The sequence below is a fragment of the Anolis carolinensis genome, chromosome 3 (genome assembly GCF_035594765.1).
Source record: "Anolis carolinensis isolate JA03-04 chromosome 3, rAnoCar3.1.pri, whole genome shotgun sequence".
Taxonomy (NCBI): domain Eukaryota; kingdom Metazoa; phylum Chordata; class Lepidosauria; order Squamata; family Dactyloidae; genus Anolis; species Anolis carolinensis.
Genome location: NC_085843.1, coordinates 82,712,487 through 83,000,844, shown reverse-complemented (window position 1 = coordinate 83,000,844; position 288,358 = coordinate 82,712,487). Strand labels below are relative to the sequence as shown.

The window sequence follows — 288,358 nt, the reverse complement described above, 5'->3', positions numbered from 1 at the left end:
TTATCCCTGGTTGCATGAATGGTGTAAGATAGTGGCATTACGTGATAAACTCTGTCTAAATAAATACACAAAATGGCAAGAACATGATCAGCATTTTGGACAGCCCTTCAGATTCATCTGTTTGATTGAGCCAAGCCTTCCGGGATAAAACAGGTAGGTGCATGATGCTTTCTTTATCTGTCAATCATTGTTATGTTCTTAAGCTGACTGAACAAATCTGTATTTTCTCTTTTAAAATGAGTTGTCACTGGGAGAAAAAATGTGTCCATGGAAACCTCACTTGCTTTGTAACTTGCTATGTATTTGGTTGCTATGCATTCTCCCTCCCCCACCTTCTTCCTTCTCTCTTCCTATCTCACCAGATTGGTTGGTAATACTTACCCCTTTGGAATCAAACAGTAAACATGTCCTGAGATGTTTCAAATATATTCATAAGCAAAACAAACAAAGGAAAGTTGGAACATAACTTTCCAATTGACATTGACACACAGGCAACTGACACCTGCACACAGCCTGAAGGGTTTTTTTAAACCACAACTCCCAGAATCCATATCCTATTGCACCACTGGGTACATTGGCCAGGGGGTTTTGAAGTTGTAGACCAAAGAAATAATTTTTCCTGCTATCTTTGACCCCCAAGTTTTGCAAAAACAAAAACAAAAAAAACACTCCTGTAAAGAAGAGATGTTTATTCCTGGCATACCACTGTGACTGAAATTCCTAAATATGACAGAGTATTGAATATTAATTGGATGATTTTATTCTCCAGGCTTCTATCAAGTTGTTATTGTCCACAGAATCACATATATTATGCTACTTATGCATCCAGATTAAAAACAACAAATGTAATTACAGCTTTTGTCTTGTTCAAATTAAGAACTTGATTTGGGTCTTACATCCTTGACCAGATTCTAGGGCCCTACTAGCTGTTAAGGTCCTCTCTTGATGCCTGCTCTGCTATTATTTTCTTTTGGCATTGGCCTTCCCTTTTAATTTCTCACAATGCCCTGACGTATGGCCAACCAGGGTCTCATAGAAAATCAGTAGGTGCACCTGGGAATGACTCATCTTTAATCATAAAGCTACCCTTACGATCCACCACTACTGAGCAAGCTTGCTGGAGGGGCAGATGCATGCAGAAGGGAGTCCACTAAGTATCATACTAGTTCAAAAACACTAAAATAACCATTAAAGACAACAGAGAAGAAGAGAGAGGAGAAGGGGTTTTATGGTATTGGTGCCACTACCAAGTAGGTTCTGTTAATAATTGTTCAGAGTTATTTTGGAAAGTGCATCAAGTCTCCTATGTACCAATTTATGAATCAAGAGTAGAGAACATGTTGAAAATTGAGCACTTTTACCCTCCTTCACCTGTGACCAGGCTGAATAGGAAACGAAGGCCAACAACATTTGAAGAGTCATAGGTTCCCCAATCTAACTGTCAGTATTCAAGACACTGATAATAAGTCTAATCTATCCACCGGTGCTAAATGAGCTTGGATATCGAGTGGCAGGATTGGTTCCAGGTTGTAGTGAGTAGAGTCCCATTTACATTGATTCTTCCTTCCTGCTGCACCATTCTTTGACCTTTTTGGGTTGTTTGAAAGAAGGTCTTTATTTGTAATCCCATACTTAGGGATTTGTTCAGTCCTGTTGCTATCTCTGTCTTGTGACTAGAGAGTGGTGTTTGGTTCCTTAAAGACCCATACCCAAGAGAAGGAGTTGCTGTTAGTATATGGAATTATTAGTAATTGTTTATTTACTATATTTCTACCTCACTCTATCTCACCCCGAAGGGGACTCAGAGTGGCTTACAATTTTGGCAAAATTATAGTACCTGGATTATAGTACTTGCTAGGATCCCTGGCCAGATTCTAGATCAGCAACTGAGTTACATAACTACCCAATTTCCCATTTTCATCAACCTGAAGCCCCTTCTACACTGCTATATAATCCAGATTATCAAAGCAGATAATCCACATTATCTGCTTTGAACTGGATTTTTTTGTGTGTGTGTGTGTCAGGAGTGACTTGAGAAACTGCAAGTCGCTTCTGGTGTGAGAGAATTGGCTGTCTGCAAGGACGTTGCCCAGGGGATGCCCGGATGTTTTGATGTTTTTATCATCCTTGTGGGAGGCTTCTCTCATGTCCCTTTGAACTGGATTATATGAGTCTACACTGCCATATAATCCATATAGTTCAAAGTAGATAATCTGGATTTTATATGGCAGTGTAGAAGGGGCCTGAGATGTGAAAGTCAGAAGCAGGATCCCTGTTGCATTCCTCCTCACACCAGAGATTGCTGGACAGAGTTGGGAAAATCCATCTGCTGTATTTTAATTAACAAGAGAAAAGACTCCCATCATTTTCAGCAGCTACCACAAAGTTAGTCAAACTTCTACCCAGAGCTATCCAATTCATGCAACCATAAATTCCAGGCCCAAGATTTGCAGCTATGTACCAATCTACTTGGAATCTGAAATCAATTATGCATCTATTTTCATTTCAGTGTGAATACCTAAAAGAATATACATTTATAATGAAAGAGGGTGGCAATGTACTTACTATATACAAATATGGTAAAGTGAATGTATGTTAGAGTCATGTTTGTTTGAGGGACTGATTAATCCCTTGGTGTATAAACAAATCAGAATAGCATACCAAATTAGGAATGTAAGGATTTTTCAAAATCATTTTAATTTTTTTCTAGCAAATGATTCATTTCCTCCTCCAGAATTCATTAAAGAGTGACTAACCATTCAACAATGTTTCATGCTAACTTTTTTGCCACACCCGTGCAGGTCATCCTTCTAGACAGGCTTCATTTCTTTACCTGGGAGTGGAAGGAAATAATGGGAAAGGTAAATAAAGGAGTGAGATGAAAAGCTATTTGGCTTCACAATTACTCTTGTTCTCATTTCTGGTGCCCAGGGGAATGAATGAATGTTCTCCCAGAGCCCTGGCTGAGGACATGAAATAGTTATGGCTTGAGGGCCCAGTTTCTTTGCCTTAGCTCTCTTTAGATTAATCCTTGACAGCATAGGTACTGCCACTGAACTGAATAGGAATTAAACCTCTCTGCAGTCATTGCACAGAATGAAAAGGAATGTTTTGATCACATTTGCAAGGAACTGTAATGTTTATCTAAAATTCATTCCTCAATGTCTCGTCCATTTCAGTTTCAATGATGTTTGCTTTAGTGAAATTACTGGTCACTTTGTGTGGGCTACACACAAATATATTCCAGGGCTTTGAACTTTTTTTTTTACTACAACTCCCAGAATTTCCTAGCCTGCACAGCTTAAAAAGGAGATGATCGAACTGAACAGTGGTAAATCAGGCACACAGTGATGGGTATGTTAGTATTCTTAGTGCCACTATCAAGCAGTAGCTAGACATCAGGTGATAGTAACATCTCAGAAATGTACTGCCTTACAATAGCTGCCATTCAGATTGAACTGTCTGGTCACATCTTTGTAGAGATATGTGAAACTGCCCTTGGGAAAGCCATGGTTGTTGCTAATCCAGAGCAAGAGAAGCCCTTAGGCAGACAAAGAATTCATGTACTGTGCTATTCAAACCTTCCAGGTTCTGGCTGCCTGGTAGTAAACATGTAAACACGGGCTCTGCCAGTGTGGAATCACTCTGGAATTGAGTTTGGATGTCATGGGAGCTATCCATAGTGCTAGATTTCTCTTTAGGGTAGAGTTCAGCACCTTGAATGCTTTCAAGTTTGAAGTAAAACCTGGTTCAAACTCACTGTCACACTGACATGGAAGCTACTCCCCCCACCCACACACCCATAAACCCACACACACTCCATGGACCATTAGGGTGACCATATTGCAAAAAACAAAACACCTATGCTTGCTGAAACAAGTAGGCAACCATCCCTGAACATATACGGAACTTAGTTTATTTAGATTCTTTTCAGCAGAAGTGGTAGGGTGTGGGGGAGAAACTATGTCAGAAAACTGAGATGACTTTTCCTGGCCTATAAAAAACTCACATTGATTCTTATCACATGCTAACACTCAAAGGAGACATAAGAACAGTTTCCTCTCACCACCATAGTCCCCTTTGTGCATAGCAGGGATAGGAAACATGTGCACCTCAAATATTATTAGATTCCAGTTCCCCTAAGCTTTCACCAACAAAAGGAACCATGGATGGTGGGAGTTAGACCCCAACTACACCTGTACAACCATGTGATACTTAGCTGCTGCCATCATTCAAGCATACTTTCATCACTGAACTGTTCACTCGGCACTGACATGTTTTTTATGATTTGAAGGTACGTAAGTTCTTGTTTTGATGTATACAAATTTATATAAATATGCAGGGCCTACTTGCTACTACAGCTTGCATAAGTTTTTTTTTCTTTTGGAGAGCAACTCCTAGAACCCACACAGAGTGAAAGGTGTTGTTGAAAAATTATTGTCGCCCAGATTTGCTTTCTACTCCTCCTCCAAGAAAGCTGGGTTAATGTGAATAAAAGCTGAGGACCCCCATCATATTGTAGCAAGGTGTTGCTTTGACATTGATGAGCACACTGAAGTATTTACAATCTGCCTGAGAAGATGACTCAGAGTATGTTAGAAGTAACACAGATGACACCCCTGCTGATGGGGGAAGACGTAGGTGGGAGAAATTGCTTGGAGATCAGAGTATGTGGTTTTTAAAATGTGGCTGCTTCACCAGCCCACTACTTGCACTGTTGTAATTATGTGGGTGTAATAGGAGGGGGACTAAGTATCTCAAGGAAGGGCTGACTGACTGACTGTGCAGAAGCTCAGTAGTAAAAAGCTCAAACATACCAATGATGAGAAAGTGCTGGAAATCTTTGAGATGAAGGATCCCCAGTATGAATCTTCTGCAATGAAATACCATTAAAGTAAAAGAAGTAGAAGATCTGCCTGGGAGAAGGATTTGATTCACCTATATGAGATAAAATTTCCACCACAAATCTAAAAGCATAAACCAGTGGGGCCCCTTCCACACAGCTGAATAAAATCCCATATTATCTGCTTTGAACTTGGATATATGGCAGTGTGGATTCAGATATTCCACTTCAAAGCAGATATTGTGGGATTTTCTGCCTTGATATTCTGAGTTATATGGCTGTGTGGAAGGGCCCTCAGTGAGAATGGATAGAATTGGAAGCTCACAAGGCAAAACCAACTTTCTGAGAAGTACCATCTATACCCCCCCCTCTCTCTATTTATCTTCCTCACTCTTTCTCTCTCAAACACATCTTGTACATCTTGTTGACTAGAGCTAAAATTATACTAAATTATTTTCCTCAGTGTGGGATTATCCTTATCTTTTGGTCTACAGCTCCAGACATCTCTAGCCTGCATTGTTATGGTTGTTTAGCTGGACATTATTGGTCATATAGTCCAGCAAAATATGTGAGATACTAGGTTGAGACCATCTCCATTCTAGGAGCTACTCCATTCTTCTGCATTCTAGGAGCTGAACAGATTATTACATCAAATGCCTTGAAACCATTATTTCTCTATTAAAATTCAGATATAATAGCATTCACACAATTTTCAAAAAATGGCATGAGATTGCATGGATGTGCTTACATATCTCTTAATACTGTACAATCTCCCATTTTCATGGGGGGATATATTCTTGAATTTTGTACAGATATGTGAAACCATAGATAATACCAAACACCATTGAAATGAAGGACTTCTGGCCCAAGAATACCATGGAGTTGTGCTAGAGGTCTATTTTGTTGCCTAGGGAGGACATATTTTGTTGATTGTGAATAAATGAAGCCACAGATATTGGTCCTGCAGATATGAGTGTCTTACTTATTTCCATATCCCTAAAGGAGGAGTGAGTAACTCCTGGTGTTGGACAACATGTCCCATCATTCTTCACAATTGTCTACAGCTGCTAAGAACTTAAGTTCAACAACTTTGGGGAGTCTGCATTGCTCACTCTTGGTTTAAAACAAGAGTGGGGGACTTCCTTCAGCCAGAAGGACAAATTGACATTCAGAGATGTTTTGGAAATAGTGAGAGAGGGGTTACATTCCAGCAATGGGTACAGCCAAAGCCTAAAGAGAAAGACCACAAAAGCTTAAAGCTGAATAACCAAAAAAACTCTGCACAAAAGCTGGAAAATTGCCAAACAATGGTGTTGTGGGAAAAAGGTCGTGACCATTTAAAGAACTCCAAAGAGCTGGATTAGAACCCCATGAGGCCAAATCTGGCTCTGACACTGAAGACCTGTGCCTGGAGAAAATTGGTCTCTCTACTCATTTGCTTTAAAATATGGATAAGTTCAGCCACATATCTTTGATAAATCTGTTCTGTGGCTTTGCTCATTTTCTTGAGAACTGTGCCTTATGAGCTTTTTGAAATATCTGCCATGTATTACTGAATGACAAGCACACACCAAAATCTTACTCTTGCTTGCAGAGCATAAATAACATGAGTGTAGCCATGTTACAGCATCAGCAGAATCTATCACACAATATACCACATGACCATGCATTCTCCCATTGCACCAGTCAGTCACTCCAGCATCCTACCCATTCCGACAAACTGTACTTACCAAACCTCCTAAGCAATGGTTTCTGTCTTGCATAACCCTGAATAGGATGCCACCCTTGCATAACTCTTGAGAAAGTCCAACTTCTTTTATAATGTCAATTAAACTAGAATGAAGGCATAAGAATCCAATTGCAGTGTTTCCCACCTGTAAAATGGATAATTAGTTCTCCAAAATGTCTTGGTGTATTTATCCATGTCACATAAACTGTTAACTACAGCAGCAGGTTAACTATTTGGTTATGTACCTCTAATTCATCCTTTGAATGTGTAACACCTTGAATCTGGATTCTGTGTTGCAGATGGGATACTTAGTCACAGGAGGCTTGTAAATATATGAAAAAACTCTATACTTCAATGTAATCTGAGATCCTGCATTGGGGATATAGCAATAGTATTATAGCTATCCTCCACCTTCCTGATGCAACATTGAAACCCAAGATTGAGTTCTGTGTTGCTGGTGAATGGGATACTTGAGGGTGATATGACCATCGCCCTCCTGCCGTTCTGCAATCCCCCCTTTGTCAGCACCAAGGAACTCCATCATTCAAGATGGCTCACTGGCTTTTAAGGTGGAATTTAGAGATATTTATGTTAATAGCAATGCTGCTATCATCATAAATATGCATGTGAAGTAATTACAAGATCATAAATCTAGCCTACGATATCATAACTACTTAAAGCAGTGGTTCTCAACCTTCCTAAAGTCGTGACCCCTTAATACAGTTCCTCATGTTCTGGTGATCCCCAACCATAACATTATTTTTGTTGCTATTTCATAACTGTCATTTTGCTACTGTTACAAATTGTAATGTAATTATCTGATATCCAGGATGTATTTTCATTCACTGGACCAAATTTGGCACAAATACCCTATACACCCAAATTTGAATACTGGTGGGGTGGGGTGGGGGTGATATTGTCATTTGGGAGTTGGTTTCTGCAATTTATAGTTCACCTACAATCAAAGAGCATTCTGAACTCCATCAACAGTGGAACTGAACCAAACTTGGCACACAGAACTCCCATGACCAACAGGAAATACTGGAAGGGTTTGGTGGGCATTAACCGTGAATTTGGGAGTTGTAGTTCACCTACATCCAGAGAGCACTGTGGACTCAAACAATGATGGATCTGGACCAAACGTGGCACAAATACTCAATATGCGCAAATATGAACACTGGTGGAGTTTGGGGAAAGTAGACCTTGACATTTGGGAGTTATAGTTGCTGGGATTTATAGTTCACCCACAAAGAGTTCCTTGAACCCTACCAACAATCGAATTGGGCCAAACTTCCCACACAGAACCCCCATGACCAACAGAAAATACTGGTCTTTGGTGACCCCCCTGAACCCACCTCACGACCCCCCAGGGGTCCCAACCCCCAGGTTGAGAAACGCTGATTTAAAGGATTGTCCCCCCTTTTGAGTGATCCACCCATCCGCTCCTTGGCAAGTCCATAGGCTCTTGGAAATGATTCTCATGTTACAGTTGTAGGATGGTATCAGTTCTTGAGGAACTGAAGGCCTCTCTACTATAATGATTCAGTGAAGACAGTCTCTTTCTCAAGATGAGCTATCCCGGTCAGCTTGACTGATTTAATTTTTTTTAAAAAAAACTGTTATGTTATATGGGGCAAAGCATCTCCTTCCCTTTTAGAAAGGGTAGGATTAGCAACAAGGAAAAAAAGGGAAAGGGATTTTATGGGGTGCTGTGAAATTTCAGTAGCTTTCTTACACTGGTGGTGGCAGCAGCCCTACTGATTTTGGCAATGGTAGAACATGGGGATGTATCAATAATCTCTGCAGGACCACAGACTGCACATTGTCCACCCCTGCATTAAATTTCCACTAGGAGAGTGTATAGGAGGAGGCCATATCGGAGCACATGTAGGCAGGGCATGCATGAACAAACACCCTTAGTCACCATGGAGCTTATTTCCACAGCCCAGTATCAATTGGTTTGGATATCTTCTTCCTCCTTCCTTCCTTGCTCTTCATACATCTCCTACCATGTGTTGCCTTGTGTGCTGCATCGCAGTACCTGGAATCAAATCAATAAAAATAACCGCAAGAGGGAGGGACAGCTCATTTATACTTCGGCACTTTCAAGATATCTCCTAGTGGTGTGCAATCACATGTCATCAGCTTGCCATAAAATGTGGCAAGGTTCTCATATAATGTATAACTTAACTGATAACACCCCCAGCACCCCCACCCCACCCCCATATGGCCTCCTCAGCCTTTGACACTGAGATCCAAAAACAGTTGGATTCAAGCATCTCCTCCTTGCTTTTCTAGCAAGGCGTGCTCTGTCAGCTTCGAAGGAGTGTTCTGCCTCCTCCTACTCCTTTCTAAAACGAACCAACTTCATCTGCTGTTGAATAAAAGCTTCATGGCATGTTAGTCACGACATATTGCTGCACAGTTTTTATTCACAAAACTTAAATGCTGTATGCAGGGCAGACATCAGTTTTAGACCTAGCTTATGAAATGATGGATGGAGCTAATGGGTTCAAATATGCTAAAGCAGATATTCTCTGGCATTTAAAGGCTGTGGTGTGAGAGAGAGTACATATTTATATATCTATATCTATTTAGAACAAGGATGGGCAAAGTTACAAATCACAGAAATGAAGGGAAATTCCTTGAGAAAAATGGGTTAACATTAAAACACCTAAAGGGCGTGCACCTGTAGAACAAGTAGTTTGAGTGCATTAGGACCCTGTAACCACAGAGCCCATATCCACTGTATCGCTTACCTATGCCTAGAGAATAATGGTCTCTCTAGGCAAAGTCGCATTAGAGGACCTACCAATTTTCCTGTCCTCTAGTGCAACTCTACAGTATGCTAGGTCCAAAAGTTTATTTATTTCTATGGCATTATTATCTGTGGTTTGTGGTAACTGCAGTCCATCTTGGCACACATCATTGAAAGATAAGGGGGTCTTACCAGTGGTGAAGTGGGTTAAACTGCTAAGCTATTGAACTTGCTGGCCGAAAGGTCAGCGGTTCACATCTGGGGAGCAGGGTGAGCTCCTGCTGTTAGCCCCAGCTTCTGCCAACGTAGCAGTTCAAAAACATGCAAATGTGAGTAGATCAATAGGTACCACTCCAGCAGGAAGGTAACGACATTCCATGCAGTCATGCTGGCCACATGACCTTGGAGGTGTCTATGGACAATGCCAGCTCTTTGTCTTAGAAATGGAGATGAGCACCACTACCCAGAGGGGAAAATCTTTACCTTTACCTTGCTGGCATGCACAGAATATCCGGACTCATAAAAGAATTTGTTTGATGAAATGGTAGTTAATCTGTAGCACAGATTAGCATACCAAAATGGACATATTCATATACCTAGTCAGATAATCACAAGCTTTGTCGTCATAGTTAGCAAAAGATCAAATGTTTAGAAAAGGGGCTGTTGCTTTTAGAGCTGCCCCAATACAGCTCAGCTCTAAGTTATCCAAAGGACAATATTCTCCCATATGAGCCTATCTGTCTTTGCAGATCCTCTGCAGAGGTATTTCTCTCTATCCCACCCCCCTTACAGCTTCATCTGGTGAGAATACATCTGGAGGGCTTCTCTCATGGTAGTTGTTCCCTTGTTCTGGAACTCCCTTCTGAGAGAAATTAAATTGGCATCCTTCCTGTCAGCTTTCGACAGACGAGTTTGGGGTGGAGTGGGTTTTTTTAAAATAGAGTGATGAAAGAGGCAGTTTAGTAATATATTTAATTTTGAACTCACTTTATTTTTTGTTTAGTCCCAGATGGAAAAAGATGGTATGGAAATTGTTGTTGCTGCTGTTACTATTCTTCATTTTGAACAGGAGTTATTGGATGCATCATTTGGGTTCCTTTTCTGCCAATGGATCTTCTGCTTTATTTTATTGCACTAGGTAAAGGTCTTCACCCTGCTCACTGTTTAATGTTGTTTCCCTTCCTCTACACAGCACAACTCTGCTACACAAGGGTCTCACTATGGGCAGGTTAGTGCAGCATTTGGAAGAAGCAAAGGCTTTAAATTGTACTATAAAGAGTAGACGTGGGCACACTTTTTATCATTGGGGGCTCCTTGCAGGCCAGGAGGAAGGGGACAAAGGGGGAGGCCGACGGTTGGCACGGGGGGGGGGGGGGGGGCTGAGGGAAGTTGGCGCAATAAGGGAGGGGCAGGGTTTCACATGTAGCTTCTTGCTGACGCTGGACTTCCTAGGGTGGCAGTGTGGTCCCTGGTACTCTTGGGCCACAGCTTAATGGCAGCGCTGATCACCTGCGTGGTGGTGCTGGGCTCCTGCCTCCTGGCTCTGGTCCATGGCTGCATCCACATCACGCCTGGGCTAAACCCGTGCAGCCTCGGCACCAGCCCTGTGCAACTGCCCCAGCTCTCCTCTCAGCACGAGGACTCGGTGGTTTGGTGTAATAAAACTTTTATTTATATCCCACACTTATCTCCCTGAGGGGACTCATACTGATAGCATGGTGAGACAGAGGAGGGCCAGAGGAAAGAGCCCAAGGGGCCGGATCCAGCCCATGGGCCTGGGTTTTTTCAGGACCTCTGTGGAGGATGAGGATGACAGGGAAGATTATCTTTGCCCAGCTTCTGAATCAGGGGCAGATGCAGAGCAACAAACTGTAAATATGCTTTCCCTCTCTTTTCTTGACAGTTGGTTCATGTTCTAGTTTTTGGATCAGCAGAAATCAAGCACACCTCATCTTCTACATTAAGCTCATTCCATTTTCTACATTATATGTATTCCTGTATTTAAAGAGGGCTGTCATGTTATCTTTTTCAAGCTAACATACCTATCTTCCTAAGTTGTTCCTCATTGCTTGTCAGACCTCTGACCATCTTCATCACCCGTCTCTGGATATCTTCCAGCTCATCAATAATTTATGAATTCCAAGAGGCCCAAGTAAAATGAAGTGTGGCACTCAGGTTGTGTTGCTGTTGTTGTATGTCTTCAAGTAATTTCAATTTATGGTGATCTTAAAGCAAGCCTATCATGGGCCTTTCCTAGTAAGGTTTGTTAATAGAGGGTTTGCCATTGTCTTCCTTTGAGGCTGAGGGAGTGTTACTTACCTAATGTAACCCATATGGTTTCATGGTGGAGTGGGGATTTGAACCCTGGTTTCCAGAGTCCTAGTCCAACATTCAGACCACTATACCAGACTGGCTGCAGATGCTGGTGATCAGCAATTCCTATTAGTCCTCGCAAACACACCTAATACCAAATATAAGAAATGAAAGATTTGCCATCTAATAACACCTGAAAGGCCACATGATTCCTATCACTGCAATAAGTCTTTTCATTCACCAGTGGACTTACCCATTTATTTCATCACCAAATACTTGTTAAGCCCAAGGCTATAGGAGTTAAACAGCTGAACTACATGCCGGGTAGCAGCCAAAGACCCTAGTTATCCAAGTTAATAGGAATGAATGTCAAACAGAAACATTAGTGATCATTCACCCCAGAAAACATAGACTTAGGTGCATGTAATTAAAAGAAAAACGGTGTTTGGACATTGCTGCAAACTTCAGTTGCATATATTTTAAAACACTATTTCCTACTAATCAAGTGCCTGCAGCTACCCAGAGGCACCAAGCAGTCACTGATGTTTCTCCTTTGCAAATTAGGTGAACTTTGAAAACTCTTTAACATTCTTCAAAGGCCAGGAAGGGCAGGGAGGTGTTCCCCTTTCTTTTAGGATGAGGTTTAACTGACCAAAACATGGTTTCATTGTTTTCCTTACCAGAAGCAGAATACCTGAAACAATTAAGAGAATGAAAACCAGAAGGTCAGATTACTTGGCACATGGCGAAGGATTTACATAAATAGGCCTAACCTTTGACTTGAAAATAAAAGGTAAGGGGCAGAAGTCCTGGCAGGACAGCAGGTCACCAGCATTTGTTCTGCCTCTGAGGCTATGACAAAAATGCCAGGAATTTCACTGTTCTGCTGCATGCTGATAGAGCGCAGAGGTATGCAGCCCAGCGAGCGGGAACCCAGCCTACCTGACTTGATCGAAACTGCAGGACTCCCACGCACTTCTTTAACTTGCAAGGCTGTGAGCGTGGGAAAGTGTGTGAGGCCCTAAAGGAAAGCAAATTCCTTCTCAAGGAAGAGAGCGAGGCTTTCCTGGGAGAGTGAGCAGGCATTCTTGTAAGACGGGCGCCCTATGATGGAATTATTTATGTACCTAGTCCTGTTTGTTTTCCATTCACTCCTGGTTAATGGGCAGATGTTCTAGTTACATACATAGACATATATTTATATTTGTAAAGGAGCCGCAGACAGCTCACCACTGTTTTCCTCTCCAGGTATTTATCCTGGTTTCCCCGCCACTAACCAAACCCATTCTTCAATTGCCAGATTTTCAGGGCATCTCAGTTACACTGAGATTTCAACAAACAGTGAGATGAGAAATAATTCAGTCCAGCTGATTACAGTATTAAAAAGAAGGAAAGGAAATAAAAGGATAACAAAGTAATGTGGTAGCATCTTTACAATTAGCTGGCTTTTATTTTAGCATAGTTTTCATGAATATAAAGCCACATCTTCAGATATAGTACAAAGAGATACTAAGTTCTTGGGTATAAAATAGGAATGAGATATAATGTAATAGGATCTAAAGATGCATATTATGTCCTTTGACCTAAATTTTAATGGGCCTGAGAGATACAGGACAGAGGTCCTTCAGAACTTTACAGTAGTCTATTATATGTGTGACAGCAATATATCTGCCAGCAAATGTCAGTTTCTATGAGATGATTCCTTTTGTTATATTTACAGCACTGAGGGCATATATGTAGTGTGTAACAAGATCGTTGTGTTTGTTCATATCTCTGCTAATAGATTAGAATTTGTAAATATTCACTATTTTTATTTCTGGTCTTCCTTTATAATTTCCTTGTTCATGAACCATGGCCTGTAAATTTCTTACTGTATCTCCAGAAAGAGTGAAATATTCTGCAACTGGTTTTAGGGTATTGCCAATTCCAGCGTCTCATTTGTGTACATTTGTCTTCTCGCACAGAAACTGCCCTGTTTGTGCAACATAGAGTGAGAGGAACATTGCTGGCGTAGGTTAGCACATATCCCATTGGAGGAAGAACAGAAAAATGTACCTCTGATATTGTAGATGATGTTATTGGCCTCTGTAATATTGCTCCCAGAGTAAATGTGGGGACAAGGGTGGTATCTGAATTTGCGACAGGCTTTGTCTCTGTAGTAGCATCCATATTAAGTATCCTGTTGCAAGTACTGTAAATAGTTGTTTAAGATTTGAAGGCTGTCTGTAGGCTAGATTTCCACAGCTTGATACTTTCCAAATGTGTTTGATTAGACATTCCATTATTCATAATTGCCCATATTGCATAGAGATTGTGAACACTGTTGATCAACACATCTGAAAACTATCTAATTTGGCAAGGCGTATGTAGTTGTTGTTATTCGCTGCAACACATTAACTTTGACTTACGGTGACCCTATAAACAAGAGACATCCTAGTCAACTTGTTAACAGCCCTGTTCAAGTTTTATAAACTCAAACAGCCATGGCTTCCTTGATTGAGTGTATCCACCACCACCACCACCCCCTTTTCTACTGCCTTACTAAGTTGTTTTTTCTAGCAAACCATGTCTTCTCATGATACGACCAAAGTATGTCAGTCTCGGTATAGCCATCTTTGCTTCTAGGAAGAATTTGGGCTTGATTTGCTGTAAGACCCATTTATGTGACTCATGTAATCCCATGTATATTACTCAGGAGGAGGCCCCACTGACTTTAGTGAGGTTTATGAAGATCCTAGACTGTTTATGAAGATCCTAGACTGTTCATACTGGCTTTTCTAAGTGATGTATAGTTTCTTGTCTGTTCCAAGATAGCCCTTCCTGGTATTAGTACATTTGTTACCCCTTCATAGAAAAAAAGCCTTTCCCCCTCAAGATGTTTTCCTTATTCAACACAAGGAGAGAGAACGAGAGAAATTACCTCGTCTGGACTTCAATTGCCAGAATCCTCCAACCAATGTCATATATTCTGGCAATGCTGGCTTGAGAACAAAAGGTCAGTTCTCCAGGCTCTAAACAGAAGTTGCTTTTAGTCAGTAATATTTACTTTTGACCACATATTCACAAATTTATAGAAATATTTCAATAAACAAAGTTTAAATAGATACCACCTAATCACACTCATTCTGCCGTAGCTACTGTGGTTGTCCACCTATCTTGGCAAACAGATTAATTCATGACCAGAAAAGCAAGTCAGTTCTTGTTTTTTTATCATAGCCTCTCTCTCTTTTTTTTTTAATTGGGAGCTGTTCTTTGGGGCTGGAATCATAAAAATTGTCCAATCAGATAACAAAGTGCAAAAAGCTGTATGGTGCCTGGGATGAACCTTGAAGGACAAAGTTTATCTGCTGGGGCATTTCCTGTGAGCACTTTGAAATCGGCTTCTTCAAAGCAGGAATCAACACGGTTTGGCTCCCAACTGATCAAACAGATTTGCTGCTTATCATTGTCGCCACCTCAGTTTTTCATTTACTTTTACTTAGTAAGCAAATACATGATCAGGGAACAACAGGGCTTCTACCCATAGTGCTCTCTGTATAAGTTAAAATAGGTAGGAGTTCACCTGTCATTCAATTCCCCTTGTAGTCCCCATGCAGCAGTCCTTCTCGTGACCTTCCAAATACCCAACAAGTGTATCTATTGAGAAATACATGATTTCTTCTGTAACAACCAACAAACTGGAGACTTTAATGACTTGATTTGCCTAATATTAATACACCTTAGGCATTACATTAACAGTCTGACCATACTAATCTATGCTCTGGTAGCCTCTTGTTTGATAACAACATAGATTAGTGGTTCTCTACCCGTGGATCCCCAGATGTTTTGGTCTTCAACTCCCAGAAATCCTAACAGCTGGTAAACTGGCTGGGATTTCTGGGAGTTGTAGGCCAAAACACCTGAGGACCCACAGGTTGGAAACCACTGCCATAGATAATGGAAATATTTCTGAACTTATACTCGATGGAAAGTAAACAGTCTGTTGATAAAAGAGGATTGAGTGAATACAACCAAAGCTAGCCCAAAATGTCAAACAGTTCCCCAGGGTCAACTACCCAAAACATACAGACAAATAGATGCTTCCTTCTTATGTTCTTCATTAGATTTTTAAATTATCCAAATCTGCATCTAGAGAAATGGAGATAGATATCAATATTGATATATACAGTAGAGTCTCACTTATCCAACATAAACGGGCCAACAGAACATTGGATAAGCGAAAATCTTGACTAATAAGGAGGGATTAAGGAAAAGCCTATTAAACATCAAGTTATGTTATGATTTTACAAATTAAGCACCAAAACATCATGCTTTACAACAAATGGATAGAAAAAGCAGTTCAGTACACGATAACGTTATGTAATAATTACTGTATTTATGAATTTAGCACCAAAATTTCGCAATTTATTGAAAAATTGACTACAAAAACATTGACTACTAAAAGGCAAACTGCATTAGATAATACAGAACCTTGGATAAGTGGAGCTTGGATAAGCGAGAGTCTACTGTATCTTCATTGGGTTTTTAATGTGCATATGTGAGTTTGTGTTTGTTTATATTCAAAGTAGAAAATGTGAAATAAATTTTATGGGAAATTTTCAAGGGATTAGACTAGATGACCATACATCCCATTCCAATTTTCTGATTCTGTGGTACTGCCAAAAGCAAAGCATAGATAGTGAAGGCTAAAGAAATGAGGCCTGTTGGAAGACTGAAATTGATCAAGAGTCTAGTATCATAGCAGGGTGACTCATGGCAGAAAGTTACAAATTGAGAATTTTGACTAAGATGCATCCAACCTCTTCAAGGAATAATGACTGTATCAGCAAGAAAAAAAACTTGATATAGTTCCCATAATAAGACATCCCAGAAGGAAAACTGCTGGGCAACTGCAATCGTAGGAAGTGACTGGCAGGGGATCGCCAAGGGAAAATGGCAGTGTAAGTAAGGAGGCCACTCTTGATTGTCTTTTCCAGTCAGGCCTCCATATCCACAAATTCTGTATCCACGGATTCAATCCTGCGTGGATAAAAAAAATCAATCAAAGAAGTAGACCTCAATTTTATTTTATGTAAGAGGCACCATTTTACTATATCATTGTATATAATGGGATGAGCATTCATGGATTTTGATATCCATAGGGGGTCCTGAAGGCAAGAACCCAACGACATCTTTAAACACCTTGGTAAAACAATCTAAAAGAAAAAAAGGAAAGCTGTGAAGAAATAGGCTGTTTGAATTTGACAGATTTTGTCTGCCTTCTTTTGCTATCACTATGCAAACATGCAATCACTAGTGTAACCCATCAACAGGAATCTCTAAGGGCTGTTCTACTGTTCAGTAACAATGGAATGGTTTCACTTTAATTGGCAAGGAAATATTCGATGGGTTCCTGGTTTTGTAGTGTGGTCAGACACTGCAGGCACTCTCTTGCTGAAAATGTTAAATGCCTCTTGGTAAAATCCAAAGTCCAGGATGCTGTAAGATGGAATAGCAGCAGTTAAAGTGAAATCATAATGCTATAATGTGAAAGGACCGTAGGATCTCAGTTTAAGGGCTGATCAACATAACTCACTATAAGCATACAGTATTTGACAACTGTCTCTACACAGTGAATGCAAGATTGTATATAAGAGTAAGTAAAATTGGAAAAGTGTTCTTCAGATGTGTTCGGCCATAACTTTCATCCTTCTCAACCCATAGAAAAGACTGGAAAGGGGGGAGTTGGAGTCCAGGTAATCCTGGAAGGCTGCTGTGCATACTCACTATAGAGTAACTCGAGAGTTATCTTTTCTCCATGCTGATCTGCTGCCTGATGTTTATTTCCAGGCAGGCCTAGCCTATGAGGCACAAATCATCTGATAGTCCAAACTGCATTTGACTCCATCTTCCTTATCTGACCTCCTTGAGAAAAGGAAAGATGTCTTTGCTTTTGCACACTGGAATATGTCACACATTTAGTTATATGAAATATGCTTCTTATCGCTGATCGGTTACTCTAAATTGGTGTAAATAGTTTCCTGATAAAGGAAGGCTGTGGTTCAATTGTAACCCACCATTTGCTCTTTCTTGGCAAATGAATTCACTGATACTCAGTCTGCTTTGTAGTGCATGTTTCCACTCTCCTGACATTTAGAATTAAATAATGTGATTAAATGTATAAAGAAGTAAGGCATACATGTGGAAATAGTTTCCAAAGTCTGCAGGAGCAGCTTCAAAGCAAAGACTAGAGAGTGTTCAAACAAATGTAGGTTAGTGGCACTGGCAATTAAACCACAAGGCAAATATCAAAAAGGGTTAATCTGAACTCTGGACTCTGACTACATTCAGCACCAGCTTTCTGCCTTGATGGAACTTTACACTGTGTGACGTTGGGAAGAGAAATTTGCTTTCCCATTGACCTACACTCATATATTACATATTATTGTAGCATTCCTAAAACACACCATCCCTACGTCATAAAAGGGATCAAATAATTGCATAAGGTTTAGCATCTGATTAAAGCTCAGTCTGATTTCCACTTAAAAAGAAGAAGGTTACTGCCCATACTAGCTTGCGGCCCATTCTGGGACTTGTCATTTAAAAAAGTAACTTTTCAAATTTCTTTCTAGATACCCTTTCTTGAGAGTAACCCCACTAACCCACTGGGTTTGGGATTAAAAATTCACCATCATAACTTCTTGGAAAGAATGCAGGCCTTGCTTGGACTATGAGCCGTCATGGGAAATAACATTCCTGCTCTTTGTTTTGCTGTTTGCTCTTCTATTTTTTTCTTTTATTTCTTACATATTGGATGTTACAGGCAGGGACTATGTTGTATCTTAAATTGTGTGCAGATTATTGTTGCTGTTTGTCAAGGACTTTAAGAACAAAGTGTGCCCATTCTCCTTGAGGGATGCTGGGAATTGCAATCCAAAAAGTAGCTTTTCAAACCTCTGCTCCAGTGTGCTTGGGGAGGTGACTTACTGGCATAAAATCCATTTGGAAATGTAATCTTTCATCATGACAATCCCACCGTGATCTCCAAAGGGAGTCTGAAAATGTGACTGTCATTTTTTTTAAAAAAAACTCTTAAAAGCATTTTCATCTCCACCAACAACAGGTCACAGCAATACATTGATGCTGAAAAAAAAACTTTTTCTTTTCCACCAACCATGGGGATTGCAAGTAAATGCAGAAAAAATCAGTATCCAAGGTGATATAAGAAATCATCTCTTAGTTTTTTCTAATCAAAAAATCCCAGCATTTAAACCAGTGGTTCCCAATCTTTGGTCCTCCAGATGTTTTGGACTTCAACTCCCCAAAATCCCAGCTATGTGACCAACTGTTAGGAATTGTGGGAGCTGAAGTCCAAAAGACCTAGAGGACCAAAGGTTGGGGACCCTTGATTTAAACCCTACAAGACCTGGCTCTACTACAGTGGTTCTCAACCTGTGGGTCCCCAGGTGTTTTGGCCTACACCTCCCAGAAATACCAGCCAGTTTACCAGCTGATAGGATTTCTGGGAGTTGAAGGCCAAAACATCTGGGACCCACAAGTTGAGAACCATTGCTCTATTGCATCATTGCAAGAAAGTCAGCTAGAATGCTTACATACATAGGCACACATACACGCACACCAGGTCAGGAAAGCTACCTCTGTTGCTGATGTAGGAAACCAGCCAGTCTATTTTTTTGGATATTCATGCAACCAATGTTTTACTCAGAGGTAGCTAGGCTACCCTATAAATCAGGGAAGGAAAGATAGATGGCCTATAGATCTCAGTTATTTTCAGCCTCATTTTGCTGCCTTCCAAGCTGCCATTGCACCAATCTCCTTATATTAGTCCCAAAAGTCCAGTTGATAAAGTTGTCCCTACCAGGTTATTTGTTGTTCCTAAAGGCCTTCTTGAACCCTCCTCCCTATTTAAAAAAAATGTAAGAATTTCAGAAACACAAACTGTAAGTGATTTTCAAACATTTACAACTCACATTCTTTGGGGCAGCAGGGTTGACTAGAGTTGGAGGAACAAAATTAGGCCCCCACTGTGGTAAGTTACCCAACCTACTATGGCCTTTTACACAAATAATATTGTGTCCCACTTATTCTGATGAAATTGGCAGTATTTCTGAAAGCTTATTTTTATTGTCACATTCATTCAAGCCATTTCTGACATATGGTGACCCTAACAGAGACTTATAATGGGGGTTTCTTTGGCAAGATTTATTCAGAAGAGGTTTGCCATTATTCTTCATCTGAAGCTGAGAAAGCATGACTTGCCAAAGGTCACCCAGTGGGTTTCATGACCGAGAAATATTCATTCAGTGACTTATAACAGTTTAATGCTCAAACAACTACACTGGCATCTTCCAAAAGCACATGCTATAATAAATTTATTACTCTTCCATAGGACAAGGGTTTGCTATTTTGGTAACAACAGCCCAAAATGATAAACTCTCTGGAAAGTGCAGAGATATACAAATTTTACACAGATATCATTATAACATCCTCCAGGCGTTTGCAGGACATTTGATTCCATCTGTTGATACTTTTAAAACTTTGTGGATTATAGAATTTTTGCAAGGAAGCAAACTAAGGGCTTGTATTTTTTGGTAATTCAATTCTCAAACAAATCAAAAAGTAACATTTGCTATTTTTTCCTGCTGCAAGAAAGTTTTCAAAAACTAATTTTTGCAGACTGTTTGCAAGTCATGATTCATTTTGTGCAAAATATACAATTTTGATATTTTTGCACAGGAAGCACCATTTTCTGTGCAGACAATAGCATTTTCTGCACATAAAATGTTATTTCTTATTCTTGTCCTATACAACATGATGGAGGTTTAAAACAAACACAAAAAGCAATTCATGAACAAAAATGATGTTTTAGCACAGAAATATAAGATTTTCTGTACAAAATTGCTGTTTTCTATACCAGACACTGCATACAAATTATATATATACAGTAAGTCCCAAACTTGAAAATTCTCATCAGTCCAGCATTTTTCAGGTCAGATTTTCTGGACACTTAAGAAATGCATTTGGGACTATTTTTGAATAGTTTTGAATATTCTTTCCATCCTTAATATTCAGAAATGTTTTTTGCACAATTGGAAGGCACTTCTACTTGTGCAAAACAGAGCTCCTACTTTTTGCTGAACTTTCATCCTGTAGTATGTCCCACATGGTTTAAGCATGTGATGCAATGACGCAAGCATTTTAAGGCAAAAGAGAGAAAGCTAGCTCAGCTTTCATCTACAAAATGCTTCTAGCTCAAACAGCTTGTGGAGAAAAACTTTGAAGGCTTTTTTTTTTTTTCAGAAGGCAGGCTCAGAAAACACTCTTAGCTGCCAGCACAATTTTAAATGTCTCTGTTTTGAATATCTCTAACAATTTCAGAAAGGTCTAACACCCAAGAGCCTACAAAATACAGGATGAGGAAGATTTTTCCTAGTTACCACTTTAATTATAATTATTTCATGAAAGATTAAAAATGACAAAAACCTCCCCAAACTCTCAAATGGTTCTTCCATAATCTTACACAATCTTCCACAAGCAATAGTTGATAAATGTAGCTATCGCTTGTGGAAGATTGTTCCAAATCAGCTAAGCAATCCATTGGGAATTCACAGCATTTTGTATTAGTCCTCTGAAGACCTTGGCAGTTGGTGGCTTTCTGATAAGTGGGGCAATGAATTGGCTCTAGTTTTCACTAAAGTCCAGGTGCTGAACCCTGTCCTGCAAGTAGGTTCAGCACCTTGGCTAGCTCCTTAGCAGTGTGAACTAGAATCTAGATCAGATTCAACATCCAATTGACAAATGAAGCCACCAACCTATTATTGTCTGCAGATGAACAATTGGGAATGATCTCTTGGGGTAAAATTTCACCATATTCATCTCAATCATCCCTCCCCTTGACAGAACATACCAGCCATTATCAACAAAATATCCTCCAGAGGACTTTCTCAATATGCAGAGAATGTCCATGCTAGCTAGGGAAGATGAGAGGTAATATTATTGGTGCCAGGTCAGGTGAAGCCAATGTACAAATTACAGAACAAATACTGTCCTTACCAAATCATAAGATGCATATTTTGAGACTGGAAAAATTACTTTTGAACTACAACATCCCAAGTACTCTTCCACTGGCTAAAGGATTCAGGACATGGAGGTTGTTTTTTTAAGGCAACATTTTCAAAAACTGCTGAAATTTCAGAGCAACCATTGTCAAGTCCCAAGATATCCCCGGAGCTGTCACATTTAGTCTAAAGCTGGAACAGGCACAGATGGCAAATCAGGGGGAATGTAACACGTCCACTAACTAGGCTAGGTTTCACAATTCTCATGCAAATTGCAAACACATTTTATAATTCCACATGAACAAAATATGCAAAGTAGCTGCACTCCACCAAGTCACACAAGATTCAAGTAAGATGTTATTTTTAAGCATTGGTTGTAGCACTACTAGACAACCCTACTATTTCTGTTTTATATGGTTAGAATCTTTGTATAGATTACTGTTAATAAAATCCTATAATATGAATAAATTGGCTGGCATCATCTTAGTAAATGACAATAGCCTAAGTTGAACTTATACTGTTGTAACTTATCTTTTTTGGTCACTGTAGAATTCAGAATTCTTTACTGATGGGCACTAAATAAAATTCTACCCCAAACCACCCCTTAAGTGACACAGCCCCCAACATGGCCATTCAGTGTCATTAAAGAGCAGGGGGACAATGGAGATGCTCAAGTTATTTTTCTGTAATTTGAACCACTGAAAAAATACCAGAGCCTCTCAAGGATCTCCAAAAGATATCTGTTGTAGCAGACATCTCCCACCACCTGCCTTCTAAATGCCATGGAAATGGCCATATTAGAGGCACTGCATTGCCTAAAAAGTAGATTTTGGATAGGTACACATATAGGTACTAGATGTATATCTCCTGATGTAGGATTCCAGGAGGGCCTTTGCACAATTAAAACTTGTGCGCCAGCTGTGATCATATCTTGAGAAGTCTGACTTGGCCACAGTGGTCCATGCCTTAGTTACATCCAGACTGTTTTACTGCAATGCTCTCTACGTGGGGCTGCCCCTAAAGACGGCCCGGAAACTTCAACTGGTTCAAAGATCGGCAGCCAGTTTTCTAACTGGAGCCGGCTATAGGGAGCACACAATGCCCCTATTAAAGCAGCTCCACTGGCTGCCAATAAACTGCTGGGCCCAATTGAAGGTGCAGGTTTTGACCTATAAAGCCCTATACGACTCGGGCCCTACCTATCTCCATTATTGCATCTCCTCCTATGAGCCAGTGCAGACCTTGAGATCATCCGGGGAGGCTCTTCTCATGCTCTCACCACCGTCTCAAGTACGGCTGGTGGGGACAAGGGAACGGGCCTTCTCAGCAGTGGCCCCCCGGTTCTGGAATGCACTGCCAAAAGAGATCAGGCAATCCCCTACATTATCCAATTTCCATAAGGAACTGAAGACCTGGTGGTGTCGGCAGGTTTTTGAGTAATTACATTGGAATACCGCCAATTTCTGGGCCTGAATATATTGCACAAGATTTCCCTAGCCTAAAATGATACATTTTAATATATTGGGTTTATGGTTCCCATCCCCTTGATCAGGTCGTGTAAGTGTTATTTATTGCTATATAATTGTATTGTTTTACTTTGCTTAATAATGTGTTATTATATTGCTATGTAATGTTTGCCTTGTTTTTATGATTGGAAACCACCCTGAGTCCCATCTGCGAGATAGGGCAGTTTATTATTATTATTATTATTATTATTATTATTATTATTATTATTATTCCAGTTGCTAATTCCAAACATGGTTGATTCATGGAATTTTCTGCTGAACTGTAAGTCAACACTTAAATACAACCCATTTATCCAATGATCTTCTCCAGTTGAGACCAACAGTTTGATTTCACCTAAGAATATGAACTATGTCAATTGTCTAAAGAGAATAGGATGAACACTAGATAGTGAGAACATAATGCTAGACTACATAGGTCTTCTGTTTGATATGGCAGGGCTCACTTTGGATTCTCAACATTTCCATTGATCATTTTCACTTGAACAGGAGGAAGAGGCATTGAGCAATTGTTCATCCATTATGAATCTGAAACTCCCCCTGTTGGTATCTGCTGCTGGAAATTAAAAAGTTAAAACTATGTATCTATAGTGGTTTTCTGAGGCATATTGGATTAGAATAGCTACATAATACTTAAATAAAAATGATGAACCTGTAATAAATGTTACAGTGTGAAGCATAACTTTTTAAGTTTCTAATCAGGGATGCTCACTTCCTGTGTGATCCATTAAATTCCCCTACAAACACAGCACTATCCAGACTTCAGAGGGAGACTGGCATTATTCGCCTCCTCTTAGACTTAATTTAGTACTTTAACTTATACAGATGTTTCTTGGATGAGGATCTCGCTATAAGGATCGGCACTCAGAGAGCTGGTTTTGCTATTAATATATAGCAGAGTTGGGCACCATCTGAGGTATCTGAACACCATCTGAGGTATCTGAACACCATCTGAACACTCTTCCTCACCTCCCCGGATAGCTAATGCGATACAAAGTGCCAGCAGAATTGCATCCCAGACAGTTTACTAGGAGAGCAAGTCTGGTGGTATACTGCTGGTGATGGAGCCTTAACTGCAGCAGAAATGGCTGGTTCTGGAGGGGCTGCATCCCAAGGACTATACACTGTCCACCTTTCTATAGGAGACTGGTATGTAACTGAAAAACAAAATGGAGGTAAGATAAAAGAGAAAGACAACATGGTGGTTTGGGCTTTGGACTGGGACTCTGGAAACCAGGGTTCAAATCCCTGCTCTGCCATGGAAACCCACCAGGTGACCTTGTCCAAGTCACACACTCTCAGCTTTAGAAAATTTCAAGGGCAAAAACTCTTCTGAAGAAATTCTGTCAATAAAATCTCATAATAGAACTATCTAGGTTCACCGTAAGTCAGCAATGACTTGACGGTATACAGCAGCAAAGAGGAAAAGAGGCTAGCTAGAAGGAAATACAAGAAAGTCAACTATGTATGTGTATAAATAAAAGCATAAATAAATCCTTTCCTCTTACACTCCCTTTCCCTTCAAGCTCACCCAATCCATCTACATTGGAACCTCAATTTAAGAGGGTCCCAACTTAAGGGCATTTTGAGTTAAGAGCTCTCACTGGGCCTGGGTTTTCCTTTGACATACTAGTAGTGTTTTGAGTTAAGGGCTAGTGCCGAGTCTCTTTGGGGAGAGAGGGCGGGATATAAAGTTTGCCTGCTATGTTAACAGTGTCTTGAAACACTACTGTTTTTTTTAAAAAAAAAAACTGTTTTCTAATCTTTCTTATGACTGCCTCTCTAGGGAACTGTGTTTCCCTATCCCAGCCCTTCTCTGTGCTGGTCATGGACCATAATAAAGCCTTGATTGATTGATAATTATTTATTTATTGATTGATTTATTGATTTATTATTATTTATTATTACAGGACTTTAGAGTTTCAAGGGAGCGGTCTCTGTGCCTTCTGCCTTGTCCACTTTGAGGAACTTTGGATTACTTGATTTTGTGTGGTTTTTATTCCTGGTATGTTTGGTTTCATGAAGAGGAAGAGGATGAGAGAGCAAGGGAGGGAGGGAGGCTGGAATGAGTACATGATGAAGAAAATAATGCTCCTGCCTCTTCACTTTGTGCCTTTAATCTTAATTCCATTTCATTTCATTTTTCAGATAAAGTGCAGCATGTTCGCTGTACTTAGGATCTTTAGCTCTGCTTGTTTCAGCCTACTTTTATACCAAGGATGTAAAAACCAGCCAGCAGATGGCAGCACAAAACTAAAAACAGGTGGAGAGGAGACCACTTTCCCTAGGGTTTTCACCCTAAAATGGACTTGTTGTGATGCCTGATACACATAGGGCTGCCAGACTGAAAACTGGAGTGGGCTAGTATACCTTCAGTTGCTATGTCTAATATCCTAAAGGCACCAGATCTTGTCTGATTTTGAAAGCTAATTAGGGTCAGCTTTGCTTAATACTTGGATAGGAGACCACCAATAAATACCAAGTGCTGTAGGCTATATTTCAGAGGAAGAAACTAGCATAAACCATTTCTAAGTCTTCCTTGCCTAAGAAAACCCAATGAAACTCATAAATCTTAATAGATCAACAGGCAACTTCAAGGCAAACACATGCAAACACAACGCAACACTATATACTGAAATTCTGTCTTCTTATACAACTAAAGGTACAGAAACCAGAACTCTTTGACAGTGATGTGAAAGACCTTAGAAAACTACAGCTCCCATGATTCCATAGCATTTAGCCATAGCAGTTAACGTGGTGTCAAACTGCATTAGTTCTACAGTGACTTAGCTTTAATATATCAGTTCACACAGGGCTACATTTAGTGGGACCAGAGCTTGAATTTCAAATACTGCATAGTCAAGGACATTAACTTGAGAAACTGTGGATTAAAGTCATTTCTAGCCATAAGTATTACTCTACAAAGTGAGAATTTTTGAACAAGCCTTTGAACCAAGATGAAAACATTCTTCTGATGACCATATAAGCCCTAGCAGGCTTTCCCCCACTTTCAAATTTTTATTTTATCTGAACATCCTTGTTCTTTCCTCCCACCTTTTTAAATCGCTTAGAAATATTGGAAGTATGTTTCTTTAATCTGTAAAATTACCTGGGTTTTTTTTCTTTTGCTGTTTAACATTGCTTCCAAAAATAAGTTATTTCACTGTTTTTGTTCTTCCCTGAGTGTGGAATTTACATTCACTATGCCTTAGCAGGCTTCATTGGGACTCACTGACTCACATCCTGCATGAACTAATTCTAGAGTAAATAATAAAATGGTAGAGAATTTTTGAATTACTTAAGTGATCTTAAATTACTGATGTATCAAATGATCTCAAATTAAAAACTGGAATTTTACAGGTTCCACTGACTATGCCTCAAATATAACCACATGAATTATTTTACAACAAAATATTTTCATGTTTGCTTTAGCTACAAAGCATCTCATAAAGTTACAATACCCACACTTTACAAGTTCTGGCAAATTCTTAAAAGGAGAGGAGCTTCATAAAACTTGAACCAGAGTTAGGAGCTTTACTTTGGGGGACTGCAGTTCCCAGAATCCACAGATCATGCTTTCTCTGGGATTTGGGAAACAATGGTCCCAAAATTATAATTTTTTCCAAGCCTGGACCTAATGCAGAGGAATTGCTGGGTGGAAATTGCATTTGCCTGGGTTATTATTTTTTAAAAAAATACAGCCCACACCTCAATCTGCTTTTAAAATTCCCTTGAATTTCTAAAGCTGGCTGCCATGTATCTTGTTAATCATAGGGTATCTGTCAGATCCCTGGCTGCTGGGCACCAATAACCTTACACGGAGGCCAATCTCTATCTAATATCTTTATTAAGGAAATATATAAAAGCAATAAAAACAAGTGAAGAATATAGTTCAGAAGCAGACCTTTCAAATGAGGTCAAATATAGTCCAAAAAATGTATTGTCCAATAAATGATATTAGAGTTCAAAGTTTTAATCCACTTGACCGAAACACACACTTTTGCCAAGCAATAGTGTGGGGAAATGTCAGAGTCTTAGAAGTTCAATGAAGCTTGACAACAAGGCTGGAAATAAACTTGGTACTTGACTAGGTCCGTGACTAGAAACAAGGCAAAACGTGAAGCGTGGAACAGGGTCCGTGGTTAAACAGCAAGGCAAGGCAAAGGCTTGAATGCTTGATCCGGGAAGCAAGGAACTGGGGTTACGAAGTCCACACACGATCTCTCTCCTGAAGCTGATCTATTGACTCCGCAAAGAATCTCCCGCGTCAAACACCTATATTGGGTCTCGTTTTCCCGCCAACAGATCTCTTTCCCTAGAGAACAAGAAGCGAAACCCAACTCTGTCCAGATGCAAGACTCCTTAGAATTTCCCAAGGGAAGCAGGCCTAATCAGCCTGTTGTTTGGCAGCGATTCGTAAACTCCTCCGATTTGCTTTTCTAACTCCTCTGTCTCTAGAATAAGATTCTTTCCTGGGAAACGGAGGCGAGGAATGCCCAAGGTCTGATTTACTGAAGTCTTGAGGACAAACATCAACATCCGGCAGGTGAACGGACTCCGGCTCTTGTTGAACCGGCGAAAACCCCATGTTTTCATCTTCATCTGCCACGATGGCACTAGGAACAGGACTACAAGGCCCATGAGGCATCACAGTATCTGCACTACAAGACTATATCAATTCCACTCTACTCTAATTGCCATGACTCTACCATCTGGAATCATTTGATTGTAATTTGGAAAGGCACTTAGCATTTTGTGCTGTGAAGTTCTCATATCTCCCTACAGAAAATGGTAAGTAATTTACTCAAATTCCAAATTCCATTAGATAGAGTCTTGACAAGTACAGTAGAGTCTCACTTATCCAAGCCTCTGGATAATCCAAGCCATTTTTGTAGTCAATGTTTTCAATATATCATGATATTTTGGTGCTAAATTCGTAAATACAGTAATTACAACATAACATTACTGTGTATTGAACTACTTTTTCTGTGAAATTTGTTGTATAACATGATGTTTTGGTGCTTAATTTGTAAAATCATAACCTTATTTGATGTTTAATAGGCTTTTCCTTAATCCCTCCTTATTATCCAAGATATTCCCTTATCCAAGCTTCTGCCGGCCCGTTTAGCTTGGATAAGTGAGACTCTACTGTAGTATGAAATTGATGTAACTGCGTAAGTAAAGGTAAAGGTTTCCTCTTGACATTAAGTCTAGGGATTGGTGCTCATCTCCATTTCTAAGCCGAAGACTCTTGTCTGTAGACTCCTCTAAGGTCATGTGGACGGCATGACTGAATTGAGCACCATTAACTTCCTGCCAGAGCGATACCTATTGATCTACTCACATTTGCATGTTTTCAAACTGCTAAGTTGGCAGAAGCTGGGGCTAACAGCAGGAGCTCAGCCCACTCCCCGGATTTGAACAGCCAACCTTTCAGCAGCTCAGCAATTCAGCAGTGGTTCCTCTGACTCTTTCTCTAAGAAAATGAAAAGCCAGATCTATGCAATAATTGATATGGATCAATGCTGATATTTATTTCAGTCAACTCTGGACAAATGCTAATAGAAACAAATAGGTTAGTAGTTCTCAACCCTGTAGGTCCCCAGATATTTTAGCCTTCAACTCCCAGAAATCCTAATAGCTGGTAAACTGGCTGGGATTTCTGAGAGTTGTAGGCTAAAACACCTGGAGACCCACAGGTTAAGAACCACTGAAATAGGTAGTCGAAGTAAAGCTCCTAACTTGTGCCTGCAGGACTGCTGACTTGAAGGTTGGACTGTTGACTTGAAAGTTGCCAGTTTGAATCCGGGGGGAGCGCGGATGAGCTCCCTCTGTTAGCTCGAGCTCCCCATGTGGGAACATGAGAGAAGCCTCCCACAAGAATGGTAAAACACCAAACATCCTCTGTGCAACGTCTGCAGATGGCCAATTCTCTCACACTAGAAGCAACTTGCGGTTTCTCAAGCTGCTCCTGACCCATACGCAAAATACATTTGATATCAGGGAGACCTACACTTCCAGGTTTCCCCCAAAGGCTTTTGAGAGTTGATCCAGAATTTAACTTAAATCTCTGTAAATAACTACCCCTCTGATTCACAGTCCTTACATTGTCTTTGCTATGTCATTTATGCAGTGTGTTAACTGATTTGGCAGCAAACTCCTGACTAAATAAAAAAAATTCTCTCTGTTCTGCTCTACTGTTGCCCACCTACAACTCTAAAAACAGTTTTGTACTGTTATTAAGCAATATAGCATAGGAATACTTGGCAAGTGTAACTTCTTCCCATTGCTGAAACTGCAGGAAGAGCAGCATCAGCAAATGTCTCTGTTGTCCAGCAATCATTTATGAAACAGGAGCCCTTTTTGGATCAAATGATGACAAATGAATGTATACTTGGAGGCTTTCAAAGTAACTAACTTCTGCTTGGCCATATTTTTAACATACAAGCCAAAAGTCTAGAGCCTGCATTCTTCCCTAAGAGTTCTGGAATGTAGCCACACCTTGCGCATATTGGAACTGATCAGAGGCTTTGTTCAGTTCTTAAATTGTGGAGGTTTGAAAATTGTAGGCATCCTGGACTCCCCAGTGGCTTGTCTCTCTCGTCTTGATTTAACACACATCACAGAGATTCCATTATCCATGCTTTCAGCCTTAGATTAATATTCACCTACACTTCTGACATGGAAAGTTTAAGTACTAAATAATGGCAAGGCTGTCTATTGTTTGAATAGGCATATCAAAATCCTTTCCATGTCTATGCAGAAGTGAGTCATACTAAGTGGAATTGGGCTTACTCCCAGGCAAGTGGGAATTAGTTTCAGGTATACACTTGCTACTGAAATGTGCAATCCTAAACACTATGACTCTCTTATCCATGGATTCAATATACAAAGTTTCACCTCCAAAATAAAAGTCACATCTAGAAACAAACTTTGAGTTACAAACATCCGACTTACAGATGACCCATAGTTAAGAACAGGAAGTGAGACAACAGGAAGTGAGAGAAATCTACCCCTTGGAAGGAAAAATCACTCCTGGAAGACTTATCTTGGGTAAAAGGTGTCTCAACTGAAGCTTTATCATCAATCCTTGTTTCCACAACAAGATTTTTTTTCAAAACCCAGTAATCACAGGGACAGAAAGTGAAGTGAAATCTTCTGAAACTCTGCAGGATGTTAGCCCTTCTCTGTGATATCCAAAATTAATATATATATTTCTGGATTTACACTTTTAAAATGTACCTTTTTCAACCTACATACAAATTCCACATGTTTATTCTTCCTTCTGGTTCACCATCCAATCTGCAGTTTTCTGGCTATTCTAGCAGAACACCATCAAGTAACAAAGTATTGCTATTCAGTGACTGGGAACACTGAATAATTTGGTCTTGATCCTGAACAAGCAAGCTAACATTGCATGTATCACTGAAAAACTGGTTAACTGAACAGGAGAATGTCAACTTGGTCTTATTATGCTCACTAGATACCCAGATGCAGCAGATTTGATGGGCATGAATGAGGAGTCACAGTAACCGATCATGAGCCCATTCCCCTATTGAAAGACACTGTTTGCCAGTCTCCAATGTTTTAGTATATATATCTGGAAATAGGACAAGAAGATAGGATAGAGATTCTGTGGATGTACCATCTACCCTGCTGTCCAACTGTCTTGCTACTGGAGCTACTGATGGTGATCTTGGGAGTGGTGTTTATCTCCCCCAAATGTATTGTGTTGGAGGATTTCAACATCCATGCTGAGGTGCTTTCATTGGGGTCAGCTCATAATTTCGTAGCTTCCATAGCAACCATGGTCCTGTCTCAATTAATATTTTGCTCTACACATGTAGCAGACCACACTCTTCATCTCATTTTTACTGGTCAGGATTATGGTGATCTAGGGGTGGAGAGAAACCCACTGCCCAGGGGGTAAGATTTGCTGGGATCCCTAATTTCTGTGCGGTGGTGGAGCTATTAAAATGTTTCACCCCCAGAGACTCATGGATGCAAGAGGATCCCTGAATTTTCCAGCTACTAGAGTTGATTATTCTGTTGATGCTCTGCTTGATCGCTGGAATCGAAAGATGGCCTAAACAATTGACACAGTTGCTCTCAAATGTCTTTAACTTAGGAGTTTGGTTTTGTGAAGAGCTCAAGGGAAGGAAGCCAAAACAAGAATGATGCTAATGATTAGGTGAAACTTTTTAGCTTCCTCTAGTGCCATTGCCGCATCATAGCAGCAGAATGGTGAATGTTTTAGTCTGAATTTTAAATAAACCATCTCTTGAGAGATTTAGCCCATTGTAGAACCTAGTGGATTCACTACCCCATTGACATAGGAACCAGTAGGCCTCCATGATAAGAGGGAGATCAGAGCAATATGCCTCATTTATACAAATGCATTATAGCGTGTGGTATTTTTACAATATTTTTGTGTTTTAATTATTCTGTAACCCACCTCGAGCCACAAAGAGGCACAGGTTAGAAATAAAATTATTATTATTATTATTATTATTATTATTATTATTATTATTATTATTATTAATCCAGAGCAAGAGTGCCATGTTCAACTATGGGTAATAGTAGGACAAAATACATGTGCATTATAGGAACCGGGGTCAGCAAAGCTTCTACTGACCAACTCTGATTTGTGTGTGTGTGTGTGTGTGTGTGTGTGTGTGTGGAGTGACTTGAGAAACTGCAAGTCACTTCTGGTGTGTGAGAATTGGCCATCTGCAAGGATGTTGCCCAGGGGATGCTCAGATGTTTTTGATGTTTTACCATCCTTGTGGGAGGCTTCTCTCATGTCCCAACTCAGATGTCTGTAAGTATTTACTACCCTTAGTGTTCTAGATTCACATTAAGATATTTGCCAGCCAGGTGATGAAGAAGTTACATTTTTTGGAATCTCTGAACCCCTTAGTTATGAAAAAATAACATTTGAAAAGTCTGTGGGCTACTTGCAGCAGAATGAATGATATCCAATAGAGTGTGCAAATCCAATTGTTCCCAAATATTGCCAAAGGGGGAAAGATTGTTAACATTGAAATCAAAAAAGACTGAAACTGCCTAATGAGAGAAAGTGATTTCTAATAATCTCCAGTCTTTTTTAGTGTCTGCATATAGATTTCAAATTGTAACACTGCAGAGGCCCAAGAGAACTGAAAGCCTTTCTCTTTGAAGAATGGAGATGATTCACACCTTCGTTTTTCCTTCAAACACTCCAGCTTCCCCAACCAGCATGCCAACGGTTGTGCATGACTACGTTCTTTAAGCCAAACAGCCTTGTGTCATTTTCCCACGGTCCCCAGAACAAGTCATCAATGAACTAGCCACCCCTTTCACATCAGTAACCACAACTCTGTTATTTTTGAACAAACTGAAAATAGGGCTGATTATTCATTAGGAAGCATTCATATTTTTTTTGTTTTCTAACTGCATTGACTAGTTAGACATTTGATAGCTCAACATCTATCTTTACCATGGTTCAAAGTTAAGCACCAGCAGGCAAAGTGTAAACACTGAAAAGCAACAGACCTTTAAAGCTGGAGCAGAGAAGTCACTACACTAGTACTGTCAGTTCTGTTTGATTTAATGATGTCCCTAAGACAACAACAACAACAGCTTTGGCCTGGTCTTTCCACCACAAAACTTTGCACTGTAGTATGCCACTGCATTCCTCTTAAGTTTTAGAGTTCTATCTTTCCCTAATCATGACTTCACAGTTGCTCTTTTGTGAATGGTTTCAATAAGTCATTATCCTGAGCAATATCATGAGTCCACAAACCCACTGGACAGAAAGAGACAACAAGGAGTATTCAAGGCAGCAGGCACAATGTTCCCCCTTTGCTCAGCTTCACTTCTAGTTGCTTTGTGGTCACTGCTTGGGTGGCAAGTCATAGAGAGCATATTGTCATGGTAAAGTTCTCCTTTTCTTCTTCTATTTATTTACATGTTATACTTTACTTTCTTTCAGTTTTATTCTATATACTATTTGGAGGGTAAGATTCAGCACCTTGGATATCTCCTCAAAAGTTTGTGTTATTACCTGGAATGGAATGGCATGAAAGCCACAGGCTGCTGCTATTCCCATCCTCATAGTTACCCTGTGAGGTGGTTATGCAAGAAGGAATTATTGGCCCAAGGTCACCCAGTGAGTTTCATGTCTTAGGGTGCATCTACACTGTAGAATGAATGTAGTATGAGACCACTTTAACTGCCAAGGCTCAATGCTATGGAACTCTGGGTTTGTAGTTTGGCAAGCCTTGTTGAAAAAGAAAGCAAGACCTTGTAAAACTAGAACTCCCAGGATTGCATAATAGTGAACCATGACAGTTAAAGTAGTATCAAATTGCACTAATTCTACGCACTCTTTGTTGTGTAAAGATGGTAATTCTTAATTCTAACCCAGAAGTCTAAAACCTATTTTCAGATACTTTAACTTCATTAATCTATGCCCATGCTGCTTTAAGGATTTTTAATCCAAGACAATACTTTATCCTCTTTGACTATACCTATTACTGTTCTTTTTTTTCTTACAACTCCATATGGTGTTGATTAAAGCTAATAACTGACCAATAATGATAATTCTAACATATTTGGGAAGAAATAATCATGTGAGGTTCATGCACAATTCATAGCAAATATTTTACTTGCTGAGTTGTCGAAGGCTTTCACGGCCAGGATCACAGGGTTGTTGTGCATTTTCTGGGCTGTATGGCCATGTTCCAGAAGTATTCTCTCCTGGCATTTCACCCGCATCTATGGCAGGCATCCTCAGAGGTTGTGAGATATGGAAAAACTAAGCAAGGAAGGTTTATATATCTGTGGAAGTTCCTGGGTGGGGGGAAAGAACTCTTGTCTGTTGGATGCCAGTGTGAATGTTGTAATTAATCACCTTTTTAGTATTAAATGGCCTTCCCAGCCTCACATCTTGGCCTGGGGGAATCCTTTGTTCAGAGTTGTTAGCTGTCCCTGATTGATTCATGTCTGAAATTTTTCTGTTTTCAGAGTGCTGCTCCTTATTTACTGTTCTGATTTTGGAGTTTTTTAATATTGGTAGCCAGATTTTCTTCATGTTCATAGTTTTCTCTTTTCTGTTGAAGTTGTCCACATGCCTGTGGATTTCAATGGCTTCTCTGTGTAGTCTGACATGATAGTTGTTGACGTGGTCGAGCATTTCTGTATTCTCAAATAATATACTGTGTCCAGGTTGGTTCATCAAGTGCTCTGCTATGGCTGATTTCTCTGGTTGAGTTAGTCTGCAGTGCCTTTCATGTTCTTTGACTCGTGTTTGGGCGCTGCGCTTGGTGGTCCCAATGTAGACTTATCCACAACTGCATGGTATACAGGAGGAGACTCCTGCAGAGGTGAGAGGATCCCTCTTGTCCTTCGCAAATGTAGCATTTGTTGGATTTTCTTAATGGGTCTGTAGGTAGTTTGTAGGTAGTATTTCTTCATCAGTTTGCCCATGCGGTCAGTGGTTCAATCGATGTATGGTAAGAACACCTTTCCTCTGAGTGGATCTTTGTCTTTACTCTCATGGCTTGTTCTTGGCCTTACAGCTCTTACAGTCTTACAGTCTGTCCCTGAACAGACTGAGAAGCGGAGTGGGCAGGTCAAAAAACAACCTGGTAAAATGGCACTACCTGGAGGAATCCTCCACCTTGTGTGAATGTGGAGCTGAACAAACAACTCCTCATACGTATGCTTGCCCACAATGCCCTGCCTCATGCACGGAGGAGGAGTTGTTTAATGCTACGGACAATGCGATTGCTGTTGCCCACTTTTGGTCCAAAACTATTTAGCTGTTTGTGATTCCTTTATTTTATCAATTTTAAACTTATGTATTATGCAATGCTTTTGACATGAAATAAATAAATAAGCTCTTCTGATGTCCATGGTGGAGTATCCATTGGCCTGTAGAGCCCAGTTTAGGTGGTTTAGTTCACCTTGGAGGAGGTGAGGTTTGCAGATTCTTTGTGCATGGTCTGTGAGGGTTTGATTGTGCTTCTTTTTTGACAGGTGATGGTTGGAGTATTTATGAAGGTATCTATCCATGATAGATACCATGCACAAAGAATCTGTGAACCTCACCTCCTCCAAGGTGAACTAAACCACCTAAACTGGGCTCTACAGGCCAATTGATGCCTGCAAAAGATGTGGGCAAAACGTCAGGAGAGAATACTGTTACCAGGTGAGTGTATAGCGGAACCAGCAGCGTCCAGTTAACACCATGTGCAAAAGACTCAGACCAGGCAGAGGAATTAAAAGAACAAAGAAAACTTTACTTGTTGAGTTGAAGTCAAATAAACAGTTCAGCAATCATACAATATCCTTGTAGTTGCATAGGATCAATAACTAATCAATCAGCATTCAATATATATCCAGCATAGCATATTTAAACTGCTACTTGACCGTAGCTAGAGAGAGCCTGTCTTTTCTGTGCTCTCCCTGCAAGCTCAAAATTCCAACTGACAAATCCAGCCATCTGCCAGCAAACTGATACATTGTTTAAGGCGTGGCTTGCCTCTGCAAAAGAGCTCAGCTCCCTTTTGCAGAGATCTTTAGCAAACAACTTTGCAAGGATTTCTTCGCACACACATAGCAATTTGGCGCAATAAATACTTCTGAAACATGGCCATACAGCCCGGAAAACACACAACAACCCTATTTTACTTGCTGTTTAAATGTCAATTAAAATCTCATTTAACTGGTGCACTCCCCCAAACCATTCTGCAAAACCTGTTGGCAAATATTTAAACAACAGCCAGGGAAAAAGACTGATAGGTTAATCATGTAATTTTTATGTAAATAAAATGATGAATTTAGCTATCATTTGCTGGCTCACAATGCAGATAAAAGTACCTTCAGTCATTCTGTCTTCACTCCTAAACAAGTTGCTCATGCTAAAAAGCTGAGATTGTTTTCATAAAAGCTGTTACTGGAAGCAGGGTAGGGGTGTGAAATGCATGTTATATAAAACATTATGATTCCAGTGATCCTTTCAGATTGAGCAGCTTGGCCCTCCACAAAGAACCCATTGCAAAGAAGGGAAGGGAAACGTGCACCAGGAATATGGACAAGGAAATATGGGAATACTTTCTAATCACTGTGTAGGAGAGAGGAGCTCATAAGTATAAATCAAAGGGATGTTCCATCAGAGTGGCTTCAGGGTGAAGATCTACTCCTGTAGGGTAGCAATTATGGCCTGTAAAAGTTCCCCGAAGTCTTTTCTGATGCTACTGCTCTAAGCTGGATCCTTTGCAGTGATCCATGAGCTGGATGTATGGCTGTCTTATCATACTTCCTTCTTAACCTAAATCAATGAGACCAAAGAAGGGAGAACAAGCAGGCCCTGAAGCCACAACACTGTGTTTCTAAGTGGGATCAGCAATTCCTAAAAGGAAGGTTTCCACTGTAACAATGATTCCACCCACCTAGATTGCTTGAGGTGGTCATTAATGCTGCTGCTGGCCCTTCTGGCAGGCATGCCAGACCCTATGCTGAAGCCCTTGGTCCATATAGTCTACAGAAAGAATGTCTCTGGTTTCATACTTCCTAAAGAAAATACCAATTTCACTCCTCTCAAGATTGGCAGGAGAACTAAGCATGTCTTGCCTCAGAAACACAAACATTTATGAGGCTTGCAAAGGATATCAGCAAAAAAGTGCATCAGAAACCATGCATACCTTTGAAACAATATGTCTAAAGTTCCTATATTTAAAAATGTACAGAAGTACATCTCAATGGGGAAAAAGCATATGAAACTGTGTGTAATATGTCCATATGTCCATGCAAGAACTAGAAAATACCCTGTTGCAGAACTAGGATAAAACAAGGATCCTTATTCTGGAAAATAATAAAGAAAACGAAATAAACAGATGTTCATATTCCTAGTTTGCCCTCCTTATACTTTGCCCATTTTAAACAGATGTTTCAGACCATTTTTCCTGGCATGCAATTTTTTATTCTGAGTCTGTTTTTGGTTGTTTATCACAAGTCTAATTACTTCTGTTTGTTTTCCCAATTTACTGCTAGTATTTTTAATTTGACTTATTTTCTTCTTATTTGTAAACAAATTTAAGTATGATTTATTAAAGAAAGATACGGAATAATGCCAACGTAAATAACAGCCAGTTTGGGATAGGGGAGGCCCCAAGGAAAGCACTGACAAGGTCCTATTTCTCTATATCACCATTTTATTTATTTTGTAATGGTATATTGTTAGCACTGTGTATAAATATGAGCAATTGCAACCCAAATATGAATCAGATGAATACACTGAGATTACAGTTTTGTCCACACCTTGGGAGGAAATATGACAACTAAGTGAACCTTGCTTTGACATAGACATGTACTGAATTTTCAGCTACTCTATGAATGAAAAAAATGTGATCCATATATAATACAATCGTCTTGGAAAACTGCAACTCCAGAAATGTATAAGCAGCTATAGGACGCTTAGCCCCAACTTAGCCACTGGTGTTCAGTGCATCTGGGAGACAAACTGATGCTGTTTCAATCCAATGTATAGAGAACAAGAGCCAAGGAGCTTGTATCTGACAATAGATTTAATGAATGGTCTGGAAGTAAGTGTCCAAAATATTGGTTTTTGAAGACAAGGTGCTGAATGAAAACTGTAAAGATTCACAAAGCATTAAGCCTTTAAAAGAAATGGAAAAATACATGAAAATGCCATGACTGCCTGTTCTAACTCCCAAAAGACATGTTGGGCATAAATTATTCAAAGTACCTTAATATTTTTAAGTCTTAAGCAAAATCAAAGCAACTGTAGAATTAATGTATGCCACATCTTCCTTAGTACTTTTTCATGTAGAAGTTTATGATTGCCTTATTCTTACTAGTATGGTATAGATCACCTCTGTGAGATTCCTTCTGTGTAAACTGAAAACCTTATTGCATGTGATCCCTATACTGGTGGAGGAAAATGTACAGCTATATGCAGTTTGTCCTCTATATCCATGGATTCTGTGTCCATGAACTCAACCATCCATGGACTGAAAATAATTAAAAATCCAAAAAGCAATGCTTGATTTTCCCATTTTATATAAGGGACACAATTTACTACACCATTGTACATAAGGGACTTGAGCATCCATGGATTTTGGTATCCTGGGCATCTTGGAACCAAACTCAAGGAGATACCTAGGATTCCACGTATTTGTATGTGAGGAGCTTTATTCACAACTGGTGATGCCTGGGTAATTTTTAAAAGGTATTGTTTGTTTTGGGAAGTTAGGTAATATCATTTAGTTAATTATAATAATAATAATAATAGTAATAATAATAATAATAATAATAATAATAATAATAATAATAATAATAATAATAAACTTTATTTATACCCCGCCACCATCTCCCCAATGGGGACTCGGGGCGGCTTACATGGGGCCATAACCAGAACAATACAATATAACAAAATATAATAGAACAACAAATCATAGCACATTAAACAACACAATAAAAGAAAATATACACTACATTAAACAAGATCAAAGAACAATAAAACCAAGGGCGGGCCACATGAACACTAGATTAAAACTCGAGGTGAGAAAGGAAGTAGGAGTAAAAACCACAGAGGACAGGATCATAAAGTGGCGGTGCGAATATTGAAGGAGAGCAGCAAAAGGGATGTATGAAGTGATTACTCTCCAAAGGCACAACGGAAGAGCCATGTTTTCAGGTCTTTCTTAAAGGCTGCTAGTGTGGGGGCTTGCCTAATCTCACCGGGCAGTGAGTTCCACAATCGGGGGGCCACAGCAGAGAAGGCCCTCTCCCTTGTTCCCACAAGGCGGGCCTGAGATATTGGCAGTGGTGACAGGAGAGCCTCCCCTGACGATCGAAGGGATCGGGCAGGTTTATGATAGGAGATACGGTCACGAAGGTAGGTGGGTCCCAAACCGTTTAGGGCTTTATAAATGATGGTCTGCACCTTGAATTGGGACCGGAAAATAAACGGCAGCCAGTGGAGCTCCTTGAACAAGGGAGTGGATCTCTCCCTGTAACTCGCCCCAGTTATTAGTCTGGCCGCCGACCGCTGGACCAGTTGTAATTTCCGGGCCGTCTTCAAGGGAAGCCCCACATAGAGTGCATTACAGTAGTCCAGTCTAGAGGTAACTAAGGCATGCACCACCGTGGTCAAGTCAGACTTCACAAGGTATGGTCGCAGTTGGCGCACAAGTTTGAGTTGTGCAAAGGCCCTCCTGGCCTTTAGTAACACTATTTATTAGAAAAAAGCTAGGTTCAGTGGTCTCTGGATAAGGTTGAACTACAACTCCCATATGCCAAGGACAATCACCCCCAAACCCTGCCTGTATGAACAGTTGGCCATATTGGGTCAGTGTGCCAAGTTTGATCCAGATCCGTCATCGGCTGGGTTCAGTGGTCTCTGGATAAGGGTGAACTATACATCCTAGTCCCTACAACTCTTATAAATCATGGTGAATTCTCCCCAAACCTCTCTCTCTAGTATGTTCAGTTGCTGTGTGCCATAGGAAAGAATAAGAAAGCATTAGGGGAGAGGCAGTGAGCGGGTTCATGCAAAGGGTTAAGGGAGAGGCAGTGGGCAGGGTGATGTAAATTCCACACCAAGGAACACTGGGATGTGGCTCATTGTAACCTGTAATGTCCTTGGAGGGAGGGCTTTGGTGGCTCCTCAGCACTGCGTTAAAGCAGTTTGTGGGGGCAGGAGGCTGTCTGTATAAATGGACACCTCCTCCACATACACACATACAGCTCTTCACTTTTATTATGTGTATAGACGATGGTGAATCAGTAGATGCCAGACTGTGTTGCTGTTACCATTATGCAAGTGTGGTTAGCAGCCCTCCAAAGATCGAGTGTCAGGCATCCTCAAAAAGCAGTTATAATAAAGAAGTTCTACCTAATGTTTATATGAGATCTTTTTTGTCCTCATTTTGTAATCCACTGGTGATAGTCTCTGAAGCAGCAACCTGACTATCTTCTACATGACATCCCATCAAATATTTCAATTGGGCTAATGAAGTTATTTCAAGATGATCTCACAGCCCTTCACATCTATATGGGCAGTCTGTCAAAGCAGCACTCTAAAAGGATGTGATACTCTTAATTTTATCTTCCTCAAATTAACAGCAAAAAATCACACTGAATTAAAGATCAGGTTACATGGGATGCTGCGAAGAATCTGTGTTTTACACTATTAATGCTGGTTTGCTAGGGTGTGCAGTTTAGAGAGAACTTCCATATTATGGGAGTTAGCACTGATACGATACTTCCCACTGTTATTGAAAAGATGAGAAGAAAAGGCAGATTGCCACTGCCACATGGCAAAGTGCTAGAAACATAATCCCATCCACTTGCCCCAGTAGATGACCTGGCTAACCTGGCAAATAGCAGCTCTGTTTATAAATATCTAAGACTCATGAGGTTGTCCCTTTCCCAGTGTCACAGCTAATTAACTTTTGGGGATAATGATGGGAACAATTTAATTTCACCCTCCCCAAACACAGCCTCATATGGAACTGGTCTTACATGAATGAGATGAGAAAACCTCCCCTACATCCTCCGCAAAGAGAGATGTACCAAAACGTTGGAAAGTAGGCAGACGGCATGACTAATGTAGGATGCCTACACTTTGCATGAGCAGTGGGCCTTGTGACTGAAGGGAACAACACAGATTCAAGAGAACGTGGTTATTTTTTAACAAAAAAATTGTATGATCCAAATCCAAAATCTGATTTTCTCAAAGACATCTAGAGATGGGGTGGTATGTTAGTAACAGTCCATAGTCACTTTCCCTAATTAAATAATCTAGCATTTCATCTTCATGTTGTAAAAGACACATCTATATGTGTGTTACATGATTTAATGAAACTGTATGTTTTTATAGCAGTAAAATATAATAATCTCAGAATTTATCACTTTTTTATGAACAGAAATATGGGGGGACTTAGGTACGAAAATAGAGAAGGAAGCCACAATATACTATTTTTATTATTATTATTATTATTGACACAACAACATTGTATGACAGAGCTAACAAGATAGATATGCTGGATTTCGTATCACAAAATCACAAGTTGAACACTTCCCAAGTGTTTAGGACTGTGTGAGTATTTTCGGATGATGCGCGCAGATCCCAGTAGGGTGGCCTTTTGCAGTTGATAGATCGTAATTTTGTCAATGTCTATTGTTTCCAAATGCCGGCTGAGATCTTTTGGCACGGCACCCAGTGTGCCGATCACCACTGGGACCACCTGTACTGGTTTCTGCCAGAGTCTTTGAAGTTCAATCTTGAGGTCCTGATAGCGGCTAAGATTATTATTATTATTATTATTATTATTATTATTATTACCCACCTCTCCACATGGCTCGAGGCAAGGCACAACACAGATGATGATGATGATGATGATGATGATGATGATGATGATGATGATAATAATAATAATAATAATAATATGAAATTGTAAAATGACTAATGTAACGGCCTTGGATTTGACTCTGGATGATGTGATTTTAATATTGTTTTAATATTGCTGCTGATTTTTGGTTTTAATGTATATGTCTGTTTTTACTATATATATGTACTGTATATGTATGGCATCAAATTGCTGCCTTTTTGTAAGACGGCTCTGAGTCCCCATTTTGGGGTGAGAAGGGCGGAATATAAATGAAGTAAATAAAGAAATAAACAATCTTTATTTATACCCCGCTTTTCTCCCTCACAGGACCCAAAGCAGCTTACAACATCTTAAAATCATACAAACAACAGACCAAATACATCAATAATAAATATGAATATCATAAAATAAGCATTTTAAAAAAGCAAACTAGAGTCACATTTGTGTGGCATTATGTCAAGTTATATTGCACTCTGCTCCAGTATTCATGTTACGGCAGTTCTATCACTCAAGGTTAATTTCTCTAATTTATAATCCCAGTATAAATTCATATTAAAATACAGATTAGAAAATTGCTTATAAAAGTAGTTACTTTTTAAACAGCACTAGTTAGTGTACAATATTACAAACATGTCAAGAGAAAGGCATGCTAAACCAACCCTTGTCGGAATCACCTTCCATCTGGAAATCAATGTCCTCACTGTAAAAGAGCATTTGGACCCTTCTTGCTTACCTGCCTGCTGCTCGTACATCCAGGCATTTCCAGTGCCAGATGGGGAAGATGATGGTGGCAATAGTGCTCCCTACCAAGTGGATAAAGACTTGGGAGGCCTCAGCCCTGTCTCCCCTGCCAGTCTCCAGATCCAACTTGTCTGCTTCAAACTAGATTATCTGGCAGTGTAGATTCATATCATCCAGGCCAAAGCAGATCATCTGGAGTCAGAAACCTGGATTCTGTGACAGTTTAGACCAGGCCTGGGCCAACTTCGACCCTCTAGGTGTTTTGGACTCCAACCCTCACAATTCCTAACAGCCGGTAGCCTGTTAGGAATTGTGGGAGTTGAAGTCCAAAACACATAGAGGACCGAAGTTGGCCCAGGCCTGGTTTAGACTCATATCATCCACATCAAAGCAGATAATCTAGAGCCAGAAACCTGGATTCTATGACAGTATATATCATCCACTTCAAAGCAGATATCATATAATCTGCTTCAAAACAGATAATCTGGATTCAGAAACCTGGGTTCTATGACAGTTTAGACTCATATCATCCACTTCAAAGCAGATATATGGTTATGCTGGTTTGTGATGACAACTCAGTACAGTATATAATAAATGTTCTCTTTTTTTTTTGTTCAACAATAAATGTGAATTCTTCTTCAGGAAAAAATAAGACATCCCCTGAAAATAAGACCTAGTACATCTTTGGGAGCAAAAATTAATATAAGACACTGTCTTATTTTTGGGGAAACACGGTATATTGAATAAAGTCACGTAAAAACTAATGTTTAAGTAACATCTTCAGAACAGAATAATCAAAAGCCATTGTTGTAACCACCAAGCATCTGTACTGTACTGAAACCATTACATTTCTGTGCCTCACCAGTGACAAATAAACAAACAGTTATTGTTTCACCTTATTCATAGTCTCTCTCATTCTCTCTCTAAGTCCCAACAATAATAAAAGTAAGGCTCCTGAACACATGAAGGGTGGCAGCAGAGATCATATTTGAAAACCCCTTTGATCCTCCATATATTTTGGTGGCAGCGTATTTTTGTTTTCTTAAAAAGTGATCTCCCGTCCAATCCTTCCTTCTGCAAACACCCAAAGAATGATATCATCTCTTGTTCAGTTACAATCATAATGTGTTGTAGTTATACTTTCAGTTTTGGGGGATGGGGTTAGCTACTTGCAAATGATAACCAGTCAATGTGTTGTCGAAGGCTTTCATGGCCGGAATCACAGGGTGGTTGTATGTTTTCCGGGCTGTATGGCCATGTTATAGAAGTATTCTGGAACATGGCCATACAGCCCAGAAAACATACAACCACTCTCCGATAACCAGTCACTTCCAAACTTTGGATTAATACTATAACAGTTTTTTTTTCATATTAGGAAGTTCATCAAAGCCAAATCAAACTAAATTCTCAACAATCACTGTTTCCTACTCTGCACATAATTCTGCATATAGATATTAAATGAATCTCTACCCTAACGTAATTTAAAACTATGAAATCTAGTTCTCCCTTCTGGGGTAACAAAGAGTAGACTTGGCCTGGTGCTTGAAAAATAAAACAGAAGGTGCTAGAAAATAGGTTTATGTCTATAATTTAAATACCACTAGAGCAAAAAAAAATCATTTAAATGTTTTATTTGCTATATACATATTATGCAGATACAAAGATATTATATTAACACAGAAATTACAAAAGTGGTGTACAATAAAATAAAACAGACTACAAAATGACAATATATACAGCTCAACAAAACGCATCTAGAAGTCTAACCATCAGCATCAGAAATCAACCTGGTACAACCTGGGAGTGGGAGAAGAAGTACTTTTAGCATGGCTCTCAAGACTCAAAATCATCTCTTTGGATTAGACCTGGACTAGCAACCAATGGAATCTTTGATGCAAAATAGATCATTGCTTAGATCAATGATCTCCTGACAAACGGTACCAGTCTTATTTCAATTGAAAATCAGTGTATTAGTCCTTGCTTACAGAACTTGAATATGTTTCTTGCAAGTCATCAATAATACTTTTATGACATAGTTTTCCCTAACATGTAGTTTATTAATTAATTTCTTCAGCATCAAAACAAGGGGAAGTAATGTTAATGTTTCCTGCTGAGCTTATAGTTATCAAAGGAGTGTGCTGGTGCTACATGTTAAGCATGGACAGGCATTAGATTGGGATCCGGCATTTGTAATCTCCTGGAGATTTAGCAGTTGTTTTGATTTGCAATTGTTTAATTCTAATGTCATCTCTCTTTCCATCAGTGTATTCAAACTACATAATTATATTAATGTCATACCACTGAAACTGCCATAGCTCTATCCCTCAGAAATGTTAGATGAGGTCCTTAGGAAAGTCTAATGCTATACTTCAGAGGAGTGCATTACAGGATTATCAGCCCCTCAACAGACTACAAATTCCAGGATTCCACAGCATGGAGACATAGTTGTTAAAAGTGGGATCAAAGTGTTATTAGTGTACAATGTGGATGCCCATTATTTTACAAATTGGGTCATTGAAATGAATTTATTTATTGATTGTGTCAGAAGCGATCTGAGGATATAGTTATAATGTATTTTAAAAAAACAAACAAAGTTTAAAACTTGGCATTATGCTAAATGTCCTTTGACTAGAAGCTGGCCACTTGGAGTGCCTCTGGTGTCGCTGTGAGAAGGTCCCAGTTTTCTGTGTGCCCAGGGGGAGTCTCTCATCCAGTATTAGCCATAGATTGAAGTTCTGGGGTTTAGCCTGCCACTTTTGGGCTCTCACTTGCTGAGGTGTTCCTAAGAGAATCTCTGTAGATTTTAGAAAGGTATTTCTTGATTTAAGGCGTCGGTTTTCTGGCTGATATCCAAACAGAAGATGGGGTAGAGATGTCACTGCCTTGGTTCTTTTATTATTGGCTGCTACTTCCCGACGGATGTCAGGTGGTGCAATACTGGCTAAACAGTATAATTTCTCCAGTGTTGTGGGCCGTAGACATCCTGTGATAGTGCATGTCTCATTAAGAGCCATATCTACTGTTTTAACGTGGTGAGATGCCACTGGGCATGCGTATTCAGCAGAAGAGTAGCAAAATGCAAGGGCGGGTGTCTTCACTGTCTCTGCTTGTGAACTGAAATGAATAAAGCTTGGGAGAAATCAGGAATATATTTTTCCCATGTGGAAGGCTGCAAGATTGGAGATACCAAAAAACTTCCTGGAGACCCTGTTGATTACAGTAGAGTCTCACTTATTCAACACTCACTTATCCAACATTCTGGATTATCCAACGCAGTTTTGTAGTCAATGTTTTCAATATATCATGATATTTTGGTGCTAAATTCGTAAATACAGTAATTACTACATAGCATTAATGTGTAATGAACTACTTTTTCTGTTAAATTTGTTGTATAACATGATGTTTTGGTGCTTAATTTGTAAAATCATAACCTATTTTGATGTTTAATAGGCTTTTTCTTAATCTCTCCTTATTATCCAACATATTCACTTATCCAACATTCTGCCGGCCCGTTTATGTTGGATAAGTGAGACTCTACTGTACTTCTAAGTGTCCCATATGGCAATCTTTTGTCCCTGGGCTTATGCCAATAAACCTAAGAATTGCAGCCACCATGTCTTGTGTTGTGTTTACTGTAATTTAATATAAAACTCCTACAACATAGAGGAGAAGCCTGATTGTGTATTATTGCTGCATCCCAACTGAAAATGAAGGTTCTTGGATTATTTTCAAATCAACTATAATTTAAGTCAAAATAAAATTGTAATTTGGTTGTGCTGACAACACAATATAAACACTCACAATATTCAGTGATACATGCAAACAACAGCATTAGTGATCAGATCACTCTGATTACCGATGGTGAAGTATAGGCTGCAACAGAGAGGCCATTTGTGAATTCCTTCTAATAATAGCTTTCTTAGCATTACAGAAATAGGAGTATACTCTTCCACTTTCAAGGAAACACAAGCTCAAGAGTATACTAGTCCACTTTCATGGAAATACAAGCTCAAAATCCCCAGAAGAGAAAAGGGACAATGAGAACTTTTTCTATGAAGAGGTTTTTTAAAAATTGCATTATTACTTTGGTGTTTGCTTTTGTGATTCACACAAATCAACAAAGTAAGGCAGTAGCTGCTTTTCACCTACTGGAACTAAGCATCCCTATAATCAGACAGAACATTTTAAACAGAGGAAACAAGGCAAAAATAAGACAATGAGGATGAACGAAGCAGAGAACGCCATACATCCCCTGGTATCCTAGAAACAGATTTTTCTACCTGAGAGTGCTTTTAAAATGTTAATTGCTCAAGTAGGGTTAGAACAAACTGACTCAGATATAACTTCAGACAATAAAATAAAAAGGTTTTGAGCAATTGAGTCCCAATCAAAGCATTAAATATAGCATTAGGACAATTGCTAGTTGTGTTTTTCAATTCATGCTTGGATATATGTGCAATTGTGTCAAGGTCAGAAAAGTTTTCTACAGTGGGCTTGCAACCAGTCATTTTCCTGAGTTTTCAGCAAAAAGCAAAAGAGATGCATCCAAGTGAGGTGTCTATTAGTGTTTCGCTTAACTTTCAGGTTTGATTTGGGAGACAGTCTGGGCCAAAAGCAAAACCAAATGAGGGCCCTGAAGGCTCTCCGTCTGAGCAGAGAAATGGGATAGGGAATCCTTCCCCTCCGGCCATTTTTCTGCGCAGATTCAGAGATGCCTGACTTGTTTTTCTGCCTGTACATTTTACACTTTTAGACCTTAAAGGTCTCCTGGACATTAATGTAGCACTCTAGATTTCCACAGTTGGTCACTCCTAGTGTAAAATAAGATATTTTGGGTAACCAAATGGAGGGGGCTGTCTTAGGACTTCTAGTTATTGTTCCTTTGTATCTGCAGTTTCAGACTACGTATGATGGTGAGTGTCATACACAGTTATTTGAATCAAATTTAGTCATATGGATTACAACAACCAGAAATACCCCACTGTTACTTTTTGAAGTTGTTAAACAAACAAGTAATTTTTCTAATCTTGGCCCTTTTTTGCATATATAAAGTGCAAGGAAAGAGGGCTGGCACAAATTATAAGACTTCAAGGGGGTCATGGGGTGATATTGGCCTTTCACAGCATATTTCCCACAACCAACAGCTCAAACGAACCCCCTTTTCTTCCCATGAACTTTAATCCTAGAAGGGATGTTTGAACCTTTCCTTTTCTTTAACTAAAACAGAACTACAACAGTCATGGTCCCTGCTGTGAAATTTTCTTTCAAAAAGACAAAGCAATGATATTTTGAGAAAGCACAAATGACTCTGAAAGCAAATTCAGAATGATAAGTCCTCCTGGCACTTCAGACGTAAGTTAAGGTATTTTCTTATTGTTACAGTTTCAAACACAGTTGGACCCATGTCTGGCTGCTTCTAGGCAATGGGAAACTGTGCTGTCCTTGTCCATAAGTTTTCCACAAAGTAAATGTAAGACAAAGAAAGCAAGAGTTCAGTGCCAAGACTTGACTCCCAGGCCAGAAACCACAGACATTGTACCTACTTCCAACTTTCATCACAAACCTGAAAGTGAAAGAGATTTATAAAGGAATGCAGACCACAAACCTGGGCTTGGTTGCTACTTTCCATGGATTTGCAGAAACCAAACTGCATGTTAAATTTATTACAATTCATACCTGAAAAGAGGTGGCTGGGGATAATCCAAATGCAGACACAAAAGCCTAGCATTTAGGATCCCCAGGGATGTCCTGAATTTCACTGTTTACTGTATGTGTTCCTCAAAAATATTTTCTGCTATCTTGAGCACACTCTGATGTTGCTTGCTTGCATGTGTCCTGTGAAATGTGGGAAGCTGTGCAGAAACCAGCACAGCACTTCTTAACTTTGGCAGCAGGCCTAGTGAATTTGAATGCATGCTGTTGCAAATTAAGGGGAAGACCCATCCTGGCATAAAGGAGATTTTTGTTACAACAATTCTGCAATAAACACATCATATGGAGTCAATGGTGCAAGACTAGGCTGAATCCAAGCCCAGCAGGTGAAGTTGTTTGTGACCAGTGCTTCAAACAGAGCAGGCATTCCACAACCCACACAATGAATGCCAGCTATGACACTCTTATGAAAACTCGTGATGAAAGGAAAAGATACGGATGGGTATGCATCCACTCAGCATAGGAGGCAGATTGCCAGGCAAAAGGGAAAACAGCAGCAAGCCACACCCTGAGCAGATATGATGGAGAGCTACTCACAGCATGTGTCAGCCTGTGTCATTGATCTTGCCGAAATATTCCCAATTGACATTTTCAGCCATTTCATCTGGAATAGAACTCAGAAGAATCTACGACTCATCTTGAACAACTACATTTAAGCCACACAGTATCTGCACTGTAAAAAAAATTGTAGCACTTTGGTGGCTCTTCTTCCCTATGTGAAACAATAACACTTACCCACATCTCAGGGGATTTTGGAGGCTTCACTTGTGAGTGCTTGAAAGAAAATAGCTTTGGAATTCTATATAAAGAAAAATAGGTTTTCTGTTATAGTAACAAGAACACTCTTTAACTTCTCTCTTTTTTATATAATTTTATTGTGATATATGAGGGGGGAAAGCAACAACACACAATCTTTAAGATTCAACAATCAACATACAAGTATTATTTCCCATCCCAGCCCACCTCCCCATCCCCCACCCACCGTGAAACACCATCAATGTCTTCTGACACCACACCATATGAAAGTAGTATCTAACAAAAATCTGTCCTTATCATTACATTAATAAATCCCCCATTCGACTTTTTCAGAATCTATTTTTGTCTTCTTTTTTAAATATCCAAAGGCCAGTCTCCATTTTCTAGCAAATTCTTTTTTGTTTCCTCCCCTTATGCCATTGGAGATCATGGCCATTTGGATATACTCTACTACTTTTCTTCTCCAATCCTTAATAAGTAGTTCTTTTTCCCTCTTCCAAGATTTTGCTAAATGAATTGTGCTGCCACATAATTATATTGGCAAATTTCTACATCGTCTTCTGAAACAAACCTAATAAGCACATTTCTGGGTTTTTGTTAATCTTCTTAGTAATAATTTTGTTGGTTTCTTTAGTCATCTTTTTCCAAAACTTTTTTGCCACCATACTGGTCCACCAAACATGGAAGAAGGTGCCTTCCTGCGTTTTGCATCTCCAACATTCCCTCCACCCTTTGGAATTTATCTATTCTAGCCATTAATTCAGGAGTTATATAAGCTTCTATAGAACATTTTATACATGTTTCCTGTGATAGAACCCACTATTGAAAATGTAAATCCTTTTTTTCCATAAGTATTCCCAATTATCCAAATCTATATTTTTCCCTAAGTCTCTGGACCCAAATTCATTACCATTTTATTTGATTGTCTTCCAGGTTATACTCTAGAATATATTTGTATAACCTGAAAATCAATCCTTTGTTTTCTTTCCCCAAAATATCGTCCAACTCCAATTTTTTTGGCAAACCCAATTTTATTGTTTTTCCTAAATATATCCTGTAATTGATGATAATGAAACCAATCTTTTATCCCTAACTCTTCTCTCCCTTTGAGTTTCCATTGTCCTTTTTCTTCAGTTAGGTATTCCCTATAAGTTCTCAGTTCATCATTATATGTTGGTTTTAATGCTGCTTTCAACAGACGCAGCCATAAAGGAATTTTCTGCTCAATGCCTTCCTTGTATCTTTTCCACATTGCTAGAAGGCTAGCTCTTTAGAGATGCCTACTAAAATATTTGTTAGCCTTCTCTTTTCCATACCATAGGTAGGCATGACAACCAAACCTCAGATTGTGCCTCTCTGGACTAAGTAAAGCTCAAGTTTCTAATTTAATCCTGTCCTTTAGCTAATTATAACCTGCAGCTTTATAACAGTTTCTAAGATGTGGAAGTGCCAATCCTCCTCTATCTTTTGTATCTATTAGAGTTCTATATGCAATTCTAGTCTTCTTTCATTCCAAATAAATTTAACCAATTCCTTTCTCCATTTCTCAAAAACCTTCATTCCTTTAATTATTTGTAAATTTTAAAATAGAAACACCTTTTTTTAGCAAAATCATTTATTTTAGCATAGCTATCCTTCCTAACCAGGATAATTGAATTCTTTGCCATCTATCCAGGTCTTTTTAACCTCCCTCCATGCCTTCCCATATCATATCCCATATTTATATCTTGATATAAATTATTATTTCTATTAATTATCCATATTCCTAAATATGGATGTTCTGAATGTTTATTGGGAAGTTAAACTACTCCTCAATGTCCTTGTAAGCCAGTCATCTCCAAATTGCTACTCTCCAAAATTTTTGGATTATACCTTCCCCCACTCCAAGGGATGCTAGGACTTGAATCCAGAAACTGATTTTCAGCCCATGGAAACATTCGAAAAAGTCTCTGCATTGTCCTGTAATGCTGTTGCTGTGACTGCTGGCAGCAGCAATGACCATGGTTTCCAACTTCTTCTACATAGTTTTTTTTTTTTTTTCGTGTCAGGAGCAACTTGAGAAACTGCAAATCACTTTTCATGCGAGAGAATTGGCCATCTGCAAGAACATTGCCCAGGGGACACCCAGATGTTTTTGATGTTTTACTGTACTTGTGGGAGGTTTTTCTCATGTCACCTCATGGGGAGCTGGAGCTGACAGAGGGAGCTCACCTGCACTCTCCCCGGATTCAAACCAGCAACCTGTCAGGTCAGCAACCCAACCTTCAACTCAGCAGTCCTGCTGGCACAAGGGTTTAACCCATTGCACCACCGGGGGCTCCTTTATGAGCTCCTTTATTCTTTATGTAGAATCTCTACATAAAGTAGGGTTCTTCCAAACCAGCACAGCCCATTCCCAAGAGGAGCTGCTAGTTTATGAACTGTGCAGACTATGACCATGGCTTTGCACAACCTGAGCTTCTTTACCTCACCACCTCTGAGGATGCCTGCCATAGATTTGGGCGAAACATCAGGAGAGAATACTTCTAGAACATGGCCATACAGCCCGGAAAACATACAACAACCCTCTTTAGAAGTGTTAGACCCCAGATGGCATCAAGCCCTAGTTAAAATGGAAAATGGTGAAGGGTGGCAGGAACTTTAGACTAACGCATCGGGAAATATTGAAGGTAGGTTGGAGCTCTCCACTTTGGCTGTAAGGATCACAAAGAAAGTGTCATGAAGCCAGGAGTAGGATTATGTGTCCTCTTACTGCAAATCCTAGCAGCCCCATGTAACATAGCCCATGGTGGATGCCACATTGCCACAACATCTAGAAGGCTGCTGCCTGTATTTTCCACCCCTGCACTACATCTTCCAGTGCTAGCCATTTACAATACCTTCTGCAAGATGGTTCTCTGGGCTGTTTATCACATGTCTCAAGGAAAAAAATCTCTATGTGGTAGCTTGTCCATGTTTACCATGACATATAAACACTGAGAATACATGACTTCTTCATGTAGCAAAACAAGCAAACAAGCAGCAATAAAGTATAGAAATAGCTGTCTCAAGGAAATAATAGTTGGGGGTAGCAGCACCTGAAGAAGTGCCCCCCCCCCAAACCCAGGAATGTACACATGGAGGAAAGGTAATAGATAAGCCAAGCTGAAACCTTTCTTAAAGGTGCCAGTTGAGCATACAGGTCATGGTAGGCTCTCCTGGAACAGCCAGATATTATCATGTTCATAACACTGATATTTAACAAGAATACAGAAGCCTAATGAGGAAAGTTTTGCATTTTTTGTTACTGTAGTTAATTCCTCATATTACTTACTTTCTTCTGTGCATAAACAGGAACATAGGAAGCTGCCTTATATTGGGTCAGACTATTTTTCTACGTAACCTAGAATCAATGCTGAATTTATAATTGTCCTTCGGGACCCTACTCTACCTGAACATAGAGGTTCCTGGTACTCACAGGTGGTCTTACATTCAAATACTAACTGGGCCTAATCCAACATAGTTTACAAAAATCAAATAAGATTACATATACAGTAGAGTCTCACTTAACCAAGCCTCGCTTATCCAAGCCTCTGGATTATCCAAGCCATTTTTGTAGTCAATGTTTTCAATATATCGTGATATTTTGGTGCTAAATTCGTAAATACAGTAATTACTACATAGCATTACTGCGCATTGAACTACTTTTTCTGCCAAATTTGTTGTATAACATGATGTTTTGGTGCTTAATTTGTAAAATTATAACCTAACTTGATGTTGAATAGGCTTTTCCTTAATCCCTCCTTATTATATAAAATATTCACTTATCCAAGTTTCTGCCGGCCCGTTTAGCTTGGATAAGTGAGACTCTACTGTAGTCACACTAGCATTGCAGTGTACATAGGCATGCACACATAAAGCCCATACATATAGTACACCTTGACAGTGATGGTAAAAGAACTCTAGCAAAAGATAATAAGAGGTTGTTAAAGATGGAGTTCACTAATAATTTCACCAGACAGGTATCAGAAAGAGTATTATGTGCTTGAAGACATGCCATTGATGGTGTATGTTGATTATTTCAATATTCAACTCTCTCGCATGCCTCTTAGAGATCAAGATGGGTATTTGCTGCCCCCCTGTGGACCTATGTGCTAAATGTATTTTTTGAACATAACATTAAAAGTGAGACTTCATCATGCAGACAAATTTGCCAGTCGTATGACACTTTCACCACAGTTCGGGGATGGAGCTCACCAGATCCTATCAAAAGACATAGAGCTACTTTCAATGGGGCTCCATCCCCAAACTATGGTGAAAGCATCATATGAGTGAGCAATGAGAACATGGGAGACTTCCTGTGTTCTCTTTGCCTACAACGAGGCAAGTGCGGACGGAAGCCAGGTGGTGCTGTGGGCGATGCGGGGTGTGGGGTGATGGATTCCCCCACTGCCTGCCAGATTCACCATGCTGCCTGGCGAATCTTCCTGCTGTCGCCCACATTGGGTGACTGAATGTGATGAGATCCTTAGAGGGAAATGTACAGCTTCTGACTGAGAAAAATACATTTGCCCTGAGCCTCAGATTCAGAGGCACAAATTTAGGTTGGCCTGGTTACTTCCTCTGGAACCTGGAGCATTGTGTTGTCAGAACTGGGCATGTTTGGCCTACTAAAGGACTATCCCCCAGAGGATAAGGCCAGGTCTAATAGCTTTAAGTTAGAAGAAGGTAGATTTCAAATAAACATTAGAAAGTACTTCTTGATTGCCTGGAGAGGTGATGGGGTCTTCTTTGCCTGATGTCTTCAAACGGAGGCTACCTGAGGTGTTGGGAGTGCTTTAACTGGGGTTTCTGCACTGACCAGGTGTTTGGATTGCATGACCTATAAGTACTCTTCTAATTCTATGATTCAATGATACTATTTATAGTAAAAAATAAAAATTGAATAATGTTTTGCTTGATGCCTCTTGTACATGCACTATTACACAAGCACAGTTGGTGGGAATGAGGGAGAAGGCCTTCTCGGTAGTGGTCCCCCGCTCTGGAACTCCCTCCCCAGAGATATTAAATTAGCGCCCACCTTGGCCTTCTTCCGGAAAGATCTGAACATTTGGTTATTCCAATGTGTCTTTGATTAATCGGTTCAGCAATTGACCTGACCCTTCCACCTCTAACTTAATATCTAGTCTCAGCACTTTATTACCAGCTCCATCCTTGTAGTATAAGCCCTGCCCTGCCTCCAACTCTGAACACACCCATTGTGCTTGGCTACTGGTTATTGATTGTTATTGAGTTATGTTTTTATGATGTTTTATATGTTATTAATGTGTTTAATTCATCATAACAACAATGTATTTTATGGTGGTATATTTTAATTTTGTTTTACTGGGCTTGGTCCCCATATAAGCAGCTCCGAGTCCCTTTGGGGAGATGGGGTGATATATGAGAATGTTGTTGTTGTTGTTGTTGTTGTTGTTGTTATTGTTACTAGTGCATGCAAATCTCCGCCAGAAGCTGCTGCTCAGCCAGCAACTATTTTCATATTTTTAAGTGTACAATAATTTATTTTTGAAGGACTACAGCAGGTAGTATAGGCTGTATTTCAAAAGAATTTATTAGCAAACCACCTCTTGAATTGCCTTGCTTGAGAAAATCCTATGAAATTCATGGGGTCGCCATAGGCTGACAGCTAGCCTGTAGGCACATATAAACACCCAGCCTTGAGTCTTTTTTTGCTATCACTTTTCTATGATGCAGACATTTCTTTCCTTTCAGCAGATGGCCATCATCTTCAAGGCTTCTCACAGTGTATCCATGTAAGTTGGTTGCGTGCATCTTTTCTCTATGCGTGGGATACTGCTTGTGGCTTGCAGCACACAACTCAAATAGCCTCAGCCTGCCAAAAGCAGAATCCAGGAAAGGCACCCATCCACTCAGAAACAGGCTGGAAACAATAAAGGGTGAAGCTTTCCTTGTGACTTCCATGTGATTGAATGGATATCAAAATAGTTCTTGAATTAGTCTACAAATTGTGCAGTGCTTCATCTAGCGAGTTTTGCCTGGCTTCACTGCACCGCTTTCTATTTGGCAGGCCCTCTTATTCCACTGTGCATTGAACCATCACCTTCTGAGCATATTAAACTGGTGATTTTGGTTGTATTATTTCCTGTTTTATAATTTATTTTATTTTATTGCTTTTCTTGTGAGTTCCTTTGAAAGCATTGAAAAAAGGGGATAAATGCTTTCTTTTTTTAATGTTTTTATTAAGTGTTTCTGTACATAGAAAGAGTGAGAACAATAGTGGGTATAGGAAAGATAGAAGAAAGGGAAAAAAGAAGAAGAAAAAGAAAGAAAAAAATTAAGAGAGGCATAAGAAAAAAAGGGGGGGGAGAAGAAAAAATATATTTTTTAAAAAAGTATTTGCCTTCCAATTCATTCCTTTCAGGCATGTTTCATATCCATCTTATATAGTTCCCACCTTCTGTCTTTTATGTTTATAAGTATTATTATCTTACTGACTTCTCATATTGATTCTATAATTAATGGTGTTCGTTGCTTCTCTAGGAAGTCCTTGACTCTTGACCAATCTGTTATTTTATGTCCTAATTTAATTCTTTCTGTCAGAATGTCCATTTGCATAATCTCAAGTACTTTAGTAGTCCATTCATGTATGTCTGGTATTTCTTTTTGTCTCCATTTTTTTGCTATGATAATTCTAGCGGCTGTGGTTAGATAAAAGAACAATTTCTCTTGGTTTCTGTCTAATTTGATATCAGTGATACTCAGGAGGAAGTATTCTGGTTTCATTTTAATATTGACCTGGAGGATTTCTTCCATACTTTTCCTCACTTCTTTCCAGAACTTCTGAATTTTCTTACTTAGCCACCACTGATGGAGGAACGTACCTTTCATTGTTTCACATCTCCAGCATTTGTTTGATACGTTCCTATAGAATTTTGCCAGCTTCTCAGGGGTGAGATACCACTTGTGAAACATTTTGAGCCAGTTTTCTCTTAAGTTTATTGAAGCAGTGTATTTTAGCTTTTTGTTCCACATGTTTTCCCATTCCTCAAGTTTAATTGTCCTGTTGAGGTCTTTGGCCCATTGTATCATGCACGATTTAATCAGTTCTGTTTCTGTATCCCACTCTAATAATTGATTATATAATATTTTTATAGTTTTTTGTTTCTTTTTCATTATTTTAACCCAAATATTCTCTTTGACCATGAAGCCCTTTATTTAATCTTCTTTATAACATTCTTTAATTTGGTAATATTGGAACCAGGTTATCTTCAGGTTTGATTTCTTGATTTCATCATATGTTTTTATCATCAGGTCTTTATCTTGGGCCTTCAAGATTTGTTTATATGTGAGCCATTTATCTTCTCGCAGTTCTTTCTTATGTTTAGCCTCTACCGGAGATATCCATAATGGAGTTTTATTATAAAATCTCATCTTGTGTTTCTCCCAAACTCTAATTAGCGCTGCCCTTATAAAATGATTATTAAAGTTCCTTTCCACTTTCTTTTTTTGGTACCAAAGGTATCCATGCCACCCAAACCTCAGGTCATGTCCCTCCAAGTCTAGTTGTTTTTTCCTTTCTAATGTTGCCCAATCTTTGATCCACGGAAGGGCGCATGCCTCATAGTACAGTCTCATATTTGGCAGGGATAAATGCTTTCTATCAAATATTTTGTTTATTCATTTCTGAATTATATTTCTATTCCTCCTTTTTTCAGTGGAGCTTTTTTATCATGTCAGAAGTGAATTGAGAACATACTGCAAGTCGGTTGTGGTATGAGACAATTGGTCGTCCACTAAGGCACTGCCCAGGGGACACCCAGATGTGTTACCTTCCTATGGGAAGCTTCTCTCATGTCCCTGCATGAGAAGCTGGGGCTGACAGACAGGAGCTCACCCCATCTCGCTGATTTGAACCATCTATCTTCAGGTCAGCAGTTCAGCTCGGACAAGGGTTTAACCCATTGCACCACTGCAGCTCCTTCAGTGGAGCTAAGGGAAACATACATGTCTCTCCTCTTCCTCACTATTTTATTTGATTTTATATCTCATCTATCTTTTAGCATGGAACCTAAGGGAGTTTCTTGTGGGTGCTGAGAGAATCCTGGTTTTGTTGTTGAAGGCTTTCATGGCCGGGATCACAGGGTTGTTGTATGTCTTTCGGGCTGTGTGGCCATGTTCCAGAAGTATTCTCTCCTGACGTTTTGCCCACATATATGGCAGGCATCCTCAGAGGCTCACAGCCTCTGCCATAGATGTGGGTGAAACGTCAGGAGAGAATACTTCTGGAACATGGCCACATAGCCCGAAAGACATACAACAACCCAATCCTGGTTTTCTTTTTGGAGATCTACACACATCTTGATTATCCCAGATTATTTCCTGTCTTCAGAGATTTTCTATACCAAATCTTCAAATCGATTTATTCTAACTCAATATGAAATTGGAAAGACTTTTTAGTCAGTCTGGACATACCCAAAAAGACTGCTAAAAGGATAAAACTAAGAACTGGGTAATAAAAAAATTCAACAAACTATCATATTAAATTGCTAATGAATGTTTAAGTGTAAAATAATTTCAAATATTAACATTAAAAATCAAACACATACACCCCATCAAAAGACTCCCTCCAAGCAGTTTCTCATTAAAGGCATGTTCTTCTCAGGCCCCATCTAAGGTAAAGGTAAAGGTTTTCCCCTGACATTAAGTCTAGTCATGTCCAACTCTGGGAGTTGGTGCTCATCTCCATTTCTAAACTGAAAAGCCGGCATTGTCCGTAGATGCTACTGTTCTGTCACGCGCTGGGCCTGTAACTATTGTCTTTGTATAGGACGTATACTTTATGCCCAGCGGGAAGCCAGGGCGCCTCGAAAGAGAGGTTGTTGAGAATTTTCCTGAACAAGGATAGTCCTTTGGGTCTTTAATGTGGTAACAAAGTCTTTATTGATGAACAAATAATACATCTTCAAGGAGTCAAATAACACTTCAAAGTTTCCTTAATAAACTGTTGGCCCTTTCAGTCTTGTCCCCAGGGGGCAGGCAATTGGCTTTGGATAACTGTGAAAACCCTCTTATAATCTCTCCCGGGCTGTCTATCAAAATGGGCCTAGCTGATGTGGGACCCACTACCAATTCCAAATGCATCTGGGTATCGAATGGACCTACCAACCAAGGCTTGCAGATGTTTCAGCTGGGGTTCCGTGGATCTGTGATGCTGTTCTCTCTTTGAGTCTTTAGAAACTTAGGGCTGTTTCCCTCAGGAGCTGTGAGGCTGAGAGGCTGTAAGCTCTCAGCCAGAGCTTTTGGGACTTTTCCCCTGGGATTTCTGTTTCTGGTTTCTTGGATGTTCTATATCCCCGGATGTGCTTGAGATATGAAGCTTTTATACGGGACGAGCTGGTCTACGTCCTATAGCTTAGCTTCCTAAGTGAGACAGACTTAAAAATGGCTCCTTCCATCCCAGAGGCCTGAACAAGGGGCAAATTTAATGATGATTGACAGGCGGCCTGTCCTATGATTGCAAACATTAGCAGCAAGAAAAAAAATCGGAGCTTTTGGTACAGCTGTACCAGCACAGCCACCAAGGTCATGTGGCTGGCATGACTGCGTGGAGTGCTGTTACCTTCCTGCTGGAGCAATATCCATTGATCTACTCACATTTGCATGGTTTTGAACTGCTAGGTTGGCAGAAGCTGGGACTAACAGCAGGAGCTCACTCTGCTCCCTGGATTTGAACCACCAACCTGTCGGTCAGCAAGTAAGAAGCTCAGCGATTTAATCCACTGCGCCACCGGGGGGCCCATCTACACTGCCATATAACTGAATTATATGAGTCTGCATTGACCATATAATGCATTTTCAAATTTCAGTGTAGATGGGGCCTTTGTTAATAACTTTTTCATCTTGAGCACACTCAGATGTTGCTTGGCCACATCTGTCCTTGTTTTCAATGCTGAAGGGTAAAGTGAGGTAGAGGCAATGATTGTCCCAAGGTCAGCCAGCAGCTCATGACTCAATTAGGACTAGAACTTGAAAAAATTGAGTTTATCTCTTTGACTACTGCTTCACACTAATTATCTATCTTCAATATTAAATAAGCTTATAAATATATAAATGATCCACCATCTATTCACAACAAGCAGCAATGTCTATGAGATGCCTTGTGGCTAGCTTAACTCTCTACATCAAGCAGACAGTCTCAACTGGCTAGCAATGGTAAATGTGTATCTTGTGTTGGATCCACTGCAATGAGAGAAATTATTCTTACCAAGAGGGGAAGAAACAAACATTTAAAATGTGTATCCCAAGATATTGTTCTTCACACTGCTAAAGAAATTGAGTGTTTTATCTCATAAAAAGCCTCACTGAAATGTGCTATTATGTTCCTGAACATGTAGCAATTATCTGTTGCCAAAAGAACAGTTTTCTCTCCATTATACTTTGTTCTGTTTTCCAGTACAACAAGAGAAACAGAGAGATGGAAAATAAGAAGGCAGGAAAGATAGATTTCCCAACATTCTTCTCTTCTCTGTTGAAACTATAAAAGAAAATCCCAAATCCATCTGTGTGTCACAGATTAACACTGCGCTCTCTACGGACTGTACAGACTGCTTTTACTTGCTGAGTAAAATTTTATAACAGTGGCTGTGTTATACTTTAATTCTGAGCTATGCTTTGATGTGCTGACTCTCCCTATCCTCACTCTGGGCCAAAAAATGGACAAACAGTATTAATTCCACCCCTGGGGCCCTCTAGGGATCTTCTGTATCCTGTTAGCATCACCCATGCTTAAGGATTCCCCCCCCCCGCCCCCGCCCCCAAAGGAAAAGAACACTTCCAACTACTTCCAGTTTTGATTTGGTTGTCGTGGTGTTCTTGGGAGCTGGTGCAGCTCATGGGCTCCTTGATAGACAGACCTAAAGCCAGACCTCATAGACAATTTAAATATTAAAATAAAATTAAACACACAATTGTTTTAAAAAGTCAGTTAAAATCATATTAAAACAAATAAGCAAAAACAATTGGAATACTTTACAAGGCAGTACTCTCACCCTGAGATTCTTCCTCATCCCTTGAGGACATCAGAAGAGGAGCCAGACTTTGAGTCATTAGAAAACTGGGGGGCACTGCTGCTTCATTTGTAAAGTTATTTATTTATTGTATCAGAAGCAAACCAAGGGTACAATTGTAATGTATTTAAAAACACAAAATTAAAAACTTGGCATTATACTAAATGTCCTTTGACCAGTAGCTGGACACTTGCACTGTCTCTGGCGTTGCTATAAGAAGGTCCTCCATTGTGCATGTGGCATACTTAGTGAAAAATTTGTTACTATAACGAGACTAATGAAATTTTGTTATTATTTTGTTACAGTAATTGTGCATAATTAAATTATTATAATTGGAAAAACTTCAGGGGATTCTATCTCCCTCATTTTTAAAACTTTTGGGGTGAAACTTGCTACAACGGTAGAACACATTTACCATCGATAGCCCACCAAATTTCAGAACGTTTCACCTATCCACTGATTTTTTTGGTGAATTTTCAAAGTTTTTATAAACAACATTCTGAAAATCCTAAGCCAGGCAAACTGCATCTTCCCAATGAGTAATATTGATATCTGGAAACCTACAATTCTGTGAATAATGGTTGAACAATAAAAGCATATTCTAGAATCATCATTAAAGTGATTCAATAAAGTGATTCAAAAGGAATTCTAAAAACTGTAATTCTGTTAATGGAGCAAGATGAGAATTCTTTTAATTTTTAGCACTTCCCTAAACTACTATTCCCAAGATTCTTTAGATGAAGCCATGCTATTTAAAGTTGTACAGATTAAGTATCCCCTATATAAAATGCTTGGGATCAGATGTGTTCTATTTTTGATTTTTTTCCCCACTTTTGGAATACTTAGACATAATGAGATATCTTGGAGATGGTACCCAGGTCTAAACATGAAGTTCATATACGTTTGATGTGCACCTTACACACATAGCCTGAAGGTAAATTTATACGTAAAAATATCAATTATTTTGTGCATGAAACAAAGTTAGCATACATTGAACCATAAGAAAACAAAAGTGTCATTATCTCCATTTAGACAGTTTGGTATTTTGGAATTCTGAATAAAGGATGTGACTCAACCTGTTCAAATTCAACACGGACTAGTGGTATAAACAGAACTTGAGACTGTGACATAGATTACTTTTTTTCCGTCTCAGAGGTACTGTAGAATCATAGGCCTCTTTTATAATTGTTTATGTGACACATTTTTTTTCCTGTGGCTTTAGCACAGCAGGTTAATCGCCAAGCTTCAATAAATCTTGCCAACTAGAAGGTTGAGAGTTTAAAGCCCGGGTCAGGGTGAACTCCTGATCTTTATCCCAGCTTCTGCCTACCTAGCAGTTCGAAAACAAATGTGAGTAGATAAATAGGAACCACATTAAAGCAGGGAGGTATTTAGGCTTGGCATTTAGATCAGAAAAAGAAGGAAGTTTACATACAAAAAAAGCTCTTCGGCAGGGAAATGGAGTGACAGCACCCACCCTCCCCGGTGGCCGGAACCAAGCACAGATTCCAAAGATGCCGAAAGATGGGAAAACCTATATGTACCTCTATCTGTTTTCTGTCTTGTCATTGTTATAATCGGCATTGAATATTTACCATAAATGTTTTCTATGATCTGCCCAGAGTCCCCTTCAGGGTGAGAAGAAGAGAATATAAATACTGTAAATACATAAATAAATGATAAGCAGGTTTCATAATGGAGAAAATAAAAGAAACAACATATGTGCTCTTTTGACTGGCTAGCTCTGCAACTTAATAATTGTTTTTAAAAAATCACAGAAGTGATGCAATTTAGATATATACCACCCATATTATTGTATTTCATAGCAAACAGAATTCATATTTATGAACTCACTGAGCGGTATGGGTTTTTCCCCATTAGAGACAAATGATATAAGAGAGTATATTTCATCCGGGGCAGATTTTCAAGCAGCAAAGGTGTAACATCCATTGCAGCTTGTGTCAAGAATGACTACAATTCATTTCAAAAAAACCAATAATGATGATGTAACAAATCTTTATGAATGTAATAGCCTGGTCTGGCAGCACTTTTAAATTTCGTTTCTCATACTTGGTTTGACGCACACTCCTTCCAATGTTGCTCTTCCATGGCTTCTGCATTGATTACATCACTATGAATGATAGCAAAGGAACCAAGTACAAGACACCAGCATTCGTAATGCCACGTAAAATACACCCAAGGAAGGTTGTGTGACAAACGCAATGCTTCAGACATGCAATGAATAGTAAATTATTGTGTCAGTTAAAGTTTTAATGTTGTTCTTCTCCAAACTGCATCCAGAGCACCCATTCTTCAATTGCCTGGAGAAGCCAGGGACCCTTGAAAGCCATTATGAGTGCAATTAACACTACAAGAGATACAGATTGCTTTGAAAGAAAAATGCTATCACTGCTATTTTCCAGTTATGGCATATGTACAACCTGAGGGCTGTGTACTAAAGGGCGGTCGGTGCTGAAGAATTATATGATTCAGTATTTGTCTCATGCTGTGTCATTGTGTGCTGTTACAGCCCTGGAGAAGCAGATGAAGTTTTAGTAATTTCGTACTCATATTCTTCAAGTTATAAAATATTTTTCTCCCTGTTATATAATTCTAGCAAGCATTGTTTCATCATGTCCTAATATAAACTGAGTAGGAAAAATAAAACCATATTCACTTTGGAGAGTCCTCTGGAGGGTGTCATTCATGACAGCAAGGAATGGGAACATGCATTGTTTTATTATTCCCTAATATAAACTAGTTAGGAAAAAATGCTTATTAATTTGTAGGGCCCTATTCATAATAGGAAGGAATAGAAACAAGGTATGTCAATAGAAGCATGCATCTGTTGTCCACCAAGTTACCTGAGGGCACTTTCAAATACACATAATAAAAGTGAAAATGTGTATATGTGTATGTGGAGGACGTGTCCATTTACATAGACACTCTCTGGCCCCCACAGACAAGCTTTAGTTTCAAGTGCTGAGAAGCCTCCAAAGGCACTCCCCTCCACTCACATTAGGGTTACAGTGAGCTCCATGAACATGTAGCCCAAACCCTGCCAATGTCCTACCCAAACACTATGACTCACCACCCAAGGAAGGCTTTCATTCGGGGACAATTTCATCCTATATTTTAGGTGTTTTCACCATCACAGACAGGCATCTCCTGTGGAATTTGCATGACCCTGCCCACTGCCTCTCTCTTAACCCTTTCCTGCCCTTTCCTAGGACACACAGCAAACAGAGAGGAATTGATCAGCAACTGAACAGACTGGAGGGGTTTGGGGGACTGACTCAACAGGATGGAAGTTGTAGTTCACCCTGCGTCAAGGCAAAGCACTGTAACTCCCTTTGATAATACACCTGGACCACATTTGCCACGCAGACCCCCCATTACCAGGTCTGGGGGGAATTGACCTTGATTTATAGGAGTTGTAATTCACCTACATCCAGAGAGCACTGTGAACCCAAACAATGATGGGTCTGGAACAAACTCACCACAGATGATGAGATCTGCAGTACCTTTACTCACTTCCAGAGACCCCGGTGACCCCCACGCATGACAGACCTGGACCACAGTTCCCACATAGACTCCCTATGATGCACTTTATGTCCTGGTGAGGGTTGGGAGAGGATGAACCAGGGACAATGGGATTTGCAGTATCTTCACTCACTACAACCCTCACAAATGATGCACCTGGACCAAATTTGGCACACTGACTTCCTATGACGCACTTCATGTCCTGGTGAGAGTTGTGGGAGGATGGACCACAGACAATGGGATCTGCAGTAACTTCACCCACTTCCACAGACCCTGTGACCCCCATGAATGTCGGACCTGGGCCAAACCTGGAACACAAAACAACCATGACCAACAGAAGATACTGAAGAAGTTTCGGGAACTGACCCACCCGTATGGGAATTGTAGTTCATCCTGCACCCAGAGCACTCTGAACCCCACCAATGATGGCTCTGGACCAAACATGGCACACAGAACCCTGGTGACCAAAAGAACATACTAGAGTTGTTTGTGTGTGTGTGGGGGGGGGGACCGACCCAGCTGCATGGGAGTTGTTGTTCACCCTGCACCCAGAGCACTCTGAACTCCACCAAAGACAGATCTGGACCAAACTTGGCACACAGACCCAAGTAAAGGTAAGGGTTTCCCCTGACGTTAAGTCCAGTCATGTCTGTCTCTGGGGGTTGGTGCTCATCTCCATTTCTAAGCCGAAGAGCCGGCATTGTCCATAGACACCTCCAAGGTCATGTGGCCGGCATGACTGCATGGAGCACTGTTACCTTCCCGTTGGAGCGGTACCTATTGATCTACTCACATTTGCATGTTTTCGAACTGCTAGGTTGGCAGGAGCTGGGGCTAACAGCGGGTGCTCATTCCGCTCCAGGGATTTGAACCTGGGACCTTTTGGTCCATAAGTTCAGCAGCTCAGCACTTTAACACACTGTGTCACCAGGGTGTCCCAGACCCAACATGCTGAACTGTAAATACAGACGGAGTTTGGGGGTGATTACCCTTGGAATCTGGGAGTTTCTCTGGAATCTGCATCCAGATGTTGTCGACCGCGTTTCAGAGGATCGGGCCCCTTAAGGAGAGAGCCGATCCGGTCCTTGAGAGAACGGACCCTGGCGGAGCCAATAGGAGAAAATGAGCCGCAATATCACCTGGAGCCGAAATGAAGAAGGTCCGCCAAAGTTGAAGGAAAATCCGCCAAGGAGTCTTTATTGAGCGATTCAGCTGAATGGACACTAGTAGCGATCATTCAATCTACTAGCGTAACATACATTCAAAATAAAGCCATATTTATACAATGTTTCGGTCTGACAGCCCTTTGAATTTCCCGCCCCGCTCCCCCGCCCATCTGATCGTGGATAGGCTGGGAGGTTGAACGAGGCGGGCTTTCGTTTCCCGCCTCGCTCTGCTGGCCCAATGGGGAGCCGCTTTTTTGTCCCCACTCGGGCCAATCAGGGAGGAGGAGGCGGGAGCTATTGAAACAATGAAGTGACCGGACAGGAAATATCAGATTAATCCTGGCCCGGCCGATTTCTAAAGGAATTAATGGCACCCATCAAGGATGTCCGGGGTCCTGTCACGTTCACAGGTTTTAGATATGCCTTGGGGTGACAGGGGGAAGTAAAGAAGGGTGGTGATGAGCCGTCATTGACGGGCCCCACAGGGTGCCTTCCTGAGGCGTCCTGGCCTGGGATATGACAATGTTTGCCTTGGGGTCGAATCACCTTTAGGAATTTGGTGACTCAAGCCCTATATTGTCCATGCGATCGGAATGAGATTGGATTAAACTGTGGCAGATTATCCTTTTGTTTTTGGGAAGGGAGGTCTGGGTCATAAGGGCTAGGGTTCATGTTGGGGTCATAATATTTCCCATTTGATTTCATGATTTGACAATTATATGGGATAGGATGAAAATTAAAATAAAGTTGGAACATAAACCCAGCTGGGAAAAACACATATTTTCCGGGGATCCCAAAGAGTATAAATACATATAGGCAGATAGGTAGATTTCAAGGAGGAAAGGGAGAATCCATAGAGGGGGGGTTACATTGCACAAAGGGGAACCATGGATGATATAAACAATTGAAAACATTTGATAAGAATGAGGTTTACAACATCTGGGGAACCCAATATGGAAAGTCATAGGAGTGGAGTTCAAGCAGCATGATTTCACAATTCATGAAGTTAGCCCAACGATTAGAAATTCATACAACAGTGGGTCATGAGGGTGTCCAGGTACATAGAATATGCAAATTCATGGATACATGAGGAAAAAGAGTTCATCTGTGATGGGAGGAATTCGTAGAGATGGCATGGGGAAGAGGCACATGTGGGTTGCAGTCTTTGGAAGTATAGGATTTCATAAGTCCAGGGGTAGGTCTGGGGAAGAGTGTTCTTCTCCTTCATAAAATCATGAAAGTATGAATGAAACGTGGAGGGCACCCGTCCGGGCACCCCCTGGCAGCTGCAGAGAGGGTGAGGGTACTTGGAGATCCATGTCTCCCCCGCGAGAGAGCGATCCCCCCATCCCCAGTTCACAGAAAGGGGCTAGGGATCTCTTAAAACCATTCCGCGAGTCAAGGGGAGAGAAAAGTCCGGGATAAGGCTGGAAGAGAGCAGTCGGTCCCGTTTGACAATCAGCTGTTGAGGTGCCGAAAACTGGACCGATTTCGGTTCCGCTGGTGGTCTTCGAGTCAGGAGCCTTAGAAAGGGTTAGGACTAAAAGAGGAGCGTTCTAGGGGTAATTTTGATAGAGATATGAGCCAATTTGTATCGTCCGCCATATTAATCTATGGCGGAGAAACCTCAGCCGGAGTTAAAGGGACGGGAGAGAGAGAGAAATTGCATGCAAAGGAAGGAGTCAGAGAAAGATACAAAATAACCAGATAGAGAGTGTTATTGTTAAAATAAATGCTACTTTTATTGGGGGATTTGTTACATAGTTCAGGGAAGGGGAAAGTGAAAGAGAAAAAGATCTTTTAATAATAGTCTGCTGCGGTCCCGTTCCGTTCCTTTGGTGAGCGATCTGCGGAACTCTCCGCTGCGCTCTCAAATCAATTTGAAAGCCGGGGTGACGGTCATCACAGAGAAACTGAGACCCCACCAACAATGGACCAGGACCAAACTTGGCCCAGAGAAGCCCCATGACTAACTGAACTGCAGGGGTTTGTGGAAATTTACTTTGATTTTGGGAGTTGTAGTTCACCTGCATCCAGAGAGCACTGAACCCAGCCAACGTTGGATCTAAACCAAACCTGTCACACAGACCCAACATGACCAACTGTAAATACTGGCAGGATTTGGGGGTGACTACCCTTGGCATATGGGAGTTGTAGTTTACCCTTATCCAGAGAGCACTAAATCCAACTGATGACAGATCTGAACCACACTTGGCACACAGACCCAACATGGCTAGCTGTGCATACAGGCCTGGTTTGGGGAGGATTGAGCCATGATTCTGGGAATTGTAGTTAACCCACATCGTTATATATTTTCTAATGGGAGCATTAATAAAAAATGAAATCAGACTGGCTTTTCCCTAATAAATAGTGTTCCTAATTAACTAAATGATATTACCTAACACCCCAAAACAAACAAAGCCTTTTTCAAATAACCCAGGCATCGCCGGGTACCCAAGCTAGTTGTATAATAAAACATGGAAAGTCTGGCCTGAATCCAATATTGCACTAATGATAGGATCCAGTGTCCGCGCAAAGTCCAGTGTCACTATCATATGCAAAACAGCATGACAGGGTTTTTCTTACTCTCCTTCAACCACTTGAAGATGTTTGATAACCCTCTCCAGAGATTTCCAGCCCTTCAGAGCAGGTCTGTGGATACACAGGTTGCTCCCTGGGGCTGGGCTTGTTCCTTTTCCAGTTCCAGAAACAAAATCATAGTCCACATTGAAACTGTATTATTGGCCAGTGGTCTAAGGGATTAATTGGCTTGCAGTGTCATACTCACCCTTTTCATTTCTTCTGCATCTTGCTTGGTTTCTGACTTTATTGAGTTTTAATGTTAAGATTATTAATTCAAATAAGTTCAGTCATAACTGACCAAGAAAGAGTATTGCAGGTGGCACTACGAAATTTTCAAAGGTAAGATGAGCAAAGTGGAGCATTGCCTCCTAAAGCTGCTTTTGTGTGCCTTCAAGTCATTCCTGACTTATGGAGACCCCAAGGCAATCCTATCATAGTGTCAGAATTTGCTGAGAGAGGTTTGGCTTTGCCTTCCTCTGAGAATGAAATAGAGTGACTTGCCCAAGGCCACTCCGTGTGGTTTCCATACCTGAGTGGGGACACAAACACTTTCACCAAGTCCTAATCCAGCACTCCAATCATTGTGCCAGGCTGGCTCATTGAGGTGCATATTTCCTCCTCCTCTTCCTCCTCCTCCTCCTCCTCCCCCTTGTGTAACTTATGGCAGGGGTTCTCAACCTGTGGGTCACCAGATGTTTTGGCCTTCAACTTCCAGAAATCCTAACTGCTGGTAAACTGACTGGATTTCTGGGAGTTGTGGGTCAAAACACCTGGGGACCCACAGGTTGAGAACTACTGCCTTATGGTGAACCTATCAGGAGAGAATGCTTCTGGAACATGGCCATACAGCCCAGAAAACTCATAGCAACCCAGTGATTCCAGCCATGAAATCCTTCGATAACATATTTTTAATATGTTGAAAACCACTTTGAGTCCCATTATTGAAGAAAAGGAGGGATATAAATGAACATACATTAATAAATACAAGAACAGCAATGTTATACAAGGAAGGACAGGAGGAGGAGAGGAAGAAGAAAAAGAGGAAGAGGAGAGGAATATCAACAGTGTGACAGGGAAAGATTTCATAATACGGGCCTTCCAGATAATTGCCAATAACATGCTTAAGATCCCCGGTTGCAGAATATCAGAACTGTTCCACCTCCTTCCACTCCAATCTATCCTTTGAGCGGGATAATCAACATTATGTGCATTCATTCATTTGTTCATTCATCCATTCACCCATTCCCAGGAAGCTTGGCTTGGCTGGAGCTGCTGCTGGGGAATGCCAAGTTTGCAATAAGCCTGGTTTACTTTGCGTGGTTTCTTCTTCTTCTTTTATGGGTTAAGAAAACACTGACTGTCTAGACTGACCCACTTGAAGGCCTGCTTTGCCCTTTTCCGGGCTACAAAACCAGGAGAAACAAGCAGCATCCTAAGGGAGTGCTTAGCAAAGTCTGTAGCGCTAGGTATTGTCATGTCTGGATCGGCGTGAGATAATGTTTTTGGCTGTGCAGACGTAGCAATTTACGCAACCGTATGATCCTTTTGTGGCTGTTGCTAAAACACATGGGATTAAAACAGCGAAATGTCTCGAGACGTCTGGTCATACGGTTGGAATCATGACGGGATGCAAGAGAAAACAGCCATAAAACAACTGTGAAACACGGGAGGCTTGGTTTTGCTTTTTTTTAAAAACAAAAAAAAAATGTTGGATACGAACAAATCACAGAAAAGAAAGTAAAGGGTAAAATAGGCACAGTACTATTTAAATTGAGCATTTCCACCTGGTAGGAAAGAACATAAAGATTTCTCCAGGCTTCAGCAACAGACATATGAAGTGTAGGAGGAAAGGTCACAAGGGGCCTTTGATCACTTGTGCATGAGCGCCATCTAGTGGCAAATAATATACTTTGCATGTGAAAAAGCGCAGTGTCCAGATTTTGCTTTTCAGTACAGGTTCAGCATCTCTTATCCAAAATGCTTGTGACCAGAAGTGTTTTGATTTGGAGGTGGTGGGTTTGTAATACCTGTTTGCATATATGTACATAATGAAATATTTTGGAGATGGGACCCATGTCTAAACATTATATTAATGTTCCATATGTACCTTATTTGTGTCATCTGAATGTAATTGTATACAATGTGTTGTCGAAGGCTTTCATAGCCAGAATCATTGTGTTACTATGAGTTTTCTGGGCTGTATGGCTATGTTCCAGAAGCATTCTCTCCTGGCGTTTCACTCACATCTATGGCAGGCATCCTCAGAGGTTGTGAGGTCTGTTGGAAACTAGGCAAGTGGGGGTTATATATCTGCGTAAGATCCAGGGTGGGTGAAAGAACTCTTCTCTGTTTGAGGCAAATGTGAATGTTGCAATTGATCACCTTGATTAGCATTCAATAGCCTTGCAGCTTCAAAGCTTGGCTGCTTCCTGCCTGGAGGGAATCCTTTGTTAGGGGGTGATTAGCTGGCCCTGATTGTTTCTTGTCTAGAATTCCTCTGTGTTTGAGTGTTGTTCTTTATTTACTGTCCTGATTTTAGAGTTTTTTAATATTGGTAGCCAGGTTTTGTTCATTTTAATTGTATACACTTTGACGATGTTCTGGAAAGGCATCTCCTTATGGAAAGATGATTTCCTTATCCATCTCTATTCACTCCACAAATGCTGACTTCTGCAAATATATATCCATTCCGCCATTGCCTGCTGCAAAAACATTGAAGTTTCCATTTTCACTTTAGTTTTTGCTTTACTTGATTTGCTTTCCTTTTTTCCTGTTACTTCTCATACCTATAGCTGATAGGCAAATAGCATTCAGGTGCATGTTTGAATACAGATCCAATTGAATTTGTGGTTCCTGATTCCACAAATAATATGGAACATATAATATGCGAGTCTCCTTATTTATGGAGTAATAAATGTTTTCAGAAACTCCACCATTAATCAGAGTATAATTGATAAAGACATCAGCCATAGCAGAGCACTTGATGAACCAATCTGGGCACAGCATATTATTTGAGAACACAAAAATGCCGGACTACTCTAACAACCACCATGTAAGTATAAACACAGAAGTCATTGAAATCCACAAGCATGTGAACAATTTCAACAGAAAGGAGGAAACCATGAAAATGAACAAAATCTGGCTACCTGTATTAAAAAACTAAAATCAGGACACTAGATAAAAAAGCAACACTCTGAAAACAGGAGAATTGGAGACATGAAACAACCAGGGCCAGCTAACACCTCCCAACAAAGGATTCCCCCAGGCAGGAATTAGCCAGACCTTGAGCTGCAAGGCCTTGAGCTAATCAAGGTGATTAATTAAAACAGATATATAAACCTCCCTTGCTTAGTTTCCAACAAACCTCACAACCTCTGAGGATGCCTGCCGTAGATGTGGATGAAATGTCAGGAGATAATGCTTCTGGAACAAGATCATACAGCTCAGAAATCTCACAACAACCCAATGATTTCGGCCATGAAAGCCTTCAACAACATAATTGATAAAGTTGGACATGGGTGGATTTTTTCCATTATAGTCGTAAAATTGTATGGGGTGTAGTCTTCTCTCCTTTTTTTTTTTTTTTTTACAGAATTCCATGTACATTCAATATTTCATGCAGAGAAGATGATTGGAAAGTATTCAGATGAAGGTAATCTCCTAGTCCCTCCTAAACATGTGAAACATTTTGGGGGTTAAAGCACATGATCAGTGGACAAAACCATACCGTGGTAGTTTGTTTCTGCCCTTCATTTATAGAAAATGCTCTTCCTCAGCAGAACAATGATAATATTCCTTTCTAGTTATGAAACATGAAAATTGGACATATTTGTGGGAAATAGTACTGCAGTTAAATAGCAAAGCCTGTAAATGTTAAATGCTGTGGTTGCATCAAAGCCTCACCAGGAAATAAGGACTAGTGTTTTTCCAGAAATTACAAAAATAAAATCCTATGACTCATTCATAACTTTTTTTTAATGACTGATGATTCACTGTTACTGTGTGAATGACTGTCCGGCTACAAAATAGGGGTGTGTGCACCAAACACAAACCTCCAGTTTACAAAAAAGAGTTAAGCCTTGCAACTGATATTAGAGCAGATAACCCTGGATTTAATGGGCAGAATTGTTTTTTCTTCCCCTTCATCCATAAAAAGTTTATAAAAGTATTGGAATTAATTCCTGTTCCTTTACATAATCCAAAATTCCTTGAATGGAATTGAAATTACTTTTTGTTACTTCTTTTTGTTAGGATTTTTCTATGGTTGTGAGCAGGGGAAACTGCCCAAAAACAGCAGAGCATCTAAAATATGCAAAAACAGGATGCCTGTAGTTGAGCATTCAGCTCACAGCAAGCAGAGCGTGAAGTGCCATGTGGCTCTAAAGAATTTAGAGTTTAGAAGGCCAACAGGGAGAGTACTGTCTTTAAAATCACAAACAGTTTATTTACAAAATTAATAACTACATTCCTTCATAGTGGAAGGTCCTAGCTACTCTATACTCCATCTCTTCTAGGGTTCAAAGAGAGGGAAAAATCTCCAAACACTACATCTCTCATGACACGCAAGCAGAGAGAGATCTCAATACACACAGCACACACCAAGATGTAAAAGTAGAAAGTCAAAGACAAAAGACATGCACCTGCAAAGTATCCATTCTACACAACCAATCAGAATGAGAGCAGAAACAGAGAAGAGAAGAAATATGTTCCCAACTGTCATTCAGGAGACAGGGGGAAAGGGATTTCCCTCAGCCTGTTCTAAGCTAACTACTGAGGACTGCAGACTTGGGCAGTGTGGGGCTGAACAACGACACTTATAATCACCATATTGTCCAATGGGATTGGAATGAGTTTCTGTTCCATCATATAATGTTTTCCACTGGGATTGGGATTAGTTCCAGTTCCGTCATATTAGGGTTATAATAGCCAACACACTCGAAACAAATATGGAAAGAAAAGTGAATATTAAATATCATCTCTATCTGGAGAAATGTTACAGCAGTTGATACTGACTCTTTAAAGTTGCCTGTTTCTTGAAAGGAGAGGTAAACAGGTAGGATGTGGGCAGCCTGTGTATGTTCTTTTTTCCTAATTATCTCACAGGAATTAGTAGAGAAGATATTGGGTTATTCTTGTATGTGGTGGTGATGATGATGCATGCCTTCAAATAAATTTCAATTTATGATGGCCTTCTCATAGAAGGTTGTTATGGGGGGGGGGTTGTAAATTTATTCAGAACAGGTTTGCAATTGCCTTCCCTTGAGGCTGAGAAAGTGTGACTTGCCCTAGGCGTTGGCTTCCCATGGGGAGTGGGGACTCAGATCCTGGTCTCCTGGAGTCCTATTGCAGGATGCAAACTACTTATTATGGTGGCTCTCATCAAAGTACAGTAGAGTCTCACTTATCCAAGCCTCGCTTATCCAAGCTTCTGGATTATCCAAGCCATTTTTGTAGTCAATGTTTTCAATATATTATGATATTTTGGTGCTAAATTCATAAATACAGTAATTACAACATAACATTACTGCATATTGAACTATGTTTTCTTTCAGATTTGTTGTATAACATGATGTTTTGGTGCTTAATTTGTAAAATCATAACCTAATTTGATGTTTAATAGGCTTTTCCTTAATCCCTCCTTATTATCCAAGATATTCGCTTATCCAACTTCTGCCAGCCCGTTTAGCTTGGATAAGTGAGACTCTACTGTATTACCAAGTTACATTTTCCAATCCTGCATCCAGGACAATAGGTCTATGCAAAGCATTGACCTACAGTATTTCCAGGTGAACCTTGGATCTATATTGTGAGCAATATACTGTCTACAGTGTAATTGTTATTTCAGTAGTACACACTGTCACAAGAATTTCAAGGTTTTCCCCTTTGATTTAGAATTTATTTATTTACAGTATTTATATTCCGCCCTTGTCACCCCGAAGGGGACTCAGGGCGGATTACAATGAACACATATATGGCAAACATTCAATGCCAACAGACAAACAACATATATAGACAGACACAGAGGCATTTAACATTTTTCTTCCAGCTTCACGATTCCGACCACAGGGGGAGCTGTTGCTTCACTGTCCACTAGTGACTGTACTTCCTCATTCCTTTCCTTTGCCTTTTTAATCACTTAGTCCATAGCTGAGTAACAGCTTGTCCTAAGAGATCTTCCCCTGTTTTTTCACATGGTAACCACATAAAGCACCACGGTCTTTAGATACAACACAGTAACTTTTCATCCATTTCCAGGGAAGATTTTTGTGTTGTCTAGGAAACAGCTTTGTAGTAAATAAAGTAGAAGACACAGTTGCTTCAGATGGTTCAGCACACACATCCGCACCATAAAGCATAACATACTTGCACATCCTGGTCCTTACATGCTTCACTCCAGACAAGGCTGGCTATTACTGAGGCCCAAAGTGGAAATGGGTCTTTCAGTGGCAGAATGAATAATGTGTATATTTAGTCCACAGAATATACATTGTGTCTGTGAACAGGAAAACCCTTACATCCCCACTGCTCATCATCATGTATGTGGAGACTTCCTCTGTTAAATAGCTCACAATTTTCACCATGGTGTGAGATAGTGGTTGGTTATTTGTCAGTAAATGACAATGGCATAAATTGGATTTATACCTTTGCAACTACCTATTGCAGAGGTCAGAATTTATTGTAAATGGGAAAAACCCAAAAAGGTAAAGGCTTTCCCCTGAAATAAAGTCAATTTGTGTCTGACTTTGGGGGTTGGTGCTCATCTCCATGTGTAAGCCGAAGAGCCAGCGTTGTTCATAGACACCTCCAAGGTCATATGGCCAGCATGACTGCATGGAGTGCCGTTACCATCCCGCCCAAGTGGTACCTATTGATCTACTCACATTTGCATGTTTTTGAACTGCTAGGTTGGCAAAAGCTGGGGCTAACAGCAGGAGCTCACCCTGCTCCCCACATTTGAACTGCTGACCTTTCAGTCTGCAAGTTTAACAGCTCAGCAGTTTAACCCACTGCAAAATATCCCACTAAACCCAGCCAGTGGAAGCACCCTCCCATGAACCTGGCTGTTTCCTGATTGGTGAAAAGTAGAGAAACATGAGACAAGTATTTTCCTATAATCAGTGATCACTATAATAATATTTATAATAATATATAATAATAATAATGGGGTGACTCCCATGTAAGCCTGGCCCAACATGGAGGCCATTGAAGCCCCTGCTTCGGGCACACGGTCCCTGGGGGCGCCGTTGAGGTGCCCCCCCCCCCCCCCGGCAGGGACCATGGGCTCGCTCGCTGCCAAACAGGAAGGCCTGTTCAGTGGCAAATGAGCTCTCCAGGAAGGCCTACCTCTTCTTCTGGCCTGCGCTGGGCCCATCTTCAGTGTGAGAGGCAGAGTCAGGGTGTGTGATGTGGGAGGCGGGGCCAGGGCGCGTGGCATGGGAGGCCACGCCCTGCCTCCCGCATCGTGTGGCCATGCCTCCCACGGCATGGGGGGGGGGCGCAAAAAAATTTTTTGCTTAACAGTTGAAATTACCTCGGGCCATGCCAATGGATCACTGAATCCACTCCAGGATTTACACCGGTTTTGATGAGGTTTTCCAAGTTGCTGAAATCCAACTATATTTTTTACCTTGGAGGACACTTTTGAAACTAGTCAAAGCTTGGGGTGGTTTCATCATCCCATCAATGCAGGTGCCATCAGACACCACCAGTCTCTACTAGATGTCCAAAAGCCAGGAGTGAGTGTCCATCGTGACACAACCAGGCCTGTAGCCGGGGGAGGGGGGGGGCTAGGGGTTCAACCCCTCCCCCCCCAAAAAAAATTTAGATTAAAAAAAACATGGTTTACTCATGAATTTTAACTGATTAACCAAATCCCCATGCTAAGTCTATGAGACACAAAAAATTAAGAGTCCCTCCAGGCACTGTCTCAAGCAGATATTGACAGGTCTGTAGCTGTGGGTGGGGGGGGGGTGTTAGGGGTTCAAACCACCACCCACCCACCCACCCCCACCCCCCGAAATTTTCAAAACCCCTCCCAAAAAAATTTTCTGGCTATGGCCCTGGACACAACTATTACAAATTTCAAACAACTATTACTATTTCCTCTTTCCCTCCCTCTCTCTATCTCTCTTGTTTTTAGTAAATAAGACAGACACAAATTCAGAGAATTTGTTTCCAAGTAACAAGTGTAGAAAGAGCTAAATGTTCAATCGCAATTCCATCAGTAGAACATGTTGCTAACCAGCAGAATAACCTTGATATTGCTATTGTTATTTCAGAAGCTTGATGTCCTTGAGAACATTTTCACACAAGCAGTTACGTGTGTTCCATTAAACCTCCAGCTCATGTACCACATTTACGTGCTGTCCACTGAAGCAGAAAGAGGAAATATACTATTTGATATTCACTCATATACTGTGGTCAACTGCACTTTCCAAAGGACACAGCAGGTAGGACTGGTGTTTAGATAGCATTAAATTGAGATAGCATTCTGCTAGAATAAGACTGTTCTTTAAAGTCAGGGGAGGGCTGTGGAAGGACTAGTGGAAGATGCATGAGTCAATTTCCACCTCTTAGCATGGTGGTGATCCATCCCAAAAATTGGCTGGAAATCAGTCAAAAACAATTTTGGAAGTAACTTCTAGTTTTCATTCCCAGCTGTTTTCAGCTGGGTTTTCTGATTGTTTTAGGAGATTGATTGGATTGAAGCAACTTGCTGCTCCCAAAAGACCAAAGACAAAGACCAAGTATGTAGGGAACCACATATGGAGAGAGAAATATGCGGTCTAGCTGAATTTAGTTGCTATGAGGGACATATTGCACCCCTGAAGGTGTTTCACAGCAACTAGTTCACAATCATACACTGCCTCCAATATCAAAAGTTATTTTATACTGTCATATCTACGTATATTGATCCCCACATAGCCAAAGAAGTGGGGAGGGGAATGGCCTTTCCTGCACTGTGACTCCATCCAGACTGATAACTACAACAGAGATAATATCTGATGCAAAACATAGACCTGCACCTCCAAGAGTATTGTTTCTTCTTTCTCCTGTATGGTTTTTAACTTTTTTTTTGCTTGATAAAGAAAACAGTATAGGTTCAAAACCCTGCATGATGTGTTATGTGCACATCGGTTGATCAATACAGGTATCAGACCTTTGTTCCACTTACCTGTAGTTACACTTGTATCACGTCTGTCTTCCAGTAAGTATACCTGGCTCTTTTCATCCAGTCCAATCACACAATCTCCCGGCAGATGGCCATCCAGCCTGTGCTTAAAAACTTCCAGGGAAGGAGATTCCACTGCACTCCAGGCTGTATGTTTCACTGCCGAACAACTCTTATCATCAGGAAATTCTTCCTAACGTTTAGATAGAATCTTTTCTCCAGCAATTTGAAGCCATTGCTCCATGTCATAGTCTCCAGATTGGCAGAAAACAAGCTTGCCCCCTCCTTAATGTGACCTCTTTTCACATTTTTAAACATGACTATCATGCTCGCCCCCCTCAGCTTTCTTTTCTGCAAGCTAAACATACCTAGCTCCCTCCACCATTCTTCATAGGGTTTGGTTTCCAAACCTTTGATCATTTTGGTTGTCCTTCTCTAGACACATTCTGGCTTGTCGATATCCTTCTTAAATTGTGGTGCGCAGAACTGGACACAGGATTACTCCAGGTGAGATTTGACCAAAGCAGAATAAAATGGACTATGATTGAATAGAATGGGGCTATGACTTCTCTTCCCCTTTTCCTTGCAACATCCTTGAGTTAAGAGTGAGTGGCTGGCATTTGTTCACCCAGTGAATTTTCATCTTAGTGGAGATTCAAACTTGAATCTCTTACTACAACTTAACTCTTCAGTCACTACACCACAGAAGCTCAACTCATAATCATTATGGATGCTACTGCAATTTAAAATATTAGGATAAGAATGCCAAATGCCTCTGTATGGTTTCTGTCTACAGTTCAGTTTGCACTCCCACCTTTATTACTGCAGTCAAATGATATGCAGCCCAGATTGTTATTCCTTGGTATAATGCTGCACTTGTTTGTTTGTGGTTCTTTGGGATGCATCATCCACCCACACCAAGAACTCTGCTTAACACACAGGCAGAAGTGGAGTGTACAAGATAGTTGACAGACTCACTAAGGAGGCTCCACGGAAAGAAACAACCAGGCTGTTGCTATTTCTGTAAGCATACAGGTTAAAAGAGTCACCCTTGCATAGATGAAGGCAGTGAGAGCTGCTGAGGGGGCTCTGGAGTGGGAGTTAACCATGTGAATATTGGGAAAAACTCATAGGGCTTAGTTAACGTCAGCAATAAGAAAAGAATAAAACTTAGACCAGAATTCAAAATATAATTGCATTCATGTAGGCAAACTTTTTACTAAAATATTGTAAACACATACATGTGTGAGCATGCATTTAAACCACTGCTCAACTTGTGGCAACTCCATGGATTTCATTGGGTTTTCTTAGGCAACTGATAATCAGACATGGCTTTGCCAGTTCCTTCCTTTGAAATCTAAAATACAAGCACCTGGTATTCCTTGGCAGTCTCCCATCCAAGTACTAACCACCAGAGCTTGTCTTCCATGATCAGAAAGAATCTGTCACGCTCTCCTATGTCAAAGACATGCTGGGATGAAATTCTAATAAATATATCTACACACTTGACCATTTCGGACATCCTAGCCCCATTTATAAAGCCGAATCCTATTGGTTAGTTCCAAGTAAAATAAACCCATTGAATCATTTGTGGGATGGTGAGTAAATATGTAGGTAAGTCTCAGTGAGTCTACTCTAGTTGGAATTAACAAGATTCAGACTACTTTTTGTCATGGAGATTTCAGTTTAAGGTACCACACGATAATTCATTGTTTTCCAGCTGAGGCTGGTTCTACACTGAGCATATAATGCAGTTTAATGCAATTGAAATTGCATTTTATGCTCAATGTAGAACCAGTCTAAGTGAGGATTCAATAAGCAGGATTCAATAATAACAGAATCAGGATAAATCAAGGACAGGATTCTGTGTTCCATCATCTCCTTGACTAAAGATGAGAAAAACTGGATGAGCATCAATTAACCCAGAATTCTGTATACCTTTCAAGTGATATATTTGGATCTTGCTGCTGTTGTTGTTGTTATCTTGGCTGCAGATTCAAATTACCCAAATGTCCTTTCACATTAAGAAGGCAATTGTATCGATATTCACTTCCATGAAGCTTACCCATTATTAAATGTATTTTTAAGTTTGCAGGTTTGGTCTAAATTTTGATTACCAAATCTGGTATCAAAATGATAAACAGATTGCATTAATCTGCTTGTGTTGACTCCTTTCAGGGAGATAGGGCACAATACAAATAAAGTTTATTATTATTATTAAAAGTATTGGAGAAAGCCTTTGATGGACTGGAGGAGGGGGTGTCATAGGAAACTAATTCACAATATTGCAAATCTTTATGCTATAATGTAAAAGAATATTGGGTGCTGCTCCATTATCTTGGTGGAGCTCACCAGGAGCGCTAGAGAGAGATGGATTGTCCCATTTATGGGAGTGGAGTTGAAGGAGGAAAAGCACCCACCCAAACATCCAATTCACAATGGAAAAAGAAAATGAAGGAAAACTGCCATTTCTAGATGTTCTAGTCATCTGCAAACCCAATCAACAATTGGGCCACACAGTTTACAGAAAATCTACACACACAGATAGATACCTTCATAAAAACTCCATCCAACACCGAAGTCAAAAAAGAAGCACAATCAAAGCCCTGGCAGACTGTGCAAAAAGAATCTATGAACCCCACCTCCTCCAAGGGGAACTAGACTACCTAAACTGGGCTCTACAGGCCAATGGACACTCCACCACAGACGTTAGAAGAGCTGCAAGGCCAAGAACAAGTCACAAGAAAAAAGATCCACCCAGAGGAAAAGTGTTCTTACCAGACATCAAGAGAACCACTGACTGCATAGGGAAGCTGATTAAGAAACACAACCTACAACTATCTACAGACCCACTAAGAAAATCCAACAAATGCTACGTTCAGCAAAGGACAAGAGGGATCCTCTCACCTCTGCAGGAGTCTCCTCCTGAATACCATGCAGCTGTGGACAAGTCTACGTTGGGACCACCAAATGCAGCAGCATTGCCCAGGCATGGATCAAGGAACATGAAAGGCACTGCAGACTAACTCAACCAGAGAAGTCAGCCATAGCAGAGCACTCGATGAATCAACCTGGACACAGCATATTATTTGAAAACACAGAAATGCTGGACCACTCTAAAAACCACCATGTCAAACTACACAGAGAAGCCATTGAAATCCACAGGCATGTGGACCATTTCAACAGAAAGAAAGGAAACCATGAAAATGAACAACATCTGGCTACCAGCATTTAAAAACTCTACAATAAGGACAGTAAATAAAGAACAACACTCAAAGACAGGGGAATTCCAGACAAGAAACAATCAGGGATAGCTAATAAAAGCTTATTCCAGGCAGGAAGCAGCCAGGCTTTGAATCTGCAAGGCTAATTAAGGCGATGAATTACAACATTCACACTTGCCTCCAACAGGCAAGAGTTCTTTCTCCCTCCCTGGACCTTCCACAGATATATAAACTTTCCTTGCATAGTTTTTCCAATCTACCTCATAACCTCTGGGGATGCCTGCCATAGATGTGGGCGAAACGTCAGGACAGAATGCTTCAGGAACATGGTAATACAGCCCAAAATATTCACAGCAACCCATTTCCCCCATTTTTGTTGGCTATGCTCCCCTTTCCCATATCATATAGGAGAGCTGTTTCCACAAAGGGGGATATGGGCGGGGGGGGGGGGGATAACAGGAAAACAGGGGGGAATGGTTTTCCTCGGTCAACCCCCGCTCCAGCCCCATAAATGGGACAATCCTTCCCTCTCTGGCGCCCCTGCTGGCCTCTGCCCAGATAATGGAACAGCACCAAATAGGGCACACCCATGTAAGTGACTGGCATGAACTTGAAGGAACTGGGGGCGGCGACTGCCGACAGGGAGCTCTGGTGTGGACTGGTCCATGAGGTCAGGGCCGTAGCCAGAAAAAAAAATTCGGGGGGGGGGGGTTGAACCCCTAGCACGCCCCACCCCCGCTACAAACCTGTCAATATAGTGCCTGAGATAGTGCCTGGAGGGACTCTTAATGTTTTGCATCTCATAGATTTAGCATGGGGATTTGGGGATTTTGGTTAACCAGTTAAAATTCATGAGTAAACCAGGGTTTTTTTATAACCTGAAACATTTCGGGGGGGGGGGGACTGAACCCCTAACCCACCCCCCTCGCTACAGGCCTGCATGAGGTCACAAAGAGTCGGAAACGACTGTGTGAATGAAGAAGAAGAAGAAGATGTAAGTGGAGTGAGCCTGCGCCCTAACATGCACACTCATCTTACCAGGAGTTTTTGAATATCTTTACGAGCTGAATGATACTGCTATTAAGGAAACGGGCTGAGCGTCTGGCATGGAAAAGCAGAAGAGCTTCTTTGCTGCCCAGTGGCATCGGCAAGTCCGTAGCGTCAGTTTTTAGAAGTACTGTAGTTATTATTACAGTATTATACAGCAAATGAGAAAGAGCCGCTCAAAGGACTGGAAAAAGCAATTGAAGCAGACCACGGTAATGGAAAGCAGTATTTCCAGGCCATGTCGGTAGAGGGCGCGCAAGCGTCGCGAGTCCTCACCTATTTTACATTGTTACAGGAAGGGGCAAGAGACGGCAGTTCCCATTCATTTCAATGGGTGTGAAGTGCAATTGCCTGGAACCCGCTGCCTTTGCCTATGAATTTGCTGAACTGGTGAAACAGGAAAGAGGATTTCCATCCTGTTCTATGAATGAGATGGTGACATTTCTGGACTGGTGATTCAGAGCCTGGGAATGTCACATTTTGGACTACAACTCCCAGAAACCAGTGGCCAGTTTAGTAAGGTAAAGGTTTCCCCTGACGTTAAGTCCAGTCATGTCTGACTCTGGGGGTTGGTGCTCATCTCCATTTCTAAGCCGAAGAGCCGGCGTTGTCCGTAGACACCTCCAAGGTCATGTGGCCGGCATGACTGCATGGAGCGCCGTTACCTTCCCGCCAGAGCGGTACCTATTGATCTACTCACATTGGCATGTTTTCGAACTGCTAGGTTGGCAGAAGCTGGAGCAACAGCGGGCACTCACCTCTCTCCCGGGATTTGAACCTGGGACCTTTCGGTCTGCAAGTTCAGCAGCTCAGTGCTTTAACACACTTTGCCACCAGGGTTCCTTAGTGGCCAGTTTACACTGTATTAATTCAACTGCCTTGGCCAATAATAAGGATTCTGAGGGTTGTAGTAAAAAAAGCCACAACCTTTAAAGCGGTGTTTCTCACACTCTGGTTTCCAACACCCAGAATCCCTCATCATTGCCTATGGCAGTTGAATTAATACAGTATAAAATTAACAGAGTAGGTAGTCTAAAACAGGCATGGGCAAACTTGGGCTCTCCAGCTGTTTTGGACTTCAACTCCCACAATTCCTAACAACCTCAGCATAAGCGGCTGGGAGGGAGGAGGAAAGGGCCTGAGGCTGTTAGGAATTCTGGGAGTTGAAGTCCAAAATACCCGGAGAGCCCAATACCGGGTCTAAGCTTTCACTTTGTCCTCCCTAACACCATTTTTGGAGGCTCCCCACCCAATTCTATTACAGGGATATGGGTATTTATATCCACATAATTTGTCTCATCGCAACACATTGTCTTTGGCTAGAATTTCCTTTCCATAAATCCATGTTCAATGTGCTTTAACTGCTTTGGTTCCATCATACAGAATGTTATGATCTGTAGATTTTTGAGGCAGAGAACTAAGAGTTATCTGCCAAAATTCTCTAATTTTTTTAGGAAACTACAAGTCTCAGTAGATGCCCATGGCAGTTAACATGGCATCAAAAGCTTCAAATGTGTAGTGTGAAAGGAACCTACGTTTCCTATAAGAGGGAATCTTAAGAATCTTTCTGCCTCACATCTTCTTTTTGGTTTCAGGGGAACCTCTTTCCTGATGGGACATGTCCACTACCCAGGACACTGAAATTCACCCAAAAAGCCTTTCATGACTCCTGTGTTGCAGCTCCAGTTTTGTCTGGAGGCGGGCAGCCATGTCTTCTGTATTCACTGCCCAGGAAGAGCTGGATGTCATTGTGGTGGACAGTGATAGTGACCTTGAGGAAGTGGACCTCCCAATGGAGACAGGTAAGTGAATGGTGTGCCTGGACTCCTTGCCACCAAACACACACATCCCCATAAAACCCAAAAAAGCTCTCAGAAGAAGAGCAAACCCAGATGTAATCTAGCTGGCTTGATAGAAGTACACAAGTCATGGAAGTTCTACCTATCATCCGTGGCTCTGTTATAAAAGAAAGAATCAGAATAGCATGTGATGCATCTGATTGCTTTTTATTTAATGGATTAATACAAATAAATTCAATTTTACGTGAAGCCAATAGCTTGGTTTACCATGACAATGAACACACATTTGGAAATGTTGGCCTGTATCTCCCAGAAATCTAGGACAGCATGGCCAGTGACTATATTAGGCGTTAGGACTTGTCATCTATGGTCAGCTCGATGATCCGCAGATTATGATACTTCGCACTTTGATTGTTACTGCAGATAGCCAGTTTTTTACTCGCAGGTCCTACTACCTTTTAAGAAATTTTATATTTTTACAGTTTTTTACAATTTATTAGCTGGGATTTTAAGTGCGTTGTTGTTTTTAAACTTACCTATTGTTATTTATATGCGGCACTTGGAGTACTTCTGTGAGCCACCCCTAGTCCCTTCAGGGAGATGGTGGCAGGATATAAATAAAGATTTGTTGTTGTTGTTGTTGTTGTTGTAATCTACGTACATTAACGCCAACATCACACATAGGCAATTTGGATTCCTACTTACTGCTTGCTGACCTCTCTCTCTTTCTCTCTTTCAATTTTTCAGCTGTGTTGCTCAAGAACAGAAGTTTATCGGATGTCATATCTGTCAGTTCTGTAGAAGAAATGCTTCCTTCAAGTCCCCTAGGACCAAATACAAGTAATGTTGGTTTTAAGGAGATGTTAAAAGTTACATTGACAGGTTGACCATAATCATTTCAGCTATTTGTAGCATTGCTGAGGAAAAGAACGACTAGGGGTGCATGTACACTGTTGAATTAATACAGTTTGAAAGCCCTTTTGACGACCATGGTATAAAGCTATGGGATCATGGGATTTGTAGTTTGGTGAGTCATCAACACTGTTTAGCAGAGAAGGTTAAAGACCTTGCAAAGATACAACTCCCAGGATTCCATAGAATTGAGCCATAACAGCTAAAGTGGTGTCGTCCTGCATTATTTCTACAGTGGGGATGCACCTCAGATGAGTCACAGAAAAAGTGGCTAAAGAGAGAGACCTGAGCAAGTCTCTCCTTTCCCTTCGATTTCTCTCTTTCTCTCTCTCTTATCTATTTCCCACGGATATCATTCAGTTACAGCAATGAGTTCGATGGAAGAAATTGTTTTTGCAGCCACTCCTGGAACCATCTCTTCAAATGAAGGTATTGGGTTTTCAAGGGAAGTTCAATACAAGTTATTTTATGTGTTTTCAAATGGCTACAATCTAAATGACAGACTGCTTCATAGGACTGACTCTACCAATAAGCACTATAAAGCAACCACCTCAGGCAATAGATTGGAATACCATGAAAGGACAGTCATTGTTATTTATGTACGTTGTTATTACAATCAGTCTTCCACATTTGCTGGGATTAGGGTTGCAGGACCCCCATGAGAGCGGAAAAACCATGAACAAAAACATTATTTATCTGAGAGAATATTTCTCTAGGAATTTCTAGGTCCTTCACCATAACTATATGGTCACCTTCAGCCAGAAGCTGACCACAGAATCATGTTGGAGGACCTAGAAATCCTTAGACTATATTAATTTGATCTGTAGATTTAATTAATTTAATCAGATCTGCAGAAGTTTAACCTGTGAAGAATTGACTGTGTTGTACAAGGTTCTTGTTAATTGTTTATTCTTTAATTGCTTGGTTATTAATTTGTAGTGTGATGTTATATTTTATAAAATATAGATTGGTATCTATGGGATGTTTTTTCTTATGTGCCAAAATAACTTACTGTGGCAACTAGTATTCTCAATGTCTTTGTGGTGCTGAATCCTCTCTAGTATTAGGGCGCATCTACACTGACTCCAGGATGGTTTATATAGCCAGAAGTGGAAGGGAGTCTTGACCACCCAGCAGTATTCAGTCTGTTTTGGCACAGCTAGACAGCTATTTATACCTTCTCCTCCTGTTCTCCTTGTTGCTCCAATCTCCATGCATGACATGGGTCCTGCCAATCACTCATCACCTGCAGGGATGTCAGCAATGAGGCAGTCGGAAGGAAAGAGGAGGAATCCCCTTCCTCTCCCTTTCCCAATCACCTACTTGCTTCAGCCAACATCACTCCAGGTGACAACTGTCAGGATCCATGTTGCACCTGGAGCCCGCCATGAGAAGGAGAATAGGAGGGGACAGTGAGTGCCATCCTGTGTCCCCAGGTGCCCAAATCCGGTGAACACTGGATGGCCATAGAAACAGTTGCAGCCAGTCACATCTCAGAACTGACCCAACTGTTTACATGGGCCCAAAGTCACAGGATGTTCCAAATTCTGGGGCAGAATTTAAGGCAACCTGCCACTTTGATTAACGTGGCTCAAGGCCACATTAAGCAACTTTGCCCTGCATTAAATCAGGTCACCACGGAGCTGATTCAGGTGGCCTTTATGCCTTGGTCAGTATAGATTTTCCCTTTTAGTCCATACTTTAAAGGACTTAAACTCTATCCTCATACTTCCTCCTTTTCAAGTTCAGATTAAAACATGGAGTAGATTTGCAATCCTACTAATGGGAAATCCACCGGCAGCCACTGATAACTTGACTGGCTTTGGAAATGGTTGACCCGTGGGTGTCATTTACCACTTCCCCTCCAGTGAGCCATCTTGCTCAGAGAAGTGTTGTGACTTTCACAACCATGACAAGCAAAAATGATTTGGCCAAAGCCACTGAAACAATGTCAAAGCTCAACTATTCAATGGAGGAAGTGGCCATCTGGGTTTTCCTTTTGATTTCTCATTCTGCCATTCTTTCTTCTATCACACATTCAGTTGTATTTCTAGAGACTGAGAATTCTGATGACGTGATATCGGTAAAGTCTGTGGAAGAATTAAATCCTCCCAGTCTAAGCAGAGGTAATCTTGTTTCTGAGAGAAGTTGAACACAATTTTATTTTTCTGTCTTAGTACACACAATGATTGCTTTCCCTTTATACTTGTGTCGATTCCGCACATATTGTTTGCACTCCAAAGGAATACATTAGCATCTTAGAGACTTAAAATTCTGGGTTCTTTTTCTATATCTGTCTTAGCAGATACTGCTCGAATGGAGAACGATTTTTGAGCCAACGGTGCATCAAAAAGTAAAGCCTTTTCAAATTTACTGAAATGATAGATAAGATGATAGAAAATAATAAATAATTCTAAAACAGCGAGTAATGGAAAAATGACATCATAGTGATAATAATGATTACAACATAACAATTTAACCAACTGTAAAATGGCTCTCAAGTCAGAAAATAATATAAGGCACTGACTGAAATATATCTGAGGTAACATCAAGCATAATAATTAAAGCAATTATAGTATGACTAACCTAGAAGCCTATGATGAAATAATGAATGGAATAATAATCAGGAAATCTTAAATAGCAACTAGTGTCTAATAAATTTAATATCTAATAAATCCTGGAAGTTGTAAATTGGTGAGACAACAACACTCTTTGGCAGAGAAGGATAAAGACTTGTAAAACTACGTTTACTGGATTCTATAGCATTGAGGTTGGCTCTACACTGAACCATATAATGTAGTTCAGTGCAGTTAAAACCACATCATATGCTCAGTGTAGAACCAACCTCTGTCATGGTAATTAAAATAATGTCAAACTGCATTAATTATACAGTTTGAATGCATTGGTAGTTTGTATATATGTCTGTTGGTATAGGTTAGGAAGTGAAAGATGTAAAGGAAATGCAAAACATGTTGGTGCAGTGAATATTGATTTAACACTGATAATAAAAAGATGGGAAACGTGGTAATGTTTAGTTGTTTATTGCAATCTAAAATTAAAAAATATGCTTTACTTCTTTCACCTCACACTCTGTGGAATGTCTCTGAGACAAAGTTTAGAAAAAATAGTTTGGACTGTATCTCCTAGAATCTCTCACCTTTGTCCTAAACAAAGTAAAATTTCCATCCTGTTCTAATTTTTTTACTGTGTCAGAAGCAAACATACTGCAAGTTGCTTCTGGTGTGAGAGAATCGGCTGTCTACAAAAAAAAATGCCCAGGGAACACACAGATGTATTACCATCCTGTGTTGGGAGACTTCTCTCATGTCCCCGCATGGAAAGCTAGGGCTGACAGATAGAAGCTCACCCTATCTCACGGATTCAAACTGCTAACCTTCAGGTCAGCAGGTCAGCTGGCACAAGGGTTTAACTCATTGTGCCACCATAGCCCCTATCCTGTTCTGATAATATTCCTTAACACTGAGCCCATAGGGTTTAGCATACCATGTTAAAAAGCATTTTTTTTTCACCTTTCTAATTCTTAATGAAGTAAGTATAGCCATAGCAGCAGAGCACATGGAAGAGAAATCAGATGTACAATCTAACCAGGATAGAGTTTACATTTAAATAACAGACAGGTTTTAAGCACAAAGTGATTTAAGCATTGCATGACTAAAGATTCCTAATTCTTTTTCTCTAGGAAACATTTCATATGAAGTAAACTCCAATAGGAGAAGTATTGAAGGTGATAGATTAGTATTTCTTGTTACTTATGCTGCTACATGTACTGTTACTATTGTGACCACTGCTGCTACAAATAATTGTGAGTGAGGCTTCACTGTTTCCTCAACTGTTGTCTTTTCTCTTTTTTTCGAGACCAAAGGAAATGCCTCTTGTAAGGTGATAACTCCCTAAGGCAAATATGTTATTTATTTTTCAAAAATCTTTATAGCGTTCACAGTCAGGCGTGATAATTAAGAACAATTTAGAATAGTAGAATCTAGGTTGCTGTGAGTTTTCTGGGCTGTATGGCCATATTCCAGAAGCATCCTGACATTTTGCCCACATCTATGGCAGACATGCTTAGAAGTTGTGGGCGAAACATCAGGAGATAATGCTTCTGGGACATAGCCATACAGCCTTGAAAACTCAAGGCAACCCAGTGATTCTGGCCATGAAAGCCTTTGACAACAAATAGCAGAATCATTCAATAAAAAATTACTTAATGAAGCAATTGTCCCGTCATTGTTAATATCAGTATCTCGCTATGAATCAACCAAAACACTAATGCAAAGAGAGGGAAGTTATGATTCACAAATCAGCTTGCTGGTCCTTAATAGACATACAAAAGATTTCTTGCACTTGGCCCTTCATACAAAAGAATCAGTTTCTACTGGTTCTGTCATTACAGGGGTAAGGACAGTTTAAGCAATATCATCAAGAGGTAACACCAACCATGATGAACAGGAGAGGGGTGGACAGGAGGGATGGAAAGAAACATGCTGAATGGCCATCTTGGCTGCCTTGGTTCACGGAAGGCTGATGGGAGAGAGCTCTGTCCTTGCCCTCTCAGATAGATTTCTGGACAGTTATTCAGCTCACTTCCATGCCTTCCTTTATGTGTGCTCAGATGGGATCCCACACAGTTCCTCCTGCTCTTTCCCGCACGTTTCCATAGAGTGTAGCACCACTTCACCACCACTCATTCTACATCATCTCTTTTTAAAAACTCTAGCAACAGCCTCTTATGATTTCCACACTGTATGCAAAAGCAGATACTGTTGTGTGGTGTGCTTTGATTTGTGAAAGTGGGTTTAATTTGTAGTTCTGGTTGCTCAGAAACATATTTCCTTCTGCTCAATGGGCTAACCATGTATTTTGAATTCCTGCAACTTTGAATGCTGTATTTCTGGCTGGCGGGTGTTGTGTATGTGTATATAGAAAGATAGATAGATGTATATGTGTGTATATACACACACACATACGCGCATGTATCTGTGCAATCTCAGGCCCCTTCTACACTGCCATATAAAATCACATTATCTGCTTTGAACTGGATTATCTGGCAGTGTAGACTCATATAATCAAGTTCAATGCAGATAATGTGAATTATCTGCTTTGATAATATGGATTATATGGCAGTATGGAAGGGGCCTCAGCATGTAGGAAGAGCATGGATACTTGAAAATTCTGGCATTTTAGCTGCCATACTGTGATATGGTCTGATATAGGAAGAGGCCCAAGTTCTGCCACTGAGCAGAATTATAGCAACGTGATTCCAATTTGATAGCAACATGATTCCTTATGAAAGGGCCTTAAGTCTGTGCATACTTTCCATTTCTGGATCTGAATGAAATGTAGTGCACTAAAACATCAATGCAATGAGGTTCAATAAAGCAACAGCAACCTCGTGACTACTCAAGAAACAAATATAAATTAATTGAAAATACAGATACATTAATCTATGATGCAATGTTTTCTTACATAACAGTTGTAATTTAATATAATATTTATGTTAGCACTTGAGTAAGGTAAAAGTAAAGGTTTTCCCCTGAAATACATCTAGTTGTGTCCAACTCTGGTGGGTGGTGCTCATCTCTATTTCTAAGCCGAAGAGCTGGTGTTGTCCATAGAGCTTCCAAAGTCATGTGGCTGGCATAACTGTATGGAGCGCCATTGCCTTCCCACCAGAGGAGTACCTATTGATCTACTCACATTTACATATTTTCAAATAGCTAGGTTAGCAGAAGCTGCGGCTAACAGCAGGCACTCACTGAACTCTCTGGATTTGAACCACTGACCTTTTAGTCAGCAAGTACAGCAGCTCAGCAGTTTAAGCAGCTGCGCCACCAGGAGCTCCAGTACTTGAGTAACTAATCATTAATTTTAAAAAAATAGCAGTCATCAGTAGGGAGAGATCATAACAGTTAAATGCAGCACAAAATTACCCTCTTTATTTTATTTTTTGTAGAAATCTGCATCTGCTGTGGAGAGCTTGAGATTCACACTCAGCACCCATTATTTCATGGGGGAATATGTGCTCCTTGCACAGTGAGTAGCTGACAGGGAACATCGCATCCACTTTGAAACTTCTCTTTCAAATTCTCTGTTCCTCCACCTATACTTAGGAGCATCATAATTCTTGTGATCAGCTCATCATCTACTGTCTTTTTTAAAAAAGAGGAAAGGCCTAGGGTCTGTAAAGATTATTTCCCCTATTGATAAATGTGCTACTGCTTCAAGCCTTAATTCAGTGCACTGATTTCCCACATCTACATGCTTCACATGGGTTTTCTTCCTTTGGACACAACAGTGCTATATGTGTATTTATTGAATATACTGAGTGGCAAATCATATGAAGTTGCAGTTTGGTAGGACAGCAGCACTTTTTAGCTGAAAATGCTAAAACCTTCTAAAATTACAACTTCCATGATTTCATAGCATTGACTTGGAGCAGTTAAAGTGGTGTCAAATAGCAATAATTCTATGGTATAGATGCATCCTTGTTTTCTGCTGCAACCAAGCAGAACTTTTTCTCCTAAGTTTAATCAGAGACACACGAAGGTACAGTTGAAGAAAATGCAGTAAATGTGCTTCCATATTAGGCTAACATATAGTTCTATGTGCCTGCTGTGAAACATCAGGCCTCAAGATCGTAGTGTGCCTTCAGTCTTCAAGCTTCTTTCTTAATGTTCTTTGTGATGGATGTTCCTTTCAGGTCAAAGCCACAGAAAAGCATGGTGTGTCCTATAGTATTTCACATCTTTCAAAGACTAGGCTCATGTTAAATGTTCGCAAACCAGGGACATTAAACCCTGCAAAGTGAGTGGTAGTGTTCATAGTAATAGTGCCACCATTTACTTTGGTGGCCAACACTGTTTCTCGTCTATTAGTTTTAGATTAAAATGACTGTCGCCTTCCTAGTTCAAGAAACTGAGTGGCAGATTTAAGATTCCTCAAAGTCAGTGTATCATAATAATTGAAATTGTATTTTTAGATGTTCTGCTGAATGTCTAGTAATGCTAGAAGTCTGAAGATGAAGGAAAGTTTCATGAGGGCTGGGCAGAAATTATATTTCCTGTAGCAATATTCCTGGTGCACACCAATCCATAATTTGTAGATAATACATGTATCTCAAATCAAATTTCTGTGTGGATGTTCTTGTTGGGAGCTGCAGAAAGCATCATTTCTCTTTATCGTTAAAGGAGACATTGCTGGAGAGATTCTTCCTATGTGATGAAGATGGCTCTCAAGCCGACTGCACAATCTGTTGCTGGGGCAATTCCCTAATGATGTGTGATGATCCAAAATGTCACAGGTAATTGATATCCCCTGCCTCCCCATCCCTCCCCCCCCCCCCCCCACACACACACACAGTAGACGAAATTGGAAACATCCAATAAGCCAGATACAAAGGAGAGACCAACCAGACTCTTGAAATATTCAAAATTTCATACCCAGAACCAACACATTTTATCCATTTTCTTCAGGGTCTTTATCATTTCAGTTTGGAACCTGCTATTGTGTACCTTTCAATATACAGTTGGCCCACCATATCTGCAGATTCTGTATTAACCCGTATCAACCAACCGTAACTCCAAAAAAATGTAATCCAGTAAGCAAGCCTTGATTTTGCTGTACACTAAATGCTATGATGTGGTAGCTTCCCATTATTTCACAGATCCTCAGGCCCTCTCAATTTTTCTATGCTATTTTAAATAATGGTGCTTGAGCATTGACAAATATTGATATCAGTGGGTGTCCTGGATACCGAGGCCCCACAGTAATTCAAAAGAGTTGGATGGAGCCGTCTACAGTCACACCCAAGACAGGAAATGCTCTAGTTATAGATGGACACATTTCTGATAGGTGAAGAATTAACTTCTTTTGAATACAAAATAAAATACATGAGCCTCCAAAGGATGTTTTCAAAATCCAGTGGAGGAAGCATGAGTGGTCTCTTTATAGTATCTGCATATTCTCCATTGAGGATGCAATATGAGGTCATACTGAGTGAAATAAAATGTATGTGCAAGTTGATATCCAAAATTTGATTCACTGCAATGAGTGGCGTAGGATTTCATTTGGGGGAAAATCTATGATCTGACTGACTACAGGTTGAGCCTGGATAGTAAGGTAAAGGTAAAGGTTTCCCCTGACATTAAGTCCAGTCATGTCTGACTCTGGGGGTTGGTGCTCATCTCCATTTCTAAGCCGAAGAGCCGGCGTTGTCCGTAGACACCTCCAAGGTCATGTGGCCGGCATGACTGCATGGAGCGCCGTTACCTTCCCGCCAGAGCGGTACCTATTGATCTACTCACATTGGCATGTTTTCGAACTGCTAGGTTGGCAGAAGCTGGAGCAACAGCGGGCACTCACCTCTCTCCCGGGATTTGAACCTGGGACCTTTTGGTCTGCAAGTTCAGCAGTTCAGCGCTTTAACACACTTCGCCACCGGTACTCCCTAATAATAGTACAGTAGAGTCTCACTTATCCAAGCCTCGCTTATCCAAGTTTCTGGATTATCCAAACCATTTTTGTAGTCAATGTTTTCAATATATCGTGATATTTAGGTGCTAAATTCGTAAATACAGTAATTACAACATAACATTACTTCGTATTGAACTGCTTTTTCTGTCAAATTAGTTGTAAAACATGATATTTTGGTGCTTAATTTGTAAAATCACAACCTAATTTGATGTTTAATAGGCTTTTCCTTAATGCCTCCTTATTATCCAACATATTCACTTATTCAACATTCTGCTGGCCCGTTTATGTTGGATAAATGAGACTCTACTGTATCAGGAAAAAATAACATTTGTCATATGGAGATAACAACTAAGAAAGAGATAATACAAAGTAAAGGCAGAACCAGAGTTTACAGCATGGAAAAAGAGATAAAATTGAATTTTGTCCAGAACATTCCAGAAATGTATAAATGGGGCCTATTATTTTTGTAACATAGATCCTATCTTCAAGAAATGAATTTTATAACATTTTTATTCAGGTGTTTTTGTGAAGAATGCGTGGAAACCCTTGTATGTCCTGGACATTCAGAGGAAATCAAAGATACAAATCCCTGGAATTGCTTCCTATGTGTACCAAATAATAGATATGGATTACTGAGGAAGAAGACAAAATGGCGTGAATATCTGAAGCACTTCTATGATCAAGAGTCTGTAAGGAAATGTTCATTTGACTTTTGGAGACATTAAAAGAAAAGACAATGGGTCGATTATCCTTGCTTTAGCTGTCCACAATTTCAATAAGACCCCTTCTACAAGGGTTGAATTAAAAGTAATGCCTTCTCCTTCATAACTCCTCAATAGGTGGCAGTCCTAGTATGCAGCAGGTACTGGCTTGTTCAGTAGACTCTCCTCTACAGTTCCATTTGGAAGCCTTAGCATTGAACGGTTGTGTTGTTAAAGTGCGAAGTATGGAACCCTGCATAGACAGTCGGTCAATGCGACTTAAGCAACGTGCAGTCATTGAATTCTTGACAACAGAAAGTGTCACCCCAAAGGAGATTCATCAGAGAATGCAAGCTGTTTGTGGTGGTTGTGTTGATGTGAGTACTGTGCGTCATTGGGCGAGTAAGTTTAAAGATGTCGAGGTGGGAACATCTGACTTGCATAACAAACGAAGAGTTGAGCGTCCTGTGACAGCAACCACCGGGTTTCACAAGCAAAAGGCTGACATATTGATTCAGGACAATCATCGTATCACTCAGAGAAAAAATTCAAGCATAATCAGCATTTCATAAGAACGTGTGGGTCACATTATTGCTTTGCTTGGCTATCGGATGGGTACTGTGAGACGCTGGTTGCAGAAACAGAGTGTCGACTTCTTCCGTTACAGCTTCAGAAAACTTGTTCATCATTGGCAGAAATGGATCCAATTATCTGGTGATAATGTGGAAAAGTGAATAGTGGTAGTTAAAGAGCACATCCTAAGGTTTACTTCTGCATTTGATTTATTAAAATATTCCCATCCAAACCGAAGTAACAAAGGTGGAGGCATTATTTTTCATTCAACCCTCGTACACCTTCCTTGTATCTCAGGATCTGATCCCAGGTTATTTGCTTAGAACTGGATTATATGTGTCTCCACTGCCAGATAAACTGGGATAAGAAGATAACCTGGGATCGGATCCTGGGATATAGGGCAATTTAGAAGAGGCCTTAGACAAATGGTAGCATATAGAGGGTCGAAATCCTTGGACCAGTGATGGGAGTTTAGTTCACACAGAAACAATCCGGCAGTTTATGTAAACACATCTACTAGCTCTTTATGAAAGGACTATGAAGAAATTGTTCTGTCTCCAGTAGGTGGTAGCAAAACGTCTTCCACTGGCAAAATACTAAGTATGGACAATTGCAAAAAGGACATTTAAAGCAAACAAAATGTTACACACTCCCTCAATTCTACCACCACAAACTGAGGCAAACTAATCCATTTTGTCCTTTTTCTTCTTGTTATTTAACACATTTTTGTTTAATTAACAAAATTAGCACTTGTAATTCTTGTAATTCTTCTTAGCTTGTAATTCTTCTTAGACAAATTTGGAAATCTGGAAATCAAAGAAGTAATGCATCCTATGCTAAGATGATCTCCTTTTTTTTGTAATTTCTTGCACCAGAACTCACTTCAAATATATCAGCCATTGTCCCCATGGGAAAGAAAACCAATCCACGTGCTTTCCCTTTTTGACAACATTACAAAAGGTAAGTCAGAATTGCTTATTTTCCCTTTCCATATAGAAGTGTCATTTTGCTACCAGGGTTGTTAAGAAAAATTCTGTTGGATTTCCATTTTGAAAACTAGGCTTTGGCTATTCTGCTAACAACAGAGTCTGAAGAACAAGTTCTAATTTAACAAATCAAGTTGTCATTTGGCAAATATATTATCAAAAAGCCAGCCAGATCGATAGGTACCGCTCCGGTAATGGAACTCCATGAAGTCATGCCAGCCACATGACCTTAGAATCATAGAGTTGGAAGACACCTCATGGGCCATCCAGTCCAACCCCCTGCCAAGAAGCAGGAAATCGCATTCAAAACACCCCCGACAGATGGCCATCCAGCCTCTGCTTAAAAGCCTCCAAAGAAGGAGCCTCCACCGCAGTCCGGGGCAGAGAGTTCCACTGCCAAACAGCTCTCACAGTGAGGAAGTTCTTCCTAATGTTCAGGTGGAATCTCCTTTCCTGTAGTTTGAAGCCATTGACAGCCAGGACAGCAGAAAACAATCTTGCTCCCTCCTCCTTATGACTTCCCCTCACATATTTATTCATAGCTATCATGTCTCCTCTCAGCCTTCTCTTCTGCAGGCTAAACATTCCTAGTTCTTTAAGCCACTCCTCATTGGGCTTGTTCAGACCCTTGATCATTTTAATTGTCCTCCTCTGGACACATTCCAGCTTCTCAACATCTCCCTTCAATTGTGGTGCCCAGAATTGGACACAGTATTCCAGGTGTGGTCTGACCAAGGCAGAATAGAGGGGTAGCATGACTTCCTTGGATCTAGATGCTATACCCCTATTTATGCAGGCCAGAATCCCGTTGGCTTTCTTAGCAGCCGCATCACATTGCTGTCTCATGTTTAACTTGTTGTCCACAAGGAGTCCAAGATCTTTTTCACATGTACTGTTGTCGAGCCAGGCGTCCCCCATTTTATATCTTTGCATTCCATTTTTTCTGCCTAAGTGGAGTATCTTGCATTTGTCCCTGTTGAATTTCATTTTGTTCGTTTCGGACCATCTCTCTAGTCTGTCAAGATTGTCTTGAATTCTGCTCCTGTCTTCTGGAGTGTTTGCTATCCCTCTCAGTTTGGTGTCGTCTGCAAACTTGATAATCGTGCCTTCTAACCCTTCGTCTAAGTTGTTAATAAAGATGTTGAACAGAACTGGACCCAGGACAGAGCCCTGTGGCACTCCACTCGTGACTTCTTTCCAAGATGAAGAAGACGCATTGGTGAGCATCCTTTGGGTTCGTTCGCTTAGCCAATTACAGATCCACCTAACTGTAGTTTTGTCTAGCCCACATTTTACTAGTTTGTTTGCCAGAAGGTCATGGGGGACTTTGTCAAAGGCCTTACTAAAATCCAGGTACACTACATCCACAGCGTTCCCTGTATTGACCCAACTCGTAACTCTGTCGAAAAAAGAGATCGGATTAGTCTGGCATGACTTGTTTTTGGTGAATCCATGTTGACTATTAGCAATGACCGCATTTGTTTCTAAGTGTTTGCAGACCACTTCCTTAATGATCTTTTCCAGAATCTTGCCTGGTATCGACGTGAGGCTGACGATGAGGCTGACAATAATTGTTTGGGTCGTTCTTTTTTCCCTTCTTGAAGATAGGGACCACATTTGCCCTCCTCCAATCTTCTGGGACTTCTCCCGTTCTCCAAGAACTCTCAAAGATGATTGCCAGTGATTTCGAAATAACTTCCGCTAGTTCCTTCAATACTCTTGGATATAGTTGATCTGGCCCTGGGAACTTGAATTCGTTTAGAGTGGCCAGGTGTTCCTGGACAACTTGTTTCCCTATTTGGGGTTGGATTTCCCCTACTCCTATGTCTATTCCATGTTGCTGAAGTTGAAGACAGCTTTCATTTTGTGAGAAGACCAATGCAATAAAGGCATTAAGTAGTTCTGCCTTTTCCCTGTCCCCTGTCACCATCAGCCCATCTTCTCCTTGCAGAGGCCCTATCGCCTCCTTGTTCTTCCTTTTTCTACCAACGTAAGCAAAAAAACCTTTTTTGTTGTTTTTAATGTCCCTGGCAAGCCTGAGCTCATTTTGCGCTTTAGCCTTGCGAACCTTTTCCCTACAGGTGTTGGCTACACATTTGAATTCTTCTTTGGTGATTTATCCCCTTTTCCACTTCTTGTGCATGTCACTTTTGAGTCTTAGCCTAGTAAGAAGTTCTTTGGATATCCACTTGTCTTATTTTTTTTCTTTGTTGGCACTGTTTGCATTTGCGCCTTGAGTATTTCACTTTTTTAAAAAACTCCCATCCATCCTTAACTCTCTTGTCTTTTAATATTGGCTTCCATGGAATGCCACTCAGTATTTCCTTCATTTTTTGGAAGTCAGCTCTCTTAAAGTCCAGAATGCGTGTTTGACTTGTCTGTGATGAGTCATGGGCCATGTAGTCCCGTTCATGGCACTGTAGTTCCAGATGAAGAGGAGAACTTGGGTTTTTCACCGTCTCAGTCAGAATTGGAACCTTCCCAGCCAGATTTGGGAACCTTGCACCTGCAAGAGATTTGTCTTCCAGAAATCTGTCAAACAAGCCCTGAGTCTAAATCTCCTGTGTTTTCTCGCCACGAGTTTTGTAAACAACAGAGAGGAGTTCAAGCGGCCTCTCGTAGGAGTGCTAGGATAGCTGCTAAGAATTCAGCTGATTAAGCCTGCTTTCCATGGGAAACCTTAAGGAGTCATGCATCTGGACTCAGAGATTAGCTTTTGTTTCTGGTTCCCCAGAGAACTGCTCTTTGGTGGGAAAACTAGACCCTATTTAGGTGTTTTACCCACAAAGGGATTTTGCGGAGTCAATTCGTCAGCTACTGGAGTAAGTTGTGTGTGGACAGCGCGCTCCGTTTCCAAGCCTCGTTCCTGTTTCAAGCCTTGTTCCTGATTCCAAGCCTTCGCTCCGTTTCCAAGCCTTCGTTCCCGTTTCCAGCCTTGTTTACCTCCACGGACCTTGCCTTGTTTTCCGGATTTTGCCAAGTAATTCCACGGATCTTGTTCTCGCTCCTCGTTCCTTGTTGCCTTGTATTAAGCCTTGTTTCAAGTTATTTCCTAGCCTTGCTCAAGTTCATGGACTAAAGGACCTTGTCATCTCCCCTCACTTTGCCTGGCAAAGTGAGTGTTTCGGTTATTGGATTACAACTTTGGACCTTAATATTTTATATTGGACATTGTTTCTTTGGACTAATTTTGACCTTTCCTGAAAGGTCTACTTCTGAACTATTTCATACACTTGCTTTTATTAACTTTATATATTTCCTTAATAAAGATATTAGATAGATTCTGGCCTCTGTGTATGGTTATTGGTGCTCTGCAGCCTGGGTCGTGACATTGTCTTAGTTTCAGCCTTCCTTTGTACTGTGAACTGCAGGAGCACATGGTCACTTTGCCCCTAAGGATCCAACCACTTTGACTGTATTGATCAGGTCTTCCACATTTGTTAAGATGAGATCAAGAGTAGCCGATCCCCTTGTTGCCTCTTCTACCTTCTGGACCATAAAATTGTCTGCAATGCAAGTGAGGAATTTGTTGGACTTTGTACTCTTCGCCAAGTTTGTTTTCCAGCAGATATCAGGATAGTTGAAATCACCCATGACTACTATATCTCTTCTTTGTGCCTGTTTGGTCAACTGTTGACAGAAGGCTTCATCAAGTCCTTCATCCTGGTCCGGAGGTCTGTAGTATACACCCATGATGAGATCTTTTTGAGTCCCAGTTCCCTTGATTCTTATCCAGATCCTTTCAAGCTGGTTTCCCGGATTACAGTCTTGCATTTCTTCTGCAACGTAACTTCTTTTGACATATAAAGCTACTCCCCCTCCTCTCCCCTTTGTTCTATTTCTGTGAAAGAGGTTATTTTTATTTTATTTTATTTTATTTATTAAAAAGGCAGCTCATTCATGGAAAGGAACTAATTTATGTGTCACAAGGCGAATCGGGGCCACTGGGGCAAAAAATGAGATAGCAGTTTAGTTTAAAAAGTGCTCCAGAGTGAAATGAAACTGGTCCGGAGTGAATCTGTTGAGTTGCAGATGCAAGGACCTGGTGGGTTTCTGTATCCGCAGTTGAAAAGGTTGCATTTTCTTGTTCCCGAGGTGGTTCTAGACCGCCTCGGCCAAGCCTGCAGAGATCCACGGCTCAGAAAGGGGTTTATCATTAATTGTTGGTTATTGGAAGCAGCCTGCAAAAGAGCTCCTTTTGCAGGCAGGGAAGTGAAAGTAGCAGCGGATACAATTTATTACTCTGGGTTAATATGTAGCAAAGAACAATGGAGCCTCAATTGAGAGAGGCTGCCTTCAGTTTTTAGCTACTGTGAGGGAAAATACAATGTATCTGTGTGACTGAAGCCTATCTGGAAGGGAAATTCAGGGTTCCTGTGAGCCTAGTTAGTTAGGCGATCCCTCGTAGTTCAAGGACAATTGTCTTCCATCTCTGGTGTCTTGGGGGTGGGTTCTTAGGTGGCTAAAAAGACCTATTCTTGATCTGCATGTTCTCCCGCAGTGAGGACATTGGTTTCCAGGTGGAAGGCAGTCCCAGTCAGGGTTGGCTTGACGGGCCTTTCTCTTGGCACGTTTCTCCCTTAAGCCCTCCATTATTGCCTCTTCAAACTCCGCAGCACTGCTGGTCACAGCTGACCTCCAATTAGAGCGCTCAAGGGTCAGGGCTTCCCAGTTGTCAGTGTCTATGCCACAGTTTTTAAGGTTGGCTTGAAGCCCATCTTTAAACCTCTTTTCCTGTCCACCAACATTACATTTCCTGTTCTTGAGTTCGGATTAGAGTAGCTGCTTTGGGAGACGGTGATCGGACATTCGGACAACGTGGCCAGTCCAGCGGAGTTGATGGAGTAGGAGTATCGCTTCAATGTCTTCCCAAGAGATTTGCAGGATTTTTCTGAGGCTGATGGAAATGCTCCAGGAGTGACGTCTGTAGACAGTCCACGTTTCGCAGGCGTAGAGCAGGGTTGGGAGGACAATGGCTTTATAAACAAGCACCTTGGTATCTCTACGGATGTCCCGATCCTCAAACACTCTCTGCTTCATACGGAAAAATGCTGCACTTGCAGACCTCAGGTGGTGTTGTATTTCAGTGTCGATGTTGACTTTTGTGGAAAGGTGGCTGCCAAGGTAGCGGAAATGGTCAATGTTTTCTAATGTGACACCATTAAGTTGTATTCCTGGCTTTGCAGAGGGATTAGCTGGTGCCTGTTGGAAGAGCACTTTGGTTTTCTCAATGTTCAATAGGAGGCCGAGCTTCTCATATGCTTCTGCAAAGGTGTTTAGAGTGGCTTGTAGGTCTTCTTCTGAGTGCGCACAGACTACGTTGTCATCGGCATATTGGAGTTCTAGGAGGGAGCAAGCTTGTTTTCTGCTGCCCTGCAGACTAGGACGTAGAACAATGGCTTCAAACTACAGGAAAGGAGATTCCACCTGAACATCAGGAAGAACTTCCTCACTGTGAGAGCTGTTCGGCAGTGGAACTCTCTCCCCCAGACTGTGGTGGAGGCTCCTTCTTTGGAGGCTTTTAAGCAGAGGCTGGATGGCCATCTGTCGGGGGTGCTTTGAATGCGATTTCCTGCTTCTTGGCAGGGGGTTGGACTGGATGGCCCATGAGGACTCTTCCAACTCTACTATTCTATGATTCTATGAATAGATGTTTTGGTGACCTTGGTTTTGGCTTTCAGTCTGCTGAGGTTAAATAGCTTGCCATCTGTCTGATAGATGATTTCCACTCTGGTGGGAAGCTTCCCATCAACAATGTGAAGATGGAAAATGAGGTAGGGGCAATAACACATCCCTGCCTTGACACCTGATTCCACCTTAAATGGGTCACTTTGGGAGCCATTGCTGTCCAAGACTATTGCCATCATGTCATCATGGAGGAGCCGAAGGATGTTCACAAATGTGTCAGGGCACCTGATTTTTTTGGAGGATGGTCCAGATAGCGCTGTGATTCACTGTGTCGAATGCCTTTGCAAAGTCAATGAATGCCATGTACAGAGGTTGGTTTTGTTCCCTGCATTTTTCTTGGAGCTGTGAGCCTATGGAACTCCTGGCAGAAATCAGCTAAGTGTCAAAGCAATGTGAGTGTGGGGGCTTGTGTGCTTGACATCAATCACTTTACGTGTCATAGAAATATCAAATTCTATCTTTCTACATATATCAGCATATATATGCATGTCTCAGCATTTTCCTTTCTAAGGCACTAGCAGATGATCTCTTAGTCCCTTCTAATAAAAAAAGCCACAGGTTTCTGTTGGCATTAATTCCACGACACCACCCTATACCTGGGTGTGTCCAAGTACAAATACATTTCGTCATGCAGGGACTGGAAACTAAATTCCCCCACTCCATTCTTGTCTGCTGAGTCGGGGAAGTAGAGGGGAAAACCAGTCTCATCACATTAGAAACTTCACTGAAATCTTTTTTTTTTTTTGGCCTTCTTCCCCCACTAATATTGGCAAGAAACATGCAGTCTTGGAATCCCCAAACCTGAGTTTCTCATGGATGCAAAGCCTAGCAGATTGGGCTATGGGGAAAGGGGATGAGGTCACTCCAGGCTTGGGATACATGGAAGAAGTAACTCCTGGGTAGAGGTACTGCCCCTTTAAGTTAGGAAAAAGAAAGGTGAATGAATATTTCTGCTTTGCAGGAAACATTCACCAAATCCACCCTTGGTTTTTTCCTAATTCTGATGCTACAGACATCAACAGAATAATAGGAATAAAACATATCTTATGAACTAGCTTTTTCCTCCCATAAGCATCCCATGCCAATACTTTCGAAGGAGTACATGAAGCCACTGCCTCCTTCTCCCCAGTTATAGAGTTGGCCCTGATGTGGAATCAGCCTGGAGCTGCAAGAAACTGCTGTTGTTTAATGTCAAAAACTGCATTCATCTCATAGCATGGTTGTCACTGCACTGGTGCAAAACCTTCTAGGGTGGCATCTGTACTGCAGAATTAGAGCAGTTTGATACCACATTAATTGCCATGGCTCAATGCGATAGAATTCTGGAATTTATAGTTTTGTGAGATATTTGCCATTCCCTGGCAGCAAGCTCTGGTGCCACAACAAACTACAAATACCAGGATTCCATAAAATGGAAACCGAGCCCCCGGTGGCACAGTAGATTAAAACCTTGTGACTTGAAGGTTGGGTTGCTAACCTGAAGGCTGCCAGGTTCGAATCCAACGTGGAGAGCTCCCTCTATCAGCTCCAGCTCCATGTGGGGAGATGAGAGAAGCCTCCCACAAGGATGGTAAAAACATCAAAACTATCTGGGTGTCCCCTGGGCAACGTCCTTGCAGACAGCCAATTCTCTCACACCAGAAGTGACTTGGTGCAAGTCACTCCTGACACAAAAAAATAAAATAAGATGGAGACGTTAAAGTGATGTTAAACTGCTATAATTCTGCAATGTGGATGGTTTCTACCACTATTTTGGATAATCAACATCCTTGCTCTGCACAAATATCAAGTTCTGAGATCTTTTCCCATGTGGCATGTATTTATCTAAGAGCTGGTCAAGACTGATTATTTTTTAAAATATTGTTCAGTACTGTCTGTTTTACATTCATTTCTTTATTTCTCATGTTTGCCCTATAGAACTGAACAGATTTGGATTTCTAGAGAAAAACATGGGCAATGGGAGATTGAAGTATTTGGATGATGTCAAAAATGTGACAAGAACCCATGTAAGTATATGTCACTGTGTTGACTCAGAACAACTCACGTTTCTGATTGTGTGTGCAACTTCTGATGGCCACATAAATTTCATAAGGTATTCTTAGGCAAGGAATACTTAGAGGTGGTTTTGTCGGTTCCTTCCACTGAAATAGAGCTGGAATTTGCTTGTGGTCCCACATCAAGTAGCACCCAGGGCTTAACATTCAAGATCAGAAAGGATTAAAAATTCATTTCATTCTATGAAATTACATGTAACTCAGAAAAAAAGTCTGATTTGCTGACAGACAATATATAAAAGACTACAAATATATTACAAATGTATCTGTTAATATCAGGAAAAGAAACTAAGCTTGATGAGGACAGGAAGAAAGTCAGGTGCTGGCTACTGTTACAGAAGGTAATGTGTCTCAGTGTGTTGATTTCAATCAATCAGGTCTGTGTGGAACAAAAACTGCTGTATAAACAACATTGACCATTTAATTAATGTGATTAGCAACAAATGTCCACGAATGTTAGCTGCCACAATTTAGCACAGTTAAGTACATAAAGCTCCATCAATTTTAATGAGACTCATTTAGAAGACTGTACTCTGCATTACAGCTTTTCAACTAACTTTCCAAGTCAAATTGCAAATATTCTACAGTGTAGAAGCACCTTAGTGGAATCAAAGGATTTGTAGCTTGTTGAGGCACCAGCAGTCTTTAGCAGAAAAGGCTAAAGACCATAGCAGCTAAAGTGGTCTCAAACAGTATTAATTCTACATTGTATAATCACCTTTAATCTGGTTGATTATGGGAGACACCATCATTCATGAACACATTCTTTTGTGTCTTGATATTTTGAGTACATTTCAGACTTTTGTGATTCTCCTTTAAGGATCTCCTTCAGGCAAAAAGCAGCTTGCTGTTGCTTCATTGCTGTTTTATTCTTTTTTGTTTATGTGAGCTGAATTTGGTTGTGACGATCTGGATGAGGGCGAACAAACTGAAATTGAATCCAGACAAGACGGAGGTATTCCTGGTCAGTCGTAAGACCGAACAGGGTATAGAGTTACAGCCTGTGCTGAATGGTGTTACACTCCCAATGAAGACAAAGGTTCACAGCATGGGAGTTCTCCTGGACTCATCACTGAGCCTGGTACCTTTAAAATTAAAACTTGTGCACCAGTTGTACCTGTACCTTGAGAAGCCAGACATGACAGTGGTCCACATTCTTGTTACGCCCCGAATAGACTACTGTAACGCACTCTATGTGAGGTGGTCTTTGAGGACTGTTCGGAAGCTTCCAGTAGTCTAATGGGAGGCAGCCAGATTGCTCACCAGAGCAGCGTACAGGGAGCACACAACCTCCCTGTTGCATCAGCTCCACTGGCTACCAGTCTGCTACTGAGCATTCAAGGTGCTGGCTTTAGCCTATAAATCCCTAAACAATTCCAGTCCAGCTTACCTGGCCAAATGTATCTCCCTTTATGAACCAGTTCAAGTGCTAAGATCAGCTGGGGAGGCCCTGCTCTCGGTCCCACCACCTTCACAGGTGCAGCTGGTAAGGACGAGAGGCAGGACCTTATTGGTGGTGGCCCCTCAACTGTGGAACTCCCTCCCCAGTGAGATTAGATCAGCCTCTTCTCTCCTGGTCTTCAAAAAACAACTCAAAACCTGGCTATGCAAGCAGGCATTCAGAGAGTGACAGTACTACTGAAGCAGCTAAGTGACAACCACAGGACTAGTGCAATGATTAAAATGTCTAATACGTTTTATGTCCATGTTTGATATTTTTATATAATTTTAAATGGTTTTAACTCATAGTTATATGTTACTGATTTTGATACGTTATGTATTGCTTTTATAGTGTGTGAGAAAAGAAAAGAGGTATAAAATGCAATAAATAAATAAATGAAATCTGAACAGTGAAGCAATTTGTTTGCAAATGGCAGAGCTTGGACTATATAGAAAGATTCAATGATAGCTTGTGAGTTCCATGATAGTAAGATAGTAAACGTACTTTGATATCTGTTCAGGGTTATGAACTATGTCTTCAAAATGACTTCAGAAACTTTGATAATGGAGAGCCAAGATGTATAGGCCAGCTTTTGAATCCCCTCTTGGGAATTCACACTCTCTCAGCCTGAGAAGATGGCAAAGACAAACCCCTCTGAACAAGTTTTGCAAAGAAACCTCCATGATAGGGTCACCATAAATCAGAAGTAATTTGAAGACACACAACACAAGCGTATCTCCTTTAAAGTTCTGACTAAAGCCAACAGTGTATTCCTCAGAAACCCATGAGAGGCACAAGCGCAAAGGCATCCTAATCATGGCCACTTGAATGTCAGATGGATTTCTGAAACATCTATATTAATCTCTTCTAACTTTCCATTTACTGTCATTCCTATAAATCCAAGGAATTATGGCTAGGGGTTTATGGACGTCATTTTCCAACACATCTAGAACATGCCAGACTGCAGGAAGTGCTATGCATTAAAAATAACTAAATTCCTATAAAACATGCAAGATGCTCTTCTCTATCCACATATCTGAAGCTGTTTTGTTTTATTTATCAGATAGAAGAGTGGGGTCCATTTGATTTTATTTTTGGATCCACACCCCCAGTGTCAATGTCTTACCAAGATCCCCCTGGTAAGATATAAAACTCTATAAAGAAATGTCATTTATCATAATTACTCTTTTGGCTCTGGTCTATCCAAAGCGATTTACAGTTGTTAATACAGGCTAAGTATCCCTGATCCAAAATGCTTGGGAATGGAAATATGTTGGGTTTTCTGTATTTTTATTTATTTTTTTGGAATACTTGCATAGACATAATGGATATCTTGAAGATGGTACCTAAGTCTAAATAAGGAATTCATTTATGTTTCATATACACCTTATATGCATAGCCTGAAAAAATTACCAAGGATTCTTAGCCAAGGTGCAAGAAGACGAACAAGGAGTTTGTCAACACAATAGAATTAATGCAATTTGACAACACTTTAACTGTCATGACTCAGTTCTATGAATCATGGGGGTTTGTAGCTTTATAACGTATTTAACCTTCTCTGACAAATATTGCTGGTGCCTCACAACTCCTAGGATTTCACAGCAGTGAGCCATGATAGTTAAACTGGTGTCAAACGACATTATTTCTATAATGGAGAACGAATCAAGACTATTGTAAGTGATGGACAGTTATCCCTCCTCGCATGAACATCACCAAATTATGCCAATGCATTCATATCATGATCTGAGCAACTTTGGGGCCACATACCAGTCACTGGACATTATGCCAAAAGTATAGTGTGGGAAAGTAACATTTTAGACAGCAGTTCCTGCCATTTCCTAGCCTACATGACTCCTGGCAGATATTGGCTGGGAGATTATGCCATTTCATTCCTAGCAAGGATTTTTTCAAAAACACCAGAAGAGTAAGAATGGCTGTATTGCAAAATCCATCCTACTTCAATCAATTGTCCAGGCTCTGGCAAAAACTGTCAACGCTTGCGTAAGAGAAAGCTCAGAATAATTCTTGGAGCCTTTATGGCTTGTTGCTGTGTACATCCCAGTCTGGAACCCCACAAGCTTCAAGTGCTTGCTTGTTATTCTTAGATGTTAATACTTTTGTAAAATGTTGTCTTCAATATGCCTTTGAGTCAAAGAGATAATCTATGATTACCAGATGTTAGAGCCAAATTAAAGGAAAGAGGGTGGCATCCTCATTAGTTTGGTCCTCCTGTCACTTGCTTTTGGTTAGACTTTTTCTCTGAAGTGGCTTCATTCTGAAATTATGCACAGCTATGGCCCCAATCAATATGTGTGATCTTTAGTACTGTACATGGATCTTAAATGTGAATTAATGAAATGAAATGGCAGCTTGCCAAATTCAATGGCATGGCAACATATAAAACAGTACAGCATTTTGCCCAATTTCATTTCAAAAGCAACTGAGAAGGATGTTTTAGGGTTTGCAAGTTTAAAAGAACTGTGGACAACTTTCAAAGAGCTTACCATTTATTTTCTCTTTGCCCCTTCCTCAAAAGCCTGGTACTTTTACCAATACATGCGTATACTGCAGTATGGGAGACCTCCAGAGGGAAGCCAGAAGCCATTTTTTTGGTTGTTTCTGGACAATCTAGTTCTTGATGAAGAAGACAGAGATACAGCTTCACGCTTTTTTCAGGCAAGTAGAAAAAATGTAGGGGAGGTTAATGTGAAAATCTTTTTATGCTGCTTACTTACATATATAAATTTGATACAGCTTTTCAGAGGCACTGTTTACAGGTGTACAAAAATCCCTATCAAAACTATGTGATACTTGCATTATGCATCTTTTAAATTATTTTTGTGTTTCAATTTATATTGCCTCGTTGTTGTACATTGCAACGGATTAGCCTACCTTACAAGACTGGTGTGTAGGTAATTTCAGGCCTTGCTTGTAAAATCTTAGCAGAGAAAGGGGGAGGAGCGATCAGGCAGCTCCATAACTGGAAATGCAGCCTGTTTGGTGAAAGTGATGAAAATGAAGGGAGTTGCTTAGCAACTGGAAATGGGTGGAGCCAGGGCGAGTGTAAGAGCTATTTTTCAGCCAGAGTTTAGTTTGGAGTTTGGTGTTTGAGGAGAGGGTTTGGAGCTTTGGACTGGAAGAAAGGAGTTGTTACTGTGTTACCTCTTTGAGGATTATAGTTAAAAGCCTTCAAGGAAGAAGGGCTGAAAACTATAGTTAGCCTCTATAGTTTAGAGTGCTGGTGTTTCAAGTTTCAGGTGAAGACATTTTAAAAGGTTTAATAGACCTGTTCTGTATTCCTGTGTGAAGGAACATATTTCCACAGAATTTACATTATAGGACATGTTTTTTGTAAGAGTAAAGCCTAACATTTTATTTAAACCAATATGCATCTTGTTCAAATACAAATAAACATCATATTCTTGTTTTACTTCATCTAAAGAATCCATGTGACTTTCTGAACATCTTAACAGGGAGGTGGTTCATGAGGTCGTAAACGGTGGCAGCTAAAGAAACCTGAATAGTAATTTGGTAGCAGCAAAGAAGAAATATAATAAAAGAAACACATTACACATTATATATAATATCTCGGTGGTTTTTGGCATTTCCCTGTCCTGCCCTTTGCCCTCGGCTAGTCCTCTGCATACATCATTGTCGTCATCATCATCATCATCATCATCATCATTATTCTTATGTTTATTTATATCCCACTTTTTCTCTCCACAAAGGAGACTCAAAGCAGCTTTTTTCAACTGAAAATAGCTGGTTGTTAGGTTTGCTGTCACTCCAGAAATATCTCCCGGTATTTCTGACCATTCATTGGTATTCAGTGCTATGATCAATGGAGATGCTGAGTGGACCTACGCCTCTTTCAGCCTAACAGCTGGATTCAATTTTAGAGTAGCTCTCAAGGACAGAGTTCCAGGAATGGACAGGGCCAAGGGCAGAAGAGTTGGGTTAAAAATATTGGTATATTTTAGTTTAAATCTGTTACAACCTGGAATTAAGTCTTAGGAGAGAATGAGGAAACACCAATACAAAACCCAGGAAACTACCAAATAATGGTGCCATGAGAAAGGTTGCGTGACTACCTCGTGAGCCCTAAAAGGACAAAATCAAGGCCAGGGGTGAGATTCAGGTGCCATTCTTGCCTTAGTATAAATTGTTCTGGAAATATTTGGCTTCTTGGTTTATTTGAAAGCACAGTTGGCTCTTGGTTTGTATTAGACCAGCGTTGAAAGTCCTGGGTAAATAAATATATAAACAAATCTTTATTTATATACCGCTCCATCTCCTCGAGAGGACTCAGGGCGGTTTCCAGCATGTACAAAACAGTCAGTTGTCCAAACAAATACAACAACATGAACAAACATAATAAAAACAGTATCATAAAACAGCAGTAAAAGCAGTTCAATCTAAAATGAACACAGTTACAGTACCAATCAACATGAAGGAGTCCAATACAGTAATCAGGGCTGTGATGTAGACATAATCAATTAAAAGATAGGTAAAGTACTTCAGTGTATCATAAAACCCGGGGGTGGATAGTGTGTAGAGCAAGGTCAACATGTTGAACAGCCAACTAATCTTGCTCAAAGACCTCCCAGAACCATCAGGTTTTCAGTTCCTTGTGGAAAGAGGGCAATGTAGGGGCTTGCCTAATCTCTTTGGGGAGGGTGACACAATGGTGGCTTTTACATGGATATCACTTTCAAAACATGAAATGTAAAAGCCCCCATTGTGTCAAAGCACTGAGGCTATTTCAAGGAAATATGTGGCATTCTGTGTTATGTGGCATTGGCACAGCATCAATATTAAAGTATACTTATGATTGTGTATCTTTAAAAGGTAGAAGCAGTGCTCAGGTATAAGCAACATGGTGAAATCATCCAGAATGCAGTACATGTATGGAGCAATATCCCGTCTGTTAATAGGTAAGTGCTGTAATTTGTTTCTCAGAAATTTCGGCCCCGGGAGTCTTTCTTTGTGAGCCAAATCAGCAGGGCAAGTTCAATTATTAGGCAGAGCAAGGCTGGAGCCTCAGGCAGCAATTGCTAAGTGGGGAAGTCAGTAGTGCCAACTTCCCAACTTCCTGAATGCCTTGACTTTCCCCTCTGTTGGAGCACACAGGGTTGGTACATGCCACACAAGGTGTGTAAACTGCTCAAAAGGACAAATGCTGCAGTGAGATTCAGGTGCCAAATAAAGTGATTAATGTGCTTGGAATGGGAAGGTAGGAGCATTGTCTCCTCCTTTGCTTCAGACATCAAGATGTTTCACACTAGCCCTGCAAAGCAATTGTAAAATATCTCAAAGCCATTTGTTTTCATGCTTGGAAAATTGTTAAGTTTTTTAGCTTTCTAGTGGTGTCCCAGAAACGTTTTACATTGAGGAATGAACATCATGTTTGCTATAGCATAGATGGATGAAGTGTGGCCCATACTCTGCATGTGACCTTTAGAACTGTCTCTACTTTAGTTATTGTAATAAATTACTTAGATTTCAGAACTCGTGAATGTAGGGCCCATATACCCGTAAATCAGAGTGCATCTGTACTGGGTAGAATAGATAGGCAGACTGGGAAGCTTCAGACTGCTTAGAAGCCAATTTTTCATACTGGTGAAGGCCTTAACAGATTCAAAAATGTGAAGAATATTTAAAATATTTTTTCACATTAAAAATAAAGACTTTGTGAGATCCTGACCTGTTAGATCAGAAACTCATCCATCCTGGAGGTGATTCTAAAGCAAACTGACCTTATTATGAAAGACAAAACATTTGTTGATCCGGACCCACATAAAGGCTGGAATTGCATATTACAGTAAGTGTTCTATTAGAAAAAGATGCTTACTGGCCACTTTTATTTTGAGATGAGTCATGGAGATTGCTCATTCTGCTGATTCCCTTCTATGACTCTATTCCTATGTCTTAAACAGCGCCCTGATGACTGAAAATGCACAAGGCACAGATAAGAAAAGTATTTGGCGATTTTTCTAAAATTGGAATAGTATGAAGCTTTTGCCACCATTTTGAGTCATACAAAGTAAATATTTGTATGTGAAGCTGTCAATAAAGTCTCAGAAATAAGGCAAAGCTTTAAATAAGAAATCCAATCTCATTTGTTTCAGATATACCTAGCTAATTTTAACTGGGCAACTGCTTTAGTAAGGAAGCATAAAGTGATGTACATTACAAGGCTAGGGTGGCTCAGCTGATTTATATTATTGAAACTCATTTAAACACAGTTCCACATTAACTGGAAAACTAATCGCCAATAAGATTTGCATTATTTGTATTATTGAACAGTTTCTGGACTGTGGTCAACACTTATAGGAGAAACAGGCATTTCTGAAAGAGTCTAGACAGAAATTCCTTCATAGTTTCTGATTTCTTTAGGCTTCTTTCCCCCCTAATATTTCCTCTTAGAAGTGAAGCTTCCTGTTATCACTATTCCAGTGAAGGGTGTTCATGGGCCTCCAAATACTGCTGAATTATAGTTCCCATCATGCCTGACCATAATGTATGCTGGCTAGAATTGGTGAGAAAGCCATATAATCTTCACTCTGCCCTAGATAGCATATCTAGTAATGAGGTGTGCTGGGAACTGCAATCCAAAAACATCTTAATATGTTTTTATTTTTTCAAGTTTGCATGTTTTCATCCAACACTCCATTTAAGTTATTTAAATATTTGGTTACAAATAATTTAAAACACTATTTTTGGCCAAATGCTTTGTCTGCTGCACTGGTTTTGCTCTTACTTCATAATACTCCTTAGCCTTATGTGCTCATGCAGACAGCCATAGAGTCTGGGTTGCTGTGAGTTTTTCTGACTGTATGGCCATGTTCCAGAAGCATTCTCTCCTGACTTTTCATCCACATTTATGGCAGGCATCCTCAGAGGTTGTGAGGATGTCTGCCCTAGACGTGGGTGAAATGTCAAGAGAGAATGCTTCTGGAACATGGCCATACAGTCCAGAAAACTCACAGCAACCCAGTGATTCTGGCCATGAAAGCCTTCGGCAACACAACCACAGAATCCTTTCAAAAGTAAGGCTTAGAATATATTTTCTGTTGTAATTCACGCTTTCTTGTTTCAGAAACATTTTTTAAAAAATTAATATTATCAGTTCATATATACAATAGAATCAAAAAATATTTTTATCAATGGGAATTGATGGGCCTTGTGTCATTTAGGCAATAAACTAACTCTGGGTTTAAAGGAGATAACAAAAGCCCTCAACCCTATTCCCAAAATAGGGACAGTACCATGGATAGCTCCCATAAAGCAATTCAAAATCCAGACTAGATTTGTTGGTCTCTAACGTAGTATTCACCAGATACAACTGAATTCCTGGGTAAGCACTCTTTCAGTTCTAAGTTGAGAGCAGAACCTACAAAGTCATATTTGTTGGACTACTATTTCTAGAACCCTAAAATCAGCATAGCCACAGGGTAAAAAAAAAAAAGCTTTTTGTCAGGGAACAAAGGGGCATGCAGTGACACTGAAATGGAACAAAAAGTTCTTATGTGCTAATGGGTCATTTCCTAGGCCAAAAGGACAAAGGAAAAGGCCAGTGTGGAAAGAATGAAAAAACCTTGAATAGTTGAAATGGCAATGTAAATTCAACTGTAAAATAATATTTATTAGCAGGGAAAATACAATTCAGGAATACATGTTTACCCTAATACAGGTATTCTTTCCCCTTCCCCAGCAAATATTCTGCTGCATCTTTCTATATGGATTTGTCTCAGCTGGCGAAGGAGATCCTTAGGACCAGAATTTTCTCTCAGCGTCCAGCCACTCTCATTAAGGAGTTTTTCGTTCCATTGAAAGACTATTTTAGAGCTTTTTCATAAAACATGGTTTCTACTCTGTACATGACTAAAATGAACATTCAAAAGGTTACTTTTTAGCCTGCCTTTACTATCAAAATATAAACAAAAAATAGTGATCTCTATCAGAGAGAGAAAAAATAATCTGCTGGTTCAATCAACTTGCCATTAGGTGCATTAGAACAGAACAGAATGGAATCAGTTGGTAATCCATCATAAATATTTTGTTGGGATTTTAAATATAAGTCATATTCCAACTCATTGGTTTGTTTCAGTCACATAGATTTAACTTTACTGCTTCCTTCTGTTTTTATTATTATAGGAAATAACTATTTGATATTGTACATATTAATGGCGCCAGATGTTTTTTAACTATATTTAAATGCAGGGAAATAGAAAATATTCTCATAAAAATTAGGAATTACCATAAATTCAGGACCCCTGATTAGGAGAAGAAAAAAGAAAGGCATTTCAATAAGATAGCCCATCCTCCCAGAAATATAAGTATTTTTCACTAGAGGTTTGGTTTCCTAGAGGACCAACTTGGTAAGAATCACCCTCCTATGTGTTTATTATTTTTTCCATGTTTCATTTTTGTGTTTGTCACCTGTCTGCTGGATTTCTCTGTGGGAAATTCCCAAGAAGTATGACTTCCTATGTTGTTAACTCTGCCTGGAGCAATTTCAAAACACATTTTTAAAGTATTAAACTTCCTTAATAGGTGTAATAATATATGTTGTCTAAAAAGATAGCTCTTCTTCCTTTTTAACTGCCAGATTTTCCTTGAAGTGGGAACTGAAGTGAAATTGATTCATTACTAGACCTGAGACATAGATTTACCAATCTGTGACCTGAGACTCCATTATTAGACATGGGATTTAAGAAAGTAATTGGAATCAGGAAGGTCAGGTGACCCCCACTGCTCTATCTATACAAATACCCAGTGATGGATGATGGCTCCAATAACAGGGACATGGAATTCACTCCAAGTTTCAGACCAAACTTTAAAGGTCCAATCCAAGGTGCAGGCTTCCTTTTCACAAAATAGCTTCAACACTTTCTATAAGTTTTTTCAAAGTTTTCACTAACCTCTGGAGCAAATTTACCATTCTACTGACATTGAAACCATCTAATAGCTATAAATGCACTATCTACACACTATTCATTAATGTGAAATATAATGAAATGGCTATACATTTGATCCAAGCTATCTTCAGACTGTAGACATCCATGGGCAGAATTGTTCAAATACAAAGCAACATCCTAAAACAGGACTTGATGCATGAATAAATAATACTCGAGAGAGCTGTGAGTGATTCATTTTAATATGTATATACTAAGTAGAATTTGTTTGGTTTAGCCCATCTGGAAAATATATTTGTAGAGAATGAAACGGAAGACTTTTCTGCCTTCATTACATGTTAAAATGTCCAAAAACTAAATAAGCATAGTTCTTTACTGTAAAGTGCTCTATGAGGGACAAGCAAACATGGCAATCTATCAATGACAGTAGAGTATGGTGTGAATCCAGATGCAGACTTCCAGATGTTACTCTGCAATTTCCTGGTGACAATGTGAACTAGGGATGCTGGGACTTACAGTGTAAGTCTGCAGCATCGCATAAGCACTATCACTGCAACAGTAGAGGAAACCAAACAAAAAAAGGCTGTTTAGTTAATGACTAGTTATAACATGCATCCAATTTAGAGTAGACCCATTGAAACAAATAAGGCTATTTAAACACTACTAAACTAAATCCTATTTATTTCAATTGGTATGCCCTAGATATGATTATTGAGTGTAGCCCTGAGGCAACCCACATCCAAAAATATTAATCTCGGCTGAAAAGGAACATTTTCTAACACATATATTTTAAACATATTCCGGAAAAATTGCTCATTAAAAGCAGAATTAGCACAATCCACCTTAAAAGAGACTTCTTTGGTCAAATTCATTTATTTAGAAAATATAGGCCAAAGTAAACAATCAGCAACACAAGCATTATCCACTAGTGATATCCTACTCTAGAAATAATGCAGTTTGCCACCACTGTAACTGCCATGGCTCAATGCCATGGAATCGTGAGGTTTTTAGTTTGGTGAGGGACCACCAAAGACCCAGGTAACCCACAATTCCCATTATTTCATAGCATTGAGCCATGACAGTTAAAATAGTGACAGACTGTAATGTAAATGCACCCTATGTATATTCAGATTATATACAGTGTTCCCTCAATTATTGTGGGGGTTAGGTTCCAGGACCACCCGCAATAAGTGAAAATCTGCGAAGTAAGGACGCTATATATTTATACATTATTTTAGTAGTTATACACTATTTTAAGTCTTTATCAACCAATCATGTGTTGATAAATCGCCTCCTTCTCCTCCCGTTGCCACTTGGGCTCATTTTCTCTCCCTTTGGTTTCTCCTTCCTCCCTTCCTTAGGCTGTAAATTGTATTTTTTTATGATTTATAATATTCTTTTAGAGTTTATTGAAAAACCGCAAAACAGCGAATCCTCAAAAAGCAAACCGTGAAATAGTGAGGGAACACTATATAGATATACCAATTTTGCTATGAGAGATACATATGTGATAACACGAAGATCTAATAATCTTAGGAGAAGGCGATAAAAATGATTCTGCAAGACCCCTCAGTCCCCACCATTGATTATCCTGCTGGTTTAAACTGATAGGAATTGTAGGCCAAAAGAAGCTGGAGAGCAAAAAATTTATCACCTCTGAATGACATCATATGTAAACAGATTGCACTTGCAACAATATGATTAGACAAATAATGGTTGCATTCCTTTATTTTCTCAAAAGTTACATATAATTAGATTATTACAAAATAATGCACCTCTTGTTGGCTGATACCCTCCAGCCATCATGTATTTTCAAAATGAAACCTTCGAATATCAAACTATTGCTCCTTCAAAGCAAGATCCTATCTCACAGGTTAATTTGACTAGATTTACTAAGGAGGAAGCAATACTCTTTCAATAAACTCCTGTGCCAATTTTTTTTTACATTCTAAAGGAAACTAGCACCGAAGTGAAACTGAAGGATATGACATCCCCGTACTTCAAGGGGTTTTTGGATGGAGATTTTGAGAATTAGCCCAAGCACAAGGTGTGCCAAATGCCCACAGCAGATAGAGAGTAAGTACTCTTTCATCTGCTGTATCTTCTTCTTCAGGCTTTTTGTGCCTTGATGGCTGGAGGGTATCTGCCAATAGGAGGTGCATTGTTTTCTAATAATTTAATTATATGTAACTTTTGAGGAAAATTAAGGAGTGCAACCATTATTTGTCTAATCATATTGTTGCACATGAAATCCTATGGCTCATAAACAGACTGTCCTGTACGCCTTTGATTTCAGGGAATATTTTTAAAATACCACCTGCATAGTATAGCAAAGGTGAAGGCTAAATTTTCTTTCCAAAAATGTTGGGGGTGCTTTCCAATGATGTGTGGGGCCAAAGGCAAATGCATGAAACCATATAAAACCCAGTGTATTATTATCTTAAAATCCGTGCTCGCTATCATTAAGGGCTCTACAAAACAGAACAAATTTGTCAGAAGATCTCATTTGCTGCTCTGTTTCCAAAATATATCGTAAATGATATTTTGACAGTGACACAACAATGCAGCTTATTCACTTTCTTTCCTGCAGGTTTCCAAATGAATTTGTCCTAACCTAAAGGGGAGGGTTATTCAAAGTAACTAAAATAACAACAGCTATTTTTTTATGTGTTGTCGAAGGCTTTCATGGCCGGGATCACAGGGTTGTTGTATGTCTTTCGGGCTGTGTGGCCATGTTCCAGAAGTATTCTCTCCTGACGTTTCGCCCACATCTATGGCAGGCATCCTCAGAGGTTGTGAGGTATGGAGAAACTAAGTAAGGAAAGTGGCAAGAGTCCTTTGTCACTGGGAGCCAGCATTAATGTTTCAGTTAATCACCCTAATTAGCATTGGAAATGTTTTGTCTCATGCCTGGGGGCATCCTTTGTTCAGTCAAGCCCTCAGAGTTTTGGTTCCCATCTACTGTTTTGATTTTGGAGTTTTGTAATACTGGTAACCAGATTTTGTTCATTTTCATGGTTTCTTCCTTTCTGTTGAAATTGTCCACATGCTTGTGGATTTCAATGGCTTCTCTGTGTAGTCTGACATGATAGTTGTTGGAATGGTCCAGCATTTTTGTGTTCTCAAATAATATCCTGTGTCCAGGCTGGTTCATCAAATGCTCTGCTATGGCTGATTTCTCTGGTTGAATTAGTCTGCAGTGCCTTTCATATTCTTTGACTCTTGTTTGGGCGCTGCATTTGGTGGTCCCTATGTATATTTGTCCACACCTGCATGGTATCCGGTAAACTCCTGCAGAAGAGAGAGGATCCCTCTTGTCCTTCGCTGACCGTAGCTATTGTTTTTATTGTTATTTTATCATCATGTGTATTGTGATGATCAGAGCGCATGTGACCTCAACCACTTCCTATTTTCAGGATGTACCCATGGTCTATTCTATTTCCCTCTATCTCCATCTGCTTCTACCTCTTTTTCAATTTCTTTAACTCTTTCCAGAGACTTAATACTAAACTAAAAGGCTGCTGGTGCTGGAAGGATCAACACACACTCCAAACACTGTCGAGCCTGAAAACTCAAATTGGAGAAAAGTTATTGTGGGACTGCCTGTACTTCTTTTAAAATCTTATATTTAAACTTTATTCTTGCTTTTGTGTTGTTTTTGATTTGCGTTGTTTTAATGATATTGGTAGGTGCCTTGAGTCCCATTATTGGGAGGAAGGCAGAATAGAAATGAATTGAAATAGAAATAAAAAGATAGCGACTGGTGGGATCTGGGGAATTTTATGTATATTTACCATGTTGTGTTTTATTCTCTTGCTCTTTGATTTTATGTGTTTGATGTCCTGCTTACTAGTGGAATGGGTTCATATGATTTTGATTGTTCTGGCAGTAACCACTGCATTTCATAACATCAGTTTCATTTATTAATGTACAGAAGGCTAAGGGGAAACATTCTTGAGCAAAGGATTTCTTCCATTGGAAGGAATTTAACCCTCCAATATCTCATTGACCTTTCCACTTCTTTTTTACACATTTTTGGATGAGATTCTTCCAAAAAATGTATTGTAAGCATTATAGTCTCAGAGAAAGGAAAGGAAGAAAACTGTCTATCTTCCTTGATGTAGGGGAAGTGAGCTCATACAAAAGAAAGAAGTAAAACAAGCTAAACAGGGATAAACAGAAGAGAAAATCTCCACAGACTATGTACTTCCCCATTGCTTCATCCCACTATCATAATACATGTACTTTGCCTATTTAATTCCAAAACTAAACCTCAGTCCAATAGTTCCAACTATTGGTAGCACAATCCCATTGAATCAATGAAACTTGCATTACTTATTAACTTCCCATTGATTTAATGTGTCTACATTAGTTGGGTAGGAGCCTCCGGTGGCCTAGGGGATAAAAGCCTTGTGACTTGAAGGTTGAGTTGCTGACCTGAAGGCTGCCAGGTTCAAATCCCACCCGGGGAGAATGTGGATGAGCTCCCTCTATCAGCTCCAGCTTCATGCGGGGACATGAGAGAAGCCTCCCACAAGGATGGTAAAACATCAAAACATCCGGGCGTCCCCTGGGCAATGTTCTTGCAGACGGCCAATTCTCTCACTCCAGAAGCAACTCCGGTTGCTCCTGACATGAAAAAAAAATTAGTTGGGTCTAATAATTAGGTTTGTGTTCCAGTCAGGATGGCCAGTGGTTGCTTTGCTTTGGGGATTCTGGGAATTGTAAGTAAAAAATAATTTTTCAATGTTATTACAAAACCTCAATACGGTTGAAGCTTTAGAAGGAAAAACATATTTGATACTGTTCCATTATCCAGGTGGGGGCCACAAAGGGATGCTAGAAAGAGACAGATAGTCCATTTTATGGGGGTAGAGAGTTGAAAGAGAAAAACCATTTCCCCCCATTTTCGCTGGTTATTCCCCCTCCCACCCTTCCTATTTCATAAACAAGGGTTGTTTCCACAACGGGGACATGGGTGGGGGAATAACAGGAAAACAGGGGGAAATGGTTTTCCTCTTTCGACCCCCCCCCCCCCAATAAAATCTACTATCCTTCTCTCTCTAGCACCCCCTTGTGGCTTCCTCCCGGATAATGGAACAGTACCACAAATTTCAGGCAGAAATCTGATGCCACTTATTTGAAAAATAAGCACGGCACAATAGTCTTTGTCATCAGAGACGTCTGTTAGATAGCTATAGCAGCAAATGATTAAATTGTTGAGATTCTTTTAAAAAATCAGGCCATTGTCATCTTGAATGGAATGAATTTTGGGAGCACACTAACTTTAAATAAGGAGATTCATAGAATCATAGAGTTGGCAGAGACCTCGTGGGTCATCCAGTCCAACCCCCTGCCAAGAAGCAGGAAAATAGCATTCAGCGCATCCCTCACAGATGGCAATCCAGCCTCTGTTTAAAAGTGGGGTTTATTTATTTCGTGTCGAAAGCATTGCATAATAAATAAGTTTAAAAGTGATAACATAAAAGAATAACAAGCAGCTAAATAGTTTTAGAACAAAAGCAGGCAACAGTGACCGCATTGTTTGTAGCTTTAAACAACTCTTCTTCCGTACATAAGGCACAACATTGTGGGCAAGCATACATATGAGGAGTTGTTTGTTCTGCTCCAAAGTTGCACAAGGTAGAGGATTCCTCCAGGTAATAACATTTTGCCAGGTTGTCTTTAGATCTGCCCACTCCACTTCTGAGTCTGTTCAGGGACTTCCAAGTTGCCCATTCTTAGTTTGCCCTGGAGGCAGACCCTCATGGGGGGGGGGCATCCAGTTGGGATTGCCTGGTTTAGCAGCCAGGAGGGATATTCTTGATGTTGCTGGGGGAACAGGCATGTAGAGGGGGGGGAGCTTGAGGGGCTTCACCCCCCCCCCCCGAAATTTTCAGGGTGGTCCATGAGAAGGCCTTACATTTATTATTTAAACTGTTATGTTTATTTATATCATGATCTGATCACCATGCTCAATATATCCCATATGCATGGGGGTATTGGGATAACGATACAAAAGGCTTGCTAGGACTCAGACTCACGCCCCCCAAAAAACCCAAAATCCCAGCCCCCCCCCCCCAATCGAAATCCTGGCCACGGGCCTGTGGGGAAACATTAAGAGGAGTGGTGGTTCTCATGAATCTTGCAGCTTCAAGATCTGTTTGCATACTGCCTAAGTGAATCCTTTGTTGGGTGGTGTTAGCTGACCATGATTGCTTCATGTCTGAAATTCCAGACAGGAATCAGGTAGGGCTTGAAGCTGCAAGGCTTTCCAATGCTAATCAAGGTGATTAATTGCAACTTGCCTCCAACAGACGAGTTCTTTCTCCCACTCTGGACTTTGCACAGATATATAAACCTCACTGACCTAGTTTCCAACAGACCTCACAACCTCTGAGGATGCCTGCCATAGATGTGGGTGAAACGTCAGGAGAGAATGCTTCTGGAACATGGCCATACGGCCCGGAAAACTCACAGCAACCCAATTGGAGGGCATTGCCCGAGGTGCCCCAAAAAAGCAGGCCTCTTGAGCCTGTATTCTCTGAATTGTCTACCCACACGAAGAATTAGTTGGCCTCCGCAGTACAGACACACAATGTTATGTGAGCCCCTTGGCATTGTAAGAAAGGCCTGCGGCTATGACAGCAAGCAAAGCAAGCGCGCGCGCGCAGCGAGGGGGAAATTAGACGGGCTGGCGCGCGGCCGAGCTGAGCCGTGACGTCACCCGACGTGCTGGGACTTCGAAAGAGGAAGGCGCGCCCACATCGCGGGTTGTGGCCTGGCTGGGGAAAAGCGGGGGCGCGTGCGCGGGGATGGACTGAGGAGTCGCGCGGCGCAGGAGGGCAGCACGCGACTCCCTCGCGGGCTCTTCTTCCGTGCGCGAGCCAATGTGTCCGCGGCCGGGATGGCCCGCCAAAGGTGAGCGGGGCCCCCTGGGGGATGGAAGCCTGCAAGCACGAAAGTTTTAAACCAGGTGTGTGCGTTCTTGGAGCTTCCCTCCAGGTGTTTTGGACTTCAACTCCCACCGTTCCTAACAGCCCCAGGCCCCTTCCTTTTCCCCCTCAGCCGCTTAAGCGGCTGAGGGGGAAAAGGAAAGGGCCTGAGGCTGTTAGGAACGGTGGGAGTTGAAGTCCAAAACACCTGGAGCGAAGCCCCAAGTTTGCACACACCTGATCTATCTCCTTAAATAAAAGGACAAATCTATTGGTGTCCCCTTCACCTCCGTATTGAGGAGTAGGCAAGCTTGTCTCCCACTGCTCCGGAGGCTAGGATACAAAATACAGGAAGCCAAAGATGCCACCACCTAAACCTTAGGAAGAACTTCCTGGTGGTAAGAGCTGGTTAGCACTGGAATATTCTGCCAAAGAACCTGCTTCTCTCAAGTCCCATTATATACAATGGCGTCCTTTATATTAAAACAGGAAAATTAAGGTTTGCTTTTGGGATATTTTTTTGGAGGGGGGAAATATTATGGTCCCACCTGGAGGCTCAAAGGCTTTTAGTGATTCTCAACCTTCCTAATGCAGCAATCCCTTAATACAGTTCCTCATGTTGTGATGACCCCCAACCATAAAATTGTTTTCGTTGCTACTTCATAACTGTCATTTTGCTACTCTTATGAACTGTAATGTAAATATCTGAGCCCCCAGATGGCGTAGTGGACTAAGTGACTTGAAGGTTGGGTTGCTGACCTGAGAGCTGCCAGGTTCGAATCCCACCTGGGGAGAGTGTGGATGAGCTCCCTCTATCAGCTCCAGCTCCATGCAGGGACATGAGAGAAGCCTCCCACAAGGATGGTAAAAACATCAAAACATCCGGGCGTCCCCTGGGCAACGTCCTTGCAGACGGCCAATTCTCTCACTCCAGAAGCAACTCCGGTTGCTCCTGACACAAAAAAAAATAAATGTAAATATCTGATATGCAGGATGTATTTTCAATCAGTGGACCAAATTTGACACTATTTATTTATTTATTTACAGTATTTATATTCCGCCCTTCTCACCCCGAAGGGGACTCAGGGCGGATCACATTGTACAAATATAAAGCAAACATTCAATGCCATATAACAGGGGTCCCCAAAACTTTTAAATCCCCCAGACTGTTAGGGGGGCATACTATAGTTTCAAAAAAAGCATGAACAAATTCCTCTGCACACTGCACATATCCTATTTGCAGTACAAAAAAGAAAGAAAGTATAATACAATACAGTAGAGTCTCACTTATCCAACACTTGCTTATCCAACGTTCTGGATTATCCAAAGCATTTTTGTAGTCAATGTTTTCAATATATCTTGATATTTTGGTGCTAAATTCATAAATACAGTAATTACTACATAGCATTACTGCGTATTGAACTACTTTTTCTGCCAAATTTGTTGTCTAACATGATGTTTTGCTGCTTCATTTGTAAAATCATAACCAAATTTGATGTTTAATAGGCTTTTCCTTAATGCCTCCTTATTATCAAATATATTCGCTTATCCAACATTCTGCCGGCCCGTTTATGTTGAATAAGTGAGACTCTACTGTATTTAAAATAAAGAACAATTTGAACAAACATAAACATATCAGTATTTCAATGGGAAGTGTGGGCCTGCTTGTGGCTGATGAGAACATCAAGTCAGTTAGGATTTTTGTCTGCTTTCAAGTTGTTTCAGACTTAGGATGACCCTAAGTCTAAAGCTTCAGGTGGGGGCTGGGTAAAGGGTCTTGGAGGGCCGCATCTGGCCCTCAGGCCTTAGTTTGGGGATGTCTGCCATATAACATAGAACAGAAACAGACGCAGAGGTAATTTAAACCTTCTCCAGCTTCCTGAGGGTATGCTTGATCCCCGTCACAGGAGGAGCAGCTGCTTCATCATCCACTGCGATGGCACTTCCTCATTCGAACAGCGGCTGGATGATTTTTATGGTGTCGTAAATTAACCTCCCCACATATAAGTGATACCTAAATTTCCTACTTGATAAATGCAACTATCTTTCGGGTTGCATAGGTCAGCAATGAGCAGGGGCTGGCCTCAAACTGATGACCTCTTGGTCAGAGTGATTTATTGTAGCTGGCTGCTAACCTACCTGTGCCACAGCCCGGCCCCAAACACCCAATTAGCCCAATTTTTAATACTGGTGGGGTTGAGAGGGGGATTGATTTTGTCATTTGGGAGTTGTAGTTCCTGGGATTTATAGTAAACATCTGATAGGCACGATGTATTTTCATTCACTGGACCAAATTTGAATACTGGTGGGATTGGGGGGAATGATTTTGTCATTTGGGAGTTGTAGTTGCTGCGATTTATAGTTAACCTGCAATCAAAGAGCATTCTGAACTCCACCAACAATGGAATTGAACCAAACTTAGCTCACAGAACTCCCATGACCAACAGAAAATCCTGGAAGAGTTTGGTGGGCATTAACCGTGAGTTTTAGAGTTGTAGTTCACCTATATTCAGAGAGCACTGTGGACTCAAACAATGATGGATCTGGACCAAACTTGGCATGAATATTCATTGTGCCCAAATGTAAACACTGGGGTTTGTGGAAAATAGACCTTGACATTTGGGATTTGTAGTGTTTTCTGATGGTCTTTGGTGACCCTTTTGACCCCTTGCAACCCCCCCCCTCCCAGGGGTCCCCATCCCCAGGTTCAGAAATGCTGTTTTAGAGAGAGGTCAGTTTGGAGAGTTTGGCTGGCGTTGAGTTTGCTTGCTTAGTATCACTGGAGACTGAGCTCTCCTCTGCAGCTGACATCCACTCCTTTGCCCAGCCTTTAACTCTCCCTCCACCTGGAGTTGCCAACTGCACATGCTTGCATACACTTTGGAGAGATTTGAATGGAGGTAGTGGAGACCTAGGTGTAGAGCAGTGGTTCTCAACCTGTGGGTCCCCAGGTGTTTTGGCCTACAACTCCCAGAAATCCCAGCTGTTAGGATTTCTGAGGGTTGAAGGCCAAAACATCTTGGACTTCTGGGGCTTTAATGACAGGATGTGTTTGTGTCTGTCTACTCAGAGAGCAGCCTTGGGCTTCAGGGGCTTTTGAAAGGGGAGAAAAAAGGAGACCAGACGAAGTATATTCTGCCACTTGAGGCATGAAAGTGTTGAAGGTGCATTACATCCTGCAGTATCAAATATTCAGCAAAAGATTTAATTCTTCATGTAAAAATCAACAAGCACATCCATTGCATTAGTATACCAATTGGGTTTCATGTTTAATAAATAGTAAAATTATATGTATACCAAATAATTGTTTTATTTGGAATACACTCTCTAGTCCACCATTTCTTAACCTGGGGGTTGGGACCCCTGGGGGGTCATGAGGGGGGTGTCAGAGGGGTCACCAAAGACTCTCCATTACTCTCCAGAGGTAGGTGAACTTCATTTCCCCTAAATCACTGTCAGTTCCTCTCAAATCCCTCCAGTATTTTCTGGAGGGATTTGAGTTCCCTCCAGAAAAGTCATAGGGTTCTGTGTGGGAAGTTTGGCCCAATTCTATCATTGGTAATGTTCCGGAATGCTCTTTGATTGTAAGTGAACTATAAATCCCAGCAAATACAACTCCCAAATGTCAAGGTCTATTTTCCCCTAACTCCACCAGTGTTCACATTTGGGCATATTGTGTATTCGTGCCAAGTTTGGTCCAAATCCATCATTGTTTGAGTCCACAGTGCTCTCTGGATATAAGTGAACTACAACTCCAAAACTCAAGGTCAATGCCCACCAAATCCTTCCAGTATTTTCTATTGGTCATGAAAGTTCTGTGTGCCAAGTTTGGTTCAATTCCATCGTTGGTGGAGTTCAGAATGCTATTTTATTGTAGGTGAACTACAACTCCTCCCAGAAACTACAACTCCCGAATGACAAAATCAACCCTCCCCCCAACCCCACTAGTATTCAAATTTGGGCGTATCAGGTATTTGTGCCAGGTTTGGTCCAGTGAATGAATATACATCCTACATATCAGATAGTTACATTACGATTCATAAGAGTAGCAAAATGACAGTTATGAAGTAGCAACAAAAATAATTTTATGGTTGGGGGTCACCACAACATGAGGAACTGTATTTAAACGTCGTGGCATTAGGAAGATTATGCTCACGATATTCCTCATTACTGGTTATTGAGGTTGGTTTGATACACATTTATGATGTTTTTATACCCTGCTGTTTTTAATTGTTTTAATTAGACTGTTATATGTTACATTATATGTTATTATGTTTTTAGTTGTGTTTTAGCTATAAATTGTGTTGAATGCTCTGGGCTTGGTGTAAGCCGCCCCAAGTCCCTTCGGGGAGATGGTGGCGGGGTATAAAAATAAAGTAGTAGTAGTAGTAGTTGTAGTTGTAGTTGTTGTTATTGTTATTATTATTATTATTATTATTATTATTATTATTATTATTATTATTATTATTATTATCAAGCCATGGATGGTTGAATCGAAAGTTGCCAAATGTGGGATAGGCAAAATTACAGTTAGGTGAATCTGTAACTGATTAAAGTGAACAAACCCAGAGGATGCTCCCCAATGCTTCCTCTTCATCCTGGAAAGAAGTGACGAGTGGAGTGCTGCAGGGTCCTGTCCTGGGCCCGGTTCTGTTCAACATCTTTATTAATGACTTATATGAAGGGTTGGAAGGCATGATTATCAAGTTCGCAGACAGCACCAAATTGGGAGGGATAGCCAATACTCCAGAAGACAGGAGCAGAATTCAGATTAGAGAGATGGTCTGAAACTAACAAAATGAAGTTCAACAGGGACAAATGCAAGATACTCCACTTAGGCAGAAAAAATGAAATGCAAAGACACAGAATGGGGAATGCCTGGTTCGACAGCAATACGTGTGAAAAAGATCTTTGAGTCCTCATGGAAAACAAGTTAAACATGAGCTAACAATGTGATGCAGCAGCTAAAAAAGCCAATGGGATTTTGGCCTGCATCAATAGGAGTATAGTGTCTAGATCCAGGGAAGTCATGCTACCCCTCTATTCTGCCTTGGTCAGACCACAACTGGAAAACTGTGTCCAATTCTGGGCACCTCAATTTAAGGGAAATGTTGACAAGCTGGAATGTGTCCAGAGGAGGGTGACTAGAATGATCAACGGTCTGGAGAACAAGCCCTATGAGGAGTAGCTTAAAGAGCTGGGCAAAGAGAAGGGAAGGCTGAGAGGAGACATGATGGCCATGTATGAATATGTGAGGGGAAGTTATAAGGGGGGGGGGGGGAGGAAACAAGCTTGTTTTCTGCTGCCCTGGAGACTAGCACCAGGAACAACAGTTTCAAAATACAGGAAAGACGATTAGACCTGAACATTAGGAAGAACTTCCTAACTGTAAGAGCTGTTCAACAGTGGAACTCTCTGCCCTGGAATGTGGTGGAAGCTCCTTTGGAGGATTTTAAGCAGAAGCTGAATGGCCATCTGTCAGGGGTACTTTGAATGTGATTTTCCTGCTTCTTGGCACAGGGTTGGACTGGATGGCCCACTCCAGCTCCAGTTTCTTCCAACTCCATGATACTATGATTCTATGATGCTGTAGAAATGAGGCAACTATATATCATCAGGTGTGGTTTGACACAGAAGCCAGGTTGGAGGGACCACCAACCCCTTTCAGCTCACTTCCATCTTTGCCTTGGTCTCTGAGGCCACCTCCACATGGCTGTATAAAGTCCACATTGAACTGGATTATATGGCATGGCAGTGTGGACTTGCATAACCCAGTTCAAAGCAGATATTACGGATTATCTGCCTTGAGATTCTGGATGATAAGGCTACGGGAGACTCATGGGCCACCAATGTAGGTCATTTTCAAAAGTTTTGTTGTTGTTTTGTGAAAGGGCCCTGAGAAGGTCTTCTTTAGAAAGTTTCCATGGCAGCGCTTTGGCCCTCTGAGAGACTCCTTATTGGTGGGTAAGCTTTCTGACAGGAACTTCTGAATGTCTTTCTGCTCATGTTCCTCTCCAGGCATCTTCAAACTGTGCCCCCCCCCCTGGGCCAGGTATTTGGGCCTCCAACTCCCAAAAGCCCAAGCCAGCTTATTCAATGATCAGGAATTCTAGGAGTTGGAGGCTCAAGAAGCTGGAGGGCCGTGGTTTGAAGATGTCTGCTCTAGCCTTCTTCCATTTGTCTTCTCTCCCTCTGAGATAGCCTTGCTATCTATGTACTGCCCTCTTGAGGTTGCATCTAAACACTGCAGCATATGAGGATCATGGGCCACCAATGTAGGTCATTTTCAAAATAATGCAACAAAAAAGGTATGGATTTTTTAGTTTAAACCCAGTTGAATATTGAAGGACGTGTGTACCAAGTTTGGTCCAAGTCCATCAAGCCATGGAGGAGCCTTTGCATTACAAACATACATATTCATTTTCTATATACATACACATGCATACACATTTGTGAGTTGGAAAAGAAAAATGTCCACTAAATTCATTCTTCCCTCCATAAGCATAATTACTATTTTAGACATCCATTATAGGAATGACTTTTGCATCTTTTCTGTATACAAGTGATGTTCATGTATAAATTGATTGATATATTGATTTTGTAGCTTGGCTTTCTTCCAATATGGCCAAGAGAGCTTACAATATATAGCAGAACACAATTTAGTTAAAACAATTTAATACATTTTTTAAAAATTGCAATCCAATTAAACTATTAATTTAAAAACAGATATTCTGGGTTTTTTTCAGGCACATTCTCAAAATATCCATAACACAGTGCGGCTTGGAAACCTACAGTTTGGCATAAAAGTTCAGCATGAATGAATCTGTGATTCATAACCTGAAAATGTACTTATGGTGTGGAAATGGTTAGTGAAGCTAACCACAAAAGTGATACATTTCTAAGGACTGTTTAAAATGTCATTTAAGAAATAGTTACCTTTGGAACAATGAATACTGAAATAAGTTATGTATGGCAAAAATAGTTAATTGTTATGGTGTATCCAAAATAATTTTTTTAAAAAGTCCCATTCTATAGAATGGTGTAGTAAAGAGGCATTTTGAAAAAAATTATTTGGATTTTAGGATACCTGTATTTTCATGTTATGAACATAATAAGATATTTGACAGAAGGGACCCAAGTATAAACATGAATTTCATGTGTGTTTCATACATACCTTGTACACATAGCCTGAAGGTAGTTTTACACAATGTTTGTACTAATTGTGTGCATGAAGCAAAATGTGTGTCCACTGAACCATCAGAAAACAGCTGCAATTATTTCTGCTACCTATGTGGAAAAAAACAGATTTTGGTATATTTCAAATTTCAGGATTCCAGATAAGGGATGCTCAACTTGTGGTCTGAAAAAAGTATTTAGATTTTTTTTAAAGGATCTTTCACATGTGTTTTTATCAGACAAGAAAGGCACTACTCTTGTAGACCTTTTGAAAAGAAAAGGTCATGGAAAGTGCAACTAAAAAAACAGTCTGAACATTGAAAAAAATCACTTTCATATTTTCTTCTTTGTATTCTCTATAATAAAGTGTAATGTTCTTGTTTGCTTTGTATATCACAAAGTATAGAGTCTGCATGATATCATGATTTGGGCATTGGATTACAACTCTGGAGACCAAGGTTCAATTTCTTACTCAGCCATGGAAACTCATTGGGGGACCTTGGGCAAATCACACACTTTCAGTCCCAGGAAAACCCATGATTGGATCACCATAAGTTAGAATTGACTTGAAGGCACACCATAGTGACAGCAATCACAAAATATGTTTCTGAATCCTCTAGAATTACATCATGTTGCTCCAGTGCTATAGAAAATGATGCTCAACCAGACTATAAGAGCTTAATAATAAAAATGTGTGCTATGTTGTGCTTATGTTTGTGAAGTCTCTGGTGCTGATGGACTGAGTAGATGTGATGGCATTAAATGTTTGGTTGTGCAAAGAACAAAGGGTTTTTTTTGGGGGGGGGGAGTATTGATTTGGCCAAGATTAAAAGCTCATCATGACTTATCATAGGGAAATGATGTAAGGTGCTAAGGAACCTGAAACAGAGGAGCTGGAAAAAAAGGGCCAGGAAGATAAGAGCAGAGGACAGGGAATAAGAAAGGACTAATTGGGATGAGAGTGGAAGACATGAGAGCAAAAGAGGTTTATTGTGACAGGATATATAAGGAAATGGAATTAAACTGGTCAGTTATCTAAAAACTGAAATCTGGAGAAACTACAAGTATTGGAAATGTGGAGGTGAAGAAAGACAGGACTAAAGAGAAAAGATGTTTGAGAAAATCTCTATATGATTTCCAAAGAACAGCATTTTTGTGCTTTTGTTTTGTTTTCTACTAGTATCTGGTAATTCAACTAAGTGTTTATTCTTAACACATGTTTTTTAACTGTTTATGAAGATCTTGCCTCACTATCTGTTTTTATTTTGCTTTAGCCTTGGATTCATGGTCCTCTTTCTTTGGTTTCAGAGAGTTGGTAAGTTATATTTCAGTATTTTTAACATAATGTAAAGGATACTTTTACATACAATAGTAATAATGGGAAAGATCATGCTGCCAATCTTTTTTCTTGATGTTCAGGATGGACTATAAAAATGCAAACAAAACCATTTCAAAATAATACAGACCATTTACATGACAGGCATACTCTTTGTGCTCTGTTACTTTTCTCACAATTTACCTATACCCTGAAAAAGCTGCCTTTTTACGGTTCCTGTTATTTTTTGTTCCACCTAAAATGGGTCATTGTTTTTAAAATGGACACAGCAGGGAGATGGTAGAAGATACATGAATAAATTTTCATGTCGAGTAATGTCGTGCCTGTCCACTTTCTTCCTATGACATAGAACAGTGTGGCCTAGTTACCCAAGGGCCAATCAAACTTTAGTATAGGAATGTGAGGGCCAGAGACATTCCAGAAAGAAAACAAATTACATATTGTATTCAAAAGCTTTTATTAAATTTTTTATTAAAATAAGTTTAATATACTAATTTAATATACCACATTATTTTACAGTCAAGAAATCAGTGTGATCATTGGCACTGCTTTCCTGATACACGTTTATCAATGTCTACTGGAAGTTCAGTAAGGCAAGGTCTCAGGCTCAATTCCAGTGAAGCACTTTCAATTCGATTTCTCTGATTTGATTTACCATATATACTCGAGTATAAGCCGACCCAAATACAAGCCGAGGCACCTAATTTTACCACAAAAAACTGGGATAACTTATTGACTCGAGTATAAGCCAAAGGTGGGAAATGCAACAACTATGGGTAAATTTCAAAATAAAAATCAATACCAATAAAATTTAATTAATCAAGGCATCAATAGGTTAAATGTTTTTGAATATTTACCGTATTTCAAAGAAAAACAATAAACTAGCTCTATAAGTGGAAAAGTAGGGGCAACAAAAACAATATGGTATCAACAATAACCTAATAATAATAATAATAATAATAATAACAACAACTTCATTTGGATCCCACCCTATCTCCCCATGGGGACTCAGGCTGGCTTCCAACATAACCTGTTTCCCTGAAAATAAGACATCCCCAGAAAATAAGACCTAGTAGAGATTTTGCTTGATTGCTAAATATAAGGCCTCCCCTGAAAGTAAGACCTAGCAAAGTTTTTGTTTGAAATTATGCCCGCCAAACAGAACACCAGAGCATGCAGGATTGGGAAATGTACGTACCATAGATTGCTGTACATGAAAATAATGGTAGTAACAAGAAATTCTTGATAGGATTCACAGTTTGTCTGGTTATGCTGGTTTGTGATGATATATCTACTGTACAGTATATAATAAATGTTCTTTTTTTGTTAAACAGTAAAAGTGAATTCTTCTTCATGGAAAAATAAGACATCCCCTGAAAATAAGACCTAGCACATCTTTGGGAGCAAAGATTAATATAAGACACTGTCTTATTTTCGGGGAAACACGGTAGTAACAGGCAAACATTCAATGCTTATATAAACAATGCAGAGCTAAATATAGATCTATAATTATAGATACTAATTTCACATATGCATTTCCCCCTGAAACGTTTGCAAATCCCCTCTGTGTGCGTGTGCGTGCATTTCCCCTACAATATTTGCAAGCCCTATATATATATATATATATATATATATATATATACACACACACACACACACACAGTAGAGTCTCACTTATCCAAGCTAAACAGGCCGCCAGAAGCTTGGATAAGCGAATATCTTGGATTATAAGGAAGGATTAAGGAAAAACCTATTCAACATCAAATTAGGTTATGATTTTACAAATTAAGCACCAAAACATCATGTTACACAACAAATTTAACAGAAAAAGTAGTTCAATACACAGTAATGTTATGTCGTAATTACTGTGTTTACGAATTTAGCACCAAAGTATTGCGATATATTGCAAACGTTGAGTACAAAAATGGCTTGGATTATCCAGAAGCTTGGATAAGCGAGGCTTGGATAAGTGAGACTCTACTGTGTGTGTGTGTGTGTGTGTGTGTGTATATATATATATATATATATATATATATATATATATATATTCATATCTATCTAGACATGTCTATATGTATTTGTGTGTTCATTTCCCCCCTGTAATATTTGCAAGCCCTATATATAGGTAGGTAAGAATATATTCATATCTATCCAGACATCTCTGTTTATATAGATATTTGCAGAGATGTGCAAACATATGAGGGGAAATTCATATATCACATTAATGTATATAGATAGATACACATATATAAAGGTACATAGAGATGGAAAAAGCTTACAACGGGTTAATGCCTATATATCTGTAGGAGAGTTTAACAAATGCTTTCATAAGATTAATGAATATATATTTGTCTTCTTCCTGACTTGCAAGGGTGTCTTTGTCTTTTCAAAACATTCCCTTGATTAAGAGCAAGGAGGCTTTGCAAAAGAAAACACACTGATAAGGGAGAAGAGAGAAATATTGCAAGCAATAGCCTGCAGGCTCTGTTACTGGCCTAGACCCGATTATAAGCCGGGGAGGCTTTTTCAACTCATAAATAAGGGCTGAAAAACTCGGCTTATCTTCAAGTATATACAATAATTTGTTTGAGAGCAGAAAAAGCACTTTCACACACATATGTACTGCCAAACAGTGATAACATTTGCAGAGAGAATTTAAGCAGTTTAGGAAAATGTTCTTTGGAAATCAGTTTCCAGAAATTTCCAGGAACATCACACTTTTTAGTCTGGTAGAATGGGTCTGCCTGAAAATCATACATTTCAGTTTGAAGGTCACAGGGCACCTCACTCACTTCAATATCCATGAGGTTGTTGAACAGTGCAAGTTATGGTTTTAGGAAGTCAAAATCCTGGAATCTGTCCTGGAACTCTTTCTTGATATCTATTTTTATTATTTCATGAAGCATACTAAAATTTGTGTTACTTTTTTCTTCTTTTAACTGCAGACAGGAGGGGAAGTGTGCTGTAATATTTGCCTTCAGTGCAATTTGCATTACATCAAGTTTTTTTTTTTGTGGAAGCCCTCAATATGTCCATAAAGCTGGGAGATATTTTGTTTTCTGCCTTGTAGCTTCAGGTTTAAAGTGCATTTAAAGGGATGTTAAATCTATCAGAAAAGCAAGATTATTTAAAAACTGGATTTCTTTAAGTTTTTCTTTATATTCATGCCCAATGTTTTCATTATATAGCTGTGTGGAAGGGCCGTATTGCCCCTTCTACACTGCCGTATAATCCAGATTTTGAACTGGATTATATGAGTCTACACTGCCAGATAATCCAGTACAAAGCAGATCATCTGGATTTTATATGGCAATGTAGAAGGAGCCTAAGATAATTCCGTTCAAATTAGATAATGTGGATTTTCTGCTTTGATAACCTGAACTATCTGGCAGTGTAAAAGGATGTTCTCTTAAGAGGAAAGCATAGGGACTGGTTCTGTCTGCTTTCTCAGATATTTGTTAAAACATGCACACATAACGTTTGTATGGGAGTAATATGATGGTTTCATTTCAGTGATCTATTATAAGAAAGGTATTCTCAGCAGACACTCTGTCTATATCAGTTTATCCCAATCTTTGCTCCTCCAGATGATTTAGATTTCAACTTTCAGAAGCCCCAGCTAGCTTGGAAATTCTGGGAGCTAAAGTCTGTAACATCTGGAGAAACAAAATTCAACTGGTCTAGATTAAAATAGTACAAAAATAATTAAAACCCACCCCCACAACAAATTCAATAATTTATTATCTGGAAAAGGTGTAAATAAGTTTTCAAGAAGATAGTTCTGTTAGTCTGTTCACCACAAGAAAAATGGAAAACCAGAGATCTAGCAGCACTTTTGTGACTGATATATTTCAGTATAGGTTTCCATATGTAGTCCACACCATCAGGCCAGGAGCTAATCCTTTCTATCTATATACTGTCCTCTTGCAGTTGCATCTGAGCGCTGCATACATACATATCTGGGCCCCTTCTACACAGCTATATAAAATCCACACTATCTGCCTTGAACTGGATTATATGGCAGTGTAGACTAAGATAATCCAGTTCAAATCAGATAATTTAATTATCTGCTTTGATAATCTAAAAATACTATATAATACAGATCAACAAGAGCCATTCCCTTGAAAAAACACAGGATCAGGTTCCATTTTCCCATCACCTTGGGATCAGAATAAATGCCAAAAATAGTTTTGGTTGCTGGAAATCAGTTAAAGTTCATATTCTTGCAAATCTTACATCTGATGTCTTATGGTATTCACATCACAATGTCTACCTGCCCTGAATCTCTATAGATACAATTTTAAATATTTTTGTTGCTTGGGGAAATTCATCTTGTTTGCAGTGAATATCTTGAGTTTGATTTCTGATTCACAGTTTTGATCCCAGCCTCCTTGGTGTAATGAATATGCTAGAAAGGCATTATCTTACAGAATTAACCCCAGTTTGAAATAAAACGATATGTAGCCACAAGAAAACTAGATTGTAGGCTGCAATGTATTATTAAGTTACATTTTGTTTACCTTATTTGTTTTTATAGCAAATGTAGCACAAGTTATTGGCATAATTGGAGGTACTGCTGAAATGGAATGCTTTTATTCTGGAAAAGAACAATTCGTCCCAAATAAATTTAGAATAATATGGCAAAAACAGGAAAAAACAGATTGCCCCATAGATATCTACGAATATTCTCATGGTGAAGATATGAAATCCGACCAATGCAACGAATTCCAAAACAGGACTCTATTCAGTGAACACCTGAAAAAGGGCAACTTTTCCCTGAGAGTGCTGGACATCAATCCTGATGATGACAACACATATAAATGTGTAGTACTAAGAAACGAAACAGGAGGATATCATTTATTCAGTGAAATCATTGTAACCCTCAAAGTGGCAGGTAAGGAACTCCCTTTCTAAGCAAGGTTTTCTGAATAACAAGGCAGAGATCCACGTGGACATCCTCTTAGGAAAAAACAAAATTTTGGTGCAGCAGAATGATAAAATGGCAGAAGGAAGTTCAAAAATATGTTTGTTTCTGAATTTCACATATATCCCCTAGAGAACCAGGGAGCAACAGGGTTTCAAATGACACACTGTAGTAACTTCCCTTACTGCAGGCCTAGACTACTTTGAGCAAGGACTATATTTATATTTAGGTTTATGAGATGTACATTCCCGTTCCCACACCACTGCAATCAGTGCATTTGTTGCCTTCCTAATGGCTGTTATTGAATATATATGCACATACATAAGCTTAAATACCCGGTGATGCCTAGGTTAGATATTTTGCAATGCTATCTTTTAGAAATAGTCATTATTTGGGTTTGTATTTTACAACTACAACTCCCATCATCCTCTGTCAATTCCCCCAAACTTTGACACCACTTTAAGGTGGTCATGATGGATTTGTGTGCCAAGCTTGGTCCAGATCTATTGTTGCTGGCCATGACGGGTCTCTGTGGATATGGGGATAATTCTGGAAAATACATTCATTCATACATATTTTAGCTTTTATACAGAAACATATGGCAGTTTTTTTAATAACAGGTTAACTACAACTATGCTGGTGGCATATGGCTGAGACTAGAATAGGCCTGGGCTATTAAAGGATCACTGAAGCATCTGGCTATGTCCTTACTGGTCAGATATGAAATTACTGAGATTATCTATCAGCACTGAGATCCCCTGCAGGAGCCCTGGGGATCTCATCAGTGATGACATCATTAGTGTCTATATCCCTAACAGGATTCCAGGTAATGTGTGCTTTCCATGCACTTTTGGGAGGTATAAGAAGCATGCAGCTTGTTTTAAAGCAAGAAGCCATCCTTTTTCCAAGCCATGGCAAGTTCACCAGGAACTTTTAGCATAAATCCATTGAATCAATTGGATTTGCTGAAATGTTGACTTCTATTCAGCAATTTCTTTATTGGGTCTATCTTCATTGGGATTAACAATTGGATTTGTGGCTTTATCTACTGTTTTATGTATGAGAGGAACTAAGTTAGATTGATAGATTATCATCTTGATATATTGCATTGACAAACCATATTTCAAACCTGCCTGAAATTCCTTGGGTTTAGGAAAGTTAGGGGAAATGGGAAAACATCAACTGAGGACAATAAGGCAACCAAAAACATGAACTATAGAGACTTGCTTTATTGTGCTCATTGTCTGAATTTGAAAACATAGAACCCCAGTCTTTCACATACATTTTGGGGAAGCTGCAAGATTGGAGTGGGCAAATGAACATTCAGCTCTGGAGTCATTGGATTTGACATTTTTAAAATGGACACTGCACTGGCAGAAGGGACATTCCTGCAAACGTGACAAGACTCACCTTGTGGTGACTTGTTGTTTTTTTTTCCTTTCTAGAAGCCACAAATATAAGGGATCAGTCTGAGTGATGGATGCAGATGAGAAGGAATCATGGCTGAATGGTAGATTATGTGCTTTGCATGAAGAAGGTCACAAGTTCAGTTCCAGGACAGCTGTTGGGATCATGTACAGTGGTTCTCAACCTGTGGGTCCCAAGATGTTTTGGCCTTCAACTCCCAGAAACCCTAACAGCTGGTAAACTGGCTGGGATTTCTGGGAGTTATAGGCCAAAACACCTGGGGACCCACAGGTTGAAAACCACTTTGTAGGAGATGATGGGAAAGACCTCTGTTTGAGATCCTGGTGAACTATGGCCAGAGTGGACAAAACTAAACTTGATGGAGCAATGCTTAAGGCAGCTTCCTATGTTAATGTAAAAAGAAATTGGGGGGGGGGGGGGGGGGGCATGCAGCCTAATAACTACCGTTTCAAAAAAAAAACTACAGTGGAGTCTCACTTATCCAACATAAACGGGCCGGCAGAACGTTGGATAAGCAAATATGTTGGATAATGAGGAATTAAGGATAACCCTATTAAACATCAAATTAAGTTATGATTTTACAAATTAAGCACCAAAACATCATGTTAGACAACAAATTTGTCAGAAAAAGTAGTTCAGTACACAGTAATGCTATATAGTAATTACTGTATTTATGAATTTAGCACCAAAATATCACGATATATTGAAAGCATTGACTACAAAAATGCGTTGGATAATCCAGAACGTTGGATAAGCGAGTGTTGGATAAGTGAGACTCTACTGTATTGATGCTTCCTTCATGTATGTAAAGGAACAAACTGATAGCATAAGATACTTGTGTGGAAACAGTGTCCTACTCCTGCTGCATGTTTTGGCATAGTCTAGGAAGAGGACCTTGGAGCATAACCGTGGGCCTAGTTTGGTGCATTGTAACATCACTTTATTTTGTAGTTGTTCTATTACCTTGTTTTGAGCTACATTTTCTCCACTCTTTTATCACATCTCCAAGAAGCTTTGGAAATGCAATTGAAATATATATACATTGCTCTTTGTTTATTTTTCTTCCCCAGCACACTACAGTAAGCCAGTTATAAACGTTACTGGGCAACCTGGTGAAGAAATGATATTTGTTTGCAATTCTAGCCATGGATATCCTCAGGCAAATCTTACGTGGATAAACCAAACTGACAACAGCCTTTTGAATGCAACTAAATTGAATGCTACTAGAAACTCTAATGGGACTTTCAGTATCTCCAGCACTTTAAGGATTAACGCAACCTCTGATACAAAGCTAGGATGTAGAATTGAAAATCCACTGCTTCATCAGAATATAACTACCACCTGTAAGTTGATGTTCACATTTTAATTGTATCAGCTTGTGTCTATGTCAAATGTTATTGTAAAGAAGAAGTATGTCAAGAATGCATGATTTTAAATATATATACACAGTTTGGACAAGATCCTGTACCACTTCAGCATATTGTAAGTCTCTTCCAGTGGAGTTATATTATTGAATGCCAAAACAACACAATGTATGTGGATCAGTGGTTAATGTGTGTTGCAGAATTGTGATGCATAGAGGTAATGCATAGAGGCAGTGTGCATTTCCATGCTACTTTGTGTGCTGCAGTCATCTACCACACGCACAACAGTCTGACATGCACAACTCCATTTATAATGCTGTCATCTGAATAGGACTCCTGTGTCACAGTACAAAAAAATCACTCTAGATACTTAATACAACTTACATCTATGTACATCGGTCACAGGATACTGACCTTTTCATGTATACTTTGTGTTTGTGTTTGTGTATGTGTATGTGTGTGTAATATAATCTATGTTTATGTGTGTGTTCGTGTGTGCCTTCAAGTTGCCTGTTCATTTATGGCAACCCCATGCATCCCACAGCAAAGAATACACAGAAGTGGTTTTGCTCATTTATTTCCCTGGTATTCATTGGGGTTCCCCATCCAGGTCTCCTTGTGGAAAGAATAAGTAGAGTATAAATAAACATAATAATAAGTACTATCTAGAGCTGCTTTACCTTTAATGTAAACAGTATAGTCCCAAACCCTTTAACCTCTAAACACTTTATCATTTCTAAACTGAAATTTAATATTGAAGTCCCATTTCAATTGTGAAACTCAGTTTCATGGTTTAAAATGCTAGTAAGGAATCATTCAGGTCTTGACTCCATCTCAACTTTGTTGTATCATGTCTGGGATTCAAAAACTCAACTCAAAATTGGTTTGATTTGAATTTTAGACTTAACACTAACACAGCCTTTATTGGCATACACCAACAAAATCACAACATCAGATACAACAAGGATGAAATCACGGATAAAACGGAAAGCATAATTAAGCGTTACTAATCTCAAGAATAAAATTTGCAACAGTCTCACAAAAGAATGCATCAGAGTTGTTCAGAATATATGAAATTTTATAACATAGTTGGCATTGAGAACACTGAAAAAAATTGAATTCATGTATTTCATCTGTATATTATCATATTTAGGGCATACACACAGAATGGTGGAGTGTTTCAACAGAAACTAAGTGACAAGAACAAACCTTTTTGAAAACCCCATGTTTTTCTATCTCTCATCCAAAAGAGCTGTTAGCCACACATTACATCTTGCAGTATCCAAAGCTCTCCTCTGGGTGGGATTAGTCAAAATGCAAAGATATGCTGCGATGACTCCACGCTCACATGAAATTAATGATGTGGTAACAAGTTATCTTTGCTGCAAGAGTCAGATTATGAAAGTCAAGATCCAAAAGTCTGCTCTTAACTGACCTTCAGGTTGCCACATTTGTAAGCATTAAGAGTGCTTCCAAAGATGGGCCAATTGCTTTGATCTTTCTGAGAATCAAAGAATACCATTCTAAAATAAATGATCTGATAACAGAGAGGGAATATAGCTTTCAGGGTTTGATTGAAAATATATGGGCAGTCAAAATTTTATAGCTCTCATCCATGCCAAGGTTTCAAGAGTGGGTTGGCCCGTCAGGGTAAAGGCACGCATCCAGGGAGCCTCATTAGTTTCCGGAGAAACTCTGAATGTAATATGTTAAATGATTTATTGATTGCAGAAGTCCAAATAGGGAAGCCATACAATAACAGAGAACCAATCCTAGCCTCAAAAACTTTGAGGGCAGCAGGGATATATTGGTTACCTTTCCTGTAAAAAAAACAAACTAATACCAATATATTGCTGCGATATTGGCAGAAGCAATTACTGCAGTGCTTATCACTGTGGGAGCCATGGGAAATTATATCTGTAGCAAATACCAAGATATTGAATGTATTTGACTTGTTCAAAATTGTGTGGCCACTGCTCTGCCAAGACACAAACTTCCACTTTTTGGCAAAAATGAGAATTTTGGATTTAACATAATTTTAGACTAAGATATTGCCATTTTTATGAGTGTTCCTGTCCATTTGTGTAACATACACAGTCAGGTGCAACAGTCCTTTATGCCAAGATGTGATTCTTAACAAGATCTTACCACTTGTCTCACCAAAAGAATGTTCAAGCATTCTTATTATGTTCATATTTTTGTTGGCCCTTGATGCAACTTAATTAGTTGTTTTCCTCCTCGCTATAGTTACAGTTGGCAAAGACAGCCCTCCAAACAGTTCTAAAATCGATAGCAGCCCTGCTCCAGTGGCCAGTGGTGTTGTAATAGTGATCGCTATTTCTGCAATAGCGATTGCTATTATTATATACATCTGCAGGAATAAAAGGAGGCGTTCTCATCAAAGAGCATATACTGGTAAGTGATATGTCTATTTTAGCAAACCTACGAGTGTGGGAATACTAGTCAGTCATGCCCAGAATGCCAAAACAGTTAACCTGTACAGTTGTTTAGCTAAGTGCAACTCAAATAGTTTATCTTAAGAGTGAATCTGTATAATAATTGCCTAGATCATGCCTGCCATATTGATAACTGCAAGACCTGGCAGTCATAGGTGGATGACCTGTGCCGGGAACTGGATACGAAAGTCTGTCTCTATGGTTTCGGTGGGACTTTTCAGTGGTGTCTGAAATCACTGGTATCCTTCTGGGATGTTTTGTCAAGATGAGGGTTTCTGAACACTGTTTTTTATGGTTGGATTCCATTGGGTTTGATAGTGTTGTCATTGTTGCCATTTAGTTGTCATTGTTATTTGACAAGGTATGCTTTAATTAACAGTCTAATATGTTCTATATGGAGCTGCCCTTGAAAAGCATCCAGCTAGTGGGAAATGCGGCAACTAAACTATTTTCTGGTGTACACTGTAGATGCCACATATCACTGATCTTGTGCCAAATGTACCAGTTTCCAGTTTGTTTCTAAGTCCTATTCAAGTTGCTGATTTTCACCAACAATGCCCTATGCAGCCCTGTAGCAGAACATCTTGAAAAACTTCCCAAATGAATGAGAGTAGGCACTGCCAGATAACTGCTGGTAATATTCACCTCTGAATGCTTTATTGGTGCCAACAACTGCGACATGGCCCTATGAAAATGGAATGTCTTAGGAGCTGCATAACTTACTTTTACAAATAACCTCATTGGCCTGAGGTTAGGGAACTTTTTTATGTTATTTGTTGTAAGTTATTAATTGTTGTATATGGGGTGTTCAAATTTAGGGTTTTCTTTAAATTGGCCTGTGAATTTTTGTTGATTATGTATTTTATGTATTGATGTTTACACTTTATAAAATGGTCCTATAACTATATACATTGGCACTTTGTCTCGACTGCCCCCCTCCCATTTTATCCATTAGTGGTGGTGCTGCTGTATGTCATTTTATCATTTTATTTTATTATGACTGTGTTACATTTTTATTGTGTTTTAATCTGCTTTATTTTATCTGTTTGTTGATGTTGTTTATATATGCTTTTAATCTTGTTTATTTTTGTTTTTTGGGCTTGGACCCATGTCGGCCGCCCCGAGTCCCTTTGGGGAGATGGTGGAGGGATTTAAAAATAAATTATTATTATTATTGTTGTTGTTGTTGTTGTTGTTGTTTAAATCTTTGTTTGCTGCTATGAGTCCCACACATGGGAAAAAGCAGGATAGAAATGAAATAATAATAATAATAATAATAATAATAATAATAATAATAATAATAATAATAATAATGCCTCTTCCCATATAAACCTGACCAGAATTTGAATTCCTCAGTGGAGTTCATTTGTATTTCATTGAGACTTGGTTGGTCAATACACAAGACTCGGCTTTGTCAGTAAAAATTTTATTTTACTATGTTTGCAAAAGCAAGCTTGTTCAGTTATACCATCATCTAGATTTCAAGTTTAGCATAATAAATATTCCTGGAAATTCTCAGTCTTTCTTTAATTGCAAATTTAAATAATTTAATTGGACATATTCTCATTTTCCTATCCAAATTATAGGCGTAGCTATGAAATAAATTACAGGCAATCTTCATGTTATGAACAAGATAGGTTCTGTAGATTTGTTCTTAAGTTAAATTTGTTTCTAGGTTGGAACTGGTGCATTTTTAAGTGTAAATCTATTCAAAAAATTATATATATTAGATTTGGGTAGCATAGGGAAGGGTTAACACCCCTATTGTATTTGTTTTGCTCTCTGTGCCCCTGTTCAGAAGATTTCACCTCACTTTCTGTCCCTGTGATCATAGGCTCATGAAAAAAATGACTTGCTGTGGAAACAAGGGTTTGAGAAAAAAACTTCAGCGGAGACACCTTTACCCCATGATAACTCTTCCAGAAGTGAATTCCCTTTCCTAGAGCTAGATTTCTCTCACTTCCTGTTGTCTTGCCCCATTTGTAACTATGAGCCTTTTGTAAATTGGATGTTTGTTACTTGGGGACTGCCTATATTAGAGTTCCCAAGTGCCTTCTTAAACACAGATAGCAGTGTTCTCCTTCCCTTTGCAATAGATAACATTGTGTAAAAAATCTTTAAAAACATATAGAATTTGTTCATTTTAACAGGTGTGTGTAAAAATGAAGCAGAGCATTGCAATGGTAAGTAGCAAGTTATCAATAATAATATATTTTATGAATGTATACTTAGTGTCAAAAGACTGAAATTTTCTTCCAAACTTAAAGATAAAAACTTAACTGAGAACCCATTGCAACAATAATAGGTGCTTTATGAGATTTTCCTGGATTAAAAGTACTATTGGGGTGGGATGGATGGGATGGGTAATTACATACTACAGAGACTGGATTAATATATGTGAGAGCTCCATTGAATGTTTGCCTTTATTATGTTGGGAGCTGCCCTGAGCCCCCCTGGGGAGATAGGGCGGACTACAAATAAAGCATTATATTATTATTATTATTATTATTATTATTATTATTATTATTATTATTATTATTGTGATGGGCATTCAGCTTATTTATTTATTTATATATTTTTATTTCTACTATTATATATTTCTATATATAATAATATATCTTATTAGGAGCTGAGACCCTATCATTTCTATTTTAAGGAGGGGTGTTCGCAGTGAATCCTGTCACCAGATTTCATTGCTGTTAGACTTTTCCATCATAACCTCTATTGTGAAATGGAAATATTTAAATCATTGCTATTCTGCTAGCAACAGGGCTCATGTTTTGAACCTTTGCCACCCAAAGAATACTGGTAAAAACAAATCAATGGATCCTAGAACAAAGCAGGCCTGAACTCTCCCTAAAGCCAAGATGATTAAACTGAGGCTAACACACTCAAGCCATATTGCACTATGACATGATTCACTAGAAAATACAACAATGCTTGGTAAATTGGAAGGTACTAGTCAAAGAGGAAAATCACATTCCAGACTTTCTAGTATTAATATGTAACAGAGACTTAATTTTATTTTTAAAGGTGCCGTTGAACTAGAAAACATCCAGAGGTTCTGAACTGCTGGAGAGAAAGCTAAATGACATGACAACATTACTGTGAAGCATTCCTTCAAATACGAGCCTGTGCTCAGCATGTACCTTCGGTCTTTTGTACTACCAGGTAGACCATCTACTCACAATTCTACTGGTGGCAGGCACAGTTCTACTCAGTGCATAACTTTACAGACGAGACTGTAAAGTTAGCCTTCTGAAAAGGATCTACTTTTTGGTCACCCTCACCCTGCTGCTTCAGAAAACCTAGCACACATGTCTGAGTTACTTGAAATTGTGTCACTTGGTACAAAACTTAAGTACAGCTGCATGGAAGTTAATCATCATGGTGAACTGATGCTAGCTGAATTATCTGATGTTTCAAGGTACAGAGAGTATATGAGAAAACACCTACTCCTGGAAAGCCAGTGTGCAGGAAAGCATTCAGGCCTTATTTGTGAATTTCCGAATGGTGCCTTGTTGGCTGCTGTGGGAACTGCATTAATCCCTGATTATATACTGAATTTTGATTCCAAGTTCACCCTTGAATATCAAAATCCATGGATGCTGAAGTTTCATGATATACAATGGTGCTGTATCCCATTTCCATATATAGTTGTGAAAGCTGGGCAGTGAAAAAAGCTATTAGGAAGAAATTCAACTCATTTGAGAGGTGATCTGTTAATACCTAAAAAGCTAAATGGGTTCTTGAGCAAATGAAGCCTGGATTCCCCTTAGAAGTCAAGATGACTAAACTGAGGCGATTGTACTTTGGCCATGGCATGAGAAGAGAAAGTAGTAAGGTAAACGACAAAAGGACAAAAGAAATTCCAAATGGAGAGATGTAACCAAGGAAGCCATGGCTCTGTCTACAATCTGATAGAGTGATGTGAAGATATCTTATTCATGGTGTTGCTGACTTGATGGTAGCTAACAACAAAGTAAAATGGCATCCCTTATATAAAATGGTGAACAACTCAAGCATCTAACAGAGGGAGTCCTGTAAAATGGTACGAGGCTACAACAGGGTATGCCGGAACATCAGCATAGTGCTAGTGCACAGCAAAATCAAGGTTTGTTTGGGGGATTTTTTTTAATATACTCAAGCCATGGTTGGTTGAAGCTATGTATTGATATAGAGAGCTGACAATACAATGCTGTATGCGGTTAATCATTTGATCTGATCCAACAATGTGATTCTTAAATTCTAATGCATGGTGGCCAAAGAAAGAGACAACATTCAAGCCCAATATTCCAATGTTAGTGTAGAACATGAGGGATTCCTAGAAGAAAGTTCCCCAGCATGAGGTCCAGAGTTAGGTTAAATGTTTATTGAGAGAAGACTATACACACACGTACATGGTTAAATTAAAAGTAAGGTGGTCCATCCTCAAACAAGTCCAGTGGCCATACACAGCTAATCATCAGTTGAAAAGACAGTGCCATGTGCTAGGCATTGCTAGAATTTATTATATGTTTTAAGCAATGGATCCTATTACTTCAGTGGCCTCATCACAATCTGAAATTGAACATGTGTCACTTTAACCGTGTCACCTTCACTTACTAATTAATATGTGTGTGCTGTGCCTGCCAGGAGCATGAAATGTATCAATCAAGCAGCTCTTGGTTTATCTTCTCAAATGTTTCACTCAATAACAGGGTGCACAGCCAAATTTTAACTTTGAGAGAAAGAGTGAGTGATTTCAGAAAATCTCTTAGAAAGTTGGAACATGACTGAACACTTTCCTAACACTCTTCAGGAAGAGTATCCATTGTGTTGCATCTATAGTCTTGGCTGCAACACCCAAACAAGCTGAAAGCTTGCATTTTGAAATAAGCAAGGTTTAAAAGATGGAAACTTGCAGGCAGTAGATAAAAGCATTGTCAAAGATAATATCTGTGTTTGTGGCAATAATATAGATATTTTCAGGTCCAAAATAGAACATATTTTAGGTCTAGAATTGAAAAGATGTGTAGGCAACTGCCATGTGAACATTGTACACATTAGGATCAATGCCAGGCTCTAGATTTGAACAAATTTTCTTGTGAGTTGTTAACTTAAACTCACAGTAAATGTTATTTTAGTCTTTTGAGATTGTGTCACTGAGCTAGTTATGATAACAAGAGAAGATCAGAATCTGAAACTGAATCTGAACTTTACTGCCAAACTGTATAAGGATGCAAATTCAGCCATGAGATTTGAGAACTGCGCATAATCAGAAAAGTAGATACATGTGACAATTAAGGGGAAATGAAAATGTAAACACAGAAAATATATAAAATTCATATAAGGAACTAGTTGGCACAGTCAAGAGATTAGAGATAAAAAGAAAGTAATCATAAATATCCAAAATACTAATTCTTCCTAACATTTGATCAGTCAGTAGTCTGTCATGTTTCCATCTACATAGCGGATAAATCTACAACAAAAGTTCCCAAAGTTGTATCAATGGACTTAACGAATGTACACTGTGAATGATGTTGAGTACTGGTGTACTAACTCTGAATCAAGTGAGGCCAGATGACTAGGAGGGTGTCTAGAGTTCAGGGAATTGTAATATCTGCATCAGTTTGTGTTTTATTGGCTGGATTACCTAATCACTCCAGTGTTAACCCTAACCTACTGTATTGACCACATCCACTTTTTTTTTACCACAAATTGGTTCATTTTGCACTTTCCAAGTATAACCATAGCATTAGATATTCTCAAGATAACTTTTCACCATCCAAATAATTATACTTTTGTCATACTAAGCCCAACATTTTATTAAGATGTTTATTTCTCCTGGTTTCTGTGAGAATTTATTCTATAAATAATGAGCATTGCCTGAAAAGAAACACTTTAAGTTAGAGGTGAAAAAATGTTGTTTTAGATTCCATTCAGGTTTTTTTTCCAACCATAAGGTTGTTTAATCTTGTTCTTTCATTTCATGTACATGTCTCTTAATATATGCTCTTTGGTGTGTATTTTAATTCAATGTATGGGTTTTGCTAACTATTTCCCCTAATATCAATGTCATTTTTTTCATTTACAAATCTTGCTGCCCACTTAGACATAGATTATGCATTTCAGTCTTCATCGTTTCACTGAAAAACTGCACTACATGATTGAAAAAAGATGTGTAAATTAAAATATAATTGAGTTTTAATTTGTAGCGTATTGTAGTTTAGGGAATGAAAACCGGATGCAAACTGAATGGTTTTCTCCTCTATTGGTTTCTAAGAGCTAATTGTAAATGCAACTTTGATCAAGTCAGAAGTTCTGCAGTAGTTTTGTTAGGGATTCAGCAGACCAGTGTTGATAATGTTGCTACAGTCCTCCAACTGAGTTCTAAATACTTGGAAAAGCATTATCAGGTTTCTTTCCTAAGTAAACATGGCTGAATGTTCCACTTAAACAGTGGGATACTGTATAATCTGAAAACTGTGCATTAATCAAATACTTTATTTACTTAGCACACATTTAGAAGGCTGTTTGGCTTTGGTAAACTCCTTTAAAAATGAGGTGAATGTTTATTTTGAAAACTTTTTTCTTTTCATGATAGTGTCTTCCAAGCTACATTTGTATTACCAAACTAGTTCTTACTCTTGTATGTAAATAATTTTGTCATATGTTTTTTAAATCGTATTTTTCAATAAATAGCGCCCTAGTTTTGTATATTTTTTAAAATGTGTTGTGATCTGCATGCAAAGATTAATCTTATCCTTGTGCAAAAATTGAAGGTGTCTCATGTTGATGTATTCACTTTAAAAGCTTCTTTGTAAGAATCCCATGAGGAACTTTATCAGAGGCCTTACTGAAATCAAGAAATGCAATATCCACAGCATCCCCTTCATCTAAGATACAGTATATAAACTCAATATTTATCTTATCATTTGATATATTGCACTAGTATTATTGGTATCTTTTTTAAATTCTAAGAGTCCAAAAGCCATAGTACTACATCAGAAAAAGTATAATACTGCTATAAAAGTACATAGAAGGTCAACAATTGGTTGTTTATTTCAAATATACCAAAAGTTTAAATAAGCACTAAATAACATTTTTCAGATATGTTGGATTATAGTTTCTGTATTCCAGAACCAGAATGTCATTGACCATGCTGGGTAGGACAGATAACAATTGTAGTCCAAAAAAATTGAATGTCAGTTTGAAGAAAGCTTACTTAAGGGTGCATCTACACTGTAGAATTAAAACAGTTCGATACCACTTTAACTGCCAGTGGCTCTATGTTATGGAATCATAAGAATTGTAGCTTTACAAGGTCTTTAGCCGTCTCTGCTGGTTCCTCACCAAACTCCAATTCCCAAGTTTCCATAGTAATGAATAATGGTAGTTAAAGTGATGCCAAACTGGATTCATTCTACAGTGTAGATGTGCTGATAGACTCAGATGCTCATTGTATTTGACATATTGCCACATTTGTCTGTGTCCTGTCCTCAATATTTTGGCCTTCAAATGGAGCTGGAAATGCATAAGCCTTTTTATTTTTCCTAGTTTGCATTAGAATGAACGCAATCTGTTCAGGCTCTCTAGGTCAAAAATCCTGGGTCATGTTTTGTTTTTCTTCCCAGTCCAGAGGGACATTCGTGACTCTTGAACGCCAGCACTTGAGAAGCTGTGTACAAATAGTGCTTACTCCATTGGAATGTGATATTTTATATGCATGTTCAATAGTTTGCCAGTTTCCTAAAAGCTTTATTCTTTATACAACTTTGAGCCTTTAATTCTTCGTTATGATTAAATCAAATTCAATCTATCACTAAAGTAGACTTGAAACAAATGGATGCTAGAAGCAAAATGTGTTGTAAGTGGTATATTTTGTACATGGGAGAGTAATGAAGATACAGTGAGCTCTCCACATATACGAATTTACAGGAACTTTGGAGGCTTTGTTTATTTATTTGATCCCCAGGGACACTTCCAGACAGGCCCCATTTCCCAGGATCTGATCCCAAGTTTTCTGCTTTAAACTGGTTTATATGAGTTTGCGCTGCCAGATAATCTGGGATAAACAGAAAGCTTGGGTTCAGATCCTGGGATGTAGGGCCTGTCTGGGAGGGCCTTAGATTCAGGCAGAAGTTGACTATAGTGTCACTCTGAAGGACTGAGACATTCCTTGAGAGGTGTTCTCTGAGGTTCACACATTCATCAAGATCTGGCTTGTGGTTTGCCTCTGTACTTGTGGGAGGTGGTATAAACTTCTACCCCTATCAGCTGCTTTCCCCCAACATGAAACAACAATCAGGAGGCTTTCAGGCAGAAGTAATTTTTTGTGCACCATGATGTGCATCCTGAAGGAAGTCCTGAATAACTTCTTCCAAAGGCCCCAAAAATACACCTGGTAGACATTAGCTCCAGTTACATTTGTGTGTGACGTCTGAAGAATACTGGTGATTTACATCTCTCATACTCATAATTTGTATGAACTCTACCAAGCATTGCGGTTCTTAAGTCTAAAGTACACCAAATGTATGAGCAATTTGGATAGTGATTAAAATAGTGTGTTCATGATTCATAGTAGTCTTTGATAAGCCCGCTGATTGTCCTGTTGCCCTGCCTTGCATTGTTACTTTCTGGGGAAATTGCTTTATCTTCTTCAGTGTTTTAAAAGTGATCTTAGCCAAATTCATTCTGAAACTTTTTAAGAAAAAAGGGACTATACACAATTCCCAGGACTGATTTCCTTCATGTAGGAGAAGCATGCTAAAAAATAATTTTTCTGATTATCTTTGTTAGTGCAATATCCTCTCTTTTTGGAATAAGTAGGGTATGCTTGCTGAAGGCTAACAATCCAATTCTTATTATTTTAATATTATTCCCAAAGCACATAATAGAACTGGGGGAACAGATCTACTTCTCTCCCATTCTTCTGAGATAATAGTCCTCTTGAACAGATGCCTAATCAGTAAAGGATTAGCTAAAGATGAGAAGACCTAAAACTTAGATAACACAAATGATCTATTGAAGTGATTAGCTGGGGTCACATTCCCTACAATTTTTTGTGGTGAAGAGCCATGAGTGATCACTTGTGGCGGAGTATAGTTGTCTTTCAGAGGTGGTAGTATTGCAGGAGCCACTATTGTTTCTGGTTGCAATAAAAATACATGTGAGGATATGGGCTATTGACGGCAGCAATTACTTGTTTGCCTTTAAGGCATCACCAGATAGTTGCTTTGAGTGACCCTATAGTGAAACTATGGAGCCACCGGTGGCGCAGCGGGTTAAACCACTGAGCTGCTGAACCAGTGGTTCGAATTCGGGGAGCTTCCACTGTTAGCCTCAGCTTCTGCCAACCTAGCAGTTCGAAAACATGCAAATGTGAGTAGATCAATGGGTACCGCTCCGGCAGGAAGGTAGTGGCACTCCATGCAGTCATGCTGGCCACATGACCTTGGAGGCATCTACGGACAACGCCAGCTCTTCGGCTTAGAAATGGAAATGAGCACCAACCCCCAGAGTCAGACATGACTAGACTTAATATCAAGGGAAAACCTTTACCTTTACCTTAAGGTGAACCTATTATGGGGATTTCCCGGTACTAAGAGTGTGACTCGCCCAAGATCAGTCAGTAGGTTTCCAGCACTCTGCAGGACTCAAACCCTGATCTCCAGTCTAGTCCAGTGCTCAAACCACTACATCACAAGATATTTGGCTGTTTATCTAGAGTGTGTTTATCATGTTTATCCATAAGATTTACCTACAACTGAACATGTTGCCATATATTGTGGTTTAATAGAAGATCTGTCACAGATGTTGAATACAGTGAAAGTGTATTTAAAGTATCTTTTCATAGATCTTGTAGGCAGAGGGAAGTTGTCTAGTTTTCCCCACCCATCCCCTGCTAATAGAGAGAAACAGCACACATGCATTGGGCACTGGGCAACAAAACAATCAGCAAGAAAGACCCCTGGAGTACTCCTCGTAGTGCCATAGAAAACACCCCCTGCTATTTCCCCCTTTAAAAAGACCAGCCTGTTATAAGGTGCTGAAATCTTAGAATGCATTTAAAGGGCAGTAAACCACCATTAGTCAGAAAAGAATTGAAAGTACACAACATCAACAAATACAAGCATTCATCTTGGGATCTCTTGGCTGAGTTCATGTGCCTGAAGCTCAGGATTTTCCTCATGGGCAGCCACTCTGAAAGAGGGGATTTTTGCAGCCTTCTGGAAACCATTTAACTGTAAAATGTAGGGATCATGTACAATAGCAAAAATACAACTCAGCTGCCCTCCTGTGAATTTCAGATAGCTGTTGGGAAAGTTTCCTTTCTTCATCCTGGGAAAGTCCCGCCTGGTTTCCTTCCTCTAACTCATTTACCTCTGCCCTAAGCAGATATGAAACTATATTATGCTAAGGCTAGTTGGACTCGAATCCTCCTTTTTAACTACAAAACCAGAATTGATAGAATTTTGAAAAAAATGTGTAAAAGAGCAATTTCAAAATGTATAAGATGCATTGCCCTGTTAAGCCTAGCAAACACAGCAAAGATGCATCATTTACTGCTTGAAGTAAGAAGTGGCAGGAGTGTGGGTCAGGACAGACCTCCAGATGTTGAATTTCCCATCATCTCTATTGGCAATGCTGACTGGGAGCTCATCCAGACAGGGTCCAAAATGAACAATCTCATGCTCTTTTACCAGAGGCATCCAAACAACACCTCTGGTAAAATCAAATTAATTTGAGACAAACCAGGAAAACCCTGCTTTGTCCCAAATTAATTTGATACCATGGCAAGACCCAGATCTTAACAAAGATCCGGGTCTTTCAAGGTGTAGGCTCAGTATGCACTGGGCCCGAGGAACAAGTCACACGATCCCTGGTCCCAATCCACACAGCCCTCTCAGGTTTTTCAGGCCCAATGAGCCGGGAAAATCCAGAAGGCACACCCCCCCCCCCCCAAAAAGGCCTTAAAATAGAAAATAACTTACCCGATTGTCATTACGGTCCTGCCAGAGTCCTCCTGGTGCGTAGAAATCACACCAGAAACGGGGGGGGGGGGATCGCTCCTCATCCCCTCCCCTCTCCTGGTGCATGATTTCTACATGCCAGGAGGAATCCAGCAGTACCTTAATGGTGGCCAGGTAATATATTTTTTTTATTTTAAGGCCTTGGGAGGGGGGGGGGGGAATGTTGGGTGTCCCTAGACATCCACTGGGGAAAGTGCACGTTTAAGGGGGAGGTGTGGGGACTAAAGGCCGCCCCAAACTGAGTTTTTAAAACCCAGTTCAGTGTGGCCTTTCTTGCTCTCTGGAATCGCCTTGGGACTTATGGAAGTTGGAAGTCCAACATCTGAAGGGCTACAGATTCCCTATCCCTGAAGCATGATAAGAAGAGAGAAATAGAAGCAGTGAGGTGAGATAAGAGCTTGGAAACATTGCCTTTATTGGAATCTGACATTCTGGAGGTGGTTGTCCATAGAATGTAACTTTTCCATGCTCTGGCTCAGAAGAAAGTTACTCTCAAAATGTAGAGGCTCTAATAATTATCTCTGTTGTTGCTATATTGGACTGATTTTCTAAAAGATTGGCAGCTCAATGGAACATGGAAGGAAATGCATTTGGAGCATTTGGCAAACTTAGTATTATCGTTTGTTCTGTTTACTTGTTGGGAATGGAAAAAAATGTTTACGGTTCATGATTAATGTATTATCTAGTTTAAAAAATAACATCCAGAAACTCATATACAGCTGGAAATTAATATAGACAGAGTTACATTTTAGTCCTGTTCTTGATTATAAGGCATTTGGAAACTTGTTCAAAAAACATGTCTATTTCAGATGAAGAATGCAAGCTCAATTAAATAAGATAAATGTTGCTTGCAATAAACTCTTAACAAATCTTATCAGGTAGATCAGAAAGCAGGCAACATTATCACTCCATTTCTGGTTTAATTTTTCTAGGCTAATTTGCTATGACATCTTTTGAAATATCAAAGGACATAATTATTGCCATATTTTTTGAGAAAAAAATGTTTGCCTTCTACACACAAGGGAAAATTTTGCAACTACGTTCAAAGCAAAACTGCCAGGGGATGAGAAGGGAATTTGGAAGGGGAAAAACAGCTGACAAATGTAAACTCTGGTGCAGAAATAGAATCTAGGGTTTTATTGCCAAAAGGTTATGAATCATCACATGTAAATAGAATCAGAAGTTTTTGTTTGCAAATGCATTTAACAAAAATGCTATGACAATTCCATATGGAAAATGCAATTTGGCACAACACTGATCTCACACTTTAAGGAAGCTTGATGGTTGTTTTAGCATTGTCTCAAAGAAGCTTTATGGTCATAGAATTGATGTGTTTACATTGTGTAAAGCATTTTAGGAACACAGCAAGCCACATGAGAACCCTTCAGAGGCTTTTGAATTGCAACTCCCATCATCCCTCACCATTGGCTAATGGCAGCTGCAAACCAACATCTGAGGATGGCCAAAACGTTTTTCCAGTAAGCGGCCAGGAGTCTGGCTTAGCTAGAAGACTTTCATCTGTGGCCTCCATGCTCCAACTGCTTTGCTTAGTAGCTAGAAGCAAATTCAGGGGAGTCTGATTTCTTTTCCTGGTCTGCTCAGTGGACCAGCTAAAAATCTTTGCACAGGACACCAGACTTTGTATATTATAATTTTCTTTGAAACTGAGCCATTTTACAATGGAAACGTGCAATGTGATTTAATCCCAGACCCTTTTCTGGGGCCCTTGTTAATTCAGCCATGTTTGCGTATGTGTCTTTAAAGTGCCTGTTGACTAGGTAATTTGCCAGTTCCTTCTGAAACAGCACCTGGTATTCATCATTGATTGTACTAAGGACTGGCCCTCTTACCTTCCAAGATCAAACAGGATCTGGTACCTATATTCCTCAAAAAATCAGATAGGAATTATGTGGGCACAGTTTTGTCAGTAAACTAAAAAGATGTATTTAAATGTATTATGGATAAGCACTTGAGGTGAGGCAAGAGAAGTTTTCAGCTTCAATTAAAAGTAATTGGAGAAGGAGCTTGGGTTGTTCACTGACCAAACCAACTGGGAACTTCAAGGATTATAGTTTTTTAAAAAATGTTTTAAAAAGTGACCATGTTCATGATTGCTTTAAGACTTGTGCAAAGTAGGAAGCTGACTTACACTAAGTCAGACCATTTATCTATTTCACCTAATGCTGTCTGGCAGATATCAAGGGTATTGGGCAGAGCTCATATGGTGACTTTTTAAAGTGGAAATTAACCAGGTTGAATTTGAGATCACTGCACAGCCCTCCTTTGAAACAGGGTGAGCCATTTATTTGAAGCAGTGGACCCACAATCCAGCCACTACTACATGCTGATGCCTTCTCTGATGAAGCATTGGCAAGCTTTCGAGAGCCTGCCAGCTGCTTTCCTGCTGCTGAAAAGATCACAAAAAGTAAAGTAGCTGAGAGATTTTTCAGAGTATTTCTTCTGCTCTCAAGAAACTTACTTCTTCAGAATGCAGCACTACTGATCCAGTGCACCTGGATACTTGTTCCAAACAAAAACATACACACTTGGAATTTAAGAATTCAGAACCCAGGAATTTTTGAGCTCCAAAACCGATCAAAAGGCAGTCCCTCCACATAATGAACCATTTGCTATCCTTTTTGAAAAATTTCAGCAGTATAACGTTTCATATTTTTATTAAAGTTGGACTTGCTAATTCTTACTAGCAAACAGCACATTTTCCAAAGATCTACCTTCTGCCCCTCCCAAAGAACTGACATTTTAGAGACAGTCCTCCACTGACTTGGTCTCAGATAATTATCCCCATTTACATACTTAGAAAACAAGGAAAGCCTCTGAAAATTCCCTGAAGCTAACCTGGTAGAAATTCTTATAGTAATACACATAAAGACCATTAGATTTACTTCTGCAAGACAGTTACAGCCCATATTACAATATCTGCTGCCTAGGCATAGTGTAAAGATACTGTATAAGTAGCGGAAATTGTCAGTGCCACAGTTAGATAATCTTGGACTGTGGTCTTTTCATAGCAGTGTGTATTGTTGCATTTATCTCAAACTATGATAAATTTTGGGACTTTCCTGTTTAACTCTCTACTGAAACATTCGGAATGGCATTATAAGAAACAGAAATGAGTTTATGCAGTATAAAAAGATATACTGATCTCTCATGATAGTTTAGGAGGCAGAAGGGATGATTCTTAAAGATGAGTGTTCAAGACATCAGACACACTCAGTACAATCGAATTTAGGAAGCGCAGTTTAGCCAGCCATGCTGCAATCACACAATTACCTAAGTTGGTGGGTACATGTGTACAGGCTGAGCATTCCTTAACTAGAAATCCAAAATGCTCAAAAATTGACCACATGGATGGGAGAAAGGAAACATATTACGAACCATGGCTCCTTGGCCCTGCTTGGCCTTGCAAAAAAGCCCTTCCATAATAGGACACTATTTCTGGAGCAGGCAATACAAAAGACCAGAAACTGCCAACAGAGACACCACACTAAGCCAGGTTTTGGGTCAAGTTTTTGAGGAAAAAACATAAATGAGTATACACAGTAGTAGTGAGAAATCCATTTGCTCACAAATATTTAAGATTTAATTGCCCGTTTTGGAATTGGCTCTTTCAGTTTGCCGTGACTCAAACATTCAGCTACATACTTTCAAAGCATAGTATTGTAGTTACATACTAATAGGAATTGTAAAGAAGTTGATCAAAAGATAGCTTTAACCACTACTTCTTCCAAGTGACTGCACAAAATAGGTATTAACACACTTGTCAGGAATTAAATACTTTATTCTTGAGCTGATTTCTTCTGAGAGCTGCTATTATTATCCAAAGATTTTGCCACATATCTTGTCTAGTGCCATGTCTGTCATAATGTTCAATGCAGTAATCTGTCTTCTTGTTTGGCCTGAAGTTTGGCAATGCTGTAGTTGTTGTCGAAATATTTCACAGCAAAATACAGATGAATAATTCTGCAATTCTTCAATCCCAAACCCAATTTACTGGAGAGCACAACACAATGGCAATCAAAAACTCCAAGGTCTAAAGCAATCAGGTCACTAATCGGTGCACATCATTGTTATAATTGCCACATTGATAATATTAGGACCACGTAGTTGCTCAATCTTACAATAGGAATCTTGATAAAAACATGATAAATGATCGGAACAAATTTTTTAGAGATTATACTATTAATTTCAGTGGCTTAATGGAGTAATTATCCATTAGACATTTGTATGCAGCAAACAGCTCCAGAGAAAGGAACAACTTGTCTGCTGTGCTAATGGGGAATCAGAATGATGTAGAAGAAAGAAGGGCTGCATAACTCAACAAGTTGTAGTGCTTCCAGTATTAGAAATTAAACAAGCCAGTCCAATGCAATCCAGAGTGCACAAAGAAGACATACCATGCCACGTTAATGTGGTAGGGATTGCACTTTTCCAAAAGGTCATTATTATTGCTACTAAGGACATCCATGTTATTTGCCTGTCAGCTTCAAGACGTTTTTTACCATAGCCCCAATACCATCAAAGATGTGATGTAAGTCAGTTTCACACATAAAAGCTGGGGTCGTTACCACCTTGTGCTTCGTGTCCACATGGGCTTCATGGAGGATAGTTAAGGAAAACACAAGAGCTAAGTCATATTACCCAATAAAACAGTAACAAGTCTTCCCCATGCACACCTTCAAACTTTCCTGAAATCCTAGACATTGACAGCCAGTGGTTTCTAAACATCAGGTGCCTTTCAAGAAAATGATCAAACCAATACTAAAAAGCACTATGGTGTAACAATTTAACTGAGGACTTGGCAGATCCAGATTCACATCCTCACCAAAATGTGAAACTTAATGGATGAACCTGGGCAAAACAGGCTACCCTGCCTCACAGGTTTCTCCTCAGGATAAAGTGGAGAGAAAAACTGCTTTCAATTCATAAGAAGACAGGTGGAAAATAAGTGTAACGAACAAACTACACATTGCACAAATACGGAATGCCCAAAGGGCAACCATCAACTATTGGTATTACTCTTTCTCTGATACCCATTTGTCAACAATCTGGCAGATATCTCATCAACAACATCTGTAGAATTGCTCCAAAATTAAATTTTGGATTAGTAAAATTTTAAGAAAGCAATAAGCAGCAGCATCTAGACATTATTTGATTGACCTGGGCTGAGCCTCAGATCTTTTTTCCCCCTCCTCTAACAGGGCTGAAGACAATGAAAAATTTCCTGTTATTCAACTAACCATGGTTTAGAGTTCTGCTGAACCCAGAAAAGAGGCTGTATTCCTCTATGAATCAGAATCAGTTCAATGAGCAGACCTATGCTAGGCTTGGCAAGTATCACTCCCTTGGAGTTACTGTGCAGTCCCTGAAGGGACCAGGCAGGATCAGAAAAGCATCTGACTTCATCTAATCATGTAGTCAAGTCAGATGTAAAATGTGTACAGTATAACTGAAATCCATTGGACTTCTTGGAAATGTTAATGGTGATGTAATTGTTTTACACTTGATTATAATGACATACCTAGATGCTTCTCTGACCCAGTTCACAGAATAGCTGGTGGTAAGGGCTTCAATGTGTTTTTCAGGGGAGGGGTTTGGGGCACTGTTAGTGGGAAGCGGGGAACACCAACATCTGCAGCGTCCCCAAAAGGCATACATAGGCATAAAGGAAAATTATGCATGCATATGTTGCTAACAGAATATCAGCCAGATTTGGATTATTCTTACCCATGGTTTGCTGATGATAGATTATTTCAACAAAACCAATGTATAGACTAATTGTTACCTGTCTTTGTCTAGGGATAATACTAATCTGCATTTGTTAAAACAGAAACAAGAGCTTCTGTTTTCCCACAGAACTGTTGAGGGAGTGTTTAGCAATAATAAAAGGTGGTCAATTCAGAATGGAAGCAACAGTTCCCAATGTCTTCCTTGTAACTGTGATAAAGTTTAAAGTGCTGATTCATAGTTTAGTACTGCATCCACTCAATGAAAGTAACAATACTGAACACCTTCCCAGGCTTTTTGGATTCACTGCATCTTACCAAAAGGCTAACTTGTGAACTTGTGGAGTAAAAAAGAAATTACAGTTTTTTCTGAGGCCCACATATCAATAATAGTACTGTCACAAACCAGCTGTCTTGATTCTGGAAATCTAGGAAAGGTTTTCAGCAATGCTGCCTCAAAGCACTGGTGAAATTTTATCAGTTGATACATTTGGCTCTTTGGATGTGTTCCTGAAAGTTCTTCAATTCAGAACTGTGAAATATTAATTTCTTACATGGAATTTGTCTCCAAATATATGTGCTAAATGAGAAATTGTAGAAAAGGGGAAAGATTCTTCAATACTACCAGCAGAAAAAAGGATATTGTTACTTCTTTAACATGGTGTTTTCCTCCCAGTGCCTTAATGGCCCCAGCAGTTCCAGCATAAGGCCATTTACCACCTTGCTCTTCTTCATGTCCTACAGTGACTTCGGTACCTGGAAGAACTTTTGCAGCCAAAACAGGTGAAATGCAACACAAACTAAAAGAAAAGAGACAAACACTATTGAGACATTTTCTTAAGAGAATTTACTATGTTGTACAACTACATTTGTACCTTTCTTCCATTACAAATACTAAAATATACAGAGACATCATTAAAATTACCACAGTCCTTAGAAATGACCTGATCAGGAGGGCAGGAATTTAACTGCAGTTATTTTATGACAACTGACAAACATGGCTCCCCCTTTAACTATTATTACCTCAAGAGATAAGTTATCTTCTGATTTTCATGTTTGCAGCTATTAATTTTCTATAACAAGATCAGCAACATAAAAGCTTAACAAGCTGTATCTTATCATGCAATCGGCTGTGTCTCAGCAATGTTGGAAGGGTATTCACAGATATCCTAAAGGCTAAAATAATATTGCATAAGTAATGCAATCTCACATTTTGTTCTAAATGAAAAACAACCTGTGGAAAAGACTGCTTAAGCCCTTTACACATAAGCATTGCCACCCTCGAACTGCTTTTCCATCTGCAAGTGAATATTTAATTTTGGGGAGTACTATACTTAACAGAAAAAACTGTCAGAGAGACAATATTAAGCAGCTCCTCTCTATGTTCCTGTTCTTTTTCTCATGGCAGCAACGCCAAAGGAGCTTTCATCAAAAAGATCAAGAAAGGAAAAATACTGACTTTGACTTTCCATGACAGGTAATTAATAATCCTTGCTGCCTGTCAGGTTATATTTCACATATCTGGCTAGTGGAAAAGTGCATAAAGGAGTCACACAATATAATAATAATAGATAATAATATAATAGATAATAATAGATAATAATAATAGAGTAATAGATTAAAACACAAATAAAAATAGACCCCATGAATACAAATGGACCCCATGGGGAAATCGGTGATCAAGCCTCAAAGTGCATGAACAGTAAATACTGTTTAAATATTAAATATAAAAATATAAGATATAAATATGACAGTTGATTCTCAGGATGTGCAAGAGAAGTTATGTGAAATTAGTTAGAAAGGAAAGCAAAATAGCAGCAGAAATCTTCAGCAATTAGGTGGATGGGTGGGGGTTCGGAGAGGGGAAACTGAGCTTAAAAAAGGCCCAAAAGCAGATTGTAGCGAGCTAAGTAGAGAAATGAGAATTAAAGACAATAGTGGGTGGAAGAAACAACATTTGAGGGTAAAGTCATGCAAAAAATTTACCAAAAAAAAAAAAAAGCTGTAGAGGATCAATATACTGCCTACATCAAGAAGTCAGGAGTCAGTGAAAAGGTTGAAGGAGTCAGCCCTCAACTTTTACAGAGGAGCACACAACCCCCATACTAAAGAGGAAATGTCAATAGATATAATGAATGAGGAAATATGTCACATCCTGATTGTGGGCTTCCCGGGAGTTGGCCATTACGGGAATCACGATGCTGAATGAAATAGGCATTTAGTGTGATCCAGCAGAACTATTCAAGTTGTTCAAACATTATTAATACATTAACTACTGGTTTTTCCCAACTTATGATCCATTGAGCCAATAAAATAGTCTTCCTGTTGTCTTTTGTGTTCTTACAACCCCATTTTTGTACACCAAAGCAGATAACAAAAATATTCATTGTTGGCAGGCTCCAATGTGACTTATAGAGATCCAAAATATACAGGCATAAACAAAGCTTTCACTAAACATTGTCTTGGCACTACTGTAGCATTCCATGTAATTTGAATTCTGAGATTTTGCCACACAAAAAGTTCATTTAAATACTTTCTTATACAATGTACATACCCAATAGGCTTCCCAGCTTTGTGGAAATCCTTTAACACACGTTCAACATCTCCATTCACTTTACAATCTTTTCCATCAACAGCAAAGGTGGACCTACCATAGCAAGAAAAGCCCATATGATATATTACTTGTAGTATTAATACTCTAATATGTACCCTAATATTTGACATAACAATGCTTAACATAAGTAAGGATGGTTACCATGTTCAATGTAACTAAAAATATGTTTAGGAATGCAAATACTTTAAAGAAAAAATCATTTAAAAAAAAACAAATACTTTAAAAATAAATTAGGGGAAAGAAACAGAAAATGATCAAGAGAATGAAATCACATCATTACCTTTCAGTGTGTGTCAATGCCCATGCCTGCCCCCCCCCCCCCCCCCACACACACACACTTAACTCTGGGGCAAGAAGAACAGGAAATCCAGAAATCCAGCACTAGCCTTTCCTCTTCAGTGCTACCTATAAAGTCAGCAGGGTTCTGTCTAAATACCAAGCTCAGGGGCAATTACTATAGCCACTTTGCTCGCTGCAGAGTAGGTGGCACTTTCATTCTTAGCCCTATCATTTCTGGACAGTTAGCAATCCCTATAAGCCTTCACTAATGTAATGTAGTCTAACAGATCTTGAAGATAGCACCAAATCACTTCCAGTCAACATACCCAGAGAACAGCAGGCACATTGAGTAAAGCACACACACACAGTAAAAACATCACATGGAAATTGCTCAAGTCATTTTTCATGCTGATCCATTCATATGCACAATGGTCATGCTGACTGCACATTACCCAAGGAGAAAGTACACTTTCTATAGCTGCATCAAAGTGATTTGGTGTGCCAAGAAACTTGTAAATTGCTCAACACAGTCTGAGAGCCAATGTTAACAGCCTATGACAGCTAGATTCAGCAGTTAGAACAGAGTAACTCTTCTACACGGTGGTCCTGCCCTTAGTTACATCCAAACTGAATTACTGCAATGCACTCTACATGGGGCTGGCTTTGAAAATGGCCCAGAAACTGCAACTGGTGCAAAGGTCGGCAGCCAGGTTGTTAACTGGAGCTAATTATAGGGGGTGAATGACGCCCTATTAAAAGAGCTCCACTGGTTGCCAATAAGTTTCCGGTCCCAATTCAAAGTACAGGTTATGACCTACAAAGCCCTAAATGGCTCAGGTCCTGCCTATCTTTGCAACCACATTTTCCCCTATGAACTAGTGTGGACCCTAAGATCTGCTGGGGAGGCCCTTTTCTCGCTCCCGGCACAGTCACAAGCATGGTTGGTGAGGCCGAGAGAGAGGGCCTTCTCGGTGGTGGCCCCCCAGCTCTGGAACTCCCTATCCAGGAAGATAAGGCTGGCATCCACTCTGTCCACCTTCCGCAGGGACCTCAAAATCTGGATATTCCAGTGATTAGGCCCCATCAATGGATGCTCATTCCAAACTACCAAACTATCATTACAATGAGCTCAACACATTACCCCAGCCCCAGCACGTTTTGCACAAGTCCATGCTCAGCCCTCTACAATTTTTGATCTTTCCCACCTTATCCCTGATTCTGGTTATTTGATGTTGGTTTTGATTCATTTTAATTGTTGTTTTTATAGTCTGTTGTTTCTAATAGTTCATTCAGATCGTTATATGTATATTGTGTTTTAATTGTGTTTTTAACTCATAAATTTTGTTGTACTGGGCTTGGTCCTGCTTGTAAGTTGCCTCGAGTCCCTTCAGGGAAATGGTGGCGGGATATAAAAATAAAATTATTGTTATTATTGTAAAGTGTTACGTCAGGTATGAGTAACATCAAGCTCATTTCTACCATGACACTCTTTTGTCAGCCTCTGTTCCCTATGAAGCAATTAGGATTGTCTTTTTAAGAACTTGATGTTCTAATGAAAGCTCTTTCAAAACATGGGGGGGGGGGGGTGTTGTAGAGTTCAAAAAATGTTTAACTGAGTTCTCCCCACATGCTACAACACACATCCCCGACCTCCCTAAGCAGGAATTTAGCCTTTCAAATAACTTATACTGTTGCCAATGGATGCTTCATTCCCAGTAACAGCCTTGATGCTATTGTGGATGGATAGAATTAAGGCAGAGGAGGGAGGGAGCTAAGGAAGAATGAAGGAGGGCAGTGAAAAAGAGAAAAACGGAAAGGGAGAGATTGAAGGATGGGGATGGATCTGGTCTTGCCTGAGGGTAGGGATATACCTCATAGATAGAAAAGTTCCTTACTTCCTTATTTCACATGGTTTTACACACATTTTCCCTGACTGGTGTATCTACTGATCAAAGTTACAGTTCAGTGTATGAAGATCAATAATGCTTCCAGTAAAGAAAATTATCAATACAGAAGGAATCCAAACCTCTAAAAATTACTGCAAGCTTTTAGTCCAAACAAGAGTAGACCCAATAATCAACGGGATTTACCTATATGTATAGAACAAGTCACACCGTCTCAGCTTCAAAAGGAGACAAAGTCAAACACTGAACAAATCTTGTCAAGAAAACCCTGTGATATGTTCACTTTAGGGTCATCACATTTGAAGGCACACAACAACATCTACTATCATTATTGCATAAGTTACTACAGTTGTCCCTCCACATATGCAGATTTGATCATTTTAAATAATAACAGCAATAATAAACAAACATAATGTGGTAACTTATAAAATTCAATACTCAACAGGTTTTTAGCAGCTCCAAATCCTCCAGGAAATATCACAGCATCATGATCGTTTGCAGCAAGTTTAGCCAAGTCTGTGATTTTACCACGAGCGATTCTTGCTGATTCTGCCAAGACATTTCTTGAGGAAAAAAGAAGAGCAATGTCTGGGTTTATGGGAAATTATTTTCAAACTACAATATACCTCCCCCCAAAAAAACCCATAATACACCTAACAGCTACAACTAGTGAAAAATACACTTGCACTAAGCAAAAAAGTGAATAACAAAGCTTTAGAAGAATCATGATAAAAACTCTTAAGACTGATAGTAAATATTACTGAGTTTAATAAAATATTTCATCATATAATTTTCCCTAGCTTTTATTATTTTACCAATAAACTTGGTAATGTTCACTACCAATCTAAAAATTCTGAACCACTGTTTCAGACAACCAAACATCCCAACCTCCCACAAAGAAAACTTCCAAGACATATCTATACCATACATAAAGGAATTTGCATATTAAATAAAGTCTTACCTTGAGTCCCCTTCAGTTGGCTGCCCTTTGCTATGGTCAATAACATGCATCTGAGAGACATCTGGGGCATATATCTGAACATCAGCTCCTCCACGGCTCAAATGGACTAATATGCTATGAAACATATTGAAAGATACAGAAATTGAAGGCAAAATAACAGATTAAAATTAATTTTAGCTTACAATCAAATCTTGACAAGAAATATCACAGAGGGGGGCAGAGGAAAAGGGCACACTAAATTACTTATGTGAGAAATTACACACCAGTAATAAATTGAACTGTTTACAAGTCAACCGATAATCATTTGGAAAGTATATAATTATACAAATATTCTTACGCAGAAGCTTCATGGATTTCTGTACCATCGTAAACGCCACATCCAGACAGGACCTAAAAAGATAAAAATTTGTGATTATTGGCATCTGGTTATCATTGTGAAATGAAAATCCTAGACTAGACATGCCGTTGGTTTGGCCCACTTTGGTTTCTCTCATGTGCTTATAATCAATATCATACACTGCAAGCAAACACTCAAATTTGAAGACAAATTGACAGCAACCACAATCTCAAAAGACACCACTAGTATCAAACCTATTAATACAACTGAGATAGTTGAAACACGTGACTATAATACATCCTATGGGGAGCAATCTATCAACTTGTAAGCTTGTCTGCAATATCAAGTATGCTAATCTTAAGTTACCTGTTATTACATAGAATCAAATAGAATCACAGAGTAGGAAGAAACCACAAGGGACCCAATACACCCTGTCATGAAGGAAAACACAATCAAAACACTCCTGATTCATGGGCATCCAGTATCTATTCAAAACCTTCCAGGACCCTCCCATACAGTCTTTTATAGCAAGATTAGATCAGCCCCCTCCCTCCTGGCATTCAGGAAGGAGCTTGAAACCTGAGGGTATAAGCAGGCATTTGACGAATGACACCAATACGCAAACAGCTAAAAAAAACCATGGGACTGATGCAATGTTTAAATGTCTTCATGCTTAATGTTTTATCATTATGCTGATGGATTGTATAGTTGGATTGTAATGATTTAATGTATTCCATATATGATGGTTTTTAGACATGTAATGTAATGTTTTTTATATGTTTCTATATGGATGTGTGGCATTGAATCTTTGTCATTTATTATACCGTAAACCGCTTTGAGTCCCCCTAGGGGTGAGAAAAGCGGTATATATATGAAATAAATACATATATAACTCAGAAAGAGGGGGCCCTGCTGGGACAGTGTGTTAAAGCGCTGAGCTGCTGAACTTGCGGACCAAAAGGTCCCAGGTTCAAATCCCGGGAGTGGAATGAGTGCCTGCTGTTAGCCCCAGCTCCTGCCAACCCAGCAGTTCGAAAACATGCAAATGTGAGTAGATCAATAGGTACTGCTCCGGCAGGAAGGTAACAGCGCTCCATGCAGTCATGCCAGCCACATGACCTTGGTGGTGACTACGGACAACGCTGGCTCTTCGGCTTAGAAATGGAGATGAGCACCAACCCCCAGAGTCGGTCACGACTGGACTTAACGTCAGGGGAAAACCTTTACCTTTACCTTAACCCAGAATATTCAGGCAGATAATCCACAATAACCCAGTTCAAAGCAGACCATGTGGGATTTTATTCAGCTGTGTAGAAGGGGCCTACATGAACTGCTTTGAACTGGATTATATGAGTCCACACTGCCATACAATCCAGTTCAAAGCAGATAATCTGAATTTTATATGGGAGTGTAGAAGGGGCCTGACAGTCTCAACCAATTCAACCTAGCTTATGGCAGCCACAAAAACAAAGTTTCTGGAGTATAACAACTACTTTCAAAGTAAGTAGCACACTATTAAACAGGAAATAACACTTTCAAATAATTGAAAGCGAGGAGGAGACGAGGAGCCTTATAACCAAAGTGAAAGAAGAAAGTGCAAAAGCTGGATTGCAGTTAAACATCAAAATACCAAGATTATGGCCACCAGATTGATAACTGACAAATAGAGGGAGAAAACATGGAGGCAATGACAAGAATTTGTATTTCTAGGCGTGAAGATTACTGCAGGCGCAGACTGTAGCCAGGAAATCAGAAGACGTTTACTTCTTGGGAGGAGAGCAATGACCAATCTCGATAAAAGAGTGAAGAGTAGAGACATCATACTGGCAACGAAGGTCTGCATAGTTAAAGCAATGGTATTCCCCGTAGTAACTTATGGATGCGAGAGCTGGACCATAAGGAAGGCTGAGCAAAGGAAGATAGATGTTTCTGAACTGTGGTGTTGGAGGAAACTTCTGAGAGTGCCTTGGACCACAAGAACATTCAACCAATCCATACTCCAGGAAATAATAACTGACTGCTCACTGGAGGGAAGGATATTAGAGGTAAAAAGATTGGTACCATCACCAATCTTCATGCACATGAAAGGACATCCTAATATGTGCGATCTGATGGGCCAGACCTTGCAACTTATTTTTATCCATATAGAGGACCTTAATATGAAATTAGACTGTCTATATGACTGTGTATCCTTGGTAGTTAAAGACAACTTAGAACTACTGAATACCAGAGTGGGAGTGGGTGGGGGGGAACAAGGGTCTCGAGGTGGCTATACCTCCTACTGCCTATAGAGTCGACAAGGGGGGGGGGGGGCTCAATCACCAATATCCCAGCTAGGGACCCACCACAACAGCAAACACTACAACCTCATAGGCTGGCCACAGAGACAGACTGACAACAGCAGCACAGCAGATGGATAACAACCTTGGGATCAGTGCAATTTTAAATTGCTTTATGTTTATGTCTGATGTTTTATAGTTTTCATGGTTAAATTTATAATGATAGGCCACTGTTTTAGATGTGTAATGTACTGTTTTATTATTTGTGAGGCACTGAATTTTGCCATTTATTTGATGTGAACAGCTTTAAGTCCCCTCAGAAGTGAGAAAAGTGGTAAATGTAATAAATAAATAATAGTGTGAGTTGGGTTGTTGTATGTCTTTCGGGCTGTGTGGCCATATTCCAGAAGCATTCTCTCCTGAAGTTTCGCCCACATCTATGGCAGGCATCCTCAGAGGTTGTGAGGTATGGATAGAGTATTAGTGTGAGTAGTGAATAGTGTTAGTTACTGAAGATAATGTAATGGAAAGAAATCTGTAAATTTTAAAATATACAAAATAAGTATTTGACAAAGCTGCTGCCAAGGATGTGAATAGCTACCACTGAACACAACAGTTTACTTCCGGGGGGAAAACCACACCAAATGTGTCAGTCCTGAAACACAGCTTGCCCGTGACGTTGTCTACACTGGTCATTTAATTCAGTTGGATGCTAGGTTCAAACTCCCACAAAAGGACATGAAGTGCTCTGGGGTTTTGTGTAATCTCAAACTGGTCCCAGTATTTTCTATGCCATCATTTAATTGCACAGCGAAACCACTTCTTTCAATACCAGTTTGAAGCTGACTTCAATGGTCAGTATTGATGGGGCCATGATTCCTTTACTTCTCCTGACTGGGAATGCACTGAACGCGTGCATCCCCGGCTGCAGTGCCCTTTGGCCTAGGCCTGGAATGAAGTACTACAGGCTTGCCCGGGGGGGGGCGGGCCTTCCCTCGGACTCACCACGGCCACCCTGGCCCCGCGGGGGCGCGGCGCCGAGACATGGAGCCCCCGCAGCTGGTGCAGCAGCGCCCGCGACAACAGGCCCGGCCTCACACCCGCTAAGATAGCGGCCGACATGGCGGCTGAATGGCGAAGAGGCTGCGAGCGGCTGTTAGCAGCCGAAGGCCGTTAGAGGCACCGCCTTCCCTGTGGGCCGGGCAAGGAGACTATGCAGCAGCGCCACCTAGAGGCGGGAGGCGGAATCTCCCCGCTACGAAAAGGCCATCCATCCATCTATCTAAAGCAGGCAAAGTTTACCCATGCCTGATCTAAAGCCAAAGTAGGTGTTGTTGTATGTCTTTCGGGCTGTGTGGCCATGTTCCAGAAGTATTCTCTCCTGACGTTTCGCCCACATCTGTGGCAGGCATCCTCAGAGGTTGTGAGGTATGGAACCTCTGAGAATGCTTGCCATAGATGTGGGCGAAACGTCAGGAGAGAATACTTCTGGAACATGGCCACACAGCCCGAAAGACATACAACAACCCTGTGATCCCGGCCATGAAAGCCTTCGACAACACATCAAAGTAGGTGTGTTTGTCCCACAGAGGCTTCTGAATGGCTTGACAGATCTGGACCAAACTTGGCATACATTATACCCCTCATTACGCAACTTAAAGCAACTGTAGGTCTTCGGAGTACAACAACAACAACAACCCTTTTGCACCCAGAGCAGAGGGAGAGGAAACCACAAAGTGGATTGGATTTGAATGTGGCTAGAGTGGCGGTTCGAATTCAGGAGCGGGGTGAGCTCCCGCTGTTAGCCCCAGCTTCTTCCATCCTAGCAGTTCAAATACATGTAAATGTGAGTAGATCAATAGGTACTGCTCCAGCGGGAAGGTAGCAGCAATTCATGCAGTCATGCCGGCCACATGACCTTGGAGTTGTCTACGGACGACACCGGCTCTTTGGTCGTGTCCAACCCCCCGAGTCAGACACAACTAGGCTTAATGTCAGGCAAAAACCTTTACCTTTATCTCAGGTGAAGGATTGGCTTTTGCTAGGTGAAGTGCAAGCCTGTAGCCAGAAGCCAGTTTAGGGATTCAAATCACCCACCAATTTTTTCAGATTAAAAAAATTATAGAGTCCCTCCAGAACTACAAGCACTATCTCAACCAAATTATGATTATTCACACGATCATGATCTACCTTTCTACCAATTTACATTGAAATAGAAGCAATAACTGAGATAGTGGAAGCTGCCAAAATGTGGCAACACTGGGTATATATAATATTGAGAACCATTATAATAATAGGAGGAGCAGGAACGACAACTATTTCCTCACCATATTATAAAATCACCCACCATTGAAATTGAAGGAGACCCATGGGGTCAAGCGAAATAATACTAGAAATAACCACTATATCATACAAGCAGCAACTAATGAAATTCTGGTTCTGATCCAATATGGTTTCCATTTAAACCAAGCTGACCTATGTAAATGAAGAAAAGAAAGAAAAAAAAGCCATTTTACGACATCTTCCTTCAGGACAGAGGATCTCTTTGCCTCTTTTGGGGACAAGCACCATGCACTTTATTTGCTTGCTATACTTCTTCGCCGGGAACTGGACAAGGGGAGTGTGTCCTTGCTGGTTCTGCTGGACCTCTCAGCGGCCTTCGATACCGTTGACCATGGTATCCTTCTGGGACGACTCGCCGGGTTGGGCATTGGAGGCACTGTTCTGCAGTGGCTCCTGTCCTTCCTGGAGGGACGATCCCAGATGGTGTCACTGGGGGACACCTGCTCGGCTCCATAGCCTGTGGGGTCCCGCAAGGGTCGATATTGTCCCCCATGTTGTTTAACATCTACATGAAGCCGCTGGGAGAGATCATCTGGAGTTTCGGGGTAAGATGTCATCTGTACGCAGATGATGTCCAGCTCTGTCACTCCTTCCCATCTGTCACTAAGGAGGCTGTCCAGGTCCTGAACCGGTGTCTGGCCGCCGTGTCGGACTGGATGAGGGCCAATAAATTGAAATTGAATCCAGACAAAACGGAGGTCTTCCTGGTTAGTCGCAAGGCTGAACAGGGAATAGGGTTACAGCCTGTGTTGGACGGGGCCGCACTCCCCCTAAAGACGCAGGTTCGCAGTCTGGGGGTGATTCTGGACTCATCGCTGAGCCTTGAGCCTCAGGTTTCAGCGGTGGCCGGGAGAGCCTTCGCACAACTCCGCCTTGTGCGCCAGCTGCGCCCGTTCCTTGGGAGGTCTGACTTGGCCACGGTGGTCCACGCTCTGGTCACATCCCGGCTGGATTACTGCAACGCACTCTACGTGGGGCTGCCTTTGAAGACGGCCCGGAAGCTCCAGCTCGTGCAGCGGGCGGCAGCCAGGTTAATAACGGGAGCGGCTTACAGGGAGCGTATAACCCCCCTGCTAAGCCAGCTCCACTGGCTGCCGATATGCTACCGAGCCCAATTCAAAGTGCTGGTTTTGACCTAAAAAGCCCTAAACGGTTCTGGTCCTGCTTATCTATCCGAACGTATCTCCTCCTATGAGCCCGTTAGAACCTTAAGATCTTCCGGGGAGGCCCTGCTCTCGATCCCACCTGCCTCGCAGGCGCGGCTGGTGGGGACGAGGGACAGGGCCTTCTCGGTGGTGGCTCCTCGGCTGTGGAACTCCCTCCCCAGCGATATCCGGCAAACCCCATCCCTCCTGGGATTTAGAAGAAAACTAAAAACTTGGATCTGCGCCCAGGCATTCAGCGAATAAGCTCATTGGCTGTTGTAATCGGGTCGCAAATCTGTAATTGTAGCAGTAGTGAATGACTGAGAATGGTGCAATATCGCTGCTTTGCAGTGTTTTAATTTTTGTATACTTTTTATTATGTTTTTATCATGTTTTTATCATGTTTTAATTGCTTTGTTTTTATAGTATATTTGTTGCTGGCCCTCGTGGCAGAATGTAAGCCGCTCTGAGTCCCCTCGGGGAGAAGGGCGGGGTATAAATGCATGTAATAAATAAATAAATAAATATACTTGCAAGGATGCATCTACACTGCAGAATCAATGCTGTTTGACTCATCTAACAGCCATGGCTCAATGCTATAGAATCGTGGGAGTCGTAGTTTGGGGTCACTACATTTGGAGGACCATCATTCTCGAGCTACGAGGGATCGCCTAAGTTACCATAGTTGAGAGATTATTTGTTGGCACAGACAGAATATATGCACACACACACACATCACTATTGGAATAACTGGTCCCATGTCTGCCTGCCTATTACTTGTAAGTATTTATTAGGCTATTATTACTACTTTTAAAAAACGATTTCTATCTGTTATATATTGGCTAGTGTGATTTTATTGTTTGGCGTATTAATGTTTATTTTTTGTAAGTTCTCCTTGTAAAAAAAAAAAAAAAGAATGACCAGGTAATATAACATACTTTAAAAACCTCTTGAAGCCATAAACACACATTCATCTGACTACTGTATTTCCATTCTGATATCTAGAAATACTTTAATGGATGAGGAACATTGCAAACACAATGTGCTTGATCCATTTTTAGAAGTCCTACTCAACCATGGAATCTTGCTTTGTTTACAAACCTTTCATCCAGATCCAGATTCAGTGTTCCTTATATTTATTTACTCTCATAATGGATTAATTGAACAGAAGTGATTTTATACCAAAAGCCATTTAGGCAATTGTGACACACAGAAATCCTGCACATATGCAGACATGTTTACTATTTACACTGGGGACAATCTGCACCATGAATGCCAACTCTGTTTTATTCTAAAAGCAAAAAAAGCAAAAAGAAAAAGAAAAAAAGCAAAAAGACTGAAGTTTAATGGCATTAACAAAATATCTGTTAAGTAGGTTATTTTACAGAAAAATGAGCAAGCTCATTATCTGAAGGGAAAAGAGAGAGAGAGAGAGAGAGAGAGAGAGAGAGAGAGAGAGAGAGAGAGAGAGAGATCAATGTTTATTATCAATCGTACTGCTGCACACTGAAGTCACATGTATGAAATAAGCCACTATGAGGGCTGTTCAGTTCACAGTGAATACCACTGTTTAAATTACTGCTGCATGCAGAAAACAGTTCTTAAAGAGAAAATGAGTCTTTTTTATGAAACCCCAGCCGATTCCTCCATAAGAGAGTCGTCACTGGAGTCCTCCAAGTTCACCAAATCTTCATCATTTTCAGATGTTTCTGCTGTACGTTTGATACCCCGCTGTTGCGAAATGGACAGTATATATTTCATGTTGTAACAATTCCAGTCACAACTGCAGAAAGAAAGACCATAGAGAAGATTTTTGAGAGTCTCCTTAAAGCAGTGCTACGAAAAACTTCTTTATTTGTATAAAATAGAATCAAGAGTAAAACATACCCTTCTAGTTGAAATTTATTTACACATGGGTCCAATTATTCAACAATTATCACTGACCTCAATGAAACACAAAATGATTAAGTTATATGAACATCTGTCTATGGTACTTGATCTATGATGTCTCACACATGCAAGTCTCTATTATTTAAACACAGGTATACGTTACGTAACAACATGGCTATGTTTATGGACATTGCTTCTTTAAACAAAAAAGTGGTACCAGAAAAAGAAATAATATGTGAATAATAAAGATAGGTTCCTACATCATAAAAAACATTTTAACATGTTTCAGTAAAGGTTTCACTCAAAACTAACAATATGCACACAAAAATATTCCGAACCTCCTAGAAATCAATTGAAATCTTCCAAAATGTGTGTGAAGGTTTTTCTCTGTTACAGTAGCCTCAACTCTTGCTATGATTCCCATTTTGGTGGTCAAACTTACATATTTATGCTTTTTTTTTTTTTAGAAAAAGTGTGGTGTAGCTTATTTACTTTCTTTTTTCTCCCTCACTGTTTTGCCATCACACATACTTGGTAAAGATCCTCGATCCTGTTTACCTTGCCTGTTATAGGAAGACAGGCATAACTACAGCGATATCCAGCAAGAAAATAATATGTTCTTTCCAAACTCAAGGTTTATGGCATTGTTTACTACAAACACATTGCTATAAAACATCACCAAAATCTGTGGTTCTCCAGCCCTCTTTCATTATCCTCCCAATGCTTGTGCTGTGGGAGGAAAAACCCTTTTAAAGAACACAGAATACAAGAAGAAAAATGGAGGGGAGATGGGGGTAAGAAAGTTTTGTAAAAGTATTTTTATTGTCAGAGGCTTTGTTAACTGATCCATGCCTTATATGTCAGAGTGTGTACTAGCAGCTCTTGCCATTCCATTACTTGATGCACTATGTTTTAATAAGCAAAGAGTAAAAGGTCTATGTCTTCAAATATCACACCTTTTAAACACTTATTTTTGTATGCAAAAATAAGTTAGAGGTCTGCAGGGAGATATGTGGTGCATTTTGCCCTGCCTTAAAGCAGAATGAGGGATGTAAATGAGTGCCAAAACAAAATCACATAAAGCTAAAAACTCATTCACCAAAACATTTTGGGAGGGTAAAAGAGAACAAGCCTTTTAGTTTACATTTATTTATTCAGTATTCATCCCTTTGCTATGGGGGGGGAGTGATTTTAAAGAAAAAAAGCAGTTGAATACATACAGTTTAGAGAGATCTTCAAAGTGACGGTGAATACTCCTCTGCAGAAACTGAACCGTAGGCAGCAATTTATTAGACCTGGAAAAGCAAAATGCATACAGCTTCATAAATCTCACAGTATTTATAGTCATTCTGTACCTTCTTAAATATAACAAATTGTTCATTTATACATTTAACAACATGAAGTATCAAAAGGTTAAAAGATCTTAATAATGAGCCAATATCTCAATGTAAAATTAATCTAAAAATGTACATAGGGGAAGTTATAGAAATGTAAACAAAAAGGAAATGGATATTAATTTGGAGCCTATAATACCTTTATATGTGCAATTTAAATAGAAGACTGTGACCCCTTAATGAAAATATATTATCTGAGAAATGATTATGGAAGACTAATAGCTGGGAAGTATTGCACTGTATGTAACAAACACTCGCAAATGTATGTATATTTGAATGAATTAAAAAATAAATAAATATACATGTTAAAAAATCTTAATAATTGGGGGAGTCATTTGAAAACTACAGTATGACCCATCTGCGAGGGTTACGTTCACAGACATGTGACTAATAGAGAATGTACTATTTTCAATAGGACTAACAACAGTGATACCAAGAAAAGGATGTAGCTTGTACAAGAGGCCCTAAGTGAATAACTGAATGAGTGAAATTGTAAGGGAGTGAAACAGTATACAGCCTGCCTTCCCCCCATTTACCAGGATTAGAGGCACAGACCCCTCATGAAAGTGAAAAATCCAAATAAAGATTTTTTTTTTAACCTGAGAGAATATGTCTCTAGAAATTTCTAGGCATTCCATCACAACTCTATGGTCAGTTTTCACTGGATGATTATCATAGAGTCACATTGGAGCACCTAGAGATTTCTATTGAAATATTATCTCTAGCAATCTCTAGCTCCTCCAGTATGACTGGGGGAAGCCGACCAAAAAGTCTCACTGAAGAGCCTAGAGGTTCCTAAAGAGAACATTTTACTCAAAGCTGTGAACAATCTAATCCGTAAAAGTCCAAACAGAAAAGTTAAGAGGAATGACACACGCACACACACAATAAAATCAACTTTTGGTGCCTTATATAGTTCAGGTTCAGTTCCATTAAGAGGACAGTAACCATTCCAAAATTCTTACAAAGATAGGAACTTGGTTTCCATTGCACTCTCCCTCCTGCACTACCCCCTCCTAAACCCAAGCTCACTAACCTTGCCTTTAACTTGCATCCATGCAGCATTAGCAACTTCTGCGTCCAGATAAGGTAGAATTCCAAGTGACGAGACTTCTCAAAGGAAGATGCTAAAAATTCTAGTAACTTTTCAACATATAATTCTGGAAGTGATGAGGAGATTACTTCAACTGTTTTTAAATAAATAAAAAAACAAGACTTATTGTTAATATCACATGGCCAAAAGTACAATATGTAGAAGATAATGCTCTAAATTAGTTTCTTAAACTGTGGTTCCCAATCAAAATGGGGCTCCTCTTAGTTCAATGTTGGAGTCCCGAAAAAAAAATTCTGAACGTCACCCAGTAGCTGTTTTACACATTTACATGAATCTGTTGTGCAATGTATACAGTGGGCTCTGCAAAAGATACATCAGCCGTACTTCATTAAAAGGAAAATCAGCCTATTTAGCCAGCCTTGCAAATGCTGATTTATCAGTAAATGTTTTATTTTTATACCTATTGTATATACTTATATACCTGGGGTCACGTAAAAATTTCTCCGGCCAAAAGGGGTCCCGAGTAGAAAAGTTTAAGAAGCCTGGTTCTAGATCAAGGATAAGCAACTTCAGCAGGTTCAGGGACTAATTTTCTGCCACAGATACCTTGCAGTAATTTACAGACATCCAAAAATACTGAGTAATGAAAATAAAGCATTCAACTATGAACCTGGAAACCAAGGTTCAAATCCTCACTCAGCCATGGAAACCTACTGGGTGGATTTGAGCAAGTCACGCTCTTTCAACCTTAGAGGACAAATTCTGCCAAAGAAACCCTGTGATATGTCCATGTTTGGATCACCTCAAGTCAGCAATTGCTGGAAGCCATACAACATAAATGAGTCATATAATTCAAAATCAACTTAAAGGCAGTTAACAACAAACACAACAACAAAACAAAACAATTCCTGGTTTTGAAAGAGAAGGATATAATTATGTTAAATCGAGCAAGGAGACCCTGCATTTTATTTAGAAATGAATCACTGCTCCAGGAGATATCCAAAAGAAACATTTCACCTGCTTTTTGACAAAACTGGGAAAGATTTAGAAGAGTTGGAGGCTACAAAATAATGGAGGGGAAGGCACACACAACCTCATGCCACACTTTGCCGATCCCTGCTTTAAATTCGATGTGACCCATCCAAAACTTCTAATCTCAAGCTATAGGTGTGTATGTGCTTGCCACAAAATAAAAAAAACAATCAATGAAATCCTATATTCTACAGTCTCAATCACACCTTCCTTCTTGTTCCTATGATGGTTACTCATTATGATCTTCCACCACCTGCCAGGTAATTGAGATAATTTGTTGTGTTATTTTTTTCCTGTATTGACAGAACACAACAAAAGTGGCAGCAACAGTCTAGCTTACTTTCATTATATGGCACAGATTCCAAGACCTCTTGAATTAGCTTCTTTTCATTCAGCCGGAAAGCCATGACAATTGCTTTGGTGAACTCCTTCTGAAGTAGTACTTTACGAATATTACTAGGAGTGATGTCAATTTCCAGGTCATATGGATCAAAGATCAGGCCAGCATCTAAAGAGTAGATGAGAAGGCCTTCGGTGGTGGTTGCTGCCCAGCTTCGTCCTGCAAGAGAAACACCGCTTGTGTTAATTAAAACTGTACATGCCTAGAGGGACAGCAGGCACATGGAGGAGAAAACAAAAGGCAACTTTGACACATGCAGTCTTAACAAATTATCTTTTAATGCAAAAAAACTTGTTACTTAAGTTTACTAAGTTATTGTAAGGTTGAATCATAGAATCATAAAATAGTAGAGTTGGAAGAGACCTCATGGGCCATCTAGTCCAACCCCCTGCCAAGAAGAAGGAAATCGCATTCAAAGCACCCCTGACAGATGGCCATCCAGCCTCTACTTAAAAGCCTCCAAGGAAGGAGCCTCCACCACAGTCAGGGGCAGAGAATTCCACTGCCGAACAGCCCTCACAGTGAGGAAGTTCTTCCTGATGTTCAGGTGGAATCTCCTTTCCTGTAGTTTGGAGCCATTGTTCCGCGTCCTAGTCTCTAGGGCAGCAGAAAACAAGCTTGCTCCCTCCTCCCTATGACTTCCCCTCACATATTTGTACATGGCTATCATGTCTCCTCTTAGCTTTCTCTTCTGCAGGCTAAACATGCCCAGTTCTTTAAGCCGCTCCTCATAGGGCTTGTTCTCCAGACCTTTGATCATTGTAGTTGCCCTCCTCTGGACGCTTTCCAGCTTGTCAACATCTCCCTTCAACTGCAGTGCCCAGAATTGGACACAGTATTCCAGGTGTGGTCTGACCAAGGCAGAGTAGAGGGGGAGCATGACTCCCCTGGATCTAGACGCTATACCCCTATTGATGCAGGCCAAAATCCCGTTGGCTTTCTTAGCAGCCGCATCACATTGCTGGCTCATGTTTAACTTGTTGTCCATGAGGACTCCAAGATGTTGTTCACATGTACTGCTGTCTAGCCAGGCGTCCCCCCATTCTGTATCTTTGCATTCCATTTTTTCTGACGAAGTGAAGTATCTTGCATTTGTCCCTGTTGAACTTCATTTTGTTAGTTTCGGCCCATCTCTCTAGTCTGTTAAGATCATTTTGAATCCTGCTCCTTTCTTCTGGAGTGTTGGCTATCCCTCCCAGTTTGGTGTCATCTGCAAACTTGATCGTGCCTTCTAACCCTTCGTCTAAGTTGTTAATAAAGATGTTAAAATGATGTTGAATGATTTTACTAATCATATACATTACGAAAATGTTGATATTTGTCAAATACCTAAACATTAAGGTTAGTTACACTGTTCTAGATGTGAGCTAAGATGGCATTTAACATTGCCAACAGACACTTAAAAAAACCCTGCTAAACCAATTGTGAAACACACCAGTAGGAGAGAAGCTGAGACAGGTCACTCTTATTTCTGGTTTAAAAGATCGAGAACTCATGTCACCTGAAAAAACAGTGAAAAACAAATCAATATCATCCTGCAAGAAATAATCTGTCATGTACATAATCAAACATAACATTGCACATTCCACTCAGCCACCAACAAATGTGATAAATGCACCAGATAAACGTATGTGAGTGTGATAGTGTTTGGTAATATTAGAAATATTTTTTAAAGTCAAAACACAGCATTACAGAAATACTAAAGAAACAAATTCAGACCCAACACTAATCAAGGGCCCTCAGTTAAAAGCCATATAAGTCTTAATGAGTGAAAACACAACACAAGAGGGAAAAACAATTGGACAATTTTACAAAGCAAGATTAGAAATGAAATGCTACTAGCCTAGAAGCATCACAAAACTTAAAAATAGTTGGGTTGTTTTTCCAAAAACCAGAAATAACAAAGCTTTTAGTACTCAGATTCTGAGGACATGCCACTCTGAACCAACTCAGAGGCACTGTTTATTGTTCAGACTCCTTCATGCTTCAGATTAGAGCCCTAGTACTGAAAACAGAAATTCCACGTCCATGAAAAAGAAGTTATTTCTACTGATTGATCCATAACTGAATTAAAATGTTTGATTACCACTTCTGTAAGTGAGAATCAAGAAAGAATGTTTAAAAGACAGTGTTCTCAGCCTTCTCATCCTTCACTGACTTTACAAAGAAGCACAATAACTCACATAGTGAAACCACAAACTAAATGCAAACTATGCTGAATACTGGTGCAGAGAAAAGGATACCTCTTTTCACTCCTGGAAGAGGGATGGCAACACCTTCATCGTCTCCACCTCCTTCATCAATTAAGGCCATGCTGCCAAATTCAGTCATTTTCCTGCGATCCAAATATTCCTGTCAAATAAATGATATGACAGATATATAATTTCTCCAAGCAACATATGCATCAATTCAGATCAAGTGTTTGAAATCTCTGTGATGTTTGAAACAGGGAAATGTGTGGGATGGGGAACTTTGAGAAACGGATGAGGATTTTCAGGGGCCACCAAACTGAAGTTCTAGTACTGCATATAGGCTACAGTATACGCATCCCCGTTTCCAAAAAAATCCAATAGTACCCTTAATTCCTGAATGAAAGTGAAATACTCAAAGGCAGCTCAGAGGAAAAAATCAACAATGGTGCCTTAAGACAGCAATGCTTTAGAACAGAAACACTTGAATGTCTGCACCCCTGAGTCCAAAGACTAAAATATTACTGTAGGGAAATAACAGCAAACATGCCCATTATATAATATGTTATACGTCAAAAGTGGGCAACCCTTTAGGTGGTTTGTAACTTGCACATTGGAGGCTGGGTGGTGGAAGGAAGATTGGAGTGAGGAAAGATGGGGTTTTGTACATATGCAAATGTATAAAGACCTTGGAAAAATTACTCTATACAAAAAGAATGCAACAGAAGCATCAAATGAGACAAAACAAAGGAGACAACCCACCAAGGAATCCTAGTCCCCGCCTCTATTGTTCCAATAGCTACATCATTACTTCTGTGTGGCTACATACAGCTCTACTTCCAATGGGACTAAGCAAATAATCAGATACGAAACATTCCATTGTTATCATTTGAACATGCCTAGCCAGCTGAGCCAGGATTATGTCCAGCTGATGGACTATTTTATAGAAAGAAAAGAAAACAAACTTGCAAATGTACAGAATACACATTTCAATCACTAACCTCCATTGCATCTAAGGAAAGATTGCAAGATATTTCAAATTTCTTGATGAGAATCTGTTCCTTGACATGATAAATACAAACAAACTTTGACAACCCTCCTGCCAGAATACACTGCCCATCAGCTGAGTAACACAAAGTAGTAAAAGATCTAAAAAAAAAAATCCCAAAGTATAAATTATTAACTTCATCTTCATCTTATGGTTTAAAGGTTATACAGCTTAAATCTTCCTCCAGAATGATTATTTTTGAATATATCTATCTACTCTAAAAGGGTAGCCACATTAGAACAATTAGATTTGCATCAAATCTCTTCTGAATATATGATGATTTATTGCCATCAATTTCAGCTTCCTCGCTGGGGAACAACTATGAGAATTAATGGAATATGCAACAAAATATTGCTCTTGGGAGTTATTCTGTCCAGTGCATTTTTCAGTAAAATACTAACTGCCCACTCTAGCTGATATTTCTTTTCCAGCTGAAGCAATCTATTATGCGACTCCCAGGATCAACCCCAATTTTGAGACCTGGCTATAATAGACCCATTCTATCAATAGGAGCTTGTTCAGGACATTTCCATGCATCCCACTACTTCAACATGCCTATTCTAGTTGAAACTAAGAATTGCTTTAGGTCCTACTGTGCACCAATTATACTCAATCCTCCTTGAACTGACCATGGGACCCTCCATTTTTTGAAGTGATGCACAGCCCCGTTCGTATCTGTAGGCCAGGACCCATGGTTTCACCTACCTGCATCTGACAAATATATATTGCCCTCTCTAGCAATTTCTTATGTCCTTCAGGCAATTCTATCATATGTTTCTGGCAAAAGTTACCAAAGTGTCCCATTGAAGTATCTAGTAAATTCCTAGAGGTCTATTGTAACTTCCAACAGAAGTTGTTCATTTCAGTAGGATTTGCTATTATATAGAGTCCTGTTCCATGACAGGTTCAGGAATGTATCCCCAAAGATATTTGGGGGGGGGGGGGGGGTGTACAGTACTTGTGTGAACCTCTGGGTTTCAACAAGTATGAAGGCAAACATTTATCTAAGATAAATGTTCATAATGATAATCATGTTCATGTCACTTCAAGATTTATTAGAAGTGAAATTACCCTCTACCTGTACAGATTGCCTGAATATCATTGTTTAAAAATCAACTAAATTACTAAGATTTCAAAAACATTTACCTCTTTTCTCTAACTACTTTTGACTGTTATTTATTTATTTACAGCATTTATATTCCGCCCTTCTCACCCCGAAGGGGATTCAGGGCGGATCACATTACACATATTAGGCAAACATTCAATGCCTTAACATAGAACAAAGACAGAGACAAACGCAGCTCCAGGCTGGCCTCGAACTCATGATTTCTTGGTCAGAGTGATTTGTTGCAGCTGGCTGCAGCTGACTGCTCACCAGCCTGCACCACAGCCCGGGCTGTTAAGGTTATATACTTATATAAGAAAAGTTCTGGGCATCATTTTTCAAATGTCATTGACCCAAATATTTAAACCTTCTACAGTCAGGCCTTTTTTTGCCATTAAAAGCCATGTTCTATTTAGAAAAAGAGAAGGCCATAATTTCTGATATTTCAACAAGCGCATGGAAAATACATGAGTAACCATGAAATGTTCAACTTCTCACATCTGTTCTGTAAACTTACCAGCAGTAGAACAGGCATTTCATTTTCGAAAGCAAATAGCTAGCTCTCCATAGAAAGTTAACAAGTATTCAACTTACTTTCCCTTAGCTGCTTGCTTGGCAGTTATCTTGTCCAGTTCCTTTCTCCCCATCTGCAGATCATGCCTCCCCACAATGGATCCAGTCTGCATAGCATTTTCATGATCCCAGAAAGTGATCTGTCCATCCAGTGAAGCAACAGCAAGTTCCTTGCCATCCGGACGGAAAGCCACAGCAAGTACTGCAAAAGTTGGTAGTCAAGCCTGAATTAGAAACCATTCTGACTACAATTTATTTATTTATTTATACCCTGCTTTTTTCTACCCCAAAGGGGACTCAAGGCGGACTCAAGGTGGCAGTGGCAGTTCCACATATGAAACTAGTCTCATACAAAAAGCAGATTAAAAACCTTTGCACAGCATCAACATCTTACATGTTAAAGACGTGCTCATTTAATAGAATGTGTCTCTGTTGATTTTGCTTGATTCTCTTAAATGACCTTCAATATCATCTACTTACTATGGTATTTTTCTGGGTTGAGACCTAGGGTACTCTTCTATAGAGCCTCCCTCCCATCCTGGAAGAGCAAACCCAGATGTGCACTGGCCTTATGCAGAAACAAAAATCTATTTTGCTGTCGAACATCACACAAACAATAATAGTAACTGAAAAGATTTCAAGGGGATTTACCATCTGAGCTAAGTTGGAGAGTTTCCTTGGTTCTCCAGCTATCCAGCATATCCCACAATCTTACTGTTTTGTCCCAAGAGGCACTTGCTAGAACACATTTCATTGGATTAAAAGACAAACTGCTGATGGGGCCCTCATGGCCAGCTAAGACCTAATGAAAAAAATACATACATAAACATATGAACACAATGTACTGCTAGTTCTATACATTATCCTAAACCACATAAATGGGTGAGCATACAATCAGTGGTTGAAAGGCTGCACATCACATAGATTATCAGGCTGAAATTCCAATATTTTAATTTACTATGGCATACAACTTTTAGACCAAATGGTAAACAATATGACCCAGTTTCCCATCTTTTGAATGTCTGTACATTTCAAGATTACAAGCTGCTCTTCTAAGAAAACTGGTGGACAGACTGAATCAAGAACAAGAAAGTCAGTACTAACACACTGTGGACAACACACCGTAGAATCATAACTAAGAACAATGGGTTGGAACTAGCACAGGACAACATTATGTAGCTGGCCTGGATACAACGTTATAGTAGGGGAAATAAAACTAACTGGACATGGAGCAGACTATCCTGCTTGCCTCACAAAGAAAGCTACTATAGGCACAATAACTACACAGAAAAGCAAAATTAACTGCTAAAATAATAATTTCAATGCAAAAAAGTTTCATTAAGTACTAAGAGAAATTGGCAAACAGTGCATTATAGAACCATAATTTCACTGTGGTTAATTATCAATTTCAATCACAGAAGCTCAGTTCAATCAGCACCCCACATTTGCAATTTAATTTTTGTGGATTTGATTATTTTCAGTTTTAATTATGATGCTTTCTCTAGAAAGCTCTAGGTCAGGGGTCCCCAAACTAAGGCCCGGGGGCCGGATGCGGCCCATTGAAGCTATTTATCCGGCCCCCACGGCACAAGGGCAGAAGCGGGTTGGGCTAAATGACCCAAGGAGTCTCTTCTTCTCTTCCAACGCTCATTATAATTATTATTATTATTATTATTATTATTATTATTATTAACATTGAGGCTGGGTGGCCATCTGTCAGGGATGCTTTGCTTGTACTTTTGGTCACAGAGGCAGAAGGGGGTTGGACTCAATGGCCCAAAGGGTCTCTTCCAACCCTCTTTGTTGTTGTTGTTATTAATTATTATTGCTTGGTGGCCAACTATAGTCCAGCCCTCCAACGGTCTGAAGGATCGTGAACTGGCCCCCTGTTTTAAAAGTTTGGGGACCCCTGCTCTAGGTCATCAAGGGAGACACTATGGTGAACTTCCACCAGAAGTTTATCTTATTGATTCTATGGTCAACTTCCCACAGAGTCGATCTCGAGGACCTAGAAAGGTGTACTCTCAGGTAAAACATAGGGTTTTTATTCATATTTTTCCACTTTCATTGAGATCCTGCATTCGTAATCCCTGGAAAAGGAGAAGGCTTACATAATGTTTAGTTAGATCTCTACCAATAGATGCTTTCTCTTCTAAAAACAAAGAAGGATGTAATAAAAATTGATAATATGTGGAGACTGTCACAACAGAATCATAGAATCATAGAATCATAGAATAGTAGAGTTGGAAGAGACCACATGGGCCATCTAGTCCAACCCCCTGCTAAGAAGCCTGTTCCTTACATCTAAGAGCCGTCCACTCTTCACAGACCACACAAATATTTCAAAGGAGTCCTGAGAACCTGCTGACACAATCTCGCCACCAGAGTCCACAGCCAAGCAAGAGAACTGGGTGGGTCGGGGAGAAGTGAAGGTGCGGAAATTGCGGTATCTGTTTAAAATATGCAAAAGTGATATTTAAGAAGAAACCTCTGTGTTTATGAACAATTCAACATATTTTTAAAGTAAGTTTAACAAAGTACATTTCTCATCATATTTGAACAACAACAATAATAATAATAAAACTTTATTTATACCCCGCCACCATCTCCTCGTGGGAAAAAAAAAGCTTATGACATGTCAGTTTCTGATATAAGATGTCATTTGATATGCAATACTTTCAACTTGTCAAATGCGACCTCCAGATGATACTTGAAGACAGTATTACATCAAAATTTGCACATGTAGCCTTACGAATGTGTGTGTCACCAGTATACAGGCAGTCCCCAAGTTATGAACAAGACAGGTTCTGTAGGTTTGTTCTTAAGTTGAATTTATATGTAAGTCGTAACAGGTACATTTTTTGAGTGTGTGTGTGTATGTATGTATGTGTGTGTGTATGTGTGTGTGTGTGTGTGTGTGTGTGTGTGTGTGTGTATATATATATATATATATATATATATATATATATACACACACACACACACACACACACACATATACATACACACACACACACACATATACACAGAGAGAGAGAGAGAGAGCGAGCTTTGGATAGCACAAGGAAAGGTTAACAGCCCTGTGGTGTCAGTTTTGTTGCCTGTGCCCTTGTTCAGAAGATTTCACTTCGTTTTCTGTCCCTGTGAAAATTGGATTTAAAAAAATTTGGCTTGCTGTGGAAACAAGGATTGGTCAGAAAGCTTCAGTGGAAACACTTTCCCCCCATGATAACTCTTTCAGGAGTGGATTTCCCTTCCAAGGGGTAGATTTCTGTCAGTTCCTGTTGTCTCAGCACCGTCTTAACTGTGAGTCATTTGTAAGTCGAATGTTTGTAACTCAGGGACTGCCTATATAATAAGTCTTCACATTTTAGACATATTTAGCATAAATGTTAGCCCTATCTAGAATATGCACATGAAATCCAAATGCATTTCTCAGTCACAACTACTTAAAGTTCATCTCTGTAGGTTTACTCTTGATAACACTAAGATTAAATTGAGCCTCTAGTTTCTATTCCATATTAAAAGAATTACCTGTGCAGATCAAAAGCTCGCACTGTGCCATCCAGGGAAGCACTCAAAATGACATAACCAGAGCTGGTAAATGTTACTGCAGATATGCTACTACTGTGTTCTGTAAAGGTGACAAAGCAGAAGCCACTGGTAGTATTCCATACCTTCACCTGCAAATAAGATAGAAAAAGCCTTTCATCCGGCTCCAGATTGGCAGCCAATAGCTTTGCAGTTTGGCAATAATCTACAGACAAACATCAGTCCATGGACCACCGCTTGAGTATTAGGAGTTATACAATATTTAACTTCAGCAAGTGACCATCACCCACCAAAAGTATAGTCCCCTATGTAACACTATTAATTGTTACCCTCTTTAGAAAATTAACTAGTCAGGTTTAAATGCAAAACTCAGAATTATGCCTTTTAAAGCTTAGTGCCACAAACATCTCATTTTGCCCTCATAAATCTCACTGGCAACTGACCAAACTCAAGTGGTTGATGCCTATGGTACACATTTTTCTGTTCTAAGTATTTAAAAATAAAACCACAACTAACCACAGCAAAATAGGAATAAAAACATACATAAATATAATGGGGAATTCTAACAATTATGACCTGTTTGCCAAAATTGAAGAAAACAATCAGCTATTCTAGAATGTTATTTTTATTATTGCAGTATATAAATTAGAGAAAGCCACAACGTCACCAACCACAATAGACTTACTTTTCCATCATGTCCTCCAGTAACTAAGTACTGCCCATCCGGAGAATATGCAAGTGACACCATACTGTTGAAATGACCTTGCTGCTTCAACACATAGGACTCACTTTGCCATTCCCACACCAGGAGTTGCCCCAAACCTGTCAGTACAATCAAAAGATATGCTAAGCATATAGTTCAATTCAAAACCAACTGTACCATCAGCATAGTTTCCTGAAATATTCTAACATTTATAAAGTCAGAAGTCACACTGATAAATCACATTGTCATGAAAAATCAGACAATGTGATTTTCTAGATTTGTTTTCTCATATTGTTTCTCATAGTTGAGGTCTACCTATGATGTCAATTACAGGCCTCTCTCATCTTTTTAAGTGGGAGAACTTGTATAATTGGTATCTGACTAAATACTTTTTTCCCTACTGTATATTGTTTGTTCACCAGGCTTTAAAAATCCTACCAATTATTTCAGCAGTAATGGGAGAAGTAATGGAAGATACACCTATGCACATTCATTCTGTGTGTGTGTGTGTGTGTGTGTGTGTGTGTGTGTGTGTCTGTCTACAGGCAGTTCCCAAGTGACAAACATCAGCCTTACAAACAACTCATAGTTATAGACAGGGGTGACACAACAGAAAGTGAGAGAAATCTACTCCTTCACTCCTGAAAGTGTTATAATGGGAAAAGGGGTCTCCACTGAATCTTTCTGAACAATTCTTGTTTCTACAACAAGCCAAGTTGTTTCAAAATCTAATTTGCACAGAGACAGAAAGTGAGGTGAAATCTTCTGAACAGGAGCACAAAACTAGAGGGGTGTTAACCCTGCCCTACGGTATGCTATTCAAACCTAAGAATAATATTTTTGGCTGTAGTTACACTTAAAAAATATATGTGTTCTAACTTACATACAAATTCAACTTAAGAACAAATTACGTAACCTATCCTGAATCTAACCCAGGGACCATCTGTTTACATATCCATCTAAACTTCCGATGTGGTTTATAACAAGATTTGAAACAAGATTTTGGCAAAAACACGGTGATAAATGTAGAAACAAAATTGAACCAATTATCATTTTGAAGCACTGTGAATATTTAAAAATGAAAAATCATTTAAAAATAAAAAATACAGCACAGATAAACTATAAAAAACACTCCCCTCAACCAATTAATTGTCAAATGGCAATTTGTTATCGAAGGCTTTCATGGCCGGAATCACAGGGTTGTTGTGCATTTTCCGGGCTGTATGGCCATGATCCAGAAGCATTCTCTCCTGATGTTTCACCCACATCTATGGCAGGTATCCTCAAAGGTTGTGTGGTATATTGGAAAACTAAGCAAGGGAGGTTTATATATCTGTGGGAGGTCCAGGGTGGGAGAAAGAACTCTTGTCTGTTGGAGACCAGTGTCAATGTTGTGATTAATCACCTTGATTAGCATTAATGGCCTTGCAAGCTTCATTCATGCCTGGGGGAATCCTTTGTTCTGGGGTGTTAGCTGCCCCTGATTGATTCATGTCTGTAATTCCTCTGTTTTCAGAGTATTGGTCTTTATTTACTGTTCTGATTTTGGAGTTTTTTAATACTAGTAGCCAGATTTTGTTCATTTTCATGGTTTCCTCTTTCTGTTGAAATTGTCCACATATTTGTGGATTTCAATGGCTTTTCTGTGTAGTCCGACATGATCATTGTTAGAGTGGTCCAGCACTTCTGTGTTGAGGATCTTAACACACTGGCAATCTCATACAGGGAGATATGATTTTTAGGAACATTTTGAGAGTCAAGTATTAAGACTTATACCAATTAAGGCAGACAGTATTGGGTTCTATAGCCAACAAAACACTCAGTTTGCCAATGGATTTCATATACACATCTGAAATGTTCACAATACTCGAGTTATAGAATGATTTCAGCACAACGTATTTCATAATGAGTCCTGATCCTACAGATACTTACCTGCACATCCAAAAGCAATCCAGTCACCTGTGCTGTTGATAGAAATAGATGCAATCCTCTGGTCTGAAATGCTAAAAAAACAAAAAAACAAAACAAAACAAAAAAACCCACAAAAAAACAAGGAAAAGATTAAAACCAATGAAGATTAAGAGCAAAGCAGAGCTTTCAAGTTCTGATACCAGACATCTAAAAACAGACACATTCATTCATTATTAAGGTTTGAAATCTCCTAAATGAGAAAGGGTCACTAAACTCGAACATTTAGTTTGAAGTTAAGTCAGCCAAAGTTTTGCAAATCGGATCCCTCAAATTCACTCTGGCACAACGAATAAAACAAAATGCAAAATACGCTGTCAGTTTCAAAAAGCTAAACAGTACTGCTTTAATTTGTGAATATATTTAAGATAATTTCAGCATAGTCACATAATCTATTCCAGTATAATAAATTTACCGTTGAATAATTAGATAAATTGTTGAAACTTGTGCTTATGAAACACTGTACAGAGTGTAAACATTTATGTTGCTGTTAGATATTCATCTAATGGAGAGTACATTAGTAGTGAAGACAAAGATTAAGAATTTTAAATGTTTTGTGTATCTTCACAATCCCTAGTGCCAAATACCTAAACACACAGAAAAAGAACAGATCAACTGAAAGAGTTTTTTTTTTGCAAAGCAAAAAGTCAGACCATTTATTGTATTACATTCAGTCAACACACACTACTATGCATATACAAATTCCCAAGCAATATTATGTACATGGTTTGATCCATCAGTTATTATGTACATGGTGTGGAAACTCCTTCCTTGGAAGCTTTTAAACAGAAGCTAGATGGCCATCTGTTTGAGATGTCTTGATTGTGCTTTTCCTGCATGGCAGAGGATTGGACTAGATGGTCCATGTGGTCTTTTCCAACTTTATTATTCCATTATTCTATAATTCTATGGTGTGATCCATTAGTTAAACCTTATTTGGTCATCAATAAAAAATGATAGTATAAGCCAATGGGCTGGCTTCCAGTTTTCAGTCTTTGGCTCTCCAGCTGTTTTGTTCTTCAACCTTCAGAAGACTCAGCCAACTTAGGAAATGGTCAGGTATTCTGGGAGCTGAAATCCAAAATATCTGGAGGATCAACGATTCAGAATCACTACTCCAAATCATTCTCTCTCAAAAAGAGAGAACTTCTTATAATACAACCATGATCAATATTATTGTGTAGGCATAAAGAGTGAGAATCAATTGAAGCTCACACAATGCTTTACAAGAAGCAAGATTCCACCTAAGCTTCACATTCACCTTTACTGCGAACTTGTCAATTTATTGATTTTCTGACTACTCTCAATCTACTCTTTTTTCCTGTACTTATATTCAATGCAACTCTGCATGCATACCTTGGGAAATCAGTATGTTTGCCTATTACATCCACCTTGATTCCCTCCTCTCCTAGGACCTCTCAAAAGATTTCTACAATGATAGTCAGCAACAGTCCCTTATGGCTGCAACAAACTGGAAACAAGCACTGTAGGCAGGACCCTGGGCCCTGCTTATTAAATGTGCATATTAAATTATTCCTAGCCCTCAGCAATTTTTCTTAACAATACACTAGCTTTCAATAAGTAATACAAATGCCAACCTTAAAGAATGAATGAGATTAAATTCTGGAAGCTCATGAAGGTGAAATATCCCAGAAGCAAAACCAGTGATCAGCAGATGGATTTTCTTGTGGTAAGCTGCCGCTGTCAGAGTGTTAAAATCTCCCTCTTTGTTGAAGAAGTGTCTGAGGAAATGATAAGGCACACATGTCTCACTGTCACATGTTTCATAAAAGTATGCTTATCATTCAGTTAGTTTCACAATAAAGAACAATTTAATAGATTTTGGATGAAGGGCTTATGGTTTATAATACAATGCAGTTCTGGAAATAATAAAAAGAAAAGGAATAGTGCTAGTGAAAAATCTAACTGAAATCCCCTTCCCAATATCCTATCTCAAATGAAGCCAAGTGTAAAAAATTTTTTTGCTCCTGTTGAAACCAGGAAATAGAGTTGAGCCTCCTGATGGACTCTTGCTCGGTTCTTTCATATTATAATCTATCTTTGAAGCTCTTTTGTTGTAAGATGGCCATCTTGAGGTCAATGACACAATCTCACAACAGGATGAAGCGTTTCACAATTGCATAATTAAGACAGGATCCAAACAAATTATTTTAATCCCAGGCACATCTGTCATACTATGACTCCCACATTCTCAGTATACTATGAGATGTTCTATTTTGTGCAACTAAGAACAGGACAAAGAGGTATGCTAGATTTGAAAGCACAAGCATGTTGAATAGAACACATCTCTCCTTTGATCCCTGTACCATATGTGCCTATAGAAGATCACTTACTTGACAGCACATGAATATTTCACTTTCTCTGTTCTCCCTTTGTCATTTGTGCTGGCTTTTCCATGGACCTCTTTGCCCTTCTGTTCCTCTGTCAGCTCTTCATCTAGATCTATTGCAGATTCTCCATTGTCTTCAGAATGGTCTTTTGACAATCTAGGTTTCAAACCGCTTAGCTCCGTATCACACTGCCAAATACACAAAGCTCCATCTCGGCTGAGGGTGTATATCTGAAATACCAAGACAAAATGTTTACACTTATTGCACAACAGAAGTGCTTCATTAACAATACTTGACCTCCAAAATATCTAACCGTAACCCCTTAACAGTGACCTTCTATTGGATGGAACCTTAAAACAAAATTAATAAATTTTTATTGACCTAAAACTAAAACACAGTCTGCTTCTATGTGTACTCCTTTGCTTTTGTCAGAAAACTATTTGGATGTATGACATTTAATGCACTCAGTTTTGTAACCAAGAGAATCCTTGTTATGATGGCATTTGTTCCATCTGTATCATAGAATAATACTCTGTGTACAATAGAAATAATATAAATAACATATTATACAACAATTTGTTTAGGTGGTATAACATAACATATCTGAAGTATTATTTACTGGCTTGCTTCCAGCTGCTTGGAACATCAATTATCACCATATTTTAAAGAGCAGCTCCACATAAGTACATAAAGATTTGAAGAAATACACAGATCACTCACAAACCAGAATTACATGGAAACAAAATGTATTTAATGGCAACATAACAACATTGAAAACAAATGTATAAAACATTCGGATACATACATCAAGGCTCTTTTCTTCAAAAAAACAGGCTACTATGGCATCCTTATGACCTCCTAGCACATAATAAATAAGATTGGCCCATCGTTCTGCTCCAAACACCCAAGTTGACATATCCTTGCTGCCTACTGCAAAACATCTGAAATAGTGAAAAGCAAACATTCATTACTAGATGATCACAGTATAATCCTTCAACATCATATTGTTAAAAAAAGGAATTCCCTAGGATGTGTATACAAATAGGAGTTTGGATTTAGATATCCATTACGCAATCTTATTCATGGAGGAATAGGACATGCTTCTTGCCTGTTCCTGTTTTTCCCTGGAGTTCTTCCACTTTCCATCTCTCTACAGCAAAGCTCCTTAAACTGTTGATTCTGACCCCAAGTGAGGTCCCCACAGCTCAATGTTGAGGTCATAAAAATGGGCAATAGTAAAAAAAAAATCTGAACATCTCGTTTACACAAATCTGTTAGCAACATGTCATGTTTACAGTGGACCCTGCAGAAAATGATTCAGCTGTACTCCACAGAAAGAAAATTTAACATGTTTAGCAAATGTTGCAAATTCTGATTATAATTTATGTTTGATCTTTATACTTATTTTATATGCCTGAGGTGAGGTAAAAATTTCTCATAAAGATAGGGATTGCAAGTAGAAAAAATTTAAGAAACTCTGATTTAGAAGACTGTTTCAGAATAGCACAAGAATTCACAAATAAGATAAAGGGATCATTAGAAAAAATATCATTGTCTTTTCTTCCCTATAAGGAAGTCTCAGAATGTCTCTGCTTAACCATTAATCCATGGACACACTTCTAGACATGTATTCACCTCAAGAGGTTTACAATACTACTGCAAACCCTCTCAAAATACAATAAAGTGAAATAAAACATTGCACTGAAATTACCAAGATCACTGAAGGTTACTGATGATCAAAAACATGCTTGGCAGAAACACCCTACATTAGGACTCCAAGTGATTTTGATGAGAAAATTATTGCATAGAGCAATGGTTCCCAACCTGTGGTCCCCAAAAACTAAAATATGGTCTGCTGTCTCCCCGTTACTACACCGTTGCAGCGAGAGTGACTGGTCTCACAAAGCTCTCTTATAGTGCAGAGGCAACGGGAACGTCTGAAGGGGAGAACTGACTACCTACGAAAAGCGCAACAAGCCTCCTGAATGCTGCTTCTCTTCCCTCCCCCTGAGCAGAGGCATTCCATGTGGCACCTGGAAGTGGGGGCGTCTTGGTGTCTTCATTTTTAGGCCTGTTCCTGGGGTTATTTGGGGTACTGATTCAGAAAATTGCATTGGATAGACCACATCAGCTCTAGATTATTAATATGGTTTTCTCTGGGAGAGAAGATGGCAACTGCTGGATGGCATATGTTCTGTATCAGAAACTAAAGCTGATGTGATCTAACCAATGTAATTTTCTAAATCAGCACCCCCAAATGACCAAACCTAATCTAAAGTTGACCAAAAACTGATTTGTAACCCTTTTGTTACTGATGTTGGAGAGTGGTCCCTGGTCAAAGTGGTTTCTGGTCCAAAAAAGGTTGGGAACCACTGGCATAGAGTCAATGTCACAAAAATAAAGATTCCTGCTTATTGTGTTGATATAAACTGTCATTGGTTTACATACAATAAAATTTCTACAAAAGTGAGTGAAAAAGGCACACAACTAATTACAGCTCTATAACAAAAATGTTACTTGGGTGGCATTGTCAGATACCCTCCTTTCAGAACAACCAAAGATTTTCAAATCTATCAGCAGAAACAAACAGCACTATTTCCATTAACTTTCAATGTATTTGCTAATTTTATCACTTTTAATAAAATGCATACAAACTTACTTAGAATCATCAGTCCAATCAATGCATGTTGTTTCATCATATGCACCATAATAAGTAGTGTCAAGTACAAATGCATTGAATTCTCTCTTCTTCCCAGGGGCATGGTACATCATAGCCACGTTGTCCTTCGTGACCACAAATTTCCTGTTTCATATAAAATGAAGATACAACTTCATGTATAGAAATCTTCAACAAAGACATAATGTTTTAAAAGGTGAAGACAATTTTAGATTAAAAGTATTTAAATAATTAACTTTGAAAGGTGCAAGAACTCAAGGGGCACAAAAGTTTGTATCAGGGTTAGGGTCTAGTCCTCCATATATTGCTGGACTGCTGCTCCCAGCATTTCTCATCACTGCTTGGTTTGGTCTGGCTCAGATTGATGGGTGTTGTATTTCAACTCTGGAGATGTACATTTGGCCCTTGGTTCATACTGACAGTACAATACAGTTATTTGTAATCAATGTGCTATTAAATACTTTCACAAACTGCAAACAAATGCACTGACTTTCACCATGTGGAGCTGCATGAAAAAAAGACATATCTACTTGAAAGCAAATCCCATTAAATTTCATGTAACCCATTTCTATGAATGCATTCTTAGTCTCCACTTCCGGGCTAAACAAAATTTCATCATGAAATAGGAACAGAATAACAACTACTAGCATTTATATACACAGAAAAGGTGTAAAAAGAAACACAAGAACTTTCTCATACTTTCCATCTGGAGAAAAGCAGATACTGTGCACAGGTTTCTGAAAATGGAACTGATGAATAACAGATTTACTTATCAAGCTGACAAGTACGGCAGCTCCCTCTGCAGGAAAGACAACAATGAAATAATTCAGACAATCTTCAAATAACAGATTCAAATAATATAAGCCACATAATTGCCAAGGTCTCTCAATATAACCTCTCACATTTAAGGAAGAAATACAAAATTAAAAGTCCACTTAATTCCAGCAGCAGGTGTATCATGTCTTGGTTGCACACCAAAAGAACAAATACAAAATTCAAATAAAAATAACAATTTATTCTTAAAAGGAATCTTACTATAATATGGCTTAATGTACATTTTGATATTGATCTTATTTTTCAAGGTATTTCAAAAACAAGTACCTTCGTCAACAAGTATAGCAAGATTTCCATCTGGAGAGAGTCCCACACATGCAATATTGTATCGGGTTGCAAGAGGTAATGTTTCAGACTTGTTACTGGAAGAGAAGGTGAGAAAACAGCATGGTAAAAGTGACAAAACAGTATGGTAAAAAAAATTACAAAATATGGTTTTTTGCAGAGTTGTTGTCTCAATTACACCTTCTGCCCAAACTGGAAAAGCAACTCTGCAATTCTGAACACATTTCTCGACAAAGAATCAGATTTTCCAGACAATGTCAACCAATATATATGAGACATCAGTGCAGAACACAGAATCACCATCCTCTTCTGCACTAATTCAGGATATTAGTCTTGATTCTTCTTTCCCCGTCTTGTAACTCTGAAGATGGAATGGTACATTTCTTCTATGATAGTGCGGCAAATTCTACCAAATCCTGCTCTGCCATCTGTTTATGCATGGATATGACATGACGTAGGACTTATAACACAACACAAACTCTAGCCAATTCTACCAAGCTCGGAAACTTCAGACATGGTCCTAGTGGCAGTCTGCATATGTATTACTAGTGGTTGTATCTAGCCAAAATATGGATGAGACCATCATGAGGAGATGTGTGAAATAGTTAAGAGCTGTATTGATGAAGGCATTGGCTGCACTAATCAAACCACAGCTCTTGAGGATATTCAAGATATAGCAGAAGGATGTCAGAAAACAAATCAAAGACGTTTTAAACAGCAGTGTTCATATAGTTTTGTCAAGAAGGGAATCATGTCCTATCCATGATCTCCTTGAATCACAGACCGTTTGAAATGTTTGTTACCATAACAATAGTACAGAACACATACTTTTTCAAGTCAAAGAGAGAAATTCGGTTTCCCACAGGACTGATCAGAGAATTTCCATCAGGAGTAAAATTCAAGTTTCCACGTCGGTAGACGGTACCCAACAAGTTGGAGAACTAGGAAGAGAAAGTTATATTCAATGCACTCACAATCATAAACCTGTCACAAGAGCAGAAATGGTTTACATCAGTGTTACTTGAAATAAGGGTCTATGGACCAACATCAATCCATGAATTACTAGTTGCTAGTCCCAGAGTTTCCATGAAAAAAAGCTGTAGTCAGTGGACACAACAACAACAACAACAACAACAACAACAATAATAATAAATAACAACAACTTTGTTTTTATACCCCGTCTCCATCTCCCCAAAGGGACTCGGGGCGGCTTACATGGGGCCAGGGCAGTATAAAAATGCACAGACAGTATAAAAAGCACAACAATATAAAAAACAAATCAATAAAACATATCTAAGTAAGACATACTTAGATAAAAACCTGGGTAGACTTCTAAAAATGAACTGGGCCAGAGAAAGTGCATATAATGTAGAATGTAAACTGGGGCCAATGTGGCCAAATGTGGCCAATGGCACATTAAGAGAGGGAAAGCCCTGCCAGCCCTCTGCATGGGATAGTCAGAGAAGCACTGCTTTTGGTTTAGAGTTGAAACAAAACCATAGCAAATACCAAGTCTTCTGTATTTTCTTACCAGATAGTGGTATCAATCCCATTGGTTATCCAGATTGCAACAGACTCACTGAATTGATTCTATATAGCTATACATTGACTCACCATGCAGCAACTGGTTCAACGGGATGACTTTAACAGGGTTCTCTGCACTTTATCCAATACCCGGCCCAATGAAATGCTGCTTGCACTATCCCATGCCTGGCCTTTTTATAGCCTGGTCATACCCATTGTACGACGGCAATTGGTTTTGTTGAGTATTGTTTTGATTGAGATTAACACTGCTGATTATATTCTTATGTTTTATTGAATTGTGCTTTTATATGGATTGTTATATTTAACTATGTTTTATTTTAATTATGCTTTTGCTTTGATAGATTGTTTTGCATTTGCATCTATGAGCATTTTGTCTTACATGTAAGCTGCCCTGAGTCCCTTCCGGGAGATGGTGACGGGGTATAAGAATAAAATAATAATTATAATTATAATTATAATAATAATTATTATTATTGAGACAAACAGAAATCCAAACAGCCAGAGGAAAAGTTGCTGGGAGACCTGCTTCTCTCCTAGAGTTGCGATGCCCAAACTTTGGCCCTCCAGTTGTTTTGGACTTCAATTCCTCAACAGTAGTACGTGTGAAAACGATCTTGGAGTCCTCGTGGACAAGTTAAACATGAGCCAACAATATGATACAGTGGCCAAAAAAAGCCAAAGGGATTTTGGCCTGCATGAATAGGAGTATGGTGTCTAGATCCAGGGAAATCATGCTACCCCTCTATTCTGCCTTGGTCAGACCACACCTGGAATCACATTGTGTCCAATTCTGGGCACTGCAATTGAAGGCAGATGTTGACAAGCTGGAATGTGTCCAGAGAAGGGCGACAAAAATCATCAAGGATTTGGAGAATAAGCCCTATGAGGAGTGGCTTAGAGAGCTGGGCATGTTTAGCCTGCAGAAGAGAAGGCGGAGAGGAGACATGATGATGGCAATGTATAAATATGTGAGAAGTCATAGAAAGGAGGGTGCAAGCTTTTTTTTCTGCTGCTTCCTTGGAGACTAGGATGCAGAACAATGGCTTCAAAATACAGGAAATGACATGAGTAAGAACTCCCTCACTGTGAGAGCTGTTCAGCTGTTCAACTCTCTGCCTCGGACTGTGGTGTAGAATCTTTCTTTAGAGGCTTTTAATTAGAGGCTGGATGGCCATCTGTCGGGGTGCTTTGAATGCGATTTCCTGCTTCTTGGTAGGGGGTTGGACTGGATGGCCCATGAGGTCTCTTTCAACTCTATGATTCTGTAAGTTCCAGGCAGTCTGGCTTGGAACTGAACTCCATAGCATTTCAAAGAACGAACTCTGGGAATTACTATCCTGGAGAAGTATTTTCCAAACTCTGGTCTTCTCAGTGATTGCCCTGACTTCTCAGTGAGTGCGGCTGACTTGTGACACTTTTAAATAATAGTTTTAATGTGAAGATAACTGATTTTAGTGTTTACATATATTTATGCTTTATGTTCTGGCATTGAATGTTTGCCGTCTATTTGTTGTGATCCACCCTGAGTTCCCTTCGGGGTGAAAAGGGCGTAATAGTTTTAAATATTAAATAAATAGGTGTTTTGGACTCCAGCTCCCAGAATCCCTGATCATTGGACTTGATGGGAGTTGAAATCCAAAACACTGGAGGACTAGACTTGAGGAATTACTGAAGATTAGATTACCACAGATTTCACATTTTACAGCCAAACATATGAGGTGCATCTACATTAGGCATGGGAAAACTTGGGCCCTCCAGGTGTTTTGGACTCCAACTCCCACCATTCCTAACAGCCTCAGGCCCTTTCCTTTTCCCCCTCAGCCGCCTGAGTCCAAGTTTGCCCATGCCTGATCTACATAGTAAAATTATGCAGTTCGAGAGTATAGTAACTGCTATAACAAAGCCTTTGCTGACCTTATAGGCGAACTTCATCCCGGAAGCTGCTTTCCAATTGCTGCCAAATCCAGGGAGGCCAACACGTGAAATGCGGATCCACCGGAAGGCTTTCCTCGGCTCACTTCCGATTCAGAACGAGGAGCCACAGAGACGAGGGCGGCGGAGGTGTCGAGAGCGCCCCCTGGCGCCGTAAATGCAGATGAAAGACCAGAGATTAAATAAGACTCTCTCTCTACAGGAGCCTACCGTATACCATGCAGCTGTGGACAATCTACATAAGACCACCGAAGGCACTGCAGACTAACTCAATCAGAGAAGTCAGCCATAGCAGAGCACCTGATGAACCATCCTGGACACAGCATGTTGTTTGTGAACACAGAAATGCTGGACCACTCGAACAGCCACCACATCAGACTACACAGAGAAGCCATTGAAATGCACAAGCATGTGGACAATTTTAACAGAAAGGAGAGAAACCAGGAAAATGAACAACATCTGGCTACCAATATATTTTTTTAAAACCCTCTAAAATCAGTAGAGTATATAAAAACACTCTGAAAACAGGGGAATTCCAGACAAGAAACAATCAGGGCCAGTTAACACATCCCAACAAAGGATTCCCCCAGGTAGGAAACAGCCAGTACTTGAAGCTGCCAGGCTATTTGCTACCGTACTAATCAAGCTGGCCAATTGCAACATTCACACTTGCCTCAAACAGACAAGAGTTCTTTCTCCCAACATGGACATTCCATAGATATATAAACCCCGCTTTCCTAGTTTCCAATATACCTCACAGCCTCTGAGGATGCCTGTCATAGATGTGGGTGAAATGTCAGGAGAGAATGCTTCTGGAACATGACCATACAGCCCAGAAAACTCACAGCAACCCATTAAACAAGACCAACCTTTGGCCATTTGGATGTCTTAGACTTCAATGCCCAGAAGTCCCAGGAAGTATGAACCATATTCAGCTATGACAACTGAAGTCAAAACACCTGGCAGTCAAAACGTTGAGAAGCCATGGTCTCTATTCTTTGGAGGTAGCTCCAGCTGGGCAACATCAGAGCTCCAGTATTTTCTTCTGAAGGGCTTGTTGCCTTTCAAATTATTAAACTAGTGCTGGATTGAACAGCCCTTCCTTTGGAAAATATGCCCTCTGGCAGCTTTTCAAACAGAAGGCAGTCTGTGGGTTGCTGTGAGTTTTCCAGGATGTATGGCCATGTTCCAGAAGTATTCTCTTCTGACGTTTTGCCCACATCTATGACATGCATCCTCAGAGGTTGTCAGAGGCCTGTTGGAAAACTATGCAAGCAGAGTTTACATATCTGTGGATGGTCTCAGGTGAGAGAAAGAACTCTTGTCTGCTTGAGGCAAGTGTGAATGGTCCAATTGGTCACCTTAATTAGCATTGAATGGCCTTGCAGCTTCAAAGCCAGGCTTCTTCCTGCCATTGAAATCCACAAGTATGTGGGCAACTCCAGCAGAAAGTAGGAAACCATGAAAATGAACAAAATCTGGCTACCAGTATTTAAAAACTCTAAAATCAGGACAGTAAATAAAGAACAACACACTGAAAACAGGGGAATTCTGGGCAAGAAGCAATCAGGGCCAGCTAACACTTTCCAACTAAATTAAGAAATAGTTTTCTAAGATCTACAGAGATACTCGTATGAACACCTCAGCAAGTGAGAGTCCAAAACTGGCAGACTAAAACCCGGAACCTCAATCAGTGACTGACACAATCAGTGACACCGGATGAGAGACTCCCTCCTAGGCACACAGAAGACTGGGTGACTTGGAAGGTGCTGAACAGACTGTGCTCTGGCACCACGAGATGCAGAGCCAACCTTAAGAAATGGGGCCACAAAGTGGAGTCCATGACATGCGAGTTTGGATAAGAGCAAACCATAGACCACCTCAAGCCCCCCTCCCCCAACACTTTTTTTGTTGTTTTGGAGTACAAGTTACCTTTCTCCTCCAGTTCATGTGCAGAAAACAAGCAGCTGGAACTTAGTTCAATAGTGGAAATAGGACAGTATTGCCACCATCCATTGCACTAAGGAGAAAGGAGTTCCTATAGAAAAGGTCATATGGCACATTCAGCTGTTTTTCAGCTCTTCAACAACTCTTCTCATTCATCACCTGCCACCAAAATTTAGTGTGCACGAGGATTTTTGTTGTTGACAGAGCAGATAAGACTGTCTAGGACACATCTACACTGACTACTTATCCTGAAGCTCTGTGAACCAGCTCTGTGGGGCTTAAATGATACACAGAGCTGATCCAGGTTAATGAGGGCCAAGGGCACTTTAACATGACTTTTAATCCTGTAAACCAAAGTTGTGGGTTACAGGGCCATAGCCAGAAAAAATAATTTGTGGGGGGGGGGGGGGCTTTTTTAAAGTGAATCATGAAGAGTAGTTCCATAACACAAAATAATGTAGAAATCAGGCTCCATCGATAAACTTAAGTGGACACTCGAGACAGATAAACTTCAGGGGATTTGGTTAACCAGTTAAAATTCATGAGTAAATCAGGTTTTTTTAAAAACCTGATAAATGGGGGGGGGGGGGGGAGTTAATACCTCACCCTTCTCATTCTGAAGGGGACTCAGAGCGACTTTACAGATCACATATACAGCAAACATTCAATGTCGATTACAAAATTAAGGACAGACAACACAGAATAGGTAAAAGCAGTTTTTCCATCTTGTTTCCGGCATCTGTGGAAGTTGTGCTCGACTTCAAACACAAGGGGATATTGTCGCTCCATCTTCCATGCTTGCTGTTCATCAAGTTTCTTCGATCAGGCACCTTTATAATCTCCCTGTTTAAAAGCGATACCTATTTTATTTACTTGCATTTCTGTTTTCGACCCTGCTAGGTAGGCAGGTGAGCTAAGGCTAATGGCAGGTACTCACCCGCAACCTGGGCTCAAACTGTTGACCTTTCGATCAGCAGGCTCTTTCTACAGCACAGTGGTTCAGCCTGTGGTTTCCACTGAGGAAAACAAAAACATCGGTTCATGGGCCTGACAGAATGTCTTGAGAGATGTTCTGTTTTCCTGGGGCAGAAATTTGTGACAAAACAGAGAGGCTGTTGTATGAAGCTCAGTGACCATTTCCTCTTCCTTTTAGCCCATGTGAGAATCAATGACACTGCAAGCCATAACCTTCAGGATATCACAAGGCATGCAAGGCTCTCAGTAGAAAACGGAAGGGCCTTGATGCACAGGTTGTCGTTTCATCTCTTCTCCCAGTTGAAGAACATGGTTCAGAAAGGGAGATAATAGTGGAGAACAACTGATTCTGCAGACAGTGCCACCGAGAACAATTTGGCTTCTTGGAAAATGGTCTGCAGTTTCAGGAAGATGGGAGTTCTGCCAAGGAACGGGATGCAATTCAAAGCAGTTGGCAGGAATGTTTTTGCTAAGTCTCATAAATCTGATCCAGAGGATTGTAAACTTACAGCAGTACATGTGAAAGGGATCTTGGAGTTTTAGTAGACTACAAGCTGAACATGGATCAGTAGTAAACCAACAAGATTCTAGGAGTTTGGTGTCTACATGGAGCGAAGTCATAGTTCCATTCTAGTCTGCTTTGGTCAGATCTCACTTGAAATACTGTGTCCTGGTCTGGTCACAATTCAAGGGTATTGACCAGCTGGAACATGTCTAGAGAATGGCTACCAAAATCATAAAAGATCTGGTATCAGGCTTTGGGAGCTAGAGATATCTAGTTGGAGAAGAGGTTAAAAGGGGATAGGATAGCCATGTTTAAATATTTGAGTGACTCATATTGAAGATGGCGCCAGCTTGTTTTCTCCTGCTCCAGAGATTATAAAAATTGATCAATGGATTCAAACTACAGGAAATGGGATTCCACCTAATCTCTTTAAGAACTGTAGGTGAAAAACATCAGGTGGCTCAAAGTTGGCACTCCTGCTCTGTATGTAAATGTCTGTCCCAACACACTACAATTCCAGCATCAGCTGCAAACATTCTCATATCTGGCTAGTGGCACATGTCTTCATTTGATTCTGTTCACATCACAGTAACACACTCTATCAATCAAGCTATCTTTGGAAACTAGCAGGCACAAAATATTGTGTCCAGACTGCTGACAGGAAACATCACATTACCTTTTTGCAACAGCTTCACTAGTTACCAGTCTGTTTCTGAACTGACTTTATCAGCTGTCAGACAAAGACTTCCTGTGTTGTGCTATAACTTTTTTCTTCTTTACATTGTTTTAAATAAGTGTTTTAACGGGATTGTTTATTTGTTTAACTTTTGTTAAAATCTGTCTCTGTGAAATTCCCATCCTAAGAGTAAGATGAGATATTTTCCCCAAAATCACAAAATCCAGGAACATACACAAAGGCAAAGTATCAGAACTGCAAGCATTTCTTTAAAATACTCAGGATTTTTATTCACTTTATCACTAGCTTTTTTAATTGACAGTTTATTCCCCAAGTTTTATGGCACCACTTTCAATCAGAAATAAAATTGGGTAATAGTGTTTCTGGATATCTTTTCTTTCCTATTTGCTTTTCTAACTTAATCCTCTATGAAGTATAAAAGGATTTTATAGAACTGCAAGTAGGAAATTCCAGAAATATCACATGAAGTCCAACAATTTTCAGAGGAGTTAATTTTTCCAGTCACGAATAAATCTGTGAAATTCACAAAAATTATACTCCTTTAAATCATTTGGTATTTACAAGCTTGAAAGATATCTATAAATAGCATCTGTAATTTTTTTTCAGATAGGACATATTGAATCAATTATTTACAGTGTTCACCCAGAAGCCTTCCCTTCTATACACAAGTATCTCATCAAATAACAATTAAGACTATGCATCTGTTGTATTTTACTGAAGTCCATAATTTCAGTATAAATGTGAAAATGTTTGAAAACCAATGCAGGAAAAAACTTATCCATAGCAATTCATAAAGAAACCTCTTGCTTTTAAGAGTTTTCACAGGAAATCAAGTTGTTCATCATGTTCAAAATTCACTTTTAGTTTCAAACATCTGTTCACAATTTTTAATATAAGACTATTTCCAGTTTAAATAAATTCTATAGTTTAAATAGGAAGCTGAAGTGCGTACAGACATTTTGTGATCTCATTAATTTTTACTGAAAATGTGTTTCAGAACTTGTGCATATTTCCTAGGCAAATAAAGGGGGGAACAGCCACCCAACCTTCAGTAGTGATTTCAAGAGCATAACTAAAATAATACAGAAATCCAAGTGCAAATTCCTAATCTGGGGCAAAAACAACTTTCCATTTCTATTTTAAATATTATCAAATTTCAACATCAATATACTTTGAGAAGTTTATTGGAAACTTGGAAATGTGTGACTTGTTTCACTGCCTCTAAAAATATGTGACTTGCTTTACTGCTTCTAAAATAAACTTTAATTGCTATTAAAATCATCAAGAATTAACAAGAGACACACAATATTGGAATGCAAACGTCACACAAAAACAAATTATCTGAGGGATGTGTATTTTTACTGTCTTACTGTCCCCTGCGATATTAAAATCTATGGAAGCCATCATGGATTCTCATTCCTACAAAGTTTGTTCATATGAATGAGAGAGTGCTCACAGAATGGCTACATATATTGCAAGAAAAAAGTAATAGTGTAAGCCTGTAAAGGCATGGACAGCAGCTAGAATTCTAACAGTTAATTTTAGAGAAATGCTTATGTACAAAAATACATAGTTTCTGAGAACTGGAAAAGGTTCTACACACTAGACCTATTTACAAGCTTTGACTTTCACACCAATAAAAACACATTTATTTTGTCCTTGATTTGTGGATCAAATTATACACAAACATTACATCAATTAGGTTAGTTTAGACTTTTTAAAATAATCATTTGACAGTAAATTTACAACTGAAAACTAATCAGTTGGCATGGTGTAGCTGCAGTTTGCTGGACCAAAAGAAGTTTAAACAGGACCTTACATTTCCCCATAACCTGACCGGAAAAGTCTGTGACCCTTGCCTTTATCTGATGCTTCTCAAAATTATTCTAGGATAAGGTGCAAATACACATATGGCTCTGTTGTCCATAATAAGTTAACAGAAGTTGGGGAAAAAACAAACTTTGGTATTTAAAAATAACACATGAAATGCTGCATTAAAAAAGCGATTTAGTCAGACTCAGCATAGTGACTTGTAATCATTTCTGTATCCATCTTGTGGGGGAAAGCTTAGTCCAGTGAACCTTTATGGACTTAACCACTTATGTGCCGCTTCATTACTCAAGGTAAGTGTGTATGTGTGTACATTTCCCCTCAGTGAGTTTAAGTAATGGCTCTCTATATGGGATGAATTCAAGAGTGCTAGTGGGCTAATAAGTTTCATATATCCCAAGGCACAGAAGTTAAGTCTTCAAGAAAATATATACACACGCTATTTAAAATCTTGCAGAAAGCTATGGGATTAAAGAATCATCCATTCTATTATACAGAGATTTGTAAAGTTATCCTGGTCCAGGAAACCAGACAGACGTGTGACAAGAAAGGCACACATTTCAGTCATCAGCAACCACACTGCAAGGCTTATGCTGTATGTCAAGCTGAAATATTTGTTTGAACATATTACTACTCCCAAGGAAATAGCAGTATTGGAAACTGCTCTAATTTAAAAGAACCAACTGCAGCAAGCAAATTTATTTCAACAGTGAGATGACATAGGGGGGAAATAAACCCAAAATCCATTTTACACAAACACCCCAAAGTAGCGATATAAACTAATCAGCACAGGCATCACTGTACATTTAAATCGATACAACGGTCCGATGCTTCCAAGGCCAGAGAGGGTTGAGTTGTCATAGACCTTGCTAGCGTTAGAATGTTTCATTGAAGAATGATCAGGTTATGATCCCTTAAAGTGCATTCATGTTCAAGTTTCATGTGCATATCTCTACACGGCAAAAGAGAGTTGTCATGTGACATTGACCTCCAGAATATGATCGTCCTTGCTGGGAATAACAAGGATTTGCATGCCAGAGCTGGAATTGAAAACTTGTCCAGGGGAAAAGGACTGAAGTCGGGGCATCGGCAACCCCTTATGTTCGGCACTGGCTGCTGAATGTATGCTGCCCCTGCTCTTGATGCTACTGCTGTCAGCTTGGTCATCCATGTTCTTGTCCACAGAGAGATTATCATTTTCAATCCAGCTATCTGTTTAAAAAAGAGAAATATCAGCTTGTATTTCCATGTGCATCTGCAATATTTATTACAAATAGTTTGTTCATTTTAATACCATCTCCAAATTAGGCCTCATACCATTTATTATTCATAGCACAAGTATTTAAGTGCACTAAAATGTGCTACAAAGAGAAGCCAGAAAGTTTCTAACATCAGTTCCCAAAGAAGCTGCCAATGGCCCAAGAGAGGCCAGCGGGGAAAACCTCCTCTTCACAGCAAAAGACTTCAGTGCCTCCAAGGGGAGGCAGAGAAACTGAAGCCCAGGGGCCAGAGACAATTTTGTTAGCTTAACTGTTTTGTCCTTTGTAATTTTGAGGAGACCAATTACAGAGAACCTTGCAGAAAGGCAATACATGAATGCACTAAATACAATGTTGTAGAGAATGAGGAAGTTGTAATACACATAATTTTCTGTGAACTTACTGGAATTCACTTGCAAAACATATCAGACCATCATTCAGATACTAGCCAGTACCAATTTTATAAACAAGACTAGCAAAAAAGAATTATGAATAATGTATATGTCAACTGAACAACTGGCTGGACCTCTGTTTTAAATTCTGTGGTTGCTTAAACTTGATTCAAAGAATAAGGCATATTACTCCTGACATGGCTGATAATTTAATTCCAAATGCCTTTCATTTTCTGGTTTTAAAGATTGAGTTTAACCACTAAGTAATAATATAATTCAGCCATATCTTAGATTTAAGAGTTTTTAACAGTAACAAAACCTGAAGTTTTCCTAATCTACTCAGTTAGAAAGTTTAGCACATTTTCAGAAGTGATTAATACATAAATATTTAAATAAATTGCTCAAGATAGACATTCATATTTTGAGATATTAAATGTAAAGAGCTATGCTGTTATGTTGGAGTTTCCCCCCAAAAAAATTTAAGATGAAATATTCTTACCAGCATCAAGCTGCATTGAGTGAGCAGAATGATGTGGGAGGTATTTAAACAGTCTGACATCTGGGAAAGGGAGATATCCAGCAAAAAGTGGCATTACTTCCATGTGGACTTTGTGGGTTGCTTGAACAGCAACTGGCATAGATATTACTCCTGAGCTTTTTCCACAGACTGCCCAGTTACTGCTGTTGTCTACAACTGTAAAGAAGAGTACTATTAAATCAGCAATTTCTCAACTATTCATTTGCATTGCTATATTTACAACAAGTATGTGCACCAATTATTAAAAATTGAGGGGGAATGGTAAGCTCTCTTCAGCCTCATGGTTGATATATTATGCATTCAAAGGGACTCTATACAGATTTGATAGCACCACTCTTGTTATTTCATAATACGGTTTGCTTCTTTACTAATTAATGACATACCAAGAAGGGAAAAAATAAGAGTGGGAAAGGAATTGTGGTGGGGCAAAGTTCCAGAGGCTAGAAAACCAGTTTCAGGAAGTGAAGTAATGATGGTATCTTGAAGTATGTATGTCACAGCAGATGTGCACTGGAGAGATTTTTCAGCTCCTCTAGTCGTTAACTATTTAGCTACTACAGTAAATATCCTTTACTATACCAGGAAAAAAGTTATACAAAAGTACTAGTTCTATGTCCATTTTTGAGGGACTTTCTTCTAAATACGTATTATAGGATTAACCTATAGAATCTTCAAAAATTATCCGTGCACAACAACTGCAATAAACTGGATTTCTATGAGGAAATTACATCAATTCAGTTTAAATACACATTGGCCTGGGATTCTAAAGAAAAAGCAAGTGTTCTGATAGTTGGTACTATATGACTGGGTCACCTATTAACAACAAAAGTCCAACTAAATATCCTAAAGATACAATTATTATGCTTACCTTCATACATTAATTTTGTCGTACAGTATCCATCAGATTCTGTTAACCCTTCATCTTTATCAACATCAAGAAGGTCTGAAAGCCGGGTTATCAGTATCTCCAATGAGCAGAGTGAACCGGTTTTACAATATTCTGTCTCCAATGGGGGGGAAATCTCAGCTTTCACATTGTATAATGTCTGGTCAGACAGCAATAATATTATGGGTTAAAATATACAGAACATTTTAACACATTTCAAACAAATGAAGAAAGACTATATATTTCTAAGCTAAGATTTGACTGGTGAGGTGCGGTTCCATCCTATATATTTGCAGAAAAATAGAATCAAAATTCCAAAAACATAGGAAAAATCCTGAAATTCAAAGCTGTGCTTCAAAGCTGATTTTAATGGAGTTTTAAAATTATATATATCTTCGTACTTATAAATGACTAATCACTGAATTTATGTCACTCATTACATTCAATATATCATAGCTACCAGAAAGTGTGTTACACAGCAACTGCTACAAACTTCCTGTAAAATAATGCCTTTTATTTCTGATATTTGACATCAAATTAGTTTTGACTTATGACAGTCATATGAATGAGAGATCCATGAACCTCAGTTATAGCACAGATCATTTCCATTATGTTGAATGTTACCAGGTACCATAGGACATTTTCAGCAACAGTAAAGATATATCAAGTAGTTGTTTAAATGCACTGGTATTCTGGATTGACTTATATCTCAATCAGTAGAGTAAGATAGAGCAGTTAGCACACACACACACACACACACACACACACACACACACACACACAGCTGTGTACTGCTTCCTGGCATAAAAAGAGGATACATGGGTTAGGTATATTTGTGTGCACATGCATCTATCCCCAATGGTTAAGTTAAACCTTTGAGGCAGAAAAGGATGTGCATCTCTGCATCTCCACTCTAGGTGTTGCAGCTTCACTTTGAACGGTGTGCCCATCAGATGATGTTTCAAGAGTCTCAATGTAGCAAGGACATAAACCAGTCCTTGTAGTTTCAGTATTGCAATAATAACACAATCTTCCCTAAACAGATTTTTAATGTGCATTTCTTGAATCCATCTGCTTCCACCTGACACAATCTTCACCCTACCTATTCTAGTATTCTATATCAAGTTATTAATAACTTACAAAAAAGTTTTCCAACTGGAATTCATAAGTGTATGGCTTCAGAGAAAGTGAGTGCTCCTCAGAGGGTGCTGAGCAAAAGCTCATTGAGAACTGGCACTGCAAGGAGGATGGAGGTTCCTTTGCCCATTTTAATTCCCATATAAAAAATACTGCTTGCTTGCTGTGAATATGCTGAAAAGGAATGTAAAAAATATTGTAAAATAGTATCAACAGTATCCAAGTGCAGTTACTTATTTATTTATTTGCTATATTTCTACCGCACTATTTCACCCCGAAGGAGACTCAAAGCAGCTTCCAGATATAGCAAAATTCAATGCCGTATTACAATATAAATAACAAATAGACATATAAAGTAATAAAAACAGATAAAAGCATATAAATACAATTAAAACAATTAAAATAGATTTAAAACATAGTGCCTTGACACATAGTCATCGTTAGTGCTGCATTCCATATTGTACCATTCCCCAAATACCTGGTGCCATAGCCAGGTCTTCAACTTTTTCCAGAATATGAGGAGGGAGGGGGGCAGTCTAATGTCATTGGGAAGGGAGTTCCGCAGCCGAGGGGCCACCACTGAGAAGGCCCTGTCTTTCATCCCCACCAACTGCACCTGCGAGGGGGTGGGATTGAGAGCAGGGCTTCCCCGGAAGATCTTAACACTCCTCAGTTCATAGGGAGAGATACATTCAGACAGGTAAACTAGGCCAGAACCGTTTAGGGCTTTATAGGCCAAAGCCAGCACTTTGAATTATGTTCAGTTAGGAAGAGGTGAGATTGGAGACATTTAAAATAAAAGAATTATTATATTTAAAGTATAACAAATGCATTTAAAATATATTCAGGATATTAATAACTTTCATTATATCAAATTGCTAAATATAAGACAACTTTAAATTACAGAAACAAAAACAATAGCACCTTTTCAAATAGCCTTGTTACAGTGTTAGGCATTCAACTTGGGCTCTTACTGCCTCCCTCCTGGATGGGACAGAAGCTGGAGAAGATTTCAGATTAATTTGAAAAAGTGTGTGTGTGTTTGTGGCAACAAAGAGAAGCAGCTATTTAGTTATGTCAATGAAGTTTAGGCTCCTGACAATATCTGGGATACCAAATGATTTATCCTAGCACTGATTTTAAAAAAAAAATGTTTGTAAGTGTGGTAAGGTGGTGGAGCTGGGGTAGACAGCTCATTCTTGCAGGAAAAACAAAATCTCCTTGTTTATACTTGACTATATCAGATGGGGAGCTAATGAGATCCTTCTATCAACTTGACTGAAACAGCCAGCTGTTTTCTACCCTATTCTGATAATGGTCTCTTGCAGTTCCACTATTCCAGCATTTATTCTGTAGGATTTGGTACCTGAATTTAGCATTTATCAGTTCCTCACTTTTTATAGTGCACCTTTTGAATTAGAAAGCACTGTTAAATCTTTCAGTGTTTTAGTAGAAAAGTGACATGTCAGTACAACAAATATTTTTTAAAGAACTATGTCTCTATAATGCCACTTATATATCTCTTTCTCTATGTTGAACAATCTCTTCTGCCTTAGTTCCCAATAACAAAATTTAGAATGCAAATTCCAAAAGTTAAAAACTTTAAAAGTACAAGTTGTGCAGATTATATAGGAAATGCAAATAGGTGCAAATGTGAATTTTTCAACACATTAATCATATACTTTGTGGTTTGAGATCTTATTTGGAGACCTCAGTGCAGAATTTCAGTCCTAGTCCTCACTACAAAAGGTGTGGTGCTCATGCATGTTATCACCAGCAGGATTTTCCTTCTTTTTTATTAAAGGCAGAATTATAAGACTTGAAGAGAAGCTTTACAACATCTTTAGAAATAACTCCTTCTAAAAGGAAAATTGTACATCAAGAAACAAGCAGAGATTTGTAACCACAAAGATCTGAATCAAAGGACTATCCTAAAATAATCCTACTTTTAAACACTTACTTTAGAATCCCATTCTCATGCTACCCTGAAAAAACCAAAAGAGCACCTGGAATTCCACTAGGGAGTACAGGCAAACAGTGAAGTCAGCAAGATGTCTGTGAGTGTGAAAAAGCACCTTAGATCCTCTCAGGTTCCTACACCACATTACTAATAGTTTTCAGAACAGACATTCTTCTCTGTTTGCTCTCTTACAAAAGCCATGCACTAACAGACTGCAATTTTCTACAATGAAGTCTGTATGTTTGACTGAAAATGAGCAGTGTTGAGTTGCAGTTCATATTTCCTACCCTAGTAGGTTAGAAAGAACAGGATGAAGAAAAAATGAAGATAATTTAGTTTACCTGCTCAGTTTTGGAATTTAGAGGTTCAAGACTTAAATCCGTACAAATTTCAGAACTTTTGAGATTACTCTCAGATAACTGAAAAGAGATGTCTGACATGTTCTGCACACAAACTTGTATATATTTCCTAAAAATAAAGAGGGAAAAATAATATTTTAACACTTCACTTTTGTATTCTGCTATATTGTAATTGGGATGAAAGAATACAGAATGGGAAAATTATCTTGAGGAACTTACCTTTTGCCTGCTGATAATAAGGAATGTTTGGCCTTAAAGGGTATACTGAATGTAAGAGCAATAATGGTGGAGTAAATTGACCAAGGACAATCAATGGTTACCTGCAGGGAAGACAGAATAATATTATCTAGAATATAAATTAAATTTTATTTTTATATTTTTATACAACTGCAATTTATTTATCTTTTGAGTGGAAAGAAAAGTAGCTGGCAAATTTAGCAAGCAAAATGAAGTCTGTGACTTTAATATACAGAATTGTTGTACTGTCAGTCTACAATCTTTGTACACCATGTAGATGAAAACTGCTTTTTGCTATCAAACAAAAATATAGCTTTGAATATCCTTTTATGACATTTCCCAAGGAAATGATGTTTGCATTATTTCAGCAACAACAAAAGTCAAAAACCATTATTCAATCAGAATAAAATAGAAATATTTCAGAATCATATAAGTACTTTCTGAGAGACCAACAATAAAAAACACCATGTAACAAAATCTTTAAAATGTGAGCCATACTTTTCCCAGCAAACTTGAGTTGCAGCATGGTACATAGCATTTAGTGCCAAGAAGGTCATCAACACAATGAACAGAACTAAACAGAAAGGTTATTAAACTATTAATATCAACATAAAATATGAGAACTTTCATATATGTTAATTGCTGTTAAAACTGAAAAAATAATTTTTCATACGTGCTTACCTTTTGGTCAATTGTAGCCATGCAATTATGAGATATCTCTTTCCCTTTGCTTTTTCTCCTAGGTTCTTTACTAGGTAGATTCTCATTTTCCATCATACATATTGGGGTTGAGGGCAAGTACAAAACTTCAAGCTCAAAAGCTATCATGTGATATGCAGGAGCCATTGGTAAGTTGATGCTTGTGATTTTCTCAGATGACTGAATAGTTAGTGATGCCTCTGATGTCTTTTCTGTAGTAACATGAAATATAAATTACCTTCTAAAAAAGTAAAACCGTATTTTCAAACAGAAACCAGTATTATTTTCCAGGATAAAACTTTTGAAGGCAGCATTTTCAAAGGAGAAGCCAACTACCCCATGGCCTCTGAGAGGCCCTTGATAAGGAAAGAGCTATAGATGGAGAGGCTACAATGGGTGCATGGGGAGCTGAGCCTCTTTCCTCCCTCCTCTGCTGGCTGCCACCTCCACGTTTCTCCCTGGGGGTCTTGTTTGCCTGCACTGCCTTTTTCTCCACTCATCCTGACTAGGGCACATGGGAATTGGTGGAAGAGTCTGGGGGTGTAACTGGCGCAATAAGTGATGATGTGGGTTCATAGAACAGGACCTCTTCCTCCTCTGCTAGCCACCACTGCCTTGGGCCCCGGGTGCCTTGTTCATTCTTCCTGTCTCTTTCCTTGCCTGCCTCTCTCCCACAACCAAGGTACATCAGGAGGAGCTGGACACAACAGCGGGGAAGGCATCCATGAGTCCAGGACCAATGCAAAGATGGCAGCTAGCAGAGGGCAGGGAGAACACCTCTGCTCCCCATGCACCCATTGTGGCGTCCCTGCCCATCTCCTACTGTAGTGAACTCCCCAGAATTTAAAAAGCAACTAATGGAGATCTGAAGAAAGGGAAACCTAGCATTAGAACAGTGGTTCTCAACCTGGGGTCCCCAGATGTTTTTGGCCTTCAACTCCCAGAAATCCTAACAGCTGGTAAACTGGCTGGGATTTCTCGAAGTTGTAGGCCAAAAATATCTGGGGACCTCAATTGAGAACCATTGCATTACAGAAAGCCACCTGCCAGTAGGGAAAAGTCACTTAAAGAAATATTGTGCAGGAATACTTGAAGTTTCACATATGAGACCACATAATGTGATATTCTACTGGTCTGACATTATTTGTCAGACAAATGTTCTTTCCCCAAAACTAAAATGTGTGAATACCAAAGCTGCATACCTTTAGTGTTTGAGTAAATCACAGCTTTGCTCTCTGGATGGTACAAGACTGGCATGGCATCAGCATTGCTTAGCTGTAAAGTATCTCCATTCTTTATGGTGTAATGGCCAGTCGTAACTGTAAATTTTATCTTCTGAGGAATCCCAGCCAAAAGACTATCTGGAAACAAATGGTGTGGTGGCAAAGGTAACCACAGTTTAATTCTGTTATACTTGAAATGGCTGCCATATACGGATAATGCCAAGTAATCATCATGATGATACTAAATATACTCTAATTATTCTAAGAAGAGAAAACTGCTCTATAGTCTCTACTGACTGTCATACAAAGATATTTAAAATTCAGTGGATTCAACTATAGAACACCTACCCTGCCAGCAACGGTCTCACAAACTATTCAATAGGTTGATTTTAACCAGGGTATATTTCTAGATCCCTTTGAGACATTCCCCCCCCCCCCTACATAAATGACAAACTGAGTTATTCTACGTAGAAACAGCTCAAACAACCTCCATAAAACTGAAGACTCATTAGCAAGATACACATTTTGCTATGTTTTACATTCCAAGCTGTATTTAGATGTTGCAGTAGATATGCAGTAAATTATTTGATTAAAACTATGCTACTAATTAAGTGGCAATTCTGTCAAGTAAAAGATTCCCATGGCTTCACTGAATCAACTCATTATAGATATAATGGTTTCCAACGCAATTGGTCTGGACATGTCTAACTGCGTTGCAAAATTATTAGTGTACCACATCCAACACCAGCTAGATAATAATGAAACTCTATTTAAAATACCTATGCAGTCTTTTAGTAAAACTATCAAGCTGACAAATCAGTGATTACATTGACACACATTGATGCACTTAAAAATATTTGTATGTATTTCTTTTTCAGCGCTGATGACATATAGTTCCATCCTAACTAACTTCAAAAATTGCCCAATGCAGTTCAAATTCTCAAAAACTAAGTTAAACATGTAAAGAATGAAAGAAAAAGAAGTAAAACGGTACAGATTTTAATTCATTTACCTACCAGTACAAGGTTCAACTTTTAATTGTGGCTCCTGAGAGTAGACATCATACTGCACAATTGGGTAAATGTGGGGAAGGGCAAACTGCATTTTACCCACTGAAATGCATAACTGCCTGAGTGTGTATGTCCCAGGTTCTTTGCCCTATAAGAAATTTAAAAAATATTTTGGAAGAACATCAAAATTTGTAGTAGAAGTCACCTGAAAGAATGTCTTAATCTTTCCACAACATATAATTATGCAAAACAGGCTACATACTATGTATTTCTGAAGCTATAGGTTTGTGACATCATGCCTCTCAGGCTAATAGTATGCACACATTTTTATGTAGCGAGTAACAAGCATGAAGATAACTTCAAATGTGCTTTAAATTTGCTGTCATTTTAAAGACATAGAACAAAAAGTGCTACATGCAATAACTTCAATGTGCTAAACACATTCTTAAAAATAGTATGTTGCAAATCAAAGGGATGTAAATGTTAATAGATGCTACATAACATCAAGATGTTTAACTATTTTTTTCTACTAGCACCTAAAAAAATTATCAAAATGGGAAAATGCATCGAATGCACTTCAGAAATAGTGAAGTTAAGTAACACAAACTCATCTCTTTCTTCCCCCAACAGGGGTAAAACATTTATCCATCAACTGTTTGAGGTATTTTTTTAGAAAACCAGCCATTATCTGTCTTTTGTGACTGGTATGGAGAAGTCAATGAAAGTATGCTTAAATCATTTTCATGAACTTTGTGATAATATATCAGTGAATGAGTTGTTTACTTGAAATTCCTATCAGTAGCCAAGTAACAAGTAATTGAATGATATTACTAAGCAGTACATCAAGTGATATATTGTATAATCTGTTTTGTCCTGCCCTTCAGACAGATTCACGACATGATTGCTGAAACTGAAGATTCCTTAAGCAAATCTACTAAAAAGAGTGTATAGATGTCACACATATAAAGTATCAGCATGGTGGAAGGGGCAGAATCTGATAAGTTCTGTCCTATAATTACTGTGTTTAAAGGTATCATAATATTACTCCTCTCTTTTCTTACTTGTACTATATGCATTTCCATGGAAAGGAGAATGAAATGATAGAACCACTTCTTGTTGTTGTGAGCCTTCAAATCATTTCCAACTCATGACAACCCTAAGTTGAATTTATCACACAGTTTATTGGCAAGATTTGTTCGGAGAGGTTTGCTTTTGCCTTCCTCTGAGACTAAGAGGGATTTGACTTGCCATTCAGTGGGTTTTCATGGCCAAGCAGGGATTCAAACCCTGATCCCCAAAGTCATAGTCCACTGTACAACAACACTACAGCATTACATTGGCTCTACAGAACTGCTGCTTTTAAATATTTTCAATTAAGTGTTCAGTAATCCAAGGGATACAAACATGGATCAATAGTACAATTCCCTCAAATTTATAGAACCCCAGCGATTCCTTGAACGTTTTTTCAAATCTATAGGATGGATGTGTGGACTTGATATTACACTGGATTATTACACTGAAATAGGCACAAGCTGTTTCCTGGGCATGCAGTCCTCTCAGAAACAACATCAACATCATAAACTTGGGTACCAGCTTAAAAAAAGCTGGTATCATATTCTGGTTTGTTCCATAGCTGGTAGCTGTAGTTTCCTGGTCTAGATGGAATAGGTAGAATAGAAAAATATAATTAACTTGACTGATGGGCCGTGGTAGCGCAGTGGGTTAAACTGCTACTTGTAGGAAATCTGCTGACCAGAGGGTTGGCAGTTCAAAGCCGTGAGTTGGGGTGAGCTCCCAACTGTTAGCCCTAGCTTCTGCCAACCTAGCAATTCGAAAGCATGCAATGCAAGTAGATCAAAGGGTACCACCTTATTATTATTGCAGATGAAGAAGTGAAGAGGATCATGTTTGAATGAAAGGCCTACGTATACTTTGTGTTGAGTAGAGATTGTGATTGTCTAGAAATGATCATTATTTGAAATGATCAAATAATAGCAAGTCAAATATGATATGAAGCAAACATACAAAATTCTTTTAACAAGCAGCAAAATGTTTTCTATTTATATACATTTTCTAGAGATTAGCTTATGAATTCGGCCCAGAAGGGCTATATGTATTGAATTAGTCAATGCCATGGAAACAGTCTTTCCTGACACTTTACATGTTGTCATAAACGAACCAGAGATTCAGATTTACAATTATGCATGTGATTTGTCAAAATATACTACAACCATTTTAAGAACCAGGATAAACACACACACCAAGAAAACTGCAGTCATTTGAAGGCACAAGCAGCTAGTCTGCATATAAACATTGTTGCATGCTGCTGCTGAGTATATCTTCACACCAAAATCCATGTGTGCCTTACTTAAGCATAAGCACTTACTGCTGAGCCAGATGTCTAATTATAGCTACTCTTAATTAAAATGCCTGACCATCTATTCTGAAGTCTCTGGCAAGTGTTAAGAAAGCTACATACATAGATTTTTTAAATCCTCAAAATTAATTCTATTAAACTGTAAGCTTCAAAGTGATATAAGGAGTAACTTTTTTTTAAAAAAAAAAGGCTTGAAACAATGGGTATTTAAAGATACAAAAATATATAGTGTTTTGGTCACCCTCTCACCCACTTAAAATTATTTATATAATCAGTTTTGAGTGAATTTGACCAAACCTACAAAAACATTTTTCATGGTATTTCACAACACCTATAGTGATTGGGCAAAATAATGGAATAACAAGTCTAGTTATTTAGTTAAGCCTGTAAGCATGAGAAAAATGACATCTGAAAATAAAATATTTAAAATGATTTTGATACAAATCATGCTAGATTCCTCTAGACATATGACAAAGTTTCACCCAGACCATCTTTATATGGTGAACAGTTTATCCTCCAGATCTGCCTAAGCTTTGGCCCTGGTCTAAGAAGGAAGGAAGAAGAAAGCAGCCAAATTGCAAAGCAGAGGCAAGGGAGCAATACTGGGTTACAGCATGCCTTCTATAAAAACATACCTGGGTTCTGAAAGTTATTTTATTGACCCCTGGTTCCAGTATTAAGTTGCTACATTTTAACATGTGGGCACCATCCTCCAGAGTCAGCCCTGTGGATATTTCCAGAGAAGAGCTGCTCTCTTGCCTTCGCAACAGCATGTGCACATTTTTGCAGATGATGCCTGTTGTGTTCAAAGAATTATCCGAGGGGCTCTTTTCATACATCTCATACAACTCCAGCATTGGCAAGCTACTTCTTGCCAGAGAGAGACCTACAACTTCACTTGGAAAGCTGATAATACCATTGGAAGTCTTGTGTTTTGTAAGCCATTCAGCTGTCTTCCGGTAACTATTTTTTTCAATGCTGAAATGGACATTAATTGCAATCTGATCCACGTTCACTGAGATAGGCATCTGATTTGCCAGTGTCAGTACAATAGATAGTGTTCCACCCACATGGACCAAAGCATTAGGAGGGTCAAAATGCAGATTCTTCAGCTGTGCAAAGGAATGCATTGACAGTATAACTTTCTGGCCTGGAAATAAAGATAAAAGGAATTTATAGGACATTTAACTGGTTACACAATTTGAGTATCCTTTATTTGAAATGCTGGGTACCACAAGTGGTTTGGATTTTGGAATATTTCCATATACATAATGAAATATCTTGGTGACTGGAGCTAAGTGTCAACACAATAGTAACTGATGCTTCATGCAAACCTTATATACAAACCCCAAAGGAATTTTTTATAGACAATAAGTTTGTTATCTTGAGTATTCAATCATTAAATACAAGAATATGGGTGCATATAATCTACACTTTTATAATGGTTACAAAATATGCAAATAAACAGAACAAAAAACATCTCCAAGGTCATGCAACCTAGCACAAGCCTTTGAGTTAACCTGAAACAGGATTACATATTTAGATCCTGGTTGTGATACTGATTTTGTTTACATGAAATTCTGTACAGATGGTAAATATGTTAAAGTTAAGGCTGTATGTATAATCTAACCCTGCAATTTAAATAGTCAAATTCTGTAATCTCTATGTAATGTGAATAAAGCATATTTGCATTTCTTCTATTTATAATAGATTATTCTGATGATCCTGCCTCATAATTAGGACAAAGAGCTATGTAGGGCACTGAATATAGGATTTCAGACTGCCAGAAAGTTTATTTGATTATTTCCTCTAGAGTGAACTATTTCAGCACATATTATCCACATATCCTCAACATCTTCCCTATAATTAAGGAGGCACAGGGAACAGATTTAGGCATCCACATTCTACAAATATTGTGTGCTTTCTCAAACTCACACACACACCCAATAAAACATGGAGGCCTTTTATATTTAATAACTATTTTCAGTTGTTAAAACATCAAACAAGGTAGTGGTTAGCATGTTACAAACGGAGAAGATAAAAAGAGGCAAGTATTACCAAAAATATTCTATAAAAAAGGGAAAGTTTACAACTGGGCAAAATGATAAATCCAGTCTTCTTCAGAAGCCATTTGAAATAATGTTGATAGCTTTGCTTCTGTTGAAAGAAATAGCCCAGCCTGGTTGAAATTTTACAGTGAGCCTCTCTCAATTCTTACCTTCGTCAGAGGGCTGTTTGGCAAAATCTAGTATTTCTTGGCAAAAGTGTTTGCGTTCTTCTTCCGTTAAGTTATTATCACCAGCTAAAAGACTGCTCGTTTGGAGATAGCTGGTACAGAGATAAGGATGTGTGAAGAAGTACTATATGTGAAAAAGTACTTTAAGACATAGACAAAGGAAATTATAATTGTAGTGTCACCTCATACATTAAATATTATCTTAAGTAGCTATAATACAATACTAATATTGTATCTTTGATACCAAATAGGAATTCAAAGCACCCTTTACTTCTTATCACCATTTTGAGAATATCTATAGAGAAAATAACTTAATTTTCTTCTGCAATTGTTCTCAAAACTGACAGAAAATGAAATGAAATACAATTTTGAGAGTGTTTGCAGAAGAAAACAGGTATTTTCTTTTGCGGTCTCTGGCTTCAAGAATGTGTCTACTCCTGAGCTCGGGCTGTGGCGCAGGCTGGAGAGCAGCTGCGATCAATCACTGCAATGAATCACTCTGACCAGGAAGTCATGAGTTCGAGGCCCGCTCGGAGCCTATGTTTGTCTGTCTTTGTTCTATGTTAAAAGGCATTGAATGTTTGCCTATATGTGTAATGTGATCCGCCCTGAGTCCCCTTCGGGATGAGAAGGGCGGAATATAAATGCTGTAAATAATAAATAAATAAATAATAAAATAAATACAGGAACTTGCAAGTGTAATCTCTGAGCCATTGCCAATCTTTAAGAACTCTTGGAGAACAGGAAAAGTCCCAGTAGATTGGAGAAAAGCAAGCATTGTCCCATCTTCAAAAGAAGCAGGGAGGGAGAAGAGGATCTGAGAAACTACAAGCCAGTCAATTTGATATCAATACCAGAAAAGGTTCTAGAACAGATCATTAAAGTCAGTCTGTGCATAATTTGCTGTGATTACTAAGAGCCAGCATGGGTTTATCAAAAACAAGTGATGCCAATCTAAATTTTTATATGAATTACAAGCTTCGTAGATCAGGTGAGTGCTGCAGATGTAGTGTATCTTGAGTTCAACAAAGCTTCTGACAAATCTTAAATGATATTCTTACAAATAAAATGGTGAACTATGGGAAGATTTGTAATGGGCTAACAGATCAAACCCAGATAATATTTACCAATAGTTTCTTTTACCTTGAAAAGAAGTGAACAACAGTGCTTTGTAGTTCTGCCCTGAGTCTGGTGTTGTTCAACATCCTTATAAATTACTTGAATGAGGGAATAGAAGGCATGCTTATTATATTTGCACCAAATGAAGAAGCGTAACCAATACTTAATGGAAAATGCCAGAATTCAAAATGACTTTTGACAAATTGGAGAACTGAGCCCTGACTTTTGACAAATTGGAGAACTGAGAAAAATAAAGTATTATTATTATTATTATTATTATTAAAACTTAAAAAATGAATTTCAACAGGGTTAAATGTAATGTACTACATCAAAGCAGGAAAACTGAAAAGCAGAAATATAGGATTAGGCTTGAAATCACTGTGTGTGACGAAGATATTAGGTCTTAGTAGACTATGGGCTAAATGTGAGTCAGCAGTGTGATGCAACAGCCAAAAAAGGTAATGCCTCAACCACAGTATAGTTTTCTGAATAAAGACATAGTAGTGCCACTCTATTCTGCTTTGGCCAGACTTCATCTGGAGTACTGTGTCCAGTTCTAAACACTATAGTTCAAGAGGGATATTGACAAGTTGGTATGTGTCCAGGGAATGGCAACCAGGATGATAAAATATCTGGAAATATAACCTTATGAGGAATGTATTAAAGAATGAGATATGTTTAATCTGGAAAAGAGAAGACCGAGAGGTGACATGATAGCTCAATATATTGGAATACCTGGCACAATTAGCACTTTATAGTTGGCCATTCCAACGCTAAATCTTGGCCACTGTATTTGGACTCATTGATGGAGTTCTGTCATTAGGTTTTAAAAGATGGATTACGTGTTTTCTTGATTATTTGTTATGCACATCTGTTATTGTGTCTAACTGACTGTATGTTTTTTAATGTTGGAAACCGCTCTGAGTCCCTTGAGGAGATAGGGCAGTATATACATAAAGATGATGATGATTGTTATTATTATTAATATAATATATGCAAGGATGTCAGGTGAGCTTGTTTTCTTTTGTTCCAGATACTAGAACAAGAATCAATTTACAATACATACATACATACACACACAGATTCGTTCCAGCTAAATATTAGGGAATACTTCTTGACTGTACAAGCTGTTTGACAGTGGCACAGAGAGGAGAGTGGTGGATTCTTCCCTGATGGTGAAGAGGTTGGATGGATCCTTTTCAGAAATGCTTTTGTTGGGTATTGCTGCATGGTGGAGCATAGAAAGATATATAATTGCAGCAGCCCCTTTCATTCTTATTTGAGACCATAGGAGGTATCTTGGGATGGCTAAGCTTCCAAGCCCCTCAAACCTAAAAGGTATGGCCATTATTTCTGAGATGGCAAACACATCTGTATGTCCCTTATTAGTCAAGTTTTTCCCCCTCCAAATTGTTGAAGTTACCTTCCGCTGCTCATAACGTTAACTTGGGTGTCTTGTATTCCAAGAAATGATGAAAATTCAGTTACTGATGCATAGGATTATCTGGCACAGACACGTGAGTCTGTAAGATACCACAGCACATTCAAGGGACAGTTCCTTATATGTGATTTTATTCTAAGGTGGCACTTCGTATTATTACTGATTCAAGGTTATTTTCAGTACATTGTCTTGAAGAAAAAGTCATGAGTCTTAGGAGAAAGTCTACTTGTGGCATTCTATAAACTTGTTCAAGCTAATTGATGACTCCCTACTTTAAAAAATTAAGGTACAAGCTGAATGCAGCAATACTGTGTCTTTTCACAACTCATCATTGACTAATAAAATAGGCCAGACCCATAAAGGCTAACTATAATTTTCTGATTTCTTTGAAGGATACTTTTCAACCTGTCCAAGGTGTTTTTGACATTCTGCTAATTGTTTCCGTGTATGCGTAATGAGCAAGGACCATCCTTCAGCAAGGTAGGTTTTTAATGCTCCTTGAAGATAAACTTCAGCCTTTTGGGGACTCTTCTTCTTCCTTTGAAAAGGAAAAAAGAAATAAAACATTGAAAACATCATCTGTAAACTATGGTACTATGTAATTTATTTTTCTCCATACAGTCTTGTGCCAGCTGGTTTCTTCTGTCAGTGGAAGCGAATGCATTCTGAATTTTAATCAGAACTCTATAAGAGCTACTCAAGGTGCTGAAAGCAATCCCCAGTATAACTTTAGAAATAGCGCCTTTAAAGTTCAGACTATGAGCGGATTCTCTACTCCATTATAATGGGAACCACCAGCCAGCACTGAGCTCCTCTGCTTCAAACTCTAATTTTTAAAAAGAGATAACTAGTGAGCCAATCATTGTTGTAACATTCATTGTACATACAACAGATAATAAGATTTCCCCTGCTCACTATAAATTAATATACAAACATAAAGTATAGTTGTACTTAGACTAACAAATTCATACTTTTCTATGCTATTAAACATTCAGCTTCTTGTTAGCCATACATTTTTGCACTATATGCCAGCAAACAGACATATGTGTTAAGAAAGCTAGGACTAACTGAAGTTAACATTTTTGTTGCTCTAGTGCAGAAAAGCTTTCTGTTCAACCTTCTCATAATTTGGCAGTTAGCAAACATTTGCAGAACACATGCCTCTAGCAAATTTAAAGATGCCTTTTACAAAATATTATGCGATGTTTTTTAAAACTCAGTCATTAAAAAGTTTTAGTTACATATAAAACTCTGCCAGATCCTTTCCAACAAGCTTTGCTGACCGATTTCTTCCAATGTTTTTATACATCTCAATTGTGGCATGGGAAAGATCCTAAGAGAAGAAGAGCAAAAATGGAGGTAGAACAAACTATGTTATTATCACAAACCAATTTCACAATTCAACTTTAATGTATTCAGAAGCACATGCACTTTGGATTTCTTTTAGTATTAATTAGCACACAGTCTAAAGTTTCATTATAGCTCATGCAAGGTTGTTGGTTTTTTTGCTGGTAGTTACTAACGTTTACAACAAATTCAGCCAATATTTTAGGAGGTTAATTATACAGACAAGATTCTGTCCAGGCTACCCATGTTCTAAACATTATTTTTCCTGATCTAAACTCAATTGCTGGCCCCAACTAAAACAGGCTTATTAATCAATTGTTCAATGCTAACTTAACACTTGCATAAATCCTGTTGACGTAATGGATTTACTCCAGCCATCACATTCAATATACTAACAGTGCAATCCACCTCTTTAATAGGACTTCTGTTGTAAACTGATTCACAAAGCACATATAAATTTATCTAATTGTATTCTATTACAAATGCTATCATTCACCTCAAAAATATACAAGGCAGATATAATTTATTAGCCTTTACAATGTAGAATACACAGAGAGTACTTACTAAGTAATGCTTTTCAAAAGCTTCTACAGATGATAGTGCCTCTTTGAGTTTCTTATAAGGAGACTGTGCTGTATTGGCTTCAAAAAGAAAATAGGGCAAAACCAGTAAGATATTTTGAAAAATATCATAAACATATATGAGGAAACAGTACAAACACTGCAAAACACTTAAATGTTAGCCCAAGACAGCAAGGGGAAGACTCCAAAAATCCCAATGCTGAAGGGTAGAGAAGGTTATTCTGTAACAAAGGTGGCCCTTCACTTTCCCAGAAATTCTGCTGGGGAAGAGACACTGCTAAAGCTCTCACTGGTAGAATGTTCTCATTGACATTAGCAGGCACAAAATGCCCAAATAGAGGGATGTAACTCAGTAGTAGGATATAAACTTTGAATGTAGAAGGTCACAGCTTCTATCACTGGCATAAACGTATAGGGCTTACATGGGTTTCTGCCCCTAACCCTGTCAGTCAATGTTAACAGCACAAAGTTAGACCAATGGTCTGACTAAATGTTAAGCAGCTATCTCTATAGCACATGGAATTTGGAGCTGGCTACAGACCTACCCCACTGCCTTCAGCGAAGTCCAGTTTGGATCCTTTACCCACACCAGCCAGCAAATGATAGAGGAATATTTCTTCCTGATTGTAATCATTGGGAGTTAAATTTTAAGCACTCCAAGCAAGGAAAACAGATGTTTCTCACTCCAGTCAGCAGAGATGCGGAGAAAGATCTAACCCACCATTCCTTCACCTTCCACCACGAGCTGGTTTATCTGAAGAGCCTGAATTGACTTCAACTCTACAGAATTACATTTTCCTCAAAACAGAGAAGGCAGTTTTGTGAAATTTATACAATTCAAATTGAAACCTTGTCTTTTTCCTAATTTTTTATGCCTAGCTGATGTATCAAAAATTCCGTCAATACAAAAACTTAGTTCCTAACATTTTCAGGAACATGATCCTCTCTCCTTTATTTCCAAAGAACATATTGATCATCAAAAGAGTTTTTGTTTTACAGCCAGAACAAAAGCACCACTTAAAAAACAAAAAGCAGTAGTGTGCAGGTATAAAAAGTGGTACATTAGCACATCCAATACATTGTGAAAAAATTGAATTCTCAGCACTGAAAAGTTAAGACTGTGGAGATGAAAGCAGCTTACTGTTGCAGTAAGTACAATGTACAGACATCACACCATCACCACCACCGCCACTATTATCCCAAAATGAGGATTCAAGGCAGCTTAAGAATTGCCTGTTATGTTTAAAAATGCTTCAACTACATGCATTTGGGAAAAGATAGCAGTATTAATTCTGTTGTACTGCAACAGCATTAAATAGCAAACCATCTCTGAATGCAGATTAGCTTTGGCATTTCTAAAAACCAATATGGCGAATGGTTTTTAATTTATAGTGATAGGTTATTGTTTAGATATTATGCTTTGGTTTTCACATGTATGTTTGGCATTTAATTTTGCCATTATTATTTTGGAAACTGCTTTGAGTCCCCTCAAGGGTGAGAAAAGCAGTTATAGAAATGCAGTAAATAAATAAATAAATGACAGGTCATTTCAAAAAAAAATTCATGTGAATCTATTGCAGCAAAAGCAAAAACATCTTGTGATATCTTAGATATTACTAGAATATACAGTAGAGTCTCACTTATCCAACATTCTGGATTATCACACATTGTGATATTTTGGTGCTAAATTCATAAATACAGTAATTACTGCATAGCATTAATATGTAATGAACTACTTTTTCTGTCAAATTTGTTGTATAACATGATGTTTTGGTGCTTAATTTGTAAAATCATAACCTATTTTGATGTTTAATAGGCTTTTTCTTAATCTCTCCTTATTATCCAACATATTCGCTTATCCAACGTTCTGCCGGCCCGTTTATGTTGGATAAGTGAGACTCTACTCTAACTGCAACTTTTCTGAACTACCGCTTTATTGTATTATTGTGGGATTTCATGTCTGGAATCACTGGGTTGCTCTGAGTTTTTTGGACTGTATGGCCATGTTCCAGCAGCATTCTCTCCTAACGTTTCGCCTGCATCTGTGGCTGGGATCTTCAGACGATCTGTTGGCAGTGAGGCAAATGTAGAGTATCTATACCTGTGGAATGTCCAGGATGGAAGAAAGAACACTTATCTGTTATATTGCAATTAGCAAGCTTGAATTAGCATTTGAGAAGCCTTTAAGCTTGCAAAGTCAATCAGTGAGGGTACCTGCATAGAGGTAGCCTGGCCTTTGTTGCCTGGAGGCATCCTGTTTGAAAGGTGTTAACTGGCCCTTGATTGCAATTCTCTACAGATCCACTAAGAAAATTCAGCAAATGCTACATTCAGCAAAGGATAAGAGGAATCCTCTAACCACTGCAGGAGTCTACCATATACTGTGCAGCTGTGGACAAGTCTACATAGGGACCACCAAACGCAGCACTCAGACACAAATCAAAGAACACGAAAGACACTGCAGACTAATTCAACCAGAGAAGTCAGCTCTAGCAGAGCACGTGATAAAACAACCTGGACACAGAATATTATTTGAGAACACAGAAGTTCTGTACCACTCTGACAACCATTATGTCAGACTACACAGAACCCACTGAAATCCACAAGCACATGGACAATTTCAGCAGAAAGGAGACTATGAAAATGAACAAAATCTGGTTACCAGTGAAATTATATGAAGAACATTGAGATCAACTGAAAGTAGAGGGGAAAAGCTAGTGGAGGACTTGTATACAGTAGATGGATACCCTGTAGAACAAAAAAGAAATTCAGAATTAGATAAGATCAGGGAACTGAATTCGAAACTGGGCTATAAGACAATAAATTTTTAGACAGAGGGAAAAAATTAGAGAACAGGATAGTCCATTTGAGAAAGTGATTAGGAAATGTTTGAGAGAGGAAAAGAAGGTGGCCGGAGATCTGTACAAAAAAATCATAACGGTAAATGAAAAAATAGAGGAAATTTTCCAAACATGGAGAATGGACATGGAAATTGAGAGGGAAGACATCCAAAGGGAAATAAGTAATATAGCAAAAGAAAAGTACACTGTATTAAGGGAAGCAAGAAGAAAAATGCTTAAAAAATGGTACTGAACTCCTGCACAACTTTCATATTTTTACCAGGGATAAAGGACAGGTGTTGGCATGGTTGTGAACAAAGAGAGGTGTTTAATCACATGATATAGAAATGCAATTGAGTTCAAGAATACTGGAGAATGATTGAAGGAGGAATCAATAGAATGTTAAATCTACAAATAGTAATAGTTAATAGAAATGTACTACGTGCAAGGATAACAGGAGTGAAGAATATACAAAAAGAAAAATTGGTTGACATATTAATAGCGTGTGCACAAATTGTTTTAGTGAAGGGCTGGAAAAATAAACCAAAATGGATTCTGACGAATTGGTATAAGTATATACAGTAGAGTCTCACTAATCCAAGCTAAACGGGCCAGCAGAAGCTTGGATAAGCGAATATCTTGGATTATAAGGACTGATCAAGGAAAAGCTTATTAAACATCAAATTAGGTTATGATTTTACAAATTAAGCACCAAAACTTCATGTTATACAACAAATTTGACAGAAAAAGTAGTTCAATACGCAGTAATGTTATGTTGTAATTACTGTATTTATGAATTTAGCACCAAAATATCACGATTTATTGGAAACATTGACTACAAAAATGGCTTGGATTATCCAGAGGCTTGGATAAGCGAGGCTTGGATTAGTGAGACTCTACTGTAGTAAATATGTTAAACGTGGAAATAACAAACTGAAAAAGAAAGAATATAGATAAAATTGAAAAAGTTACAATAATTAAGAGAATGTGGGAAACAGGAATTATTTAGAGAATGTGTTAAGATGTGGAGTGGAAAAATTAAGACTGTGATGACCCATGGGCCTTGTAGTCCTGCTCATGACATTGTGATGCCTGATGAAGAAGAAAACTTGGGTTTTTTACCTTCCCAGTCAGAACTGGATTCTTCCCAGACAGATTCTTCCCAGCCAGATCTGGGAACCTTGCACCTGCAAGAGGGTTATGTTCCAGAAGTATGTCAAACAAACACTGAGGCTACTTCTCCTGTGTTTTCTCGCCATGAGTTTTGTAAACAACAGAGAGGTTTGGAAGCGGCCTCGCGCAGGAGTGCTAGAATAATTGCTAAGAATTTAGCCAATTAAGCCTGCTTTCCATGAGAATCTTTAAGGAGTCAAACATCTGGTCTCAGAGATTAGCTTTCGTTTCTGGTTCCCAGAGAACTGCTCTCGGCGGGAAAGTTAGACTCTATATAGGTGTTTTACCCGCGGAGTAACTTTGCGGAGTCAATTCGTCAGCCTCCGGAGCGAGTTGTGTCTGAACAGCGCGCTCCGTTTCAAGCCTCGTTCCTGCTCAAGCCTTGTCCTTGTTTCCAGCCTTCGCTCCTGTTTCCCAGCCTTTGTTTACCTACGGACCTTGCCTTGTTTCCCAGGACTAAACCTTGCCTTGTTTCACGGATTTTACCAAGTTATTCCACGGACCTTGTTCTTGTTCCTCGTTACCTTGTTCCACGATTCAAGCCTTGTTTCAAGTATCAAGTTATTTCCTAGCCTTGCTCAAGTTCATGGACTAAAGGACCTTGTCATCTCCCCTCACTTTGCCTGGCAAAGTGAGTGTTTCGGTTATTGGATTACAACTTTGGACCTTAATATTTCATATTGGACATTGTTTCTTTGGACTAATTTTGACCTTTCCTGAAAGGTCTGCTTCTGGACTAACTTTTACATTTGCTTTTATTAACTTTATATATTTCCTTAATAAAGATATTAGATAGAATCTGGCCTCTGCGTATGGTTATTGGTGCTCTGTAGCCTGGGTCGTGACAGTTTGACTCCGCCACCCATAAGCACCAATTAACCAAGGCCAGAATGTCTACCGGAACCGTGCCGGGTGGGCAGCCGCTTACCTACACCATCGACAAGGATGAGGTGGACCGAATCCGTGATAAGCTCAATGCACAGGATGGGGAAATAAAGGGTTTGAAGGAACGCGGAATCCGTCTTCCGGCCATGGCGTTGCCAACCAAGTTTACTGGAGAAGCTTCTAAGGTTCATGTTTTCCGTCGCCAATGCCAAGCTTATCTAGAGGCCCGTGCTGCCGAGTTTCCCCAAGAAGACATCAAGGTGGCGTGGGTTTACAGTCTCCTAGACGGGCCAGCGGCCAACTGGGCGACGGCACTGTTCGACCAAGCCTCTCCACACCTAAGGTCAGCGCAACGTTTCTTGGACCACCTTAAGGAGACTTGGGGAATCGAGGACAATTTGGAGGCAGCCGGTCACAAACTCCGCCGCCTCTTCCAAGGAGACAGACCCATGTCTCAGTACATAGCCGAGTTCCGAGTGCTGGCCCACAACACCGGCTGGAACGATGTTGCCCTCAGAGGACAATTTCGGGAGGGTCTCAACATTGAAATGCTGGAGGAAATCTCCAAGGTGGATCCTCCCCAAACGCTTGAAGCACTCATCGATCAATGTTTACGGGCTGAAGTCATGATTGCCAACAGGAAACAGTGGGTACGAGGCCAGAGCGGTAGAGCTGGGGCAAAACCCCCCGCTCCCGCCAGCGTTCAGCCGCGTCCAGTGTGGAGACCCCCACCACCATTCCCATACCCCAGAGGGAGCGAGGAGGTGCCGATGCAGTTGGGCAATGTGCGTCCCAGATTAGATGCCACCGAGAAGGCCCGCCGCCAACGCCTAAATCTCTGTTGGTATTGCGGAAATGGGGGCCACTTCGCCAGAGAGTGCCCAGCCAAAGGGAAGCCCGCCGCCCGTCTTGCGGCGGCGTCCTCCACGGAGACGAAGGCGTCTGAGGCGGCTGGCACACAGCCGGCGGGGGAAGCCAACGACCGGGCGTAGAGAGGCTCGCCAACCCGGTCAAGAAACCCATTCAAGAGCCGCCAACCGGGGTCCTGTTCCTTCTAGTGGTCACCTTATGGTCAGCAAAAAAGGGACCCGTCATGATCCACGCCATGATAGACTCAGGAGCTACCAACAATTTCATTGATAGAGAGTATGCCGACTCTCTGGGATTACAATATCATGACTTCAAGAATGCCCGTGTGGTGCAAGCCATCGATGGCCGTCCTCTCAAGACGGGCCCCGTAAGCCAGTGGTCGGAACCCACCAGGATGTGGATAAGGGAACATATGGAAGAGATTTCCTTCTTTGTTACTGAGGTTCCCCATTTCCCTGTGATTTTGGGGATTCCATGGCTGACACTTCACGACCCAAGCATCTCCTGGTCCAACAGAGAACTGCAGTTTGCTTCAAAGTACTGCCAAAACCATTGCCTCGTAGCCAAGGTCTGCCATGCCACAGACACCGAGCCCATTATCACCTTGCCAAAGAAGTACTCCGAGTATTGGGATGTATTCAATGAAAAAGAAGCCGAAAAATTACCCCCACATAGGCCTTATGACTGTGCCATTGACTTGGTGGAGGGGGCCCCGATCCCGCGAGGGCATCTCTACTCCCTGACTGAACCAGAGCAAGAAGCTCTCAGGGAATTCATAGAGACAAACCTTCGCAAGGGATTCATCAGACCCTCTCAATCCCCAGCCGCCTCCCCAGTGATGTTTGTGAAGAAGAAGTCAGGGGAATTACGCTTGGTGGTGGACTACAGAGCATTGAACAATATCACTAAGCGGAACAGCTATCCCCTGCCCTTAATCTCGGATCTATTAGACCGACTTCGAGGAGCCAAGGTCTACACCAAGCTGGACCTGCGGGGGGCTTATAATCTAGTTCGCATCAGAGAAGGGGACGAGTGGAAGACCGCCTTCCAGACTAAATTCGGATTATTCGAGTCCCGAGTTATGAATTATGGATTATGCGGAGCTCCCGCAACGTTCCAGCATTTTGTCAATGACATTTTTCAGGACTATCTAGATCGGTTCTTGATCATCTACCTGGACGATTTTTTGGTGTTTTCTAGATCACAATCAGAACATGAGAACCACGTTAAAATGGTGTTACAACGATTGCGGGATCATGGACTTTATGCCAAGCTGGAAAAATGCGCTTTTGATCTACAAGAGGTAGATTTCCTGGGGTACCGCATCTCGCCTCTAGGGCTCTCCATGGACCCGGCAAAAGTTTCAGCAGTATTGGAATGGCGGGCGCCAACCAACAAGAAAGAGGTGCAGCGATTCTTGGGGTTCGCGAACTATTACCGCAAGTTCATTCCAGATTTTGCCCGCTGGTCTGACCCAATCACCAGCTGCATCCGTGGGAAACAGCCCTTCCGCTGGACTGATCAAGCAGAGAAAGGGTTCCAGCAACTAAAGAAATTATTCACATCCCAGCCAATCCTTCAGCATCCAGATCCTGAAACCCTTTTTGTGGTGCAAGCGGACGCCTCTGATGTGGCAATTGGGGCTGTGCTCCTACAACCGGTGGGAGATCACCTTCATCCTTGTGCCTATTATTCTCGTCAACTTACCGCACCAGAGAGGAACTATACCATTTGGGAAAAAGAACTATTAGCCATAAAGGCAGCTTTTGAAACTTGGAGACATTGGCTAGAAGGGGCCAAATTTCCCATTGAAGTCCACACTGATCATCGGAATCTAGAACATCTAAGAACTGCCCGCAAGCTAAATCAGAGGCAGCAACGTTGGGCTTTATTCTTTGAACGTTTCAACTTCCAGATTCATTATGTGACCCCAGCCCAAACCAAGCAAGCAGACGCCCTGTCACGTAAACCGGAATACGCTGCAGGACGCAAGGAGACCTTTGAATCCCAACTACTACAACCCGAGAACTTTGCCACGCTCACAGTGGGGAACACCAAATCCACTCCCATTGATTCAACTCCCTCTACTCCAGGACCCATCTGTGCTCAAGAAATTAGGGCTAGTCAGCAAGCAGATGCCTGGGCGCAGGACCAACTTCGTCAAGGTCTGCATTTTCCCTTTTCGCTTAAAGATGGACTGCTTTGCTATAGAAATCATGTTTATATCCCACCCGGACCGGGCAGGGAAAAAACACTTCGTCTGTGTCATGACTGCAAACCAGCAGGGCATTTCGGACTATTTAAAACCATGCATTTGATCCTAAGAGATTTCTGGTGGCCCAAGATCCGCAAAGATGTGGAAAAATATGTCAACACCTGCCCAGTATGCCAGCGCTCCAAGATAAGAAGGGAGAAGCCCTCAGGGCTTCTACACCCCCTTCCTACCCCATCTCGCCCATGGGAAATAATTTCTGCGGATTTTATCACTGACTTACCACCTTCCTGTGGATTCACCACGATCCTAGTGGTGGTGGACCTTTTCACCAAGTTAGCCCATTTCATTCCCTGTGAAGGCCTTCCCACGGCCCAAGAGACTGCAGATTTATTCCTCCAACATGTTTTCAGACTACATGGATTGCCCAAGAGTTTGGTCACAGACCGTGGATCCCAATTCACCTCTCGTTTCTGGAAGGCACTACACAAACTATTGGGCATAGACTCTCGTTTATCTTCAGCTCATCATCCCCAAACGGATGGGCAAACGGAGCGCACCAATGCCACTTTGGAACAGTACCTTCGCTGTTATGTAAACTACCAACAGGACAATTGGGCTTCTCTGTTACCACTGTCGGAGTTTGCCTACAACAATGGGGTCCAGGCTTCTACAAAAGAAACGCCGTTCTTTGCAAACTACGGCTTCCATCCACGTTTCTTTCCCCCTGTCATTGAAACTTCAGAAGTTCCCGCAGCAGAAGAATGGCTGCAGGAACTCACAGCGGTACAACAACTTTTGCTCCAGCAACTGGAACAAGCCAAGGAGGACTATAAACGTCACGCGGACAAACATCGCCAGCCGGGCCCCGAAATCAAGGTAGGAGATCGGGTTTTTCTGTCCACTCGCTTTTTGCCCTCCCATCGCCCTTGCCGGAAGTTAGATGCCCGTTTCATTGGTCCCTATCCAGTGGTGGCACAATTAAACCCCGTGACTTTCAAACTCCAACTTCCGCGTTCAATGCGCATTCACCCAGTGTTTCACCGCTCCCTGCTCCTTCCGGCGGATGGTGTGCGGCCAGATGTAGACCGGCCGGCCCCCGTCCCTATTTTGGTGGATGGGGAGGACGAGTTCGAGGTTCAGGACATTTTGGATTCTCGCTTTCACCGCCGCCGCCTGCAATATCTCATTGACTGGGTGGGTTTTGGCCCTGAGGAACGCTCTTGGGAAGACGCCTCCACAGTCCATGCTCCTGATCTAACCCGTCGCTTTCATCAGACCTATCCCGCCAAGCCACGACCTCGCGCCTCGGGGAGAGAGTCCCAGTTTGGGAGGGGGCTTGAGGAGGGGGATAGTGTGATGACCCATGGGCCTTGTAGTCCTGCTCATGACATTGTGATGCCTGATGAAGAAGAAAACTTGGGTTTTTTACCTTCCCAGTCAGAACTGGATTCTTCCCAGACAGATTCTTCCCAGCCAGATCTGGGAACCTTGCACCTGCAAGAGGGTTATGTTTCAGAAGTATGTCAAACAAACACTGAGGCTACTTCTCCTGTGTTTTCTCGCCATGAGTTTTGTAAACAACAGAGAGGTTTGGAAGCGGCCTCGCGCAGGAGTGCTAGAATAATTGCTAAGAATTTAGCCAATTAAGCCTGCTTTCCATGAGAATCTTTAAGGAGTCAAACATCTGGTCTCAGAGATTAGCTTTCGTTTCTGGTTCCCAGAGAACTGCTCTCGGCGGGAAAGTTAGACTCTATATAGGTGTTTTACCCGCGGAGTAACTTTGCGGAGTCAATTCGTCAGCCTCCGGAGCGAGTTGTGTCTGAACAGCGCGCTCCGTTTCAAGCCTCGTTCCTGCTCAAGCCTTGTCCTTGTTTCCAGCCTTCGCTCCTGTTTCCCAGCCTTTGTTTACCTACGGACCTTGCCTTGTTTCCCAGGACTAAACCTTGCCTTGTTTCACGGATTTTACCAAGTTATTCCACGGACCTTGTTCTTGTTCCTCGTTACCTTGTTCCACGATTCAAGCCTTGTTTCAAGTATCAAGTTATTTCCTAGCCTTGCTCAAGTTCATGGACTAAAGGACCTTGTCATCTCCCCTCACTTTGCCTGGCAAAGTGAGTGTTTCGGTTATTGGATTACAACTTTGGACCTTAATATTTCATATTGGACATTGTTTCTTTGGACTAATTTTGACCTTTCCTGAAAGGTCTGCTTCTGGACTAACTTTTACATTTGCTTTTATTAACTTTATATATTTCCTTAATAAAGATATTAGATAGAATCTGGCCTCTGCGTATGGTTATTGGTGCTCTGTAGCCTGGGTCGTGACAAAGACTGAGATTGATATTTCAAATGTAACTCCTGTAGTTAGCTGTATAAATTGCATGTACAAGGAGGGGAGGGTGGGAGTGGGATAAAACAAAAAAATGTTTTTAAAAAAACAAAATCTGGTTGCCAGTATTTAAAAAACACCAGAATCAAGTAATGAACACCACTCAGAAACAGGACAACTCCAGACAACAAGCAATCAAGGGCCTGTTAACACCTCCCAAACAGAGGATGCCTCTAGGCAGAAAAGGCCAGGCTACCTCTATGCAGATACCCTCGCTGATTGACTATGTAGACGTCATGGCTATCAAATGCTAATTCAAGCTTGCTAAGTGCAATACTCACAACTTGCTTTAAACAGGTAAGGATACTTTCTCCCATCCTGGACATTCCACAGGTATATTATTCACCCATTTGCCTCGCTGACAATAGATCCTCTGAAGATGCCAGCCACAGATGCAGGCAAAACTTTAGGAGAGAATGCTGCTGGAGCATGAGCATACAGCCTGAAAAATTCACAGATAGCACTCTACCTCTATCAAAAATTCACTCGAAAAAGTGCAATGTAACAAAACTGTATGTATGTACCTGTTTCAGGGCGTTCAGCTCCAAGCCCTGCTAGGAGATCAACTGTTCTGTTAAGATCTTCTGAATTGGGGCCTGTTTCTGACACAAGCCCACACAAGTAACCCAGAGACTTCAACTGTAACAATGAGCAGAAAAACAAATTTTGTTATTGCATTAAGTCCAAATGCATACAGACAAACACAAAGTCTTAGAGACTAACAAATTATTGTACTGGCATGCTGCCACATTCTTAGGTGGACAAATGTGAGTATTATGGGGACTTTTATTATAACTGATTAAGCTGAGCGTCTGAAATACGCAGAAAATGTGAAACATTTCCTCTTGTGCATTATGTCTTGTACCAGGCCCTATCTTCTAAAATTATATGTAGAGAAATATCTAAGAACTGAAAATTGTGAGAAATATGAAAAATGTTGAAATCTATTTATTTTAAGATCAGCTAGGTTTCTCTCACTCTCCTTTATGTGCTAACACACACACACACACTTACAGAACATTTGAAAACTGCTTGTCCTGCTGAGCCAGAATATTGCTCTTACTTATATAACTCAGCATTCTGTTCTGCAAACAGTAACTGATCAGAAGTTTCAGGATGCTTCAGTAACACAGCATGAAGGCAAGAATCATTTTTTTCATTCAAGAGGTACACAGCCTTTGAAACTGGAATGTGGAATAAAAAGTGGTTTGTCTGCTGATTAAATTTTCCTTGATGTCCTCATCAGCTTGAATTCATTAAAATGCATCTCAACAGAGAGACAAAAGCAGAAATTTAATAAAAAGTGAAATGCTCAATTTGTTGATGAAAACATTCAATGCAAAATTATTTGAATCAAGAGTGTTACAGTTTAAAGAGGAAAAGCTATCCTTCTGTATTAAAATACTCTTTGTTGGTGAATACATACAACTCACATTAAAAAGGCTTCAGCACTTTTAACAGCTATTTAATAAAGTACCGTTATACTCGAAGATAAGCAGAGTTTTTCAGCCCTTATTTATGAGCTGAAAAAGCCTCCCCCGGCTTATACTCGGCTCAAGGTCAAGCCAGCAGAGGAGCCTGGAGGCCACAGTATGTTTTCTTTTCCAAAACCTCCCTTCTTCGCTTCTCCTCCCAGGCTGGTTATCTTATTTTTTTTTGAGAGAGAGAGACAGAGACAAGAAGCGGATGTTTTCAAAAGCAAAAGGAGAATGTGAACCCTTGCAAGCCAGATTGCATGGGTAGAAGGGGAAGGAAAAAAGATATTCTTGCAAATTTGCACGATTTATTATTATTACTATTACTACTACTACTATTATTATTGCAAGAACATTTGAGTCCAAAGGGAGGGAAGGAGGGAAAAGAGAGCAACAGAAGGTGTGTATTTCTTTTTATTCTTAAGGAAACAAAAATGAGGTGGGGTTTTTTGGGAGGGGGAGAGAAGTTTTAAAAAGCCTTTTCTGGCTACTTTTAGAGTTTGAAAAAGGGAGAAAGAAAAGAGGTTGGAAAGGGCAGGAGAAAAGAGGACAAAGTTGTTTTTAGAGGGGCTTTGCTTGCATTTCTTCGTTGGGTAAATGCATGCCCCAAAGCTTCTAAATATTTATATAGATGTTCCCCCTACAAATACATTAATATATGAATTTTTCCCTCATATGTTTACAGGTCTTTGCAAATCCTATGTAAATATAGAGATTTCCATGTACCTGTATATCTGTTCCTATATGTATACATTAATTTTATATATGAATTTTATATGAATTTTACCCTCACATGTTTGTAAGTGCAGAGGGAAAATGCATGTGTGTGCGCGCACGCGCGCACACACACACACAGATATCTAGATAGATATAAACATTGATAAATCGGGCTTGGAAATATTGCAGGAGGAAAATGCACATAGAGAGGATTTGCAAAGGTTTCAGGGGGAAATACACATGTGAAATTAGTATATATATAATTAGTATATATATATATATAGAACTATATCTAGCTCTGCATTATTTATGTAGGTATTATATGTTTGCCTGTTACTATGTTGGAAGCTGGCCTGAGTCCCCAGGGGGAGATAGATAGGAGAGGGTACAAATGAAGCTGTTGTTGTTGATGATGATTATTATTATTATAAAGTTATTGTTGCTTTTCCACTTATAGAGTTAGTTTACTATTTTTCTTTGAAATACAGTAAATATTCAAAACATTTAACCCACTGATGCCTCAATTAATGTAATTTTATTGGTACAGTAGAGTCTCACTTATCCAACATAAACGGGCCGACAGAACGTTGGATAAGCAAATATGTTGGATAATAAGGAGGGGTTAAGGAAAAGCCTATTAAACATCAAATTACATTATGATTTTACAAATTAAGCACCAAAACATCATGTTATACAACAAATTTGACAGAAAAAGTAGTTCAATACGCAGTGATGCTATGTAGTAATTACTGTATTTACGAATTTAGCACCAAAATATCATAATGTATTGAAAACATTGACTACAAAATGCGTTGGATAATCCAGAACGTTGGATAAGCGAGTGTTGGATAAGTGAGACTCTACTGTATCTAATTTTGTTTTGAAATTTACCAGTAGCATTTCCCATCCTTGGCTTATACTCGAGTCAATAAGTTTTCCCAGTTTTTTGTGGTAAAATTAGGTGCCTCGGCTTATATTCGGGTTGGCTTATACTCGAGTATATACGGTAATTTTGACACATGCTGTTTATTTTATTACAGTTTCACAGTGGCTTGAAATTTTTCTCCTGCCCACATCCCATAGTTTCTGAAATGTCCCAAAAGTTGGCTGCCCCATGCTATCGTATTTTCTCTTGAACATCATATCCAAGTGCAAAAGAACTATGAAGAATGAGAAGCAAAACATAAAGATAGCATGGGGATGTTGAACAGAACAATATAGAATACAGAAATATGGAAAGCTGAAAACAAAGATGGAAGACATAATTGGATTTAAAAACAAAACTCTAACAAAGATAAAAGTAGCAGGGGTCTCCAAACTAAGGCCAGTGAGCCGAATGCATCCCTCCAAGGCCATTTACCTGGCCCTCGCCCTAAACTTTTGACTTAGAGGTCGCCCTAAGTCAGAAATGACTTGAAGGCACACAACAACAACAACAATCCCAATTAACTCGACTATCTCATCAGTCAAAAACAGGCCCATGGTTCCTATTGAAATACTGGTAAGTTTATGTTGGTTAAAATTATTCTTTATTTTAAATATTGTACTGTTCTTTCGTTTTTTTTGCACTACAAGTAAGGTAGGTGCAGTGGGCATAGAAGTTCATTCAAGGTTGTTTTTTTTCCAGACAATAGTCTGTCTTCCCAATTGTCTGATGGTCCGTGAACTGGCCCTCTGCTTAAAAAGTTTGAAGACCCCTGCAATGGAGGCCCTGCAAGTCACACGATCAGTAGCACAGAACTTATTGTTCTAGGTATCTATGTCACAGTAAAAATTAAGTGTTGCAATATGTCTTGAATGCAGCATCTTTCCTTTTATTAGAACCTATTGGCACACACAGGAAACACCGATTTTCCTTCTTTGTCACATAATTCAAAGTGCCTATTCAATGTGTGTGTGTGCATACATACACACACACACACACACATTGGGAATCTATATTGGGAACCTAAATCAAAAGGTGGAGTTCTAAGATGTAAATATTTACTGTTAAATCCAACAACAGAAGTGACATAATATATATTGAGGCTTTACAAATGAACAAACAAGATCATACAGATGTCCTGTTTATTTCCAGATTGCGTTGAAAAATTAACATGCTCATAAGGAAACCAAACAAGCACACCGAGGCGGCTAATGCTTTCTAAACGAACAAATTCCATTTCATTTAAGTTGAATAGACTTATTATAGAGATTAAGAGGAAGATGCCATGTAAGCCAAGTATCTTTTTTTAGTCCCCAGTCAAGCATACAAGTTAAAGGGAGCTAATTAAAATGAACAATGAAGTGCCACTATAAATCACTCTAGCTGTTCTATTACAGCTAGATGCCCCTTAAGGGTTACTCTTCCAGATCAGAAAGTACAGTAGAGTCTCACTTCTCCAACATAAACGGGCCGGCAGAAGATTGAATAAGCGAATATGTTGGATAATACAGAGGGATTAAGGAAAAGCCTATTAAACATCAAATTACATTATGATTTTACAAATTAAGCACCAAAACATCATGTTGTACTACAAATTTGACAAAAAAAGTAGTTCAATACACAGTAATGCTATGTAGTAATTACTGTATTTACGAATTTAGAACCAAAATATCACAATATATTGAAAACATTGACTACAAAAATGTGTTGGATAATCCAGAACGTTGGATAAACGAGTGTTGGATAAGTGAGACTCTACTGTACACCCCTTTGGTCGCAAAGTAAGTCTCATTTGTAACCAAGTTTCTTCAAGAGGTGAGTATTATTGCAACTGCACACTCTGACCAGCATCAAGACACCAGGTTCTTGCAGAAGCTTTTTCCAGCTCTGCTACTAAAAATCCTTTTAACCAAGTCATTAACGTGGAGTTAGAAGAACCAAACATCCAAAGTCTTTGCTCTACCATTGAGCTAGTTCTTCTTTCACAGAGTACACTATTCTACTACACTGCAAAAACAGTGTCACACTATCATGATATACAGAACGCACTGAGAGGCTCCACACACACTGGACTGTACACATTTCATGCAGCTATGCAAATGCAATGTTAAGCACACGGTGTGTAGGACTGTATTATGCTGAGTAATGGACAAACACAGCAACCACCTACCATTTACAGTCACAAATGGTTACATCTGCATTCAAGGATACATTATGGAAAAACAAATTGCCAGGAGAACAGATGTACAAAGATGCATTAGATGGGAATGCAGACAACTGAATACATCTGTTACAACAACGTTCAATGAAAAATGGGTGCACTGTCCTTCTAAATCTTTTATCTGTTTAGAAGTAGAACATTAGCATCATATTTCATAAAGTTAACATTCTATTAATACTAGATTTTGAAAAAGCACTATTAAATTTGTCTACTGACATTATTGTAATTAACAATATGCTTTCCTTACCTTTTCAGTGGCGTAACTCCATAGGCCAACCATGTGAGATACATTGGCATCCATTTGAGACCGATCACAGCAACCTTCTATTCTCTGCAAAACCTCCAAACAGCTCAAAAAAACCCAACAGTCCAAAGCGCCAGGAGGAACCGATACCTTAAGTGAAAAGCAATGACCTGAATCTTATTAAAATTAAAAAATAATTAATATTAAAGGCTTTTTAGGGGAGTGTGCTTGCCAGCCAAATCAAGTTCTTGATATGTATTCTAGATAGCATCTAAAAGAAATATTCTTTGCAAATTCAGAAAGATTTTACATTCTGAGAAGTTCTCTCAAGAAATAGTATATATTTAAATTTGAAACCGGACACCTTTTAAAAAAAGAATCATTGTCTGTTGGCCCCCTAACTTAGAAGTGCAACCCTTGGACCAAGTCTATCCTTACAAACCCACTAACCATGGGCAAGCAGTAGCACATTATCTAGAAAATAAGGTCACCAAGCAAAAGATATTTCTACAGGTTTGCTAGAGCTGCATCACAGAGGAGGACTAGTTAACCATACGAAGAAACAAGATGGCCAATTTCACCTGAACTAATAATGAAAACAGAGAGTTGCTTACAAAGATATATGTTATATAAGTATCGTAATTGTGTTTGCTGCTTCAAATGTGTATGTTTAATGGGTTGTTTTAACTTTGTATTGTATGTTTTTATTCTGTTGTAACCACCTTGGGTCTGTGTTCAGAGAAAGGCAGGATATACATTTCTCAAATTTCTCAAATAAATAAATGCCCTGTAAATGCAGGGACTTCATTTCATAAGCAATGTTTGTCTTGTGTATAACTGAATGGTGTTTTTGATAAGCATTTAAATAACTGTTAAAGGTCAGCGCAAAATCAACATCTAGCCCTCTGTAGTTCTGTAATCAGGAGGAGGTAATCTATATGCTACATTTCTGAACTTTTAAGAATTCCTCAAAAGTACAGTGAATTCTGGAAACATACTGTCCTCATCCTAAAATTTGAGCCAGTGCTGGGGGAGGACAGCATCCAATCCAGTGGTTACTTTCTTGACTTCCAAAACTACATCTGCTTTAGTTCTTCCTGACAAACACTGTAATTGCTGGAAAATAAAGACTAAGCAAATAGGTTAAGAAGTGGTGATCTGCCTTTTTAAAGCACAACCACCACAAACATTTAACAAAATTACTTTTCACAGATGAAATCTGAGCACATCAAAACATTATATTTCTGTTCCAATACCAGTAACTCTGGTATTGACATGTCTAATAACAGTAGTGAGTTAGGAGCCAGTTGGTGCAGGCAGAATGAAGCATTTAAGCAGTCTATCTTGAATGTCTAGACTTTAAAAAATTATACATGGATGATTATCATCTCTTCCTAGACACAGCAAACTTCTGAACAAATAAGGATTAGCTAATATCTTCCAAGGAATGCTGAAGAGCTAGCCATCCCAAATGAATTTTAGTAGACCTCTATAATTCAGAACAAGTGATAAACTACTGGGAAAAGTAGCTTAGGTATTCGTCACTTGGCTGATTAAATTAAACAGACTTACTTCAAGGAGCTTTAGCTCTTGAATGCAGTTGTGGAGAAGTTCTAGTGCTCGCTGAGACACCTCCCATGGCCTCTGAAGAAAGATTAACAATGTGCATTGCCTAGAAAAGAGGTAACTGCGCAGGTCTAACAGAGTAGCTTCCTGGTTCTGAATCAGTTCTCTTTTCTCCATGTCAATTGGTTTACGAAGAATCAGCCCATTCCAGCTTCGCACTGGCTGGCAGAAAAAGGTCAGCCAATTTGCCCCATCTATATAAAGCAAGCACACAGTTAGTACTTAATTACATATAATACAGGAAAAGATAGTAACTGAACAAAAACACATAATGCGACAGAAGTTTTCTATTGGGTCCACTTTTTATTTAGAGATAACAAATAATTAGTACAATCAAGAGAAGTTTATCTAGCCTTTGGCTATCCTAGTTAAATTCTGCATATCTGGCAAAGGACAATGGATCTCCTCATTAAGATGCACAAATGTACTTTTCATTTAATTACTTACCACCAGCACCAAAGTTGACAACATACTGTGAGAACAGGGCATCCAGCTCATCATATTGCACCAGAGCATCTTCAAATTGTTGCAGCATTTCAAAGACAAAGGCCAATTCTTCCTTTTAATATATAAAAAGAAAATTATTTATTACCATTGTGCCGTCAGGCTTACAGTGTAAGGATACTATGTAATCAAAAGGACATGCAACAATTGTTGCAATATACTCAGGTGCTTGAGCATGGATGATGTTGTATCTATAAAAAGCACCAAAATTTGGAGGATTGAGATAATCGTTATTAATATTTATTTATTTATTTACAACATTTATATCCCGCCCTTCTCACCCGAAGGGACTCAGGGCGGCGTACAAATTGGCAACAATTCAATGCCTACACATAATTAAAACAGCAATGAAAATCCAATAAAACAATTAAAACAATATAAAAATATAAAACATATGATTAAAATCAATTCCTCCAAAATCCTTGTGCTGTAGCCGTAGATCAGTCCGGGGTCATCTTTATCATTTAATCTTCGAAAGCCTGGGCACATAGCCATGTTTTCAGGGCTTTTCTAAAACTCAGAAGGGTTGGGGCGTGCCGTATTTCTCTGGGAAGGGTGTTCCACAGCCGGGGAGCCACCACCGAGAAGGCCCTTTCCCTCATCCCCATCAGCCGTGCCTGTGAGGCAGGCAGGACCGAGAGCAGGGCCTCACCAGATGACCTTAGGGATCTGCCTGGCTCATAGGAGGAGATACGTTTGGACAAGTAGATTGGGCCAGAACCGTTTAGGGCTTTATAGGTCAAGACCAGCACTTTGAATTGGGCTCGGTAACATATCGGCAGCCAGTGGAGCTGGCTTAACAAGGGGGTGGTACGCTCCCTGTAAGATGCCCCAGTTATTAATCTGGCTGCTGCCCATTGTACTAGTTGGAGCTTCCGGGCCGTCTTCAAAGGCAACCCCACGTAGAGGGCGTTGCAGTAGTCCAAACGAGCTTTAACCAGAGCGTGGACCACCATGGCCAAGTCAGACCTCCCAAGGAACGGGCGCAGCTGGCGCACAAGTCTTAGTTGTGCAAAGGCTCCCCTGGCCACCGCCGAGACCTGGGGCTCCAGGCTAAGCGATGAGTTCAGGAGAACCCCCAGATTGCGAACCTGTGTCTTCAGGGGGAGTGCGACCCCATCCAACACAGGCTGTAACCCTATTCCCTGTTCGGCCCTACAACTGACCAGGAGGACCTCTGTCTTGTCTGGATTCAGTTTCAATTTGTTCGCCCTCATCCAGTCCGACACAGCAGCCAGACACCGGTTCAGGACCTGGACAGCCTCCTTAGTGACAGGTGGGAAGGAGTGACAGAGCTGGACATCATCTGCGTACAGATGACACCGGACCCCGAAACTCCGGATGATCTCTCCCAGTGGCTTCATGTAGATGTTGAACAACATGGGGGACAGTAATGAATCCTGCGGGACCCCACAAGTCAATGGTTGTGGGGCCGAGCAGGCATCCCCCAGTGACACCATCTGGGATCGTCCCTCCAGGAAGGACCGGAGCCACTGCAAAACAGTGCCTCCGAGCCCCATCCCAGCGAGGCGCCCCAGAAGGATACCGTGATCGACGGTATCGAAAGCCGCTGAGAGGTCCAGCAGAAACAGCAGGGACACACTCCCCCTGTCCAGTTCCCGGCGTAGATCATCGACTAAGGTGACCAAGGCTGTCTCGGTACCATGCCCCGGCCTGAAGCCAGACTGTGCCGGATCCAGAAAATCGGTATCTACCAAGAATGCCTGGAGTTGTGCGGCCACCACACGTTCCACGACCTTGCCCAAAAAGGGGAGATTGGAAATAGGCCGAAAGTTCTCCAATTGAGTGGGGTCCAGTGATGGCTTCTTCAACAGCGGTTTGATCACAGCCAATTTCAGGCTCGCTGGAAATATGCCTTCCCGAAGGGAGGCATTCACCACCACCTTCACCCACTCGGCCAATCCCCCTCTGGCTTCTCTCACCAGCCAGGATGGGCAGGGGTCTAGGATGCATGTGGTAGCCCTCACCTCTCCAAGCACCTTGTCCACGTCCTCAGGCTGAACCAATTGAAATGAATCCATCAAAATAGGACAAGCAGGTGCTCGTGTTACATCCTCGGAGATTGCCGTTAATATGGTGTCAAAGCCAGAACGGATCAAAGTGACTTTGTCCGCAAAGAACCGAGCAAATGCTTCACAGCGGGCTGCCGAGTTGTCAGGGATCCCGTCTTGAGGGACGGGATATAACAAACCTCTGACAACTCGGAACAGCTCCGCCGGACGGTTCTTTGCCAACGCAATATTAGCTGCAACATTCTTTGCCCTAAGATAGGAACACAGCCGTGTTCCGTTTGGCCCGCTCGGCTCCTAACGCCACACGCCCTCTAGTTCCCTCTTCTTTCGCTTCATCGCTGCCAACTCCTCAGTAAACCAAGGAGATGGTTTAGCTCGGGTACTCGAGAGGGGATGTTCTGGAGCGATCGTGTCTATTGCCCTAGCCGCCTCCTTGTTCCAGAGGGTGACCAGAGCATCGACAGAATCACCAGCCGAGGTGGCGGGGAATTCCCCAAGAGCCGTCAGGAATCCATCCGGATCCATAAGCCTCCTGGGGCGGACCATTTTAGGTCCTCCACCCCTGCGGAGGTTGGGGGGTGCAGTGAGTCTAAACCTGATCAGGTGATGGTCGGTCCATGGCAACGGAGCGATGGTGAGCTCCTCCACACCGCCACCTTCCTCCCATCCCTGGCAGAAAACTAAGTCAAGTGTGTGCCCTGCTCTGTGGGTAGGGCCAGATACTAATTGGGACAGCCCTATGGTTGCCATGAAGTCCTGAGCCGCACCAGAGGGAGTGGCCTCGGCATGGACATTGAAGTCCCCCAGCACAATGAGCCGTTGGGACTCCAAAGCCAGGCCCGAGACCACCCCGGCTAGCTCAGGCAGGGAGACTGTAGTGCAGCGGGGTGGTCGGTACACTAGCAGAATCCCTAAACTGTCCCGACTCCCTACCCTCAGATGAGCACACTCAAACAAGGTAGACTGCGGGATGGGGCACCTGGTCAGGGGGATGGACTCCTTATAGACCACTGCAACCCCTCCTCCCCTCCCTCCAGATCTTGGTTGGTGCTGCACAGTATATCCTGGTGGACAAAGCTGGGTGAGGTTAACTCCCCCAGCCTCGTCCAACCAGGTCTCTGTTATGCATGCCAGGTCTGCCCGCTCATCCAGAATGAGGTCCTGGATGATTGCAGCTTTACCGTTGACAGACCTGGCGTTCAGCAGCACCACCTTCAGATCGGAGGGTCCGCCAACCTGGGCACCCAACTTTACTATGTCAGGAGGCCGTTTTAGATCTACAAGCACTCTACAAGCCGAATTAAGTTATGCCTCCCTTTCCCGTATCTCCCCCTCCCCTGGATAACTTCGATGGGGGCCCCCCAACTGCTAAATGCACACCCTCTCTCTACTAATAATCATCATTATCATAAAAAAATCAATAGTGATACAAAATGTACATAATCTCTTCCTCCAAATAATTGCAGATTATTCTTGGGAAACACAAAGCCATTTTCCCCCAGAAAAGTCTACTCTAAATTACACTAATATAAAATGGATGTACATTTGTATCTTTGGATCCCATTTCTACAGCACTCTGCCAGATATTTGACTTGATTCCAACATGCCTGCTAGTTTTACTAAAGCTGAACAGTGTAACAGGAACTTTTGCTGATGGTTTTTGTTCACCAAGGCATACACTTGACTGCTACTCCCAACTACAGTAGATGCACCGAATGCATGGGATCAATATAAGAGCTAATTTATCATTAAGCAATTGATTTGGTGGGTCTACTCTAGTTGCAACTTGCAATTGGATTCAGTCCATTAACGGAAACATATGGTAGTTACATACACTTTTGTTTTCTATGACAATTCACCATGTTTAGGTGCTGCTGTAGTCTTTACTGTTTTAAAATTGGATTTTTTTTTTGCTTTTGTTTTTTTAAATAATTTTTATTCAAATTTTAAGTGCTTACATAAAAGAAAAAAGAAAAAAACATGGGTGGGTAAAAATGGGGAATGGGAAACAGAAAAGGGGCAAGGGTGAAAAAAGTGGATTTGTAAAAAGGTTTTGTAAAAAAGAAAAAAGTTAAAAAGTGAGACAGCAAACATAAGGTAGACCTAAGAATATACATTAAGCTGACCGCATTTACAAAAACATGTTTTCTTGAAGGTGGTGTCTATAAAATACAAATTCACATAGAGCTGCTGAACCAGTAAGATCCTGTAACTGTTGGACAATGATAGTTTTTTTATCTTTCCATCTCAAAGTGTAGGATTCAATAATTTTAAGCACTGGTCCTTAAATGCTATGTTGCAGATATATAATTTAGAACACGTGAAGCTGTTGTTTATTCATTTAGTCGCTTCCGATTCTTTGTGACCTCATGAACCAGCCCACGCCAGAGCTTCCTGTTGGCCGTTGCCACCCCCAGTTCCTTCAAGGTCAAGCCAGTCACTTCAAGGATAGCATCCATCCATCTTGCCCTTGGTCGGCCCCTCTCCCTTTTTCTTTCTATTTTCCCCAGCATCATGATCTTTTCCAGTCTTTCCTGTCTTCTCATGATATAGCCAAAGTACTTCATCTTTGCCACTAATATCCTTCCCTCCAGTGAGCAGCTGGGCATTATATCCTGGAGGATGGACTGGTTGGATCTTCTTGCGGTCCAAGGGACTCCCAGAATTTTCCTCCAACACCACAGTTCAAAAGCATCTGTCTTCCTTATGGTCCAGCTCTCCCATTCATAGGTTACTATGGGGAATACCATTGCTTTAACTATGCGGACCTTCATTGCCAGTGTGATGTCCCTGCTCTTCATGATTTTGTCGAGGTTGGCCATTACTCTCCTCCCAAGAAGTAAATGTCTTCTGGTTTTCTGGCTGCAGCAGTGACCTCCGCGCCTAGAAATATAAAGTCTGTCACTGCCTCCATGTTTTCTCACTCTATTTGCCAGTTATCAATCAGTCTGGTTGCCATAATCTTGTTTTTCTTGATGTTTAACTGCAACCAAGCTTTTGCACTTTCTTCTTTCACCTTGGTGATAAGGCTCCTCAGCTCCTCCTCACTTTCAGCCATCAGAGTGGTATCATCTGTATATCTAAGGTTGTTAATGTTACTTCTAGCAATTTTAACTTCAGCTTTGGATTAGTCAAACCCCACACGTTGCATGATGTGTTCTGAGTACAAGTTGAATAGGGAGGGTGAAAGTATCCAGCCATACCATACTCCTTTCCCAATCTTGAACCAGTCTGTTGTTCCATGGTCTGTTCTTACTGTAGCTACTTGGTCTTTATACAGATTTCTCAGGAGACAGACAAGATGACTTGGTATCCCCAGACCACCAAGAACTTGCCACAATTTATTATGATCCACAGAGTTGAAGGCTTTAGAATTTTCAATAAAGCAGAAATAGATGTTTTTCTGAAACTCCCTAGCTTCCTCCATTATCCAGCAGATATTGGCAATTTGGTCTCTCGTTCCTCTGACTTTTCTAAACCCAGCTTGTACATCTGGAAACTCTCGCTCCATGTATTGCTGAAGTCTGCCTGAAGCTACAAATACCCATTTTTTCCTAGTTTAATTTATTTAAAAGTTGTATTTCCACATCCTGCTTTACCTACCTGAACCATAAAATATTCACAAAAACTCCATCCTGGTTCTGTCCTCTTCTCCCTCAAAGTTCGCATATCATCCTCAAATTTACCTAGATTTTTGGTAAAGGACATGAGAAGCAGTGTCCTGAGTTTTGTCAAGAAGGCATTCCAGGATTCTTGAGAGCGAGATGAGTCTTTCAAAGGGTCAGACAGTACCACACATCTGTAAAGGAATGAATTAATAGATTAATCAAAATGCCCAAATCAAATGAAACATTGGATTTATACTTCTTCTAAGTCAACAACAGAGAAGGCAAAGTGCTAATTTCTCTTTGGACAGGAATCATATGCATTTCACTCCAAGACATGGTTACAGTAGTAAAGGTTTCCATATGGGCAAAAATATCAATAAAAATCATTGCATAAAATACATTGATGTTACACAAAATAGAGAATTTGAAAGAGGCTGGGTCAAAAAGGATTCCTCAGAGGTCCCTAGATTAATACTTCAGTTGAAGGCCAATTCAAGGGAATGTGACATTTTTTACTATAACATCTTTTAGACTAGCAGTGTAGCTGACCTGCTCAATTTATGACAAATCTAATTTCCTACTCTGATTAAGCCAATAAGAGAGCAGGTAGAACAGAGATGACTAAAAAGCAATACACATAATTTTACTGTGTGTTCCTTTTAGTCATTTTTTTCTTCATTTCCCAATAATGAGAATAGAGAAAGAGAAAATGATAAAGTGGCAAGGAACTGGTAGGAATAGTCCCTCCTTTTATTCTACCATCTGTAAGTATAGCAGCAAGGAGAAATACTGTCAAGGGGGAAATGCAAAGCTTGCTAAAACATAAGAGTTCAGGAGAGACAATAAACTTATTTCCATAACAAAACAGAGCTGTTTGGATTTGATATTTACCAGTAGCACTTTCATCTAGAAGAAAAAAATAAACCTTTACAACTTGCTCTATCTACTCGGTCCTGCACAAGTATGTATATTTTCATCTGGAGCAGTCTGTTAATAGTGCTCAAACTAAAACAAAAAAAACAACTATTGCTTATTTCAAAATATTTTGAAATATTATACTTCACCTTCCTAACACTTATTTCCTACTAATTTATTTATATACATGTATTCTGTGGAGCCTTAGTTTTAATATCTAACAATGTCTAAGATGTCACATGAATTTTCAAAAAGTACCATATATAGAATCATAGAATAGTAGAGTTGGAAGAGACCTCATGGGCCATCCAGCCCAACCCTCTGCCAAGAAGCAGGAAATCGCATTCATATATACTCGAATATAGGCTGAGTTTTTCAGCCCTTTTTAGGGGCTGAAAAATCCCCCCCCCCATGGCTTATATTCGAGTGAGGCAGGGCCCTCCACCACTCGCAGGGCACCCTCTGTCACTCGTGGGGCGCCCTCCACGCCCTGCCTGTCTTCCTGTCAGGCTTCCAGCCACCAGTGACGCTTGCGGTGGAAGTCTGGAAGTCAGGCAGGCAAGCAGCAGGAACTCATCGCCAGGGCCAGGAAAGGAAGGAAAGGAGGGAGAAAGGAAAGGAGGAAAGCAGGGAGGAGAAGCAAAGGAAGGACAGGAGGGAAAGAAGAATGTAGGAAGAGGTTGAGGAAGACAAGGGAGGTAGGGAGGAAGGAAGCAAGAAAGAAGGAAGGAAGATAAGGAAAGAAGGGAAAAGGGAAGGAGGAGGGAGAAAGGTTAGAAGGGAGGGAGAAAGAAGTGAAGGAAAGAAGGGAGAAGGGAAAGAAAAAGGCAGAAGATCCTTGCTCTAGATGCTCCTTAGCATCACTGGACTAGATGGTCCTTACAGCTCCCTTCCATCTATTACTAATAGTAATATTATTAAGGCTGGATGGCCATCTGCTGGGGTTTTTTTTTATTGTGCTTTCCCTGCATGAAAGCAGAATGAAGGGGGTTGGACTAGATGGTTTTTAGTGGTCTTCCAACTCTGTTACTATTACCAATATTAGTACAAACAACTTCTTGTTCTTATTATTAAGTTATTGTTGATACCATATTGGTTTTTTTGGCCCTCCTTTTCTACTTACAGAGCTAGTTTATAGTTTTTCTTTGAAAAATGGTAAATATTCAAAAACATTAATCTACTGATGCCTCAGTTAATGTTATTTTTATTAGTATCTATTTTTATTTTTGAAATTTACCAGTAGCTGCTGCATTTCCCTCTCCCGGCTTATACTCGAGTCAATAAGCTTTCCCAGTTTTTGTGGTAAAATTAGGTATCTCGGCTTATATTCAAGTCAGCTTATACTTATACGGTAATCACAACTTATACTTATACTTACACGGTAATCACAACTGTTATTTTCACTGCAAACCGAACAATTGTTTCATTCAACTGATACTTTTAAGGCAGGGCAGCTGTAACTTTGCATCTTAAAATTTAAAGGCAGTTTGCCTCCATCTAATTTCCCTAGTTTTGGACTTCCAGCCCCTTGTTTCATATCCCAGGCCTTTTTCAAGGGCCCCTCAACTATCAGAAGAGACATTTAGGGTACTTTAGCATGACAAATTCATTTTGCACATTTGCATCTTTGTGCAACTACATGACTGCATCAGTTGCAACTGCTATCAACTAACGTGGCATGTCCAAAATGATCACAGCTCCTCAATGAAGAAAAGTTACAAACTTTGGGACTACTTTAACTGAGAAAAAGGGTGAATATATGTGGAGATATGGCAGATGTACAAAATTATGCACAGTGTGCAAACAGTGGATAAAAATGAGTTTTAATCCTTCTCTCCTAATACAGTACAAGGACCATTCAATGAATGGTAGGAGATTTAATACAAAAAAGAAGTATTTCTTTACAAAATGTACTGTCAAATTATGAATGCAATATGACAAAATGACATGATGGTTAAAAACTCTTTGACAGCTTTAAAATAAGATTAGACAAAATCAGTGAAGTTAAAGCTGTTAGTCACAATGACCGGATATTACATCAAGGATAAGAGACAGGTCTCTCAGTACCAATCAATGGGAAACAAGATCAAGTGTCTTTTTTACCTTCATGACCTGCTTGTGGGTTTCCCTTAAGCATCTGGTTGCTCAAAAATATGAAAAATAAGATGAATGCATTGAAGTGACCCAGAGGGGCTCATATATTAAGTTATTTTATTAAGATTGTTTTCTTCAATTTTTCAAGTGCAAAACCTTCTCAAGGCAGCATACAAGACAAAATAACAATCTATATAACAATAATTTTCATGTCCAGGCTTTTAGGAGGCTATACAGAAATATTTAGATATTTGAGTTTTACAATACTGAAGTTTTATTTTTGTTCTATACGTATTTTGCCAAATTGACACTAAATCAAAGATGGTTTTATACCTATCAAAACTTTAATTTGTACAGAAGGACTTAGTCATCCAGGATCTCCTACATTATTTTTGTAGATACATCTATTAATATGCACCAAACAAAAACTATGTATTCGGCAATGTGCAATGTATCATTGGATACTAGTTCACCAATTACTAACAACATTAATGTATGATGTTCAGATCTTGCATTTAGCTTTAGAAGGCTTCTTCACTTCTTTATACAGAAATGAAGACATATTAATGGAAGCTCTTCTAGCTTGCCACCTAAGAGATGACAACATCTGTTTGCATAGAAGTGGTTTAGAAATTTCATGAAATATTTAAGGAGTATTAACATTCTCTATTTACTACATTAAAACAGTCACCATGTCAAACTCAGAAAAGCATTGCAGTAAAATCATTTTCAACATTCAGAAACAATACAATGTAGCATCATATAAGGAAGACAACACTGTACAAACACAGAAAAACAAGTTGAAAATTAGTTGTCATAAAATCCAATGTATATCCACCCTACTAAATCTCAAGGTTTTAAAAGTTTTTTTTTAATGAATCCTGAATTTTAATATCCTGAATTTTAGAACTGAAACCAGCTTTGGACAAGGGATGGATATGAAGGGGACATGAAAGTGGAAGCATCTCAAATACGAGTACATATTGCCTCCAGTCTCTCCTGTCTGAAATGCACCTTTGGGTAGAATTAATGCAGTTTGGCACAAATTTAACTGGTGTGGCTCAATGCTATGGAATCATGAGTCATATTTTTACAGGGTATTTAGCTTTCTCTTCCAAAATAAAAGTTCTAGGATTACACAGCATTGATTCATTGCAGTTGAAGTGCTATCAAACTACAACTTCAACAGTATAGATGCACCCTTCAACATAGGAAATGTGTCAATGTAAAACAGGGTGGCTAAAGTGCAGTTGATAAGCGTAATTATGTTACAATTGTGGGTCCTGGGCACTTTAAGCATAAGAGAGGCTTTAAAAAAAATAGAAAGTCAACAGGAACCAATTTTCCAGTCTTGAAAGAACTTGTGGAACTCTTGTATGATTTTATCAATTCGTGTAATTTTTTGGACTTTCCTCTTCGCCAAGGTTATACATTTTCTTTGTCTTTCCTTTTTTTAATTTAACTGCTAACCACTTTCCTGGTTTGTTAGCAAATTCAAAATGCTTTTGTTTGGCGAATTTCAGTTTCTTTTCCATTTGATGTGTTAATATAATTGATGCTTGCAGTCTTTACTGCTTCAACTCTTGAATTATATTTACATTTGATTGGTAAATTTTACTTTCTTTTTCATTTTCATTGTTTCTTGAATTTGATTGATCTCTTCTCAATTCTGTTTCCTGGCCTGTGCAACGTAGTATTTTAATCTACAGTCGTCATAAATGTCATCTGCCATGGCCAAAGACTATGAGAACTGCAATCCAACCTATAGACTGGAGGATACAAAATGCTCATTTTCCCTATCTGGGCATATCAATTCATTCTACTGTGCAAGATGATCCTAGGCTTAAAGCTTTTGCCTGATCACTATAAAAGAAAAGGAATTCAGGGGAACAGGAAGTACAAGTACAGCCATAACTCTGAAGCTACTTATAGTACTTAACATTCAGTAGCTCTACAAGGAAATATCTCATTTTGTACTGCCAAGACCAAAGTAATGACACCCACATGAAGACACTGGAGTAAACTGACCTCTCCCAAGATTTTTTTGCAAAATAACAATCACACCTTAAAGTAGTGTTTATACTTTTAGAAAAAAACATCTGTGGTATGTCTGGAAGTGAGTAGTATCAATAACATCATGCAAAACAAGAAAATCCTACCTGTCACTCTGCTTGTTGCAAAAGTCATTTCTTATTTTATCTACTATAGATGTTCGTGGAAGAATATTTGTTTTGTTTTTTTTCTTGGCATCACATTCTACCACCACAATTAACCAGTCCATAGAGCTGTGAACTTTCAGAACATTCTGCCACTTGGTGATATCATCCTTTACTGTAGCTTTGTAAACTTCAGTATCCTAGGGATATAAGTGAGGAATCAAATTTAAGTTAGAAAAACTGCATTTTTATTTTTGGCTATATTAGGGGGGAAATTAGTAAGGAGGTTCAATGTTAAATGGATTCTTCAAAAAAAATGTTGTTGTTTTTAACAATTTCATACAGTTGCACCAGTAATGGTCACTTTGTCAATGGCATAATGCAAGGGTTTGGTTGGAACAAACATAATTTAGCCTTTCATTTTTCTTCATCAGCAATATTAAGGACACTGAATCATAGAGTTGGAAGAGACCACAAGGGCAATCCAGTTCAATGTGTTGCTGTGCAGAATTGAAACATCTTCAACAGCTAACAATCCAGCCTCTGTTTAAAACCCTCCAGAGAAGGAGACTTCATCACATTAAAAGGTAGCAAGTTCCACTGCTGAACAGCTCTTATGGTCAAGCAGGTTCTTCCTAATGTTCAGGTGGAATCTCCTTCTCTAAAAACCAGAGAACCCACTTCTCTGGTTTCTAGTCTCTAGGGTAGCAGAAAACAAACTTGCTCTCTTTTCCTTATGACAGCCTTTCAAGTATTTAAACATGGCTATCATGTCCCCTCTCAACCTTCTCTTCTCCATGCTAAACATATCCAGCTATGCAGTACAAAATCCACACCTGCAATGCAAAATCTATTGCACATTTATGATCTCTAATCATAATTAACCATCATGTCAGCACTTTCAACATGCACCAGTACTTACACAGCATTCTGTCCAATAAATATGAAGAAAAGGAAATGTCAGAAGAGCTTTGTTTCCTTCTTTAGGTAGTAGTTCTTCTTTAAATTGTACAAAATTAGATTCTAGATGAATCATCTTAGGAGCACGTCCATAAGACCTGAGTAAAATTCAGAACACTTACATTAGTTGATAATACAGAAGAAAATTAAAGTAACAACAGAAGGAATATATAGTAGGTATAATGGCAAAGTTACTTAATTATATATCTAAGTGTAGCAGCACAATGCATAAAAGGTATATATAAGCTTGTTTTTCTCATGATGAAAATGACTTGTATTTAGGGAACAGCTAAATGGAAGACATGTTTGCCTAAAACTCAGGAGCAGTTTGAAAAATCATATACCTCATTTCCAAGTCATTTTAATTATTATGTTATTTTAAAACATAAAGTTAAACATAAATATGCTATGCTAATAGTAACTCTCAAAATATTTAGCTGGAAGTCAGTCCGGCTATCCAGTCAAACAACAGGGTACACTCATAGGAGCAAGGCCTCTTCACTGCTCACTATTTCAATACTGTGAGGGCTTATACAGTATTCCTGCTTAACACTTGTCAAAAAGTGGATAGAACATGTCATTAGTCTTGCTCAATAAATCTAATGAAGAAAAAGTGTTACTACCTCCTCCATTCCATTGGTTCTCTTGGAAGCTGCTGGGAAAGTATGGGATACAAAGAACTGAAGAGATTCTGATCACCAGCACCTAAGAGACAATGAGAGGAAATTCTTGATATTATTTTCTGTTCCAGTTATTAAGTTCCAGTTATTAAATATTTTGACAATCACCCAACAACTTGTTTCATAATACAATCTAAAAACAGCACCTACACAAAGCATGAAGAAATAAGGTTTGGAAGGCATTCTCTCTACCACTGAATGAAGAATGTAGACTGGGGATTTGGACAGGATCCCTTGCAGAGGCGACAGCCTGGAATAGCCATTTAAGTCTGGTTTCAAATCTGGCTATTTGAAATGGGTGGGGCAGAGGACTGCATCTCTGTTGGTTCTGCTGGATTTTTCAATAGCTATCAATAGATCAATCAATCATAGTATCATTTTGGGTCATCTCGCTGAGATCAGATTTGGGGGTATTGTTCTACAGTGGTTCCAATCCTTCTCTGAGGGGCAGATTAAGAAGGTGCTGCGGAGATTCCTGCTTGACCGCATGGCCATAAGCATGTGTCATCCTTAAGATTGATACCAAGCATACCTAATTGTAATGAATATTTTGTGGCTCTTTTGAATGAGAGATGTTTCATCCCCTGCCTTTTACCAAACTCCCAACTATGAGCACAGGCTAATAGTTGGGATAAAATCTCTAATTAGCTGATACACAGTTTTTACAAATCTAGACCCAATTTCAGTTCTCGGACCTAAATATGACCTACTGAATCAATTTAACTTTTATCAATGTCAGTTCATCAAATTTCAATTATTTCAGAGTATCTACTCTAGTTGGTAGTAGGTAGTGGATTTAAGTTAAGTCTTAAGGTATATGGTAACTACTTTACATTCATTTAAGTGTAATTCTATTAAAAACACAATATGTAGATTTTGTGGCTTCTGTTACTGGTTTCCTTCCTACACAGTGATTAGCAGGGAATACATCTTTGCTGAAGTAGCTGCTAGAGAATCCTTCCTTGCCCTGGCCTCTTCTAACAAAATCATACAATCAATTCGGGCAGGGTCTTGCTGCAGTAGTGATAGATTCATTTAATAAACATAGTCCAATTACTTCAAGAACAATCCAAGTGGCAGGATGTCCCCTCTCAACCTTCTCTTCTCCAAGCTAAACATACCCAGCTCTGCAGTATAAAACCCACATCTGCAAGGATAAGCACCCCTTTAATTCAATGCATGAATAAAGCTCTCCAAAAACCTAAGATTTACTTCAATATTTGAACTCTACTAGCAAAGTTTTAATGCTTCTCCAATAAAAGATCTGGGCAACATAACAGTAGAAAGCAAGCAGCTTTGTACATTTTTGCAGAGTGTTTAGAATTGTAATAGATTTAATAATTTTCTTTTGAAGAGAAAGCTGACTAAGAAAACTATCTCTTGCTCCATGTCATTATTAAGCTATCTCCTGTCAGAGCATGGATACAAGATAATTGAAAGAAAATGAAATAAGGATCTCACTATTTCTTTAGATGCAATACTCTGCCAAGAGTGGCTACTTTCATACTATTATAATCTTTGCAATTCTCATAAGTAGTTGCCGACAATAATCTAAAAATCTGTGTTTCAGGTCCTCCATTCAGAGATGATGCACATTTCTTCACACATAAAATTCTTGTTACATGTCTGACTTACTGCAATCTAAAAGAGCCCATTCATCACCTAGAAACAACCAAAATTAGTAGACATACTAATACTGCTGTTCCTCAGTGGTAAAAGGACTAGACAAAAGTACACACATACACATGACCTTCATTTTTCTAAAGTCTTTTAAATCTATTTCAACCTTAAGTCATTTTTTTTCTTTGCTATCTGGCTTTTATGCTGCATTGTATTTCATTGTTTTGCTCACTGTTGTCATTAATTTTAATTTTGTAATCCCTGATGCAAAAGACTGAAACAATTATTACAATGAGGTCTAAAATGTTGATTAGAAAAGTCTAAGTTCCTGGAGAAAATAACTGCAATAGTACCTTGCTAATCTTTTTGAAAGGTGAGGGAAAGAAAAGAAGTAGTAAATCAGAGGCTTTTAAACAAAAACCATGAAAGAATGTACAAGGCTGTTGTGTGAATGAATGGAACAAAAGATAAGATTACAATGTTATTTATGAGCCTGGCAGACTAGCTTTTGGAAACTAGGTCTCACCTAATTGCAGCTAGTGCTAAGTAAGGATTAACAGAAGATTTCTAACCCTCTTCCGGTCCTGGATATAGACGAAGCCACTGTTAGGAGCAGTTTAAATAAGACAACAAACAAGATGGAAATGACGTAATGATATTGGATACTTTATTGAAGAAAAACTGATATGCCAAAAGCAGAGTTTAGTTATACAAATCATGATAGAATCCCAAATCTGTGCAAAAGTCAGCCACAGGTCAGATAAATGCATTTAGTGGCAAACACACTCTCTTTTAGGAGGGTGGCAAATGAAAATTGTAAAACTATTCTGAAAACCAAACAGTACTTTTGAAGTAAAACTATACGGCATTTTTAGAAAACTATCTGCTTGATTTATCATATACAGTAGAGTCTCACTTATCCAACATAAACGGGCCGGCAGAACGTTGGATAAGCGAATATGTTGGATAATAAGGAGAGATTAAGGAGAAGCCGATTAAGCATCCAATTAAGTTATGATTTTACAAATTAAGCACCAAAACATCATGTTATACAACAAATCTGGCAGAAAACGTAGTTCAATACGCAGTAATGCTACGTAGTAATTACTGTATTTACGAATTTTGCACCAAAATATCATGATATATTGAAAACATTGACTACAAAAATGTGTTGGATAATCCAGAACGTTGGATAAGCGAGTGTTGGATAAGTGAGACTCTACTGTATCTGTATCTAAAACAGAAATAAGCAACATGAAATAATGATGCTTCACAATTATTCCAGTAAAAAGATTTCCCTAAATGAATGTGATAAATTTTGTTCTCTGGTTGTCGCTATTAAACACCTGTGTCTGTTTTTGTTGTGTGCCTGCAAGTCATTTCTAACTTAACACAACCCTATCACAGAATTTTCTTGGAAATATTTGTTGGGGGGGGGGGGGTATGTTAACCTGGGCTGAGATAATGCAATCTGCCTACAGTCATCAAATGGGTTTGCATGGCTGAATGGGAATTCAAACTTTGTCTACATCACTCTTCTCAAACACTGAAATGGTGCACAGTCTGAGTCTTTATTTGGAGAGCAAACATAAAACAAAAATCATAGGTTCACAGTATTCCAACAGTATACAAAGAAATTATTTTCTGATAGACTCTTTCTGATTTGTGCTCAGAGAAAACTATGAACATTCAGGCCCTGTCACTATGTAGCAAAACCTAATTCACTGGATCGGAAAAATATTCCTAGTTCAAATATTTTACATTCAATATAAAAATTGTTATTTTTTTATTGTAAACACAGGTAATGTCAATTTCAGTAACCTTTTCATAGTACTAACGGAATGTTATTCACTTAATTTTCTTAACATTGCCAATTCCGCATTTATCGTCCACTTGTGTCTAACAATATTACTCCCCTCCCACCCCACCCTCCAAGAACAGTACTTTCCTTTGTTCAAATATTATTTTAATTGATCAATCGTAGAGAGAGTATAGTTCAGTTCTTCGTATTTTCCTTTTCCCTTGTCTATCAATCTTTCCCATTCCAGATCCCACTTCTTCTTGATTTGGCCTGTTGCATATTTGGTTCTCCTTTCGAGGATGTAGTCCTGGAGCATGAAATCCACTAAATATTCAAACACTTTTTTAATGTCCCACTTTCTGTGGTCTTTCCAGCCCAACACCACAGTTGTTTGGGCAGTGTCCGTCATAAATTTTGTAATATCAGCCCAGTCTCCAATGTTGTCCTTCCTATCTACTTTCTGGGTAAAGAATTATTTTTTGTTTAACTCCAAGTTATGCCCTATTAATTCTTCCATCTCCTTCTTTACCTTGTTATAAAAATTTTGTACTGTGTCACAATCCCACCACATATGCAGATAGGAGCCAATTTCTCCATATTTGTGGTTGATTTAGTTTTATGAGCTAATTTAATTGGGGTTCTATACCATTTGGTTAATATTATACACATGTCCTTTATATTTTACTCCTGTGAAGTGAAATCTTACTAAGAGTCAATTTAGGGATATTGAGTAGTAATACTGTTGCTACAAGATTTACATTCCAAAGTTGGAAAGATAACTATTCACTACATGCTGTTTCAGATGCAGATGCAGCTAGGAAATCAGAAGACGTCTACTTCTTGGGAGGAGAGCAATGGCCAACCTCGATAAAATACTGAAACGCAGAGACATCACACTGGCAATGAAGGTCCACATAGTGAAAGCAATCTTATTCCCCATAGTAACCTATGGCTGCGAGAACTGGACCATAAGGAAGGTTGAGCGAAGGAAGATAGACGCTTTTGAACTCTGGTGCTGGAGGAAAATCCTGAGAGTGCCTTGGACCACAAGAAGATCCAACCAGTCCATCCTCCAGGAAATAATGCCCGACTGCTCACTGGAGGGAAGGATATTAGAGGCAAAGTTGAAGTATTTTGGCCACATCATGAGAAGACAGGAAAGCTTGGAGAAGATCATGATGCTGGGGAAAATGGAAGGAAAAAGGAAGAGAGACCGACCAAGGGCGAGATGGATGGACGGTATCCTTGAAGTGACTGGCTCGACCTTGAAGGAACTGGGGGCTGCAACGGCCGACAGGGAGCTCTGGCGTGGACTGGTCCATGAGGTCACGAAGAGTTGAAAACGACTGAACGAGTGAGACGACGACAACATGCTGTTTCATGAACAAATTATTTTATAGATATTTTATAGATATTGCCATTGCAAATATAGTCAGTTTATATTAAGATATTTGCCCAACCTATGGTTGTATTGTATGTACCTCCCCATTTTCCTCTCCCTGCTCTTTTAAAAATTCTTTCCTTTATAACCCTGACGTTAACATTCAGGGTCTGTTTGTGGGTAGAGAGTTTTACAATTGGGTGGAAACTGTAAACTGAATACAGGAAAGGTGTCTCCTTTTATTAGTATCCTTGGAACAGATATCTTTACAGTATCAATGTAGATATAAGCTGAGCATTCCAGTAATTAAAACAATATTCCACCTTGACCATGGACAGAAGTCAAGTTATGCAAAACCTAAAGAAAATAGGATGATCGAAAGAACAGCATGGCTCATAATTGTTAACATGTAACTAAGAATGTTATTCCATTACAGAGGAACTGTGCCAAACAATTGGTTTCTTGCTGAAATCTGCAAAAGATGTTATGAGGTGTTTAGTCTGTCAAGAAAAAACTCACATTAAAAAGAAAATTTCTACTAGCTAGCAAGAAACAGACTGACACATGGAAATCAATCTGATAAATTTCCTTTCATAGGGCAGAGAAAGTTTAACATTCAAATCCATCAGATACAAAATGATAGTAACAGAATCAACATCCTGAGGCACCCAAGAACAATCCTTACTGAATCTATGAGCTTATGTAATCACAAAATGAATGCTTTTCAGTCTGTAATTTTCCAACTTCTGTTTAATTAGATCTGCTATTATTAGCAAAAATATTAGTCTCCATAGCCTCAAAAGTTGATGTATAATTTGTTTCTTCACTTTCAAATAATGAACTTCCAACTTTAATTTTATTTTTATAGAAATTTAAGTAATTTTAGCAATTATTTTTGTGAAGAAATGCACGTGGAATGCTACGGCCAGGTGGATTTTCCAGAAAAGACCCACTTGAGGCAGGAGTCATCATTATAGAAGCACTCTTAGAGAGCAGACATTATATTTCACTTACACCATGTTGAAGATAACATGCAGGCTATTATAGCACGTGGGCTATTAGTATGTCTGGATTTGCACAATTTGATGATGGTACCTAGAAATTTGGGGAAAGGTTCTAAACTTGCACTCAAAATGTACTAGTCCAGTATGGCTGATGAAGTTGCCTTCCACTAGGGCATGAATGGAAACTGTATGGTCCTCCATACATTTCTGCAATACAACTCCTAGCAGCTCTGGCCAGTATAGCTAACTGTAAGGGATACAAGAAACTGTAGTTCAGTATCTTTTGGTCACACAATTTCCACTTCTGCACTATAGCAATATCAGGAAATCTGAGGATGTCTAGGCGATCCTGGATTCTAATTCCCATTAGCCCCAGCTATCATGCTCAAAAACTGAAACACAACAGTAGATGTACTTCAACATGCGGAGAGACCAAGGTTACCACCCCCACACTAGAGCCATTACTTTCACTGTTCTTTTGACCAGTTTTCAATTCATTTCACTGAAGAGTATCAAGTTTGACTTTTCAGCATTGATTCTCCCAGAGCATATACAAATCAATATTCAACTGAATTGTGATCTCATTGCTATTACTATATGCCTGCAATTCCAGCAAGGTTTCATTTTATTCTCATTTATATTCAATATTACTCTAAGTTCAAATAATATATTATACTCCAAGCATATGGCACAACTTCCCAGGGAGCCCTAAATAGCTTTGGGGCAGGATACCCAAGGACTCACAGCTCTACATCTACGCAATTCATTTAAGACCTTTGCATGTAATTCCTCCTCTTAAAGAAACAAACTTGGCAGTGAACTGAGAGGCCTTTTTGTGCAGCAGTACCCTGGCAGTCAAACTCCTATCCCTGGGAGTTGCAGTTCTCCCTTACTATTGGTCTATAGATGGCTGGAGAAAGCTATAATGTTCCACTAAATGTTTATTCATTAAGGCTGTTCAGAGGTTTTAGAAGATTACCCTGTTTTACCATTGTATCATTGATCTATTTTGTTAACCTACAGGCAGCATCCAGTTGGTCTTCCATTTCTTTATATAGCTCAGGAAATTTGAAATGCTTCATACTTCAATCCATCCTGAATTAATCAAACTTAAAATTCTACTGAAATCAACAGGACAACTTAACCATAACTTCACTAAGTTCCCACTGATTTGAAAGGGAACAAAATTCAATTAGTTTACTCCAAATCAGCTACCAAACAGAACACAGGCCATTTGTCTCCAGGGAACCTTTTCCCAGCTTATCAGAAAACCTCTACAAATTTCAGAGAATTCTGCAGTAATTTATCTTGCATATACTTCAAGCTGTGCCAAGACCACTAGACCTCGCCTTTACTCACAGTGAACCAAGAGTTCACTTCTATATTTGTATAATTAAAAAAAAAGGTAGTGAGGCAGATTTTTTCTTATTAAGAATACTCCTCTAAAACTACATTCTCATATGCGTGATTAAGATACATTTCCAGAGTAGCTTACAAAATGGTAAATGTAACAATAAAACCCAAAAATTATCTATTAAAATCTGCACAAAAAAGCAGAATACAGAACAGCAAATTTAAAAGCAACATAAGAGCAAAATTCAAAATCAACTACAGCAGTGGTGGGGTTTCAGTGCAGAAAAGCCCTTTCAGCCATTCTCTCCAAGGAAAAAACCCTGCAAAAGGCTTTCCACTGACCACTAAGGAAGCCATTTCTCTTGCCTCAATCCACTAAATTTTAAAGTGTAGAAAGACTACATTTTCAAGGAACTCATAGTCTCACTAGATTATACTCTAAGATGTATTTGTACAGTCTGGAAATCAATCACTTATTCCCCTTCTCCAACATGTTCTCCAATTCTGATTTTCTTTTGGGGAATCCTACCTGATTATCTTTCATAAATCTATCACATAATTGATAATAATGAAACCAGTTGTTTATCTCTAATTCTCCTCTCCGTTTTAATTTCCAATGCTCTTTTTCTTTGATTAGGTGCTCCCTATAGGTTCTTGTTTCCTCATTAAATGCTGGGTTTAACACTGCTTCCAAAGGATGCAGCTATAGAGTGGTTTTTTTTGTTCAATCCCTGCCTTGTATCTCTTCCAAATCGCTAGGAAGCTAGCTCTTATGAGATGTTTATTTAAGTCTTTATTGAACGTATCTTTTTCATACCAAAAATACACATGCCATCCAAATCTTTTATATTCCCCTAAATTGATTAAAGCTCGTTTTTTTTTAATCTAACCCACTCCTTTAACCAGGTAAGAGTCTGCACCTTCATAATAATACCTAAAGTCTGGAAGCCCCCTCTGTCTTTGGCACTTCTAGCTTTTTTCCCCATAGTAACCTATGGATGTGAGAGCTGGACCATAAGGAAGGCTGAGTGAAGAAAGATAGATGCTTTTGAACTCTGGTGCTGGAAGAAAATCCTGAGAGTGCCTTGGACCACAAGAAGACCCAACCAGTCCATCCTCCAGGAAATAATGCCCGGCTGCTCACTGGAGGGAAGGATATTAGAGGCAAAGATGAAGTATTTTGGCCACATCATGAGAAGACAGGAAAGCTTGGAAAAGATCATGATGCTGGGGAAAATGGAAGGAAAAAGGAAGAGACCAAGGACGAGATGGATGGATGGTATCTTTGAAGTGACTGGCTTGACCTTGAAGGAACTGGGGGCAGCGATAGCCGACAGGGAGCTCTGGCGTGGACTGGTTCATGAGGTAACGAATAGTCAGAAATGACAGAACAAATAAAGGAGGAGTTTTTTCCCCATTCCATATAAATTTGACCAAATCCTTCCTCCATTGTTCAAAAACCTTCACTCCCTTAATGATCTGTAGATTTTTGAAATAAAAACATTTTAGGTAAGACCATAATTTTTATCATAGCTATCTTCCCTATTCATGTTAATAGAATTCCTTTCCATCTTTCCAGATCTTCTTTAACCTTCTTTCATGCTTTTTCATCATTGTTTTGATACAGATTGCTATTTTGATTAGTTATCCATAATCCTAGATCTTTTACTTTTATTGCTATCTTACAAGCTGATAAATTCCCACCCCATAACGAGCCAATACTTTTCTATAAATTGTCAATAAACATTATTGAAAGCTTTCCCTGCAACCAATGATACACTATTAAGTTTATGTTAGTTAAAATTGTTTATTTTATATGTTGTATTATTTTTTCTTTCCTTCTTTTTGCACTACAAACGAGCAGTGTGGACAGGAATTTGTTCTTTTTTTCCAGTTCATTCACACAAACACTTTCCATTGATATGCCACTAGCCTGGCCCTTCTGTCAAAAATTTAAAACTCAATGCAGCCCATGTGTCCAAAAGTTTGCCCATGCCTGATATATATACATTATATATAATGCAATATATAATATATAAACATTTCCTTGGGCTCCACAGGACACTTTTGCTTCAAAAGGGCTCCACAGCTGAAAAAGTTTGAGAATCCCTTCCCTAGAGCATAGTGTGGAAGCATCCGACAATATCTTACAACACCATCATGTTGCCTTATTTCCTCAGAAAAAGTTTATATATCCTCAGTGATATAAACCTTCAAGACTAGTCCAGCAAGCTGAAAAAATACTGTTGAAGTGTATGACTTTCAGAGTCTGCACATGTTCACAATAATGTATTGTTGATTATAAATATAAGAGAATAAATGTTAATTAAACATAAAAAGATAAGAGTATTAAGAGTATTTGATTCTCATAAACATGCTCTTAATCTCATTACATTTTTAGAAGGAAAACTGTTGAAAGAATCTCAAAAATTATGGATGACCTTACTAAAAATTGAGCTGCTTCCCAGTTGGTATTATTTTATATTAACGTTCATGTTTCAATATTCCTGAACTTTTCATCGCCATCACGTTTTCACCTATGATAGAAATCCACAACCAGAATTTTACATACAGTGTGAGCAGACAACCCAGACTTTCAAACACTTTTTGTCATAGTCTGTCTCTTGCTCTTAAACATTTTACATTCTGCTTAAGAACTGACAAGAAATGAATGGTTTGGCAGTGCCTGTGTTTCTCTTTCAAGATATTTCCAGATAAAAGGGAAGTTGCCCCCAAGCACCAACAAAGAACCAACTCCATGTATATGTGTGGAGGAGAATCTCAATTTATCCACAATATACCCTAAAAATAGAAAAATAACTCCGTGTCCTCTCTAGCAAAGGCAACAACTTTGTTCCTATTTCTTCTCTCTACATCCATTTTCCCCTGCATCATTATCTCTTTCCAATCCCTCCCTCATAAGTAGTTATTTTCCCAGAAAACTGCAATGTTTATATTCTAAATGGTTATATTTTGATCTTTTAGAAGACACAGGAACAAATCGTACTGTTTTTCCTGTTATATGTGGCACTAGGCTCTTTCTTTCTCCCATTTTCCCTTAACCAATAAAATGCTAATCCAAGCTGAACACCTGATTGCTAACTCCCTTCAATTTAAATGCCATTGTATGACTGCAAGTTCAAAATTGAAAAGCCCAGGGTTTTTTTGTACATTTAAGCATATTAGGATCACAGAAGTTATATAGTAACAACTGAACTAACCCAAACTATCCTTAGAGTTCACCAACCAAATTACAGTGTATCAAATTTATTTAATTTCTTCCCACACATTTGAGAAAGAAGGATCATTACACTGTTAAAGCATGCAGCATTAAAGCTTTGACTTCAGTCAATGAAATTGCCTGTTTGAAGATAAACATACTATACTCTTAAATTATGCTTTTGATGTTTCATATAGAACATTTTGAATCATAAAATGCTAAAAATACAATGTACAACTTACATTGGCTTACTTGAATTAATAATAGCTGCTTTCTTGAATTAAAGAATTTGATAACTTAGATACATTTCAAGACCATAACAGAATTTTGGAGCAAACACACACATACTTGCATTCAATGTCATTTAAAGCTACAGGGCACACTATCAAACATTTATATGCAGGAGATTAATTACAGTGGATAGTTTTACTGACCAAATTATGTAAACAGTCTTAGGAGACTACTCTGTCCTTGAATTATGTTAGCAAAAGACGATTGGTTTTGTTATACCACTACAGTGAAGCTATAACAGTGCAAGTATTATATAGCACACCCTTCCCTATCCTGGTCTTCACTCCTAAAACTGTCTTTCCCAGCATGGTCAGGAATCTCAACTCCAGAATTAAAATTAGAGCTGAATCTGGACATAAAGAACCTTCAAAACCCAATAATTGTTTGTCTAAATCCCATTATCATCCCAAGGCATGCAGAAAATTGCAAAAGCCACAAAATGTCTCCCAACCCCCACCCAAAATATGGGAAAACTGCCAAAGAGCATCCTCTTACTACAGAACAGCAGCAGTGCTTTGGCAAAAAGGAAATATACATTGCAGAAAGGGGGAAGAAGGGCTTCTGTTACATCATCATCAATATATAGGCTACACAAAACCCTGCATTTTTAGGTAGCTAACAAAACCACAAGCAAAATATTGCAGCATTCAGATATATCATAGTGATAAAAGATAAAACTAGTGTAGAGAAACCAATACAAATAAAAAAAAATCTGGCACTAAGAATCCAGATTTTAAATTTGCAACTTAAAGGCCAGAATAAATAAGAAGTTCTTCACTTGGAACCAGAAGGCCTATATCAAAGATACCAAGGAAGCTGCCTGGGAGGTGTACTAGTTCGCAATTTAGGCATTTCAGCTAAGAAGACCCTTTCCATACTTGCCAGACACTGCATTTTATTAGGTGAGGCGCTCTGAGCAGAAGCTGTAATGTGGATTTTAAATACTGGGTGGGAGTGGTGAAAAAGGTGATTGATAGATTGATTCAATAGATTGTGTGGGTATATGTAGGAGAAGGTTGTTTTTTAAACAATTTATGAATCAATTTCACCATGCCGTACAGCTTTCATGGAAGCAAAGATAGCTCACTACAGTCAGCCCTCCACAATTGCTCAGATTTGGGGTGCAAGAACCCCAAGAAAGTGGGAAAATCATACATTTAAAATGCAATTTTTTAAAATGAGAGATCATCTCCCTAGGATTCCCTTGGTCCTCCAGAAGTTGACCACATAATTAAATTAGATTATTGGAGAGAACATTGTACTCAATTTTGCTAATAATAAAATCCACAAAAGTCAAACTCACAAATGTGGAAGGCTGAGTGTACTCAGCGCGTAGCTGAACACAGTAGAGGATAGCAGCATATACAGAATTTTACGTGATATAACTCTAAATGCTCAAAGTTACTCTTTGAGTCAATACTTAGTTAACACATTTTAAATAACACGATAAACAAAAGATTCCCAGGAGCCCAATTTTTTTTTGTTACAAATAATGTGCTGGTACATACTGCTTGATCACTCCCACTTTGGGACGCCTCACGGGAATGGGGTTTTGAGGCACTGTTTTGCAATGGCTCCAGTCCTTCCTAGAAGGCCGCTCTCAGAAGGTGTTGTTGGGGGACACCTGCTCAGTTCCACAGGCTTTGTCCTGTGGAGTCCCACAAGGTTCAGTACTGTCCCCTATGTTGTTTAACATCTACATGAAGCCACTGGGAGAGATCATTCGGAGATTTGGAATTTGATGTCATTTGTACACAGATGACGTATAACTCTTATCACTACTTTCCACCTGCTGCTAAGGAGGCTGTTCAGGTCCTCACCTGGTGCTTGGCAGCTGTGACGTTCTGGATAAGGGTGAACAAATTGAAATTGATTCTAGACAAGACAGAGGTATTCCTGGTCAGTCAAAAGGCCAAACAGGGTATAGGGTTACAGCCTGTGCTGGATGGGGTTACACTCCCCCTGAAGACACAGATTCACAGCTTGGGAGTTCTCCTAGATTCATCACTCAACATGGAACCCCAGGTCTCAGTGGTGGCCAGGGGAGCTTTTGCACAATTAAACGTGCACTAGTTGTGCCCGTACCTTGAGAGTCCACGCTCTTGTTACATCCCAAATAAACTAATGCGCTCTATGTTGGGTTGCCTTTGAAGACTGTCCGGAAGCTTCAAGTGGTCCAATGGACTCTCGTTGTAGTGGTGTACAGGAAGCATACAACTCTCCACTGGCTGCCAGTCTGCTACCGAGTACAATTCAAAGTGCTGGTTTTAGCCTATAAAGCCCTAAATGGTTCTGGTCCAGCTTACCTGTCCAAATATATTTTCCTCTATGAACAGGTTAAGAATTTCTGGGGAAGCCTTGTTCCTGGTCCCACCTCCTTCGCAGGTGCAATTGGTGGGGACGAGAGACAGGGCCTTCTCAGTGTTGGCCCCTCGGCTGTGGAACTCCCTTCCCAGCAAAGTCAGATCAGCTCCCTCCCCCCCCCCCCCCCGACCTTCAGAAAGAAATCTGAAACGTGGCTGTGGGACCAAGCCTTTGAGCAATAACTCAGTGTAGTAAGTAGATACGGAATAAGTACAATTACCACTGGAATGCCCCCTGGACCATGATTTTAGATTGTGTGATTTTAATTATTGGTTTTAATGTTTAGATGCTTTTAACTTTTTGGTTTTAATAATAATAATAATAATAATAATAATAATAATAATTTTATTCTTGTATCCCGCCCCATCTCCCCGTAGGGACTCGGGGCGGCTCACATGGGGCCTTGCCCAACATCACAATATAAAAAACGAATCAAAACACATAAATTTACAACAATAAATCAACAATATCAGTAAAACCATCATAAAAACAATATTGCAGGAAAAAGCGTTAATAGCGTTAATGTATATGCATTTTATTTGTATGCCTGTTTACGCAGCATTGGATTGTTGCCTACTTGTAAGCTGCTATGAGTCCTCTTCAGGGTGAGAAAGGTGGGGTATAAATATAGTAAATAAACAAAGAAACCCTGGATCTTCATTTTCAAGTGTTGGCCAAAAACACAGGTGTTAATTCCCTTTCAGATTTGTTTCTGTACAATGAACCACAAACAAAAATAAAGACTTTAAAAATTCACAATTTTTAGCTTTATACAGAATCCTGTGCCGAGAGAAAGGTGGGATGTAAACTAAAGAAATAGCCACACAATTATCACAAGAACTTGCTACATGCAAGTAACTCAATCCCCAACCTATGTAAACAGAGCTGATAAGAGAGCTAACTTTAATTAGCAAGGAAGTCCCTGGGTTCGTGTGTCTTAATCATAGAGTTCTGAGTTGGCACTGGACAAAGCATTATTGCTCAGCATATGCATGAACATATACAGACATTACACTGTGGACATTACAAAAAAACTTCAGCATCACTGTAAGGATTTCTGAAACAGTTTGTGTATGTACAGAATTATCCGTAGCAAATGGTAACTCTGATGTTTTAACTTAAATTGAACAAAGTCAGCTCTTAACTGCTGTTTTTTGAGAATAATCTACTTCTTCTGCAAATCTCTTTGGAAATCAGTATGTGGATGATATTTCTGCAGCCACACAAAAAGCTAGCTACATTTAGTATTATGAAACATTAGGCACATTGTGTGCTTATGTACCATTGTGTGCTTATGTTGCCTGTTGACTTATGATGAGCCCATGCATTTCATAAAGTTCTCTTAGACATGGAATATTCAGAGGTGGTTTTACCAGTTCCTTCCTCTGAACTGTTCAAACGACCTCTGAACTACCAGTATTAGGCCTACGGCATAATACTGGACCACAAAAGGTTCTGTCATTTGAAACATACCCTTAAGACCCAACCACTTATTGGCCTATACCAAAATTGATTTGCATTCCAACCAATGCATAATACTGCTACTATCATTATATTACACAGCAATAGGTTTCTGAAACAATACAGATGCTGACTACATAAGTCTTTCCACACATAAGCCTAAATCGTATTTGTCCAGAGTTAGATCCACTGAATCAATGGAATTTAGTTACATGTTGACTCACTCTTCAAGAAATGACTGAGTGGATCTACTCTAGTTGGGAGTAACCAACAAGAATGCTAGTCATAATGAAAAGGAATGTTGCTATTTTTATGTTATACATAATAAACACAATATGAAAAACTACCATTTACAATATGGCCAAACAAACAGCTCATATTATTGTTTCCTTGAATTTCTGTTGCTGGAGGCTCAAAATTATAACACCTCTTTTTAATACAGTAGAGTCTCACTTATCCAACACTCGCTTATCCAACGTTCTGGATTATCCAACGCATTTTTGTAGTCAATGTTTTCAATACATCATGATATTTTGATGCTAAATTCGTAAATACAGTAATTACAACATAACATTACTGCATATTGAACTACTTTTTCTGTCAAATTTGTTGTATAATATGATGTTTTGGTGCTTAATTTGTAAAATCATAACCTAATTTGATGTTTAATAGGTTTTTCCTTAATCCTTCCTTATTATCCAACATATTCGCTTATCCAACGTTCTGCCGGCCCGTTTATGTTGGATAAGTGAGACTCTACTGTAGTTCAAAAATAATTGTTTATACCCTGAAGACTGGAAAGAGAAGGAACGAATAGATTGCTTGCCTCTGCTGTTCTCCAGAGCCTAAAGCTGTCTAACTGAGGTAGTCTGACATAAGTGGACTTTTAACTTGCTATATGAGGTTCGAAATCCAATGCTGCTTTAGTTCTAGAAATATCCCCCTTTCTCACAGATGCACTTTCTCCTCTTTCTATATTTTCATTTTAGAGAATGTGAAAAAAAATTCAGCTTAAGGTATATGGATAGAAGAGAAGAGGAGTCTGTCAATAAATATACAAGACATATAAACAAAGAGAGGAGAGAGAGAAAGAGAGAGAAAATGAATCATAGATCTGGAAGAGACCATAAGGGAGATATATATGCACACACAATATGTATATGGACATATATGTGTATATAGATGGATGGAAAGACAGACAGACAGACACAGACAGAATCATAGTTGAAAGAGATCACAAGAGCCATCCACAAGGGATATATGTACGTATGTATACATATACAGAAAATGAATCATAAACTTGCAAGAGACCATAAAGGATATATGTACACACAATAGGTATGTATATGTATGTATATATAGATATACAGAGAGAATCATAGAGCCAAACATAGAATATATGTGTGTATGTCAATATACACATATATACACACAGAGAGAATGTAAAACATCGGAATGACAAAAGATGCATAGTTAAGAATGGGGTGAGACAACAGGAAGTGAGAAATAAGTAATCCTAGGAAGGGAAATTCACTCCTTCATGAGTTATCATGGGCGAAAAGATGTCTTCACTGAAACTTTATCACTGGTTTTTGTATTTTCTGATGTTTTCATTTTATTATTATTATTATTCTTTTTAGTCTTTATTTTATTTGTCATCATTTTATTTATTAAGTTACAGTTGTTTATTCTTTCAGTTGCTTCCGACTCTTTGTGACCTCATGGATCAGATCACGTCAGAGTTAGGTTGTTTTTATTGTCTAATGTGCCTTGTCCTGATGTACACTGTTTGTATGGCTTTCTTTTGTCATTGAATTGTTGCCATATTGTTGGAAACTGCCCTGAGTGCCTTCGGGGAGATAAGAGCGGTCTATAAATAAAGTTTATTTGTTATTATTACGATGTATATGTGTGTGTATATATATATCTACCGCATACACACAAACATACACAGAGACAGATAATCATAGAGTTGGAAGAAGCCACAAGAGCCACTCACAAGGTGTATATATACACAAACATATATACACACACAAATACACACAAACACATAGAATTGGAAGAGGCAAGAGCCATCCACAAGATATATACAGTAAGTATATATGCATATGGAGATATACCTTGAGACACACATACCCTTCTAACCTGCTCCTGCGAGGAAAGAAAGGGTCACGGGCGAGCAGCCCACGACTTTGGGAAGAGAGGGCCTCTCTGAGCGTTTCCCCAGAAAACTCACTTTGGAGGCACTCTCTCGGTTGGGGAAGGGGAGAGACCCTCCGGAAAGGAAGCAGAGGATCTATGTAAGGAGCCTGGTGCATGGAGGATGTACATATATGCACACAAACAAACATACACTGAGATAGAGAATCATAGAGTTGGAGGGGACAACAGGAGCCACTCACAAGGTGTATATGTACACAGACATAATGTATAAATGTATATATGTATGTGTGTGTGTATATATATATACACACACACATGTATACAGGTGTGTGTATATATATATATACACATACATACACACAAACACATACACGTAGAGTTGGAAGATGCAAGAGCCATCCACAAGGTATGCACAATAAGCATATATGCGTGTGTAGATATACCTTGACACACACATACCCTTCTAACCTGCTCCTGCGAGGAAAGAAAGGGTGACGGGCGAGCAGCCCACGACTTTGGGAAGAGAGGGCCTCCTCGAGGGCTCCCCCAGAGAACTCGCGCTTTGGAGGCGCTCTCTCGGCTGGGGAAGGGGAGAGACCCCCGGAGAGGAGGCAGAGGATCTATGTAAGGAGTCCGGCGCGTGGGGGAGGCCTGCCTTCCCCAGCCCCGGTCACTCACAGGTCACGATGGGCTTGTTCTCCATGGTGTAGACGACCGGTGTTGTCTCCTCGTCGTCGTCGTCGTCGCCTTCCTCTTCCTCCTCCTCTTCGTCCTCTCCCAAGGGCCCTTCAGGAGCCGCGGCGACCTCTTGGGCTGCTGTTGGTGCTGCTGCTGCTGCTGCTGCCACCGCCGGGGTGGCTTCCATGAGCTGAGAGGGCACTCAGCCCCGGCTCCCGCATCCGCTCCAAGCCATGGCTCCTTCGACTTCGACGCCACACCTTTCTTTCCCCTCTTTCCTTCCTTCCCTGCCAGCCCTTGCCTCAAAACAGGAAAGCCCTCCTCCGCCTGCTCCTCTTCCTCCTGCTCCTCTTCCTCACCAACCGCCGCCCGGCGCCCGCCTTCCTGCCCGCTCGCGACTCCCACAGATGGAGGGCGGGGGGAAGAGACAGAGAGAGAGGCTCATCCGCTTCCTGTATCTCTGGGAAGAGTATTACCGCTTCCGGAAAAGGGAAGTAACAGGGCCTTAAAGGGAACGGAGGAGGGGTTTTTTCGCCTCCGACTAAAAAAAAAGATTTTTTTTTAAAGGGGGTGGAACTTAGAACAATGCTTGAAAAAAGTCGAGGTCGAAAGTGCAAAGGCAGGTTCTGCGTCGAACACTAAGGAGACACAAATAATGACCTGTGGCGCAGGCTGTTGAGCAACCAGCTGCAGCCAGCTGCAACAAATCACTCTGCCCAAGAGGTCATGAGTTCGAGGCCAGCTCGGAGCTCCGCGTTTGTCTTGTCTTTGTTCTATGTTAAGGCATTGAATGTTTGCCTTATATGTGTAATGTGATCCGCCCTGAGTCCCCTTCAGGGTGAGAAGGGCGGAATATAAATACTGCAAATAAATAAATAAATAAATAGATTATACTAGAGCTGGGTTGTTGTATGTCTTTCGGGCTGTGTGGCCATGTTCCAGAAGTATTCTCTCCTGACGTTTTCCCCACATCTATGGGAGGCATCCTCAGAGGCTGTGAGGCATGGATAAACTGGGCAAGGAAGGAAAATATATATATCTGTGGAGAGTCCAGGGTGTGACAAGAGTCCTTTGTCAGTTGAAAGCCAGCGGTAATGTTACAGTTAATCATCCTAATTAGCATTGGAAAGGTTTGTCTCTTGCCAGGGGGGCATCCTTTGTTAAGAGTCATTAGCCATACTTGGGGCTCCTCTGCCCTCAGAGTGTTGCTTCCCATCTACTGTTTTGATTTTTGAGTTTTTTAATACTGGTAGCCAGAAAAGGAAGGAAAACTGCCATTTCTAGATGTTCTGGTCATCCGCAAACCCAATCAACAATTGGGCCACACAGTTTACAGAAAACCTACACACACAGATAGATACCTTCATAAAAACTCCAACCATCACCCAAGTCAAAAAAGAAGCACAATCAAAGCCCTGACAGACCGTGCACAAAGAATCTGCGAACCTCACCTCCTCCAAGGTGAACTCAACCACCTAAACTGGGCTCTACAGACCAATGGACACTCCACCACAGACATCAGAAGAGCTGCAAGGCCAAGAACAAGCCATGAGAGTCAAGACAAAGATCCACCCAGAGGAAAGGTGTTCTTACCATACATCAAGGGAACCACTGGCCGCATAGGCAAACTGATGAAGAAGCACAACCTACAAACTATCTACAGACCCACAAAGAAAATCCAACAAATGCTACAGTCAGCGAAAGACAAGGGGGATCCTCTCTCCTCTGCAGGAGTCTACCAGATACCATGCAGCTGTGGACAAGTATACACAAGGATCACCAAACGCAGCGCCCAAACAAGAGTCAAAGAACAGACTAATTCAACCAGAGAAATCAGCCATAGCAGAGCACTTGATGAACCAACCTGGATACAGTATGTTATTTGAGAACACAGAAATGCTGGACCACTCCAACAACTATCATGTCAGACTACACAGAGAAGCCATTGAAATCCACAAGCATGTGGACAACATCAACAGAAAGGAGGAAACCATGAAAATGAACAAAATCTGGCTACCAGTATTAAAAATACTCAAAAATCAAAACAGTAGATGGGAAGCAACACTCTGAGGGCAGAGGAGCCCCAAGGACGGCTAAAGACTCTTAACAAAGGATGCCCCCCGGGCAAGAGACAAACCTTTCCAATGCTAATTAGGGTGATTAACTGTAACATTAACGCTGGCTTCCAACTGACAAAGGATTCTTGTCACACCCTGGACTTTCCACATTTTTTCTTCCTTGCCCAGTTTATCTATGCCTCACAGCCTCTGAGGATGCCTCCCATAGATGTGGGGAAAACATCAGGAGAGAATACTTCTGGAACATGGCCACACAGCCCAAAAGACATACAACCCTGTGATCCCGGCCATGAAAGCCTTTGACAACACATTATACTAGAGCTGTTCGGCAATGGATCTCTCTGCTGTGGAGTGTGGTGGGGGCTCCTTCTTTGGAGGCTTTTAAGCAGAGGTTGGTTGGCCATCTGTCGGGGGTGCTTTGAATGTGATTTCCTGCTTCTTGGCAGGGGGTTGGACTAAATGGCCCATGAGGTCTCTTCCAACTTTAGGATTCTATGATTACGCCTAAACAAATAGAATCCTAGAGTTGGAAGAAATTTCATGGGTTATCAAGTCCAGCCCTCTGCCATGCAGGAAAAGCACAATCAATGCACCCCCGTCAGATGGCCATCCAGCCTTAACACCGCCCAACAAAAGATGCCCCCAGGCAAAAAATAGCCAGGCTTTGAAGCTGCAAGGCTTTTCAATGCTAATCAAGGTAATTCACTGAAACATTCATAGAATCATAGAATCGTAGAGTTGGAAGAGACCTCATGGGCCATCCAGTCCAACCCCCTGCCAAGAAGCAGGAAAATCACATACTTGCCACTGACAGAGAAGGGTTCTTTCTCCTACCCTGGACATTCCACACATACAGTATATAAACCCCACTTGCCTAGTTTCCAACAGACCTCACAACCTCTGAGGGTGCCTGCCATAGATGTAGGTAAACTATCAGGAGATAATGGAACATGGCCATACAGCTCAGAAAACTCACAGTAACCCAGTGATTCCAGCTAACATTCCAGCCTCTGTTGTATGTCTTTTGGGCTGTGTGGCCATGTTCCAGAAGTATTCTCTCCTGACGTTTCGCCCACATCTATGGCAGGCATCCTCAGAGGTTGTGAGGTATGGATTCCATACCAGCAGAAAACAAGTCTGTTCCCTCTTCCTTATGGCACCCTTTCACATGGCTATCATGTCTCCTCTCAGCCTTCTCTTCTTCAGGCTAAACATGTCCAGTTCTTTAAGATGCTCCTCATTGGGCATGGTCTCCAGGTCTTTTAGTCATTTTAGTCACCCTCTTCTGGACACCTTCCAGCTTGTCAATGTCTCTTTTGAACTGTGGTGCCCAGAATTAGACACAGTATTCCAGGTGAGGTCTGACCTTCTCTCGATCTAGACACTATACCCCTTTTGATGCAACCCAAAATCCCATTGGCTTTTTAAACTGCTGCATCACACTCTTGGCTCATGTTTAACTTTTGTCCAAGATCTTTCTCACATGGACTTTTGTTGAGCCAGTCGTCCCCCATTCTGGATCTTTGCATTTCATTTTTTTCTGCCTAAGTGTAGTATCTTACATTTGTCCTTGTTGAAATTCATTTTGTTAGTTTTGGGATAGCTCTATAACCTCTTAAGGCCATTTTGAATTCCGATCCTGTTCTAATCCCTTCTATTCCTTTTAATTGGGTGTCATCTGCAAACTTGATAAGCATGCCCTTTAAATCTTCATCCAAGTCATTAATAAAAATGTTGAACAGAACCGGACCTAGGACTGAACCCTGCGGCACTCCACTAGTCACTTCTTTCCAGGATGAAGAGGAACCATTGATGAGCACCCTTTGGGTCTGGTCACTTAACCAATTACAGATCCATCTAATAGTAGTTCTGTCTAACCCACATTTGACTAGTTTGCTTGCAAGAAGGCAGTGTTTATGGTGGACTGCAGAAAATGCTTCTGCTGTATTCCATAAAAGGGCAAATCAGCTTGTTTAGCAAACCTTGCAAATGATCTCTAAATGCTATTTTATATACCTATATATCTGGGCGAACTTCTTAAAACTTTTTGGGTGAAAAGGAGTTGCAAGTGGAAACAGTCTAAGAAGCTCTTTTATAGGCAGTAATTTTGATGTCATCACTCTGAGGTTGTCACTGGGATAGAGTAAGGAGAGAAAAGTTCACAAGATAAATACTTTGTAAATGAAGAACTGAGCAATACCTTGAAGGCTAGCAAATAAATTGCAGCAGGAGCCTCTTAGGGCACGTGTATACTGCAGTTTGACACCATTTTAGCTGCTACAGCTCGATACTATGAAACCCTGGGAGTTGTAGTTTTACAAGGTATTGAGCCTCCTCTGTCAAAGAGTGTTGGTGCCTCACCAAGTAATAACTCTTATGATTCCATGACAGTCAAAGAGGTTTCAAACTGCATAGATGTAACAATATCACTCATAATGTGAAGAGTGTTTTTACTTACCCATCTTCCAATGCAGTTTTCAATTATTATGTAAATGTTATTAATTTTTGTTTTTTTATTTTAAAAATTAGACTGCTCCATTTAGATGCAATATATGACATAATGTTAGCATAACCTAAAACCTTTTAGCTTATAGAATCATAGAATCATAGTTGGAAAAGACCTCATGGGCCATCCAGTCCAACCCCCTGCCGAGAAGCAGGAAATCACATTCAAAGCACCCCCGACAGATGGCCATCCAGCTTCTGCTGTCAAAGACAGAACGCCACCAGATAAAGTTCAACACAGTTTATTAAAGTTACAGAACTAAAAAGTGCCCGTATGAAACAAAGGACTAGGCAAACACTTGCCTTCAGTGTAAAAGATACACAAAAAAGACTCCGCTGATACTAAAAGTGGTTCAAAAGATAAACCGGATTAAACAGGAGTTTAATCCGGGTTAAACAGAAAATGCTTACTTCAGCCCGGCAATTTAAACAAACAAAAGTTGATAAACAAGGATTCAAAGAAACATAAATAGCTGGCAGCAGATTCCTCTCTGCTACTCGAAAGCTGCAAATGAGTAACTAAGGTTGTTACTCCTCCGTGCAACAAACGGAATCCGGATCCAGGCACTTCAATCAGGGTAACAACGGTCAGCAGGGTCCCAGTCCGGTCCGAGGTCAAAAGCCAGGTACAGATGTCTTTGGTTCACCAATTCCACCGAAAGCCACAGAAGGGGTAGTCCGAGGTCGTAGTCAGTCAGTCAGTCCAGCGTCAATCCAGAATAGGCAATTAATGTCCGTCAAGAAGACGACAGAGGTCCAAGCTAATAAGATTAAACACAGGTTGCACAACAAAAGCCCACACAGTTCCTCCCGCCGTCTATGCCCAGTGTCCTTGGTAACTTACGTATTCAGCAAACGAAACACACCCGTCTTCAGGAAATTCCCAACAAGAGCCCAAGCGTTCGTCCAGATTACCTTGCCCAACGCAATTAGCCCTGGATTCTAAACCCCATTTTATGGCAGTTTACAACTCCTCATCGCTGTCAGCTGTTACCCTAATTCCAGGTGCCTCATCATCATCATCCTCATCAGAGCTAAAACACCTTTGACTACGCCCCACAGCATCCCCAGCTGTGGATCCCGTTCCATCCCTCCAACTCGTCCACGGGTCCGATCCTGCAACCCGCCAGTCGCCTCCCACACTAGCATTGCCGGTGACACCCAAATCCTCCCTCACACGAGTCCATTCCATGTCATCCTCCTCTGAGCTAACCACCTCTTCCTCCATTCCCTCGGTAAAACCCTCAAAGGAATCTTCGTCTGTTGGTTCTGCAAATAAGTCCCGCAGCCGTTTCCTCTCTCGCTCCTCAAGAGAGTCTGACTCTCGAGGAGTCTTACGACCACGTCTCCCAGTATCGGAGCCATAAGGCTCAACCATAACATCTGCTTAAAAGCCTCCAAAGAGGAGCCTCCACCAGACTCCGGGGCAGAGAGTTCCACTACCAAACAGCTCTCCTTACAGTGAGGAAGTTCTTCCTAAGCTTCAGGTGGAATCTCCTTTCCTGTAGTTTGAAGCTATTGTTCCGTGTCCTAGTCTCAGCTTCTTTAGACCCTTTAAAGCATTTCAAGACTAAAAACATCTCATAATCTAATAGAACAACCAAACATGGTATATGCTACTTTCTGTCCTATGGCATATTGCATTTTGCCAACAGGTGACATTCTGTACACCAAGATAAATAAGGAAAAAATCTGACAGTGCCCATGGGATCCAAATACTAATCCAGTATTTTAAAGCCCATGAAAGTAGTTTAATCTTCTGAGGCATCCTGTCTCTGACCTTAAAGTAGTCATTGTGGCGTAAAGAGGCTTCAGGGATGGATTAGAGAGAGAGAGAGACTGCTGAATTATAATTCATTAGTCAATTCCACTGTATTATCTTAATCGCCATAATGGTTTCCTATCACACTGTAACCTAATCCTGTTGGTAGTTCCTGCAAGAGTAGATAAGACTAGTCTTTTCTGTATTGGGCATGGTGTAGTGCTTGCCATAATAGATTAGGCTCTGGGAGACCTGAGTTCAAATCCCTGATCAGCCATAGCTTTGACCTTGGGCAACTCCCACTTTCTCGGGCCACATAGACACTGCATTATAAGGTTAATGTAAACTTGTATAATGTAGTTCAATGTAGTTAAATTGCATTATATGAGTTTACATGGACCATATAATGCATTTTCAAACTGCATTATATGGCAGTGTAGATGGGATCTTTGGCATGTCTACAGTCATATTCCCTATAATCTATATATAAACTGACTTTCTGAATAATCTGTCATGTTTCTAAAGTGCTACATTTTACAAAACTTCATGGTACAGTATAATCAATTTGATCCTTTTTATAATGTCCCAGAACTCTAGCTGTAGCAATTAATGGTTCTGTTTAGAAATTGCTTTGTTATATAGTGTCACTGATGTAAATGCATTTTAATGCAGAATTTTCTTGAGGAACCATAACGAATGCAGAAGGATGCAATCAGTTAGACATTCCCGGTATAAAATCAATATATCCTTGTTCTTGTGGTGGGGACACATATTCTATGGGTGCATATACACTGTAGAATTAATGCAGTTCGGCACCACTTTAACTGCCATGGCTCAATGCTATGGAGTCCTGGGAGTTGTAGTTTTGCAAGGTCTTTAGCCTTCTCTACCAGAGGTATCTCAGGAAACTACAACTCCCATGATTCCATAGTGTTGAGCCATGGTAGTAAAAATGGTGTCAAACTGCATTAATTTTACAGTGTAGATGGACCCTGTATTGCTAGTAAATCTTTCAACAGAGCTGGAGTCACAGACACATGTACAGAAGTAGGTCTGATGTGATAGTTGTTCTCTATGCTAAAGGGAAACAGATACATTTATCATCACATATTAAAACCTTAGAAACGTTAATAGAAAGAATGCACGTTTCAGTCAGTGAGTGTAATTTATTTCAGACTTTTGCGACTATACTGTTGTTTGATGCACACATTAACCAGTGTGATGACTGTGTTTCTGACTTGCAAACTTTGTTTGGTACATATTGTCACTTTGAAAAATACATTTGGAGCTCTGCCTTGTTAATATAAAGCTGCCTCTAATAGACTATTAAGAGGCATTTCAGAGTGTCTCTAGCAAATACAATAAATCAAAAAAACAAAGCAAGAGCTGGCTGAGCATACCATGCTTTCATTTTATTTCAAAGCACTAAGCACAAAAGTACAAATTTAATTTTATTACTTCATACTGAAAGCAGTTCCTCCATTACAAGGCAGTTTGTGAATGAACATCAAGGTATGTAATCCACACTTAGATATTATCTTCTTGGTGGTAAATAAACAAAAATTCACAGTGTGATTGCTTTTATTCCTTGGTATACAGGTTAAAAGCAGCTTGTTTCCTTTGTATATTTCTCAATAAGCCTATTTTTGTTTTCATCTCTTTTTACGTATTTCCATTCTGTATGCATGTGTTCCAGTAAGTAAGCATAAACAATTAAGAGCAACAATTAACAATTAAGACTGGGATGAGATACTTCTTCATCTTCAAGACCTTTAGTGTTGCTGAACAGGTTTTCCCAGAAGGAAATTCCAATGAGTTTAGTGAATTTTACTTCCTGATTTTATTACTTTTATTTTGGTGTTTAAATAATGTTTATTTAACTTGCCATTTTTATCTTTATATGTTAATGTTTAAAATTTGATAACTATGCGTGCTTTTTCATTTTATGTGTTTTATTTTGTTTATTGTATTTACCTGGGCTTAACCCTATGTAAGCCGCCTCGAGTCCCTTTGGGGGGATGGAGGCGGGGTATAAAAAGAAAGTTATTATTATTAGTAGTAGTAGTAATAGTAGTAGTATATCAAAGACTGACATTTTTAGATGTTTGAACAGAAATACTTTACACAAAGACGCAAGGCATTTTCTTGTAATGGTACTTCCATCTACATATGTTTTTATAGTTCCAGCCTTTAACTGCCATAGCTCAATGCTGTGGAATCATGGGATCTGTAGTTTGATGAGCCACCCACATTCTTTGGCAGAGAAGGCTAAAGACTTTGTAAAACTACAGCTCCCATCATTCCATAACACTGAGCCATGGCAACTAAAGTGGAGTCAAACTGCATTGATTCTACAGCGTAGATGCACTCCCTGATGCAATCCCACTGCTTTCAACAAAATGTAATTCTAAGCAAGGCTGCAACCATAAAAACATTAGGAGATGGAAGTCCAATTACAAAAAAACTGGGGTGCAAGCAATTTAATTTGAAGGATAATGGCCAAGATCAAATGAAGAGATAGAATGATAAGAAAGGGATTTTCAAATACAGGCAGTCCCCAATTTACGAACAAGATAGGCTCTGGGTTTTGTGAGTTTTCTGGGCTGTATGGCCATGTTTCAGAAGCATTATCTCCTGACTTTTCGCCCACATCTATGGCAGGCATCCTCAGAGGTTGTACGATTTGTTGGAAACTAAGTAAATGGGGTTTATATATCTGTGGAATGTCCACAGACAAGAAACACTCAGGGCCAGCTAATCACCTCCCAACAAAGGATTCCCCTAGGCAGGAAGCAGCCGAACTTTGAAGCTGCAAGGCTATGCAAAGCTAATCAAGGTGGTCAGTTGCAACATTCACACTTTCCTCAGACAAAAGTTCTTTCTCCCACCCTGTACAATCCCACTTGCCTAGTTTCAAATAGACCTCACAACCTCTGAGGCTGCCTGCCATAGATGTGGGCAAACTGTTAGGAGAGAATGCTTCTGGAACACAGTGGCCATACAGCCCAGAAAACTCACAGCAACCCAGTGATTCCGGCCATGAAAGCTTTTGGCAACACAAGATAGGCTCTGTATGGTTGTTCTTAAGTTGAATTTGCATATAAGTCAGAACAGGCACGTTCTTAAGTGTAACTCCAGCTGTGTGTGTATGTGTGTGTGTGTGTATGTACAGTAGAGTCTCACTTATCCAACACTCGCTTATCCAACATTCTGGATTATCCAACGCATTTTTGTAGTCAATGTTTTCAATACATTGTGATATTTTGGTGCTAAATTCGTAAATACAGTAATTGCTACATAGCATTACTGTGTATTGAATTACTTTTCCTGTCAAATTTGTTGTATAATGTGATGTTTTGGTGCTTAATTTGTAAAATCATAACCTAATTTAATGTTTAATAGACTCAATGGTTAGATGGGCTCAAAACATCGGCCAAGAGATAAAAATGGTCCAATGGGAAAAAACATGGAATAGAAGAATTAAGTACACGGCATGTTAAAACCTAAAAGAAAACATTTACAAAATGCACTTGCGGTGGTATCTCCCTCCAGAGAGATTAGCGAAGATGTACAATTGCACCGATAAATGCTGGAAATGTGGGAAAGAAAAAGGCACATTTTACCACCTGTGGTGGTTATGTAACAAAGTAAACAACTACTGGAAACAGATTCATGTACATCTAGAAAAGATATTAAATACAAATTTTAAAATGACACCACAAATGTACCTTTTGAACATGCCCGAAGAAAAATTGGAAAGGAAATATGGTAGAATTTTGATTTACTTGACAGTGGCAGCTCGGATAGTATACGCTAGATATTGGAAAACTTCAGAGGTACCTCCCTTAGCAGAACTGGAACAATATATTATAGAGTTGCTGATGATGAACAAAATAACGATACACTTAAGAGGAGAGCCTTTAGAGAATTTTGTTAATGAATGGCAACCAATGATCCAACATCTCAATGTAAAATTAATCTAAAAATGTACATAGAGGAAGCTAATAGACTGAAGGCAGGGAGGAAACGGATATTAATTTGGAACTTATAATATTTTTATATGTACTATTCAAATAGAAGACTGTGACCCATTATTGAAAATATATTGTCTGAGAAATGGTTATGAAAGACTAATAGATGAAAGTATTGCACTGTATGCAACAAACACTTGCAATGTATGTATATTTGAATGAATGAAAATAAATAAACATTATGTATTAAAAATATTTTTTATTCCAGGGGCAAACCAAGAATGGACAACTTGGAAGCCCTGAACAGACTCAGAAGTGGAGTGAGCAGATCAAAAGACAACCTGTCAAAATGGCACTACCTAGAAGAATCCTCCACTATGTGCGACTGTAGAGCAGAGCAGACAACTCCACATCTGTACGCTTGTCCGCAGTGTTCTGCCTCAGGAAGAATGTTTTAGGCTACAGACAACACGATCACTGTTGCCCGTTTTTGGTCAAAAAATATTTAGCCACTTCTGCTCCTTCTATTTTTATCTGTTTTATACTAATGTATGCAATGCTTTTGATTCAAAATAAATTTAAAAAAACTATTTTTAAAATGGCATACACTTTCCAGGACACTTCATCAGAGGCATATACCAAGGACTGGCTGTAGTGTATTGTTGCTAACCACAGGATAATTATTAAGCACGACATAGAAAAATACAGAAAGAGCATTCAGATAGAAAAGAAGGAAACATGGTCATAAAGAGGGAGAAAATACAAGGTTATCCAGCAAGATTAAAACATAGCAGATTGTCACCAGTACAGAAAATAGAAGGTGATTGTGGCATATTTTGTAAATTCAAACTGTATATAGAGAAGCTGTACTCGCAGGACTTTCAAAATTTAACAAAATCTGCAAATTTATGAAGAGTATTAACAATTTGGGCAAAACTTGTCTTGCTCCATCATAAAGTAGACAGTTTGATAAATAATGTACTCTGACTCCTGGACCCATGTATAAAGATTATGCTGAAAGGAAGGGAATAAAAATCTGTTATCAAGAAAATTAAGTTGCATATGGCCTTAGGAAGTAGGTAGAAGGTAAGAGCTTGTAAATATTTCTGCTAGGCACAGTCAGTCTAAAGTAACAATTCCAGAGAGAGAGAGAAAAAAACAGGTCAAAATCATGATAATATAATGTTGTGAGCCCTTCCTCAAATTTTATCTTTCTACAGTTTCGTCTAGTCATAGCTGCCCAATATTGAACTCTCAAGGACAAATAGGAAGAAATTTCACATTCATTTCTACAGTTCAAAATGTTCAGCTGTTTCTGCTTTAAGGAACCTTGTGCCAGGCATATGACTTGGATCCAGATGTTATATAAGTGGCGTTTTTTATATATGACCTTTTTTTTGAAAGGCTGGGCTGACTTTAGAAAAATTAGTGCAGCAGTACTTCCAGGAAGACAGATTCAAAAAAGGAAAATAAGATCTAGTATTAGATAATTTCTGACATTGATAATATATTTATGCCAAATATGTCAATAATATTGAATGACTGCTTCACCACAAAGTTTTTGAAGTCCAGATTCCAAAAACAAGCATTGCATCCTCAGAAAGGAAAACACTACTGAACTCAGGACTTCAAGGAGAATGGAGGCCATAATACCATGGGAGCCAGTCTTCTTCATGCCAGTGCGATTTATTTTGGAATGAATATGATCTGTAATTAATCTTTCTACAAAGAATGGTAATCAAACATGCCTCTGAAACATTTAAAATTTATGACCTCTTCAAAATCACATCCATTTGTAGACCACTGATGTTTAGAAATGCAACCACCAATGATTCCTTACATTTAAAATAAATAAATAAACCCAAAAGGTTAACTGCCAAAGTCAGGAATGGACTATGGCTGGGCCTCGAGGCAGTGTTGGACTGCATCTCCCATCAGCCCAAGTCCATATAGCCAATGGGAGCAGCAGTCTAAAAACATCTGGTGGGCCAAGTGATAGAGAAACGCAAACTAATAGGGGTGTCATAGTTCCCAAGATTATCAATGGAAAAAAGAATTCAGTTTCTCAGCATTGTTGGTGTATAATATGAAAATTGAAAATATGTGTGGTCACATGACAGGACAGATTGTCCTTTTTATAGTTTTCATTTATTGTTGCAAATATTATTGTAAACTGGCCATCAATTCTAACCTTAACGTTTCAAAAATATTGATGTAACTGTTTTTTTACCAATAAGTAAATTTTTACCTGCCAAAACAAAGTTTGGCTTGATTCATTTCAGTTTTCTACTACTCGTTTTGATATGATGGTACAAGGTTAAGCAGTGTGAAGAAGTGTATAATTATATTTTGTTTATAGATGACATGTGTATTTGATTTTGTTTGAACAGTCAGGTTTGGCTAAGTTTAAAATGGTGAGTATTTGAGTTGATGATGTATGGGGGAAGGTAGCCATCTTAAGGCAGGTTACCATAGCAACAGGGGCGGAGCCAACCGCCATTTGGAAAGGAAAAGGGGGAATGTTTTAAAAACCCAGGCAGTCTGTGATTTCCATTCACAGGGAAGGAACTGATTCTTGTGTAGAGGATCAGGGTGGCTCAAATAGAAGAGTTTGAGTCAGGTCTAAAATAAAGAGAATTATTTTAGGCAGTCTGTGATTTTCTAGTCACAGTGGAGGATCTGATTCTTGTGAGGAGAATCAGGTTGGCTCAAATAGAAGGATTTGAGTCAGATTTAGGTTAGACCAGACTAGGCAAGTTAGGTGACTTGTCTAGGGTCATTTATAGGGCCTGTGGATTAGGGAAAATTAATCCCAGGGGATCCAGGAGGATCAGGGTTTAGTGTAATCCAGAGAAAGGAATATTTTGAAAGTTTGACCACCTCATAACCGTTTGTAACCATTAAGCGAAGTGCCTTTAACAAGTTATATGAAACCATCAAGCTCTGTACCTGCAATAAACTTGTTTTGATTTTATTCTAACCAAGCCTCTGTCATACTCTTATATTAAGTTAAGCAACAACAACATCTGAAGTAAAACAAATAGAGACAGCTTAAAAGAACCAGTGCCATCTGCCTGACGTCTCCTCCATTGGTGGCAGCGAAGAAGATAGTCAAATAAATAATTAGTTAACATCATCTCTCATAAGACATCTTTATTAAGTGGTGGTATCTGTGTGTGTGTGTGTGTGGGATCAAAAGGATTCCATCTCTGTCACACATTCCTGTCAGACACCTCACCTCTGTACAATTTGGTGGCAGCGGTGGGATTCAAAAGGGATTCCATTCCCTGTCACCTTACTTCATTACAATTTGGTGGCAGCGGTGGGATTCAAAAGGGATTCCATTCCCTGTCACCCTCAGTTCTGTACAATTTGGTGGAGCAGCGGTGGGATAAAAAGATTCCTTCCCTGCCTCACCTCGTTACAAGCAGTAATCAGTAACACTCTCCTCTTCATGAAATATCATTAAGGAAAGATACAAGGACGGCCCTTTCCATACCACGCATGTGTGTGCAAGTGGCCCTAAACCAACCTTATATGCAAGAAGAACTGATCAAACAGTGGATCTCTCATGAAATTAATGGAACTTGGTAAGAATTTGCCAGCATCAAAAGGTAAGGCATCAAAAAATGTGGGATGCCTGTAGTGTACACTTTTTTTTAATGCTCAGTTTTAGAATAATAGAATTATTGTTGCAAGAGACCTCATGGGCCATTCAGTCCAACCCTCTTCCAGGAAAATCGCATTCAAAGCACCCTTGATAGATGGCCATCCAGCCTTTGCTTAAAAGCTTAAAAGCCTCCCAAGAAGGAGCCTCCACCACACTCCAGGGCAGAGAGTTCCAAGGTTGAACAGCTCTCACAGTCAGAAAGTTCTTCCTAAAGTTCAGCTGGAATCTCCTTTCCTGTAGTCTGAAGCCATTGTTCCTCATCCTCGTCTCCATTCTTTACAAAGAATGTATTTTAGATGTAATTTTTGGTGAGGGCTTTCCTGACCTTTTTAAGGTATAGGCACAACTAGATTACATATTTTCAACATTTAGCAGCTTAATACATTTTAGTCATATTCCGAAATACTGTAGTCCATCAAGAATGGGATATAACCAGCATGACCATGCACTTATGGTATCTCTTCCTCTGGAGCTTTGCCATTTAAAAAGTAGCTCACCCATTTAAGAATTTCTTGTTCTATAATTGGAAGTTGAAATGGAACATCAGATCTCCAGAGGGGTAGCTGTGTTGATCGGTTGAGGAAAACAACAAGAGCAAAGCATTACGTGATATCACAAAGGCGGGGGGGGGGGGGGGGGAGGAGGTTGCATATGTTTTTGTAGACACTGTTTCCTTACATACAAAACAAAATCACTGCAAAGAATTATTCAAACATTATGGGAGGAAAAGCAATGGGATTTCAAAATTGTGATAAACCACGCAATACCTCCTTAAAAGGCATAGTATTCTGTTATGCAGCAGCAGGACAAACCTGATACCTTTGAGAAAAGGAGGCTTCAGTCTCTGGAAAGCTGTGATGAGAAATCATAATAATTTATCTCAATCAATGAACATTTTAATCTTGTTATTGGATAGAGTAACAAAATAAACAGAACAGGATTATACCGTTGTCAAGTCACACTCTAGTTCACCATGGGCATTATGTCAACTATAGGTTGTACTCTGTGATAGACATACAGGCAATTGCAAAGAGTAATAATTAACAGATCCGTTGGTAGGAGGTTCTCTCCTTCTTTAGTGTGCCCACTTCCTGTGCCCTAAAGTGTCTTAATGGCTTCAGGTAAAAGGGAATATGCAGTTTGAAGGCTTCTGATTATGCAAACTGAAAGGAATTGTATGTAGAGGAAGTTAGGGTTAAAAAAACAAGACATGATAAACTTGATGAACTGGGTGCACTGGGCTATAAAGGGAAAAAAAATCAGAAAACATACCCCAAAGGTAAATATATAATGGATTGGAAAACCAGCCCTTTAAATGCAATAAATATGAAACCAGTTCAGCATGTCTTAGTCTGATTGACTCTAAAATGTTATGTGTCACAAAAAAAGAAAAGGCAGTATGGACTTGCATGATGTGGAATGTAAAATACAGCTTTCTAAAACACCGAATCATAGCATACTGAGTCTGGCTTTGGTCACAGCTTCACAAATATACCAACAAGCTGGAGTTGTCAAGTGAATGCCATTCCTCAATGCCATTATGATTTCTTTTGAGTTTTTTTTTTTTAAATTGTGACCTCTCAATCTCAGCCAGCCCATCTAGAAAAAGGCACTGTTCTGGCAGGAGGCTGACCATTGGGCCCTGCCTCCAGAGCAACACACATAGAAATGCCCCCAGCTAGACTCAGAAACTGGTCTTGCCTTCCTTGTCCCATCCTGGGATGCTTTATAGATGCCTGAGGGATCATAGAATCATAGAGTTGGAAGAGACTTCATGGGCCATCCAGTTCAACCCCCTGCCAAGAAGCAGAAAAATCTCATTCAAAGCACCCCCAATAAATGCCATCCAGCCTCCAATTAAAAGCCTCCAAAGAAGGAGCCTCCACCACACTCCAGGGCAGAGAGTTCCACTGATGAACAGCTCTCACAGTGAGGAAATTCTTCCTAATGTTCAGGTGGAATCTCCTTTCCTGTAGATTGTTCTAGTCTCAAGGGCAGCAGAAAACAAGCTTGCTCCATCCTCCCTATGACTTCCCCTCACATATTTATACATGGCGCTCATCATGTTTCCTCTCAGCCTTCTCTTCTGCAGGCTAAACATGCCCAGCTCTTTAAGCCATTTCTCATAGGGCTTGTTCTCCAGACCTTTGATCATTTTAGCCGTCCTCTTCTGGACACATTCCAGCTTGTCAACATCTCCCTTCAATTGTGGTGCCCAGAATTGGACACAGTGTGATTCCAGGCGTGGTCTAACCAAGGCAGAATAGAGGGGTAGCATGACTTCCCTGGATCTAGACACTAGACTCCTATTTATGCAGGCCAAAATCCCATTGCTTTTTTTAGCTGCTGCGTCATATTGTAGGCTCATGTTTAACTTGTTGTCCATGACTCCAAGATCTTTTTCACACGTACTGCTGTTGAGCCAGGCATTGTCCCCTATTTTGTATCTTTGCATTTCATTTTTCTGCCTAAGTGGAGTATCTTACATTTGTCTTTTTTGAACTTCATTTTGTTAGTTTTGGCTCATCTCTGTAATCTGTTAAGATTGTTTTGAATTCTGCTCTTGCCTTCTGGAATATTGGCTGTTCCTCCGAATTTGGTGTCATCTGCAAACTTGATGATCATGCCTTCTAACCTTTCATCTAAGTTATTAATAAAGATGTTGAACGGAACCGGGCCCAGGATGGAACCCTGCTTATGGCACTCCACTCGTCACTTCTTTCCAGGATGAAAAGGACGCATTGGTGAGCACTCTGGTTTTGTTCACTTAACCAATTATAGATCCACCTAACCATAGTTTTGCCTATCCCACATTTGACTAGTTTGTTTGCCAGAAACAATTGTAGTAATTAGTACTCCTTAGCTTGTCTCTCGAGTGCCAAACCACACAGCTATTTCCTTAGTCATCTGGTGCTCTTTGGGCCCAATTGGCACAAGACTCCTTTGAATGTGAACATGTGGTGTAGGAGATAGTTGTCAAAACCCGCAAACTTCAGTGACAGTGGCTGCTGATGTTAAAATGGAGACAGAAACCCTGAATACAGGACAAAAGCAATGGGCTCTCATTGAGGAGGGTATGGCTGAGTAACTACCACAGTGAAATTGAGTTCTCCACACCACAACATTTTGCTGTGGATTCTTCTTGTAAGTGGATATTGTCAGTTTGTGGAGAAAGCAGACCAACCTTAGGAGAAAGTACTGGAGGAGAATGAATACGCCTCCTGGGGTTTTCAACATTTTAATGCTGCCAAGGAACATTTTAGTGTGAGCCTGCATATTGATTTTTGATGAGAATGACCTAGGTCTTCATAATAAATTATGAATAAAATCATTGCACAAACAAATACAAACAGTACCTTTTTTTAAAAAAAAAACTGCTCTGAGAAAGATGATGTAATAGAATACTAGAGTTACCAGCAGGAAAGTAAAAGAGTTAATGATTAAATAAGGTAGACAATAGCTAAAAAGCTTACTTTATTTGTGGCCAGAATGTTCCATGTCATCCTGTGTCTGTTTCTCTTTCTTCTTGCTTTCCATTAGCTGAATGATAATATAAGAAGTTTACTGTGACTAAATGAAGCATAGATACCCAAGGCTATTAATTTTTATATCTTATCGTGAAGCTAAGAGATTCTGTGGTCTATCTGCTAGGCTGTTGTGGCTCCATAACTGTCTTCTATTTATCATCTTCTTTGTGGTCTTCAAGAAGATGAAACAAAGCCACACATGCCAACATTTTCGTTTAAAACCCACTGAGCTGAATAGTGGCCTCTTCTATTAATAATTTCAACATTGCTATCTTGAAAAGTTTCTGCTGCGCTATTTGGAGGCTTCCATGCTTCTCCATTTAATTCTTCTGATACATCACTTTTTGAAGTAACATAGGAAGCTGTTTTGATAACGCAGTAATCTACTTAGTTCAGAACCATTTACATTGCTGGAGGCAGGGCTTCTCTGGGAGTTTCAGGGAGGATCCTGAGTCTTCTTGTGGAGAGAAAAAGCAGGGTATAAATAAACATAAGCATAATAATAATACATCACAATAATAATATACATCACATAGCCCTAAACGCTTGGGAAGTGTTCGACTTGTGATTTTGTGATACGAAATCCAGCATATACATCTTGTTTGCTGTGTCATACTGTGTTTTTTGTGTCAGTAAAATAATAATAATAACAATAATTCCCCAGTCTTACTTAGGGAATATGGGTTGAATGTGGTGATTTTGTAGCTATGGCCCTTTTTCTTCTATGAAAACTTCATTTTAGACAGCACAGTGTACATATTCATTTCCGGGGGGGGGGGGGGGGTATACTTAGGTCTTCAACAAGAGGGCCAGTTTACTGGGTGTTTCAAAAAGATGGACCTGATTTTAAATCTATATCATTGTAACTACAAATTGCCCATGAATGAAACTCTTACTACTTGAAAATATAGGACATAGGGTTTCAGATTATTATTGCTAGATCGCTCTCCCAGCGCACAAACAGCCCTCAGACTCAGTCATTCATGAGGTGGCAACCCCACAACATCAGACCTAATGAGATATTCTCCTTTTTTCTATTTATTTTTAAGATTTGTTTCTCGCTCAAAGTAATTAGTAAAACTTGATAACTTTATTACTCATTAAACCATTTCTAATGTTTTGTGTAATTGTAACATGTTGCCATTGTGAAATATATTGCTTTGATATTGGGTTCATTATTTTGAAATAATCTATATATTAGACTAGCTATGTTGGCCATATAGCAAAATACAACAAAATCCAAAATAAACATTATGGTAAAACAGTAGCTGAGAAAAGGGATGGTATTAGAATCACAAACTTGCTGCTTATTTGAAATGTTTGATTACTTTGGTTCTTAAGGAGGGATTGGTGAGGAAGGGTTCATAAATATGGAGCCCCGCTCCATCCCAGCCACCCAGGGACGGAGGACTAAGGCAGCAAAAGTGGGACAATAACATTTTCATTCTCAGAAGCAAAGTAACTCCCTTAAGAATGTGTAATTAATCATTTTGGAGGTTGAACTGGTATCCCTGGAAGAGACAGAAAACCATAAGTAGTACTGCACTTCATGTACTTCATGTCTCCCCAAGCCCCAGAAGATGACAGGACAAGAGAACTAGGCTGCTTTCTCCAAGTAAGCAGGCAAACAGGGAGTCTGGCCTTGTATCTCAGTGCAAATTCTAGATTTTGTAGGGACAAAAGTTTCCTTGTTGTTTACACTAATTTAACCCTGAGTCAGTAGTTTCTTGCTGTGACCGATTGGCCAGGAATCATCTGGCATGGATCACACCAGCTAGAAAGTTCTACAGTGTCCAAAAAAGGACAACAGAAACACAGAATGATATCATTTCTGTGGGTCATTTTTCACTTTCCTTTCTGAAAATACATTTTAGACATCCAAAGAAAAAATTTCCCCAGAGAGTAGAAACACAGTGTTAAATATATTGTGATTTGGTGAAGCATACCAGTACTAGGCTTGAGCGCAGATCCATTTTTATCTGCTTCCTTCGGCCAATCCGGCTTCTTCAGTTTGTTCTGGTGCCTGTAATGGCAAGGGCCCAGCAGTCATGGATTCCCATCCAAAACGGAACCAGATGGCAGCCGATTTCAGCTCCTCCTCTCCTATTTGGCACCACAGTTGAATCTTTTTTATTTTCCTCGATTTCCCTTTATTTTCTTGATTATTTTTATTTAGTGGGACTGACTGGGAGTTTGGGGCATGAGGGGACGGGTAGATGGGATGTGCGTGTATTTGGGGACTTGGGAAGGTCATCCTTTCAGGTTTTTTTCTCCTTCCCCTCCTTCCAACACTTCTAAAATATAATAATAATAATAATAATAATAATAAATCCCAACAAACAAAAAGAAAACCCTCATTTTCTGAAAACTATTATCACCTAGTTACCTCTCCTCTAGAGTAGAAAGAAGAAACAGCTTTAAGGAAGCATTACACCTGAAGCAGAAAGGAGATTGAAGCCTACCCACTCCAGATGGGGCTTACAGTAGAAAAAAGAAGGGATTTTTAAGGATAGCTACAGTTCATCAGCTCTTCTTTCCCAAGACCTCCTTAAAATGCCTCGGAAAGCTGTATGACATGCTACAGGGAGAGAAAGTGCCTACCTGCCTGCAGTGTCTCCCCCCTAGAGTAGAAACTGTTTTAATGAAGCATTAAACCCAGTTGCTGACACCCAGGCTCCCAGGAAAGCTGCTTTCTTAACTCCATTGCTGACATCCAGGCTCCCTTGAAGGAAAAAAAGGAAAGGCTCCCAGGAATGGAAAGGGGAGTCTTATAAGTTCCCCATTGCCACCAAGCGGCCGGATCTAGCCGCATTTTTCAGCTACTGACTGAAAATGACTACCCAGCTACCCACCCGTTTATCAAGGTTTAGCCAAAATACACAAGCCTAACCAGAACTCCTTGGTAGAGAAGACTTAAAGACCATGTAAAAGTACAATCCCCAGGATTCCATAGCATTGAGCCATGGCAGTTAACGTGGTGTCAAACTGGATTAATTCTACAGTGTACATGCACCTAGGAATAAATTACTGTAATTGGCAAAGTTAGGACAGAGTTCAGTATCTCCATCTAGTGGCATAGTTATGTCGTGTACTCTCAAATTTAAATTCTGGTAATAAAATGTTTAAGTGGAGATATCTATGTGCATTTCCCCCAAAATGTGACTTAACATCACATAACATGAATTCTAGTTTTCATGTACTGAAAGCTGATTGTTACATAGACAGCAATTTCCAGACTCTCTTGGCCATTGCAGTAGGTAGCCATACTGGCTCAGGATTTTGGGAGCTGTAGTTAAAAAGTAACTTTTGTAATCTCTAGGAACAGAATATCTGTTGTTGTTTTTTCTCCTTCCATAGCTTCATAAAAGGATCAGAGGGCTATGGCATGTTATCTGGCTTGTAACATGAGGGAGATGACTTGACAATGAAAATCACCCCAAAATGTTTAGTCTGGAGTGCTGTATGTACAACATTCCTTTGCCTAATTTTAAACTATTCCCTGCCAATATCGATGGTCCTTACAAAGGACTTTCCCAGTTTGAGGGAAGGGCAAGTGTCTGAAGTATGGAAGAAACAAGCAAGAGTCTACCCCCAGACATTTTTGGATCCAGCATAATGCTCGTTTCATAACACAGCAATGCGCAGTATGTATATTTTAGCAATAGTTTTTTTCTAGTAAGAATGTTGACATTTTATCATCAAATTTTGGGAATTCACAATTTTAAGCAATATACTCAGGTGGAAGTTCTCCATAGTTCAATGGGACACTCCAGCATAATCAATGCCCTAAGGATTTCAATATAAATTTTTATCCAGTTGATCATTTTAATTTCATTGTCAATGAGCTGTAGAGGTGTCCCCACACTGCCATAAAGCAAACCCAAATTTGGAAAACGATATATTGCTTAGCATCATAGCTTTCCTTGAAGCCAGGCTGTGGCGCAGGCTGTTGAGCAGCTGCAATAAATCACTCTGACCATGAGGTCATGAGTTCGAGGCCAGCCCATGGCGGGGTGAGCACCCGTCAATTAGAAATAAAAAATAGCCCCTGCTCGTTGCTGACCTAGCAAACCGAAAGATAGCTGCATCTATCAAGTAGGAAATAAGGTACCACTTATAAAAGTGGGGAGGCAAGTTTAACTAATTTATGACCTGGAATGAGGAAGTGCCGTCAGAGTGGATGATGAAGCAGCTGCTCCCCCCTGTGGCCAGAATCAAACATCCCCTCAGGAGAAGGTTAAATTGCCTCTGCGTCTGTCTGTCTCGGTCTCTGTTTGATGTGTTTATGGGCATTGATTGTTTGCCCTATGTGTGTATAATGTGATCTGCCCTGAGTCCCCTTCGGGGTAAGAAGGGCGGAATATAAATACTGTAAATAAATAAATAAATAAAGGGTACCCAAGTTAATTTCAAACAAAATTAGAAATACTTACATCAAATACTGCTACTTTGTTGCCTTAATTTCATACGTTAGACCCTTTATATTTTTCTACAGCACAAAAAGTTCTTATGACTGAATAGAGCTCTGCATGGAAATCAAGAATGCAAGACGGTTTGCTCAGTTAAGACAAGTGATATCTGCAGAAGAAAACTCCTACACCTATATTTGATTGGTCATACCGATCACATGACCTTAGAGATGTCTTTGGACAACGCCGGCTCTTCGGCATAGAAATGGAGATGAGCACCAAGCCCCAGAGTTGGACATGACTAGACTTAATGTCAGGGGAAATCGTTACCTTTACTATCTTTGATTGTTAGTAGGTATTTCAGAAAGGAAGGTATTAACAGAGTTGGGGTAACCATAAGGTTTGTAGAAGTACACAAAGAAAAAAGTGAAAATAACATTGCATGGAGCACTGACTTCAAACATATAGTCACACACCATTATCATTACAAAAAAATTGTAATAGTAATAGTAAAAACAGTGTATTGATAAACTACATATGGAATTTATTAACTCTAGCTGGGGGCATTGGGATATGATGCCGACTCTGGTCACATTTCCAAGCCTTGACCTTCCTACCTTCCTCTTTTACTTCTCTTAGAAAAACACAACATCTGAGGCCAGAATTCAAATATTTCTAAGTAGATGTGTCCCTGATACCCAAATAACATTAAAAGAACAGGTTCTCATGCCACCAAAAAGAAGAGCAGTTCAACATGCTTAAGGAAAGCTTTTATTCAAAATTAACAATATGTACCTGTGAAATGAAAGAAGCAGGTTAAGTCAGACTTGCATAAGTAAACAC

The 288,358-nt window shown here is 39.6% G+C and overlaps 5 protein-coding genes across 9 annotated transcripts; 2 read left to right on the top strand and 3 right to left on the bottom strand.

Moving 5' to 3' along the window:
• The first annotated feature begins 80,138 nt into the window (after nucleotides 1-80,138).
• dnmt3l (DNA methyltransferase 3 like) lies at nucleotides 80,139-106,743 on the top strand. Of its 3 annotated transcripts, none has more exons than XM_008107449.2 (11): nucleotides 80,139-80,182; nucleotides 82,234-82,440; nucleotides 83,185-83,277; nucleotides 85,392-85,475; nucleotides 89,321-89,400; nucleotides 90,555-90,667; nucleotides 92,357-92,528; nucleotides 93,989-94,073; nucleotides 101,705-101,793; nucleotides 104,346-104,421; nucleotides 105,819-106,743. In XM_008107449.2, the coding sequence occupies exons 2-11, from the start codon at nucleotides 82,347-82,349 to the stop codon at nucleotides 106,088-106,090; spliced, it is 1,158 nt and encodes a 385-aa protein (XP_008105656.2). In that variant the 5' UTR covers nucleotides 80,139-80,182; nucleotides 82,234-82,346; the 3' UTR covers nucleotides 106,091-106,743. The 3 variants fall into 3 exon arrangements, with proteins under 3 accessions (XP_008105656.2, XP_062831234.1, XP_062831233.1); XM_062975164.1 differs by lacking the exon at nucleotides 80,139-80,182 and adding an exon at nucleotides 80,970-81,159; XM_062975163.1 differs by lacking the exon at nucleotides 80,139-80,182 and having other exon boundaries at nucleotides 82,402-82,440; nucleotides 83,185-85,475.
• Nucleotides 106,744-108,134: 1,391 nt separating this feature from the next.
• On the top strand, nucleotides 108,135-144,518 carry icoslg (inducible T cell costimulator ligand). Of its 3 annotated transcripts, none has more exons than XM_062975166.1 (7): nucleotides 108,135-108,216; nucleotides 127,586-127,626; nucleotides 132,185-132,541; nucleotides 135,070-135,342; nucleotides 137,611-137,778; nucleotides 139,970-140,002; nucleotides 140,853-144,518. In XM_062975166.1, exons 2-7 carry the CDS (start codon nucleotides 127,596-127,598, stop codon nucleotides 140,885-140,887), a joined length of 897 nt encoding a protein of 298 aa, XP_062831236.1. In that variant the 5' UTR covers nucleotides 108,135-108,216; nucleotides 127,586-127,595; the 3' UTR covers nucleotides 140,888-144,518. The 3 variants fall into 3 exon arrangements, with proteins under 3 accessions (XP_062831236.1, XP_062831235.1, XP_008105657.1); XM_062975165.1 differs by lacking the exon at nucleotides 108,135-108,216 and adding an exon at nucleotides 118,928-119,121; XM_008107450.3 differs by lacking the exon at nucleotides 108,135-108,216 and adding an exon at nucleotides 119,381-119,533.
• A 7,890-nt stretch (nucleotides 144,519-152,408) lies between these two features.
• On the bottom strand, nucleotides 152,409-164,151 carry gatd3 (glutamine amidotransferase class 1 domain containing 3). Its single transcript, XM_062975167.1, has 7 exons — nucleotides 163,958-164,151; nucleotides 160,674-160,726; nucleotides 160,337-160,450; nucleotides 159,819-159,938; nucleotides 157,133-157,225; nucleotides 155,223-155,378; nucleotides 152,409-153,451 (listed from the first exon to the last, which is right to left on the bottom strand). The coding sequence occupies exons 1-7, from the start codon at nucleotides 164,072-164,074 to the stop codon at nucleotides 153,322-153,324; spliced, it is 783 nt and encodes a 260-aa protein (XP_062831237.1). The 5' UTR covers nucleotides 164,075-164,151; the 3' UTR covers nucleotides 152,409-153,321.
• A 3,408-nt stretch (nucleotides 164,152-167,559) lies between these two features.
• On the bottom strand, nucleotides 167,560-193,072 carry pwp2 (PWP2 small subunit processome component). The gene is made up of 21 exons (XM_003218967.4): nucleotides 192,955-193,072; nucleotides 190,324-190,436; nucleotides 189,478-189,572; nucleotides 189,076-189,175; nucleotides 188,359-188,502; nucleotides 186,505-186,640; nucleotides 185,703-185,929; nucleotides 184,947-185,090; nucleotides 183,313-183,383; nucleotides 181,363-181,499; nucleotides 180,660-180,808; nucleotides 179,428-179,575; nucleotides 177,777-177,927; nucleotides 177,147-177,327; nucleotides 175,401-175,548; nucleotides 174,454-174,562; nucleotides 173,646-173,711; nucleotides 172,151-172,369; nucleotides 170,761-170,911; nucleotides 169,551-169,625; nucleotides 167,560-168,223 (listed from the first exon to the last, which is right to left on the bottom strand). The coding sequence occupies exons 1-21, from the start codon at nucleotides 192,970-192,972 to the stop codon at nucleotides 168,064-168,066; spliced, it is 2,742 nt and encodes a 913-aa protein (XP_003219015.1). The 5' UTR covers nucleotides 192,973-193,072; the 3' UTR covers nucleotides 167,560-168,063.
• Nucleotides 193,073-197,339: 4,267 nt separating this feature from the next.
• On the bottom strand, nucleotides 197,340-266,054 carry trappc10 (trafficking protein particle complex subunit 10). Its single transcript, XM_003218944.4, has 23 exons — nucleotides 265,594-266,054; nucleotides 248,201-248,282; nucleotides 247,540-247,675; nucleotides 246,621-246,817; nucleotides 241,448-241,643; nucleotides 235,755-235,866; nucleotides 235,254-235,501; nucleotides 233,685-233,831; nucleotides 228,624-228,738; nucleotides 217,711-217,787; nucleotides 217,041-217,132; nucleotides 216,197-216,337; nucleotides 213,222-213,331; nucleotides 211,639-212,153; nucleotides 208,633-208,774; nucleotides 207,596-207,754; nucleotides 206,376-206,605; nucleotides 205,677-205,777; nucleotides 205,440-205,566; nucleotides 203,142-203,312; nucleotides 201,984-202,161; nucleotides 201,077-201,271; nucleotides 197,340-200,138 (listed from the first exon to the last, which is right to left on the bottom strand). The coding sequence occupies exons 1-23, from the start codon at nucleotides 265,778-265,780 to the stop codon at nucleotides 199,900-199,902; spliced, it is 3,897 nt and encodes a 1,298-aa protein (XP_003218992.1). The 5' UTR covers nucleotides 265,781-266,054; the 3' UTR covers nucleotides 197,340-199,899.
• Nucleotides 266,055-288,358: the final 22,304 nt, after the last annotated feature.

Coding starts and splice junctions, on each gene's coding strand:
- dnmt3l (XM_062975163.1), top strand. CDS start 85,178: ATGGTTGACCCGTGGGTGTCATTTACCACTTCCCCTCCAGTGAGCCAT. Junction 85,476..89,320: donor TCCTCCCAGTCTAAGCAGAG/GTAATCTTGTTT, acceptor TATTTTTTGTAG/AAATCTGCATCTGCTGTGGA. Junction 94,074..101,704: donor TTTTGACAACATTACAAAAG/GTAAGTCAGAAT, acceptor TTTGCCCTATAG/AACTGAACAGATTTGGATTT.
- icoslg (XM_062975165.1), top strand. Junction 132,542..135,069: donor TGTAACCCTCAAAGTGGCAG/GTAAGGAACTCC, acceptor TTTCTTCCCCAG/CACACTACAGTAAGCCAGTT. Junction 135,343..137,610: donor TCAGAATATAACTACCACCT/GTAAGTTGATGT, acceptor TCCTCGCTATAG/TTACAGTTGGCAAAGACAGC.
- gatd3 (XM_062975167.1), bottom strand. CDS start 164,074: ATGTCGGCCGCTATCTTAGCGGGTGTGAGGCCGGGCCTGTTGTCGCGG. Junction 160,727..163,957: donor GCGGGGCCAGGGTGGCCGTG/GTGAGTCCGAGG, acceptor TTATCTTTTTAG/GTCCTGTCTGGATGTGGCGT. Junction 160,451..160,673: donor GAAATCCATGAAGCTTCTGC/GTAAGAATATTT, acceptor TATGTTTCATAG/CATATTAGTCCATTTGAGCC.
- pwp2 (XM_003218967.4), bottom strand. Junction 173,712..174,453: donor TCTTCCAGGAGTGAAAAGAG/GTATCCTTTTCT, acceptor CTGTTTTTTCAG/GTGACATGAGTTCTCGATCT. Junction 168,224..169,550: donor TTTGAAGATCTCTCTAAACT/GTATGTATTCAA, acceptor TTCTTTCTGCAG/TTGTGACTGGAATTGTTACA.
- trappc10 (XM_003218944.4), bottom strand. CDS start 265,780: ATGGAAGCCACCCCGGCGGTGGCAGCAGCAGCAGCAGCAGCACCAACA. Junction 235,502..235,754: donor TGTCAACTTTGGTGCTGGTG/GTAAGTAATTAA, acceptor TGCTTTATATAG/ATGGGGCAAATTGGCTGACC. Junction 200,139..201,076: donor CTCAATGCAGCTTGATGCTG/GTAAGAATATTT, acceptor TTTTTTAAACAG/ATAGCTGGATTGAAAATGAT.